This window comes from Panthera leo, chromosome B3 (assembly GCF_018350215.1).
Source record: "Panthera leo isolate Ple1 chromosome B3, P.leo_Ple1_pat1.1, whole genome shotgun sequence".
Taxonomy (NCBI): Eukaryota; Metazoa; Chordata; class Mammalia; order Carnivora; family Felidae; genus Panthera; species Panthera leo.
This window is the reverse complement of record NC_056684.1, coordinates 70,921,078-71,165,109: the sequence shown is the minus strand read 5'-3', so window position 1 is coordinate 71,165,109 and position 244,032 is coordinate 70,921,078. Positions and strand designations below refer to the sequence as shown.

Sequence of the window (244,032 nt, the reverse complement as noted above, 5' to 3'; positions counted from 1 at the left end):
CCCTATTCTCCACCATCTATTTAGCAACAACTTGGAAGGTTGGAAGGTTACTACTTGGCTGAAAGCCTGAAGAAAAAATGCTTCCAAATCTTTACAGTTTCTTTATATTCTCCGGTCATAGACTTTTATGAAATATTCCCCTCAAAATTCATTACGTTAAAGCTTTTACCTTGTAATCCCAATGTGACTATTTGGGGATAGGGACTTTAAAGAGGTAATTAAGGTTAAATAAGGTCATAAGGGACCCTAATCCAGTATGACTGGTGTCATATAAAAAAAGGAAGAGACACCAGGTATATGTGTGCACAGACAAAAGGCCATGTGAGGACACAGTGGACAAGGCAGCTATTTGCAAGCCAAGGAGAGAGGCCTGTAGACACCTATATCTTGGACTTCAAGCCTCCAGAACTGTAAGAAAATAAATTTCTGTTGTTTAAGCCACTGGTCTGTTGTATTTTGTTATGGCAGCCCTGGCAAACTAATACACCTCTCCAGTGTAAGTGAGAAGACCCCAGCCCACAAGTAAGATGGCACATACCAGGGATAATATTGACACTATTCACCTGGATCGCACAGGAATCAACCAAGCAGCCAACACCAGCCATCAACACCTGATGCCAGCCACACTGGAGTACTTCAGCTGGATATTCACCCTGGTTGGGACCGCAGGTGACAGTATTACTCAGTACACAAATTCACCTCAAGATGGTGCTTAAGTTTGTTCATTCATTAATTTAATAGCCATTTATATAGCAACTTCCATGTGCCAGGCATTGAGCATAAAAAAAGACTCCATCCCAAATATCGTGTATTCTGCCACCTCTGTGCTTCTTCCTTTTTCATTCTGGCTGGCAAATGATGTGAGTGCAGAAGCATTAAACCGTAAGTCAGAAGAACTGGACTTTTCACGCCGTTTCAATCTCTCACTTAGTTTAAGTAACTATAGTTTACAGAGCCTCCGTTTCTGTATCTATAAAATATAGTCTTGCCTTCCCTGTCCATCTTGTAGTGGGTTTTGAAATCAAAATATAAAAGTGCTTTATTAACTGGGAGCAAGTTACAAATAGTATCATTACTTTTTGTAATTCTCTGCCTGTTGATCTACTCGAGACAGAGCTCAAATCCAAGTTATCCATGCACAATAATATAATAATCCTTCTTTATAGTTCTAAAGTTTTCTCTGGCTTCTCTGGCTGGAAGTGATTTCTTCTTTCCCTGAACTTGCATGATACTGTTTAACTCATTTGGTGTGGAGCACATTTTGCATCATGAATTTCTCGTATTCATATTTTTCCACGTAATAAAAGATACTCATGTTGATATTTTGTACGGTGACTTTTCACATTATGTCTCCCTAACAAGAGTGTGCGTTTCTTAAGGAGTGTCTTTCACAAAGAGTAGATATTTAACAAATATGTGTAGATGTATCAATCGTTTCAATTTTACCATCTGTAGTAGGTCAAAAAGCATGGCCACCATATTTCGCAGCTCCTCCCATCAAGGTGTGAAGTCCATTTCCCCATGCCTTGAACCTGGGCAGCCTTATGACTTGCTCTAACCATTAGATGTAGTAGGGATGAAGTTGTGCTAATGCTGGAGCTAGGCATAAAGATGTCTTAGAGCTTCTCCTTTCACCCTGTTGGACCATTGCCCTAAGCACCGCCATGCCATAAAGAAGCCCCATCAGGCCAGCACATTCAGTTGCCAGACATGTAAGTAAGGCCATCTTGGACCATTCTGTTGTTACCAGTCACCACTGCACACTCATGAATGAGCCTGGGTAAAACCAATGAAAGAACCATCCAGCCAACATGCAGAATCAGAAGTTAAAAACATACATCACTTTGTTTGGCGCTGTTTGTTGTGCAGCAACAGACAGCTGAAGAGCAGAAGTATTTCTTCCCTCCAGGTAGGTAGGATTTTTCTCCTATCTCTTTTATGGCCCTTCTCACAAATTACTACCTTGCTTTCTGGGTAATTACCTTCTGACCACTACCAGATTGTAATGTCATTGAGGGTGAAACAACTTATTGGCTTTAGATTTCTCCTAAAATACTATACCCAGAACTGTAGGTAGTAGGTGATGAGTCCATTTGCAGAATAAGTAATGGCTCCTTCCAAGGGAGTCTTGAAATTCAAGTCCCAGAGGAGTTTATTATAAAGTGGTTTTCATTATGATAGCACTTAGACAGCCACTGTCTTAACTCTGTCCCACAGCTTTATAGGGGTGGTTAGTGTGTGGGTAGAGGTTAGTATGGCATGGAAAGGGAGCTTTAACAGGACATTATTCAGGGAATATTCCATCACACCTTCCTTCAGTGCCCCCTATACCTGTCAGAACATGCTTTATATTGGTTAACATTTACTTATCCTTTTGCTTCTCTAGCCACACACCCCTATATTTAACCTATAATGAAAACATCACCAGGAGCCCAAACTACTAAATGAATAAGCCATTTTACTATTCCATCCCTTTAAGATCCTTGGTAATGTATCCAATTATCCCTCTCTCCCACTTTTTTTATAAAGATAAAACTAGATTTAAAAAGGCACCAAATATGGCTTTGCCGACAGTGGAGAGTCATAAAAGGACAGATTTGGGAATATATGTATAAGCAATGTACAAATAATGAGTGCTGCTCCATTCTAGAGTGAACGCTTGAACTTCCGTGCCAGAAACACCAGAAAGAGCAGTAAACTGGCCTGTCCCCCTGTAGAGCCACAAGCCCTTCCTCTTTTGTATCCAGAGGTTCCTTGGTTCATTAAATGCCTGTGGGACCCAACTGGTGGATGGATACCAGTGTCTAAGTAGAAGCTGGTATCCACAACCTGGGAAAGTTGTGTCTAAAAATCAGAACCCAAGTTAAGTCTCCAGTTCCTGTAGCAGTCACAAATGCTGGGACAGCAGCAGTTCCTTTATCATTAAATATGTGGGGTAGGTTGTACTCCCTTCAGTGTTAGGCTCAGTGGAGAGGCTTCTGGCCAAACTGGCCATGGTCCTTAGAGTTATTTTTTCAATTCCTTGTTGCTTCCCAGTTGTAAGGCAGTTACAATTTGAGCTATGATAAGGGGAAAACCCAGGTGCCATTCGGGCTCTCATAGAGACCACATGAGTTTGGAGGAGGAGGCTGGTGGGGGCACTATCCCCAACGGTTGGGTCCAGTGGATACTAATAGACCTCAGAGTTCTCCTTTGGTTTCTGGGAAGGGTGAGGTAGAACCCTCAGCTAAAGGGTTCTTTAGGAAAAGGCAGCCATGCTAGCATTATTTTCAGTTAAGGAGCCTCTACATTAAACAGACCTGACCTAAAATGTCACATCTGTACCAATCAGATTTTTACCATGACCATGAACTGGAACCATCTCCCTTGACCTCCTAGTATTTCCTTCTCCTATGACAATGGGTCCTTTCCATTTGCACTTGCTTAATTAGAGGAAATTATGTCAGTAACACCTAAAACAAGGAAGATCTCTTTAAGGTGACTCACTTTTAGTCTATCATCCATCATTAATCCCAAAATAATGGTCTATTCACTCTACACTTCTATGATTAAGGAAATTCTCCTAAATTATTCTTTTTTTTTTTTTTTAACGTTTATTTATTTTTGAGACAGAGAGAGACAGAGCATGAACGGGGGAGGGTCAGAGAGAGTGAGACACAGAATCTGAAACAGGCTCCAGACTCTGAGCTGTCAGCATGGAGCCCAATGCGGGGCTAGAACTCACGGACCACGAGATCATGACCTGAGCAGAAGTCGGCCGCTTAACTGACTGAGCCACCCAGGCGCCCCTATTCTTTTTTTTAAACATTTATTTATTTGGAAAGAGAGAGAGAGAGCATAAATGGGGTAGAGGCAGAGAGAGAGAGAGGATTCCAAGCAGGCTCCTCGGCGCTGTCAGCCCAGAGCCCGACACAGAGCCGGAACTCACAAATCTGGAGATTACGACCTGAGCGAGAGCCGGAAGTTTAACCTATTATTCTTTACATAACAAGGGGCTGTTCACCTTGACTTTTGCCCCTGCTCTATCTTGAAACTCCCAACAAAGTTGAAAGAACAAAGTAAAAAGTTCCCTAAGGGTGGGGGAATCCTACATATGTTATCTCTGTCTAGGTACCCATTTAGTAGAGCACTTCAATAGGTTTGAAAATTGCAGGTATTCCCTACTTTTTGTAAGTTCAAGTTATGCCACTTTGCTTGTATGAAAGAGCTTCATTAGTACAGGTATACCTCAGAAATATTGCGTGCTCGGTTCCAGACCACTGAAACAATGCCAATATCACAATAAAGCAATGCAAATAAATTTTTTTTTGGTTTCCCAATGCATATAAAAGTTATGCATTATGTTTGAAAAAAGTATGTATCTTAATATTTTACTGCTAAAAAATGCTAACCATTAATTAAAAATAAATTTTAAAAAACCCAAAGATATACACCTTGTCATCATAACCCACAAAAGAAAATACAGATGGACATAAAAATTTTAATGTGACAAATTTCTGGAAAATACGGCCTAGTTGGAGCTAGGAGGATATAATTCAAAGGAGGCGAAACCAACTCAGATGTGCATTCAAGAAGGGGTCTAAAGAAATAATTCAATATTCTTGGATCTGTTTTCACTTAACAGGTATCTGAGAAGGGAAAAGCCCTTGGTATACTGACCCAAGAAATTTCTGTAATGAAGCTTACTCACATTTGTTAGCAAGTAACTCATATCTTTGAAAATTTCAGAATCTTATAATTTATTAGTGTTGCTTTTTGGAGGGATAGATTGCATGAGGCATCTGATTATGAAATAAAATTTCACTGGTGAAGAAAAGGCTAAACAATCATCTGAGCTTTCAACAAGTTGTAATCACTGATCACAGATCACTATAACCAATATACTAATAATAATGAAAAAGTTTGAAGTACTTCAAGAATTACCAAAATGAGACTCGGAGACACAAAGTGAACAGATGCTGTTGGAAAAATGGCACTGATAAATTTACTTGACACAGGGTTGCCACAGCATTCAGTTTGTTTAAAAAAACAAAACAAAACAAAACCCACAATATCTGCGAGGAGCATTAAAGCGAAGTGCACCGAAAAGTGGTATGACTACACCTGGTTTCCCTAAGCTTAAGAAATCCAAAAGAGGATTTTCACTTTTACCAGAAAAGCAAAATAGCTTTCACTGTTTTGCAGCTAGCTGTGGTGGAGGCCGTTCGCACAGAAGGAAAAGTGGCACCACCAAGCTCCTTCCCTGGGAACTACACTCAGCATTAAGCCGCCATAGATTTGAATTGTCTTTGAGCATCTGTGCTTTTTTCTCCATATATTTTGTGCATCCGTTAGCAAGATGTGTCCTAAAGTATCTGAAAACCCTAAGAGATTATTTTGGGGATTCGGGACTACTCAAATTTTTTTCCATAATAATGGTAATTGTCTTTGTTTTTTTCACTTCGGCTGAGGAAAGGTTTCATAGGACTCTACTTTCGGATATGGCTGGGTAAACTTGTAGTGTCATCTGCTATGCAAGTTGAGTATGGAGGATGTATAGGGATGAACAGGAGAGTGAGTAGGATTGGCTGTATGTTGAAATGTCTGATGGGCTCACGAGATTCTCCAGTACTTGTCAGAATAACCTCCATTGGCAGTCTCCTCGCTGGGACTAAGTTGAGACTAGTCTCAAGACTGTCTCATCTTGTCAGCAAGGTTACTAAAACATCCTTGTACTTAATTGGTTAACTCAATCAAAAAACACTTATGATGCATATGTATTTAGGACTGGGAGGGCTCATGAAACTGAGTGAAATATGAAATATCCCTGTAGTGATAGATCCAGATTCATAAAAGGTAGTTTCATAATCAGGGATGCGGAGTGAGAGGGTGGGGTCTGCAAGGCTGGTCCCTGGAGAAGCCAGTCTTGTGTTCTGTTCCAGAAGTAACTCCAGCGGGAAAGGCTGGATGATTACCTTAACATTTTAATGCATTTCCTACTGGTACATCTTTATTCCGACTTTCTACAGGTTATTTCATTGAGCAGAGCGGCTAACTGTCGCCAGCCTTTCCTCCTCTGGCTACTCAGCCCAAGCTCCAGCACTTTCACTAGAGCCACGCCCCCGAGTTCTGGACCTAAGTTCGGACCAATACAGTTGCACCTCACGAGTCACAAGACCGAGAGGCCAGCCAATAGGAGACCAATTATAACCGCAAAGAGGAGATGTCTTTTAGTGGTATCTTTGGACCAATGAGGAGCAATGATTATGCACTCGCTCTGCGCGCGTAACAGAGGAAGCCAGGCTTCCTGAAACAGGTGACCAGTGAGCTGAAGCAGCCTAGTCCCACCTCCTGGTCTGGAGGTAACGCGATGGGCCACGCTTCCAATGGCTCGCAGAACCTCTCGTCACGTGCAGTTTTTGCGGGCCCAGCGGCCTCCGGGAGGTCATGTGACAGTTGACGTTACCGCGACGCTCCCCAATGGAAAAAAAGAGCTGCCTTCGCAGGACCAAGAATTGATTTATCTCCACGAATAATAGCACGGCGGGGGCGGGGACAGCCTATCACGTGCTTGCGGGACGGAATCGGGCGGGGCAGGCCACTGGTTGCGGGGCGAGCTGGGCGCGCGGCGCGCAGGCGCCCTGGGGACCCGGTAGCGGCGGCGGCGGTGGCTGCGGAGACGGCGGCGGCGAATAGAGCCGGGTCCTTGGCCGAAGCAGTAGGCGGTGGTGGCGGCCATGGCGGCAGACGGAGAGCGATCCCCGCTGCTCTCCGAGCCCATCGACGGTGGCGCCGGCGGCAACGGATTAGTGGGGCCGGGCGGGAGTGGGGCTGGGCCCGGGGGAGGCCTGACCCCCTCCGCACCACCGTACGGAGCCGGTAAACATGCCCCGCCCCAGGGTAAGCCGGGGTGGGTCCAAGATGTTCCCGGGGGGGGGGGGGGGTACGCTGAGAGGCGGGAGGGGGCGGGGCCGAGGGCGGAGGCGGGCTCAGGCGCCAGGTGCGGAGCAGTTGCACCTGTGACTGGGTGAAGCTCTTCTTTCCGCAATTGTTACCGGAACTTGGGAACCGAAGGGGGATCTGAGGAAGCTGACTGAAGCACGGATTATAAGAAGCCCGCCGAGCTAGATCAGAAGGGTTGAGGACCAAAAAGAGTCCCTTGACCCTGTGAAGCATCAGTAGGGGTGTCTACAAGTGATGCCACCCTTCTTTTTACTTTCCTCTCCAGCGTTTCCCCCGTTCCCTGAGGGACACCCAGCCGTGTTGCCTGGGGAGGACCCACCCCCCTACTCACCCCTGACCAGCCCGGACAGTGGGAGTGCCCCCATGATCACCTGCCGAGTCTGCCAGTCTCTCATCAACGTGGAAGGCAAGATGCATCAGCATGTAGTCAAATGTGGCGTCTGCAATGAAGCCACTGTGAGTTACACACATCTATGAAATGGGCCCTGTTTCCTGGATCCTCTTTCTGATCTCTTGATTCTAGACCTTGATGTTTAGGTGTTAGCCGAATGGTAATCCTGAAACCCAGGTTTCAGTTCCAGGAGTTGCACATCACCATTTCCCCAGCAGCCACTCACCAGAGCTGATGTTTACCATCCTGCACCTTCATTTCTATTCTGGATACTTAAGCCTAGTCTTTATTTGCAAATCTTCTGCTATGTTTTTCTTTCATTTCTCTGATCTGGCTAAGACCTTATCTGGCTAAGGCCTTATCTCTCTGATCTCTCCTCAGAAGGTGTTTTTGGAGGAAATGGAAGGGATTGGAATTAGAGGTTTGCTTACCGATGTCCTCATTGTTCTCTAGCCAATCAAGAATGCACCTCCAGGGAAAAAATATGTTCGGTGCCCCTGTAACTGTCTCCTTATCTGCAAAGTGACTTCCCAGAGGATTGCCTGCCCTCGGCCCTACTGGTAAGAGGCATAAGGTGGGGAAGGGCATCAGTGGAAATAATTGGAAAGCCCTAAAAAGGATGAATGTTTGCAGAGCATGTAAAGGTGTTTATTTAGAAGGAGAAAAAGTTAAGGACTGTTGTACCGTTAGAATTTTACAGCCATCTTGTTCAAATCTCAGTAAAAAGACTGGGATGAAATTTATGTCCGTTAGGGAAATAGAGAGTCTAGGGGACTGGGTGAATTATCCTCAGGTATAATGGAAGTTAGAGACCTGAAGTTTAAGAAGTGTTATTTCTCAACCTTCCCTCGGGCTAGGGTTGGGTGGGGCAGAGTATATGCCGTGTATAGAGAAGTAGAGGAATTTAGAAAGGCAGGGATTGGGAGCTATGAAGGAAGGCTAGTGTGGGCATTTTAGGATTAAAAATGATTTAAACGTAGTCTTTTTCTCCATTACAGCAAAAGAATCATCAACCTGGGGCCTGTGCATCCAGGACCTCTGAGTCCAGAACCACAGCCTGTAGGTGTCAGGGTCATCTGTGGACATTGCAAGAATACTTTCCTGGTGAGGAGGAGCATTGGGAAGCCTTGGGAGGAAGCGGGAGAAACAGAAGTAATCATGAATATATTTCTGAGTTATGATAATGAATACTGAGAATGTCTGTTTTAATTTCCCTTCTGTTCCTTTTCCCACCCTCCCATGCCCCAGAGCCTTCACTGGACATGACCCTGCTTCTATTAATTGGGTTCTCCCTTTTTTGTTCTCCATAGTGGACAGAGTTCACAGACCGAACCTTGGCCCGTTGCCCTCACTGCAGGAAAGTGTAAGTGACTGGAGAGTGGCATTGTTGAACTGGTAATTTTGTAACGTACAGTAAAACCTGCAGGGCCATTGCAAGCATCAATTTGTTTGCCTCCTCACAGGTCATCTATTGGGCGCAGATATCCACGAAAGAGATGTATCTGCTGTTTCTTGCTTGGCTTACTCTTGGCAGTCACTGCCACTGGCCTTGCTGTGAGTAACCTTGATCCGGCCCTTCGTTCTTCAGCCTCATCTCCATAGCCTACAATTTGGGAAATGGCTAACCTAAAAAAAGTGAAAGAAACCGAGGGGTTTTTGTTTGTTTCGCCTTGTTTTAATGTACACATGAGCTGAAGTTGAAGGTAACTGATAAACAATCTCCATTGTTATTATGGGAGTGAAAAACAGCCATCTTCTTTATGCAAAAGACAGGGCAATGAAGAAGTGGCTTAAATTAAGAGTTGCTGTTAGAATTGGCTCCCTTGTCCAACACTAAGAAACACTGACAGATGTCTGGGATTGTACAAGTTATGTACCTGCCTAGGGGAAGAGAGCACAATTGGGCCTTTAAGAAGGTCCCTGAAGGTGGATACACGTGGTTAGGCAACCAGGCACTGAAGCTTCCATTCTGTGTTGCTGTTACTAGGGCTTTTAGAAAGTGGTGAGAGATCAACAGTAACCCCATCTTCCTTCTTCTTCATCAGTTTGGGACATGGAAGCATGCTCGGCGATATGGAGGCATCTACGCGGCCTGGGCATTTGTCATCCTGTTGGCTGTGCTGTGTTTGGGCCGGGCCCTCTACTGGGCTTGTATGAAGGTCAGCCACCCTGTCCAGAACTTCTCCTGAGCTCCACAACGACCCACAGACTGTGTCTGGCCCCTTCCTGGTGGGGACAGTGACACTACAAAGGGAACCGTGGTAAAAGGCTCCCTTGGCTTCTGTAAGGGGAGCCAAGCAGCTGCCTTCCTTTTCCCTGGGGAGAGGTAGGAAGGAACCAGGCCCTCACTTAGGTTTGGAGGGGTAGATAAGACCACTGCTGGCCATCTGCTTTCCTCCAAGGGCTGCTGTGTTTAGGGTGAAATAGGCAAAATGTTGCCCCTAAACCTGGGTCCTAAAAGAGGGTTCTAGCCTTGTCCTTCCTATATGCTCCCTGAGAGCCATTCCTGTCCCTTAAACATTCCAGGGCAGGGTGGGGGTGGGTAGCCCTGGGGGTTCCCTCCCTTTTGTGCACCATTAGGACCTTGCTGCTGCTATTGCACTTCACCAGAGGCTGGCTCTGACCTCAGTCCCCTCAGTCTCCTGTCCCCCCATTCTGTGTCCTGGGGGGTGGGGATGGGGTCAGCCGCTGCTCTGTACAGACCACAGGAACTGATGTGTATATAACTATTTAATGTGGGGTATGTTCCCCTAGTCCTGAATTTCCCTTAACTCCTCCTTCCAACCTTACCCCCCAGTTGCAGTATTTAACTGAGCTGGATAAGGTTGCTCTGTCTTGGGGGAAGCTAGGGATTCATCCTGTGCTTGTAAATAAATAAGGTCATGACTATCCTTTTCCAAGTTGTTTATCTTTATATATGAAAAGATAAGGAGAATTTGTAATCCCACAAAGGGGTAGAATACAAAGACAGCAAGGCTGAAACTATGGCTCTTTATTTTCATGTGGACAGTTCAGAGAAAGTCATCAGTAGCTTTTGTTTAATGTAAAAAAAAAAAAAAAAAGAAAAGCACAAAAAAATTGGGGTTTAAAGGAAACCTAAGTGTCACTAGGAGCCTGGTTGAAGGACTCGTATTTTTAGAAGGGAAGTAACAGTGCAGATTTCTTTAGAGAGCAGTTTTCAAAGAAGTTTGGGGAGGTTAAGTTTTAAAGCTAGCTTGGGGGGCTAATTTCCCCAGCTTAAAGTAATTTAAGGGAGGTGTCACAGTGCTAGGTACAGGGTGATGGGACAGTGGTCACTGCCCAGGGCCTTGGAACGGATCTTGCTGTCACACAATGCGGGTAACAGAGAGTGTGACAACAAAAAGTAATCAAGGCGCCAACCAACATTTTTGGATCGAGCATTCATCATGTAGGTCCAAAAGGTATATGCATAGGCCGTGTTGGGGTAGAGGTGCCGGAAGCTGTCAGCCAGAGGCACAGCCTCTAGTAATTCCCCAAAGCCTTGACGCTCTTGTGGAGTGAAGCCAGCATTCTTTTTGTTTCCCTTGGGGTTGCGAAGGTCGATTTCTTCATGGGCCACATTGAGGTCCCCACAGAGCACAAGGGGCTTGCGGGAAGCCAAGCCCTTTAGGAACTTGCGGAAGGCCTCATCCCAGCGCTGCCGGTACTCCAAGCGGACCAGACCTCGGCCTGCGTTAGGTACATAGGCTGTTACCAGCACAAATGAGTCAAATTCAGCCACAATCACCCGGCCTTCCTGATCGTGTTCCTCCTCACCTACAGAAACAATGAAACAAGATCAGCATACAAAAGTGTACAGAATGGGAAAGCAAAGAAAGTAACTCCCATTAGGAGCTGGGACGGGTATTAGCAATTGGTTTGAAAGACCTCAGGGGTTAGGAATTAACAGGGTCTCACCAATGCCATAGGAGACTTTGAGTGGGCACTGGCGGGAGAGCAGGCCCACACCACTGTACCCTTCCTTGTCTGAAGGAGCTGACCAGTATTGATGGGATAGTCCAGGCAACTCTTGAAGTTCAGCTGGTAGTTTGTTCTCTGAACATTTGGTCTCTTGGAGGCACAGGATATCTGGGGCTTCTTCCTTTACCCACTGTGAGAGATGAAAGGTAAGAAAAATACTATCAATTCAGATAGCAACGTTTGATTATCAAACATTTACTAAAGACTGTGCCAAGTACTAGAGACACACTGCTTAGAGAGTCGCACGAGATTTTAACAATTCTAAATTATATAACTGGCAACTGAGAGGTAAAAAGAGTGTTACATGCAACACTGAAGAGATTATATTTCTTCCACAGGCAGAGGATAGCCATCTAAGATTTTTAAGCAGTGATTATTTAAAGTAAACTCTACACTCTGCCACACATGGAGCTTAAATTCACCAACTGGTAGACTGAGCCTAAGCAGTAGTATTTAAACGGAGGATAAACTGGAAATGAAATGGAGCAAGTCCAGTAACAAGGTTTTTGCAACATGCAGGGGAAGGGATGAAGCCATTAAAACAATGGAAATAAGTTGAAAAAGACATTTGGAAATAAAAAGGTTAAGAGTTGGTGAAGCCCCTCCTTTTAACTCCTGCACAAAAAAACTACAGACAAGGGGAAAAAACCTACAGATTAGGGAAAGGTGATTAAATCCCCAAATCATTCAATACTAAAGAATGTCTCTTCTGGAACCCTCCTTGAATTCCACTCACATCTAAACCTTTCTTTTTAATCCAGGCTCGAAGCCCATCCACATTCCAGGAGCAGATCTTGAGTGTGGCCGATTTACCACTGGGCGAGGTTTTCTGATCTGGGGGGTCCTCATACAGGACCGGCCCCTCTCCTGCTGCCTCTTTTTCGTTTTTCTTTGCTCCAACCTTACTCTTCTTGGCTTCTGGCTCTATAAAATAAGCAATATACAATGATAAAGTTGGCAGTATCCAACTCCGATCCGGATTGGACTACAGACCCCCCCCCCCATTGAGAGCTTGCAGTTGCTGCGACTTCTTCAGCCTGCAAAAACGCAGTCAGCAGGTCCGCACTTCCTGTTCACCGGGGTTAGAAACCCCCTCACGGCAGCCCCTAGGGAGAGGGCCTCATTTCATTCTCTTACCAATCTTGGGCTCTTCCCCGTCTTCTGCCACAGCTCCCTTTTTCCCACGCTTCGGCATCACTGTAGCGAACGCCCTTCTGAACCTGTACCACGTCGCCCACCGAAGCAGTATTTTTACCGCGTTACCTGCAGACGAGAAGAGGTCGTGAAACCAGCTAAGGCTGGGGAAAAAACGACTTCCTCGAGCGCCCCCGCACTAGGTACCGCCTTTCAAATCAAACTCTCTCTGAATCCTTTCTCCGCCTCCATGCAACCTAGGCCCTTCAGCCCCTCACCCACCAAACTAGATCATTTCATTATGCTTTGTGCCGTACTCGCGAGATCTGCCCTCCGGCCGATCGAGGGCCTTAATTAAGGGTCCCGACTTAGCTTGCAGATCAGACGATCAAGAAACCCCACTGCTAGGCAAAATAAGAGCAACCCTGCATCTGACCTGCTCGGCTCCCAGCCTGGCTCCTCCTTACCCGAGCACAAAGAATTCGTGCACGCCGTACCCCCACGTGGGTATCTGGAGTGGTCAGGTGATCTGAGATGTGCAGCCTGAGGCGGGGGCATGCGCGTGATTGGTCTGTCTGGAACCACATGACGGGAAGGCTCGCCCTACTCCCCCCACCCCCCCACCCCCTTCTGCAACTCTCCAGGGGACTGAAGGCCCCGGCCTTCCATTCTTGGGCTGTTTATCGGCGTGCCAGATGCAGGATTCATTCTATCACCCTGACCGAAGATCCCAATGCTGTGCAAGAGAGGGAAAAAAGTCAGTGGAGAAGGCTGGCTGGACAACGGGAGAGAAGTAAAGAGATGGATAGGAATGTAAGGAGCAGATGCCGGCTCAGCGTCCCTGGCAGTTAGGAGGACAGGTCCTTGAAGGGGCCTTGATGGGCCGCTGTGATGACGGGGGCGGGGCTGCCGTGGGGGCGCCCTCCGCGGGAGTTCTTTGGCGTCTCGTGGTGCACGCAGGTACCCGGCCCCTGGGTACGTAGTTTTCCTGTGCGCTCCGGGATCCGCGACCCAGCACGGCCTGCTGAGGTCTACACGGTTCCGGTGGTAGCTAGCCCTGTTGGCGTTTTCTCCCAGGCTCGACCATGCCGGCGGTGCTGGGGTTTGAAGGCAGCGCTAACAAGATTGGCGTGGGAGTGGTGCGGGACGGCGCGGTGTTGGCGAACCCGCGGCGGACTTACGTCACGCCTCCCGGCACAGGTGCGTGTGTGCGGGATTGACAGTTCACAGCGCCCTTCTCGCGCGGCCGCGCCTTCCATCCACCCAAACGCTAGCAAAGTAGGGCGTGGAGCGCGTTGTCCCCTCACAGAGCGGTTGATCCGAGTCTCTGAGATTCGTGGGGCAAGATTAACCTCACTAGGCTGATAGAAGAGTCACAGCCTTGGACCTGGATCTTCTGGGTTCGTTTAGCTTTCGTTGAGCGCTTTTTATGTGCTTATCGTCAGCCGGAAGCAAAAAATAGATGTTTTGAGCTTCTGTGGAGTGGGACATATAAACAAAAGTTTATGGTAAGATGAACAGTGAGTGTAACGCAGATGCAGTCAGAACTTCCTAGAATGAGAAGGAGTGTAGAGTTGCAGCTTGGGTGTTAGGAACAGCAGTATTCATTTCAGTATTTGTTTCTGGATTTATGTTCCTTACTCTTAAAATGGGAATAGTCATACCTGCATTATTGAGTCTTGAGAAAGAAAGAAATTGTTAGACGTATTACTTTTAATGAATGTTATTTGTATGTTACTTGTTACTGTGTTGTATTTTGTCTGCCCACCCCTAAAACTTCTGCATATGTAGGGGAAGACCACTGACTTGTATATACCTGAAAAGACTCCCTGAACAGGTGATGTTGTGACAGCTCTTTCGTTAGAAAATACATATCTGTGTTTAGCACTCACTCTTCTAGGCATTTTGGCACCAGGAATGCAAGGATAAATAAAATAGCCAATGCTTTGAGGTGCTCATGGTTAAATTGGGGAAAACTACAGGTGATTATAATGCTATAATTGATATATGACACAGTGTGTAAAGTACAATGATATGATCGTGCACAGGGCTGGTAGGGTCACAGAGAAGATCACTAAACGGTTTGAGTTAGTTATCCCTTGAATTAAGTCCTGAGGCTGAGTAGGAGTTGGGTATGAAGAAAGGCATTTCTGAGAGCTGGTCAGCCTAGCTGAACAGGCCAGAAAGAGTATATCTGAAAACCTGGAAGATAAGATACTTGAGGAGAATGAAAGAGACTCTTCCTACACTGTGTAAACCTTAAAAATAAAACAACCAGTTGTTTTACCAGTAAAATGGGCTCATTTAGGAATAGTAGAGAATTGTGATTCAGATCAGGGAAGCTTTGGCAAAACCATAGGCAAATCTAGAGACCAAATGAAAGGATTAATCTTTTATAGGGAAGTGGGGGTAGTTGGGAGGGACTCTTAATTTTAAATTAGTCCATTGAAGTAAACTGAGAGATCCAAGTGTAGTGGCTTTTCATTGGCTGGAAAATCTCTTCCTCTTGATGGGGTGGTAAATAATAGGCTTCTTCCTGTTGGGAATGCAAGGTATGTTCTTTTCTCATTGGGGCTGCAATTGAGAAGGAGTGGTGGGGTGTGAAAGCTTCCCCTTACAGCCTCCTGACTCTGTTTTAAGTGAGATTTCTTTCATTCTGTTTCACAACAACTAAAACACTCGTTTATGACTTCTACCAACCTTTGCTATAGAAAAACCCTATGATCTCTGACCTGTGTCCATCTCCTAGGATTCCTTCCAGGTGATACTGCCAGGCATCACCGAGCTGTTATCCTGGACCTGCTACAGGAGGCACTAACAGAGGCTGGATTAACCTCCCAGGATATTGATTGCATTGCCTACACCAAAGGTATAGCTGGGAGACTGACGATAGAAGAACATACCTGGAGCCTGGCTAGGTCAGAATGGCCTGCTGCTCTCTGCTACCACCACTACTCCTACCCCACCTTTCACATCCCTTACTTTCCCCAGCTCGGTTTTTCCCAGTGTCTGTAGGATTCTAACTCCCATTTCTATCCCCCTAGGCCCTGGCATGGGTGCCCCACTGGTTTCTGTGGCTGTTGTGGCCCGTACTGTGGCCCAACTGTGGAATAAGCCTTTGCTGGGCGTGAACCATTGCATAGGCCACATTGAGATGGGCCGCCTCATTACTGGAGCCACCAGCCCTACCGTGCTGTATGTCAGTGGAGGAAATACACAGGTATTTGGAGTATTCCATCATTGCTTCATAATTTCTAAGGCAGTGTATCAGCAACTTTCTTGTTGTACCTGAATGGCAGCAACTCAAGAACAAAGCTGGGCTGTCTAAGACACGCTAGAAAACCACAAGAAAGTTTACAACATTGTAGGTTTAGACAGCATGATCAGAACATTAGATGACTTTCGTATACGTGGTTATAAAGATAAAAAATTTCCATTTAGAAAAGGAAAGAAGGGTAAGGATTGAGGTCTTCAAAGTAATGAAAGTGTTTTTACTTTTATTATTTTGAAGCTTTTTTTCCCCTGTACCTTGGCAACTAAAACCGAGGGATACCATGTAATTTGTTTCTTTACAGTAATTTCATATTTTGTTTTATGTTATTGGCAGTAAATAGAAGTTGTTATTCTAAGAGTGAAAATATAAGTAATTTTTAAAACATTTTATAAGGTAGAAGGTATTTTAAGTTTATAAGCTAAACCAGAGTTGTTTGGGGTACCTTATGAGACCTTTTTAGGTTGGGATTGGAGAACTCTACCCTTCCTTTCCCACAGAGCACCTGATGGGGTTATTGTCAGAAAAAGTCATTGTCCCCAGCTTATGAAAGGCTTAAAACTTCATTTTGTGAAATAGTCATTTAAAATAAAGTACACATTCCTATGAAAATGACATGGGAACTTTTACAGGTAGAGGGCAAGTAGCAGGTTGGGGCCTGAAGGGTGACATACAAAATTAGGGACTTAGGGTGTGAAAAGTAGCAATGGAGGCTTGCAAGAGTTAACGAAGAGGAGCAGTGATAGTTTTTCTCTTCCCTCTTGAAACTTGGTTAGGTGGGAAAAACAGGGAAGATGATTGGTAGAGAGGAGTAGATAACAGAAGTAGAAAGGCAGGATTTTTTTCCTTCCCCTTTTGTGGCCAGCCTTTTAACAGCAGAGTATGATCTACATCAGAATGGAAAGAAACCTTTAGTAGCATCGAAAAGGGAAAAGGACTTCTTATAGTCTTTTTTTTTTTTTTAATTTTTTTTTTTTTTTAACGTTTATTTATTTTTGAGACAGAGAGAGACAGAGCATGAACGGGGGAGGGTCAGAGAGAGAGGGAGACACAGAATCCGAAACAGGCTCCAGGCTCTGAGCAGTCAGCACAGAGCCCGACGCGGGGCTCGAACTCACATACCGTGAGATCGTGACCTGAGCCAAAGTCGGACGCTTAACCGACTGAGCCACCCAGGCGCCCCATGGACTTCTTATAGTCTTAATGAAGCACTCATTGTCAGGAGTATATGTGTGAGTGGGTGATAAATATTCTCTGTGCTAGAAGCTAGTCACATGTGACGAATGGACATAAGTTGATTGCCAGTGTTGAGTTGGGTGAGTCATTAGTGTGACCCAATATGGGATTTTTGAGTTTTTCAACTCTACCTCTTGTTTTGTTTCCAAATAACACTGTCCTGGTGGGATAATCTAGAAGGACTCTGGTTCCCTGCTTCCAAGCAGGAAAGCCTGTTCCTAATCCATATTGTCAAGACTGCATTTAAAGGATATATTAGGAACCTCCAATCTAGAAAAATGTATTCAAAACGAGAATTGCTTCTGCCTGACCTAGGCTACCTTCTGTAGATGAGAAATCTGCTCTAGGAATCCTCAGGGTACATATAGGCTTCTGAAATAAGAGCTATGAGAAAGTACCTATTCGAGGTTTGGGTAAGTTCTTTTGTTCTGTTTGTCATTGGAAGCTGCAGTGGCCATGTTGATCCTCTCTTATGCTCTTCCCCAAAGCCAAATACTCCTCTTTACAGACTTGAGGTTTCATGGACATCCTCATCACCCTTAGGTGATTGCATATTCAGAACATCGTTACCGCATCTTTGGGGAAACCATCGATATTGCTGTGGGTAATTGTCTGGATCGTTTTGCTCGAGTGCTAAAGGTAAGCCACTGGGGCTGGAGAAAACATGAGATATGGATGAATTAGAAATGGAGGGAGAAGATCATAAATTAGTTTCTTATGCCTCCTGGATATCTGGCTCTATCCTCTTTTTCCTTCTGCTAGATTTCCAATGACCCAAGTCCGGGCTACAACATCGAACAGATGGCAAAGCGGTAAGGGGACATGAGGTGGGAGGAGGCTGCCTGGCGGGGCTTCAGTGATTTCCCTGTATGTACATTAAGAAGGCTTTGGAGGGGCTTTGGAGGGTAAGCAGCCAACTAACTACAGGTTGAGGACATCGTATACTCCCTCCCACACAGAGGCAAGAAACTAGTTGAGCTGCCGTATACTGTAAAGGGGATGGACGTCTCATTCTCGGGGATCCTGTCTTTCATTGAGGTGAGTGTGGGACAGGTGAGGAGAGATCACTTTCATGCTTTTATATGAGGCATATCCGTTTTGCTCACCATTGTATTTCCTGCCTATAGCATAGTTCTGGGCCATATTAGATGCTGAATAAATTCATTTAGCAAATATGTATTAAGCATCTTCTGTGTGCCAGGCACTCTTCTAGGCAATAGCAACACAGGATGGAACAAAATCAAAGTCCCTGCCTACTTGGAGCTTACATTGTAATGGGGGAGGGGGGCAACAAGATGAAGAAGCAAAGAAGGGGCAGATAATAAAAAGAGCCAGATGATGATAAGCCTTATGGAGAAAAGTTAAGCAGAGTAAGGGGTCGGGGGGGAGGTTGGGGGTGCCAGGGCAGGCATTTGTAATTATTGAATCCTGAATCAGTGTTGCCTGTTCTGTAGCTTAATGCCAGTGAAAGGCAAAAGCATGCTGTAGATATGCTGGCGAGATGAGTTGTCGTGAAACATGATGATCCTCCAAGTTCACTAATTTTTGCTCTCCTGTCATCCCCAAACCACAATTCATTGTTTTGTGTATTTTTTTTAATGATAGGATGTAGCCCAACGGATGCTGGCTACAGGCGAGTGTACTCCTGAGGATTTATGCTTCTCTCTGCAGGTAATGGGATAAAAAGCTGGGACTGAACGTTGGGACCGGAAGACCTTTTATATAGTGCAGCAGAACTAAGCTGGGATCCCCTCTGGTGTTGACACCTTATTTGTCCCCCACAGGAAACCGTGTTTGCAATGCTGGTAGAGATCACAGAGCGAGCCATGGCACATTGTGGCTCCCAGGAGGCCCTCATCGTGGGAGGTGTGGGGTGTATGTATCAGTCAACTGTGCCCCTCTTTGCTGTTCTTGGGCATTTGCATCTTCCTCCCGATAGTCTTAATCCCTAAGAGTTTGGGGAAATTGCTAGTTTCCGCTTCCCAATGCCTGCCCCCTAAACCCCTACTTCATTTTTGTAAGTAAATACACATGAGGTGTACAGCTGGACCATGCAGAAATGGCTGAAACTAAGCCAGCCCTACCCCCTGCCCCTTCATAGGTAATTTGAGGCTACAGGAAATGATGGAGACAATGTGCCAGGAACGTGGAGCCCGGCTTTTTGCCACAGATGAGAGGTAAAGGCCCTTTCTCTTTCTTGATTTCTTTTTTTCTTTAATTACTGTGATTTTTCACCTTTAGATTCCAAATTTCATATCTCTTTTCCTTCCCAGATTCTGCATTGACAATGGAGCCATGATAGCCCAGGCTGGTTGGGAGATGTTTCGGGCCGGGCATAGGACCCCCCTCAGTGATTCTGGAATCACACAGAGGTGTGTACCTCTTGGAGGGTAGATAGGATTATATGGGAAGTAGGCAAAAATCAGCAGGGAAGAGGGTCCAGGATCGTGAAGGCAGGGAAGAATGGAAGATTCTAAGGGATAGCTATCCATCAATTTTTTCCTGTTTTTTCACAGGTATCGGACAGATGAAGTAGAAGTGACCTGGAGGGACTAACAACTTTTACATGATCAGAGTAGATAGTGCCCTAAGTAGAGCCTACAGGAACTTGGACCTTAATCTCTGTCTGATCTGGGCACCCTGGTGAGGCTGTGGACTCCTGTCTCCCATAATTTGAACCTCAAGTTGATTCAGCAATAAAATATTGTTGGTTTTGTATGTTGGTAATTGGCTTGTGTTAATCAGGAACAATACAGAGTTGGCACTGGATAAATTCTTGTTGATGGGGTGAATGGATAAGGAGGCAGGGGTCAGAGCAGTGCCTTGGCTGACTGCAAGGCTGCTGCTGTGGAGCTGAGATTGAGGGGATATCTCAGCTCATCTTCTGACATCTCCTTAATAACAGCATTGTCGTAACTAATACTATTTCAGTGTCAGGCTCTATGCTGAGTGCTTTTTGTTTGTCACCCCATTTAAATTCTTTGGAGTAGGTACTCAGGACTTGTCTCAGAATAGCCTGGGGCCAGGTCTAATTTTGTACGAATTTGTAACTCAAGAGCAAAGCTGTCCCTCCTCCTTGCACTTACTCCCACATGCTCCTACATATACTTCCCCTGGTGGATTTGAAGGGTTGCCCCAGATCCACCTCCCTCCCTACCACAGCCCTCTGGAACTAACATCCTGCCCTTTATCTTGTTTGTCCAGCACCACGAGGAGACCCAAACCAGCAAGTCTCCTCTCAGCTTTGCACTCTAATAACTGTTACTCTCCGCCCCTTATTTGTTCCTCCTGAAATTCTTTTGTGCTCTCTGGAACTAAACTGATTAGTAGTAAAATTACCTACATCCTCATCCTGTTTTCTGAGTGTTCTCTTTACGTTCCTGTTCAGGACCCTGGTTTCCCCCTGAGAACTCTGCTTCTCCTACTGTGTCTAATCATGGTATTTTCTCACCCACATCCATTGGCCCTGGAGAGGATGGTGTGGGTGACCTCTTTTCTCCTCATACTATGTTTGATCTATTCCCTCTCATCCCTAACACATCTGAGCTTTGAAACACATGTCATCCGTTAACTATACAGTGCCGCAACCACTCCTGTCAAATCCTGATGATTTTAGTACCCGTGTAGGTGATCCTTCTAATGCTCTGGCCTCAGCCCTGTGCTCCTCCCGTGATCGTGTCCTCCACCCCCACTTCAGCCACTCATTCCCTTGGTCCTAGTGGAGGCCTACAGCTCCTCCATATTTCATTCTGAGACATCCCTCCTATTTTTGTAGCTCATTCCCTTTAGTGCACTGAATCCAACAATTCATCTCTTCATCAGGCCCTACAATCTGTTGCTCTTCCTTTCCACTGACCTCATCCCCTACAAGTCTTCATTTCCCTCCAGCTAAACTCCAGTCATGAGCACTTCACTGCAAACACCTCGTCTCCCTCACCTCTCTGGCTTTCATCAGCCTCACCTCTTCACCTACTTGATTCCTAGACCCATGCAGCTAAACGGGCCAGCAAAAAAACAGCCAGGTTGACCTGTCTTACTTTAAATTCAACCCTGACACTCAAGCGGGTCCTTTATGTTCCCTAGTCCTTTCGCTTGCCTTGTTTCTGGTAACTGTTTTATTATGCCTGCTGACACCTCAAATCTCCCATATCTTCCCCCCCATTCTCACTGTACGTTGGCTGCTATGTTAGTGAGAAAATAGAAGCAATCAGAAAATGTACGGGTGCCTGGGTAGCTCAGTCGGTTGAGCATCCGACTTTGACTCAGGTCATGATCTCACGGTTTGTGAATTCAAGCCCATGTCAGGCTCTGTCTGTGCTGACAGCTCAGAGCCTGGAATCTGCTTTGGATTCTGTCTCTGTCTCTCTCTGCGCCTTCCCTGCTCGTGCTGTCTTGCTCTCTCTCTCAAAAATAAATAAACATTAAAAAAATTAGAAAAAAAAAGCAATTAGAAAATGTTCACAAGCTCCCACCACTACATCTAATCACCTTCCAGTATTTATACGCATGTACTCCGCTTTCCCTCCTGCTAGTATATACCAGTATACTATTAATAACTCTTACTGTATACTCAGCTGGGATTGAATTTGCTCCCCAGAGGTTTGGTTGTCACAACTGGAACGCAGGACTACTGGGTAGAAACCAGAGATGCTGCAAAATATCCTGCAGTGCACAGAACAGCTCCCCACACAAAGAATTATCTAGGCTTGAAACCAAGGTTGAGAAACTGCTATGAACAAACTATCCATGCTCCTGTCTAACTACTTAATGGTAGATTCCATCCTCTAACCTTTCAGGACATCTCTCAGCAGTTCCCTCTCATTTTTATTTATTTATTTAAATTTTTTTAGTATTTGTTTATTTTTGAGAGAGAGACAGAAGGTGAGTAAGGAGGGGCAGAGAGAGAGGGAGACACAGAATCCAAAGCAGGCTCCAGGCTCTGAACTGTCAGCACAGAGCCCTATGTGGGGCTCAAACCCACCGACTGTGAGATCATGACCAGAGCCACAGTTGGAGGCCTAACTGACTGAGCCACCCAGTCGCCTCTCTCATTTTTTTAGAGTCAACATTTGCCTTTCTTTCCTAGATCTTCCTCTCAGCACACAAATATGCTGTCATTTTCCTCATCTTACAAATACATGAACGCCTCTTGACCCCATTTCACCTTTCAGTTGCTTCCCGTTTTTCTGTTCCGTTTTATAGCAAAACATCTTAAAAGAGTTGTTTCTACTCCCTCACAATCAATTCCTTGTTAAGTTCGCTCCACCAAGACTGTTCTTACCAAGGTCACCAATGACTTCACATATCTGATGGCGTATTCACCTTCATCCCGCATAGCAACATTCGACACTCCCTCTTTGAAAGCCCTTCTTTACTTGGCTTTAGGACATGTTCTCTGGTTTGCCTTCTAGTTTACTGACTGCCCTTTGTTTCCTTTGCTGGTTTCTCCTCATTTCTACAACCTAGTAACTCTAGAATCCAGTCCTTGGACCGCTTCTGTATTTATTTACACACACACACACTTACAGTGAGCTCATCCAGTCTTACACATTAAAACCATGTCAGTGTGGATGACTCCCAATTTTTAGCTCCAAACTGGAAGTCTGTTCTGAATATCTAGCTGCCAATCGGCATTTCAACTTGGATACCTAATAGATATCTCAAATTTAACATACAAAACGCTGGACTTTTTTGCTCCCCTTTAACTGCTGCTGTCTTCCCTATTTCAGTGAATGACAACCCCGTCCTAATAATTGTCCATGTCAAAGCACCCTGATGTTACCTGACACCTCTTTTCCATCTCCGGTTCATCAAATCACATAGACTTTAACTTCAGAATGTATCCAGAATCCTGTTTCTTCTTACTTCCACTGCTTCCACCCTAGAGCAAGCCAGAATTCTCTATCTCCAAGACTTCTGCAGTAGCTGATGTATCTGCTTCCACAACTGCCCACTTACAGTCCATTTTTAACACAGCAGCCAGACTGAATAGTGTTAACATAGAAGCCAAGTTATGTGACTCTTCTGCTCAAAACCCTCTATGTCTTCCTATATTGGAGTAAAAACTAGAGTCCTTTAAAGGCAAGTGAGACCCTCCAGGATCTGCCCTCCTCTCCCCACTTACTGCTTTGACCTCATTTCCTGCTACTCACCTTGTTCACCCTGCTCCAGCAACATTGGCCTTTTTGTTTTTCCTTCAACACTGAAGGTGTACCAGTCCCTCAAGGTCTTCATACTTGTTGCTTTCTCTGCCTAGAAAGTTCTTCCCTCAGCTATAGCTTGCTCCATCAGTCCCATAATCTTACGTCTTTGGTCAACTTTTCTTCTTTTAGTGAGGTCTTTCTGACAACCCTACTTAAAATTGCACCCCTCCAGCACTTTCTATCCCCCTTCTCTGTTATTTATCTTTATAGTACTTAACCACCTTCTTTTTTTTTTTTTTTTATTTCTTTATTTTAATTTCAGGAATAGAATTTAGTGATTCATCACTTACATATAACACCCAGTGCTTATCCCAAGTCTCCTCCTTAATGCCCCTTGCCCTTTAGCCCATCCGCCCACTCAAAACCCCACCAGCAGCCCTCAGTTTGTTATATGTATTTAAGAGTCTCTTAGGGTTTTTCTCCCTCCTTGTTTTATTTTTGCTTCCCTTCCCTATGTTCATCTGTTTTGTATCTTAAATTCCATATTTGAGTGAAATCATCTCGTATTTGACTTTCTCTGACTTGTTTCCTTTAATGTACTACACTCTAGTTCTGTCCACGTTGTTGCAAATGGCAAGATTTCATTCTTTTTGATTGCCAAGTAATATTCCATTCCATATATATTATCCGAGTAATATCTTCTTTATCCATTCATCTATTGATGGACATTTGGGCTCTTTCCATACTTAGGCTATTGTTGATAGTGCTGCTATAAACGTTGGGGTGCATGTGCCCCTTTGAATCAGCACTCCTGTATCCTTTGGATAAATACCTAGTAGTACAATTGCTGGGTCATAGGGTAGTTGTATTTTTAATTTTTTGAGGGACCTCCATACTGTTTTCCAGAGTGGCTCCACCAGTTTGCATTCCCACCAGCAGTGCAAAAGGGTTCCTCTTTCTCCACATCCTTGCCAACATCCTTGTTGCCTGAGTTAATTTTACCCATTCTAACAGGTGTGAAGTGGTATCTCATTGTGGTTTTGATTTGTATTTCCCGAATGAGGAGTGATGTTGAGCATTTTTTCATGTGTCTTTTAGCCATCTGGATGTCTTTGGAGGTGTCTATTCATGTCTTTTGCCCATTTCTTTACTGGATTATTTCTTTTTTGGGTGTTGAGTTTGATAAGTTCTTTATAGATAGATATAACATAGATACATCTATATTATATTACAAATATCTTCTCCCATGCTGTTGGTTGCCTTTTAGTTTTACTCATTGTTTCCTTCACTGTGCAGAAGCTTTTTATTTTGATGATGTCCCAATAGTTCACTTTTGCTTTTGTTTTCCTTATGTCAAGTAAAAAATTGCTGCACCCAAGATCAAAGAGGTTGTTGCCTGTTTTCTCCTCCAGGATTATGATGTCTTACATCCTGTGTTCATTTAGGTCTTTCATCCATTTTGAGTTTATTTTTGTGTATGGTTTAAGAGAGTGGTTCAAGTTCATTCTTCATGTCTCTGTCCAGTTTTCCCAACACCATTCGCTGAAGAGACTGTCTTTTTTCCATTGGATATTCTTTCCTGCTTGGTCAAAGATTAGTTGGCCGTACGTTTGTGGGTCCATTTCTGGGTTCTCTTTTCTGTTCCATTGATCTATGTGTCTGTTCTTGTGCTAGTACCATACTGTCTTGATGATGACAACTTTATAATACAGCTTGAAGTCTGGAATTGTGATGCCTCCAGCTTTGGTTTTCTTTTTCAGGATTTCTTTGGCTATTCGGGGTCTTTTCTGGTTTCACAAATTTTAGGATTGTTTGTTCTAGCTCTGTGAAAAATGCTGGTGTTGTTTTGATAGGAATTGTATTGAATATGTAGATTGCTTTGGGTGGTATCGGCATTTTAACAATAGTTGTTCCTCTAATCCATGAGGATGGGATGTTTATTTCCATTTTTTTAGTGTGTCTTCTTCAATTTTTTTCATAAACTTTCAATAGTTTTCAGTGTATAGACTTCTCACCTTTCTGGTTTGGTTTATTCCTAGGTATTTTATGGTTTTCAATGAAATTGTAAATGGGATCGATTCCTTGATTTCTCTTCCTGCTGCTTTATTATTGGTATATAGAAATGCAACCAATTTCTGTACATTGATTTTATATCCTGCAACTTTGCTGAATGTATCAGTTCTAGCAGCTTTTTAGGGGAGTCTTTTTGGTTTTCCACAGAGTATCGCGTTGTCTGCAAAGAGTGAAAATTTGACCTCCTCCTGGCTGATTTGGATGCCTTTTATTTCTTTGCGTTGTCTGATTGCTCAGGCTAGGACTTCCAATTCTATGTTGGATAACAGTGGTGAGAGTGTACATCCTTGTCGTGTTACTGACCTTAGGGGGAAAGCTCTCAGTTTTTCCCCATTGAGGATGATATTAGCAGTGGGTCTTTAATATATGGCCTGTATGATCTTGAGGTATGATCCTTCTATCCCTACTTTCTTGAGGGTTTTTATCAAGAAAGGATGCTGTATTTTGTCAAATGCTTTCTCTGCATCTATTGAGAGGATCATGTGATTCTTGTCCTTTCTTTTATTAATGTGATGTATCACATTGATTGGTTTGCAGATATTGAATCAGCCCTGTATCCCAGGAATAAATCCCACTTGATCGTGGTGAATAATTCTTTTAATGTATTGTTGGATCTGGTTTGCTAGTGCCTTATTGAGATTTTTGCATCCATGTTCATCGGGAAATTGGTCTGTAATTCTCCTTTTTATTGGAGTCTTTGTCTGATTTGGACTCAAGGTAATGCTAGCCTTGTAGAATGACTTTGGAAGTTTTCCTTCCATTTCTATTTTTTGGAATAGCTTCAAAAGAATAGGTGTTAATCCTTCTTTAAGTGTTTGGTACAATTCCCCTGGAAAGCCATCTGGCCCTGGACTCTTGTTTGTTAGGAGATTTTTGATTGGTGATTCAATTTCTTTACTAGTTATGGGTTTGTTCCAAATTCTGTTTCTTCCTGTTTTAGTTTTGGTAGTTTATATGTTTCTAGGAATTTGTCCATTTCTACCAGATTGCCCAATTTGTTGGCATATAATTGTTCATAATATTCTCTCATTATTTGTATTTCTGTGGTGTTGGTTGATCTCTCCTCTTTCATTCATCATTTTATTTATTTGGGTCCTTTCCATTTTCTTTTTGATCAATCTGGCTAGGGGTTTATCAATTTTGTTAATTCTTTCAAAGAATAAGCTCCTGGTTTCACTGATCTGCTCTACTGTTAGTTTGTTTGTTTGTTTGTTTTTGCTTATTTGTTTTTTGTTTTTTTTTTATTTCAATAGCATTGATTTCTGTTCTAATCTTTATTATTTCCCTTATTTGCTAGTTTTGGGCCTTATTTGCTGTTCTTTTTCCAGCTCTTCTAGGTGTAAGGTTAGGTTGTATATTTGTGACCTTTCTTCTTTCTTTAGGAAGGTCTGGATTGCTACATACTCCTCTCTTCTGACTGCTTTGCTGCATCCCAGAGGTTTTTGGTTGTTGTGTTTTTCTTTTTTTTTTTCCCCTAAGTTTTTTTAATTTATATCCAAGTTAGTTAGCATATATTCCAACAATTATTTCAGGACTAGATTCCTTAATGCCCCTTACCCATTTCGCCTATCCCCCCTCCCACAACCTCTCCAGTAACTCTCTGTTCTGCATATTTAAAAATCTCTTATGTTTTGTCCCCCTCCCAGTTTCTATATTATTTTTGCTTCCCTTTCCTTATGTTCATCTGTTTTATATTTTAAAGTCCTCATATGAGTGAAGTCATATGATATTTGTCTTTCTTTGACTAATTTTGCTTAGCATAACACCCTCTGGTTCCACCCACGTAGTTGCAAGATTTCATTCTTTTTGATTGCCGAGTAATACTCCATTGTATATGTATACCACATCTTCTTTACCCATTCATCCATTGATGGATATTTGGGCTCTTTTCATACTTTGGCTATTGTTGATAGTGCTGCTATAAACACTGGGGTGCATGTGTGCCTCTGAAACAGCATACCTGTATCCTTAGATATATATTTAGTAGTGCAATTGCTGGGTTGTAGGGTAGTTGTATTTTTAACTTTTTGAAGAACCTCCATACTGTTTTCTAGAGTGGCTGCACCAGTCTGCATTCAGTGCAAAAGGGTTCCTCTTTCTCCACATCCTTGCCAACATCTGTTGTTGCCTGAGTTGTTAATGTTAGCCATTCTGACAGGTGTGCAGTGGTATCTCATTGTGGTTTTGATTTGTATTTCCCTGATGATGAGTGATGTTGAGCATTTTTTCACGTGTCGGTTGGCCGTCTGGATGTCTTCCTTGGAGAAGTGTATATTCATGTCTTTTGCCCATTTCTTCACTGGATTATTTTTTGGGTGTTGAGTTTGATAAGTTCTTTATAGATTTTGGATACTAACCCTTCATCTGGTATGTTGTTTGCAAATATCTTCTCCCATTCTGTCAGTTGCCTCTTAGTTTTGATCGTGTTTTTATTTTCATTGGTTTCCATGTACTTTTTAATTTCCTCTTTAATTTCTTGGTTCACCCATTCATTCTTTAGTAGGATGTTCTTTAATCTCCAAGTATTCATGGTCTTTCCAAACTTTTCTTGTGGTTGGTTTCTTGAGTCATAGCGTTGTGGTCTGAAAATATGCAAGGTATGATCTTGATCTTTTTGTACCTGTCGAAGACTGATTTGTGACCCAGTATGTGATCTGTTCTGAAGAATGTTCCATGTACACTCAAGAAGAATGTGTATTCTGCTGCTTTAGGATGAAATGTTTTGAATATATCTGTTAAGTCCATCTGGTCCAGTGTGTCATTCAGAACTATTGTTTCCTTGTAGATATCTGCTTGGATGATCTGTCCATCTGTCCCCTACTGTTATGGTATTATTATCAATGAGTTTCTTTATGTTTGTGGTTAATTGATTTATATATTTGGGTTCTTCCACGTTGGGAGCATACATATTTACAATTGTTAGATCTTCTTGGGGGATAGACCCCTTAATTACAATATAATGCCCTTATTCATCTCTTGTCATAGTCTTTATTTTAAAATCTAGTTTGTCTGATATAAGTATGGCTACTTCAGCTTTCTTTTGACCACCAATAGCATGATAGATGGTTCTCCCTCCCCTTACTTTCAATCTGCTGGTGTCTTTGTGTCTAAAATGAATCTCTTGTAAGCAGCATGTAGATGGGTCTTGTTTTCTTATCCATTCTGATATCCTATATCTTTTGATTGAAGTGTTTAGTCTGTTGACATTTAGAGTGAGTACTCATCCTTAGTCTTTGTTGGTTTTGGTCTTTTTTGTTTTGTTTTGTCTTCTCCACTCAAAGGGTTCCCCTTAAAATTTCTTGCAGGGATGGTTAATTTTCGTTTGTCTGGAAAATGGTTTATCTCTCCTTCTATTTTGAATGGCAGCCTTGCTGGATAAAGAATTCTTGGCTGCATATTTTTCTGATTCAGCACATTGAAAATATCCTGCCACTCCTTTCTGGCCTGCCAAGTTTCTGTGGATAGGTCTGCTGCAAACCTGATCTGTCTTCCCTTATAGGTTAAGGACTTTTTACCCTTGTTGCTTTCATAATTCTTTCATCATCTGTGTATTTTGTGAATTTGACTACAGTATGCCTTGGTGATGGTTGGTTTTCATTGAATCTACTGAGAGTTCTCTGTGCTTGGATTTTGATGTCTGTGTCCTTCCCCAGATTAGGAAAGTTTTCTGCTGTAATTTGCTCACATAAACCTTCTGCCCCTTTTTCTCTCTCTTCATCTTCTGGGACTCCTATGATTCCAATTTTATTCCTTTTTATAAGTCACTGAGTTCTCTAAGTCTTGCATTATGATGTTTTGCCTTTGTTTCCCTCCTTTTTTCTGCTTTATTATTAGCACTTACCACCTTCTAATCTAATAGTTTTATTTATGTTTGTTGTTTGACTCCTCCTGTTAGAGTACAAATTCCCTGAGCGGAAGGGATTTTTATCTTGTTTGATTCATTGCCATGTCATCTCCCAGTACTTAGAATAGGGTGGACACTCAGCATTTGCTGAATGAATGAATAAATTGATGCAGAGGTAAACCAAAGAGATAATCAAAGACTATAAATGTAAGACTTGGGCCAAAAGATAAAAAGAATTGGGATTATATGCGCTTAGGAAAAGAATATGTTTTCAGTTACTTACTAAGTAGAAAGTGCTGATAAAGACATTTTCATGGACAAAGACCCATAGAGGGTTGAAAATACACTAAAACATGGACATTTAAAATCAGAAATTTGACAGTGGAAGATAGAGTGGGACACAAGTAGAAAGATAAATTCCTCTCCTTGAATATATTTGAGTACAAGAATGATCTGTTCCCTCTAGGCTTGGGGAGTTAATTTTATAAATAGGAATCAAGTATGTTATACAGTAGCTTTGGGTATTTATTTATAAGTTTTTATTACTATTATAGGATGGAGTGGATCCTAGAGGGAAGACATTTAGCACTGTAGACCCAGCTGGTACTGCTTATTAGGAGACTTCTTTCCTTAGGGAGCTTTGGGCTCTTGGCTGAGGCTTCCCAAGATAGTCTCACAGTTGATAGAACCAAGAGACTAAAATCATGGCTCCTTGGGTCCTAACTTTTAAAGTCCTCTTCCTAGCTCAGTCTCTCCTGAGTCTCTTATTGACAGTATACAAGATCATTGTGTCCTGCTGATTTCCACAGATGAAGGCAGTGGGGGGGTTGTCAGGCCCCTGGATAGCATCCAATCAAGTCATGTATAGGGCCCCAAGGCAGGGTGACTGAGGGATCAAAGGTAGGCTCCTGTTAACAAAAGGCAGTGTGAGGAAGGGAACCTGTTCCTCAGTTTACCTAATCATCAGATGAGCCCTACCCTTGGGGCCTTTACTCTGTGGTTTGGAATTTCCCCAGACTCACATGTCTATGAGGGCAGCATCCTGGGAATATTGCCACAGGACTTCATGAAGATATGTGCCACTCTGACTACATGATTAGGAAGAATGAGCAGAGGACAGGAGAGCACCATGGTCAGTTCCTACTCTGAGACTATTTCCCCATTTGCTGGCCCTGTTCCTATATACCTGCTTTTTATTTGCCTGTAAGTCCTGCTCAGAGGTGTAGCCTGAAGGAACAGGAGTGTTGAGAAAAGTACATTTCAGGTTCCCCCTTTGGTGGTAGCTGTTGTACCTGGTATAAGGCTACTAAGTCTTCAAAAGCCTTTTAGCTATAGAAAAAAGAATTCCAGTTTCAGCAAGGAATAGAGAACAGCTCCTCCCCACCTGCTGGGGGATTTTAGAGAGAAACCAAGAGTATTAGGCTTTTCCATCTCAGAGCACAAGGGAAGCTGGTAACTGTGATTCCTGTGGCATCTGCTCTGCCATGGAGCATCCTTCCTCAGGGAGGCTTACTCCATCTACCCTGCTAGAATTCTGTTTCCTTCCTTTTCCTCACGGCCCCTCCTAGATTTTGGGAAGCTGGTTTCCTTTTATGGCTAGAGCAGGGATTGAAATCTCAGAAGCCTTTAAGAACCAGTCATTATATAATATCAAAGAATAAAGTGGACCAGGTGGGAACTGTGGCAAACTGAAGAATCAGTGCCCTGTCCCACGGGACAGCAGCTACTCAGCTCCAGCTCATGTGGGATGGAGGCCCCAAATTACCAGATGCATGTTAAATATTGGCAATTAATTTTAAAAATTATAAACGTTGTACCATCTAAACTCACGCAGGTAAGATCCATTTCGGAGGACACCAGTGTTCAATCTCACCAGAAGTTCTTGACATGGTCCTGCACGTTGGTCAAGTTCACTGAATAGGATAGTGCCATGTGATAGATGCTCACCTGGACTGAAGAGCTCCAGTTCACATCTGCTGAGGAAGGGGTGGTGCAGAATGATTAGAGGTGGGGCCTCATTTCTCAGGTAGGAAAGGAAATGAGTCACTGTTGGTAATTCTGGGCTTCTTATGGGTGTCAACCTCGTGCCATATCACACTCCCTCACTCCCTTACCCACCTGCCCACTTATTCACCAGGTTTCTTGTAGAATATAAAGAGCAGTAGCCAAAGGATAAGCAACATAGCAGTGAGTGCTGCCCACCAGGTGAGAAGGGATGTGATAAGCAGGCAGAGCAGAAAGCCCAGGAGGGTGAGCCAGGGGCTGTACTTGTGAAAAGAAGGGCACTAGACTGCAGGGGAGAGTAAATGCAGCCAATCCTTTGTCCTAGCCTCAGTACCACCCACTCTTGCACCCCAAGGATGCTCCTGTCTCTCAGGTCCTCCCAGCCCTGTTAGTATAACTGCATACTAATACATGCCCATACTATCCAGGCACCCAGGCTCCCAGTTAAGGGAGGCATGAAAACTACCAAAGTTGACAAGGGGATAGGAGCAAAGGAAAAAGTTGGAGATGATAGGGTGGTGTTCACGTCAGCTTTGGAAGAGATGCAAGGTCAGGAGGTTGGTCTCCAAATGAGTCATGGGATTGAAGTCTAGAGAGACAAGGACATCATCATATTCTGGCTTCCTTCCCCCATGCTCCCTATTCCCTACTCCCCCCTCCAATTTCCATGCATACCATCACCAAGTTAACAGACTTCCACTTTCAGGACTAGAGATCTAGAAAAGAGGCTTTAGGGTCAAGCCCTAAAAGTCAGAGGTAGGGCAGTGAGGGCCATGAGGGGAAAGGTGATTAATGAAGCCCTGTGTGAGGGTGGAGAAGAAGTACTCACCAGTAAGGATGAAAGCTATCGCAATACAGAACGTGAGCAGATAGCCTCACATAGGTTCATGGCTCCTGCCATAGCTTTTCCTAAAAAAGCCAACTACTGGGTACAGTTTATTCTGGCACAACCACTATAAGAAGGCATGGTGGTCATTGGGGGATGGTTCCAGGAAGAGGGGGAATGATATCCCCTACTCCTATAGGGAGGCAGGAGCAAGTGAGGAGCACAGAGGAAAGAGTTGAGGGAGCTTACAGGTCTTAACATGAAGAAAGGATGAGAGTAGAGTGTGGTGAGATTCCTGGTAATGTGGGGAGGGAAAACAGGAGGCAGATGGAAGATTGATACCCTCCCCAAACTTTGCCTTGATATACAGGCAGACTTTGAATTTTGCTATGTGAGCTTGGATTGTCTCCTAAACACCAGCCAACCACAGTCCTCTCCACCTCCCTAAATCATCATCTAACTCCTGGTTGCTGAGACGGAGCCCTCTTGTACTCCTCCTCAAAAATATACTCTTAAGATGGCCCTAGACTCTATTGCATTTTCTCCTTTTCCCCCAAGCCTCTTGGTAAGATACCAACTAACCTAGAAGACTTTGGGGGTTGAAGCAAAACAGAAAAGGGCAGAGGACAGAATGGCACCGAAGATTCCAGTAGACTTCAGGGGGATAAAGGCAGACACCATGCTCATGGCTTGAGGAGAAGAGCAGGCAGAGGCAGAAATCAATGCATTTCAGAAGCAATGCATTCCACTCATATTTTCACCTACCTTTCCTAGAGGTTGCTGGGCATATTAAGTTTTATCCTATTCTTTGAAGGTTTTACCCCACCCACATGAATCCCCTTAAGTCATTATTGGTTTTTGAGCATCTCCTCTATGCCAGACAGTGGGCTAGGTAAAGTTTATCTCACTGATCTTGCCCCTCTGTTCACTCACCTAGTAGTGATTAGGGAGCCCATACAGGCAAGACCCTTGCCCTTGACAACTGCATAAATCCTAGCCATATTGACACTCTGGCCCCAGGCAGCTCCCATTCCGCACACCCATGCCAGTCCTATTTCCTGGAGCATCTCCAGTCATACAGGAGCCTGGAAATGAGATTGGGAACACACATTCTTCGTGGGGAGAGAACCCCATCCCAAAGCAGTAGGACTATCTAGGTACCACCAGTGCCAAAGAGGGGAATGGAAGTTTGTGTGTAAGTTGGGGGAGGGGGGGTGGAAATACCAAATTTGATAACCAAAGAACATCATACAATTTGTCAGTGAAATGAGGGATGGGGAGAAATGGTGAAGGAAGGTGAGATGTGAGATTACCTATGTGTAATCTACTCTTGATGTGATTGGTGAAGCCTCTTACCATTTCATTACCTATGCCCTAGGCCCTCAGGCAGAAACCAGGGCTCTAGGTCATTCTGCACAGAAGGCTCGAGTAGAGGGCCTTGCCAATTGTGGCAGAAATGCACAGGTAGGAAAGTATGTCCACAGGAAGGCAAGGATAGCTGTAGCAGGGTCCCGGAAACAGAAGTTGAACCATTAGTGGCAAGACAAGGTGGGGAGATAACAAGTGTGCTCTGTGCCTGAACATGGTTCTCACCTTGAGGTCTCCAGAGATCCTGGTCTCTCTGAGTACCCCAGTGGCTGAGGAGAAGATGGAAAACATGCCAAAGCAACTACCCTCTGGACCTCACCGCCGTGGGACCATATTTTCAAAGAAAATAATATTTATGTAAAAGAACAGAGAAAAATTAAGTTTTTGAGGGGCACCTCCTAGCTTGCCTTCATTCAGCCAAGATCATTACCCCTTTACCCAGTTTAGTGTCAATGACTTAGGTTAGGCTGGGAAAAATAAGGCAAGATTGTAAACTGGCCAGCCCAGGGACTTATAGGTTTCTGAGTGTGATGGTCAACTTGCAAATGTCATACAGAATGTGTGTCTTTTCTGAGGAGGCTTGGGGTAATGACGTACCCTGCTCCAGGGGGAGGTGACATTCAGAGGCATGCCTTCCCCTTAATACATTTCTCAGCGAGCTTCCCATTGAGTTCACCTAAAGAAACAAGTGGCTTGTAGGCTGGGGTTTGTGGGGAGGAATGGGGGGTTTGTGGCAGATAGTTGATAAAAGAGAGGATCAGGAAGACCATTAAGATCATTTGGGCTGGGAATACCATGGGGGAGAGGGGGAGGAGAAGTACAAATGTAAGGGGAGGAATAACTCCTCCTCCTCCTCACTCTCCTTTCCCATCCTCCAGTTCCCTTTCCCATGAGCCTCTTCCCATAACGGAGTCTAGCTAAAAGGGTAAATGGGTGTCCTTTTCCTTCTTGCCGCAAACTACAAAGTGTCCCTTCCCTTGCCAGAGGGATGGCTCTCAAGATTGTAACTATCTGGGAGCAGGAAATGGCATTTCTCATCTGGTAGTCTTGTCTAGTGCTTGTCCCAACAGATCCCTAGAATACGTCCTTGTTTTTCCCTTGAAGAGTTGGTATATGGAGTCTGTTCCAGCAAATTTGTCCAGTTTCAGGTTGGGTCCCTGAGAATCTGCTCTGCCAGCAGGAGCGTGTGTGCACACAAGTGCGTGCACACACACACACACACACACACACACACACACACTTCCACATCTCCCCACGCTGGCCTCTTCCAGATATGTCCAGCTCTCTCCCCCATCCCCAAAGTTCTTACCCCTACCTTAACTCCCTACCCCCTGCCTTAGACATCCATTCCACACTAGCCATTGCCAGGCACAGAGGGATGGTCATGGTCACCATGCCCACCAAACAACTCATTTGCTAGATCCACCTTAGGCAGCTGCACCCATGCTCCTGGAAGGGCAGAACATAGAGGCAGTGGGTCAGAGAGACTTTATTGACTAATTTGATGCTTCCATCTGATTTAAAAAAAAAAATTATTAACATTTATTCATTTTACAGAGAGCTTGAGCAAGGGGAAGGCAGAGAGAGAGAGGGAGACACAGAATCTGAAGCAGGCTCCAGGCTCTGAGCTATCAGCACGGAGCCAATACCTGGTGGAAACTCAGGAGTGTGAGCTCATGACCTGAGCCGAAGTGGGACACTCAACCGACTGAGCCACCCAGGCTCCCCCATCTGATTCATTTTTTTTTTTTAATATATGAAATTTATTGTCAAATTGGTTTCCATACAACACCCAGTGCTCATCCCAAAAGATGCCCTCTTCAATACCCATCACCCACCCTCCCCTCCCTCCCACCCCCCATCAGCCCTCAGTAAAATGACTTGCCCAGGCTGGAGTCACAAAAAGTGCAGGCTGGTGGTGAGCCAACTTGGGAAAAGGGCATATCAAGGGAGGGGATGGGCATTGCCCTGAGCAGGTTTGAAAGGACTTCTGTGAAGCCCACCGTGTGCACAGCCATGACTAAGGCATTGGCGAAACTGAAGATGATCCTGATGGAAACGCCAAGCTTTGGACTCAGGCTGCGCGAAAGAAGGAAGTGCGTGCCACCTGAGAGGAGAGGAAAGAGGAGCCGGTCAAGTCTCACCCCTCCCTCACGTGAACACCACCCTCTCACAGAGTCCTAAGGAATAATCGTTTGCTCCCCGGTTAAGTCAGCTTGTCGGGTCAATCCATCCAGACTGGACCAATTTTTTTATAGGCCAGAGAATTCACCCCCAGCAGCCCCCTGGGCCTGTCCCACCTTCCCAGGAGAGGGGAGGGAAGTGGCATCGCTGTCCCATTCCCTAAGTTTCTTCCCCCACGAAGATACCTAGAAATGCAGCGAAAAATGCCCAGATTTGGGGCGGGGTGTGTCTCAGGATAGGAAAGAGGTGTTATCCTGGGCAGAGGGAGTGGCTGTTGGTGTCCTACCTAAGTGAGAGTGCTTACTCGCCCCCCCCCCCCACCCCCGCCCCGGCCCATCCAGTCCAGGATTTTGGTCCCCGCAGCCTCGGTCACCCCACTTTCCACTGATCCGTTCTCATCTAGGTGAGAGACTCCTCCAGAATTCCTGAACACACAGGGTTGGGCCTTTCTAGCTCACCACCGACCCCACCTGGGGACAGGGAGGAAATTCTGAGCCGGGGGTGGATTACCTACCGTACGTAGCCCTGATCCCTTCCCCTTCCCGCTCGCCCTCGGTGGACTCAATTGCGTTATGTGTGCATTTCATGTAGGTATTGTTCGCTCCAGGGTCGGTAGCTTTATCGTGCACAGAAAAACCAACAGTCAAAGCCTAGAACTGACTCCAAGCACACCCTTCCCTCTTCTGGCCCTACGTTCCGGAGGGTCTGCGCAGTCCAGACTCTCTTCTCCCTCCCCCCGCTCCGCCAGACCCGTCTTGTGAACGCAGCCTTTCCGGCCTGGCGCACTCCACCCGATCCCCACATCCTCCCTGGCTTCTGAATTTGCCTCGCTCAGCACAAGGACGTGACCTACAGGTGGAAGGGGGGAGGAGGTCATCTCGGGACGGAGCCCGGGGGATTGGGTGTCAGAGTCTGGGCTCCCGGAGCCCAGCCCCCTAGCCGGTCAGCGCCGGCTATAATTAGTCGGGTGGGGCCGCTGACCCGATTGAGGGGCAAGTTTCCTCTGTCACAGGGTCCAAAGCGAAGCTGAGAAGGTTCAAGGGAGAGCCAGGAGGAACGCTGGTGTCTCGGGAGGGTGACTATCCGGGTGGGATGGGGGCAAGCCGGGTGGCATACGGTCCCGGGTACTGGATCGGTACACATGCTTCTGGCACGCTTCGGTGCTCTTCGTGAACCCCAGTGTTGGGCAGTATAGCCTAGCTGCTCGAGCCTTGGGAAGGGGGTGGGGAATGGGCTTTGAAGTAGGGAGAGGGACTGCCATGTCGCCGGGCTAGAGATAGGGGTTCCTCCGGCCTCTGTGGGTCCAGCTCTGAACCCCCCACCCCTTCCTTCTGTTCACCTGTAGCAAAACAGCGAACCTGGACGATGAGCGTCTCGGACTCCTCACATCGTCCTTCGGACCCTGGGAGCGTCTCTGCTCCCGCCCAGAAGGATCGCCTTGACCTACCTTTGCCCGACCCGAGAACCCCCTCCTGGCCACCTTCCCCAGATGAGGATCCCAGTTTGCCCCCCTTTCCTTTGGAAGAGCCTGTCCCCAGGCCCATGGCCCCAGGGAGCCTTCCCTCTCCAGTCTTGTCCCTTGAGGAAGAAGAGGAGGAAGACGACCAAGACGAACAAGAGGCGGCACAGCCCGAGGAGCTGCGCAGCGAGGAGCATCCCAGCCAGTTTTTCGCGGAGGCACAGCGGCTGCGGGAGCAGAGGTTGTTGTTGGACGAAGAGGTGTCAGTTGAGGGGCGAGTATATGGGGTGCATCGGGTAATCTTGGCTGCAGTTAGCAGCCTCTTCCGTGACAGGCTGCTGGGTGGCAGAGGTCCACGACCCCCCCTCAGCCTGGACGTGGCCGCCGGGGCCTGGGAGGCCGTACTGACATTTGCCTATGAGGGGGTGCTGGGCCCTGCTCGGCCTGGAGATGTGCTGGTCGTGGCAGAGGCCCTGGGAGCGCCCCGGGTGAAGGCCGTGGCCCAGTGGAGATGCAAAGGGGCTGGAAGCGCCAGGGAAGATGAAAAGCAGCCCAGCCAGGCAGAGGAGCTGAGGGAGAACCTGCGGAGCATCGAGCTCCTATACCAAGAGGGCATCGGGTGTGACCTGGAGCTGGAGGCAGGCGGCTGCAGGCTGCGGGGTGAGGGCCTTTTGGCATTACATTACTGCAGGTTCATTTATGTGTGTGCAAGCTGCAGGTGGTTTGATCCCTTCCATTGTGGTTTTGATCCCAGCTGCAGGCAGAATTTCCTTGGGGTTGGCCTTTGGTGCCTTTCCTGACCCACGGAGAGCAAGGCATGAGCAGTTGAGTTGTTTACCCAGAAGCACCAGGCAGACTTAAGCCGACCCTTCAACCTGTGGCTTTCCCTGTGGCCAGTACCAAAGAATTTCCAGCCAGTTGGCTGGTGTCATGAGTACAGTCTGAGCCAGGGGAACAAGTAGAAAGTGATTGACTTAAACGGGAATTAACCAAAGGCCCTTCTTGGCATCTTCTATTTAGGACACAGGAAAGCCAGATGAATATGGTGGAATAACTCTCAGTGTGTCCTCTCACCTAAGTGTCCTTGACTCCATGGTAGATACGGGTTCTACAGCTAACAAGCAAAGTCTGGTTTTCTTTTGCCATAATCTTAAAGCTACCAGGACCTGGCACTTTGAAGTTAACTAGGCTCATTACTAGGAAAGCTAAGGAGGGTTGAATAAGTTGAGTGTTATTCAGATTCTATCAGTACTGAGTGAGGTACTGGGGTCCAGGAATTTTTACACATGCCATGTCTTTTCATTCTCGCTGAAAACTAGTGAGGTGGATGCCACTATCCCTAGGTGTAAGGAAAGAACATTAAACTCAGAAATGTTAACTGGTGAGAACCAGGATATAAGCCCAGTATTCACTAGCCCAGTCTGTTTTCACTAGGCCATGCATTGCCTCCTGTGCAACCAAACCAAAGACACAGGATCTGACAAATGGAGTTGGAATGCAGGCACATAAAAATGTTCAAAGGTATTGCTTTAGAGAGTATCTAGTTCAGCTTTTATACTTTATTGACAAAGAAATCAGACTTTAAGACATGTCCAAAGTCACATAGCTACTGCTCATTAGAATGACTGGAACCCACAGTGTTTCTGGGACCCCCAAATGAAAAAGCATCCTGTCTTAACTTGAACTGCATTAACAAAAATACCATAGACTGGGTGGCTTGACAACGGAAATTTATTTCTTTTTTAGAAAAATGTATTTATTTAAATTCAAGTTAGTTAACATACAGTGTAGTATTGGTTTCAGGAGTAGAACCCAGTGATGAAATTTATTTCTTACAGTTCTGAAGCCTGGAAGTCCAAGGTCAGGGTTCTGGTATGGTCAGGTTATGATTAGGACTCTCTTCCTGGCTTGCAGAGGGCCACCTTCTCACTGTATCCTCTTCACTTGGTGGAGGGAGAGATTATCTCAGTCATATCTCTTATATAGGGCAGTAATTCCATTCAGGAGGGTTCTACTCTCATACCTAATTACCTCCCAAAGGCTCCACCTGCAAATATCACCACACTGGGGAGTAGGGCTTCAACACAGGAAGGAGGGAGGAAGACATAAACATTCAATCCATAGCAGGTCTCTAAAGTGTTTGTTATTATTTCTGATAGTAGTAGATTGAGGGGGGATTTAAAATTTCATAGTTATGGGGCACTTGGGTGGCTCAGTCGGTTAAGCATCCGACTTTGGCTCAAGTCATGATCTTGTGGTGAGTTCGAGCCCCACATCAAGCTCTGTGCTGACAGCTCCAAGCCTGGAGCCTGCTTCGGATTCTATGTCTTCCTCTCTCTCTGCCCCTCCCCTGCTCACACTCTGTCCCTCTCAAAAACAAATAAACAATAATAAATTACTTAAAAAATAGATAAAATAAAATTTCATAGTTATAAAATTCTCACTAGGGTTTCAAATTTAAACATACTTCTATCCTTACCTTCATTTTCCTAAGAAACATTCCAACGTAATGGTGGAAACCTGTCACTTAAAATTCTAGGGAATAATGATGAGGAGGAGGGAGAATGTAAGTAGGTGTGACCCTTTCACAGTGACTCTGAGCTATAGGTTGGTTGATTACATGGAAAATGAAATGGCTTACCTGCTTCAAGGAATGCAGGTTTTCTCAGGCAATATGTATCTGAAAACTGTCACTGATTTGTCACTGATGGTTTGTCAGTTCAAGCCCTACATTGGGCTTTCTGCTCTCAACACAAAACCTGCTTCAGATACTCTGTCTCCCTCTTTCTCTGCCCCTCCCCTGCTCTCTCTCTCTCTCTCTCTCTCTCTCAAAATAAACATTTAAGATTTTTTTTTAAAAAGACAATGGAAAGCCACATTAACATCACATGTCCTTTGAGAGAGGCAAATGTGCCACAGTCGGTCAAAGCAGCCTCATGTTCATAGCTTCACTGGGTGTTTGGCCCTGGTACCTGCCTAAGAGGACTTCTGGCAGCATTTTCTCCCTTTTTTATTATGAAGCATTTCAAACACATAGCAAATTAAGAAAATATTTTTTAAGTTTATTTATTTTGAGAGAGCGAGAGAGAACACAAGCAGAGGAGTAGCAGAGAGAGAGAGAGAGAGAGGGAGAGAGAGAGAAAATCCCAAGCAGACTCTGCAACGCAAGGCTCAAACCCACAAACTGTGAGATCACGACCTGAGCTGAAATCAAGAGTCGGATGCTTCACTGACTGAGCCACCCAGGCGCCCCAAGAAAATATTAACATGAACACTCAAACACCCATATCTCAGACTTAACAATTAACATTTTATGATATTTGTCTCATCTCTTTATTTTACTTATCACTGAAGTTTAAAGTAAATCTGTGACATTTCCCTTACAAATACTTGGGTACATGTCTCTTTAAAAGAGGACATATAACCACAATACCTTACTCATGTCTAACAAAATTAACAATAATTCCTTAGTATCACCTCGTCCAAGTTGAAATTTTCCCACTTGTCCAAAAAATGTCTTGTAGAGCTGGCTTATCCAACCCAGGAGTCAATCAAGGACTATGCTGTACTCAGATACATGTCTTTTAAGCTTCCTTTACTGTACAGTCCTCTCCTTTTTTATGACTTGACTTACTGAAGAAATAAGATTAGTTATCTTATAGAATGCTCCATTTTCTAGATTTGTGTGTGTTTTCCATTATGGTTTTGTTTAGCTTGTTCCTTTAGCTTCTCAATTTCCTATAAATTTGAATTTAGATCTAAGGGTTCAATTAGATTTAGGTTCAACAGTTTAGTCAGAATACTCCATACCTGATGCCAAGTATCTCAAATTGCATTACATTAGAAAGCATTTATTTACATTTATATTTAATAGCATCTGGTAACAGAATAGTTTCAGTGGCGTGAGGGCCATGCAGGTAAGAAGGGTACTGATACACAAGTATGCTCACTGCAGCCTGACATCAGTGGCATTGGGGGGTGAAGATCTGCTCGGGCAGCCATTACATGGAATAGAAAATAAATCACTTCCTCTCTTTCAGTTTCCTTCTGTTAAAAGGAGCAATCGAACTGGATGATTTTGAAGGTTTCCAGCTTAAAATGTCACGATTACCTGAAATGTACTGAGATGAAGATGGGGTGTGCAAAGAAAAGCTGCACATGGGAAATCTTAAGCAGGAGATGGCAGTTAGATTAGGTTAGGTCACAGAGATTCGTAAGTGTGGTACAATTTTTTTTTTAAGCAAAATTTTTAACATTTATTTATTTTTGAGAGACAGAGACAGAGCATGAGTAGGGGAGAGCCAGAGAGAGAGGGAGACCCAGAATCTGAAGCAGACTTCAAGCTCTGAGCTGTCAGCACAGAGCCTGATGCAGGGCTCAAACCCATGAACTGTGAGATCATGACCTGAGCCAAAGTGGGGCGCTTAACTGACTGAGCCACCCAAACACCCCGTGTGGTACCATTTTCTAAGTAAAATCCTGGCCGATGTCAGTGGCTCTTACAATTGTAAAGGAAAGAACTTTTGTGTGTGTGCATGATAGAGACCTATGTAATTTGCACCATTGGTCTTTGCAGTTTATTTTGTGCCCCCTTTTAGCAAAAGCTGTCTATAGCATCTACTCAACTTGATCAATCAAGACTCTTTTTCTAATTGACCTGGATCAAAAAACTAAAGCAATTTTTATCACAGTGTCTTCAGGCCACTAACATGAGAATCATGCAGGGTGCTTGAAAATGTTGAAATACAAATTCCTAGGGTCTCCATCCAGACCTACTGAATCAGAATCTCTGGGGGTGGGTCCCTGAAACCCGCAGTTTAACAAGCACCGCACGGTATTCTGATGCACACCATGGTTTAGCCTGTGGCCTCTGGTGGTTGGCCCAAAGTCGGGACGTGAGTCAGCAGGGTGCCTGGCAATCAGCAACACTCTGGATTCCCCTCTGCTTCTCCTTGCAGTGCACCGAGCAGCCCTGGCCTGTGGCAGCGAGTTCTTTGGTGCCATGCTCCTGAGCGGGATGAGGGAATCCCAGGGCACAGAGGTGTCTCTGCACACTATCTCTGCCCAGGACCTGCGACTCCTCGTCTCCTTCGCCTACTCCGGGGTTGTGCGGGCAAGGTGGCCAGGGCTGCTGAGAGCTGCCCAGGCTGCTCTCCAGTACCAGAGCTCTTCCTGCCTTGCTCTGTGCCAGAGCGCCTTGGCACGGGGCCTCAGCCCCGCACGTTGCCTGGCCCTGTTCCCCATAGCGGAAGCCCCGGGCTTAGAGAGGCTCTGGAGCAAAGCCCGTCACTACCTCCTCACCCACCTGCCTGCTGTGGCTTTGTGCCCCACTTTCCCTTCTCTGCCGGCTGCCTGCCTGGCTGAGCTCCTGGATAGCGACGAACTACACGTGCAAGAGGAGTTTGAGGCCTTCATGGCTGCGTGGCGTTGGTTAGCTGCCAACCCTGAGACCCAAGAGTCAGAGGCCAAGGCCCTGCTTCGATGTGTTCGCTTCGGCCGTATGTCCACCAGAGAGCTGAGGAGGGTGCGGGCCGCGGGGCTGCCTCCACCCCTGACCGCAGACTTGCTGCATCAGCTCCTGGTAGAGGCTGCCGTTCCAGGTCAAGAGCGGCGCAGGGAGCCCGACCAGGCACTGGTAGTGATCGGCGGCGACGGGCTCAGAGCAGACATGGCCATAAGACAGCCGTCGCGAGGAGTGTGGTGGGCGCGCGCCTTCTGCTGCGGCACGGGACTGGTGCGAACCGTGGAGTGGGGGAGGCTGCCTGCCCTGCCTGCCCCGGGGCGCTTCCGGCACGGGGCTGCGAGCCTCGCAGGAAGTGAGCTCTACGTGTGTGGGGGACAGGATTTCTACAGCCACTCCAACACCCTGGCTTCGACTCTCAGGTAGGGGCCCCACGGAATAGCAGGCCCCGAGGTGGGCAGCTGAGGGGGAATTGTTGGCCCAGCCAGCCACGGGGACCCGGGGTCACTCTTCTTTGGTCCCGCTGTGTCCAGGTGGGGCCCCAGTCAAGAAGACTGGGAGGAGATGGCGCCTTTGTGCCAGGCTCGGAGCTTTTTTCCCCTGGTGGCGCTGGACGGACTACTTTATGCTCTGGGCGGCCGAAACGGTGGCGTCGCCCTCAACTCTGTGGAGACCTATCACCCCGAGCTCAATGTCTGGAGGTGAGCAGGGAAGGGGCTGTTTCTAGACATCAGGGGAAGCCTAGAGGACTCGGAGGAGGAGAGTTGAAGAGGATTTTTGCCTGATCGTGTGCCCTGTTCTCCCTTAGGCCGGCACCTGCTCTTCCAGCACCACGCTTTGCCCACGCAGCTGCGGTTCTGGAGGGCCGATTGTACGTGAGCGGTGGCTGCAGCGGGGCTGGCCAATACCTGGCCTCATTGCTGCACTATGACCCCAAACTTGAGAAGCCAGGGGTGCTTCTGAGCGCTATGGGGGTACCTCGGGCTGGCCACGTCATGGCCGCTCTGGGTGGACGGCTGTACGTCGCGGGTGGGCTAGGTGAGACTGGGGACCTGCTGAGCTTCGAGGCCTATGAACCAAGGACTGATAGCTGGACTCACCTGGCACCCTTGCCCTCCCCCCATGTGGGGGCCGCAGGGGCTGCGCTGCAGGGAGAGCTTCTGGTGCTGGGGGGCTACAGCCACCGTACTTACGCCCTCTCCCACCTTATCCATGCTTACTCTCCCGGCCTGGGCCGATGGCTCTGCCTGGGAACTCTGCCAAGGCCTCGGGCTGAGATGCCTGCCTGCATCCTGACCCTGCCCACCGTGCAGCACGTAGCTTTGGTTCCCACACGGCACCAAACAAAACCTGCTGGGTGAGTGGGGAGTGGAGGTGCATGGAGGGAGGAAGGGATGAGAAACGTCATGAGAGAAGGACAGAGATTATGGGGGAGAAAGAGAAGGCTTGATTCATGATAGCATCTTATTCCAGCACAGTGTTTTACAACTCACAAACTGCTTTTGTATATATGGTCTTCATTGAGGAAAAGGTGGCTCCAGAATTCCTGGAAAACGCTGTTGGAGAAGGGAAGGAGAGGAGGCCCAGGAACAACTCCACAAGGTTTAGGGACCCTGACACCATTCTTGGTGGGGAAAGTGCGTTTGGCTGGGAAGACAGTCAAGACGCTCCAGTAGCCAATGTGTAGGGGCCAAGAGAGGAGAGTCAGAAAAATGATGATTCTGACCCATGGATCAAGATGAAAAATGTGGAAAGGCCAACCATGAACTATATTCTTTCTCAGGTAACTTGCAGGCTCAGTCCAGCATTGCCTCAGCCTGCAGCCCCTAAGAGCCTCTGGGTTTTCATTCTGAGGCGGAAGTCCTTGCCTGGACCTGGCGCTGCACAGGGTGCCGGCTGATGAGGCGCGAGTGCTGTGTGTGGGGAAGATGAGGAGGGCGGAGGTGAAGGAGCCAGGCGCCTGGAGTGGGGAAGGGATGGCATGAGGTTTGAGGGGTGGGGTGGAAGAAGCCAGAAGCCTGACTGCCTTCTTTCCTTCCCTTTGGGGTGTAGTCAAGGATCAGGAATGACAACAGGACAGCTATGGTGTGAGCTGCTAAGTTGTGAGAGGAAGTGGCAGAGAGAAAAGTGAGAGGCAGAGAAGACTCAGAAAAGTGGTTTCCCCCCTTTCTTTCCCTTTTCTCTAGAGTTTTAAAAATCCATTTCCCTTTTTTTTTTTTTTTTTTTTGGCCAGGCAAAGTTAAATCAGACGCTTCCTCTCTTCCTTCTTCCACCCTGCTCTTCCTTCCTTTTCTTTCCCCCCTTCTTTCTTTTCTCCCTTCTCCCACACAGTGATCAATCACCTACTAGGTGCCAGCACTAAATGAGGCTCTAAGGATACAAAGATCAGAGAGGTCCTGACCAGCAGGTAGACTTGTAAACTAATGCAGGTTTTGTAGTGGACTTAGGGGTATAGACACTTACCTTGTCGCTCTCACACCAGGCACTTAGAGGTATGACAGCCCAGACACTGGAGGAGTGAACTCTGCCCAGGGAAGGCTCCTTTTAAGGAAGGCATCATCAAATGGGTATAGTTGGGGTTGGATTTTGAAGACTACTTGGAAACTCACCAGTCAGAGCAGGAGGAAGGCACTCCAGTCAGAGAAAAGAAGCACATGGGTCATGTAGTGCCCTGTGTCTCTATAGCAAAGGGGAAGTCAGTATTCCAGAGGGTTCTTTAGAGAATTCTGCTGCTGTTACCAGCCCATCTTTTACTCTGGAGCTTTTCTGAAGACAATAGCTTTCACTTAATTGTATATTCCCTCCCTCCACAACTCCTCTAAGTCTTTCCTGCCTGGTATTTCCATTTCTGACCCCTGAGCAGCTCAAGGCAAAGAAGGGCCAGTTCTTTGTATAGGTCAATTTTCTATTACCATTGTTTGTTAAGATTCTCATATTCCTAAGGGTGAGATAAAGGAGACTCCTTTCTACGTTTCTTCATCCTGGCCTAGAGGTGTTCACATGCTTTGTTTATTTTTTTGAGATTTCATTATTGAGTTCTTTTTTCCCCTATATCTCTGTTTCGGAGCATAGATGAAAATGAGGAGGGATATATAGGATGTATTTGAGAAAAGGGAAGAAAAATTGAAGAACCAGGAAAGAAGGAAATTGAAGGTACTGAGACACTATGAATATGCAGTCTTTAAGATTAACTTCTATGAACATGTTCTTTGTGGTTTGGAGGCAAAAACAGCCTTAAATAAAGGTTTCATCATTGTTGAATGATTCTCGTCTGAGTTTCTCTAATACAAAAAGTTTTTAAAAATCCCCTGTAATTTGGTTCCTATCTCCACCACAGTACTGAAACTACCCTGCCTCGTCGTCACCATGACCTACTTCTCACCAAATAATCTAAGGCCATCCTCATTCTCCTTCATCTTTCTGCAGGTATCAACTGGCTTGAAAACTGACTCTTACCCTAAAAAATTTCTCCTCCCCTGGCTCCAGAGAGCACACTCTCCTGGGCCTTCTCTTATTTCACCAATCCAAACAGGTATCAAAAAAAAACAAATAATATTGTCCAAAGGAATGGCTCCATCCCAGGTGGAGGTGACAACTTGAGGGTCCAAAAGTATACAGATGGAGGTAATTAGTTATAGAAGTCTCTAGCTCTCATTATTTAGTTTTTAGGGTTTATTTTTTAACTTTTTAAAAAAATTTTTGAGAGACGGAGACAGAGCATGAGCAGGGGAGGGACACAGAGAGAGAGACAGATGCAGAATCCAAAGCAGCCTCCAGACTCTGAGCTGTCAGCACAGAGCCCGATGCAGGGCTCAAACCCATGGACGTGAGATCATGACCTGAGCTAAAGCCAGATGCGCAACCGACTGAGCCACTCAGGTGCCCCTCATTATTTAGTTTTTAAACTAGGGATAGAGTGAGAAGACAGAAGGAGGCCTCTGATTTGTAGCAGGACACCAGTCAACAGTCCACTCTTCTGTGAGAGAGGACGGATATAGGGCAAGTAACAGGTTGGGGCCCTAGCCAAGTGGTCTGAGATTCAAGGTAGTATTGCAACCCCAGAACAGAAGAGGAAGGAGAAACAGGAATTAGGCTGGAAAACATTCACACAGAGTGGGCAATCATGGCCATCCAGGGATTAGGCTACAGTCTGGTGAGTGTATAGAGGCCCAGGATTCTTACCTTTGGTACATCAGATGATAGGCAAGGTGCTTTGGTTTTGTTTTTTTTTTTAATTTTTTTAACGTTTCTTTATTTTTGAGAGACAGAGCACGAGCGGGGAAGGGACAGAGAGAGAGATGCAGAATCTGAAGCAGGCTCCAGGCTCTGAACTTCTCAGCACAGAGCCCAACACGGGGCTCGAACCCACAAACTGCAAGATCACAACCAACCTGATCTGAAATCTGACGCTCAACCAACTGAGCCACCCAGGCGCCCCAGAGGCAAGGTGTTTTAGATATTCCCCCTACTAGTTCCCTCTATGCTCTTCTTTCAACCTCCTTTGTGAGTGAGGGAGGGATTTCTACTATTGCTCACATCTTTTCAAGACTGACTCAGGGACTGAATAGGATTGAGCATGTGGGCTGATGTACCAGTAAATGCATTGGACTACCTGAGTCCTTTGTCTCCTGTGCCTCATTATAGATTGCCCATGTTCCTCTTACCTTGTTTTATGTTCCTCTTCAGAAAGCTCACCTCCATCTAAAGTCGTAATAACTCACCTGGGTTCTAGACTATTGTTTTTTTCAGCATTCTTCACCTCTACTTGGATGTACCCCTATCATGACTTCAGACTCATCAGGCTTCGTTGACACTCTCATTTGCCCTTTTTCCTAGACACAAAGCTTTGAAGTCATATAGCCTTGTTTTCCCCTTATCTTTCTTCTTCACTTGACTCATATGTGATTTTGAACTGCTGAAATAGAAACGTAACTGGTTTCTTGTCCCAATGTTTTCTCTGTCAAATACACGACATGTATGATGCTTTGGACACCTGGAAAGTTGAAGGCAGCAAAGGGTTAAAAATGAAAAAAAAAAAAAAAAAGGGAGGGTGAAAGATCCTACTAGCTACAAAACCATGTATCCTTATTTACCCAGATGGTCTGGACTGTAGAAGCAACAGTGTCCAACCAGAAGAGTGAAATACCGCACAGAAAGATTATTTAATAGAATCATGGAATGAAGAGATTTTAGAAATCATGTAATTCAAACCCTTCTTTGTAAAGTGCAAAGAGCCAAGGAATGTGGCACAGTCTGGATAATGAAGAGGAAAGTCTTTTGTGAGAGCAGTTTCCATGTGACATATCTTTACCTAAGAATCAAGTGGATGGCTTGAACAAGCATCATGATTTAGGTCTATAGTCAGGAAAGTCCTAACACTCTTTCAGGGCCACAGGCTATTTATATTCGAAATCCTGGCTAGCCTTTGGGATCAAGGGGCTATAGGTGGAAAAGTATGAATTTATCACAGGTACTAGCAATACAAAAAAAATACATATATGCAGGGATAAAGTATATGTCATTAGCCATGAGATTATAGTCTTTTTTTCCTCAGAGATAGATGTTCATGGTATTATTGTTATAGTTGATGATTCAAGATATAATCATCTGTATTTGTGATTAGAATGATGGAAAAAAGGTACAGCTTGAAAGCACATTGAATTAGAATCAGTAACTTGGGTTCGAGCCCCAAATCAATTACTGTTTTGGTAATCGTAAATCCCTTAATCACTTTGAATGCCAGTATCTTAATCCATAAAACAGGAAGACTAGCTGTACTATAAACATCAGAGTGCTGTTATAGTTGTGAGCCCCAGAGCCTGGGACAGTCTTAAGGAATTCTAGGCACATTTAGAAAAGTATGCTCTGGTAGTCCTTAAGTGTGCCTTGATAGTTCCAAGGCCACATCCTTTTATTTCTTTATTTTATTTTATTTTTTCAATATACAAAAATATGTTGCATTTTTATTTTTATTTATTTTTTTACATTTTATTTTTTTTAATTTACATCCAAATTAGTTAGCATATAGTGCAACAATGATTTCAGGAAGAGATTCCTTAGTGCCCCTTACCCATTTAGCCCATCCCCCTCCCACAACCCCTCCAGTAGCCCTCAGTTTGTTCTCCATATTTATGAGTCTCTTCTGTTTTGTCCCCCTCCTGGTTTTTATATTATTTTTGTTTCGCTTCCCTTACGTTCATCTGTTTTGTCTCTTAAAGTCCTCATATGAGTGAAGTCACAATATTTGTCTTTCTCTGCCTGACTAATTTCACTTAGTGTAATACCCTCCAGTTCCATCCACATAGTTGCAAATGGCAAGATTTCATTCTTTTTGATTGCCGAGTAATACTCCATTATATATATACATATATATACCACATCTTCTTTATTCATTCATCCATTGATGGACATTTGGGCTCTTTCCATAATTTGGCTATTATTGATAGTGCTGCTATGAACATGGGGGTGCATGTGTCCCTTCGAAACAGCACACCTGTATCCCTTGGATACATGCCTAGTAGTGCAATTGCTGGGTTGTAGGATAGTTCTATTTTTAGTTTGTTGAGGAACCTCCATACTGTCTTCCAGAGTGGCTGCACCAGCTTGCATTCCCAGGCCACATCCTTTTAGGTCAGTGAGCTAGATGATGTCAAACAAGATAGGCCCCTGAGACCATGAGTGCCACACAAAGGGTTACAAAGTTTATCCCCAGCTACTCTGGTCTAACATTGCTCCCAAGATAGGGATGTGGGTTCATCGGGATTCTAGCTAAGGCAAAAGCATTTTGGGGGTTAAGGTTCTTCTAACTATATACCAGCCTGACTAATCATCAGATAGGCAATTTGATCCCCAATACATACTTTTCAAGCAAAGTGTCATTGATGAAAGCCAACTCTCTCATAACAAAGTAAAAACCACTTGTTGGAGATTATAGCTAACATTGTTTAAATGCTTGCTCTGTACCAGGCGGTGTGCTAAATGCTTTATATACATGATCTCGTTTAAATGTCAATGCAACCCATCAAAAGTGGATGCTGTTATTATCCCCCATTTTACAGATAAGGCAACTAAAGCTTAGAGCAGTGAATTTTTTTAGCCAAGGTTACACAGTTTGTAAGTGTAGAGCGTGTATTTAAACTCAAGTAGAAGGATTTCGAGCCTGCTTTCTTTATTGTGCCATCTCTCCGACGTAGATCCATCTCCACGGAGGGGCAGGATTTATTCATGAAACTCATCGTTGGACTCTACAAATGGGAGAAATTAAAGGGTATACATGGTATTGGAGGCTTAGAGACGTAATCTTGAAGAATCTGACATCCAACTACTATAACACATACTATGAATTTCAAAGCTCAGCTAGAGCAAGGGGCTCTTCTTCCAATAGTTTGTTTCATTTATTAAGATGTGTTGAGTCAGGGATTGTTATGAGTACAATATACCGGGTGAAACTTTTCAAATAGAGGACCCTGACTGGCCCTGTTACCATATCAGCATCATCTGGTCTTATGCCGACTCAAGGGCCGGTCTCTTATGCCATTCAGGGTTTATGAGATTATTTATCTTATTTTTTTCTGTGGCCTAGGTCACACAGCCCATCAATAGCAAAGTTGAATTTAAACACAGATCTGTTGGACTCCAGAGTGCAAATTTATACAATTTTATACCATTTCCACCCATCTTAGATTACTCTAACATGGTGGCCAAGTATTCCAGTCCTCCTGGGACCATCCTAATTCCCATGTTTTGTTTCATTGTTCCTATAAGCCATTAAAAGATGCCCCCAAGTCCACTATTTTAACATACAAGTTTACTTTGAAATGCCCTGCCCACCCAGTAACAGCATTCAAGTCCTATATGAGATCAGGTGTCCTGATCATATTTTTAATGTGATTACTTTTTAAAAATATTTTTAATAAAATTTTTGTTTATTTATTTTTGAGAGAGAGTGAGAGAGAGAGAGAGAGAAACAGAACATGATCAGGAGAGGGTCAGAGAGAGAGGGAGACACAGAATCTGAAGCAGGCTCCAGGCTCTGAGCTGTAGCACAGATGGGGCTCAAACTCACGAACCTTGAGATCGTGACCTGAGCCGAAGTCAGATGCTTAACAGACTGAGTGCCCAGGCACCCCCAATATGATTACTTTCTTGACATGAGTCTGTACTTCTCAGGCAGGTCCCATTTTCCAAGACTTATGGACTGCTGACATAGTCTTTAAAAAAAAAACAAACGTTTATTTATTTATTTTGGAAGAGAGAGGGAGAGTGTGAGAGTGGGAAGGGGAGGGGCAGACAGAGAGTGAGAGAGAAAATCCTAAGCAGGCTCTGCTCAATGCAGAGCCCCATGTGGGGCTTGATGGTACGATCAAGACATCATGAACTGAGCTGAAATCAAGAGTTGGATGTTTACCTGACTGAGCTACCCAGTCGTCCCCCATATACTCTTTTAATGTGTTTATGTAAAAGGCCTTCAGGGCAATGGTTCATTTTAGCAGTGACCTTCTATAGACAATAATGCTAAAGACATGTCAAAGGAAGCAGGTGCTACTGTGGCCAAGGGCTGGACTGTGAATCAAGGGACTGGTGTTCTAGTCCTAGCTCCTTCTCTGACCAACTATTTCAACCTGGGCAAGTCATTTGAACCCTTTGGACTGTCAAGTGAGAGTTAGGAAAGTGTTAAGACCTGTTTTTCTCCAACTGTTAAAATGTGGCTAGCAAGCAAGAGGTAAGATTGTCCAAGCCCTGTTTACAGCCTCCAGGATCACTAATCCACAGCATGGACTCCTCTTTCCAGGTCCTTACAAGAGGCAGTGCTAAGGGATATGATGCTAAGTGCTAGAGTACCTGGCCATAGTAACTTCTGAAGTGAATTTTGGTAAGTTTTTATTGCGGCTACATACCTAGAATGTGGCTATCCCAAATGACCTCTGACTACTTGCATAGTCTGTTTAAACACGTGTTTGCTAATATGCAAGGAGAAGGTGCCAAAGTTACCTGTTTGTTAGGTTTTAGACAACAGGGATCATTTAGTGCTGATACTCTTTAAAAACCAGTATCCCAAGAGGGTATGGAAATTGATACTAAATTTTTATGCAAAAGGCAGAAGAATATATGGGAACAGTATATTAAATCTATTCATTGTCTTCTGTCGAGACCTCTTCCCAATACCTCTCTGTAAGCTGAGAAACAGGGCCACTTCCCTCACTACAAAGACTAGATCAAGGGTAGGAAGGAGTGCTGGATCTGATAGATCCAGTGTCTCCTTGTACTTGTTGACTCTAACTATGGGCCGTACAGCTATTAGAAAAACATGACTTCACTGCATACATCCCAGAGGCTGGTTTGGATGTTGATTAATTTGATATCAATGAATAAATATTTGTTGAATGAATGATGAGGGAGTGTAACCTATTCTGTAAATATGAGGCTCCTTGTCCAGTCAGATCTGCTTGCCACATGGATTGGCATCTACTTTAGCTAACCTACCTCCATGATAAGCAATTCTATTACAAGGAACTATTGCACAAACCAATGTATGGGGAATTAAGTGATTTAGAAGATTTAAGGAGGGACTCTTGGGCGGGTCAGTGAGTTGAGCATCCGACTCTTGATTTCGGCACAGGTCATGATCTCACGGTATTGTGAGTTTGAGCCCCACATTGGGCTCTGCACACTGACCTTGAGGAGCCTGCTTGGGATTCTCTCTCTCCCTCTCGTTCTGCGCATCCCCTGCCTGTGCTCTCTGTCTCTTTCAAAGTGAATAAACTTGAAAAAAAACCCCAAGATTTTAGGACAATGAGTTCACTACAATGTAATCTGATGTAAACTAGCCTTAAATGTTGCAGGTCTAGTGTTCCAATGATGTAATGATACATAACAAACTACCCAAAACTTTTAGTGACTTAAAACAAAAACTATTTTACTATATTTCTCATGACTTTGTGTGTCATTGGTTTCACTTAAATTTGGACAGGGTTTAGCTAGATGATTCTTCTGTCCTATTTTCATTGATAGAAGTTACTTGGTTGTATTTGCTGCAAGTGGACTAGTCTGGAGTGCCCAAGCCAGCTTGGTTCACATGTTTGGTGATGATGTCTGGAAAACTAAGTTCAGCCGAGATTGTTAACTGAAGCACCTGTATGTGGCTCTTCCATGTGGCAGTCTAAGGGTGGTTGAACTTATGTGGCAGCCCCCAGAGGTAGTATTCCAAGAGTCCTGGGTAGAAGGTGTGAAGTTCCTTTGACCTGGCCTCGGAAGTCACAGACTGACACTTCTGCCATGTATCTCGGTCAAGCAAGTCACCAGGTCAGCCCAGAATCAAGAAGGGAAAAATCAGACTCCATTTCTCAGTGGCAGGAGAAGCAAAAAATATGTGGTCTTCTTTAATCTGCCATACCTGGTAAAGGAGACTAGGCAGGGAAGGAGGGCTCATAGTGGGAAACGCTCATTGAAGGAGGATGAAGAGAGGTGTTGGTAAATGTCAACAGGCTGGAGACCAGTCGCGAGGTTGCTTTGAGTCAGAGGAGTCAGAAGAAAGAAGGCCCTGAAGTTCTTGTAACCTACTGATTGGCTTCTGTGGCTTTCAGATGGCCCAGAAGGGCTCCTTTGGGATGCCAAGTACTACTGTAGTAGGATATCACATATATCACAATTTGTGCGATATTTTAAAGTTGGCAGTGGTTAGACTGAACAGAAACACAAGTTGTAAATCTAAAGGCAATTATTTAAAATGAGGAAAAATCCACTGAAACCAGTGGTCTTTACAATCTTTTTTTTAAGGTTTGTTTATTTATTTTGAGTGAGAGAGAAAGTGCACATGCACACATGTGGGGGAGGGGCAGAGAGAGAGAGGGAGAGATACAATCCCAAGTAGGCTCCACACTGAGTGTGACTGGGGCTCCACCAGGGGCTCGGTGGATCATGACCTGAGCCAAAGCAAGAGTTGTGCACTTAACAGACTGAGCTACCCAGGGCGCTGGCCTTTACATTCTTATCGGAGGCCTGCCCTTCCCAGTTCAAAGTCCTATCCCTCCAGGTAATTGCTCAAAGTCCCTTCCCCACATAACCCTATAGTTTGTTTCTTAGTGGAATATAGCATTTCTCATAATCTGCCTGGTATTTTTGTGACTTCTGCATGTATCTATCTCCTTCATGAGACCATGAAGCCTTGAGAAGAACTCATGTTTTATACAATTTACATGCTATCATTTGCACTTGATAGATGCTTAACAGATTAAACAATATATTTATTTGAAGTGTAGTTGACACTTTATTATGTTATATTAGTGAACAGGTGTTTGTTGAATCAAAATGAGGGAGGACAAGAAATGTGCAATAAAACTGACGAGAAGAGATGAGCAATGTTCATAGGTGGTAAGGCCCTAAATAAAGGGGCTTCTAGGAGTGCCTGGGTGGCTCAGTCAGTTGAGTGTCAGACTTCTGCTCAGGCTGTGATCCCATGGTTTGTGAATCTGAGCCCCACTCACTGCTGTCAGCACAGAGCCTGCTTCAGATCCTCTGTCCTCCTCTCTCTCTGCCCCTCCCCACCCCCATCTCTCTCTCTCTCTCTCTCTCTCTCTCTCTCTCAAAAATAAACATTAAAAAAAATAAAGGGACTTCTAAGGGCTGAGAGGATAGTGCTCCTTTACCCCAGAAAGGAATCAGCCTGGACACCACACTCATCACTTAGACATGTAGCTCAGTGCCACTGATGAGCAATTAGTGGTGTAGGCTGGATATAAAGGAAAAACGGAGTGGTATCCTCTAAGAACTAGGAAATGAGGCAAATAAGATCAGTCTATGAAAGTTAACACAGTGGAGAACGCAATGCCTCCTCAGCTCTGGTATAGTTATTTGTTTGGCAACACTCCCTGCTTTAATCAATGATAGTAATCTGAAGAAAGGTTGCTTCTCCTCAAGAGGGTGGCTAATTTAGAAAAGCAGAACTCAAAAGAACAAATATTGGCAAGATGCCTTTAGCATTGTCCACCTGAAAGAAAAGCTAAGCTTGGACTTTGTAAACTTTTTGCCAGTTGAGAGATTTTCTCTGTTGCAACGCAGAGAGAGTTTATCTGGCTCTCTTGAAGTCCAGCTGAAATATCCTTTAGGGATCAGTCAGTGGCTCTCTAACTGAGATGGAATCAAATTGGGCCCAATATATATGAAATATATATATATGAAATTCAGATGTGGCAAAGGGCATTCCTTATTAAGCTTCACTGGAGTAGGTAGTGACTATCTCTTTGGGGAATCACTCTAGACCAGTGGTTTCCAAAATGTGGTCCTGGGATCAGAGATCAGAATCAATATTACCTGAGCAATACTTGTTAGAAATACAAATTCTGGGGTCCTATCCCAGATCTACTGAATCAGAAATTTTCAAGGTGGGGGGTGGGTAATGGAGGATGGTAAGCAACAATCCTAGTTTTAATCAGGGGTTATTAAACTTCAGCATATGTCAAAATTGCCCAAAGAACCTGTTAAAACACCAGTCGCCAGGCTCGGCCTCCAGCATTTGGAAATGCTGTTAAGGGTGCACTCCTCTTGCTAAGATTAGTGCTTCGCAAAGTTCAATGTGAGTGGGAATAATCTGGGAATCTTGTTAAATTATAGTTTGTGATTCACAGATCAGGGATGTAGGCCAAGAGTTTGCATTTCTAACAAGGTGCTGCTGCTGATGGTGGTCCACAGCCCACTGTTAAATTAGCAAGACCCTGGGGCAGAGATTCCCAAACTTGTCTGCACATTAGTATCATTGAGGGAGTTTCAAAAACTGCTGATGCCCGGGTCCTACTCTGGAGACTGTGATTTAATTAGTCTAGGGTGTGGCCTGGGATTGGGAATTTTTAAAAGTTCTCCAGTGGTTCCAGTGTTTAGGCTTTGCTGGCCTTGAATTCCTTTGCTGCTGCAACTAATCAGAAAGTAAACTCTAGATCTTTGTAGTAAATTAGGAAGTGGTAGTCCCCAGTTACTATTCTTCCTGCATCCCTAGTGTCCTCAGATCTGAGGCTTCAGTGCTCACTGGACTAAGCTGGAAGGGCTTGCATGTGCTGTTCTTTCACTGGTAGGGCAGGCAGACATTTCCTACAGAGAGCTACAGAGGAGGACACCTTGAGGTTGGGACAATTACCTACAGTACCTCCCTTATTCCAAGGGGAAGAGGTCTTGTAGATTTAGGCCTTCAGAAGGAAGTCTTGGGTAGACTCTTCTTCCTTCCATCTTCTAGATACGCCACCACTCCTGTCTCCTTGCACAGCCTCTTTCTCGGGGGTTCCCTAGATCTGTGTTCTTTCACCAAACTCCTCCCCTTCCCCTATAGGCAGACTTCCAATGGGCAGTAACGTGCCTGGGGGGTGGGTTCAGGAATTCATGGAAGCTTTTTTTGCTCTCATAATCATTAGAGTTATCCATAGACATTTAATGAGTAGGATTAACATCTAGCCAAGATTGGTAGACATTCAGCAACTGTGCAGGGCCCTCCCACATAATGAGGAACATGCCTGCATCACTGACAACTTTGAATGACTTGCCAGTCATTTGTGTAGTTGAAAAGCCATTGAAATTAGGACCTGAATTTATTTTAAATATAAACACAGGCATTTCATATTTGGTTTAATATATCCTGAACTTTCCGGAGTGCCACTGCTATAAATATCATGGGATGATCACGCCTTGTTTTGTTCAAAAATTTGCCAGAGATTATTTGTCATTTTGGAAAATCATGCCACATCAGCACCTCTATTCATGGTATTTGAATCACCACCATAACATCCCCATATCATGCTAGAGTTGTGGCTGTTACATTCAAGGTGATTCTATATAGAGCTGCATGCATCTGAGGACTATATTGTGTCTTCTTGAATATTGTGCCCAAACATATTTTTTAAGTTTATTTATTTATTGAGAGAGAAAAAGAGAGAGAGAGAGAGAGAGAGAGAGAGAGAGAGAGAGAGAGAATGTGTGCACATGAGCAGGGGTGGGACAGAGAAAGAGGGAGAGAGAATCCCAAGTAGGCTCCTTGCTGACAGTGCAGAGCCTGCCACAGGGCTCTGTCTCATGAACCATGAGATCATGACCTGAGCCAAAATCAAGAGTCAGATGCTTAACGGACTGAGCCAAGCAGGGCCCTCCCAAACATTTACATACATAAACACATAGTGTTATATAAAAAATCATCTTCCTTTTACCCTTTTATATCTCTTTAGACATTTTATAAATTTTTAAATTGTTTATGTAGGTATAATACATTATTTATAAATTGTAGTTCAGAGTTATAAAGGGGGCATAAAAACATTTGTTATAAGAAGGGAGTGTTGGGACTGCTAGGGTAGGTAGTAAGGGAAGCATCTAAGGAAAGAAACGAATCTGGCTCAATAAATTGAGAAGATAGGATTTGGGGGCACCCAAATCTGAGCTGAAGCTCAGGTGTTTATCTGAGAATGAAGGGTACCTCCCTAAAGAAGGGGATATCTTCCAGAAGACAGATAATCTGTCTTACCCAATGTAAACACATTTCTTCTGTTATTATCTGTTTGGCTCTGCTCTTTATGAAATGGCCCTAGAATTAGCATCCTAGAGGTCACTGTCTTTTTCCTCCCCCTGGCCCCACCTTCTGGGAAGAGTTCTGCTTAGCCTTTCAGGATGGTTCCAAATAGATTCTTTGTAATCCACGGATCTCTCTCAGATGGACATTGGCACGCTCTCAGTTCACTCCGCCTTAATTATTCCATATCTACATCTGGTTACAGGCCATTCATTGCCTTTAGACTTTCCCTCACCTTTTATTTCCATTTTCACCAAGTAACTTGACAATGAATTAAGAGTCCAACTCTCTTTGATACCAAGAGAAAAGGAGTCCAGATAGGCAGAGAACATGCCAAAATCCTTCCCAGGAAACGGAGTTTGAAGATGTAACAGGAGAAAGGAGAGGAAATTTAGCGAAACTGGGATTTGGTCAGGAGAAAAAGAACCAGGAAATGGGAGGGGGGGGGGTTGGTAAACTCGGGTCCCAGAGGAGGCTGCAGGGTCCTTCACGTGTTCAGATCCCCTACGGGCACCTCACTTCCCAGCGGCGCTGGGCTCGCAGGCCTGCACCAGGGCTGCCACACCCCGCCCGGACGCTTTCCCTCCCCGCTCCCCGCCAGCTCCTCCTCCGGCTTCCACTCCTCCCAACAGTGGAGCCAAGAGCCCAGCTCCCGCTTCCGGCCGCCGAGAACCGAGAGGCCCCGCGTCCGACAGCCAGGGTCTCCGGCCCCACTGGCTCCGGGGGCGGTCCAGGCGCAGGTAGAAGCCAGCCCGGGCCCTGGGACCCGAGGCTGGGCTCGGCAGCCGGAAGCCGGCGGGAAGGGCCCAGCGCCGCCACTTAGAAAGCGCCCAGGAGCGCGGAGGGCCAGCGCCGACAGGTTGGGTGGGGGGTGGGGGGGGGGTGGAGTCTGCCCGCCGCGCCCTCCCGGAACTCCGGGAGGGATTGTGGGTGTGAAAGGGAAGTGGGGGAGAGCCGGCTGGGAGCGTGAGGAGGAGGGAGGGGCAGGGGATGGAAGGCCCCGGGAAGAGGCCAGGTGAGATAAGTGTTCACTCCTCCGCCCCGAGTGCTCCTCGGAAGGGAGAGTAGCTGCCGCTAGTGAACCGTAGGTGGTGCGAGCACTGCCTCTAATAAGGAGGTGTGCTGGAACAGGAGAGACTGGCAGCTCACTTAAAAGTGGGTATTCATGTGTTAACATGGCAAGGTCTCCAAGACACACTAAGTGTGGAAAATGCTCCTGTTTGTGGACAGGAAGAAGAAGAGGGGCGGGGGGAGGTGGGGTGGAGAAACATGTATTTGTATATGCATAGAAAAGTGTCTGAAACCGTGCAAACTGTTAGCCGTGGTGATCTCTGGAGAACGGAGCTAGAGATGGGATTTTACTTTTCATTGGTAGTCCAGCTGAATTCCCGTCACAAACTCCAGGGTGCAAAAAATATTTAACTCTATTTTTCTTTTAACTTACTTTTTATTGTAAGTTTTTTGTTTGTTTGTTTTCAATCTTGAGTCAGTTCCGAGATTCCCCCACTCCTTTCCCTAGGGGCTTATATAATGCAAAGACATGACGGAAGTGTACAGGGCACAGAGGCCGACATTCTTGATGTGATTTGCTCACACTGGTATCTGGTGAGATATCACTGTCTTTTCTAGTTCTGGTTTGACAATCCCTTCAAGTCTTGGAAGTATTCTGCATTCCTGTCCCTAAGCTCTTGTATATTAAGATCTAAGTGATAGACTTAACAGCATACTTATTCCTAAAGTACTTAAATGTAAATAGGAGATAAGCACTTGTCCAAATAAGTAAATACACACGTAATGGTATAAATTCAAGCATTTTCTCAGGCAGAGGTTTTAAAATTGCTGTTAATGGGGATTCTAGGAGATCCATGAATGGGCTCCCTGACAGTTAAGTTCAAAATAGAATATACTCATGTTTTTCTGTGAAAAATCTACATAGCTTTCACTAGATTCTCAAAAGCCTCTGAATCCCACTGACTAGGCATTGTAGAAACAATGGTGAACAAGGCTAAAGGGGTCTCTGTCCTCAGGAACTTATAGTCTAGTAGGGGGGAAGACAAACAGGCAATTACAACATAAGGGTGTGTCTATGATAGAGAAAATTTGCTGTTGTGAGAACATAGAGCTATCGACATCAGACGGCGCTGGCTGTCAGCAAAGGTTCCTTAGAAGAACTATTAGATTGAGGCCTGCAGAGTGACAGGAAAGTAGAATTTGGACTGGTAAAGGAGGGGCTGGGGAAGGGAGTGGTCTTGGCACAAGGAAGAGTGTTTTAGGCGTCTGCCTGTGTAAAGATCCAAGGTCAAGAGATACCTGGGCAATTCATAAGCTTAAAAGAGTTTGTATGGTTGCATCTTAGATGTAAGTAGCAGTAAGAGATGAGTCTGGGAGAGCATCAGAAGCCAGGTTATGTGTACAATGCTGGTTATGCATATGTGAACAAGAAAGAGGAGCTCCTTGACCCTCAGGGAGTTTTATTTTAGTAAGGAGAAACAATGTACAAGTAGGCATGTAAGCAAACAAAATCACTTTTTATTCATGGTAAAATAAACAAGGTGATGTAGTAAATAGTGGCTGGGGTATGTACTGAGGAGCTCCTTTAGACAGATCTACATATTGTGTGCCACGTAGCTAGGAGGGTTTCAGCAAAGGTGGTGGTGGGTAGAATGGAGAGAATTAGATAGATTTGACAGACGCTGAGGGAGTAGAATCAATAGGATTCTAAATCAATAGGATTTAGTAGCTTACTGGATGATGATAATAACAAATAATAAAAGCTTCCATTTATTGAACACTTACTAATTACCAGGCACTGCTCTAAATGCTTAATATTTTTTATTTATTGCCGTAATAACTCTGTGAGGTAGGCATTTAGCTCAGTTTTTGTAGATGAGGAAACTGAGGCACGGAGAGTTGAAGTAACTAGCCCAAGTAGATTCATGGTTCCATCAGGATTCAAACTCAAGTCTATTTCACTCCATACCCCTGTAAGCAGAGGGGGGAAAAGGAGAGGGATTGGATATGGGGATGAGTGGGAGAAAGGTGATACATTTGGGGTATGGAGTTTTGGGTACCTTTGAGTCATCCAAGTGGAGATGTCCAGCAGGCAAATGGATAAATGGATATGAAACTCAGATGAGATCTAGGTCAAGGAATGAATTTGTGAGTTGCCAGCATGAAAATGTTATATGGAGCCAGAGTAGGTGAGACTTCCCTGGGAAAATATATAGAAGGATTAGAATAGAATTCTAAGGAGCTTCACCATTCAGGGGATGACAGAGAAAGGATCTTCATAAGGAGGAGATCAGAGATGTGAGAAGACAACCAGGACAGTAGCACCAAGGCAGCCAGAGGAAAGTAGAGTTTTAATGACAGAGTAAGCAACAGGGTCATATTCTGCTTGAGAGATGAAGTAAAATAAGGACCAAGATGTGTCTGTTCTTGTAGTAACAAGGATTCCATTGGTTAACCAATAGCATAGCTTTGGAGGAATAGGGGCCACAGAATCCCATTTAGTTGGTTGAACAGTGAGTAGGAGGCAAGGAAGTTGAGGTTGGTGGATATAGACATCTTGATCAAAATGTTTGTTCCTCTAGAGCTAAGAATCTAGAGTTCAGATTATGAGTGTGATCCCTATATTTAGCTGGGATCACACTCAAGCTGTAAGGGGCTCTTTCATGAGAAGACATGTCCTTTTCATCTCCAGACATTTTTTTTTTTTTTAAACTTCCCTGCTCTTAAGCTACTGCCTTACCTTTTCCCTACTCTTCTCACTTAGAGTACTCCTTGTATTCTCTCTGTATAATAATCTCTGAATGCATCCTTAGAATGAACCCAGTCCTTGCTTGTTCTCTGCCTGCACATCACTGGCATTGCCAGGAGGACTATTGAAAAGACATATTCCCGGTGCAAATGCACTCCAGTGAAGCCAGGAGCTCATCACCTGTCTTTCTTTCCTTCTAGGCATATACTGGTTGGGCTCCAGCTATGGAGAAACTCCATCGACATGTGTCTACCCACCTGGACATTCTGTCCTTGGAGAACCGGTGCCTGGCCACACTCCCTGACCTGCAGCCCATGGAGAAACCACATGGGCATGTGTCTGCCCACCCAGACATCCTCTCCTTAGAAAACCGGTGCCTGGCCACACTTCCTGACCTGAAGACCATGGAGAAACCATGTGGGCATGTGTCTACCCACCCAGACATCCTCTCCTTAGAAAACCGGTGCCTGGCCACCCTTCCTGACCTGAAGACCATAGAGAAACCACATGGGCATGTGTCTGCCCACCCAGACATCCTCTCCTTGGAGAATCAGTGCCTGGCCACACTCCCCATTCTAAAAAGTACTGTGTCTGCCAGCCCCTTGCTCCACTGTCTCCAGAGAGCTGATTTGGTGAAAGCTGATCATAGCCTGAACATCACCAACTGCCTGCTCTCTGAGCCTCCAACTTGGAGGGCCCAGTGCCTTTCTGAGGGGCTAGGCCATCTGACCTGTCCCGGGGCCTTTAAATCCATCTCTGCCACAGAGAGATCTCCTGAAACAGCTTTGGTAATAGCTCCAGGCACTCATGTTGAATCCACCCATGTCTGTTGGATGCTGTAGTCCCTAGATTTTGATGCCAGTTTCCCTCTGTGCTGCTCTGTGCCTGTGTACCTTCTGCCCTCAGAGCCTCTTCCTGAGGTGACCTTTACCCTTGGACTGTGTTATTCAGCATCATTAGTTTTATTGCATATCTGGTTCAGATATTCTAGACAACAGAGCCAAAACAGGCTCAGTCCTGAGAAAGCCTCTGCTCAGGAGGAGAGGTAGTGATATTGCAGGAACAGTCAATTAAGTGCTTATGAGATTTTACATCAGGCATGAGACACATCTGCTATACCGGGGTCCACTTTCCTGTATGTATATGTGTAAAGGTACATCCACTTGTACACATCTATACAAGCACATTTAACATATAGGGCAGAATCGGTAGATAAACACATATTCCTTCTGTTGGACTTGGGGTTCAGACTGAGGCAAAGGCTGTACTATCTCTGCCAATTACAAGCCATACAACCTTGGCCAAGATTTAACTTTTTGAAGCTTTAATTTCTTCCTCTTTAAAATGCGTTCAATGAGGGGTTCCTGGGTGGCTCAGTCAGTTGAGCGTCCAACACTTGATTTTGGCTTGGGTTGTGAGATCAGGGTCGTGGGATAGAGCCCCACTTGAAGATCCACACTGAGCGTGGATCCTGCTTGGGATTCTCTCACTCTCTCCCTCTGTCCTTTTCCCCCATTTACACGCACTCTCTCAAAAAAAATTAATTACTTAATTTATTTAAAAAATATGGTCAATGAAAATCTACTTCATAGGGTCATTTTCAGGATTACTGTTGCCATCTTACATTTATTTGAGGCTTTGCAATTTGCAAAGAGCCGTACATATATTATCCCATTTAATCTAATGGTACCATCAGGTAGGTGGTGGTAGGGAATGAAAAAGCTGAGGCTCTGAGGTCAAGCAGCTCAAGGTTGCTGGGGGATTGATCTGGGACTTGGCCCTTTTTCTTCTGAATGCAAAATACCTTAATAGTACCCTAGGAGGTGTGTTGTGAAGGGCCCCAGGCTCCTAAGCTGTGGCATCAACAAGGAGAAGAAAGCAGGGGGAGATCCCAAAGCATCAGAAGCTTGAGTCAGGAAAGATGGTGTGTGTAACAGTGAGGGGTCACTACCTCAGACAAGACAGATCCGTGCTGGGGAGTAAAGGGAGAGGGGGAGGAGTTTAGATGATAGAAGATAGATGTAGACTCTTCCTGTCCCTGGGAGCTGCCTTCAGATCAGTCTTTGAGGGACTGTGGGTGCATGCTGTGATTAACAAGTGCCACTATCCCCAGGATCATTGTTCCTCTTCAGAAGAGAAAATGCCAGAAGAGAAGGAACGGGCAGAGGTTCAAATGCCTTTTTATAATCTAAGCTTGGGAGAGGAGGAGAAAGTCGAGGAGCCGGTCCTAAAGCTCACTGCTGGGGACTCTGGATCTTGTTCTAAGCCCACTGACCAGGCCATTAAGGAAAAGAAGGTAACAGTTCCAGAGCTGGAGAGAAGTTGATGATGGTGGAGGGGTGGGTGTGGGGTGGCATGGGAGGGGTGGTGACCAAAGGCCGAGCCAGATCCCCTCCACAGATGGAAGGGGAAAGAGAGGGGGCATTGCCCAGCTCTTATTTCTCACTCCCTAGTCCCCTTTTCAAACCTCTCAAGTTGGACAAACATCTTCCTGAATGTGGAGTTGTTTCTCTCTGTTCTAGATTTCCTAAGTTGGCCTGTGCGGGTGCTTGAGTTGGTCCTCATTCCCTCTTTTTTCCCTTCTCCCCTCTCTTTCCTGATTCTCAGATGGTTCTCATGAGCTTGCTGTGCTCCACGCTGGCATCAAATGTAAACATAAAAGATGCACATGACCCTACCTCGGTGTCCCTCTTCGAAATCTGTAGTGAACTTGCCCCCTTGGAGCCTGAGTTCATCCTCAAGGTACTTGCTGTGAGGGAGAGGATGGGAGCGGGAAGCAGGGAGGTGGGAACTGTGGCCGTGGTGTGTGATGGGTCAGTGGCCAGCTTGGTACCGGGGGTGGAAAGGAGGAAGTTCACTTGGGAAGAGAAGACGATCTTTGGGTGAGTCTGCGAGCTAGTCCCTGGGGTTCTCTGAGGAGCAGGGGAGGATGAGATTGGGAAAGAGTATACTAGGGTTCATTTGTTTAGTAAGTACACAGGCTAAGTACACAGTGCTATGCCTTGAGGGTCATTCTAACAGATGTAATTAAACTTGAATCTGGCTGTTAAGGAGCTTATGATATTGTTAGGGAAGCTGAACACTACCAAGTATTATATAAATGCAAATGGAGTAATAGGTAGTGAATGCTTCAGAAGCAGAGGAGAGGGGGAGAAAGTGTTTTTCTATGAGGCTTTGGAAGACATCAGGTTTAATCAGCAGTTTGAACCCTGGGTAAAATTTCCATAGAACTTGATGGTGGGAAGCCTTCTAAGTGCCTGGTTGACTTGGGAGGTGATCAGTAGACTCCAAAGAAGCCATGCTGCAAAGGTGGATAAGGTCTAGATTATGGAGATGTAGAATGCCAAGCCCGGAGGCTTGGACTTTCTATTTTATAGACCATGTAAAGGGCTCAGGAAAGGTTTTATGAAGGCAGATTAGGGTCACAAGTTAGTTTTGGGCATGACGTTGTGGGACAAGAGGCCAAGATGCCTGCCTTCCCCACCCTGTGCCCTAGGCATGTCTGTACACTAGGCAGCAGCTGAACATCCGGGATGTGGCCAACAAAATGTTAGCCATTGCTGCCTTCTTGCCCGTCTGCCGCCCTCACCTGCGACGATATTTCTGTGCCATTGTCCAGCTGCCTTCTGATTGGATCCAGGTAGCTGAGTTCTACCAGGTATGGCACTCAGTTTCCTGAGCTTTGGCTCTTACTGGTTCCTTCTCCTTTGCTCATTGCATCCCTGTAGAAAATTCTCAGCCAGTTTTACCTTCCCTCAGCTGTCTTCAACCCTACAGCCCAGGCAGGACAGCTTCTCCCTGGACTGGGTTGGGTTGCCCAACAGGGGGAAGATGATTGAGAAGGGCTGGACCACAGTTTGAGAAAATTGGTCTGATTCTGGACTTCGTGTTTATGACTGGCCTAGTATCATAGAAGTTGTCACTTTAGAGCTGGGGCTCGGAACCACCTCCGAATTATGTGCTCTCACTTAACCCCATGAAGTGGTCTTCCCCTGTTTTAGAGGGTTGGTTTGTGTCTTACTTCTGATGGCCTCTCCTCCCTCTCTGATAGGACCTGGCTAAAGGAGAGGAGGACAAGCTGGTGCCCCTGCCTGCCTGCCTGCGTGCAGCTATGACTGACAAATTTGCCCAGTTTGATGAGTACCAGCTGGCTAAGTACAACCCTTGGAAGCACCGGGCCAAGAGACGCCCCCACCGGCGCCCCCTCCCTCCAGTCAGTCCCTGGTCAACCTGGTCATTCACAGCCCAGGCCCCTTTTTTCTGGAAGGTGGCAGGGGTTGGGGGAGTGCGGTTTGAAGGAACATGCTGACTCTGGGAGGTCCCACACTGAGCATCTGGGATGTTCCTACTACCAGAAATAAAAGGAGTCAGAGAAAGGCAGAAGAGCCGAGCAGAGCTCAGGGGCAGAGAGGGCAGGGCTTACCTCTTTCCAGAGTGGCTTCTTTTTTGGTAGAGGGGCTTTTGGAACTATTGGAATGAACCTCTCTAGGGACAAGCTCCATTTCCCTTTTTGAACTTGCTTCTTCTGGGGCACCTGGTGGTTCAGTCAGTTGAGCATCTGACTTGGTTTCGGCTCAAGTCATGATCCTAGGGTCATGGGATCAGGCCCCACATTGGGCTCCACGCTGAGTGTGGAGCCTGCTTAAGATTGTCTCTTTCCCTCTTCCTCCCTCCCTCACTCACTCTCTTTCTCTCAAATTAAAAAAATAAATAAAAATTGGGGCCCCTGGGTGGCTCAGTCAGTTAAGCATCTGACTCTTGATATCGGCTTAGGTCATGATTGCGCACAGTCGTGAGATTGAGCCCCGTGTCATGCTCTGCACTAAGCATGGAGCCTGCTTGGGATTTTCTCTGTCCTTCTCTCTCTGCCCCTCTCCAGCTTGTGCACGCATGCGTGCTCGCTCTCTCTCTCTCTCAAATAAACATTAAAAAAATAAATAATAAATAATAAAATGAAATTGCTTTTCTGTCCCTGCAGAAGACAGGGCGCCCATTTTCTGAGACACAACGTTTGCCAAGGTACCTTAAGCCTCTTAAAGATGAACAGAAGAAGGTGAGTACCTTGTTCTGGGGTTCTATATGTGCATGTTCAACTTTTTCTCAACTAATATTTTGAAATGGAATTCCATTTAGTTTAGAAATACTAATGTGGTAGGCACATATCAATTTCCTACCTGGTCACTTCTCAGTCATGGTAATAGGGTCAGATTTTGAGAGCACAGGGAAAGGCTCCTTTTATTTTTCAGTTTGCCCCCCTTGGTATTTACTGACAGGTGGTATGTCTAGCGGGATAAGTGACTTTAAAATGTGTGAAACATCTGCCTTTCATGGGATGTTTGAAAAACAAACCAAACAAAACCTTTTTGCGTTAATGACAAATAAGGCACTGCACTTAGTGGTTAAGATCATAGAATCAGGACTTAGTCCTGGGTTTCAATCCCACCACCACCACCACCACTTGTGGGCTATGTGACATTAGCCAAATGACTTACCCTGTTTTCCCTCAGTTTTCTCAGATGTAAAATGGGGATAATAATAGCACCTCATTGGGTGCTTCATTGGGGTTTTGTGAAGATTAAATCAGTTACTGAATTTGAAGTATTTCTGGGATACCTGGGTGGCTCAGTCGGTTGAGCATCCAACTCTTGATTTCTGCTCAGATTGTGATCCCAGGGTCTTGAGATTGAGCCCCGCATCATGCTTTGTGCTGAGTGTGGAGCCTGCTTGGGATTCTTTTTCCCTATGCCCTTCTCCCCGGCTTGCAGTCTCTCCCTCTCTAAATAAATAAATACATACATACATACATACATACATACTAACAGTACATGGCACTGAATAAGTGTTAGCTATCACCAATCATCGTTAAAATTGATTGTTAGGAAAATGTATGGTAGTGTTATAAGAGAATACATTTTCAGTTGGTCAACTGATTTTTTCTCTTTATCCTAATACATCCCAAACTTGGCTTTTCTACCACAGATGATTCTGGAAGCCACTTCTTTCAGTTTATTCATTCCTCACAGCTTGCATTGTGCTGATACCTCCATTTACCTCCTCCTCCAAGTCTCAGTGATTTAAATAAGAGCTGCTTTTTTCCTTTCCCTCCTTCTAAGAATAAGATGTTCTCTGTTCATTTTATCCCAATCTTGTTTTTCACAAGCCAATTATTTCACGGTAACTACTGATAGCTCAATCTTGTATAAATAAACACAGTGACCCCAAAGAGCTACTATCATGTGTTCTCTGCAGAAACTCTTGTTGCTGGAGATTTTTGCCCCCATTCCTACTCTTTACCTAGATCTACTTTGGGGAAAGAAATGACCTCATAGCTATAGGAGGTCTGAGGTTCTGATTTCTGAAGCAAGTGACTATGGTCATAGATTAAATGACCCCTGTGTGACTTGAGGGATATTTCCACAGTTTGAGGAGACCTACAATGCAGTGCCAAAGAAAATTCAGCCGAGATTCACCCTGAAGAAGTTAGTATGGCGACTGCATATCCAGGAGCCTGCTCAGCATGTCCAAGCTCTGCTGGGCTACAGGTGAGAAGACACACCCTGAGCATACCTTCCACCTGGGTAACGCCATGGCTTTTTCAACATCCATGGTCCCAGCGCCTGTAGTTCTGACCCCGGCAACATTAGTTTAGGCAGACATGGCCTGTAAACGTGACTTTGACTGACTGACATTTTCTTTTCTGAGTTATTTTCAGCTGGCCTGGAAATGATAAGCTTTTCTTCCTCTGTTGCAGATACCCATCCACCCTACAAAAGTTTTCTCGAAGTCGCCTCCCTGGGCCATGGGATTCTAGCAGAGCTGGGAAGCGGATGAAGCTCCCTCGGCCGGAGACCTGGGAGCGGGAGCTGAGCTTGCGGGGAAACAAAGCTTCTGTCTGGGAGGAACTCATTGGTAGAGTAACTTTGACCCTATATGCCCTTCCTCTCTTCCCCGTGCATACCTCTACATTTTGGACCCTGACTTAATTTCCATGGCATGGTACAGTTATTCTCTTGCCTGGTGGTTGCATCACTGAAAGTGATCGGATTTATGAGGTTTGCCACTGACCGTACCAAAGTGGACCAGCGGTACCTGCTTTTAGTAGCATTGGCATCATAAGGGAGATCATTCTTCCAGATGTGGCTAGGTGATGCACCAGCCTCTACCGACACATGACAAAAGTGGTACCTTCTCTCTGATTTCACTTGCATCATACTGGGTAAGCCATCCAAACAAGATAGGACTGGCACACGGCATATTGGAATCTCCACAGAAACCCATATTTAGGACATGGACTATTTAGGTCATTTGCCCATACTGATAAAGAAAAAAAAAACATTTTAAATTGGGAGGCCCAAGTTACTTTCAGTCTTCTGTTTGTCTCTTTTAGCCTATTTTTAACTATAGAAGGCTCTTTCTATGCAATTTTGTCTTTTTTTACTTCCTCTTTCATCTTGGAAAATTTCAAGTCAGTTTCTATCTGTTGAAAAATATCTTGCTGTAGATCTTTTGACTGCTTGAGTTTTGGAGACTTCATATTTTGGAGCTTCAGAAGCCCCATTTGTTTTGACCTCTTTCTCAGTGAACTGCCAAGTACAGATTATACTCACGGCAGCCCAAATTGCTTAGCTGTTTATCTGTCCCTGCTCTCACTGTGGTGGTGTAGCCATCAGAATCACATGGGAATTGAATACACACATGCATACACACATGCCTGATAGCCTCTTCCCCAACATTTGATACTTTGAGTGGAATAGGATGAAGTCTGTCCTGAAGGATGGCATCCAGGATGTGTAGATGATTCTGGTATGTGTCATCTCCACTTCCTCCCTCTGCCCCTGAAAATTAAAACTGTCATTTATCTAGGCTGAGACTAATGCCCATAGTCTAATCTGGTGGTCTCCAGAGTTTTTTGATCTTATATTACACAAAAAGTTTTGGAATATACCAGAATATATGTATATATAATTAAAACAGTCTGATATATGTACGAATAAATTATGTACTTTAGGAAATACATAAAATATAATTATGTAAATACAGATCTGAAAGTAAGTATAAATAAATAAAATACAAAAAATGTAAATAATTATAAGAATAAGAATAAAATATAAGATTAAGTGTAATTACATAGACAGACCCCTCTTTGGAGAACACAGGGCTCATTAATAACACACTAACAGTTTTTTGGAATGCAATCGGTGAATTTCTCAGTGTAAAGGATAAATGTTCAATTTATTTTCTAGTATCATAAATATGATATTTGACTTAATTTCTTATCTGAGTGATCTAGAAAGCCTTTCATACACAGCAATAGTTGAGAACACTTTATGAGTTGATGAAGGATGTAATAGTTTACCAGTTGTCACACATAGTTTACATGGTATATATCAACCTAATTGTTCTATACAGTTTGTGAACCAGAATTATGAACTTGAGAACCCCAGGACTTCGAGAAGGCTGAAAGCTTCTCCCTATAATTCAAAGAGACTTACTTCACCTTAAAAAAAGGCACCACCACTCTCTTGATGAAAGCTGCTGGAAGAGCCTGGGGTGGGAGCAGGGGCTGACAGGTCATGTCTCTAAAGTGGTCTGAATACACCTCTGGGGGTACCCAGGAAAACTATCACACCTCCTCCTTATGTTTACCCTTATCTAAAAGAAAGAATTTTCCCACTATTTACCATATGAATCAAACCCCTATCATCACTCAGTCCATGTGTTCTATGGTACATGTCCCATATGAGAGTTCAAGTTTATTGAGGAAGAGTAGGGGTTTCACAATGTGCATCCATGAAATCCCCTCACTCTTTTTTGGTTTCTGCATAATGACTTATCAGTATTTATCCTTGAATTGTAAGTGGATTTAGAATTATTATTCAGCCTTAACCAAACTAACCATCTAAAATTGACATAAGCCTTGGGGCATGTGGGTGGCTCGGTCAGTTGAGCATCTGACTTTGGCTCAGGTCATGATCTCATGTGAATTCAGGCCCCATATGAGGGCTCACTGCTGTCACTGCAGAGCTGGCTTCGGTTCCTCTGTCCCCCTCTTTCTCCATCCCTTCCCTACTTGCACTCTATCTCTCTCAAAAATAAGCATCAAAAATAAAATAAAATAGAATAGGCATAAGCCTTAAAAAGATTATTGAGAAACTATGACTTGAAGATGATACTAGTATTACAAAACAAATGGATGATAAGAAAGTGATGGGGCGAAATTCTGCTTCAGTGCAAATCTTTTTCACCTGCATTTAAATGAAAAGCAATGACTATTTAATCATATTTCACAAGAAGTTTGCCAGAGAACTTAGAAATAAGCAGGAAGATTACTTGAAATATGAACTTACATTCACTATAATGAAGGTGAACCTTACCTTAGGTGTATATTGTACCTAGAAATATTAACTACTGATTGCAGTACATATGTATTTATTAATAAACAAACTTACACTAGGAAATTTCACATTTCACCATCTATACTGTTTATAAATCATTAACAAATTTATTTTTTTAATGTTTGTTTATTTTTGAGAGAGAGAGTGCTTGCACGCGCGTGTGAGTAGGGGAGGGGCAGAGAGAGAGAGGGAGACACAGAGTCCGAAACAGGCTCCAGGATCTGAGCTGTCAGCACAGAGCCCCACTCGGAGTTGAACTCACGAACTGTGAGATCATGACCTGAGCTGAAGATGGATGCTCAACCGACTGAGTTACCCAGGCGCCCTTGGAAATCATTACTCTAGATTAAGAGAATATGTTTTGCCAGTTAAGTCCAATCTTAGGGCTAGAGCCAGCAGACAAAGTAATAATAGACGTTGTTTATTCAAACAGACATTCCATAAACAGTATTGTATAAATCTTGCTCCACACTTCAGGCCAATCCTGTTTTTATCTTTCCAGACCTCTAAAACATTTTGAGTAGGATAGATCACATGTTATAGTACCTCACTCTCTCCATCCTGAATTTTCTACATGACTTCTTGCTCTGGTCTGTGACCTCTCTTACTTGTCCTTTGTTTGCTTTCCTCACCCTGTGCTGACCCTCCACAGAGAATGGGAAGCTACCCTTCATGGCCATGCTTCGGAATCTGTGCAACCTGCTGCGGGTTGGAATCAGTGCCCGCCACCATGAGCTTGTGCTCCAGAAACTCCAGCATGAGGTATGTGTGAGGCTCAGGAGGACTAGTGGGTGTGGAGATGCTGGCACATCTTCCTTGTGGCTGGGGAAGGTCATGGCCACCAAGCTAATTCCACATGAGCTATACACAGGTACATGGGGAGACAGATCTAGGGAGACAACCCCCAGAGATTCAAGTATAAAAACTTTTCCTTTTTATTTTCTGGGATCACTGATTTACCAAGAAGAAGCACTTTTGTGATGTAACTGACTTCAGAGGGAGTCTGATATAAAAGAAACAAGGCTCCTTCTGTTACTTCTCCATTTTTCTTTACCTCTTCTCATTTTCTCACTTGACAACTTTCTTTTTTCTTTATTCTTCTCCAGCTTTCTCTGTATCTCTTCTGTAATATCCATTTTATATGTCCTCACTTGCCCACAAGTCTAATAGAGTAGTTATCTCAGATTCCTGGCTCCTAAGGCCCCTGATTACCTCCCCACTCCATACTCCCTGATACTTTGCTCATGACCCCTCCTTTGTTTGTTTTTGTTTGTTTGTTTGTTTTGTTTTGTTTTCACATTTATTTATTTTTGAGAGACAGAGCGAGACAGAGCGTGAGCGGGGGCAGGGCGGGGGGAGGGCACACAATATAAAGCAGGCTCCAGGCTCTGAGCTGTCAGCACAGAGCCCAACGTGATGACCCCTCCTTTGCTTTCCAGAAATCGGTGATCCACAGTCGGCAGTTTCCATTCAGATTCCTTAATGCCCATGATTCCATCAGTAACCTTGAGACTCAACTCAGAAATAAAGGTATTTATTATCTGTCTTCTTCTGAATCCCATTTGTTTCTCATGTCTGAGAGTAGGTGAAACAGGAGCCTTCATATGTGTCAGCCTCTTGCTTTCTAGTCTCAGAGTGTAGGGTGGGCAGAGGTGAGACACTTGCCAGCCCAAGGGTCCAGGCTCAGGACCGGTATTGGTGGGAGGACAAGAGGAGGGACTAGAAGCTGCTTGACTCAGATGCTTACCTGTCTTTACACAGCATTGCCACTTCCTTCCAACACAAAACTGATGCATTCAATAATGATTAGAAATGCGAGAAAGAACAAGAATTGGACCTATCGGAGGTATCCTCGCAACCCAAGTCGTCGGGAACTTCGGACAACAATGATGATACCTGTGATATATGAGCAGCTTAAGCGGGAAAAGCTGAAAATACAAAAGGCCAGGTGTGTGTGTGTGTGTGTGCGCGCGCACGTACACAAATGTGCATATGTGCATGTGCTATCTGGGAGCAAAGGCTGGGCAACAAGAGGCACCCTTACAGGGCTTGGGAGTCATCTGACAACCCCAAATTTTATTCTGTAAGACATACTTGTCCCAGTGGCTCAGACTTGCCTGGTTCCAATTGTCTCTTGCATAGCAAACCTTGTCTTTAACATTGTCCTGTGGTGAGATCATGGAAAAAAAACAAAACTGTGGGCCTCCAATTTATTTTATTTTATTTTATTTTTTAAATTTTTTCTAAATGTTTTTAGTTATTTTTGAGACAGAGAGAGACAGAGTATGAGCAGGGGAGGGGCAGAGAGAGAGGGAGACACAGAATCTGAAGCAGGCTCCAGGCTCTGAACTGTCAGCACAGAGCCCGACGCGGGACTCGAACTCACAGACTGAGATCATGACATGAGCTGAAATCGGATTCTTAACTGACTGAGCCACCCAGGCGCCCCTGGGCCTCCAATTTATTTTATTTTATTTTTTTTAATGTTTATTTTTTATTTTTGAGTTGGGGGAGGGGCAGAGAAAGAGGGAGAAAGAGAGGAACCCAAGCAGGCTCTATGCTGACAGCAGAGAGCCTGATGTGGGGCTTGAACTCAGGTACTGTGTGATCATGACCTGAGCCAAAGGTGGATGCTCAACTGACTGAGCCACCCAGGCGCCCCTGGGCCTCCTATTTATTATGTGATTGTTTTATTGGTTTCTGTGGGTTCTGTGAATCTGCGTAACATTTCCCTTCTCTTAGTGTATGCTAGTGTCCTCTGCTTCTGCTCTGGTTCAGTTTCCTTTTCTTCTCCAAGATATCTGTTTGTTCTTTTTGTTTCTGTCTCTTTCTCTGTCCTTATTTTCTGACTCATTTACTTTCTCATTTCTATATATATAGATATATAGTCTTTACATATATATAAAGATAGTTAACATCAAGCAGGCTCAAACTCAGACATAAACCCTGTTCTGTAAGTTTGATGAAGTCCCAGCACTCTATGCTTTAGATGCTTCAGTAGTATCTTCATTCATTTTCATTCAAGACAAATTCAGGGCTCATCTAACCTACTAGGAGGTTCCTGGCCGCTCAGTGGCCTGATTATCTCCTGAATCAGTGAATCAGTGGCTGTACAGAGGGCCATTTAAGAATCAAGCTTGTGAGATGCCTGGGTGGCTCAGTTGGTTAAGCATCTGACTTCGGCTCAGGTCACGATCTCATGGTCCGTGAGTTTGAGCCCCGCATCGGGCTCTGTGCTGACAGCTCAGAGCCTGGAGCCTGTTTCAGATTCTGTGTCTCCCTCTCTCTCTGACCCTCCCCCGTTCATGCTCTTTCTCTGTCTCAAAAATAAATAAACGTTTAAAAAAAAGAAAAAAGAATCAAGCTTGGCATCCAGTCCAAACAACGTGCCTTTGCTGGCCAATATAGTGGCCACTAGCCACATGTGGCTAATTGGGCCTGAGATGTGCTGGATTTTGAGGACAGTGTGAAAAAGGATGTAAAATATCTGTTTCGTAACTTTTGTGTTAATTATGTGTTAAGGTGAAAATATTTTAACATGTTAAATCAAATGTCATATTAAGTTAATTTCTCCTATTTTTACTTTTTTAATGTGGCTACTAAACATTTTTTATTACATGTGTAATTTTCATTTCATTTCATTCCATTAATTGTAATTTAATTCTGTTGGATAATACTGGTAGGGACTATTGAATTTTCTAGATTAAAAACATTATTATGAAAAAATTTTAAACACAAATAATGAGAATAGTATAATGGACTCTCATAAAACTATTAGCCATATTCAGTGATTATCTAGATTTTACTGTAGTTCTTTTGGTCCCTTCTTTTTTGGTGGAAGATGTTCTTAAGAACAAATGCTGAATATTATGATACATTTTATTTCATCCTTTCATATTTCATGTGTGTCTCTTTAAAATTTTTTTTTTGTTTATTTATATATGAGAGAAAGAGAGAGAGACAGAACACAAGTAGGGGAGGGACAGAGAGAGAGGGAGACAGAATCTGAAGCAGGCATCAGGCTGTGAGCCGTCAGCACAGAGCCTGATGTGGAGCTCAAACGCACAAAATTGTGAGATCATGACCTGAGCCAAAGTCAGATGTTTAACTGACTGAGCCACCCAGGCGCCGCTCATGTGTGTCTTTTAAAGCAGGCATTTTTGGGGCTCCTGGGTGGCTCAGTTGATTGAGCTTCTTGATTTTGACTCAGGTCATGATCTCACAGTTTGTGAGTTTGAGCCGCAAGTTGGGCTCTGTGTTGAAAGTGCAGAGCCTGCTTGGGATTCTCTCCTCTCTCCCTCTGCCCCTCCCCTGCTCATGCTAGCTCTCTCTCAAAATTTCTCAAAATTTATTTATTCTTAAGTAAGTACTTAAGAAAAAGAAATTAAAACAGATATTGTCTTATGTAATTAAAATGTCATTAATATACCTAATAGAACTGAAAATAATTCCTTGGTATTATCATTTATTATCTAGTCCATATTCAAATTTCCCAATTATCTCAAAAGTATGATTTTACAATTTTATTCAAATCAGAATCCAAATAAGGCATACACATTATATTTGATTATTAAGTCTCTCATATCTCTTTTAATCTTTTCTTTGTCTTCATACCATTGACTTGCTGTAGACACTGGGTTCAAGGGCTCTGCAGAATGTCCCACATTCTGGATTTGTCAACTTCCTCATGGTGTCTTCTAACTTGTTTCTGTTTCATGTACTGAGGGCATTAACTCCAAAGGCTTGTACAGATTCAGATTTCACTTTTTTTTTTCCTTGCAAGAATATTTCATAGGAGATCCTTTGTATGCTATGAGTGAGACCAGCAGACTTTTTTTTTTTTTAACCTCCTCATAGGATAAAGGATCATGAGGCGCCAAAGATCTGTGGTCCTACTCAGTGTGATGTTAACGAAGATTGACCCATGTGTTTAAATGGTTATAGCCTGATCTCTTCACTGGAAGTTGATAGTTTATCCATTGGTGATCTTTTCCTGAACCAATTGTTTCATTAACAGTTCTAGAATGGGAATTTTCTCCATTCCCATATTCATTAGCTGGAATTCTAAAAAGAACTTGCCTTATCAACTAAAGCTGTTTAGTTACCCTGAAGTAAAGATTCTACTAGAAACGTGGGACAAATGTTCTTTTTTTTGTCCCCTTTAATTGCCAGTTTTCGGGGGCGCCTGGTTGGCTCGGTTGAGTGTCTGACTTCAGCTCAGGTCATGATCTCGCGGTTTGTGGGTTCGAGCCTCACGTTGGGCTCTGTGCTGACAGCTCAGAGCCTGGAGCCTGCTTCGGATTCTGTGTCTCCTCCTCTCTCTGCCCCTCCCATGCTCATGCTTTGTCTCTCAATGATAAATAAATGTTAAGAAAAAAAAATTAATTAAAAAATAATTTCCAGTGTTTGGAATAAGGAGTTAATATTCTTTAAAATACAATTTAAAAGTAAGTTAAATCTTGCCTCATGAAGTAAGTATAGATTGATATGGGAAGTGTGGCAAATGATTTCAGAGAGTGGATCAGGAGATGACTTCTCCTCTCCAGCCATGAGACTGGGTTAGAAGAGTCCTATAGGATGGCGGCAATGGAGGCAGGCTGCGGAAGTGGTGTGAACACTTCATTCTGGGGTGGCAAGTTCTCATCTTCCCATCTGCCTCGAAATGGCAAATATAGAAGCCCCTGAGCCCTTCTGTGTCTTTTCTGCCTGCAGACAGTGGAAATATGATGGTGAGATGCTGGTTCGGTATCGTCAGGCCCTAGAGACAGCTGTGAACCTCTCCATGAAACACAACGTGCCCCCGCTGCCAGGCCGCACCATCTTGGTCTATCTGACAGATGGCGGTGCAGACCAGTTCTGTCCCAAGCGCAACCCAGAAGGGGTAAAAAAAATTTAAAAGGTGGGGGGTTGGTAGGATGCTGGGGATCCCGAGAACTATCCTGTTCCCAGATGTGGTTCTCCCAAGGAAGCACTCAGAACTGAAATAAATGGCAAACATTTGCTTCTTGGTATCAGACCTTGGTTCCTAGGGACAGTTCCTAGAATGTGGTCTCTAGCCTGTTTATGGATTACAATACTTATATTCCACATTTGGCTGGTGCTTAATTCTCTCTAAATTTCTGTCACCGAAGTATGTTTCATTTTTACATCCTATATCCCAATGTTGAATTTGGGCAGGACTGCTGGCCCTTCTCCACCCTGGCCAGCTCTTACTGAAAGCTGCTGAAGCTGTCCCTTCCTAACTGGAGATTTTGTCCTTTTCCCCCAACTAATGGAGGCTGGAGGCGTTTGGCCTTCAGGGCTGGATGGGCAAGGGTGGATTTCAAAATAGGGGAGCCAGGGCACTTGGCCAGCTCAGTCAGTAGAGCATGTGACTTTCGATCTCAGGGTGGTGAGTTCAAGCCCCATGTTGCGCATGGAGCCTACTTAAAAAAATAGGAGATCCTTATTTCACCCTGATGTTTGTCCAATCAGCCCCACCTAAACTATGTGCTGCTGCTGATTGGGATGGTAATTGCACGGGCGGAGCAGGTGGATCTCTTACTGTGCGGAGGAGGCACTGTGAAGACTATCACAGTTAAGGCAGAAGAAGGTATCCTGAAGACGGCCGGCATACTCCAGGCTCAAGTCCAGGTCAGACACCTGCCCCCACCATGCAAAAATGCATGAATGGTCACAGCCCTGGACACATGCTGGAAAATCAGGAAAGGCTTGGATATATACAGTGCTGAAGATTCCCAAGCAGTATTTGGTGTTTGTTGCTTACCGATTGTCTCCCATGCAAATAAGGAACATGAGACTCTTTCCTTCAGGAGCCAGATGGAGAGGATGAATGGTCCCTGCACACTTTTGGGAAGTACCTGTTGTCTCTGGCTGCCCAAAGGGTCCCTGTGAGTAGTCCCCAGTCCCTGAGAAACCCTCCCCGCCCTCACCCTTCCCTCCTCAACTGATGTGTGTAATTTCTCAAAGGTCATCTTTCAAATGATGGGCAGTACCCACACCCACTTCCTGCTGGCTGCAGCCCTCTGCTGTGTGGTGGGCTGGTAATTGTTTAACAACCGGTGCTCTGGAAAAAAATGAATCTTGGTTAATAGCATTTGCTAATTTCTAAGGTGTAAATTACTCCAATCATGGCTGATTTCAAGCTGCCAGCATGATATCAGTGAACAGAGGTGAGAAGAGATGCTCAGTAGCACACCATTATATGGTATTTCTACAACGTAGATCGAGTATGTAAATAAGATCTAGATAATGGTAAAATGTAGTAAAATAACTAGGAAATGATGAGTTTCAAGTATTTATTACCTTTGTTTTTAATATAATTTATTTAATTATAAGTTTATACTCTTCAATGTTTAGCAGTGGCACTATTTAACAACTGGATCACAAAATTCCTAAAAATGTAACAGTTAGCTCTTGTGAGCCTGAGTGAGCCAGCTACAGCACACCACTGCCCCTCCCCCACTTTCTCGCCCCTCCATGTCAGGGTGTAGTGGCTCCCCCATCCTAAGGGCTCTCATGAGAGGCAATTTCCATTCCCTTCAGTTCCCTTCAGAGTTCTCCTAATCCCCTCAGCCCCAGAGATCTCTTCTCTTGATGTCCTAAGCTTATTAGCATCTCTTCTGTCCCTGTGCTCCCTGTTCTCAGCCCCTCCCTTTTCATCTTACAGGTGGACAGGGTCATCCTCTTCGGCAATGATATGTATGAGAAACTGATAAATGAGGCCAAACAGCGTTTCTGGCAGCATGTGAATTCCAAGTGCCTCTTTGTTTGTGTTCCCCTAAGTAGGATATGTGACACGTAAGGACGCTCAAACTCCTTGTCCAGTGCCAAAAGATAGGTTTTCATATTTCCTCTCTACCCCCACTGGCGCTTGGGGCATTCCCACTCACCAGATGCCTTCCATCTCTGCCTCCTACCTTGATTGCACTTCAAATACTAGAACCTTCTCTGAAGTCTTTAGCCTAGCTCCATACCCCTTTGTAGGGGTCCATCCCAGCCCCAACCTAGCACATGACCCTAATTAAACATGCAGAGGTGGGGTATCCATCCTAGAGCGCAGGGACTCTGTGTTCCTGGCACTGTTTCTAATGGTTGCTTCTTCCTTTGCCAGATTATCAGATTCAAATCCCAATGACGTGACACTCTCAGGCTGTAATGACGGGATCCTGAAGTGAGTACAGAATGGACGCACAAGGGGTTGGGGGCTTTGTTAGAACGTCTTTCAGAGATTACTTGTGTCTTCTACTCCACTTACTTCTGTTTTTAAGCAAGATAGAAGTTTGTTCCTCTTTTGCCACTGTCCAGATGTAGCAGCAGCAGAATGTTACAGGGACCCAGACACCTTCTATCTTATTGTTCCACCATCCTCAAATACTCTGCTTTCACCTCATGGTTCAAGACTGCTGCTCCAGCCCCAGTCATCATTTTTGCATTGCACCTAGTAGGAAAGAGGAGAAGGGGACAGGGGAGGTTGCACTGTTCTCTTTTAAGGGAACAACGCAAGGGTTGGTCACATCATTTCTATTCATTCTTTGCCGCCTCTGTTCCATTCTTGATCCAGAGTAAATCTCATGCTAAATTTATTTATAGATGCCAAATTTACAGAAATCTTTTAACTTTGTCTCTATGCTTAGCCTTCTCATTTACTTGTTTTCTCTCTCCTACCTTTTCCTTTGTATGCCTCCATCGTCCCCCAGCTGCTAGTAGGAAGCCTCAGGCCCATTCCTCCTCCAGAGAGCTTTCACAGCTGATACAAAGCTGATCAAGCTCTGAATGGGATGGCCTTAGTCTTTAATCTTTAATCTTACCCTTTGCCAGCCTAACTACCCCTGGCCCAACAGAAAGCCCATGATGACCATGCTAGAGCTGGGTGTCTTCTCTGTTCCTTCATCCCTGTAGTTCTGCACCCCTGTTTATTTTAAGTCTACATTCACTGCTTGTGGTTGTCTTCTTAAGGGGCTCCAGTTAACTGGGTGACCTACCTCTCTATATCTTTGTCCCCTGCCCCCTTGGAAGACCTGCCTGATTCTGACTCTGGTATTCACTCTTACTTATTTTGTTATATTTATGTCAGGTTCATTGCAGAGCGTGGAGTCTCCTGTCTTCTAGAGCACGTGGGGCAAATGGACAAAATATTCAAGATTCCACCACCCCCAGGAAAGACTGGGGACCTGTCTCTCCGGCCACTGGAAGAGGTCACTCTAAGCCCCTTGGCTCTGATTTCCCAGCATGGGTTAGTCTATGTTTCTATGCCTTTGTGAATCGGGAGACACTGTGGTCAAAACCTGCAGAAATTCTGGTGGCTGCAGTTCTGGCTGTGGAGATGCTGTTTGTTCTACTCACTAAGTAGAACTCATCTCTTTCCCAGGTAGGGATTTCCCTGACGGAGGAAGTTGTCAGATAGTGAGCATACTACTTTCTCTACCTGGGCAGGGGGTCAGATGTGAGGCGGGCAGCAGGCAGCGGGCAGCATGCACTGTGGACATACAGCCAGGGCTCAGGCAGAGGGCTTAGGAGAATAGGCTCTGGCTTTCTCATCACAGCTTTGCCAAGTAGTAGCTTGAATCTTGGGCTAGTTGTTTTTAATTTCTTAAAAACTTTAGTTTTTTATTAGTAAAATGGAAATAATGATGGTGCTTACCTCACAGAATGGGCAAATAGTAAGTGCATAATAATTAGCTGACAAAGAGGGATATGTGAGAAATGGCAAGTAGGGTTTAAGTTCCAGGGCTCTGCAGGAGAGGCTATAAGCAGGTTATTCTCTGGAGGCCTGCTGGACCTCACCCTGGCATCTGTCATACCTTACTTGTACTGGCTTGTGCTGAAGGATGTGCTCAGCCGCATCTGTGGAATTGGGTTGTGGGGCTGATTGCTAGAGTGAGCCCAAGCCTCTGCTTACCCCCAGATGGCGCAGCATCAGGCTTTTCATTTCCTCCACTTTCCGGGACATGCACGGGGAGCGGGACCTGCTGCTGAGGTCTGTGCTGCCAGCATTGCAGGCCCGAGCGGCCCCTCACCACATCAGCCTTCATGCCATTGACCTGCGCTGGGGCGTCACTGAGGAGGAGACCCGGAGGAACAGGTGAGGGGGCCACAGAGAAGAGCTGGGACAGAGATGAGGGGCTTGAGTGGTAGAATTGAGGTGGGTAGGGTTGAGGCTACAAGGGAGTCTGAGGGCCTAGGGCAGGGGCTGCTATTTGGATGCTAACAAGAGCAGTCTGCCTTTACTTGGCTCAGTTTTGAGCCAGGGCCCTATCTTCCTATTTATACCTGTATTCTCTGATCCAATGCCTCCATAACCATGTCTGCAGACAACTGGAAGTGTGCCTTGGGGAGGTGGAGAACTCGCAGCTGTTTGTGGGGATTCTGGGCTCCCGCTATGGCTACGTTCCCCCCAACTACAACCTCCCTGACCATCCTCACTTCCGCTGGGTAAGGCAGGTTGGGGGTTGGAGTGGGGTCTGGGGAGGAAACAAAGGTTGGGACAAGTGTGGAGAGAAGCCACAGTGTGTCAGGAACCTTGGGACTAGATCTGAGACTTGAAGGTGAAACCCAGGCAGAAGGTTCTGCAAGCGGCCAAGTCATAGATGAGGGAATTCCTTTGAGAAGTACCTCCCAGTTGGCCAAGGGATGCGAGAGGTAAGAGGGTAGGTCTGTTTAGGGTTTGCTATCAGACGGATCTGGGTTCTGATCTCCCTTCTATCATTTATAGATTGTGTGACTTTGTGGGAAACGGCTTATCCTAACCTAGCCTCAACTTCCCCATGTATTAAAGAGGAACAGTGGAGTCTATACTGTAGGGTTACTATGAGGATTAGAAATCTATTTTTAAAAATGCTCAACATGTGACAGGCATTCAGTACATGTTAGCTACTAGCTGTGTTTTGTTGGCTTGTGTCTGGAGGGAGGGAGGAATATTGCTGAGATGCAGGAACCCTAGGGTCTTGGTAGGTCTCAAGGGAGGGGTCAGTGTGACCTGGGACTGAACCAGCCTGTTCTCTGCCCTCTCCCTGCAGGCCCAGCAGTACCCTCCAGGTCGCTCTGTGACAGAGATGGAGGTGATGCAGTTCCTGAATCGGGGCCTTCGTCAGCAGCCCTCTGCACAAGCTCTCATCTACTTCCGGGATTCTGGCTTCCTCAGGTACCTGCTGTTGCTTCTGGACCTCGCAGGCTCAGGGGCCAGATCTTCTCTCTCCATAGCATTCAGAGTACAGGAGGGGGAGCTAGAAGAGAGTACAAGGCTCAGAAAGCTTGCCTTGCAGCACCAAATAAGCCTTGCCACTGAAGCCAGGTGATCTCTGCTTGCGGAGTTTTAGGGAACCACAGCCAGGTCTGATGGTTGGGGCTGAAGAGAGGCTGGGGTCTGAGTGTAGCCTCACTTTTGGGGTATCTTTGGTGGTCAGCTGTGTCCCAGATGCATGGAAATCTGACTTTACTTCTGAGTCTGAAGAGGCTGCACATCGAATCTCAGAACTGAAGAGCTACCTGAGCAGACAGCAAGGGATTACCTGTCGTAGGTGAGCTGGGGTGGGGGTGGGGTGGGTAGAGAGCCCCTGCATGGAGGAATATATGGAGGGGGGCCAGGCCCACTCTGACTCTGCTTGTGCATGGTTCACCTGTAGATACCCCTGTGAATGGGGGGGTGTGGCAGCCGGCCGGCCCTATGCTGGGGGGCTGGAGGAGTTTGGAAAGTTGGTCCTGCAGGATGTGTGGAATATGATCCAGAAGCTTTACCTACAGGTCAGCAGGGGCGCCCATGGCCAGGGTAGTGGAGAGAAGGTAAGGTGGTCTGGGTAGTCCTGGATGGGAAGTAATTTGGTGGGGGCTCTGTGAGTTTTCAGGTCTGGGGTTCCTGAGGGGCATGGAAACATTATCAGTCACTGTCCCATGTGTCCTCAGCCTGGGGCCCAGCTGGAACAGCCAGTGTCCATCCCAGATGATGACTTGGTCCAGGCCACCTTCCAGCAGCTGCAGAATCCATCAAGTCCTGCCCGACTGCACCTTCTTCAGGACACAGTGAAGCAGCTAACGCTGCACCGAGGGAGGCTGAGCCTGGTGACCGGGCAGTCAGGACAGGGCAAGACGGCCTTCCTGGTACATAGTCTCAGAGCCCCGGGCAGGAGGAAGTGAGGGCCATGTAGGCTAAGGAAGCAGGGCACAGGGAGTTGTGCATGTAACAATGTGACCATGTTTTCTCTTTGCTGTCCATGCAGGCATCCCTTGTGTCAGCACTGCAGGCTCCTGATGTGGCCAAGGTGGCCCCGTTAGTCTTCTTCCACTTTTCAGGGGCCCGCCCTGACCAGGGTCTTGCCCTCACCCTGCTCAGACGCCTCTGTGCCTATCTGCATAGCCAACTGCAAAAGCCAGGTGCCCTCGCCACCACCTACCGGTGTGTATCCCCCATTAGTCCAGCCTTGTTGATTCCACATGATCCCACCCTGTATCTCCCTCTCTCACTGATCCTGGTCCTTACAGGGGCCTGGTATGGGAGCTCCAGCAGGAACTGCTGCCCAAGTGTGCTCAGTCCCTGAAAAGTGGCCAAACCCTGGTGTTGATCATCGATGGGGCTGACAGGTTGGTGGGTCAGCATGGGCAGCTGGTCTCAGACTGGATCCCAAAGACACTTCCCCCGGTGAGTGTGAGAAGGAGGTGGGGGTGGGATGCAGTAGTGGGGACGGGGGCTCTCCAGCCTTCTCCCCTTCTTTTTCCTTCTACCTTCTTCTCTTTATGCCCAAATATCACAGCGGGTGCACTTGGTACTGAGCGTGTCTACTGACGCAGGCCTGGGGGAGACCCTGGAGCAGAGCCAAGGTGCCCATGTGGTGGCCCTGGGGCCTCTGAAACTATCTGCCCGGGCCCGGCTGGTGAGAGAGGAGCTGGCCCTGTATGGGAAGCGGCTGGAGGAGTCACCTTTTAACAACCAGGTTGGATGTGGGCCAGGGCTGGAGTGTGTGAGGCCCCAGGGTGCTGAGGCTGCTAGCTGCCCCGTGCAGCCCTACTGCTTTGTTTCTGTAGGAACTCTGTGCCAGGGGATGCTGTTAATAAGATAACCGGGATTCCTTATAACACCAGCCAGCCTTTTTCCCCTAGAGATAGCCTCCCGGGGTCCATCCCAGTGAGGGGAGGAGTAAGGCTGTGATTCTTGGGTGGGGTGGGCTGAACCACAGGGGCTTTCCAGAAAGTAGGGCTGGCTGGCAGAGCAGTATAGCAAAGGGATGGCTGTGAGGTGATGCCATCAGGTCACTGCTGGGGATTCTCAGAGGAGGAACTGCCCTGCAGTGGGCTGGGTGCTTGGGGTGGAGCTCAGGGGGGTTGAGGACTGGCTGTGGCAGGCTCTCTGCTCCCCACACTGAGTCCCCTTCGTCTTGTCAGATGCGGCTGCTGCTGGTGAAGCGGGGATCATCCCTGCCACTCTACCTGCGCTTGGTCACGGATCACCTGAGGCTCTACACGTTTTATGAGCAGGTTGGTTGAGAATGTAAACCCTCACCACTTATTTTCTAAGTCCTAATCCACTTCCCATTCTTCATTCAGCTCCTTTCACCCCCATTCCTCTACTTTTCGTACCCTGTCCTGTGTCATCTTGTAATCACCATTCCCCATCTCGACTCACCACTACCCTCACTTCTTTCCCACTGTTTCTCTTCCTTTTCTCATCCTTTCCCATGATTTCTCCAGCTGCCCACTCCCCTCCCCACAACGAAAGCCACCTCTTCTCCTCCCCTCACTGGCTAAAGCCCGGTCTCCGTCCTCTCCCAGGTGTCTGACAGACTCCGGACCCTGCCGGCCACTGTCCCCCTGCTGCTGCAGCACATCCTGGGCACCCTGGAGGAAGAGCATGGCCCTGATGTCCTTCCCCAAGCTTTGGCCACCCTTGAGGCCACACGCAGTGGTCAGTGGTTGGGATGGGCTGGGAGAACGAGAGTTCAGGGGTTGGATGACCTTGGTTCAGTTGGGGTCTCCGTGAGCAGTGTGAGGAGGAGCCAGGTGTCATGGGATGGGTATGCTGTGTGGTTTGGTGAGGGCCTCAGAGAGCTGGGGTTTGCAGGTCTCACTGTGGACCAGCTGTACGGAGTGCTGAGTGCATGGCGGATACTTCCCAGGGGAACCAAGAGCTGGGACGAAGCAGTGGCTGCTGGTAACAGCAGGGACCCCTTCCCCATGGGCCCATTCGCCTACCTCGTCCAGAGTCTGCGCAGGTACAGCTGCCCCCAGCTGAGCTCCCACCAACCTCCTGTGCCTTCACATCTTTGAGCCAGAACCCCATGTGGTCCTTTCTTCATTCCACCCTCCCCTCAGTATAGGCCCTGACACACAGGCCCTGAATGGGTTGCCACTCAAGTTACCACTATATGGGATGGGAACGGGAGTCCACAGCTGTGCCAGGTACTCACTGACAGGCCCCCTTCCCTCCTCTCCTGCTCTGTTTCCCTCACATGAGGACAGTTTGCTAGGGGAGGGCCCCCTGGAGCGCACCGGTGCCCGGCTCTGCCTCCCTGCTGGGCCCCTGAGGACAGCAGCCAGATGTCGATACGGGAAGAGACCAGGGCTGGAGAAGACAGCACACACCCTCATTGCAGGTGATTGGAGCCCAAAGTGACCCCGGGGCACTGAGTGTAGGGCCTATACCCGGAGGCCAGGACCACCTACTGGTGCTCCCCATCAGCTGGCCCCTCACCTGCCACCCCAGTGAGCGAATGGCTTTTGCGGTAGCCTATGGAATACGATCTTTGGAGATGCTTTAGGGCTGAGCCCATCTCAACGTCTGTTCTGTGATCCACACCTGCAGCTCAGCTCTGGAAGACATGTGACCCCGATGCCTCGGGCATCTTCCGAAGTTGCCTTCCTGAGGCTCTGGGAGACTTGCCTCACCACCTGGTTAGTCTCGAGATCCCATAGACACCTCCCAAGCAGCTGCTTTGACTGTTCTGAGACCCCACTCCCTCTTGACTGCACCATCACCACTACCATGATGCCCCTCTACCTTTCTCCTTTCAGTTTTCCTGCCCTCTTCCTTGAGGTCCTTTGTCCCAGCTCCTAGGTTGAGGTCCTGGCTGCACAGACAAGGTCTAAAACTAGACTATTCCTCCTCACCTGCCTCTTCATATCCTAATGAATCCAATGACCTTCCCAGCTCCAGAGCGGGAACCGTGACCTTCTTGCAAAATTCCTCACCAATCTCCACGTGGTGGCTGCACATCTGGAACTGGGTCTGGTCTCTCGGCTCTTGGAGGCCCATGCCCTCTATGGTGAGAGGTGGCTTCTCTGAGATCTGGGCCTCCTGGGTGTGTTCATGGGGGGTCTGCTCTGGGGGAGGTATAATGCAAAGAACAGTTAAATTTCTCTTCTAGGTTAAAAATGCCAAAGGGGTAAGCAAGTAATTTGCAGGGGACCTTCTGCCCAGATCTCTTAGACCAGAGGTTTCCAAACATTATTTAATAGGTATAAAATTACCTAGGATTGTTGTTCAAACTGCAGATCTCCGGGTCCCCAGATTCCATTTCCCTAGGTCTGGAGTGGGGCCTACGGCTTTGTACGTCTAATGGGTGTTCCTGATGTGGGGTCAGAAGACTTTGAGACGACATCTTATTTTATTTTTCTCTTTTTTACTTTCTAAAATTTATTTATTTTTTATAATTTACATCCAAGTTAGTTAGCACATGGTGCCACAATGATTTTAGGAGTAGATTCCTCACTGCCCCTTACCCATTTAGCCCATCCCCACTCCCACAACCCCTCCAGCAACCCTCTGTTTGTTCTCTATATTTAAGAGTCTCTTATGTTTTGTGAGACGACATTTTAGACACTGCCTGACATACTTGGCTAATGGGGTTAATGGGGGTCTAGGCTAGCCCCCCCAGTGACACAGTGCTTCTTTTCCACAGCTTCCTCAGTCCCCGAAGAGGAACCAAGTCTTCTTGAGACTGACACTGCTGTGTTTCACACATTCCTGAGGCAGCAGGCTCCAATCCTCAACCAGTACCCCCTGCTCCTGCCCCAGCAGGCAGCCAACCAGCCTCTGGACTCGCCTCTTTGCCACCAGGCACCCCAACTTTCCCAGCGGCGTTGGCGCCTCCAGCACATGCTACGATGGTTGAATAAGCCCCACACCGTGGGGGGCCGGCAGAGGTAAGGCCCTTGGCCCCAGATGCTGGTAAGCCCACCAGAGAGCAAGCTACAGTCCTTTTTGAAACTGGAGAAAAAAGGACAGACCAAAGTCACTGTGGAGAGGGGGATTCAGGGACAGAAATGCAAACACGAGTTTCCATTTGCTTCCTTCCCTGATTCCTCATTTCCTCCCTTTCTTGCTACTCTCTCTAGCTCCAGCCTGTCTCTGACAGTTTCCTCATCCCCCACTGCAGTGACCTTGTGCCCCAGGGGGCAAAGAGCTGCTGTGGGCACAGCCAGTGGGATGGTTTACCTGTTGGACCTGAAAACCTGGCAGGTATGATGCTCAAGGCGGGCAGAGTTTGCCTCCAGAAAAAGCCTCACAGACTAGGCAAGCCAACCCCACCTGTTTTCACCCTGTTTGATTCAGCAACTTTTATTTCCTCACATCAGATCGAAAGCTTGGTCACAAAATCAATCATGCTTTCCAAATATTTGCATCACACCTTCCCTTCAAAGTTGTACTGAGGCTGTACTGTACTAAGCATCACAAGGAAAACAGGGGTAGGACATTGTCTTTGCCCACCAAGTGGTCAGTTTTGTTGAAAGATATGACATACAAGGGGAAAAGGAACCAAAACATAGCCGGTACTTACCGGAGAACAGGGACAGACAAGGGCAGGCATTCCAGTTGAGTGAAAGGCATAGGGGAGAATGTTTCCTGGAAATTGCTGGAATGAGTAGAGGGTGCTTAAGGGATAGTAACAGCAGATTAGGCTGCAGAGGTGGGTCCCACAGCCACAACCTCTCTCTGCTTCCCACCCATATCACCCCCCCACCCCCATAGCATGCATGCATGTAACACCATTCCCTCCTCAGACCCATTAAAATCTTCTGTGACTTGGGGATACTTATGGGGTTTGGAGTAGGGGGAGACTTTGTGGCCCCACTTGAACTTGAGCTTGGCCAACATCTGGAGTTGGGCCCAATGCTTTTTACTTTTAACAAGCATTCCTGGTGTGGGGACAAAGGGCCACACTTTCTCCATCCCTTCTTGCCTTGGCCTCCTTTTTGATTGGGGCTTGGAGTGCTGGACATTGGGGGGTCAAGGGAATGTCCTGAGCATGCTTTCCTGCTCGTTCTCACAGGAGGAGAAGTCTTTGGTGAGCGGCTGTGATGGGGTATCCTCTTGCTCATTCCTCTCGGACAGTGCCCTCTTTCTCACTGCCTTTGATGGGCTTTTGGAGCTCTGGGACCTGAAGCAAGGTTGTCGGTAAGGGGTCCCTCCCTCATGTCTGGGAGTGAGGGCCTTCCCTGCTTGTTGGGAGCCCCCAGGGGAGAAGAAAGAGGAGGGAGGCCAGGGGCCCCAGGAGCCTGACTTTGTCTCCCTGGGATAGGGTGCTCCAGACCAAGGCTCACCAGTATCAAATCACTGGCTGCTGCCTCAGCCCAGACCGCCGACTGCTGGCCACTGTGTGCCTGGGAGGATGTCTGAAGGTAATGACCAAGGGGCTGTGGTAGTCAAAGTGGCCTTAACTGCCAAGTCAGCCCCGTGAAGTTGTTTTCTTTGTGAGGCAGAGCTGCTGACTGCTTAGCTGGGGGAAGCCTTCCCTGCTGAGGGCAGGGGACTGGATAAGGTGGCTTCTGGGACTGTGATGCTCAGGCATCTGTACTCAGCATCTAGACTCCTCTCCTTCTCTCTCCTTCAGCTGTGGGACACAGTCCGCTGGCAGCTGGCCTTCGAACATACATGTCCCAGGCCCCTGAACTGCATTACTTTCCACCCAGAAGGGCAGGTGATAGCTATAGGCAGCTGGGCTGGCAGTTTCAGCTTCTTCCATGTGGACGGGCTCAAAGCTATCAAGGTGAGATGGTCCTGTGTAGCCCTGGGGGAGGAAGCTCAAGAGGGTGGGAGCAGAAGATGTGGAGCGACAGACACCCACGTTCTGTTTCACTTTGGGCTTGTGTTGAGAGCAGTTCCCGACATTTCCATTTCTACCTCCTCGTGTAGGAACTGGGAACCCCAGGAGCCTCCGTCCGTACCTTGACTTTCAATGTGCCTGGGAGGGTTGTGGCTGTGGGTCGGCTGGACGGGACGGTGGAGCTGTGGTCCTGGCATGAGGGGGCACGGCTGGCTGCCTTCCCTGCCCACCATGGCACAGTGGCCGCTGCCCTTTTCCTGCGCGCTGGGTGCCAGTTACTGACAGCCGGAGAGGATGGCAAGGTCAGGTTGCAGAGGGCTGGTGGTGGGTTCTGAGGAGGGGGTACAAAAGGCAGGGAATATTTGGGTAAGGGTGGAGCCTTTGTCGGGGAGACAGGGGAGGAGCTTAGCTGGTGCAAGCTACAGGGAGAGGGGTGCAGGTGTGTGTGCGAGCAGCTCTCCAGAGAACACTCTTTGGAAGGAGGACTTTCATGGGGGTGGCTGTCACTCTGGGGGTGGAAGTGGTGTATCTTTAAGTCCTGTTCTTGGCCCTCAGGTTCAGGTGTGGTCCGGATCTCTGGGTCGGCCCCGGGGATGCCTTGGTTCCCTTCCCCTCTCTCCTGCCCTCTCTGTGGCTCTCAACCCAGATGGCGATCGAGTGGCTGTTGGGTACCGAGCAGATGGCATTAGGATCTATAAAGTTGCTTCAGGTACTGAAGAGAGAGAGGATGGGGTGTTTGGGCCTTTGGAAAGAACATCCCTACCCTGAATTCCCTTTTGGAATGTGTTACTCTATGTTTTCTGGTCATTCTCTAGGTTCCCAGGGGGCTCAGTGTCAAACACTAGATGTGGCAGTGTCGGCACTGGCCTGGCTCAGCCCTAAGGTGTTGGTGAGTGGTGCAGAAGATGGGTCCCTGCAAGGCTGGCATCTCACGGAAAGTTCCCTTCAGTCCCTCTGGCTCTTGTCCAGATACCAGAAACCCGTGTTGGGACTGGCCACCTCCAACGAACTCTTAGCTTCTGCATCAGGTACTGCTGGGTGGGCAGTGAGCAGCTTTCTTTTAAAGATGCTAATAGTTTCCCTCAATTTATATGTGTATGCATACAAGAAAATACACACACATACTTTTTTTTTTTTTTTTACAACTTTGAAAGTGGTTTTAAATGCATTTATCTTACATAAGCAGTCTAGACTATTTCTTCTTATTTCCTAGCCCTGATTCTGGGACCTCTTTGTAATCCCTATAATTCTTTGAGTTTCTGCCCAGTGGGACACTTTGCTTTGTATAGGAATGATATTCCCTTATGAGGAGAGATGTTGAGGTGAAAATGAGGAGAGAGGCCTTAGTCCTCTCTAGGTAGGAAGCTTGGTCCAAGTAATAGTGGGCACTTGAGAAGAGGAGGGTCTGGAGGTGTAGCAGGGAGTTAGACAGCTGAACTCATATGATGACTAACCCCCTATTCAGGCTTTCCACAGCCTATGACTCACTGCTTTTCTCCCTGGAGCTGTGCCGTGGGACATCGCCCTCGCCCCGCATGATTGCCTTTGTCTTTGGGGTCCTGTCACACTTCCTCTTTCAGAGAATCTTCCCTTCTCCCTATTTCCAATGCAGAAGATTTCACAGTGCGGCTCTGGCCAAAGCAGTTGCTGACACTGCCCCAAAAGGCAGAAGACTTTCCCTGTGGCACTGAGCTCCGGGGACATGAGGGGCCTGTAAACTGCTGTAGCTTCAACACTGATGGAGGCAGGCTGGCCACTGGGGGCAGGGACCGGGTGAGCCACAGGGGTCCTCCCGCCTTGGGCCCCACAGCCCCTCTGGTCCCTGGATTCCTCAACAGCCCATTTCCCATTGCTCCCTAAGGCATTTTGTTTTGCCATATCTCCTTTGCCGCATCTGCCCACCATCCCTTCCTTGATATCCCCTTTCCCTTTAAAATTTCTTGCCCCAAATGGCCCTGGTATTCCTGCCTCCCTCCTGTGGTCCTGACTGCCCCCTCTCTTGGGACCTATCCAGAATCTCTTCTGCTGGGATGTGCGGATGCCCAAAGCCCCTGTTCTGATTTACTCCTTCTCTGCTTGTCACCGTGACTGGGTCACTGGCTGTGCCTGGACCAAAGACAATCTATTGGTAAGGGAAGAGGTGGGGGTGGGGCAGAGCTCAGCAGGGTTCCTGGGGGAGGACAACACTGTCCATCTCATCCTATTTCTAACACCCATTTATAATAATAGTAATAGCTGACATTTATTGAGCACTTAGTATGTGCCAGGCAGCTCTTTGAATGTCTTGCCTCTTTTACTCTTTACAACTCCTTGTAAAGCAGATACAGATACTACTATTATCTCTTTCACAGACAAGGATATAGAGCTCAGATAGATTAAAGAACATTTCTAAGGTCAGGTAAGTTATGAACTGAACCAGTAAACATAAGAAAGCCCATGCACTTGGGGTACCTGGGTGGCTCTGTCAGTTAAGCATCTGACTTGATTCCAGCTCAGGTCATGATCTCATGGTTCGTGAGTTTGAGCCCCACGTGGGGCTCCGTGCTGACAGTGCAGAGCCTGCTTGGGATTCTCTCTGTCTCCCTCTCTGCCCCTCCCCTGCTCATGCTCTCTGTCTCTATCAAAATAAATAAACATTAAAAAAAAAGAAGAAGAAGAAGAAAAGAAAGCCCATGCTGTTAACAAGAACACACACTGTCTCCCTAAGGATTTAGTGTGCCCTGTCCCTGCAGTTAAAGGCTATTGCTATGATTTCTTTAGTCCTAAGGCAAAAAACAAAAAAACAAAAAAAACCAACTCAAATTATGCACTCAAGGTTGGTAAAACCTAGTGTTCCAATGCAGAGTCCCTATATTATTCTCAAGAAGAGATGAGAAAGGAGTATCAGTTGAATAAACTTGTCATATCTGCCCTGTCCTTGCCTTTTAGGCAGCTGGATCTTTTCTTGGCATTGCAGACTTTTCACCTTTGTCTGGGTTTGTTGACTGACATTATATTAATAACAAGGACAATAGCCCCTATTTATTCAGTGCTTAGTATGTGCTAGGCAGTGTGCTAAGTCCTAAGTCCAGGCAGGTGCATTAGCCCCACAGCAGCCATATGAGATAGATACACTGTTATTATCCTTATTGAGTAGATAAGAATTCTAAGGCTTAGAGACATGAACTTATCCCAGGTCACAAAGTAAAGTGTGGCAGAGCTAGGATTTGAACCCAGGACATCCCATGTTCTTAATCACAAGCCTTACTGCTCCTCCCCAATATTATAAACACACAAAAATGCTGGAACCATGCTGATAATCCCATTCCTCCAACCTCTGACTCTGCAGGTCTCCTGCTCCAGTGATGGCTCTGTGGGGCTGTGGGACCCAGAACTGAAACAGCAGCTTGGCCAGTTCCTAGGTCATCAGAGTGCCGTGAGCGCCGTGGTAGCCGTGGTGAGAAGGCAGTGGAGAGCTCAGTGGGGGCTCTAGGAAAGCTAAGTAGGCTTTGGGACACTGGGTGCCTTGGGTATCTAATCTCAAAGGTAAAAGAAGTATAAAGAATGAGATACTCGGGCCTGGATTAGAACCGATCTAGGATATTGAGGCTGAGGGTTGGTGTGATGGGAGGAAGAGGGCAGCTTAGTATCTGGACCTCATGCAGGATTGCAGTCCTGAGCCACCCAGACTCTGTCCCTGCGTTTTCCTCACTCTTTGACAATGCCTAAGCCTTTAGTGGTCTGCCCTCACCTCCTGGTAGGAGTCACACTCCCCATATCCTGCTCAATAGGACTCTGTACTGATCCTGTGCTCTGGGGCAGGAAGAACATGTGGTGTCTGTGGGCCGAGATGGGACCTTGAAAGTGTGGGACCATCAGGGCGTGGAGCTGACGAGCATCCCTGCTCACTCAGGACCGATCAGCCACTGTGCAGCTGCCTTGGAGCCCCAGCCAGGTAAGGGATTGTCAGCCCCCTTCCCTCCCTTTCGCCCATGCTTCTTCCCTTCTTTTGACTTAGTCTCTGTGCCTTATCAGCTGGGCAGCCTGGGTCAGAGCTTCTAGTGGTGACTGTTGGACTGGATGGGGCCACACGGTTGTGGCATCCACTCTTGGTGAGTTCCCTGAAAGGACGGGGGTGGGCGGAGTGGAGGGGGTATAGTGGAACAGCCTTTTGTTGTGTTGACATTCCTGTGCCTCCCCCTCCCCCCACCGCTGGGCCCACCTCCATCCTTTCCTCCTAGGTGTTTCACTTTTTTTTTTTTTTAATGTTTATTTATTTTTGAGAGAGAGAGAGAGAGAGAGAGAGTTGGGGAGGGGCAGAGAGAGGGAGACACAGAATCCAAAACAGGCTCCAGGCTCTGAGCTGTCAGCACAGAGCCTGTGCAGGGCTCGAACCCACGAACTATAAGATCATGACCTGAGCTGAAGTCTGACTGACTTAACTGACTGAGCCACCCAGGCACCCCCCTCCTAGGTGTTTCAAACACACACCCTCCTGGGACACAGTGGTCCAATCAGTGCAGCTGCTGTTTCAGAGACCTCAGGCCTCCTGTTGACTACCTCAGAGGATGGTTCCATTCGGCTCTGGCAGGTACCTAAGGAAGCAGGTGAGTGAGTCATGGAGCGAGGCAACATATGAAAGAGGGGTGTGTTCGTGGGACCATGAAGGTCAGGGTGGCCTGATATCTCCTCTTTCATCTCAATAGTGGTTCAGCTTCTAATGCATCACTTCCTTCCTTCTCCAGATGACAGGTATATGCCCAGGAGTCCTACAGCCATCACTGCTTTGGCCTGGGCCCCAGATGGTTCTATGGCAGTGTCTGGGAATCAAACTGGGGAACTAACCTTGTGGCATGGAGCTAAGGCTGTGGCCACAGCACAGGTATGTTGGGGCAACCTTGGTTCCTTGTGTATGTGAGTTCTGGCTGTGCATGTAGTGGCACGTGCTGGGGTAAGAGGGATGTCTGGGAGTGGAAGGAAGGTTAGTCCTGGCTCCTCAGGAATACTGAAATGGACCTGTTGTGTTCTCAAGGCTCCAGGCAGCATCAGTGCTCTGATCTGGTACTCAGCACACACCTTGATTGTTCTCAGTGCTAATGAAAAAGTCAGCGAGTGGCAAGTGGAATTGCAGAAGGGTTCGACACAGAGAAATTTCAGGTGAAAGGGGGCAGCTGGGTTAATGTGATACCACGGTGGTCTCCTCACACCCAGGATTTTGAGCAAATCACTCCACCTCTACTTCTGAACTAGGAACTAACAGGATGTTAGTAAGTGGGGAAAAGACCCTGGGAAATTGTTTTTGGTTCCTCATCATGTCAATTTAAATAATAATTACCAAGTGCCTACTTTATGCTAAGCTCTGAACCAGGCAGTATGAACCAGATTGAAAATCCTTTTTTTTTTTTTAAGTTTATTTTTATTTATTTTGAGAGAGAGAGAGAGAGAGAGAGCAGGGGAGGGGCAAAGAGAGAGGGAGACAGAATCCCAAGCAGGCTCCACGCTGTCAGGCAGAGCCAAATGCAGGGCTTGAAGTCATGAACCGTGAGATCATGACCTGAGCCGAAATCAAGAGTTAGACACTTAACTGACAGAGTCACCCAGGCACCCCTGAAATTGCCTTTTAATTAAGGAAGCACAGTGGAAGAATGTGCACTTAAGTAAACCACCAGCAACATGCAGAGTGGTTAGTGCTATAATGAAGAGAGAGATACATAATTCCTGGGGGTGCAGAATTTGAGAAATTTATGGTGTACAAAAGAGTTGCTGTTTGATGTTGGGCTTAAAGGATGAGCAGGAGTTTTCTAGACCCATAAGGGAAGGGAATGATGTTTCAGGAAGAGCAAGTAGCATTAACAGAAAGCAAGGAGGCATGAGAGTGCATGGTATATTCTGGGCACAGCCAAATGTTGGATTCTTGGTGAGAGTGGGGGTGGGGGTGTCGGGGAATTTGGATTGAAAAGATAAACTGGGGCCAGGTTGTGGAGAGCACAGTGCTAAGAATTTTGAACAGAATAATGATCTGAAATTGAGGAAGAGGATTCTAGTGGCAGTATGGAGGATGGATAGTAGTAGAAAGATGTGAAGGGCAGGGAGATCACCTTTACATTAGTTGTTCTAGTCCAGGGAAGAAATAATGTGGGCCCTGAGCTGGGCAGTAGGATGCAAAGTGGGGAGAGAGGTTTAGGCATCTGTAACAAGTAGAATCCGCAGTGCTTATCAACCAGGATGGAAGGAAAAGACAGGCATGTAAGAGATTCTTAGTTTGGGCAGGTAAGGAGATGGTGATAATGAATACTGACAGAAGGAAAACAGAAAGAGGAAGAGAATTCATAGTGAAGTTAATGCATTGTGTTTGTACTTCACTCCTAAGGAATTCATGGGGAGCAGAGGAGCCTGAGAGAGGGGGACTAAAATAGGAACTTTCTGTCTCATGTAACTTTTTTGCGCTCCAGTCTTCACCTGAACCGAGTTCTGCTGGAGGACTTAGGGTTCCTGACAGGTGTGGCCCTGGCCCCAGACGGTCACACCCTCATCTTGGCCAAAGCAGATTTGGAGTTGCTGCACATGAAGCCAGGGGATGCTCCCTCTATAATCTGGTAGGATCCAAAATGCTGTTTCCTCTCAGGCTACAGAAAGAGGAAAAGTGGGTTAGTGGTTACCCTGAAGTTTGGTCTAACTTAGAACAAAATACTGGGATCTCATAGAGAGATGTTCATGGGTTTGCCTTCTTTCTTTCTTATAAACCAGGAGCGGCTTTACAGAATATCCTATTATGTTGTCTACCCATCAAGACTATGGTGTGTTTGTCCTACAGCTAGGGAACTCTGGAGTTCTTTATTTCATTGTAAGTCCTATTTGAGTATGTATTAAAATGAGCATTTGTCCAGGGCCAATATATATATACATATATATTTTAATATTTGTTTATTTTGGGGAGGGCGCAAGTGAGGGAGGGGCAGAGAGAGGAGGGATAGAGGATCTGAAGCAGGCTCTGCCCTGACAGGCTGATAGGGTCCAATGTGGGGCTTGAACTCACGAACTGCGAGATTCTGACCTGAGCCAAAGTCAGATGCTCAACAGGTGCCCCCCAGGACCAATATTTTTAAAACCTTGGGACCATGATTGAGGATAAGAGGAAGGGAAAGGCATTGGTTCTAAATTCCCTTCTCTTCCTTCAACTGGAGCATTCTATAGTGGGTTTCGGCTTTCCTATGAGATTTTTTTGATACAAAAAAGGATTCTAGTTTTAAAAAGATCATGGGAAACCATCAACATAGGAGTTTTCTTAATTGCATTTTTTAATGTCTCTCTTGCCTTGCCACTGCAAGTACTAATATCTGGAACAAAACAGACATATCTTATAGACAGTACATGGGGTGAAAGAGGGCAGACACAGAAGGGTACATGCTCCATGATTTCATTCAAATGAAGTTAAAGAACAAGCAGAAGTAATTTACAGTGATAACTCAGAATGTTGTTAGCACAGGGGGTGGGGGTGCTCTGGCATTGACAGGGAAGGGACGTGAAGGCAAGTTTCCAGGGTGATGGAAATGTTCCGCAGTTTGATCTGAGCAGTGATTACATGGATGTGTACATGTGTAAAAGTTCATTCAGACATACATGTAAGATTCATATGCTTTACTGCATCTAAATTACAGTTAAGAAAAGTTCTCAACAGCCCAGAGCTGAAAAGAGTTGCTTTGGCTGGATAGGGTCAAGTGCAAGTAGGCTAAACAAAATGAGCCATCCTTTCACAGAGGCAAAAGGAATCAGGAGAGTTTGAACAGAGCCTGAACTTTGATCTGACCTTGGAGAATCCAAATGGGACCCTAGTGTTAGTAACTCAGGCCAAACCTGAATCTGGTGAGTGTGATGAGTGGACTGAAGGAGTCTGGAGATGCCTTGTGGGGGATGGTAGGTCCTTCAAGGCTGGAAACCTAGCTCTAACCTCTGCCCTTGAAATGGCAGAGTCGTCATATTTGTGTGCCAGTTCTGATGGGATGCTATTGAAACTCGCCAAATGCACCCAGGAAGGAGAATGGGACACAGGTGACATCTGGCAGAAAGAAGCAGAAATGCCTGAAACTCCAACTCCAGGGACAGAGCCATCTATGAATGACAGCATAGATAGCTGGTCACCGCCCCCACAGCTAAAGACACAGCAGCGTAGAAAGGTGAGTTTGAGGGAAGGATCACAAATAGAGGGAAGGAGGCTCTAGGTCTGACAGACTGATGCTTCCTAACAGCTCACCATACCGCTTCTCCTTTCCCTCCAAGATTCACTCGGGCTCTGTCACGGCTCTCCATGTGCTGCCAGGGCTGCTGGTGACAGCCTCAAAGGACAGAGATGTTAAGCTGTGGGAGAGACCCAGTATGCAACTGGTAAGTGCATATATGTGTAAGAAGGGCTAAAGGATGTCACAAGAGAGGAAACTTAGGCAAAGAGTGTACAAAAGATCAAAAATCTGGTTTCTTCTGTCTTTGCTATGACGTGCAACTGACCTGTTTCCAGATTAAAGGCATTAATGTGAGGGGCACCAGAGTGGCTCAGTCATCTAGGCATCTGACTTCAGCTCAGGTCATGATCTCACTGTTTGTGAGTTTGAGCCCCACGTCAGGCTCTGTGTTGACAGCTCAGAGCCTGGAGCCTGCTTTGGATTCTGTGTCTTCCTCTCTCTCTGCCCCTACCCTGCTTGTACTCTGTCTCTCTCTCTCTCTCAAAAATAAACATTAAAAAAAATTTTTTTTAAGGCATGAATGTGAGAGATAAACAAGTTAGTAAGGAGGCCCTAGGCTTGTAGCCCTTATCTCCCCCTTTTCTGTTCCCCGTTGTAGCTGGGCCTGTTCCAATGCGAAGGGGCTGTGAGCTGCCTGGAACCTTGGCTGGGCCCTAACTCCACCCTGGAGCTCGCAGTGGGAGACACACAGGGCAATGTGTACTTTCTGTCCTGGGAATGAAGGCAGAGACACCACTGTGCTAGAGATGCAAAGCCTGAAGATACCAGTGGCTACTTTCTTGATTAAGTTTTAAAAATAAAGTGTCAGAAAACCTCAAGTGCAGTCTTGCCTATGCTCTGAAGTGGATGTGGACCAAGAATATGGGAGTTCTAATGTTTTTTTTTTTTTCTGATTTAACATTAATTCTTATTAGAACTGCAAGAAAAAGAGCCAAATCTATAGTAGACATTCTTTGAAACCAGGCTTTAGAAATCTTCTATCATTTGCTAACCCCAGGATCCTAAGATACCATTCCTGCCAGTAGGAAGGATGAGTGATGTTGCACAGCACTTAGTGTGAACAGAGAGCTGAAGACCTCTCACTTAGTCAACAAAGAATAAGAGGGGTGCCTGAGTGGCTCAGTTGGGTAAGCATCTGACTCTTGATTTCAGCTGAGGTCATGATCTCACGGTTCATGAGATCGAGCCCTGTGTCAGGCTCTACATTGATAATGCGGGGTGTACTTGGGATTCTCTCTCTCTCTCCCTAAATAAATAAATAAATAAATAAATAAATAAATAAATAAAACATTAAAAAAAACTAAAAGAAGAAAGCATAAAAGAAGGAAGAGTGAGTTGAAAGTGCCCAGTTAGGGCATTTAGAGAGAACATTAGGCTCCACTCATAGAAACGGTGTCTTCTATGCAGAACTACCTACCCAGCTAAGAGATGAAAAGCCAGGCCACTGAAACTACAACGAGACTTCTGGTTTTCACACCCTCTGACAGAGCAGCAGCAGCCATTTGACTTACATACATTTGTCAATATAGTAATTTGCATTCTTGGAAGAAATCACAAAAGTGTATCTCTCAAATTGAAGTTCACACAGATTAAAACAAATGAAAAGGTAGAATAATTATACCAATGGACTCACCAGGGACTGTGATCCTTCTAAGCTCTAGAACCTTATTTTCCTGTAATTCTATCTTATGGGAGAGGAAGTTCCCTGAGGCCCTTTCTAAGGGTTAGGGAAAGGTTAAAGATCTATGTCCCAAGAATTCAAGGACTTGTATATGAGAAGCCAAGATTTTGTCCTGGTTGGTAAGGTTCTCTTAAAGAAATACCACTGCACTCTGACCTAGAAATGAGTTTTGTGGATTTGGGGAGTTGAGGGGTACTGAGTTTTGTTCTCATTGCACCTTGATTCTAGGTTTTACATGGAGAAATCACCTGAGGGACTTTTTCCTTACCTCTACCAATGCCTCATGGTCTCCCTCAGCCAGAGGATAAAGACATAAGAAATGCCATCAGCTGATGTCTTAATCATAGGTCATGCTTCTGTCTTTTCTCATGTGCCTCATGCAAGGACTCTAAAAATACTTTCAAGACCACCTCCTCCATACACCTTGTGACTAGAAGTCCAAATGAAGGTTTTTTGAAATTTATGATTTATAATACTACCTAGAAACGCTAGAGATCCATGGCATGGCATCATCCTAAAAGTTGCTGATTTCAATCTTTGGCCTTTTCCTCCTCTGAAAGCATGGGCCAAGGACAGGAGGAAGCCCTAGATGTCTGTCTTCCATGCTTAAAAATTCTACAAAAGCACCCCACCGAAGGCTAGAGGAATGGAGATAAAGAAAATTAAAAGGCTAACTTGACCTTTGCTCAATAGACTCAGCCTTGTTGGCCAGGCCTCCTTGAAGGGGTTTTTCTACCTATTTTATCTTGTAGACCTTGTATCTGGCAAGGTCAGAGTATACTTGCTATGAGTGACAATAAGAAGAGACTCTAGGTAAAAGTAAGTATGTGCCCAAGGGAGTTGAGGTTTTAGTTTAAACATCTTCTGAGTTCTTATCATTAAGAAGAAATTCAGTGTCTCCTAGTATCTGGATGAGTTCCACAATTATAGCTATTGGATTGTGGGATCATAGGACATCAGAGCAGTCTTCTCCTACCCATCCACAAAAATATATTTTTCATATACCAAATTTTTATACATGTTTCTACCTATCTATTCACAATCTGTTTTCAAATCGAGAGCAGAGCTACTTAAAGTTTAGTTTGTAAACTAGTGCCGGTCCACAAATCATTATTATTATTATTTTTTGTTTTATTTTTTATATTTGAGAGAGACAGAGAATGAGTGGGGGAGGGGCAGAGACAGAATCCGAAGCAGGCTCCAGGCTCAGCCCAACGCAGGGCTCAAACTCACAAACCGTGAGATCATGACCTGAGCTGAAGTCTGGCGCTTAACTGACTAAGCCACCCAGGTGCCCTGCCAGTCTACAAATTATTAGTGGTTCACAGTAAGTACAGAAATTGAGAGTAAGCATTTAGAAATTGTTATAGAAATTTGAACAGTAATCTTATATATCTGACAAATTTAATAATAAAAACTGAAGCTTGTAGTTTGTATGCTTTTCACTTCATTTTCCTAGTTCCTCATTTTTATTAAATTTTATGAAAGTATTGTTCCATGACAGACCAGAAATTAAAACAAAGAAACAATTGGTCCTTCATCACAGAAAGTTTGAGAAACACTATTTAAGAGAAACCCGGTACCCAAGTGGCTAAAAGCATAAACTTGGAAAAAGCCTGCCTGAGTTCAAATCTCCATGCCTCCCTTTCCCTGTCTATTAAATAGGAACAATAATGGGACCTACTTCTTGGGGATATTGTAAGAATTAGATGAGTCGCGGTGGGTGAAACATTTGATGTGCTAAGTGTTCAGTAAGTCTAGCTTGACTGTTCTTTTACTGACCCAATAGTGCAAGTATTACCTTGTTACTCTTCCTCAAAAATGTCTTCATTACTGGTATTTATTTAATTGGTCAGATGAAATCTGGGCTAAATTCTTCAGTTTTCAAAAAACTTATATATGTGGAGCTGATATTCTTTCAAATACCTTATCTTTCCGTCCAGGAAAATGGATGTGTTTTCTGTCAGTTAGGATAGTGAGGTTATGCTATGGTAACAACTCCAGAATCTCAACAGCTTAAAATAACAAAGATTTATTTCTTCTCATGCCACAGCAAGGATTCATGAGCGATTCTGCTCTACTTTGCTCACGCTTAACATTTTCAGTGACTGCAAAGGCAGGAAAAAGGAAATGTGGCAAAAACCAACCAAACAAACAAAATCTGTGGGCTCTAAGTCTTCAGTCTAGAAATAAAACACATCACTTCCACTCATATTTTGTAAATGTGAGCAAAGCAAGTCACATAGCCCTACCCACTGTCAAAAGGGAGAGAGGTATCATCCTATCTCGTACTGGGGAGAACCAGGAACCAGATACACAGTTATACCCCTAAAGAACCTATTGGCATTGGTGTTTTTCCAGTAAAATGGCTCTTAATCCTTTTTTTTTTAAATCATTTAAGATTTCCAGAAGAGTATTCCTATATACTTTTCACCAAGCTTCCTCTAACACTAACAACTTCCATAGCCACATTTAGATTTCCCATTTTCTATAGTCCAGAATACATTGCATTTACTCATCCTGTCTCCTTAGTCTCCGCCAATTGTGAGTTTTTCAGTCTTTCTATAACCTTGACACTTTTGAAGAATACTGGTTCAGTGTTTTGTAGAATGTCTTTCAGTTTGGTTTTGTCTCATGTTTTTTCATGAGTGAACTAAGATTGTGGATTTAAGGGAAGAATAAAAGATATGATATGTCCTTCTTGTTATATCATATCTGAAGCACATGTTATCAACATGACTTCTTACTGGTGATGTTAATTTTGATCACTTAAAAAAAATTTTTTTTGAGGGGGCGCCTGGGTGGCTTAGTTGGTTAAGTGTCCAACTGGCTCAGGTCATGATCTTGCAGTTCATGAATTCGAGCCGCACGTTGGGCTCTGTGCTGTCAGATCAGCCTGGAGCCTGCTTCAGATTCTGTCTCCCTCTCCCTCTGCCCCTCCCCCACTCATGGTCTGTCTCAACCTCTCTCTCAAAAATAAACATTAAAAAAAATTTTTTTTAAAAATTCCTTTCCAGTCTTTGCTGAATGTTTATCATGAAAGGGTGTTGGATTTTGCCAAATGCCTTTTCTGTATCTCATGAGATCGTCATGTGACTTTTGTCCTACCCTGATAGATTTGCATATGTTGAACCAACTTTGCATTCCTTTGATAAATCTCACTTCATCATGGTGTATCATCCTTTTTGTTACTGGTTTAGGCTCGGTAGCATTTTATTGCGCATCTATACTCTTAAGGGAAGTTGATCTATAGTTTTCTTTCCTGGTGATAACTTTATCTGGTTTTGGTTTCATGTTACCTCATAGAATGAGTTGGGAAATACTCTCTTTTACTTTTTGGGGAAGTGTGTAGTCTAGTTTTAATAGCAGCACAGTATTTCAATGAGTGAATATATTTAACTAGGGATCTTTTTTTACATAGAACAACGCTACACTGACATCATCTATACAAACATGCAGATCTGTGGTTTTTAGGTCAAAGGGTATGTACATTTTAAATTTTGACTGGTAATCTGATCTCTAAAAAGTTACAGGCTACTGTTTTCATTTAAATAACCTTCACTTTTATCTAGTGAAGTATGGTTTTGTCTGTGTTTGTGTGTGTGTGTGTGTCTGTGTTGCATGTGTTTACAAATAATCAGGAAGTCTTTGGATCTGACCTGGACTTTGGTACTTCTTTTTTTTTTTTTTTCTTTTTTTTTTTTTCTTTTTCATTTTTTCTTTTTTTTTTTTTAATTTTTTTTCAACGTTTTTTTTTATTTTATTTGTGGGACAGAGAGAGACAGAGCATGAACGGGGGAGGGACAGAGAGAGAGGGAGACACAGAATCGGAAACAGGCTCCAGGCTCTGAGCCATCAGCCCAGAGCCCGACGCGGGGCTCGAACTCACGGACCGTGAGATCGTGACCTGGCTGAAGTCGGACGCTTAACCGACTGCGCCACCCAGGCGCCCCGGGACTTTGGTACTTCTTAAATGGAACAGGGTATGTCAAAATTCATTCTATTCTCTCCTTTCCTCCCTGAGATGTATTTAGGCTTAGTGACAAGTCCTCTAAGTGCTTCCAGATTTTTGGACATCTGCTGAATCCTAAGATAAGTGGTGGGAGACCTGGTCTGCAGTTGGTAAATGGGGGAAAAAGTCAAGTTAGAAGATTTGGATGGGAACAAGGGAACAATTTGGCCTCTGTTGTCTCTACCCTTCTTGTAAGAATACCCAACAAACTTCAGTTTGCATAAAAATTGAATTAAGTGGGGGAAAAACATCACTATCCATTAGCATCGTCAATGCACAGAAGCTATTCTTCTGTGAAGAAACAGGATCCTGAGTAATTTGTAGCTAGCTGTGGGATACATAGAGCAATGGGTACTTTCTGTCCTGAAAATGAAGAAGTACGAATGTGAGAAGAAATAGGTATTTGGAGAAGTTGAGCCCAAAGAAGCCAATGGTAGATTTGTGCTATTTTTATTACATAAAATATCAGAAAAGTCAAAAGTACAACACTACACATTTTCTTGTTTGAAGATCACATCTTATCCGGGTTATTTACTATTGACATTCACCACAGCTGCAGGAAATTAAACCGTACCTTTAGAAGGTATCGCATGCGGACCTGGTTGGGGCTATAGACAATGAATTCATTGTAGTTGAGGGTATAACCCTCTGGATTCAGAATTCCTGTGTCACTTGCTGGTCCTAAGGGTACTGTACTCCCATTCCTGCCAAGTAGAAGAAAGTGTGTCAACATCGGCGTCAGTGTCAAAAGTTGGAATACAGAAAGTAGAGAGTCTTATCTGACCAAAAGGAGACTTCTGGCCCTCTAGACTGAATACTTACAGAGTGATGAAGGAGGCAGGACTGGGAGCCATCTTGCCCAGTCCCTTGGTGCTATGTTTGCCCTGAAGTAATCTTTCTGCCTCAGGATTGGCCTCTAGTAGCTCATTACACTGACCTAGAGCTACCTGCAAAGCAAAAGATCTTTTAACACCCACATCCTACTGAGAAGTGGATGGCTCTAAGGCCAAACAGAAAATCCCATCAGTACTTTCTTCCCCTACTCCTGCAGAGGAACAGAATGAAAATTGCCCTTGGTCCCCTCTCAGGTTCTCCCAGGTATACCTCCTGGTTCCGGAGTCAAACTGTTCTCTTTGGAAAAATAGGAACTCATAACAAACTAGAGATCATAAATATGTTCATCTCACCTCTGATAAAAGCAGCAGTCCAGTATCCTTCACACGAGAAGCAAAGCAGTAATTGGCACTCTTAGAAGACATGTCGGCAAAGTAGATTCCTTTCCCAAACTGAAATATATCAACAGCCATGAAGGTCAGCTGCTTAACCCACTGTGTTAGAAAGGAGGCCTATACCAGTGACCCTATGTTGCCATTATCTTAAACACTATATAGACCCTTCTCCGTTTCTCCTTGCAGTTCTGTTCCAGAGAAGGCAGATGTATTGGTGAGTCTCTCTTTCTGAGGGGGTAGATGGGATATCTTTAGGAATTTAAAGGAAGAGGGAAAAGGTAAGAAATGTTAGGGTTTTTAGTGAGCTGTTTTAATTCTTGGGAAGAATCCTAATCTAGAAATACAAGAGAAAAAAAAGGACTGCGAAAATTATTGTTATCTTTTACCCTGAGCTTCCTTCCAGGATTCAATTTCTACTCACCATGTAACCTGTGATGGGAGCCTCAGGTGGGGCAATTCGAAGCCCATGGCTCAGGATTCCCACCCAGTTAGTAAGTCTGGAACCATGCCACAACAGCATCCTAGGGAAAAGCCATTACTATTATTGCCCTCTATTGCTCTCCAGCAGGGATAGGCCATAAGCACAAAAAAGCCATTTTCTGCCATTTTCCAGAGGTCCCATAACCACACTTCAGGCAAGGGAATGTTTTCCCAAACCCAAAGCTAAACTCAGACCTGTTATGAAGGTCCTCTCTGAAGGCTTCTTTTTCACCCTCCTTCTCTACTTCAAAAACATCCAGCAAGGTCATGGTATAGTCCCTGTGTGTGGGAGCATGAGTAGACTGTAGGTACTGGGAAATCACCTGTGAAAAAAAATGAAAGAAATGGCTGATACAGACTGTACAAGAGACCAGACTGAGCTGAAGAACCTTGGGGCTTCTGGTAAAAACCGGCAGACTTCCTGCTCCCTAATGGTCTCACAAGGCAGTGAGAGAGCTGTACTTTCCCCAGTTCCTGGTACACAAAAACTCTGCTCTATGTAAAAGTTTGCTCTTAACCAGAAGCACTCAGAGAACAGTGGGGTTAGGGGGATGGGTCTTAAAGGCAGGAAAATACATGATCATTTTTCTTACTTTGAACTCATAACTTTCATGGTCTAGAGGGTGCAAGGCACAATGTAGTTTCCTATAGTGCTGGTCCAATGGGTGTTCTGGGCTTTGCAGCTCCATCTTCACAAGCTTAATGGCAATTTCAATGTCTCCCAAAGCCTGGCAAGATGAGACGCAGGATCAATGTGTAGGAACTTGGGAACAGAGTTAATGCTTCCCAATCTACACATGTCTCACCTCTAGTAGTTGTACTTTGTCTGACAGCTCTTTTTCTGTCCGGATTAATGGAGGGGTACGGAGTCTAAGAACAGAGATATAATTCATAATCAGTTCTCTGATGTGTGACCGAAGGCACGTGACTGAAAGTAACAGACTAAAGATAGGTCCTTTAGAAAATAAGTATAAAAAACTGGGGTTTTCCACGCGAGGGAGAATCTGTATATATATAAAGAGAGGTTCCAAATATATAAATATATGAAGAGAGGTTATGTACATAACCTTGATATCTGTATACACTACAAAGTGATCCCAAGTCCAGTTACCATCCGTCACCATACTGTTGACCTCCTTCACCCATTTCGCCCACCCCCAACCACCTTCCTCTGTCTGGTTCTCTGTATCTGTGAATTAGTTTTTGTTTTGTTTTTTTTAGATTCCACATAAGTGAAATCACATGGTATTTGTCTTTCTCTGTAGACTTATTTTGCTTAGCATAACAGTCTCATGATCCATCCATTCATGTTGTGGCAAATGGCAAGATTTCATTGTTTTTTATGGCTGAGTAGTATTCCATTGTATAAATATACCACATTGTTATCCATTCATCTGTCAATAGATACTTAGGTTGTTTCCATATCTTGGCTATTGTAAATAATGCTGCAATGAACACAGGGATGCACATATCTTTTCAAATTGATGTTTTCATACTCTTCAGATAAATATCCAGAGGTGGAATAGCTGGTCCATATAGTAGTTCTATTCTTAGTATTTTGAGGAATCTCCATACTGTTTTCCATAGTGGCTGTGCTAATTTACAATTCTACCAACAGTGTATGAGAGTTCCCTTTTCTCCACATCTTTTCCAACACTTGTTATTTCCCATATTTTTTTAAATAATAGATGAATCTTTATATCAATATCCATAAAGAATAATTTGGATATAGTCCTGTCTAGAAGCAGAAGTAGACCTGTTGACCACTTAAGGTTATTTTTAGGTCACAGAGCTCTATAAAGCAATGAAAGGAATAAAAACAGAATCAACACCAGAATATAGCATCAACAAAGATAAAATGTATTATACCTACAATCATTTGAATTAGGGAGTTATATGTCTGAAGGTATTTTACTTGTTGGTTAGATAGCTAGACCCATATTCTCTTGGGTAACTTCCATTTGGTCAGAAAATATGGTTGTAATCAGGTCAGGAGTTTGCATTCCAAACTTGTAAGCCGACTAAATAGGCTATCTCTAAATTATTTTGGCTCTGTGTTTATCCAAGATGATCATTTCATTAGAAATGAAAGATTAAAAAAATTATAGTTGCTGCTGAGTGATATAGGGTATATGGTTAGGTAGAAGACCAAAGAGAAGTAACAGCACAGGCTTTACCCAAAGTCATGTGGGATCCTTGTGTAGAATTCATTGCATGCTTCCAGGAGAGCTCGTCCATGCTGGCCAGCCCGAATACAATCCTCAATCTTCTTAAGAGACTGGTAGCCTGCCTTGATTTGTGCCGCTGTCAGCTTCCCTGTAGGCCCAGCCAAAGAGCATCAGATCCCACACGTGGAGTCTTACCCTGTAAACTGTATTCACATGCCTACCCAACAAAGACTCTCACCACTCAACTTTCAAAACAGCTTCTCTCCCCTCATACTACCTCTTACCCCAGATCTCCTGTTCTTCATTCATACTATCAGCAAGCTTTAAATCATGAAGGTGACTAAATATTCCATGAAAGGAACTAGGAAATAGAGAGAGGGAATGTAGGATAGAATCTGAAGTCCTACCGAGAGGGGCTTTCTTGGTATCATATTTCATTTCTACCATCATCTCTTCCATGGCCTGGACATTACAGATCAACTCTATCAGCTCCTGTACACGGAGATCTAGCTGCGATTCTGGTTTCAAGGGGGATTTAAGAGATTCCTTTTTTGTTTTCTCTTCATTCTACAGCCAAAAAAAAAGAAAAGAAAAATATGAAAGTATCTATTTTGAGGTCCCTACAAGGGATGGCTCTACAATATTCCTGGCAGGTGAACATCAATCAGCCTTTGCTAGACCACAGGTTCATTCCATTATTAATGTAGTTAGAGTACTCAGTGTGACTCCTACATCTGCCTCCCATAGTTAAACACTCAGAATAAGTCTAAAAGGCTCTCCTAATATGCTGGTAAGTATGTAAAGACAGCTACTATGTCTCAGATCTTCTCATCTTAAAATGACTAAGACTTTTACATTTTTCAGATACTGTATGTAACAGTTTTCAGCATCCTGGTTGCAACTCAATTTGTCAAAATTATTATTATTTTCTTTATTGGTATGGTATATACTGGTAGTATATAACCAAAAGTGAAGACAACTTTATTTTTTTTTAATTTTTTTTTTTTTAACGTTTATTTATTTTTGAGACAGAGAGAGACAGAGCATGAATGGGGGAGGGTCAGAGAGAGGGAGACACAGAATCTGAAACAGGCTCCAGGCTCCGAGCTGTCAGCACAGAGCCTGACGCGGGGCTCGAACTCACGGACCGCGAGATCATGACCTGAGCCGAAGTCGGCCGCTTAACCGACTGAGCCACCCAGGCGCCCCAAAAGTGAAGACAACTTTAAATGCAGTTTCATCACTGTGACTATATATTACTCCTCTCTGGATCCATACATTAAACTTCAGGACCTAAGATTTTATAAGAACCATACTAGACAGTAGAGACTAGACAGCATTTTCTATCTTCATTCTATAGTCCCTTTAAGATTACAAAGATCCGTGAAAGTTATCCCTGAGGTAACTGTTATCTTCAGTTAGGTGGTGAACAGCAAGACTCAAGACACCCTGGTCTGTTCTAGTCTAGGACCTGATCTAAGCCATTCTGTTAGACTTCACCTTGGTTAAAAGGAAGCAGTTTTCTCCCCAAATGTGTAGTCGGTTTACCTGTGCATTGGTGGCATAGTCCATTTCTAGCATATCATATTTTCCAGGCACCTTCTTAAACTTCTTACGATCCTCCCAATTGTTTTTTGTTTTGTCAAGGAATCTGTAGAATCCATGATGGTGAGAATATCTTACAAATAAGGGTCTACTAGGAATGGGCTTATAATTGTTTCCTTAGAACATCTCCAAACTATGTCTCCCCCCAACCCCCAAACTTCTTAGAACTCTTTTATACCCAAGTTCCCACAAATCTGGACTCTAAATTAGGATCCTGAATAGAAAGAAAAGCTCTGGAGACAAAGGGAACAAAAAAATGGGAAAAAAGGGTCCTTGTTAAAGGCCCCAAAATACCACATAAGCCATTGAGATTTTAGACAAAAGATCCCTATCTGCTCCCTGTCTCTGAAAGATTCTCAGAGACTCCAGAAAGCTCTGCATCCACATCATAGTGAAAGAATTTTTAAAACTCTAGCTGCAATATTCTCATCCTACCCACTTGGGTTTCCCAAGTTTCCTTAATTGTTGGTCATGTGCTAATTATATTAGATTCTTCTATTTTTAGTCAATTTCAACATTAGGTGATATAATCACTAACTAAAGAGGCAGTTTGGTGTTTCAGTCACAGAACGTCACAGTGGAAATACATTAACAGTGAGGCCAAATCACACTTCCTATAAAATTCTTAAAGAAGACACATCCAAGAAGAATAGTATTTTTTTGGTACTCACTTCTTCTGAAAGATTTCCTTGGCTTTGTTGAGGTCCCCTGAACAAGCCACCAAGCTGTGCTGCCCCATTTTCCCCACTGCAAAGTAAGTGCCACACATAAGATGGTTTCCTGCCAATCCAAGAAGAGTTCTCTCTCGAAACAAGCCAGCTCTCTAAGGTCTCCCTGCTTATCATGTGACAAATGGGCAGGAAGGGGAGAAGGAAAGGTGAATGGATCCAGGAAGCTGATCCTGTTGATACTAGTTACCTGCTAACTGCCACAGTCCCTGAGCAGCATTAGCAGACCAACTGCAGGACACTCCCAGCCTCAATAGGCTGCCCTAGGTTTTTCCAATGAGGATGCTTGCTATTCCATTTGCAAGCCCCTCCCAGGTTACAGAGCCTCCATTCTACCAATTGAAACCCAGGGGATCTTTTGGTTACTCACTAAGCCGCTTCAGGGTTTCTGAATGACCAATCAGAAGATCCATAATAAAAGTCATTACCCCGGCCCCATCTCATCCAAACACTGAAGTGCCTCTGGGCATCATCTTCTAAGAGCTGAATCAAATAGTACTTGTTGTTGTTGAACTGAAGATTAGTCTATGATGAGAGAAATATGAACATAAGAGAGAGGTTTACAAATGGAAGCCAATAAACCGATGACTCTTCCGTGGTCACAGGTACCAGTTATTGCTATAAGGAAAAGGCTAATATAAGGGACTTCAGAATGAAAGATCTGGGCATTGGGACACTGTCATCAGTAATTATCAAGAAGAATTGCCATAAATAGAATGGCTCCTCCCTTTACCTGATTTAGCATGACATCATAGACATCCTTCCCTTCACAGTACACATGGGCCTAGAGAGAGAAGGAAAAAATTGACATCAGTATAGTCTCAGCCCTAATGAGATCCTAAGTGACACTAAATTTTCTTCTGCCTCAAGATGTCATTCTCCAGCACTGCCAACAGCCATCTTCCAAGGAAAGAAATGCCAAAGTATGTTCTTCTCCCCATAACCTGTTATTCCTATAATGAAAACACGTTGCTTTTTTTGTAATTACAGAAAAACAAATGATTCTGACAGTTAAAACCTCCAAAGGAAGCCTTTTTTCTGTATTCTTCACAACCTTTTCACATTTATCAGTAACTCATGCCATACCAGGGCAGTTTCTCATTAGAACAGAGATGGTTCTTCCTTGATAATGGTATAATTTTCTAACTGAGAAAGAGAATGAGGTGTGGGAAGCTGATGACAACCCCAGAATTTAGAAATACCCTGATTATTATCCCCAAACTCCACCACTTCCATCTCCTAGCCTTAGAGAAAATTAATCACAAGCAGTATTTGGGAAAGGACTCCTAAAATGAATCCTAGCAGTGTTCTGGACAAGAATCCAAGTAACAAATGAAAAACTGCTTTCTGAGAAACCAATGCGCAGAGGAGTCTCTCACCTTCCCCACTTTGGCTGTGCACTCCGGGTCCACAGGAGCTTTTCCCTTTAACAGCAAAGTCTTCACAGACTCTGAGGAAAGACAGATACAGACTACAGCTACTTACATGAGGATCGAAAATAGCTATCATGTCATAATTAACTTTGCCCTTCCCAAGCAACCCTGATCTGCCCAGTTCTCAAGCTGTTTAAACTACATGAAACTGAAGATTCCGAGAAAGTAGATGAGTACTACACCCAAAGGATAGAATATTAATTGTATCTCTGAGAAAGGAAGAAGAGTTGAAAGAACAAGACATCCCTCACCCGCAGCCTCCCATAGACACTCTTGCTAGCCTCCCTGGCCTACCATTTGAAGCTGACCTTGCTTATCTTCTGTCCTGTCATTATTGGTCTTTCCTTCAGTCACAGGCTCCTTCTTTACCCCCTGCCTTTCGCATCTTCGAGTTTTCTTTGCAGGAGGCCAGTCTTCTGTAGCTACGTTGCTATTATTAACTCTTCCAGCTTTGTTTAATGCTACAGAAGCTATGGGCACAAAGAATGGGCAAAGAACCAAAAGAAAGAATGAGTACCCAATGAACACGACCCTAGTTTGAAAAAACATCATCTTTTTAAAGAAATGGCTCAAGATGGTTTTGTAAATTTACAAAGAAATAATACCTGCAAACCACTATTCTTGATAATAGTCTAGAAATCACTTCCTAAACTGCTATTCTAGCCAAATAATAAACTAAACTAAACTTAAATTAAATTAAATTAAATTAAATTAAAATGGAGCCCCACGGGCTCTTGTGAGCTCATAGCCTAAGGCAAGAGTCTCATAGCCTGCTTATCTCTATTTATTCGTGCCCCCAAACTTTCTCAACACCTATCCTCAAACTAAGGTGGTATGAGATTATGGTTAGTAGAGTGCTCTGGAGTTTGTCTCTAGCTTAGAGCCTAGCCCTGTCTCTTCTGGCTGTGAAACCCTGTAGAAGTTATTTCATCTCTTTGTACTTTAGTTGCCCCCACTGTAAAATCCAGAGGATAACAAAAATAGTATATAATTTGTAGGATGGACTTACGCACTTAAAAACATAATACACAGAGAGTATGATGGCTCATCAGTTCTAAAACCTGAATTTTACTATCTCTGAAACTGGTATGCATCCTACAGTGGATGACATATAAGCAATGAATCACGTTTTAGTTGGAAGCATTTTTCCTTTCTTAGTGATACATAATGATGCACCTCAATTTTTTTTAATTGGACATTAGGTGTTTAAAATAGTGCTGGCACTGTTAGTTATTAGATGTCTACAAGCAAGCCCTTCTCATAATTCTGTAATCCAAAAAGGTCTGAGAACCGAAATTTTAAAAGTTTTACACCTAAACTAGCTTGATAGCTAAGGGCGGGTCAAAGGGCGACGGAAGGGGAGGGGCTAGGGCAGAGGGCCCCGTTCCCTTCAGACTCCCCGCCCCTCCAGCATTAGCCCCCTACAATGTGCTCCGAACCTCGTGCCCTACCGCTGCGAGTTCCCCGCCGCCGGGCCGCCATGAAGCCAGAACTTGGGCGTCATCAACCCTCTCCCAGGAATCGCCCGCCTAGTCACAAGGCGGGAATACAGCGCGCGTGCGTCCTGGAGAGAAGACGTCTACAAAGGACAGGGGCGGTACACCCCTCGATATTTGCATGTTGCTGTGCGTTGTGGGAAGTCACCATAACTGAGAAATGTCTTTAGGTATGGGAGTCTTATAAATGCTCGGCGGAGCCACCCTTTCCCATAGGGCGGAGGGAAGCTCATCGGTGGGGCTACGCGCTGAGTGCCTTAAGTCACTCTACCCCATGTCCCCTGGGAAGGTCTGAGACTAGGGCCAAAAGCGGCCCTAACAGGGTCCTCCCTGAGTTTCGGGGAGGTGAGTTCCCAGAGAACGGGGCTCCGCGCGAGGGCAGACTGGGCAGGAGATGCCATGGACCCCGCCCTCGAGGAGGGGCCTGGCGGATGCCTCCTTAGCCGGAGCTTGGAAAAGACTCACGGCCGGCGAAGTGAGTTCAATGGCTGAGGTGAGGTACCCCCCAACGGGGGGGCCTCATAACCCAATTCAGACTACTCTCCCCCGTCCTCCTTTTGAAAAAAATAAAGCGGGACAAGGAGAAAGTTACAGTTACAAATCCTAGAATAGAAAGCTCTAATAGTGGAAATGCTAGAATAGAAAGCTCTAATAGTGGAAGTTTGAGTAGTGAAAGCTTCAGAAAGTTGACTTTGGCTAGGGGAAGAAAGGGGGATACAAGGGTCAGGGGAGCTATGGGAATGCTAATGATCTAGGGAGACTTTGAAGACCGGAGAAACCTGGTCATTTGGCTTTTACAAAGGTACTTGGTGATGACATTAGGAGTTCTCAGATATTTGGGTGCCACCGCCCCACAGAGGGTGAGGGCAGTGCACCTAACAAGCATAACAGACTTCAGATCCCTGCCCCCCATCCCAGACGCTCTGAATGTGAGGGTCTTTATTCTTACCGATAACACCTGGCAACCCTGGTGTTGGTGATTTTCATTATATGTATAGATACAGAGATATTTATATATTCATTACTTCAACAAATATTTATTGGGGACCTTACTGGGTTTGGGGGTTACAATAGTTTGGTCAAGATAGAGAATAGTTTGGCCAAGATAGAACTCGTGTCTTCATGGAGTTCACAGTGTAGCTGCGGGCAGATATTAATCAAGTAATCACACAAGCAGAAGCAAAAGTACAGCTACAATGGAAGGAAGTTCTAATGGGAGAGTAAACTGCGGAACTCATCACTGAGGCCATGACAGGAGTTGAGCTGTATTGGAGAATCACAAAGTGAACAGGGGAGAAAAATGGCTGAAACAATGAGTGCAAAAGGAAGCGTGGTATGAGATCAGCCGGAGAGGCAGCTAGTTTCCACAGCAAGCTAGGCTAGAAATTATATTTTGTCCTACTGCGTGTCTGTGTATGAACGACAGATGGGTTAAGGACTAATATTCAAAAATAAAACTTGAAAACTCTTAGGCAGAAAATACACACAAATATCTTTTAGATCTTGAGGTAAGGAAGGGGTTTCTTAAGACAAAAGTCACTGAGTATAAGAGAAAATATTAATGCATTTAATTATATTAAAATTAAAGAATTTTGTTCATCAAAACACATAAAATTTAGAAAAAAGAAAACAAAATTCTCATTGTTTGCATGTGGTTTGATTGTGAATATAAACAATCCAGAAGAAACTACAGGATAAAATTTTTAACTCAATAGGAAAGTTTAACAAGGCTGATAGAAAATAACCTGTAAGAATAAATTGCATTTTTATAACAGAACTTCAAACAAATAGAAATAGAATTTTTAAGAAATGATAGTATTTAATATAACATCAAAGTATTAAGTATTTGGGAATAAATCTAACAAAATGTAGATGCTCAACAAATGCTTGTTGGATGGGATTGGTTTGGTTAATTTCTTTCGTTGGTAGGTCAAAATCTGTTGCATCTAACTTAATTATAGCACAAATAAGCTAGACTGGTCTAAAAGGCATTAGTTTGGAGATAGGAAAATGTACTAAAAATGGAAAATTTATTAAAACTAGCTAATACTCAGCAGAGCTTTCTTTGTGTACTAGACACTGAGTAAAGTGCTTTAACGTGCATAATCTCATTTAATCTTCAAAATAATAAAAGCTAGAATTTATTTGGTGCTTACTATGCTATGAGCTTTACATACATTAATTCTCACAACAACCCTACAGGGTAGGTATTGTTTTTGTCCCCATTTTATGGCTAAAGAATTTGAGCTTTAGAACATTTTAAGTAATTTATTCAAGCTCACACAGTCTATTTGTTTGCTGGGGCTGCCATAGCTAGCTCACACACTGGGTGGCTCAAACAACAGACGTTTATTTTCTGAATTCTGGAAGCTAGAAATCCAAGATAAAGGTGTCTACAGTGTAGGTTTCTTCTAAGGCTTTTCTCCTTGGATTGTAGATGGCTGTCTTCTTCCCTGTCTTCCCAATCACTATCCTCCCTCTGTGTCTATGTGCTAATCTCATCTTCTTAAAAGGACACTGGTGATGCTGGATGAAGGCCCACTCATATGACCTGTTTTACCTTAATTACTTCTTTAAAGGTCCTATCTCCAAATACAGTCACATTCTGAGCTCGTGGGAGGGTTTAAAACATATGCATTTGGGAGGCAGGATCACAATTTAGCTCGTAACACCCAGTTCATAAGAGGCAGGTCAGCTCTACTACGTAACTCCAAAATTTATTTTTATCTACTAGACTATTGTATTGGTCAAGTTTCTTGGTAGTAATTACCATACCCCCCACATTTTTAAAAATTTATTTTTATTTTTAGTTTTTCTTCTCTTAGTTGTTATTTTTTATGGTAGTCAGAGTGAGAATTACTGAGATATATTTTGAAGATATAACTTTTTAAAAAAATTTTTTAATGTTTATTTATTTTTAAGAGACAGAGAGAAACAGAGCACGAATAGGGGAAGGACAGAGAGAGAAAGAGACACAGAATCCCAAGCAGGCTCCAGGCTCCAAGCTGTCAGCACAGAGCCCAATGCGGGGCTTGAACCCATGAACCATGAGATCATGCCCGGAGCCGAAGTCAGAAGCCCAACAGAACGAGCCACCCAGATGTCCTGAAGATATAACTTTTTATAGTCAGACACAAAGTAAACATAACCAAAACAGTATTAAAACATATCATTGATAACTAGAAGAAACTATTTAACAAATGTGTGGTGAATGAAAATTTTCTTAGGTCTTAAACAAAACAAGAAAACAGAGGAAAATAATACATTTGCCTATTGATTCTTAAAAAAGAAAATGAAAGAATTTTAGAAAATGCCTAATGGAAAGCTACAGTGTTTAAAATTTGAATTCAATGTACTTAACACATAAAGAGCTATCTAATAGTCATAAGAGAAACAAAATTTTCTGTGGATAACTGAACAAAAGATATGAATAAACTGCAAATATGAAAAGCAAGGACATGGAAAAATTTTTCAGGCTCATATGGCATAAAAATGCAAAGTATTGGTATTAGTATTCTACAGGACAATCGTCCTGTTCTCTTCAAGTTATTGTTATAAGAAAAAAAGAATAAGATTGGCACTGTTCTAAATTAAAAGAGACTTTTCAGGCATAACAACCAAAGGCAGTGTTTGGTATTTGGATGCTGGTTCAAACAAGCCAACAATAAAAATCCTTTTGGGAGCAAGAGGGTATGCAGATATGAACTGAATATTAGATGATTTTAGGGGATTATTTATATAGATGTGGTAATGGTATTGTAGCTATGATTTTTAAAAAGTTCCTTTAAAAAATGAATTAGGGGTGAAATGTCATGATATCTGGAATTTGCTTTGAAATACTTCAACCAAAATAATCAAATGAAGCAAATATTGTACAATACAGACAATTGTTAAATGTACGTAATCTATGTAGAGATGTCCATCATATTCTTTTCTCTAGTTTTCTGTGCACTTAAAATTGTCATATTACATTGAAGATACATTAAGGAAAAAATGATGGAAAAAAAGGATGAATTAGTCAAGACAACTGTAATTAAAGAGAAGGGCCAACTGCAAATCAAGACTTCATATCCTGGTAAGTGAATATTTTAGGTAGTATTACTGATTATAATGTGATATTCCTAAGATGTATTTACATTTTTTATCATGTCATAATGACAGGAAAACTTTGATTAATCAAGCTAGACATAAAAGATACATAATTTCGGGGGAAGTCTACATATTTCAAAAAGTAAAGTGCGTGAAAAATGGATTTATGATACCCAAGATTAAACAGATACTTCTTTAAAATAGAAAAGGACTCTTCCTAATGACAAGTTTAGGTTTGTATCCCACTGGACTGGGTAACTAGTTCCCATGTCCAGATAAGAATCTTTTAGTTCGTACATAGGATCATGCAAACCTCAAATGGCTGAAACAATGTAGAAATAAGTATGATTTTATTTTCTTTATTTGGGTTCTGAGAAGGTATAGAAGTGGTATCTAAAAAAATTTCTGAAATCCCAGAATCTATAAAATATATAGGGAGAAATAGCAGGAGCAGAAGAAAAGTGAAGAGGAAGAGAGAGAAGGAGGAAAAGAAAGTGGAAAAAGAAGGATAAAAAATTTTAACAGTCGTATTTGCACAATGTAAGTGTGAGTTTACTGCTCGGACTTGTAATCGTTAAGATATTTTTTGTATGCTTTCCATGGACATGCCAGCAATATTCATATTGCTGTGGCATCATAAATTTGTTCAACTTTTGGGAAATGAAATAGTAGCAAGGTTTCAGAAGACCCGCAGAGCCTGACCAATGGGGAAGAAAGAGAAGACGTATCAGCAGGGCTACTGATGGGATAAAGTGGGAAGGGGAAGGAATTATAGGTCCAGAGAAGAAGGAAGGAACCAGCTGAAAAGCCTGGTGAAGGATTGTGATTACAGCAAAGGGACCCAGGAGTGTCTCAAGGTCAAGGACTTCTTGTAAAATATATCCTATGGAAGAATGGAAGTGGGGAAGAGATGAAGAGAAATATTAAGTGGAGCAAAAGAGATGAACAGAGTAGCTACCACAGAGGTGACTACAGAGGGAGCTGAGAAAGGAGGTTTCTGAAAAAGGGTGATTTGGGGGGAAACTTGTTTGCTTTCTTTTGCTTTTGTTTTTGTTTATAATGGTACAGCAGGAATTGGGATAATAGGCTAAATCTGTGATACTGTATATTCTTTATATCATTTGGTAACTATAGATATGTAGCTGACATGAACTCTTCCACAAATTTAGAGTGTGTGTGGAGGATGGGGAGATTGTTGTTTCCCAGTGCCTTACTAAGAACAACAAGCCTCTCTCTTCCCCAGAATTCTGTAAAAATACTTAGGGCTTCAGGGAGGAGCATTCCCTTCTCCTGAATTCACTTTAGAGACTGGGCAGCCTTTCCTATCCACCCTTGAAACACGTAGGGTCCGTGCACCTCTGCCTTTATATGTCATCTTGGTATTCTAAAGTTCTTTACTAAAGTAGTTTTTTTTTCCACAGTGATTTCAGAGAGCCTTATACTCATCTTTCTGGGGTTCCAAAATGATCTGCTAATATCGCTCACTGGAGAAGAAGAAAATCTGCAATGTAATCTTGTTACTTTAAGAAGCAGGAAATTATGAGTGAGTGTAGGTCTGTAATCACAGAATTTAGGAGCAAAAACTAATTTCCATTGATTTCTTATATCTTGAAAGAATTGTATGATGTGTAAACAAATAGAAGTTTATAAGTAAAGTCATGCAAGCAGTTACTTACTTTTTCATTTCCTCTCTATATAAGAATGAAGGATGAGCAAGGAAGGAAGGAGAACATGAATTGACCATGTACTATGACCAGTCATTTTGTTAGACTCTTTCATATATTTGTATATATATTAGGGAGGTAGGTATTACTTTCCCCATGGTACAGAGGAGAAAATTGAGTCTCAGAGAGTTTAAGAAATTTATTCCAGATTGTGCAGCTAGAAAATGTCTTGGAAACTATCACAATTTATGTGAAATGTCTCAGAATATCCCTGTCCCGCACCTTGAAATAGAGATTTTCATTTGATACTCTAAAGGAGGAAAAAGTTTTCCTTAACCTTCTTAGAGTCCCTGGCACGATCTGAAAATTGAACTGACAAAAATTAACAGGAGGAAAACATACAAGTTTTATTGAATTTTCACATGTATGTACGTGGGAACCTTCACAGAATGAAGACCTGAAGAAGTGACCAGAGTAGGAAACTTTTAAACTTTTAGACAAAGAGACAATAAATTTGTGAAGAATTGACAAAAGACAAAGGGCTTTGAACTACTAGTAGAAACCGGTGAAGAAAGAGCTACAAAGATAAGGGTTAGTTTAATAAGGTTGGTTTATGCAACTAAATTTTCAAAGCCTAAATGCTTAACCACACCCATCTTTTAGTCACTCGGCTTGTTAACTGGAATATTACCCTGAAGGTAAGTTCTAATTTGAATGGATCTAGACTGTTTATAATGAAACCTGTTACTTTGCATAAATTAACCCTATTGAAGTCCAAAGGTTAGGAAATTATCCTAAAGGAACAAAATTGTTTACAGTAGGGCCATCTAAACAAGAATGTGTATAAATAGCTTGAATTAGCCTATGTTTGCTTGTGTTAAGTACTTGAACTCAAAAGGAAACTTGGTTTAAAAAGGTCATTCTAAAAATAGTGCAAGTAGCATCACTGTTCTATAAAGACACAAGTAGGTGAAGGGGGGGGGGGGTTGTATCATTTCGGTACCTTTTAAGGTAAAGGAGGAGGGACCCTGCTTTTAACTCATTAGCCAATCAGACTCTGAGGCCACTTCTCAAAGCCACTTCCTGTCTCTCCACTTAGTCTCTCCGTTTTGGTGGTGGGCTGGTGAGTATGCACTTAATTTTGCTCCCTGATTGTTCTGAATTTCTTTTCCATTTGAGCCCTGTATCCTGATGGCAGGCCTTTTTTTCAAGCAAACATTAGAGTGTGTGTGAGTCACAAGGCGATTAATTTCGGCTGTGTGGAGATTGGGAGAAGGCAGTGAAATGCTCTGCCTGGCTTATTTCCACGTGGGCCTCTGCAGCACTGGGTCTGCCTTCCTTCCCCGAGACCTGGTGACCCAGAAACAACGGACTCTGCTTCATGTACAGAGTCCCCGTGTTCCTGGAAAATACCTGGATTCCTTTTGCTTGGAGGGGAAGGTATTGTTACTATTCTGATGCTGTTTTGACTTAGATCTCCCTGGCCGGAGGGTAGACCTTGGGAAGAGGTTCAGACTAGTACATTTTCTCTCGTGTCTGTAGAGCCCAGGCCCTCACTGGGTTTGTGGGAGCTGTAGCGAACGTTGTTTTTTCCCTGGTCTTTGCTCAGAGCATTCATTATAGCTTTCTTAGTGAGCCTAGGCAGCAAACTCTGAAGTTAGATGATTTTAGTGAGCCCTCAGAGGAGCTCCCAATTTTAATGTCGCCACTGTAGTGAGGGTGCCCTAAAAAGCCTAAGAATTACTAAAGAAAAAATCAGGGGCCTTAGCTCGGGACAAGCCCAAATCAAATTCTAGCATTACAGTTTACTCCTCCAGTGACCTTGGGTAACTCAGTGGACCACTATGAGGTCCCGCTGTTGAAAATCAAAATATACGAAGGCCAGGCATTATAATAAATGTTATATACCTTCTAGAAGTAAGCAGTAAATTTATTTTGGATATATTTTTTCTTATAAAAAGTCTTGCCTGGTGACTTTGAGTGTAAATGGATTCCCTTTTTTTTTTTTCCTCCTTGATATACATTAGTTTGAATACAATGTATGTGTTCATTATTCTTCCAGGCAGAAGATGTGAAAGAAATAAACTAGTGGATGGAATGTAGTAATAGAATGTTGTAGACTTCTCAAAATCCTTATAATTCTTACACTTTATTGTTAAATTAATGTTATTTTTTTGGAAAGTAATAGTTACATGGTTAAATTAAAAAGGGATCAAAGCGTGTATCATGAAGTCTCCTACGTCGCCTAATTTCTCTACCCAGTAACAGCATTAACAGTTTCTTATGTATACTTTCTGAGATATTTTATATAAGTATAGGCAAATATATGTATTTTACCCTCCCCTCTTACATACTCTACCATGTATCTTTTCCCACTTGAGATTTCCAAATGAATAAAGAACATCCATATTCTTTATGATGGTTACACAGTAATCTAATGTATGTGCATACCATAATTTAAGCTTTATTGGTGAACATTTAGGTAGTTTACAGTCTTGTTGTTAACCCCAAAATGAATAACCTTGTATATAAGTCAGTTGTCACATGCCACAGTTCAGTTGGGTTTGATATAGTTTATAAGGACTCTAAACATGCACTGCTTCCTGTTACTTATATTTATTTTGTACACGGTGATAACTGGAAACCAACCAACACCATAAATGTCCTGATTGAGCAATAAAGGATTTTTATCAAAAGAAAAACCACGCTGATGGCTTTTATGTGAATGGATCTTTGCCCACTTCAGTTTAAGGGATGGTTTATTTTGCTGTGAACACATTTAATGTTGAGAAGGAATGGCAACATGAACCAGAGAAACCACATGGGCAGAAGGAGCATGTTTCCAGTGTTTACTTAGCAGAATGCATGCTGGATATCTTCCTGAAATAACAGTGTTGAGTGAGTAAACTCATATTTTAGCATTAAGTTAGGGAAAACAAATGTTTTTTTGGGATGAAAATATGCAAAACAAAAGCTTCTGGGAATTCCACCAAAGCTTTTTTATTTATTTATTTTTAAGTCCTAAAAGGCTAAGATCATGTCTTGTGAAACCTCTAGTTTTCCAGTTAGGAGTATCTTGGCTTTGAAAGTGGACTTATTAGGGATGTGTCACTCCCATTAGGGAGTGACTTTCTGGGCTTCAAGATATTGTGAAAGTGAAATTTTTAGGCAGAATATCCCCATTCCTACTCATTAGCTGGTTGAGCTTGGACACTTAATAGAAACAACATATTAAACAATTTAGTTGCATGTCAGCTACTGTGCAAAGTATTTTATGTTTATTTTACCTCATTTAATCTTCACAACAGCCCTAAGAGGTGGGTGGTATTTGTCCTCATTTTACAGAAAGGGAAACCAAGGCTTAGAAAAGTTGCAAATAGGTGGGGGAGTCAAGCTCCAGTTTTGTCTGACTTCAAAATCCATTATGGGGGCGCCTGGGTGGCTCCGTCAGTTAAGCATCCGACTTCGGCTCAGGTCATGATCTCACAGTCTGTGAGTTCAAGCCCCGCGTTGGTCTCTGAGCTGAGCGCTCAGAGCCTGGAGCCTGCTTCCGATTCTGTGTCTCCCTCTTTCTCTGTCCCTCCCCAACTCATGCTCTGTCTTTCTCCTTCTCTCAAAAATAAATAAACGTAAAAAAAATAAAATATGAAGAGTCTCAAAATTAAAAAAAAAAAATCCATTATGTTAACCACAAAGGTGCCTGCCATTAGTCTCCAAACCATGCTTACAGACCTATAAGATGGAGATGACCTATATTTGCAAAATGAGGTAATATATAGAAAGGGCTTTGTAAATTCTGAGATAGGCAAAGTATTAATGAAATAGATAAAACATCAAGTTAACAGAGTAGACTTTTACTGCCTGTTGTATTCTGATTTCAAGTTATTCTTTCCTGATGTTGTGATCCAAAGCCCTCAGGTATTTCATTTGTGACCCTGGTGAAATAGTTGTCTTTTGGTATGAGCTGCATGGCCCGTCTGTGTTTCTGAGCTCCTCACTTTTATATATGCTCTGAGTGGATTCTGCTTGCACTGAGGTTAAAACCATTGGTATTTTGGGCTAAAATAGCTGACAGTGAGTGAGAAACAAAACTTGGAATCTTTTCTGATAGTAGTGCCTTATAGAGCTATCTCTAAAAGAGAACTATGCCAAGTGACAGTGTAGCATTTAATTCCTATGCAGAATTTTGTGTTTTCCTTTTGCTTCAGGTTGAAGATGGAATCCATGGAGGAATGCAGGCCTGGGTCTTCAAAAGCCTATGTGCCAGCCCAGAAGTAGCACTGTGAAATCATCTGTAACATCAATCAAGTGGGCTTGGATTTGGACATTCTCGGTAGGAATGGTTAAAGGCTGATGGGACCGTAAAGCAAGTACTTGGAACTTTGACTAAGATAATGCCTTAAAGTATTCTCTGTGTCCCATGAATATGTGTCTTTTCTATCTCAGAAAGATAGGTTCTTTAAATTACTGTTGTATCCCATAATCCTAGGCACACAGTGGGCATTGAGTAATTGGCATGGAACTGAATAGGCAATTGTCATCTTAGAAGCCTCAGATTTGGTATTATCAGTTTGTAGTTTATATCAGGTTTTCATGAAGCATCTGTTCCCATACATAAAATGTATGTTTTGGCCATGAATACCAGTACTTAGAAGCTTTTACTTCTCACAGGGGACAAAATGAGTGGGTCATTGGTAGTTTATGGGGTATTTATAAAATATTTACTTGAGTTCCCTAAATGCTTAGTAATTATGAAATGGCCTTCATTGGTAGAATGCCATTGGTAGAACTGTAGAAACCTTGCACTTCATGTCTTATTACTTATGTTCCCTTAGATAATCTAATATGCTGGTCATCTGAAAACAGCCTTAAATAATTAAAGTGTTATTCAACTGTCAGATGGGAGTAAAATAACACTTTGATTGTATCTCTCAGGTACTTAAACCACCTCAGTTTCTTTCTGACCTACTGAGCCAGTATGTCATTCTCATTATATGCTAAAACCAACCATCTTCTGTAACTCTGCTTCCTATTTCTTGTAGGAAGAAGCATGGTGAAGTGGACAGAACTGAATTTAAATCCTCTTTAAAAAAAAATGTTTATGTACTTATTTTAGGGGGGGAGGGTCAGAGAGAGAATCGCAAGCAGGCTCCACATCATCTTGCAGAGCCTGATGTGGGGCTCGATCTCAGAACTCTTGAGATCATGACTGGAGCTGAAATCAAATGTCTGGAGGCTTAACTGACAGCTACCCAGGTGTCCCTAAATCTTAGGTCTTAATAGCTCTTAGTAGCTAGTTAATTTAATTTCTCTAAGCCTCAAATTTAACAATAAATATGGGATAATAAAGTTTGAGTGAAATGATTTTTAAAGTTTCTGACAGAATAGGAATTTGTTTTAAGCTTATTTATTTTGTGGGGTGCCTGGGTTAAGCCTCTGGCTCTTGATTTCGGCTCAGGTCATGCACTCATGGTTCTTGGGATCGAGCCCATTGTTGGGGTCTGTGCTGACATTGGGGAGCTTGCTTGGGATTTTCTCTCTCCTTTCACGATCTGCCCCTCCCCCACTCGTGCTCTCTCACTCTCTTAAAATAAATGAATAGACATTAAAAAAATTTATTTAGAGAGAGAGTGTACCTGTGTATGCACAAGAGGGGAAGGGGATGGGTAGGTAGAGAGTGAGAATGCCAAACATGCTTCGCACTATCAGTGTGGAACCTCACATGGGTCTTGAACCCAGGAACCATCAGATCAAGACCTGAGCTGAAATCAAGAGTTGGATGCTTAACCTATTGAGCCACCCAGGTGACCCCAGATAATAGGAATTTTTAAGAATGTTAGATACTACTTACCTTTCTGTCACCTTATTTTAGTCATACCCATCCTTTAAGGCACTGCTATCCAACAGAATTTTCTGTGATGGAAGTGTTCTATATTTGTATTCTGCATGGTAACCATTAGCCACACGTGTTTATTGAGCAATTAAAATGTGACTGAGGAATTTAATTTAAAATTTAACAGCTGTATGTGGTGTTACCTGTTGGGTAGTGCAATTTTTTTCTTGTGATGAGAATTATTTAATTTTTTTTAATGTTATTTTATTTTTGGGAGACAGAGAGAGAGAGAGAGAGAGAGAGAACATGAGCGTGGGGAGGGTCAGAGAGAGAGAGGGATACACAGAATCTGAAGCAGGCTCCAGGCTCTGAGCTGTCAACACAGAGCCCTGATGTGGGGCTTGAGCTCACCAACCTTGGTATCATGACCTGAGCTGAAGTCAGGTACTTAACCAACTAAGCCACCCAGGCGCCCCTTTTAAGTTTATCTATTTTGAGAGAGGCAGAGTGTGAGTGGGGGAGGGGCAGAGAGATGGAGACTCACAAGCAAGGCTCTGTGCTGTCAATGCAGAGCCCAATGCTAGGCTCGAACTCAACAAACTGTGATCATGACCTGAGCTCAAATCAAGAGTTGGACACTTAATTAACTGAGGCACCCAGGCACCCTATGATGAGAACTTTTAAGATCTCTCTTAGCAACTTCCAAATATACAATATGGTATTATTTTAAGGCTCATTCAAGATACATAACTTTTTTCTTCATGAAGACTACTATGACCAATGATTCTTATTTATTTTTTTTTTAACTTTTTTAAATGTTTATTTTTGACCCAGAGAGAGACAGAGCATGAGTGGGGGAGGGGCAGAGAGAGAGGGAGACAGAATCCAAAGTAGACTCCAGGCTCTGCGCTATCAGCACAGAGCCCGACGCGGGGCTCAAACTCACAGACCGCAAGATCATGACCTGAGCTGAAGCCAGACGTTCAATCGACTGAGCCACCCAGGCACCCTGACCAATGATTCTTATTTTTAAGAATCCTTGCTATACCACTTTTTGGTACTTCCCATGGGCATTAATCTGTATCAGTCTTGTATTTCTAACTAGATTGTATCTGAGGTTATGGATTTTAAAATCTTCACATTGTTGTATGAAAAGGAACATAATAAAAATATAATAGTTTTAGTAAGTTTTAGATTATCATTAAATATAATAATACAAGAAACTTTCTAGTTAATAATAGGGAATAGTCTGAAGATTGCCTGCAGTGATGAGCTTTGTGTCTAGGCTTTCACCTGAAAATTAGATTACACTGGAGCCTTGGAAGAGGAAATTATGCTTTCTTATATTGCCATCTTGTGGCTGCCTTGGGTTCTAAATGATGCTAATTCAATTTTGCTATGTCAGGAAAGTTTTCTTTAGTTTGTTGTGATAAATTTTTACCAAAAGTAAACGTTAAATACAATCAGCATTGTCTCATGAAATTGAAACATGCTTTGAAAAAAAAGTTAACTATTTTGGATTACCTTCTCTCTCTCTCTCTTTTTTTAAGTGTGCTCCATGCCCAATGTGGGGCTTGAACTCAAACCTTGAGATCAAGTTCCATGTTCTACTGACTGAGTAAGCCATGGGCCCGAGATTACCTTATTTATTTTATGAGTTCCTGGCTCTTTCCTTCTTTTTTCTTTTTATTAAAAAAAATTTGTTCATTTTTGAGAGAGAGAGAGATAGAGAGAGAGACAGACAGAGCATGAGCAGGGTAAGGGCAGAGAAAGAGGGAGACACAGAATCTGAAGCAGGCTCTAGGCTCCGAGCTGTCAGCACAGAGCCTGACACGGGACTTGAACTCACAAACCGTGAGATCATGACCTGAACTGAAGTCAGATACTTAACTAACTGAGCCACTCAGGCGCCCTTTTTTCCTTTCCTTATTTTTTCTTTCTTTCTTTTTTTTTTTTTTTTAAAGGATTTTGTGAATCTAATGACTGGTTACAAGTATTTTCTGTAGTTGAACACCCTGTGGACTTGGAAAGGTTGGCAGTAACCCATGTCATTTATGCCCCATCTCACTGAATTTGTTCTCATAACTGCAAAGCTCTGGTTGCAGCCAGCACATGGCTCCTTCCTTTTCCATACTGTTCTCTTATTGTGAGACTCTGGACATGTAACTTTTGGAGTTTGGTTAAACTTATTGTACAGTTTTACCCAAACTTTTAAATTTATACAAGAATCTGAGCTTGTGTAAGAAGTCCTGTCCTAATGTGATACTGAGTTTGGGCATTTGGGCATTTCATGCCATTCATTCTCCAAATAGATGGGTCAATTTATATTACTGGTTGGAGATTGATACAAAGAATGGTTTCCCTTGAGGTTAATTTTCCTTGAGGCTATAGAGATGTGGCTTGGGAGTAGGCTGGTATGCATTCAAGTCCTGTAATCATAACCTTTATTATTTACTCTTTATTTTTCAGAGATGATGCATTTGGAAAGATGATATGCAGGTAGTTGGTAGATCGTGTGGTTCAACTAATTTCTAGATAGAAGCTGATGGATTTGATACCAGAGGTAAGTGTAAAAGAAAAGTCTTTTTACTTGATTTGGATTTCTAATCATCTACTAAGTTTTGGGGCTCAGTGTCCTTAGTGGCTGGAATTTGGTAGTTTGAAAAAACCTTAGTTCTAACCTTAAGAGTGTCCTCCTAGTTTAGAGACGGGGAGCCTGTGGTGGTTTGCCCTTCATCAGTCACCTACAGTTTGCCATGATGAAATGCATGTTAAGTCCGTGTTTCAGCTGATCACCCTGATTAAACACATGCTCTGAGCAGACTAAAGCTAGGGCAAACACCTGGAGTTGAATTCTGCTTCTTGGAATTCTTACTGGGATCTAGCCCCCCAGTCCCAGGTAAATCTTAAATCTTTGAATTACAGATCTGACACTACAATACTTTGTTGTGTGCTTTGACCTTTTGTGATATCTTTTTGAGATAGATAGAACCAGGGTCAAGAATCTTCCTCAGTGTAAACATTCAAACACTACAGAAAAAGCACTGATAACTGGTATAATTCTATCACCCACTTTACTTGGCGGTTTTTAACTAATCACTATTTTATTAATTTATATATAAGATTAAGAGGATTTCAGAGTTGGTTCAGTCAATTTTGTCAGGATCATAAAATGCAACACTAAATAGTCACTTAAAAGTTCTGATACAGGTTTACCTTTTTTGAAATGGAAGGATATTCAAGATACATTGAGTTAAAAACAAGTTATAGAGCAGTGTGCCTAATCCCTTTTATGCTTAAATATTTTCATATACTTATGTTTACTTCAGAAATTTTTTGAAAGGATATACTCAATACTAGGGATTATTGTTTCTAGAATTGGATTCTAAGGGTGATCCTGTTACCCTGTGTTTTCTGACTTTATTATATTCATGTATTGTATTAATTGAACCTACACAGAACAGGCTTCTATTCTTTTTATCTGTGCCTGCATGCTTCAGAGAATGGGGTACATCTGAGGGAGAAATACAGGAAATGCAAATAATCCAAAGTAACATTAGTACTTGAAATAGCTTTCAGCTTTGGCTATGTCTTTTTGCAGCAATGACGTTTCAGGAGACCAAAACTAGATCTGAGTCTGACTTCTTTCCCAGCTTGGAATTCTTGGGTGTTCTAAGTCCTGGATATACAACAGATGATGACAACATTTTTTTTTTTTTTTGTGGTAAGGCTTATGTTGAAGCTGAGAAGCTTTGACAGACATATGAATCTTTGAAAATTCAACTTTGTGGCTTCGTGGCCAGCTGCTAAGTTGCTACAGATTTAATTTTTTAAAAGGTCAAAGATGTTGAGGTAGCATAGTATATTATGCATAGATTCTGGAGTGAGACTGAGTTCAAACCAATCCTTTGTCACTTAACAGCTATGTAACCTTGGCAAGTTTCTTAACATCTCAGTGTCTTAATATCTTATGAGAATAATAGTGCCAGATTCAAAAGAATAGTATGTCACTTTGAAGATTAGATAATAAATTTGTGGGCTTAGAACACTGCTTAAGCATATCGTGATTGTTCAATAGATATTATCTGGTTTGTTTTTTTTTTTTATTGATGTTTATGATTCAGATAGAGACAGTGCAAATGGGGGAGGGGCAGAGAAGGAGGGAGACACATAATCTGAAGCAGGCTCTAGGCTCTGAGTTGTCAGCATAGAGCCCGATATGGGGCTCCAACCCATGAACCATGAGATCATGACCTGAGCCGAAGCTGGGCACTTAACCGACTGAGCCACCCAGGTGCCCCTAGATATTAGCTGTTTTATCATCAAAGTCCATGTGCATATTTATCTTAAACTATTCTACCTGGTGGTTTCTGACATCTTTACCTCCAGCACACAAAACCTAATTTAAAGTTCTAGAATTATGGTAGTAAGTATGATAATCAGGACTAGTGTGTATCTCTATGTGACTGTTCCAATAACATTTCTTTAGTTGATTGATCTTGTTTTGGCACAGAGTTATTTATCATCCTATTCCTCATTTTGTCTTAGCTGGAGCAGATGATACTTGATGGTTCATTTAGCTCTTAATTGACTTTTTAAAAATTTAGATGTAGTGATTCCTATTAAGACTGACTTGAAAAAAAAAGAATGACTTAATATCTTTATTTTTATAAATGTTTCTTAAAACATTTATTAAAACATTCTTAAACATTAAAACATTCTTAAAACATTTATTAAAGTGGTTGGAGATAAATTTTGATGGCTGTTCCTCTCACTGCTTAGAGCTTAGGTAGTGAGATTTTAGTCCATCATATATCCAAGCTGACTTGTTTTCACTCAGGGCACCATGGGGATGGGTTGGCCGTCCGTTAGTGTCTTCTGATTTTTGCGGAGTCAAACAATTACAAAGCAGGTGGTGATTCTAGGTTAAGACAATGTACCTGTGATTGAAAAATAAAACAAAACTAACATTAAAACATAAGGATGTGTAAGTTTATTGACAATCCTTTGACTGCAGTAGTATTTGAATAGCACTGACCTAGGGCTATGAAAGAAAGTGGTTTAGTAAATTGAGAATTTCTGAAACAATAACTGAAGTCATTCATGTTTACATTTTAAGTTGTTTAATCATTTTGTACTGATGAGTTTCTACTGATCAATTTTCTACCGAGTGGTTGCTTACACATTTTAGGTTAGTATTAAAAATGTATTTTTCGGGGTACCTGGGTGGCTCAGTCAGTCAAGCGTCCGACTTCACCTCAGGTCATGATCTCACGGTTTATGAGCCCTGCATTGGGCTCTGTGCTGATAGCTCAGAGGCTGGAGCCTGCTTTGGATTCTGTGTGTTTTTCTCTGCTCCTCCCCTGCTTGTGCTCTCTCTCTCTCAAAGAATAAATAAACATTTTTAAAAAATGTATTTTTCTTCACAGCATGAAAGTAGATGGAAATTAAAGATGGAAACAGACTTTTCTCCTCAGAAAGGGTTTATAGAATCAACTTGCAGGGTGTCTGGTGGCTCAGTTGGTTAAGCATCCGATTTCAGCTCAGGTCATGAGCTCGAGGTCCGTGAGTTCGAGACCTGCATTGGGCTCTGTGCCAACAGCTCAGAACCTGAGACCTGCTTCGGATTATGTGTCTCCCTCGCTCTCTGCCCCTCCCCGACTCATGCTCTGTCTCTCTCTCAAAAATAAACATTAACAAAAATTTTTTAAAAGAAATGCAAGAAAATTAGTTAAAAAAACCTTGCAAAAATGTAAGAGGCAGGAAGAGTAAAATATTTTCTTTCATCATTCTTAGATTCTTTGCTAGATTGTAAACTCCATGAAAGCAGGAAAACTTCCTTATCTGTAATGCCTGGCTTAGAGTAGATACGCAAAAATATGTGAAGTGAAACCTCCATTAGATATTTTTTTAAGTTCCTGGAAAATGGCACCCTTTTTAATGGCATTTTGGCAAGACATTTACATGTAATAATTGGGACTTAAATTTTGCCTCTGATGAAAAATGTATATATAGGTACATTGTATATATAGGTACATCTGGGTACCAGTGAGTCTACCTAAAAGTCTTAATACTTGGGGTGCCTGGCTGGCTTATTGGTAGAGCATGCTGCTCTTGATCTTAGTGTTGTGAGTTCAAGACCCAAGCTGGGTGTAGAGATTACTTTGATTATGATGCTTGATCCTTTAAGGGTCAATGAAGAATGGCTGCCAAAACAAACTGGGTTTGAGGAATAATTATATAAAAGCTTATATTTATGTATGTATGTATGTTTATTTATTTTTCTGAGAGAGAACCAGCAGCAAAGGGGGAGAGAGAGGGGGACAGAAGGTCCAAAGTGGGCTCTTTGCTGACAGTATAGAGTCCAGTGCAGGGCTTGAACTCATGAACCATGAGATTATGACCTGAGCTGAAGTCGATTGAAGTCTTAACCGACTGAGCCACCCAGGCACCCCAAAAGCTTACTGATATTTAATAGGATATCTTTTATTATGAGCATTTTATTTATAGCCTTAATTGGACATTTATCATTGATTTAAGTTTTACAGAGCACTCAGGTATGGTTAAAAAGTCATTATTTCTGCTTTATAGTTAATGTTGAAATACTTATAATTGTTTTGGCTAAATTATACTGTAAAGAATTTTTTGCCCTACATAGTATATTTATATCCCTGAGGATATATTTTACTTGCAAGGGATATAACATACAAATTCAGGTATTGGAAGTCTAGTACTTATCCCTGTGATTTGAAATGGGATTTAATACTCATACTAGAATTATAGAAATGGTATGTCACTATAATAACTTGTTAGAATTTGAAATCTAATTTTTAGATTAGGATTCTTCCATTAAAATGAATATAAGTATCAAATTAGTTTAGAGTAGATCATGCTAACATTCTAAGATTCAATGATAACAGGAGAGATTACTATTTTGAAATTTTTAGAGCAATGTGGTATATACTCCGTATAGCTGACAGATACTTAATATCTACCCAAGATCAATATCAAACTTTATGATAAAAAAATCATTTTTGAAACGTGAAGATAATCTGTAATTAAATGGTATAAATAATGCGTAAGCACAAATTATAGAGTTTATCCAGATCCTTATATTAGGAAGAATGGATCAAACATCTATAAATGAAAAGCAAAACTTTAAACCTATAGAAAAACAAGGAATATGATGACATTGGAATAGACTTAAGCACCAAAAGGAAAGATTGATAAATTCGTATATAGTAAAATTAAAACTTAGGTTTACATACCATGTAATCAACAAAGGACTCCAAAGAAATATAGAAATGATCAAAGGATATGAATGAGTAATTCACAGATGAGGGTCTCTGAGTAGTCAGTCACCTGAAAAGATGCTTAATCTCACTAATAATCAAAGAATTGGCATGTTAAAACATTGAGATGCCATTTTACTGCCATCATAAGGGCAAAAATGAAAACAAAACCAGAAAAATGACACTTGCATATGTTGCTAAGTCTGAAGCAGTGTGCTCTCGTTTTTGCTGGTGGTAGTGAAATTTATTTGAAGTTGATTATACACAAATCCAGTCTCTGGGTATTATGTTCTATAGGAATTCTTGTCATGTGTATTCAAGAAAACATGTATAGAAAGTTTATTAAAGTATTGTTTTTAATTTTAAAAACCTGGAAGAAATGTCCATTAGAAGAATGGATAAATTGTGGTAAATTTTTAGAATTTGGCTGTTAAAATGAATTAGTGAAAGGTATGTGTATTAACATGACTACATGTCAAAAACAGTTAATAAAATAGCAAAGTGATGCATACTATGATAAGTAGTTTTAGGACATGCAAAATAAGATTTTAGTAGTTTAAGGACATGCAAAACAAGATTGATATATACATATATACTAAAAGTATAAAAGCATGCATGAGAATGATAAATACCAAAATCTGGCTTGTTTACCTCTGGAGAGGTAGAAGAAAATGGGGAGGCTTCAGTTATATTTATAATATGTTACTTCATTTAAAAGAAAATCAAATGTGAGAAAGATTTCAGTTTATTAAAGCTGCATGATGGTCATTTGTCACATTTTTTGTATGCTTGATATTTAATAATAAAAACCAATATTTAAAAAAAAAATTAATGTTTATTTTTGAGAGAGAGGGACAGAGTATGAGTGGGGGAGAGGCAGACACAGAATCCAAAGCAGGCGCCACGCTCTGAGAGGTCAGCAGAGAGCCTGATCTGGGGCTCAAACTCACAAACCGGGAGATGATGACCTGAGCTGAAGTCTGATGCTTAATTGAGCCATCCAGGTACCCCAAAAACCAGTATTTTAAAAAGTTCTGTTTGGTGGATGGGTCTCTGTATCTCAGCCTTGATTGATTTTAGTAATCTCATCCCCAGGAGCCCTCCAGAAAAGAGCCAGTGAAGGCAGTGAAAGGTTTGCCATAACAAGAGGACACAATGCCACTAAGAAGGAGGTTAGTTCAGTTCCTGGTGTTCCAGATAACTGGGATACTAAGTCTTTGTAGCCCCCTGCCCCTTTTTATTCTATCCGGCAAAATTTTGGCAAAAAAAAGTATACATACACACACATACACACCCACATAATATGTATATTATTCTTACAGACTTTTAGCCAAATGGGTTGGAAATGTGAAACTGACTCTAGAGGAAATTTGAGACTGACTTTGAAACTGACTTAGTTTTGAAACCCTAAGGTTTGGGGAATCAATGGTCTTGATGAAGAAGCAGGAAGAGATCATGTTGCAGTACAAAGGTAAGTTAGATCACAAAGTTAGGTATTGGTTGAATTTGAATGCTTTGTGTTTTCTAACTTTAGATTCTACACTTTTGTAGTATATTTGGCATAATTAAAATCAGGAAATGCATAAACTGCTCAGATATGCAAAAGAGATGTTAGGGGTTTACACATGAACACCCACTTTTGTTTGAATCCGGTTTGTACACCAGAATTAAGTTACCACTGTAAACTCTCAGACGACATTTTAGGAAATGTATATAAAGGCCAAGAGGACCCTTTCTAATTACTGTGAACAAGTTGGAAGTAGACAGAAAACTAGCCAAAAGTTGTGTAATTAGGATAGGTTTTGTTTGAAGAAGAAAGGGTTAGTATTAGAGATTTACAACCCATAAAGGGGTTTACAGGGCTTTGGTGTCCATTGTGTAGTATCTGTTACTACACATTATGCGGACAGGTGGCTGCAAAAGACAGCATTAAGGCTTGTATTCTGAGGACCCCTCAAGCCCTCTTCAGCTTAGTTTCTAATATGAATTCCAATAGGCTTCTATAGATTGAGCAGAAGACCACGCAGGTTACACAGAACAGAAAAGAAATTGGCAGGTGACAGCATTAGGGTAAAACAGGCACAAACATTTAAACAATTAAAAGTAGGTCCAGGAGAGCACACAGGTAGATCACCTCAAAAAAGCTGTGACCCCTGATCCTCTCCCTTCATTTCAGGCCCTGTAATAAATGTTGGTAACATCATAAACTAAGGAAAAGTTCTATTTTTAAATGTATCTAGAAGATATGTGAAAGCTATAAAGATCCCTGTACCAAGATGGATAAAAAGTAAAATGGCAGAACTAGAATGTGGAGGTGATAGCTATCCAATTACGGGCATCACATTTCCGGGACTTTTTCCTACTTAGGAAGTATGTGCTGCCCAGCCTGTCATCCCCAAGTGTTTCTAGGACAAACATGCCTGTGTACTCAGAGGTTCTGTTAGCTTCTCAACTGCCTCTCGCCCCCCTGCCCGCTGTTACCTGGGGAGACTGACCTCAGCTGTTACACCCAGGAGGGCTAGGATGTTAACTCTTCTGCCATTCGAGGGCAGTGAAGGGAACTCAATGGCTGTATCCATTGGGCTCCCAAGCGGGAAACCTAGACCACACTACGTGAGACTCGCACCCTCACAGCGCCTGATATGCGCCTGCGCCGGGAATACGTACCCAACCAAGTCTGGGTGCCACAGCCTGACCGGTCCCAGGATCCCGAGCCGTACGAAGCCCTGTGCCCAGTACCCGGCAGGCTCCGGGGCAACCCCGCGCGTGCGCTCTCAGATGTAGTAAGAGCCGCAGGGCGAGCCCTCCCTACAGTAGTTGTGGAATTGTGGCGGCAACGGTGTTTTCCCGCGCTTTATCTGGGCGCCTCAGGTTAGATATTTTATTTGTATTATTATTATTTTCTCCGTAGACCGCAGGAAGCAGGCCAGCAACTCCAGAGTGAAGTTTCTGTGAGTCTAATTCTCAAAAACTTGGCCCTCGGTAACTTGGACAGCTCACTAAATTGGCTTTATTCCCTCAGGGAAAATTGGGAATTAGCCGCTCCCCTCGCTTTGCCCGAGAAGGCTCTGGTTCCAAACGTCCCAGCTTTTCTGCTCGCCCCATGCCTATTAACCCTGCTGAAGGTAAAATAAGCCTTATAACTCCGGCTGCAAGGTGCCATTTACCTTTGGAGCCTACCTCAGCGGGTACTTTGGGGATAAAGGTGTCAGAGCGTCCTCGTCGACCCCTGTGACTGAGGCAACATTCTTGACAGAATTTATCGGTTGATAAATGTGAACATTTTTCCTTGGTGTATAATTGACGTGTCACAATTATTTCTTACAGTATATGATTTTGATATATCCACAATATTGCTGTCCAGTCTCGGTTAGTAAAACTCCAGTGAGAGTGGACGCTATATTGAAAAGTAACCTAAAAGTATTTATTTAGTTTTACATTTAAAAAAAATTGCAAGGATAGCATTCAATAGTATTTGTATTAATATTGAATGCTATCCTTGCAATTTGTTTGCAAGGAATTGTTTGATGATAAAGCAGCTTTTATACAGTTGTTCAGGTTTCATAATAGTCATTTGCTTGGACGAATTAAATTATTTTAATACTAGCAGATTACTACCGGCTTTTTAGTTAAGGCGATGCAGGTAAAGAATCTGAGAAGTCCATGTATTGTGAAAAACCTAAAAATGTACCTTAAAAGACACTTTGCACTAAAGAATGGTTGAAATCAGTGCCTGGACTTAAGTCTGCCAAGTGTGAGAAGTGATACTAAAATATGCTAGCAAACTATGGACGGTCATAAATTTGGCTTTTTTATTTAGGTATTGAGGAATGGCGAAGGGCGTAATTAACTTTTATTTGTTTGTACTTTGCAAAATGTTCCTAAACTTTATTTTCTACGTACATACTATTTTTGGCTTTAGTAAGATTTGGACCACTAGTGTCTTTAATTTGTTTCTTTAAAATTCTTTTTCATGGACTTTCTAGCGGTTTACACAAAAGAACACAGTTAATATTGAGTGAAATCAATGTAACATTGATAATAATTACAAAAACAATAAAATACATTATTTTATCGTAATTAAATGAAAACATGGTCTGTTTATTTACTATTTATTTCATTTTCACTAAAAGTTGACTTATTTGGCCTTTTCATTTACCCTTTATTAGGATTCTTTTCAGCATCTGGAGACCTCACTTTCTATTATGTCTTTGTGTGAAGACATGCTGCTTTGTAATTATCGCAAGTGTCGTCTCAAACTCTCTGGTTATGCGTGGGTCACTGCCTGCTCTCACATCTTCTGTGATCAGCATGGCAGTGGTGAGTTTAGTCGTTCACCAGCTATCTGCCCTGCCTGCAACAGTACCCTTTCTGGAAAGCTAGACATTGTCCGCACAGAACTCAGTCCATCAGAGGAATATAAAGCCATGGTATTGGCAGGACTTCGACCAGAGATTGTGTTGGACATCAGCTCCCGTGCACTGGCCTTCTGGACGTATCAGGTTAGTGCTTAGGCTAGTTTTTCTGGACAGTATGATTGGAGGCATGTGGAATCTTCTAATGTTTTTCCTTCATTGTGTTTGTATTTATTTATTTTTTGTGAATATATAGAAAACTTTCTTTTTAATAATTTTTTTTTTCAAAAGTAATATGTTTAGGGGTCCCTGAGTGGCTCAGTTGGTTAAGCATCCAGCTTTGGCACAGGTCATGATTTTGTGGTTTGTTGGTTTGAGTCTCACGTCAGCTCTGTGCTGACTGCTGGGAGCCTGGAGCCCGCTTGGGTTTCTGTGTCTCCCTCTCTCTCTGCCCCACCCCTGCTCACGCTCTGTCTCTGTCTCTCTCCCAAAAATAAATAAACACTAAAAAAAATTTAAAAAGGTCATATGTTTACTTTTGGAAATCCAAAGGGAAGAAAATAAAAAAATCACCCATAATTCCATAACTTGGAGATCATTGTTGATATTTTTGTGTATTACTGGACTTTTTTTGTGCATAAATATGTTTTACATATATATATATTTTGTCCCAAAGTAGGATAATATCAGTTAAAGCTGACAATATATTATGATTACTAGAATATTTTAGTATTTTTAAATTAGTTATTTTACAATCATAATTTTAATAGTTGTATCATAAATTACTTCCAAGTTATAAAAAAATGTGATGAGCATTCTTATCAAATTCACGTATTTATTTGCTAATATTAAATTCCTGAAAGTGGATGAATACATATTTCAAGGTTCTAAAAATTGCAGTTAATTAATTTAACTTTTAAAAGATTTTATTTTTAAGTAATCTCTCTGCTCAATGTGAGGCTTAAACTCACAACCCTGAGATCAAGAGTTGCATGCTTTACCGACTGAACCAGCCAAGTGCTCCCCAAATTGCAGTATTTTAAAATTGTCCTCCAGGTAGGACCTTTTGTGTCCCTTAAATGTATGAGGGTGCCTGATTGTTCATATTTCTACTCACCAATTAGATAATGAGTAGAGTAAAATCTTGTTTAAATATGCACTTCTTAGATGACGGTTAGCTGAAAACATTTTCTTGTATGTTTTCATGTATTTTTATGAATTGCCTGTTTTAGTTTGCTTATTTCACTTGCTGTAGGTTTTTTCCCTATTGATTTGTAAGAATTCTCTCTCTCTTTTTTAATGTTTATGCATTTTTGAAAGAGAGACATAGCATGAGTGGGGGAGGAGCAGAGAGAGGGAGACATAGAATCTGAAGCAGGCTCCAGTCTCTGGGCTGTCAGCACAGAGCCCAACGTGGGGCTTGAACTCACAAATTGTAGAGATCATGACCTGAGCTGAAGTCAGATGCCCAACTGACTGAACCACCCAGGTACTACAAGAATTGTTTATATGTATGTAATTCAGATATTGCAAGATATTATCTCTTTTTTTATTTATCTTTTATTAGTCTTTTTTTTTGATATAATAGAAATGTCTCATAGTTTTTTTCTAGTTTATTAAAACCACTGTGATGAGCATCCTTATTACCAAGTTCACATCCTTAACTCATGATTTCTGGTACCTTCTTAGAAAGACTTTCCTGTGGAGAACTTTAATTGTGTCCTTGAGTATATTGTATATCTTGCATATACATTTATAATGCTTTTTAAAGATTTTGCTTGTCAACAAGTTAATCCTTTCATTATATTTTTCTGGGTAAGGCATCCCTCTTATATGCTCCTGTATCTTATGTGTACTTTTATTGTATTATTTATATGGTATTATAATTATCTGCATACTTGTTCATGTCTTGTAGTTGGGAGAGTTCTTTATGTCAAGTTTTGATACTTTATCTCTGGGTCCTGAGTGACCATCATAGTTACTGGTCTTAAGTCTCAGTAAATATTTATTGACTGAATGAATAGACACTATATCTTAAAGTGGATTCCTATTTGGGGGATAGTACTGATTGAACATGAATGTGTTACTGTTTTCATCTTTTCAAATATGGTAGAAAGCAGTGAGTGAGTAAAGTAGTCAGAAATAAATTTTTTTTTTTTTTTCTATTTAGTCATTCAACAAATATTTTCTGGAAACATTTATATTTCATGCACCTTCTTAGGTACTGAGTATACAGTAATGAACAAAATGTATGAGTTTCAAGAAGGCTACAGTTTAGTGGTGATAAAGATTAAAAAACCCCAGACATTTATAATTGTAATGTGTACATTATAAGGAAAGTGCAGAGTGCTGTGGGACTACATAGAAGGGACTGGTAACCCAGACTTGGTGGAGTTACATCACGCTATATTGAATGGGCAAATTAAAAAAAAATTTAGAGGTGAGTGGTCATATTTCATTCTTGTCAATATATAAAGGATAGTGAATCCAAAGATAAGCTAAAATTTGTGTCTGTATATAGTAGTTGTATATGTGTAACAAACTTAATGGCTTAATCAACAAATTTAGTGGCTTAAAACAACATGTTTATTATCTCAGTTTGTATAGGTCAAGAGTTCAAGCATAGACTCTGCTCAGATTCTCAAAACTATAATCAAGGTGTTGACAGGGGCTACAGTATGGCCAACTGAGGAAAGATCTGCTTCCAAGCTCATGCTCTGGCAGCATTCACTTCCTAGTGGCATGTGAAACAGAGGGCCATATTTTTTGTTACTTTTTTAAAAGGATTTTATTCTTTATTTTATTTTTTAAATTTTTTAATGTTTATTTGCTTTTGAGAGAAAGAGAGACAGAGGTGTGAGTCGGGGAGGGGCAAAGAGAGGGAGACACAGAATCTGAAGCAGGCCCCAGGCTCTGAGCTGTCAGCACAGAGCCTGATATGGGGCTCGAACTCACAGACCATGAGATCATGACCTGAGCTGAAGTCGGGCGCTTACCTGACTGAGTCCTCCAGATGCCCCGAAGGGACTTTATTTTTAAAGCAGTTTTAGGTTTATAGCACAATTAAGAGGAAGATGGAGAGATTTCCCATATATTTGTTGTCTTCGATACATGTATAGTCCTCCATTATCAACATCTGCCACCGCGATGGTACATTTGTTTTAAATGATGGACCTACATTGACATGTCACTATCATACAAAGTCCATAGTTTACATTAGGGTTCTCTCTGTGCTATATATATGCTGTGAATTTGGACAAATGTATAATGACTTATATGCACCATGATAATATCATCCAGAGTAGTTTCACTGCTCTAAAAATCTGTGCACCAACTTTATCCCTCCTTTCGCCTAACCCTGGCAACCACTGATCTTTTTACTATTTCCATAGTTTTGCCTTTTTCAGACTGTCACACAGTTGGAATCCTACAGTTTGTAGTCTTTTTCATTGGCTTCTTTTTTTTTTTTTTAATTTTTTTAAGGTTTATTCATTTTTCATAGATCGACAGAGGCAGAGTGTGAGGGGGGGAGAGGCAGAGAGGGAGACACAGAAGCTGAAGCAGGCTCCGGGCTTTGAGCTGTTGGCACAGAGCCCGACGCAGGGCTCGAACTCACAGACCGTGAGATCATGACCTGAGCTGAAGTCTGACGCTTAACTGACTGAGCCACCCAGGCGCTCCATTGGCTTCTTTAACTTAGTAATAGTCATTTAAATTTTCTCTGTTTTTTCATGTCTTGATAGTTCATATCCTTTTAATGTTAATACTATTCTGTTGTTAGATTTTACACAGTTTATTTATCCACTCACCTCTGAAGGACAATTTGGTTGTTTACAAGTGTTGGTAATAATGAATAAAGCTGCTATGAACATTTGTGTGCAAGACATGTTTTCAGTTCCTTTGGATAAATACCAAAGAGCATGATTTCTGGATTGTATAGTAAGAGTATGTTTGGTTTTATAAGAAACTGCTGTCTTATAAGAAATCTGTCTTCCAAAATGGCTGTAACTTTGCATTCCTACCATCAATGGAGAGTTCCTTTTGCTCCACATCCTTGCTAGTTATCAGTGTTCTGGATTTGGCCCATTCTAATAGGTGTGTAGTAGTATCTCGTTTTAATTTGCATTTACCTGATAACATGATATGGGGTATCTTTTCTTTTTTTTAATTTTATTTTTTAAAATTTACATCCAAATTAGCATATAGTGCAACAATGATTTCAGGAGCAGATTCCTTAATGCCTGTTACCCATTTAGCCCATCCCCCCTCCCACAACCCCTCCAGTAACCCTCAGTTTGTTCTCCATATTTATGAATCTCTTCTGCTTTGTCCCCCTCCCTGTTTTTATATTATTTTTGTTTCCCTTTCCTTCTGTTCATCTGTTTTGTGTCTTAACGTCCTCATATGAGTGAAGTCATATATTTGTCTTTCTCTGCCTGACTAATTTCACTTAGCATAATACCCTCCAGTTCCATTCACGTAGTTGCAAATGGTAAGATTTCATTCTTTTTGATTGCTGAGTAATACTCCATTGTATATATATGTATACCACATCTTTATTCATTCATCCATCGATGGACATTTGGGCTCTTTCCATACTTTGGCTATTGTTGATAGTGCTGCTATAAACATGGGGGTGCATGTGTCCCTTTGAAACAGCACACCTGTATCCCTTGGATACATGACTAATAGTGCAATTGCTGGGTCGTAGGTATTTCTATCTTTAGTTTTTTGAGGCACCTCCATACTGTTTTCCAGAGTGGCTGCACCAGCTTGCATTGCCACCAACAATGCAAAAGAGATCCTCTTTCTCCACATCCTCGCCAACATCTGTTGTTGCCTGAGTTGTTCATGTTAGCCATTCTGACAGGTGTAAGGTGGTATCTCATTGTGGTTTTGATTTGTATTTCCCTGATGATGAGTGATGTTGAGCATTTTTTCATGTGTCGGTTGGCCATCTGGATATCTTCCTTGGAGAAGTGTCTATTCATGTCTTTTGCCTATTTCTTCACTGGATTATTTGATTTTTGAGTGTTGAGTTTGATCAGTTCTTTATAGATTTTGGATATTAACCCTTTATCTGATATGTCATTTGCAAAAAGCTTCTCCCATTCTGTCGGTTGCCATTTAGTTTTGCTGATTGTTTCCTTCACTGTGCAGAAGCTTTTTATTTTGATGAGGTCCTAGTAGTTCATTTTTGCTTTTGTTTCCCTTGCTTCTGGAGACGTGTTGAGTAAGAAGTTGCTGCGGCCAAGATAAAAGAGGTTTGTGTCTTCTTTCTCCTCAAGGATTTTGATGGCTTCCTGTCTTACATTGAGGTCTTTCATCCATTTTGAGTTTATTTTTGTGTATAGTGTAAGAAAGTGGTCCATCCAGGTTCATTCTTCTGCATGTCGCTGTCCAGTTTCCCAGCACCACTTGCTGAAGAGACTGTCTTTATTCCATTGGATATTCTTTCCTGCTTTGTCAAAGATGAGTTGGCCATATGTTTGTGGGTCCATTTCTGGGTTCTCTGTTCTGTTCCATTGATCTGAGTGTCTGTTCTTGTGCCAGTACCATACTGTCTTGATGATTACAGCTTTGTCAGGATATCTTTTCATATGCTTACTTCACATCTGTTTATTTTCTTTGGTGAAATGTCTATTAAGGTTTGTGACTTTTTTTTTTTTTTAAGTTTTTAATGTTTATGCATTTTTGAGACAGAGAGAGACAGAGTGTGAGCAGGGGAGGGGCAGAGGGAGACAAGAATCAGAAACAGGCTCCAGGCTCCGAGCTGTCAGCACAAAGCCTGATGCGGGGCTCGAACTCACAAACTGCAAGATCATGACATGAACTTAAGTCAGCTGCTCAACTGACTGAGCCACCCAGGTGCCCGCCCCTGTGACTGATTTTTTAAGTTGGGTTATTTATTGTTGAGTTCTAAGAGTTCTTTGTATGTTTTGGATAACAGACTTATCATGTCTTTTTTTTTTTTTTTTTTTTTTTTTTGAGAGAGAAAGCGTGGGGGTGGCAGAGAGAGAGGGAGACAGGATCCGAAGGGGGCTCGAACTTATAAACCATGAGATCATGACTTGAGCCGAAGTTGGATGCTTAACTGACCAAGCCACCTAGGTGCCCCAGATATTTTCTCTCAGTCTACGGCTTGTCTTTTCATTCTCTTGACATTGTCTTTTGCAGAGCAGAAATTTTCAACTTTAATGAAATCTAGCTCATCAGTTCTTTCTTTCACAGATTGTGCCTTTTTGTGTTGCATCTAAAAAGTCACCATTAAACCCAAGATCATTTAGATTTTCTCCTCTGTTATCTTATAGGAATCTTATAGTTTTGTGTTTACATTAGTTCTGTGATCCATTTTGAGTTAATTTTTGTGAAGGTTGTGTACAGTCTTATGTTTAGATTCATTATGACCTCAGTATTGTGCTGGCTGTTGCTCAAAGGCTGTACTCAATTACTTGCCTTGGCCTTTGCAACATGGCTACTTGCTTTTACAAAGCCAGCAAGAGTGTGCTAAGGCCGACTTTATAGTCTTATGTAATGTCAAGCAGCATCTTTTCATTTTACCTGTATTCTTGTCACAGCTTCTGCCCACATTGTAGGAGACAATCTAAGTACAAGGAGACAGGGATAATTGGAGACTGTCTTATCTGTTCTCCATATTATGGATTACTTGAAATATGACATTCATATTTTTTAAAAATACTAAGACTACATGTCACTTTTCAGGGTTAGATAGATACTTTTGTTGGTATAATGGTAGCAGTTTGAGAATATTCCTCCAGAGTTTTTTCTTATGCGTTTAGTGACATGGTGTATTATTTTCTATAGTAACCATCCAATGGTACATCTAGTTTGCTTCTTAATCTGGTTCTAAATGTTAAATTAGTAATGTCCTGGTGTAAATCTTTTTGTGTAAAGTTTTATGATATATAACTTTGTACTTATTACCTTAAAAATCTCCTTTTCTCTCGGGGCAGGTACATCAGGAGCGTCTCTATCAAGAATACAATTTCAGCAAGGCTGAGGGCCATCTGAAACAGATGGAGAAGATATACACTCAGCAAATACAGAGTAAGGATGTAGAATTGACCTCTATGAAGGGGGAAGTCACCTCCATGAAGAAAGTGCTAGAAGAATATAAGAAAAAGTTCAGTGACATCTCTGAGAAACTTATGGAGCGAAATCGTCAGTATCAAAAGCTCCAAGGCCTGTATGATAGCCTTAGGCTGCGAAACATCACTATTGCTAACCAAGAAAGTATGCTGGAACCATCCATGGTTGCACAATCTGGTGTTTTTGGCTTTCCATTAGGTAAGAAAGGACATATAATATCCAATAACTGTTCTTTAAATCTTTCACATTGTGTTCTGCACAGTTCTAGAAAGTCAGTGGAGACTCCAAAGGCCTAGAGTGGTGATAGGTTCCAGATTCCTTATCCAGGTCTAAACATGTACATCTTTGCTTTTATTTATTTTTATTTGCTTGTGGTTAAGTTACATCTTCATTGTAAACAGTAAATCTCTTCAAAATAGTTTGCAAATTGATACTTTTAAGTGAAAAGCTGTTTCCTTGCAGTAATATTAGTTGCCAGTTTTTGATTCCTTACTAAGGACTAGATACTGTTATAATATTACATATATTCATTTTATTTTTAAAACTTTGTGAAGTAGTTATTACCCTTATTTTACAGATGAGAAAACTGAGGCACAGAAAGTTTCAGTAAATTAGTTAAGTTACAGAACTATCTTCAGAGCCCACACTCAACCATTTCCTATCCTCAAGAAGTCCATGTTTCATTTTCTTTCACATGGCAATACTGATTGCACAGTACTTAAGTTATTGTTGGTTTGCTTTTGTTCATTCATCAAGTATTTATCAAACATACTTCATGTACTAGTCTGCTAGACATAATCCTAGGCAATGAAAATATAAGGATTATGCAGATAGGATTCCTGCTTTCTGGAAGTGCACAATCTAGGAAGTTACCAGTTCTTTTCTGCTTGTTAGGTGCCTTGACAGATACAATGAAACTCGTGTCTCTTCCTGAGTTCTCTTTATACTATTCTTGATATAATAGAATCCAAGTGATTTTTGCTATGCTATTAGTATAAATTAGTTTTGGAATGTAAAAAAGTGAAGTTTCATGTGCTTAATTTCCTAAATACATGTTTTTTGAATTACAGCCTGAGGAAAAACATTTAGTAGGGGAAGAGATGTCCTAGAAAAGGCAGGAAGTAATAAGGTGAAGAATATCAGATATAAGAATTGAAGCAAAAACAAGTTTTTGCTTAAATTTCAGTTAATCATAATTATAATTTAGTCAGTGTTATTGTATATTAACATTATAGATATTTTTTCCTTGTTACAATCCATATTTATGTTGATTTCTTTATATTCATCAGTTCTTTCCTGTTTCACTTTATATGCACACTTAACCTTTTTTTTTTTTAACTTTTTTTTTTTTAATTTATTTTTGAGAGAGAGAGAGAGAGAGAGAGAGAGACAGAGTGCAAGCAGGGGAGGGGCAGAGAGAGGGACACAGGCTCCAGGCTCTGAGCTGTCAGCACAGAGCCCGATGTGGGGCTTGAACTCACAAGCCGTGAGATCATGACCTGAGCCGAAGTTGGACGCTTCACTGACTGAGCCACCCAGGTGCCCCTTAACCTTTCTACTTTTATCTCTTGTTACAGCTGTTGGCTTGAAGCATGTTTATAGTCAGCATTCTTTTTTAGTTACATACTCCATTTAAAACTTGTAGAAGCCAAAGAATGGTTCAGTGGAAGTTGTTAAATGTTTATTTAATCAGATCTATTGTCTGATTTTTTTTTTTAATGTTATTCTAATCTTGGACTGTGAGTATGTGCCAGTTTTTCATAGTTGATATATATTTCCTGTTTGTGGCAGTATTTTTAAAAAATTTTATTCTAGAGGCTCCTGGTGGCTCAGTCAGTTAAGCGTCGGACTCTTGATTTTGGGTCAGGTCATGATCTTATGGTTGTGAGATTGAGCCCTGCATTGGGCTCCTCACCAGATGAGCATGCTGAAGATTCTCTCTCTCCCTCTGTATGTACCCCCCTTGCTAGGTGCACTCTCTCTCTCTCAAAAATAAAATAAAAGTAAGTAAATAAATAAAATTATTCTTAAAGAACCTGGGACAAAAGGCTTTATACACACGCGTGCGTGCATGCGCGCGCGCATACACACACACACACACACACACACACACACACTATTCCTTTGAAGTAGATTACATAGATAATGAATGAAATTATGAATTGTAAATTCTGGCTATACTAAAAACATTTCACTGTAAAATTACTTTTGGTGATGAGTTCATAGCTACTGGAAAGTGCATCACAGCAGAAGGTATAGTATATACTGTGGTTGGGGGAGGGAGTAGGAGCCATCATAACCCTTTTCTCTATCCAATATTAAATTTATATTTTACTGTCTCATAGGAATTGATTCTGTTAAAATATTTATTAAATGAATTTTGTCTTTTTGTACCTAAAGATCTGTAAGCAAATGGATGCTTAAGTTTTCCCCTTATTTTTTTCCTAGGGAACAACTCCAAGTTTCCTTTGGACAGTACACCAGTTCGAAATCGGGGTGGTGGAGATGGAGATTTTCAGTTCAGACCATTTTTTGTGGCTTCTCCCACAGCACCTGAACCCAGCAACAGCTTTTTTAGTTTTGCCTCCCCAGGTCATGAAGTAGAGCAGCAGCAAATCTCTAGCAGGGCCTTTAAAGTGAAAAGAATTTAGCTCATTTTACACAATGTTTCTCTTATCACTTTCAGTGGTCTCATTTAGCAAATTACCTTTATTCTAGTTAGGGTAGGAGTCCCCATCATTGTGCTGTTATATTTTTATGAGAGACTCAGTGTCTGTAGGAATGGCTTTAGAGTCTAGTTTCTTTTTCTGTTTCCATTATTTAAGACATGAGCATTATATTAAAGTCAATTTTATTGTGAACTGTTAAGTTTTCACCAGCAATGAAAAGGGTATATTTTTGACTGTTTTGTGGATCACCATTTGTTTTCTTTCTGGACTACATGCTTATTTATGATGTATGTGTATATAAGCACTGTGGTATATGTCTACATGTCACTTTGGGTTCTGGTATTTATGCATATATGTATATATGTGTTCCTTTATATTGGTATTTTGCTGTGTTTGCCAGTGTATTTATAAGAAGATTTTGGTCTCTGGAAATGGCAGGTGAATCTGTAGCTCGTTATTTGGCCATGTATATCTATTTGTATATATTTATTTATTTGCCCTTGTGTTAGTTTGTGGAGGTGTGTTCATGTCAGTGAATGAGAGTACAATTTGATGCATGTATATGAAGTCTTATATTTCTTTTTTAAAATGATTCATATTGATAAAGTTATTTTGTAAAGTTGATTTTTGGCATTTATTTTAAAATGAAATTACTTTTTCTTTACCCTTTTGCCAGCAGTTGCCTTGGGCCTACTTACGCAGAAAATTTAAACAATATATTATTGATCTCAAGAGATTATATTAATTAAAATACTTTTAAAGATTTATTCCTTGTTTTCCTTTATTAAATAGCATTTCTGACTACTATCACAGATTACTTATTTAAAATGTGGGGGCACCTGGGTGGCTCAGTCGGTTAAGTGACCGACTTCTGCTTGGGTCATGATCTCATGGTTCGTGGGTTGGAGCCCCACATCGGACTCTGTGTTAACAGCTCAGAACCTGGAGCTTGCTTCAGATTCTCTGTCTCCCTCTCTCTCTGCCCCTCCCCTACTCGCGCTCTGTCTCTGTCTGTCCCCAAAATAAATAAACATTAAAATGTGGAGCTAAGGGGTGCCCTGGGTGGCTCAGTTGGTTAAACATCCGACTTCATTTGGCTCAGGTCACGATCTCATGGTTCATGGGTTGGAGCCCTGCGTGGGGCTTTGTGCTGACAGCTCAGCCTGGAGCCTCTTTCGGATTCTGTGTCTTCCTCTCTCTCTGTCCTTCCTCTGCTCACGCTCTGTCTCTCAAAAATAAATAAACATTGGGGCTCCTGGGTGGCTCAGTCGGTTAAGCGTCCGACTTCAGCTCAGGTCACGATCTCGCGGTCCGTGAGTTCGAGCCCCTCGTCGGGCTCTGGGCTGATGGCTCGGAGCCTGGAGCCTGCTTCCGATTCTGTGTCTCCCTCTCTCTGTGCCCCTCCCCCGTTCATGCTCTGTCTCTCTCTGTCTCAAAAATAAATAAAAAACGTTAAAAAAAATTAAAAATAAATAAATAAATAAACATTAAAAAAATTTTTGAAAAATGTGGAGCCAGGAAAGAAATTTGAATGACACTTTCAGTTACCTTACATCCTTTTAGGGGCGTGACTCGAAAGCATACTGATTGCAGAGGCAGGACACCTGGGTTCCAATTATGTTTTTTTCCTATTGGTTGTGAGTTTGAATTTAAACTTTCTGGGAATTTGCTTCTACATCTGTAAAATGAAGGACTGAATTAAATTATCTTAACCCTTCTCTACCTCTTGGATTTTATAATTATTTTTATTGGTTTGGGAGGAAATACAATGGGATTACCCTAAATGTCAAATCCCATTGTTATTTGGGTAATAAAGTCATACTGAAAGCATTTGAAGAGGTTTTATATTTAGTTGTAGAAAGGCAAGTAAATACCCTTGCTTTATATAATTGGATAGAAAGGAAGTAATGTTTTCTTTGTTAGTAGTATAGAATATAACTTCACTTAAAGTATTTTTTTCTGTATTCCAACGTTAAAATGGTGTCTGAGAAAAATGTTAAAATCTTTTAAAACCCCTCTCCCCATTTCATAGCTGTTAACACAGATTTCATAGGTTATGTTACAAAGTATTTTTCTTCCTTAAGCAGTTTTAAATTTTGCTGGAAAATGGTTTGGGGAAATAATTTTATGTATATTCATGATATCTGCCTTGGACCTTTGCTTCTTTTGTTAGGTTCACAGGATCAGTTTTTCTTTCTTTTTTCTTTTTCTTCCCCAGACCCCACAGGATCAGTTTGAAATACAAATAAGCTATAATTAAAAAGTAAAGAGAGGGGCGCCTGGGTGGCTCAGTCGGTTAAGCGGCCGACTTCGGCTCAGGTCACGATCTCGCGGTCTGTGAGTTCGAGCCCCGCGTCGGGCTCTGGGCTGATGACTCAGAGCCTGGAGCCTGCTTCCGATTCTGTGTCTCCCACTCTCTCTGACCCTCCCCCGTTCATGCTCTGTCTCTCTCTGTCTCAAAAATAAATAAACGTTAAAAAAAAAAAAAGTAAAGAGAGCCTTTATTAGGATTATTATATGCCACTTTAAAAAAGTTTCTTATTGAAGAGTTTAATGTATTCACATGGCACAAGGGTACAAAAAAAGGCATAGAGTGAAATCCCTTTCACCCCTGTCCCCCAGTCACCTCACTTTTCTGAAAGCAACTGTTGTCAGTGTCTTGTGTCTCTCTCCGAGATAGGCTATGTAGAAGCAACTAATATTTTATTTAAAAATTACATTTATTTCTGGGGTGCCTGGGTGGTTCAGTCGATTAAGCATCTGACCCTTGATTTTGGCTCAGGTCACGATCTCGTGGTTCATCAGTTCGGGCTCCATGTTGGGCTCTGCGCTGATAGGTTGGGATTCTCTCTCCCTCTCTTGCTGCCCCTCCCCTCCCTCAAAAATAAACATTAAAAAAAAAAAAACTTAAATTGTTTTTGAATAGTACATGTACATAATAAATTCAAAAGTGTACACAGCAAAAGAATTTTGTTTGCCCACTGACAACTCTTGGTCCCCATTTCCCTTTACAGAGACAGTGTCATTGTTTCTTGTATATTCTAGATGTAGTCAATATATTGGCATTAAGAGTGTGTCAATATATGTCAGTGTATTAGTTATGGCTTTCATGATACCATCCTGAGTGTTTGGAAAATATTCAACCAATTTCCTTCAAAATTTTAAACTTACAACACAGGCATACACTGTCTTAACCTGTCCTTTTTTGGCAGGGGGAGGTGGTAATACAATCTTGGTATAAGTAGAAAGATACGGAGCAGAGGTTGCTGGGTGGCTCAGTTGGTTGAATGGCATACATCAACTAAGGTCATGGTTTTGTGGTTTGTGAGTTGGAGCCCCACGTCATCTGCTGCTATCAGCCTGTCAGCGCAGAGCCTGCTTCAGATCCTCTGTTCCCACTCTCTGCTCTTTCCCTGCTGGTGCTCTCCCCCCTGTCCCCCCAAAATGAAAAGATACAGAACAAAAATATACATGCAATTAAGTTGAGACTAGTATGTTTCCAGGATTTGGGAAAGAAACAAGTTTATGAACTCAAAGTGATTTATAGAGCCTCTCTTGAGCTACAGGTATTGGGTTAAGTTGGTTTGCCGTGGTGCCCTTCCTTGAAAACCAGCTCTTAGCCACCCTTTGCACCCTCCTCCCCCTCCTTGCAGACCCCATGCTCCAGATCCTGCTTGGATTTACTTTTGGCAACGTGTTTGGAATGTATCTGGCTCAGAATTATGACATATCAAACCTGGCTAAAAAACTTGAAGAAATTTAAAAGGGACTTGGATACCAAGAAGAAACCCTCTAGTTCACGAAGTAGACTCCAGCCCTGCCTCCTGGATATACTGATTTCTGCTGTTCTTGAGGGCCTCCTTACCATCCGAACCAAAAACTTTTGTTTTAAATTCCCGCCTCATCGATTTTCCTCTCTGCTAGATCCTGTGTTGCCTTACAGCACAAAAGGGCCCACAGGTTAAGAAGTACCCTTTTCTGGGTGGGGCACCTGGGTGGCTCAGTCTGTTAAGCATTGGACTTCGACTCAGGTCTTGATCTCTTGGCCTGTGGGTTTGAGCCCTGCGTTGGGTTCTGTGTTGACAGCTCGGAGCCTGGAGCTCGGTTTGGATTGTGTCTCCCTCCATCTCCGACCCTCCCCCACTCACGCTCTGTCTCTCTCTGCCTCAAAAGTAAATAAACGTTAAAAATTTTTTTTTTTGAAGAAAATTGATGACTTTTGTATAGCTGATCTGTTATAAAGCTGACTTTACAGCTTAGCAATTATAGTGGGTGTTTAAACATTTGGTACTAAATTATGGTTTTTCAAAGTAATTAAAATTAATGTCCAGAAGCCAGTTACTCCTAAATTATCCAATTGTTGTCAGGCAGCTGCATGGTTGCTAATTTAACCAGTAAGTCAGTTTGCTGCCCATTAACTGAGAAACTATGTTCTGAGAGCTCTGTCAGAACTATTGAGTTTAAAAATATGTAAAATAGGGGCACCTGGGTGGCTCAGGGCATGATCTTGGGGTTTGTGAGTTCCAGCCCTGCATGGGGCCCTGTGCTCACAGCTCAGAGCCTGGAGCCTGCTTCAGATTCTGTCTGTCTCTCTGCCCCTCCCCCACCTCTCTCTCAAAGATAAATAAACATAAAAAAATTAAAAATAAGTAAAATAATGGCCTCTGTCCTCCATAGAATTCAGTCTCGTATGCATGTTTTTCCTTAATGATGTCTTTGATTTGGCTCTTTTTGCTCAAAAGAATCATATTTACTTTAAGGCATTACAGGTGCATTTGATATTACATGATAGATAAGTGACACGTTATCTATAAAGGAAATTTTATGCCTTTTCACATTGAGAAATGTGTTTACATTATAACTTTATAGTGATTCTCATAAGAAAACTGGAGAATTTTTTTTTCCCTGAAATCATAAATTACCATTGTGATTTGCCAAATTTATAATTTGTCCATTTTTTTTTTAAATTAAAAATAACGTTTGGATACATGTAAAACCCAAACCAACCAGCTCCTCTACTCAGGTGCAGGTAAGCCTCCAGTGCCCTAGATGTCGCTCTGGCTCCACGATGGGGGTGGGCCTGAGTCTCTGTGGTTACAAAGTTGGGGGCGGAGAAGCCGAGACTGGCTGGGAAATGATGGCTGATGAAGACGAGGAAGTCAAGCAGATCTTGCAGAAATTGCAGGTGGGAGTCATAGGTTAAAATCTATATGTGCTTTTGTTACTCGGGAAGAAGGGGGGAGTCCAGTTTATATATTACCAGCGAATTACTTGGCGCATGCAGGACGCTGCATGTGTTAGTGAGGTTACTATAACAACTCCTGAGGGTTCGCCCGCTGGCGGAGAGGGGAGCCTCCCCTGTTACCGAAGGGGCGCAGCGGGGTGTTGGGACCTTCTGCTGCTGACCTGCGTGCACTCAACTTCACTCCTGTTTGGAAGAGGATTTGTTGCTCCTAAGTTTATTCTTGCGCTTCTAAATTTATTCTTCAACGTTCTTACGGAGTTTTGCTTTGTTTTGTTTTGTTTTTCCGATTCACCCATAACAGATAGTATACACATGTATGTAGCAGATCTGCAGGAGCTATTATCATGTATTGTTTTCATTCCCACAAAGGCCATTTCTTTACTACTTCTCTGCTTTGAAATTGGCCATTTCTTTACTACTTACCTGCTTTGAAATTGGCAACAAGCACAGTAATAGCTTGCACCCCTTGTATCCTGGTTACTCCTCTCAGGACTGCACGGTTTTGATTCTTTTGCACACTTGCTATTTCAGTTTGGGGTCTGATGCAGAGGGTCCATACTCCACCCAGTTCACAGTTGACTGCAGTTGTGAGGAGGGCTAGTCTTTTGTACTTGGTAGGTATGAGCTAACTGGTTACTTGCTCTTTACCTTAAATTTAAACATTAGACCTGTGACAGGTTATACCCTGACTAAAGTCTTGTAATGCAAAAAAGTTTAAACATTGGTGGCATTTATTTGTTTCTTGAGCCTATTAAAATAACATTTTTTAGAGTGTGAGCTTTATTTTACTTCCAGTCAACTTGGATTAATTTATTTTCATTCCCTGCCGTGACTCACTGAAATCAGAGATTATCAATCCTGGCTCCATATTAGAGACGTTGTATATATGTATTTGCATACAAATAGAAAAAAGTCTGAAGAGGTATACTAAACAGTAGTTATCCCTGAGGTTGTTCGGGGTGATTATGAGGAATTTCTTACTTTGTATTTTTTACATGTACATACTTGAATTTTAGCACCTTACATATATTGATTTTTCCATGAGACAAAAAGTTATTAAAAATGTTCACTGCAGTGGGGCACCTGAGTGGCTTAGTTGGTTTGGTGACTGACTCTTGATTTTGGCTCAGGTCATGATCTCACAGTTGGTGAGATCGAGCCCGGCGTTGAGCTCTGGGCTGACAGCACACATCCTGCTTGGGATTCTCTCTGTCTCCCTCTCTCTGCCCCTCCCCTGCTTGCATGTGCGCTCTCTCTCTCTCTCTCTCTCTCTCTCTCTCTCAAAATGAATAAATAAGTATTAAAAAAGTGTTTACTGCAGCAAAACAAAACTAAACAATCTCATGCATATTTGCTTTCACAGCTAGAATGAGACAATGAGACCCTCTCTAATTAAAATTCCTAATTGGCAGCCATGCTGATTGCAGGACAAAAGGAATTGTATTGTAAGTTTTGCTGAGAACTGTCTTTTCCTGGGCTCATTTGTCGTAGATGGACTAAGCATGTATGCTGGGAGTACCTTGGGTTAGGTGGGCAGGAGTGGTGCAGGAATGGAATTGGGGGGGAATGGAGTAGAGGAGAGGAAAAAGATAGTGATGTTACTATTTATGGGAATGGTGGTACATTTTGATTTCTGCCTAAAAAGGGAAAAAGGAATGTAATAAAAGGATATTTTTCAAAGTGTGTTTTATAGACCATTTTCATTTCAGCCATCTAAAGTGCTTGTTAATAGGTGATTTGAGTTCTGCGAAAACTTCTAAAACCAGAATCTGTGGGCTGTGTCCTGAAAATAGTGCACACAATAAAATTTGAAAAATATCGCTACTACAGAGGATACTGTCCATTCTCTTTGCTCTGGGTGGGGTTTTAAATTAAATACAGCACATAACCTGTTGGTTAGAGACAGGGATGATTCATTAAACCATTAAGTCAACATTTTTTTTTAAAGTGTTTATTTATTTTTGAGAGAGAGCACAAGTGGGAGAGGGGCAGACAGAAGGGGACAGAGGATTCGAAGCACGCTCTGTGCTGACAGCAGAGAATCCAATATGGGGCTTGAACTCATGAACCATGAGATCATGACCTGAGCCAAAATCAGACACTTAACCAACTGAGCCACCCAGGCGCACCTCAGTCAACATTTTTAATGAGGGCCTATCATGTCTCAAATCCTGTTGTAGTGCTTATGTATAGTTCTGAACATGGGAGACAGGAGATTAAGACCCTCCCATCATGGAGCTTACATTCTAGTGGTGGAGACAGACATAGGCCACATAATTTCAACTGATAAGTACAATGGAGAAAAATAAGAGTGTGATTTAATAGTGGGCAAAAGTGGAAGTGGTTACTTTAGTTTGGGGAGTCATGGAAAGCCTCTCTGAGAAGTTGATATTGAACTGAGATCTAAATGATGATGAAGAATGAGGCATGCAGAGATCTGGTGGAAGAATGTCCAGGCAGGGGGAACAACATGTATAAGGCTCCCAAGGTGGGACTGAGCTTGCTGAATCTGAAGAACTCCATGACAGCCAATGTGGCTTGAGTATTGTAGAGGGGAGAGTGAGAAGTGAAGTTTCTAGCAGGGTGAGTAGTGTGAGGTCAGATCGTACAGTCTTCTCAGCTGTGGTTAGGAGTTCGATTTTATTCTACAGTGGAAAACTGAGAGTTTGTGAGATAATGTATATATTTGTAAAGTCATTCCAACTATAATGAGGAGAATAGGAGAGAATAGAAACAAGATGACCAGGTAAGAAACTATTGCAATAGTCCAGGCAAGTAATGGTGCTGATTTAGTCCAGGATATTACTAGTGGGATGGAGATAGGTAGATGGATTTAGTTGTGGAGGTAGTTACGATGTGACAGATGTGTTGTGAATTGTGTTATATATTTCTGCTGCTGTTCATTTTCAGGAAAGAACAGGTAATGGAAAAGCTTTGGTGTCCCAGGAAGACTCAGAGACAGAGGTATTTAAAATAGGAAAGGGAACATTTACTTGGGAAGAATACAAGAGAGCCAGAAGGTGACTTGACAAAAACAAAACAGAACAAAACAAACAAACAAAAATAGGAGTATTTGAAGAAACAAAATCCTGGAAAAACACCAAGGTTCTCAAATTGGTCTGTTTGTTGTGGAAAACAGTGGCTCTCACATGTTTATCATATTCACAAAGGTCATATATTTTCAGATACCAGCATAGGAAAAATCAGAGATCAGGTTATTTTTGTCAGGAAGTCCAGTTTTCAGGGGAAATTTCAAAGTTTTATACTCTGGAGGCCAGTCCCATATTGGATTATCTTATTAACTTTTTGTTTTATCTCAAGTTGCAAAGTGTTTCCCTCCTCTTGACTATGGTATATGAAGTGCTTAGCCATACTGCAAGCCCTGCTGGGGCTGGGAGAGAGACAGCTGTCATCATGGTGCACAGACTGGCACGGAACTTCACCAGAGTGGTCCTGGGACAGTGGCTACTTTTCTTCATGACCTGTGCATTTTGGTGGACTGTCCGCCTGCCTCTTGTGTCATTCCTAGTGAGATAGAGAATCAATAATTCTAGCCCCCAACTGGTATGGCCAGCCAGTCTCAAATTTCCTTGTCTGCCGTTCGCTCTTCTTTTCCACAGAAATCTTGAGTAAAAGGTGAAAGATTTACACGATCTGAAGAGAAACCAGAGCATGGTGTTCTCTCCTGTTAATGGTACCCTTTTTACACTTCCTAGGAACTGGTGGATCAGCTCTATTCGTTTCGAGAGTGCTATTTCGAGACACATGGTGTGGAGGATGCTGGAAGGAAGCAACAGGATGTGCGGGAAGAGATGGAGAAGACCCTGCAGCAGATGGAGGAAGTAGTGGGTACGAGTTGCAAAAGAGCATGGAGCCCCCGGCGGGAGGCTAACTAACGTGCGGCAGAGTTTTGCTCCCTCTCTGTAAACTCTGCTATATTGTTTGTGGCTGTTGCAGGATGGTACAACAGAATATTTCTTCTTTTTTAAAAAAAATTTTTTTTCAAAAATTTTTTTTTTTTTGAGAGAAAGAGCAAGCGAGCAAGCAGGTGAGGGGCAGAGAGAGGGGGAGACACAGAATCTGAAGCAGGCTCCAGGCTCTGAGCTGTCAGCACAGAGCCCAACGCGGGGCTCAAACCCATGAACTATGAGATCATGACCTGAGCCGAAGTTGGATGCTTAACCGACTGAGCCACCCAGGCGCCCCAACGGAATATTTCTTCTAAGGGCCACTGTGTAGGATGGCAGCCTACCGGTCCTCTAGACAGTGTTTTCCAAAGTTTGATTATAGCGAATGCCATGAAATAAAAGAACATATTTTTTTCTGAGACTGTTCTTCTTAATTGACCTTTCTGCTTCTAATTTTTTTTACTTCCAAATTTTTTATATAATGATCATGCCATTATCTTTCTAAATATTTCTTCCTGCATTTAGTCTTATCCTTTTGTTTGCCTCTTTGCTCAAGTGTATTCAAAGATTCCTGCTGCTGACTGGTTAAAGTCTTAGCACCTTAATTTGGTATGAATTAAAATGGTATTCAAGTCTCTATTGTCTGACCAGTTCTGTTGTTTGTTTTCTTCTACTCTTCTCTCTGCCTACTTACTTACAGAGGAACTTTCTGTTTCTTTTGGGTTGGACTATCAATTCTTCCTTGAACATGCTACAGGGGTTTCTGCCTCTCTGTCTTGGTTGACATAGTTTTCTCCTTTTCACTTTTTAAAGCTCATTCATTGGGATATGCCATATGCCCCTTTTCATTGTTGTTTTAATTTTCCACGTATATGCTTTGTTCTCTCTATCGGCTCTCTACCAGAGGGGCAATAAGCCCCTCCAGGGTAGGGATAATGCTTTCTTTGTTACCCCATTACCTAATACAGTACTCTGCATATGGTAGGCTTTCAATAAGTGGTTTGTTCATACAGATTTTCTTCAACTGTTTCATTCCTAGGGCTGACCTGAGGTTATTTCTTAAGAGAAAGTGTCCTGGTCTTATCTGTAAGATTGCCTCAGTTTTTCCAATTGCCTTTATCTTTTTCCCCTTCCACCTAGGTTCTGCCCAGGGCAAGGCCCAGGTTCTGATGCTGACTGGGAAGGCACTGAATGTGACTCCTGACTATAGCCCTAAGGCTGAGGAACTTCTGTCCAAGGCTGTGAAGCTGGAGCCCAAGCTGGTGGAAGCCTGGAACCAGCTGGGTGAGGTGTACTGGAAAAAAGGGGATATTGCGTCTGCCCACACCTGCTTCTCTGGAGCCCTCACCCATGTGAGCCTTCTGTTATACTCTTGGAAAACACAGATGGGAAAGATGAGATTCTTTTGGTTCTATGAATTTCCCTAGGATATGAATACCAGAATAGAACTATACTGGAACTAGGAGAATGAAATCAGAGGGGAGGGAGAGTCGGAGCAGACGTGGATGAGGAAAATAGGGCCAGGGGACTGAGAAAGGAAGAAGATGATGGGATCAGGTTCAGGGATAGATGAGAGGTGAAGAAAGATTAACAACCAAGTTGATCCTTGTAGATAGGGGTCTAAGATATAGATGGCAGTAAGAATTAAGATGAAAAATTAGATTTAGAAGATTAAGATGCATAAGAAAGGGGAAATAGAATCAGGAAGGGTGAGTATGTGTCTTCTCCATTTGCAGTGCAAGAACAAAGTCTCCCTTCAAAACCTGTCCATGGTGCTTCGCCAGCTGCGGACTGACACTGGAGATGAACATTCTCGTCATGTAATGGACAGTGTCCGACAGGCTAAGTTGGCCGTGCAGATGGATGTCCATGATGGCCGTTCCTGGTGTGAGTGCTCTCAAAAGAAAAAGGTCTCCAAGTTTCTAGAGCAGTGGTTCTCAGTATGGCTACACTCCACAATCATCTGGAGCCCAACCATTGAGTCTGGTTCTAAGTGTCTTTGTTTTGAAGAAGCCGGAAAGGTATTTTAATGAGCCACTATTCTAGGAACTCTTGGATCGTTTCATCTAAGAGAAGACACTTACTTGCACATAAGCAAGGCAGGACTTTTGTGCAGTCTGTTCAAGTTTCTCCTTTGGGTCTATGTTTGCCTCTTTATCCTAGTGGAATTTGGGGTATACTAAATATAGTGTTATCACTGGATTTTGTCAGATGTGGGACCTTTCAAATAGACCCTTGAGGGTGACCAGAATAAGTTATATCTTGAACCTGGGCTCTGAGATGATTCATCACTATGTATCTCAGTTTTTTCTCTGCTTAGGAGGGGCAGGATGGCTGGAGTGGGCTGGAAGTGGGTGTTTCGCCTCTCCTAGGTACAAGGATAGAGCCAGGTGGATATTTTCCTTCCTCAGATCAGTTAGGCTCTGGTTAGATAGTTTCTGCCAAGGGCAGACCTTGTTAAGAACAGGGATCTCTGGTGTAGTTCAGAACAGTTCTTTCTCCCCTTCCCCTTGCTGGAAGTATGAGGGGATTTTTCTCTGATACTTGCTGTGGGAATCTGGCTGGTTGAAGCTTCTGGAGGTAAATCTCACAGTATTGTGGGGGCCTCCTTATGACCTGGACCTGTCATAGACTCTTAAGTCTGAAGTTCTTTCTTGTCTGGCGAGAAAATGGGACGCAGGATTAAAAGTGAGAGATGGCTAATGTCTGGGAAAAGACAACCTGGTATAAGGGTCTTTGCCCCGTTTTTTTTTATTAGGATCAGAAGGCTTACAAACATGGTGATGGACGTGCACAAAGAGACAGTCTGTGTGTGAACATTAACTCATGGACGTGAGGGAAAGGGGGTGAAGATATTCGGGGTTAGGGGTTTGGGTTAATACAAAACAAAATCCCGGCACCAAGTGGAAGGTTGTATACAGCAGACAGGGGGCACCACCTCTGTTTATCTTAGGTAGCCTAAGGGATGAGACAGATAGAGCAAGTAACCTCAGGGTTAACAAGGCACATTTTTCTTTTGCTAATCAGCTCCGCTCGGGGCAGCTTCACCCACAGGCAGGCAGCAGTCTATAGCTCTAGTTACCTGTTTACCTAACTTGATCCTTCCCTCCTGTGAAAGCAGCTTTCTGCTGTAGTGCTAAATTGGGGGGTGCTTCTGCCCTGAATATCTAATCTTGGTTATTTCATATACCTGTGTTCTGTATTGGGGCCTTCGTCCCGCCCTCTCTATACTTATTTATCTAATCTTGTTTACCCAAACTTGGCTGTGAACATCCTATGGCTTTGTAATTCGTTAAGCCTTGTTAACCCATTGGTGTAAGCCCGGGGAATTTCTAAGTTTATTGCCCCACAGGGACCCCTGGAGTTTCTTGCTCCCAGACTTGTCCACGATGAACCTCCAGCACTTTGTCAGTTACAGTTCAGGTGTGCCTACCTCAGCACCGGGTCCTGCAGCTCGTGAGTGTCTGCCCTGGTCACTCCCTGTGTTCGCCTGACTCTCTCCAGTTTTAGGGGCAGTGGTTTGCCCTGTGTCGTTCCCTGTCTTCTGGATCCAAGAAGAGTTGAGGATTTTTCAGTCTGTCAGGATGGAGTGGTAACTTCCAAGCCCCTTACACAAGGAGCCGGAAACCCTTTGTTTCTCTTTCAGATATTCTGGGGAATGCATATCTTTCTCTTTACTTCAATACTGGCCAGAACCCTAAGATCTCCCAGCAAGCCCTCAGTGCCTATGCCCAAGCAGTAAGTATTTATGGTCACCCCGGCCAGATGAATAAAGGTAGGAACAGCAGTTTCCATGTGGCTCTTTAGCAAGCAGCATGGGTGGTCATTAGTGGCGTTCAGTGTGTGTGGTTTTGCAAAGCTGTGTATGCAGGGGTGACTTATTTCTTCTTAATTTTTTTTTAAGTTTGTTTTTATTTATTTTGAGAGAGAGATAGAGAGCAAACAGGGGAGGGGCAGAGAGAGAGGGAGAGTGAGAGAATCCCAAGCAAAGCTCCATGCTATCAGCACAGAGCCCCCCATTGTGGGGCTCAAATTCACGAACCAGAAGATCATGACCTGAGCCAAAATCAAGAGTCAGACACTCAACTGACTGAGCCACCCAGGCACCCCTATACCTTCTTATAACTTGAGTATTAGCAACAGCCTGCAAGGGTGCCTCACTGCTAGACAGCTCTTTGAACTATCCAGGTTTCCTGTAGGCATGTATAACCAATCGCAGAGCCCATCCCAACATGTTCATCTTTTGTAGTGGGGAAAAAGTCTATATTAAAATAATGCTTATTGGGGCACCTGGGGGGCCCAGTTGGTTAAACATCCAACTTTGACTCAGGTCATTATCTCCCCACTTGTGGGTTTGAGCCCTGTGTCGGGCTCTGTACCTAACGACAGCTCAGAGCCTGGAGCCTGCTTCAGATTCTGTGTCTCCCTCTCTCTGCACCTCCTCCACTTGCACTCTGTTTCTTTCTATCTCAAAAATAAACAAACATTAAAAAAATTTAAAGTAAGGCTTATTAATATTTGTGTACATTTTTAAAGAAAAATGAAAGCACTAATACTTACGTATAAATTAAGTGCTCTCCCTAGATTAACCATGAGATACTGTGGCTCTGGATTTCCCACAGGCTACAATAGAAAACAGCATATACCCCATTCTGCAGTCATTTCCTTGGGATTAATCCACTGGAGTTCCTGCTTTGCTTAGGCTTTCAGGCTGTTTTTATATCAATAGCCACTTACACGGGGCTTTCCTTCAGGCGTGAGAGTCTGGCCACTTATTATTAGATGCTTCACATTGGCCTTCTGACCACTTTTGATTTAGGCCTCCTATACACTTTTCTTTTTTTTTTTTTTTTTTTTGCTTGCTTGTTTCTCTTGACATAGACCTTTGCTTTTTAATTTACCATTACTTACTTTGTTCTGTGTGGCAGAATAAAGAATGCACCTACCTTATATTCATGTTTGTAGTTTAGGGACTGGCCTTTTTTCAATCAGGGAGCTTTAAGGCAGAGGAATTATATTTTAGTCTTATTTCTTACTTTGGTGAGTGTTTACATTTTAAAAAATAATAATAGTATAGTTTTAAAAAATTTTATATTTGGCTTCTGCTAAATTGTTGCTTTTAACTCTTAATGTTGTTACCCAACCATAGACATATTTGAGCCAACCATTTAAACAATTAAAAAAAAAATTTTTTTTAGTGTTTATTTATTTTTGAGAGAGACAGAGAGACAGAGTATGAGTGGGAGAGGGGCAGAGAGAGAGGGAGACACAGAATCTGAAGCAGGCTCCAGGCTCCGAGCTGTCAGCACAGAGCCCATGTGGGGCTTAAACTCACGAACTGCAAGATCATGACCTGAGCTGAAGTCAGACACTTAACCAACTGAGCCACCCAGGCACACCCAACCATTTAAACAATTTTAATTCATGTGTTTGTACTTTTGTAATGTGCTAGGCAATGAACATAATTAGAAAAATACAACGAATATAGCCAGGAACATAGCAGTTTCTTCACAGCACATCTGTTTACACTTGCATGTGGTTTCTGGCCATCAACGTATGTATGTATGTATGTATTCATTTCTTCATTCATTCTTTTTTTTTATCATTTTTTTTCTTTTAATTTTTTTAAATTCAAGTTAGTTAACATACAGTGTAGTATTGGTTTCAGGAATAGAGCCCAATGATTCTTCACTTACATATAACACCCAGTACTCATCCCAACAAGTGCCCTCCTTAATGCCCATCACCCATTTAGCCCATCCCTTTACTCACCTCCCTTACAGCAACCCTAAGTTTGTTCTCTGTATTTAAAGGTCTCTTATGGTTTGCCTCCCTCTCTATTTTTATCTTGTTTTTGGTTCCCTTCCCCTATGTTCATCTGTTTTGTTTCTTAAATTCCACGTATGAGTGAAATCATATGAGATCTTTCTTTGACTTATTTCACTTAGCATAATACACTCTAGTTCTATCCACATTGTTGCAAATGGCAAGATTTCATTCTTTTTGATCACTGAGTAGTATCCCATTATGTATATATACACCACATCTTAATCATTTGGACATTTGGGCTCTTTCCATAATTTCTGGCCATCTATTTAAATTAGAGAATCAGAATTTGACTTTCTTTTTTTTCTTAATAATTTTTAAAAAAATGTTTATTTTTGAAAGAGAGAGAGAGTGAGTGAGTGTGTGAGCAGGGGAGGGGCAAAGAGAGGGGTCAGAAGATCCAAAACCAGCTCTGTGGTGACAGCAGATAGCCCAGTGCAGGGGCTCGAACCCATGAATTGTGAGATTAAGACCTGAGCTGAAGTTGGATGCCCAACCGACTGAGCTACCCAGGCGCCCCCAGAATTTGACTTTCAATGGATGCTTTAAGGGGGCTTGAATGTAGAAACATGATTCTGCCAGTATTTGGAGCTGGGCTTGTGGGCAGAGGAAATGCTTTAAATAAGTGAAATTTCTTTTCTAGGCTTTCCTCATTTATACCATTATCTCACTATTAAAAATTTTTTTTATCAGAATGCTTTTACACATTTATTTTATCTGTATACTATTGCATGGATAAATTATAATCATATTTTAATATTTCATGTACACATAAAAACCTCATTGAGGTGTCAGGGACTGAGTAATATACCACTCAAGCAGTTACTCTATAAAAAGGTGGGTGTAGGTAACATTTTGACAAGGAAGAGGTCTAGGGCATGTTGACCATCCTTAAGAGTGAGATAGGATCCACTGATTGTCTTTCTCTCTCACTGTAGGAGAAAGTTGACAGGATGGCTTGCAGCAATCCTGATCTTCATCTGAACAGGGCAACGGTAAGACGAGTGGGGTAGTGATCACCTGAGTCAAAACAGTGACATCTGGGTCTTAGCCTGGGAAGATAACTGGATATTCACAGGGACAGGTTGAGTACAAACTTTGAGAAGAGAGCCAAATTGTTTCCAGGAAGAGCTGGCTCAGTTTGACCTCAGTGTCTGATGGAGTGTCTGGTGGGAAAGGAGAAGGGTCCGAGGCGGTGGGAGGGGTACATAGAGGATGGGAGGACAGTTTAGAAGACTTTTCTGAAATGTTCATTATAAGTATACAAATAGAATGACTCACTATCTGCAGCTTAGCTGTTTTAGAATTTGGAAGTTTGCTTCTTTGAAGGGATGCCATCTTTGGGGTTCGTGATCACCTTAGCCAGGATAAAGGACGTAAAGCATTGCTGTTTATTCAGATTATTCATTGTAGAGCAGGAGAACAACTGGCAGAAGGGAAACAGTTTCTTTCTTTCTTTCTTTCTTTCTTTCTTTCTTTCTTTCTTTCTTTCTTTCTTTCTTTCTTTCTTTCTTTCTTTCCATGTTTATTTATTTTTGAGAGAGTGAGAGCCAGGGAGGGGCAGAGAGTGAGAGAGGGAGACAAAGGATCCAAAGCAGGCTCTGCACTGACAGCAGAGAGCCCGATGTGGGGCTCAAACCCATGAACTGTGAGATCATGACCTGAGCCAAATTTGGATGCTTAATCAACTGAGCCACCCAGGCGCCCCGGAAACAGTTTATTTCCGTAGATTGCTAGTGCATTGTGCCATTACTCCCCTCGGTGTAGTTTGTGTTAAATATACATATAATTGGGAGGTTTTTGGTTACCTCTTGTGCAGTTACATAAATACGAAGAGAATTATGGGGAGGCCCTGGAGGGCTTCTCTCGGGCTGCAGCACTGGATCCTGCATGGCCAGAGCCCCGGCAACGAGAGCAACAACTTCTGGAATTCCTGAATAGATTAACCAGTCTCCTTGAGAGCAAGGTAAAGTTGTCAAAAGGCCAAATCGTACTTTTATCCTCCTGACCCTGTGGATCAAATAAAATAAGAAAAGACTAGGCTTCAGTAGTAGTGACGCTACCTGTAGAAGTGGGTAGGTGGGAGTAGGAATAGGTTTGCAAAGAGAGCAGACTAGCTTCCAGCTTCTTATCTATTTTTCCTTTTTTGTAAATTAAAAAAAAATTTTTTTAAGTTTCTAAAAAAATATTTTTTTAAGTATTTATTTTTGAGGGAGAGAGACAGAGACAGAGTGTGAACAGGGGAGAGGCAGAGAGAGAGAGGGAGACACAGAATCCGAAGCAGGTTCCAGGCTTTGAGCTGTCAGCGCAGCTGACTTGGGGCTTGAACCCACAAACCTGGGGGATCCTGACCTGAGCCGAAGTGGATGCTTAACTGACTGAGCCACCCAGGTGCCCCATCCTTTTTTTTTTTTTTTTTTTTTAATTTAAGCCCAAGTTAGTTAACATATAGTGTAATAATGATTTTAGGAATAGGATTTAGTGCTTCATCACTTACATATAATAACCAGTGCTCATCCTAACAAGTGCCCTCCTTGATGCCCATCACCTACTTAGCCCATCACCCACCTCCCTGCCATCAACCTTCAGTTTGTTCTCTGTATTTAAGAGTCTCTTATGGTTTGTCTCCCTCTCTGTTTTTCTTATTCTTGGTTCCCTTCCCCTATGTTCATCTGTTTTGTTTCTTAAAATCCATATATCAGTGAAATCATATGGTCTTTCTCTGATGGACTAATTCTGCTTAGCGTAATATACTCTAGTTCCATCTATGTTGTTGCAAATGGCAAGATTTCATTCTTTTCGATTTTTTTTTTTTTTTTTTTTTTTTGCAGGGAAAGGTGAAGACCAAAAAGTTGCAGAGCATGCTGGGAAGCTTGCGCCCAGCCCATCTAGGCCCTTGTGGTGATGGGCGCTACCAGTCAGCCTCTGGGCAGAAGTTGACCCTGGAGCTCAAGCCCCTGAGTGCACTACAACCCGGTGTGAACAGTGGTGCTGTGGTCCTAGGAAAGGTGGTATTCAGCCTCACCACAGAGGAGAAAGTCCCCTTGTGAGTTTGTTTTCCCTTTCCTCTTTTTCATTCTTTTGAATTGGTCTCACTTGGCCTTTCTTTGACATTTGAGGACATTGTTTGTGGTCACAGATTAGTGAGTTCTGCTTCCCTCTGTGACTCTCTCATGAGCAGGTATAGTTGAGGTGTATCTAACAGTCTCTCTGTAGATTCTGTCATCACCCATTTTTTTCTCTGAGCTTGGTGCTCTGTGGATTCCTACATCCATAGCTGAAATTGAACTGCTGTGTTTTTTAGAAGACAGAAGGAAACCTTGAAATTCTCTTGCCTCTTTGTGTTTTCATGATCATAGAAGTTAAAGGAGGAAAAATTTTCAGTCCTGTTTGGACTTAGGTATGACTAGGCAGTTCCAAAAGGTTAGCTTTGAGTTAGAATTTAAGGCCTGATGGGGATATTGTCTCAGATATTATTTAACAAATATTTATTGAGCATCTGGTATACGTGTGGTAGGGAGTGAAATGTAAAGGATCCAAGTGAAGGTGCTTACAGTCTAGTAGAGGATATGAGTTAAGAACATTCACCTAGAAAAAAAAATGTTCTTTAAGGTTTAATTTTTTTAAGTTCTCTCTGCACACAGCACAGGGCTCGAACTCATAACCCTGAGATCATGAGTTGCATGCTCTACTGACTGAGCCAGCCAGGCACCCCTTACTTAGAAGATTTAAAAAATTTTTTTTTTTTCAACGTTTTTTATTTATTTTTGGGACAGAGAGAGACAGAGCATGAACGGGGGAGGGGCAGAGAGAGAGGGAGACACAGAATCGGAAACAGGCTCCAGGCTCCGAGCCATCAGCCCAGAGCCTGACGCGGGGCTCGAACTCACGGACCGCGAGATCGTGACCTGGCTGAAGTCGGACGCTTAACCGACTGCGCCACCCAGGCGCCCCGAAGATTTTACTTAGAAGATTTTTAAGCCTTGAAAAATTAGGGTTTAGTCTGTGCCATCAGTCCTTGGTCCTTCACTCACTTCCTAATCCCTTGTCGACTGGTTTCCTTTTTCTGTTTTCTACTGGATTTGTTTTTTTCTAGCCTCACCAGTGTCTGGTCCAGTGGCTTCCACTATGTGGTTCCACAACACTGTCTTATCTCTCACTGTTTATTCCCTTTCATATCCCTTCTGCTTCATCCAAACTGAAACACTTCCCATAATATGCCCGAGTTTTCTCCATGGTGTTTTCTAGAGACATATGGGTTGAAGAGCAAGAAGATGGATGAGAAAAGTTTTGTTAACTAGAGCAGACCCTAGAGCTAAGAGGAATGAGAAGGAAATTCAGACAAAGGTGGATTTTAGGGGGCCTTGAGAACAAATATTTTGTCACTCCTTGGTTTCTCTTTTTCTTAACTTCTAAATGTTAAGTTCCAGGAGGACTCTCTTTTCTCTCTTTACCAGGATGGCAAATAGGTGCTAACTTTTATCACTTGGCAGCAGCTGCCCAAGTTACTGTGTAGAAGGATTCTGAGGCTTTGATTGGATTCACCAGGAGAATGTTGGGCTTGATTGCAGGTTGGCTGTGAATTCAGATGTGTCAAGTGATGGCATGTGTACCAGTTCTTCACCATCTCATTTATAGATCATCTCTTTTGGTGATGTCATATAAGCCCAAGGCTTTGGCTGCCTTCACCATACTCACAGGTGGATCTCCAGCCCAGGCCTCATTTCCAAGTTTTGGATTCGTATATCCAACTGCCTCTGGGCTCCAATCAGAAATCTCTAACTCAGTAGGTTCAAAATTACTCACTTCCTCTTTCTCTCTAAACTGTTTCTCCTCCCTGCATTCCTTGTCAATCTGTGGTACCACTTCTACTCAGTCTCTTAAGACTTCTAGAATTCTCCATTCTCCTGCATTGTGGTGCTCACCACGTCCATACATTTGTTTTGGGTTTTTTGGTCCCTACCTTTCTATCTATACTGACTTAATATAGCTCCTTATTGCTTCTCCAGACACATCTTCTGACTCCTTGTTTTCCTCTAGTGTTCCACAGTGCAGAGAAATATTTCCCAGATGCAAAACCGACCATCGCCATTTCTTATCTAAAATCCCTTACTGCTGCTGTGGTACTTTTAGGATAAAGTTTGAACTCCTTAGATTGGCTTAGCATGCAAAAACCCTTCATAATTTACTCCTTGTCTGTCACTTTCCCACTTGTGCCTTTTGTTACTATCATGGGGTTATTTTGTGGGTTTCAGAACAGCTATTTTTATGCCTCTGTGCCTTTACACACTGTTTCTGTGTCTGTCTGGGTAATCCTTTTACTGCTTCTTGATATAGATAACATTTTCCCCCCAACATTTATTATAAAAATTTTCAAACACAGCAAAATTGAAAGAATTTTACAGTGAGTATCTGTGTACCCAACCACCTGTGTTCTTCTACTATTTTACTATACTTGGTGTATCACATGTCTATTTATCTGCTTATTTATCCATTGATCCATCTTATTTTGGTACATTTAGAGTAAATTGTAGAGATCTATATACTTTCCTCTGAATACTCCAGCGTATAGTCATTAACTAGAGTTTGGTGTTTTGTTTTGTTTTTTACAGTTTTCTTCTTTTTATGTAAAAATTTACGTAGAGTGAAGTATACAAATCTTAGTGTACATTTGCTGAGTTTTGACTAACACGTACAGCTTTGTAACCCAAACACCTGTCAAGATAGAGAACAGTAATTACCAGCACCTCGGAAAGTTTTCTCATGTTCCCTCCCAGTCAGTCCCTGTTCTCATTCCCTCAGAGGTTCTTTATTTCTACTGAGGAGTAGTTTTCCTTTTTTAACCCAGATAATTTTTCATCCTTTACAATTCAGTTTGAGGGTCTCCTCCTCAAGGAAATCTTCCCTGCCTTCTAGTTTTGAACATTTCTCCTCTGGGTTCCCACTGTCCAATCTTTGGCCTCACTGAACTCATCACAAGGGAAAAACTATTCTGGCACCTGTCACATTTGTCCCGTAAGTGATGGTTTAACTGTCTGACTCCTGCTTGACTGTAAACTCACTCATAGCTGGATCAGTGTCTTATTGCTAAGCACAAAGCTTGACGCATAAGAGGCATTCAGGGAAAGTTTGTGGAACTGAATTAAATTGACAGTGATGGTGGTTAGAGAGTTGGAAGGTTGTGATGGTTAAATTGATAGACCAGGAATAATGTCACAGCTGCAACATTTTGAGCTGGTTCATTATTATTTGTTGAATGGTCTCAGTGTGCAGATGTCTCAAGTTCTTGGTCAAGTGACAGACTGATGAGTCCTGTGCATATGCTTTAAAGATATTACATATGTAAGACAAATGAGGACTCAGATGGTAGATGATGGTACCTGTCTTAAGTTTTCTAAGTAACTAAGTGAGAAAGCATTTGTTAATTTTGCTGGTATTCTAAAACCACTGTTTTTGCTCTTCTTTCCTGCCTGCTTTCCTCCCCACCCTTCCCTTAACCTGTCTTAACCTGGCAGTACATTTGGCCTGGTAGATTCAGATGGACCTTGCTGTGCAGTGATGGTGTATAATATGGTACAGAGTTGGGGAGTGCTCATTGGGGACTCCGTAGCCATTCCTGAGCCCAATCTTCGGCTTCACCGAATTCAGCACAAAGGAAAAGTGAGTGATGGCCAGGATTTTTTCCCAGCTTATAGGCTCTGAAAGTGGGACCAAGTTTATCTCTTTTAATAAATACGTAAGGTAATGCATATATATATATATATATATGTATATGTATATATGTGTGTGTGTGTATGTGATATACACACATATTTCCATATATGATGTATATACTTTTTTTACTAAAAAGGGAACCTATTGGTAAACAAGAATTTAAAAAATGGACTGGACAGAGAAAAATACTGTATGATAACACTTATATATGGAATTTAAAAAACTGAACTCATGAAAACAATAGAATAGTGGTTACCAGTGGCTGGGGTTGTGGTGGGCAAATTGGGGTGATGTTGTTTAAGGGTACAGACTTGGAACTAGTAGGTAAATAAATCCTGGAGAGCTAATGCACAGCACAGTGATTACAGACAACAGTATGGTATTATATACTTCAAAGTTGCTAAGAGACCAAATCTTAATTGTTCCCACAACAAAAAAGCAGTGGTAACTGTATGACATGATGGGGTGTTACCTAACACCATGGTGGTCATATTCCAATATATAAATGTATTAAATAAACATGTTTACACCTTAAACTTATACATGTTAGATGTCAATTATTTCTATAAAAAATTTTTTTAAAAATGGACTGAAATATTATCACTCAGATATTAGTTTCTTATATATACCTACAGTCTTTTTTCATAAATATGTATATATACATATATACATTTATAAACATATTTATAATTATATATTTATATATATTATTTATAGTATATACATATATGTATGCGTATATATATACATTCATATGTATATTTTTAATGAGTGGAATATTATATGCAATGTTTGTGAACATTTCCTGCAGTTTAACATATTCTAACAGCATTGTTTTGAATTGACACACAAAGGTGGTGATGAAGATGATGATGACAGTTAACATTTCCTTAACACCTTAACTGACTGCTAGGTGCTGGGTTAAGAGGTTTATTGCCTATACTGGCTCATGTAATAAACACAGAAATCTTCTAAGAGTAGCAGTTTTACCACTCTTTCACCATTTAGATCAGGGGTTGGCAAACTGGCCTATTGATCAAATCTGACTCCCTGACTGTTTTGTATAGTCTGTGATATAAGAATAGTTTCTATATTTTTATTTATCTGTTTTTTTTTATGTTTATTTATTTTTGAGAGAGTGAGAGACAGAGCACAAGCAGGGGAGGGGCAGAGAGAGAGGGAGACAGAAATTTGAAGCAGGCTCCAGGTTCTGAGCTGTCAGCACAGAGCCCGATGTGGGTCTTGAACTCATGAACTGCAAGATCATGACCTGAGCCAAAGTCAGATGCTTAACTAACTGATGCACCCAGGCTCCCCAGTTTCTATATTTTTAAATGAAAAAATTGAAAGAAGAATAATAACTGGTGATACATGAAAATTATAGGGAATTCAAATTTCAGTGTCCAAAAAGTTAATTTGTTTGGGAACAGAGCCACACTTATTTGTTTACTCTTGTCTGTGGTTGCTTTTTGCACTATGGGGTCAGAGTTGAATACTTCTTCTGTGACAGAGACCATATGACCCACAAAGCCTAAATTAATTATTATTTGGCCCTCTACAGAAAAAATTTACTTCTCTCAGATCTAGATTATTTTTAATTTTTCCCAATTATAAAGGCACTGTAGTAAAAAAATTTCATATCTGCCTATATCCATGATTATTTACTTAAGTGAATTTCTAAGGTAGAATTCTGGTTCCAGAAGGTATGCAGAATTCTAAGACTTTTGATTCATATTGTCAAGTTATTTTTTGGAATGTTGGACTAGTTAATACCAACAGCAGATGTAATTGCTTCTTTGTAGTTTTCTTTTCAAGTCTGGGTAGAAACCTTTGAAAAATTAAATGCTGATTTTACATGAAAAAATACAGCATCAGTATTGTTTCGCTTTGGTTTCTTGATTATTGGTGAGGTTGGACATTTTATCAAGTTTATTGGCTGTTTATATTCCTTTTATAAATTGCCATTTTTTTGTCATTGCCCATATTCCTGTTAGGATATTTAAAAAATTGACTTATGAGAACTGTTTAATTCACGTCTTCACTTTGACTTAAAAGCGCCTCCTTCACAACTCCCAGTGGGACAATAGTTTTTGGATGAAGATGTTTTAACAACATGTTTTATGGTCTAAAGTACATTTGAACTGGTAAAGTGGGCTGTCTTTTCTGTTATTATTGGAATGTCTAAACAACATATTCTGTTTCTTCCCCCTGATAGGGAGGAAGAAGGGAGAATTAACTTGAATTTATCTTTGGCAAGTTAATTTAGGGCCTTACAAACACTGGGACTAAGAGTTTCTCAGGCTTCTCGCCGGTGGCCGTGTGTGTCTGGTTTTCATTGTCAAAAGACACTGGGACGGGCAGATTCTGTGAAGGCTGGTGGTACCCTCTAGTTAGGCAGCAGTGGCACCTGTCATTTTTCAGAGATTTGCTCCATTCTTGTGGTGAAACTACTGGCATCTTACCTACCCAGACTGTCCTTCTGAAGATTGAAAACTTGGGGAAAATTATATCCCCTTTGTTAGGGGATATATAAAAATAAACTCAGCTTTATTTATTTGACGTGAGACGAAGGGAAGGAGCGTATATACTGAGGGGATAGGAAGAGGGAGAAAGTCACAGATGTGTATCCCTGTGCTTCCACCTTAGGATCTGTAATGAACCTCTGTCTGTCTGTCTTTTCTAGGACTATTCCTTTTGCAGTATTCGTGTGGAGACACCCCTCCTGCTGGTGGTGAACGGGAAGCCCCAGGGCTCCAGCAGTCAGGCCGCTGCCACAGTGGCATCACGGCCACAGTGCGAATGACCGTCCTTGACTTGTATGCTGAAGAAGGAGCGGAGGCGAGAGGATAAGCTCAAGAACCTCAGCAGCTGGGCCAGCTCCACCCAGTGACTCAGCCAGGAAGGGGGGATGTTGTAGATGATGACTTTCCCTTCCCCTGCCCTGTAGGACACTTTGTGTCTCGTCTTTCTCTCCTGTTCACATGTTCAGGTTCTCTGTGGCCACACACTTCCCTGGTGTAATCTGTCCTGCCTCTTTCATCGCTCTTCTGTGTTTTAGGCAAAGAGCATGGAGTTGGTAGAAGTGTTGGCATCTTGCCGTGGGACAGAGTCCCCACGGCTTTCGTTCTTGCCTCCTTCCTGAGCCTCATGTGTATATATCATTGCAGTATTTATTGCTAAGGGAGGGGGCTTGGTTTTTTAATGGCTTGTTTTTTTTGCAACTTTTATTTTATTTTTAAACATTAGGTCCTTCCCCTTCTTTGGGGCTGGAACAGAATTAAATTTGTTTGGAGAAAAAATACTGTATAGTTTGGCTTCATTCTCTTCAAGCTTAGATTTTGGTTTTAGGATCACTTCAATCCATTGTTGTAATCCTCCCCCCTCCACCTTTTTTTTCTTTACACTAAATAGTTTATTTCTCTTCCAGTTAAAAGATTTCTGGGAACAGGTATCCCAAGGCAGGAATGGCAACTCCACAAAAAGTCACTGGGAAGCAGCTTCCAACCATTTTCCCATTCTGTCATCCTTGGGGGTGGCCCTCGTGGTGCAAGATGGCAGCAATATTATTCGAATAGTGTTATTAGGCTGAAAGACCAGAGAGTGCCAGATACTCCGTTTCTTTAGATTCTAGTGATACATTTTGTAATAGTTTCTCTTAATACCCTTGAGGAAAATGGGAAAATGTGAAGGAGGATTAATAGCTAACTGATGGCTGTAACCAGAGAGTACATTAATGGATACAGATAAATTTGGAAGACTTCTGGTGATCTGGCTCAGGTCTTTGTACTTGTCCAGTCCTTTTGAACTTCATCAGTGACTTGAATATCATTGGTGGCTTATTCATTCTATGAAGAATCTAAAGCATAGAGGAATCCTCAGAGAATGGGTAATAAAATCAGCATCTATCTATGTAAGAATGTTATAAGGGCTGAATCTAAGATAAAAGTTTGAAGTCCATTCTTTTGGTCTGAAGAAGCCAACTTTCCAGGTGTATCTTTAGCATTATGTATGAAAAATTATCGAGAATTTTTTTAAAGTATATTTTTGTTTGAGCGCATGTGTGTGCGTGTACGAGTAGTGGTGGGGGTGGGCTGAGGGGGAGTCGGGGAGGGGCAGAGAGAGAGAGAGGGAGAATCCCAAGCAGGTTTTGTGCTGTCAGCATGAAACCCAACATGGGTCTCAAACCCACGAACTGTGAGATTATGACCTCAGCCAAAATCAAGAGCCGAACACCTAGTGGACTGAACCACCCAGCTGCTCCAAAATTGCTGAGAATTTTAGTAGATAAAGTTAATATGAGTAATCAATATGATACGGTTGCAAAAACACTTTTTTGGCTGTACCAATGAATCTGTAGCAGCCAAGGAGAAGAGGTCTTGTTACAGTGTCTGTCAGACCACATGTGGAGCTTTGTGTTCAGTTCTGGGTGTTGATTTTGAGACCTATAGTCATGGAAGAGCAATCAGGAACTTGAAAGGGTGTAAAATATCTTGAGAAGTGGTTGAGGGCAACTGGGGAGAAAGTGGGGCTGGTGCAATGTGTGTGCATTAGAGTCAGTAGACAGATGAGACCAGGTAACCATTTTCCTTTTACTCAAGTCCTGAGTATGGTTTGACATACTTTGTGTAGGGCCAGGCAGTAGAAAAATGGCCAGTAGTTGGTAGAGTGAAGCAGAAAAGATTCTATGATGAAATACATGGACAAGTGAATATGCAAAACATGTATGTACAGTTTAAAGAGTGATTAGAATATCTGAAAATGTCCACCTGGCTTCAAAACTAGAACATTAATTTGTATCTTAGAAGCCCTTGTGTTCTCTCTATGATCTCATTTGTTTTCACAGTTATATAATCTCACTGATCACACCATAATTTAGTTATTCTGTTAAAGGATGTTTGGGTTTGTTTGTATCAAGGAAGTACATTATTAATATCCTGCATGTGTCCTGATAAGTAAGTGCAAGAGTTTCTTTTTAAAAAAAATTTTTTAATGTTTTTATTTTATTTTGAACGAGAGACAGAGTGCGAGTGGGGGAGGGGCAGAAAGGGAAGTCTCTGCGTCCGCACAGAGCTTGACATGGGGCTCCAACTCAGGAACTGTGAGATCATGACTTGAGCCAAAGTCAGATGGACGTTTAACTGACTTAGCCACCCAGGCACCCCAAGAGTTTCTTTTATAGCAATGATTCTCAGAAGAGTGGTCCCCAGACCAACAGCATCAAGACCACCTGGAACTTCTTTTAATGCAAAGTCTTAAGCCCCAATCCATGAATTAGAAACTCAGGGAAGAGTCCAGTAATCTGTGTTTAACAAACCCTCTCTGGGATTCTGATGCACACTAATGTGTGAGAAGCACTGTTCAGAGTATTAGCATGAGGGCAGAATTGCTGGGTCTCAGAATATACACATGCTCAACTTTTTTGAGAAATACCAAACATTTCCAAAGTGGCCGTTCCAATTAATGTCTCTACAGTCAGTGGATGAGTCTTCCTAATGCTCCTTACTCTCTTCTATATTTGGTATTTGTCTTATTTTTTAGGGACCACAGATTTGGGAGGTTTGAAAGATATCTCTCGTGGCCTTAACTTGCATTTCTCTCACTACAAATGGGTTTGAGCATATTTTCGTGTATTTATGAGCTACTAATATTTCTCACAGTGAAAGGACTATTGTGTCTTTGACCGCTTCTTTACTGGGTTTCAAATTGATTTGTAGGACTTATCTTCGTACTAATCTTTTGTCATTTTATGTGCTGCAAACATCATCTAATGGTTGCTTTTGTTTTGTAGTCTCTGCACTGGATCTTTTGTTTAACAGATCTTAATTTCAGTGTTACTGAATTTAGCAGTCTTTTATGGTCAGTGCTGTTTGTGTTTTAAGAAGTCCTTTCCTGTCCTGAAGTCGTAAAGATATTTCCCCTCTGTTGTTTTATGCTTTCATCTTTTTCTTTCATTATGACATTTCTTTATGTTGTGGTGTAGGTATATACTTTTTTTCTTAATGAATAATTAATTGGCCCAGCGTCTTTTATTAAGGAATCTATCTTTTAACCACTGATATTTAAAGCCCTATCTGTCTTAAACCAAGTATGTATGTGTGTGTGTGTGTGTGTGTGTGTGTGTGTGTATATATCCATGATATTACATATATATGTAATATGTGTATTATATATTTTTTTGTTTTATTTGTTTCTGAGGTCTCTATTCTGATATTTTCTGATCTACTTGTTTATTTCTATGCCCATATTACATCATCTTATAGCTTTATAAGAAGTCAGTATCTGATCAGAGAAGCTCCTTAATGTTGTTCTGAGCAAGCAGCCCATTTACATTTTAGAATTAGCTTGTAAATTTTCACAAAAAACTCCTCTAGGATTTTGATTGGGATTGATTTAGGAAGACTAGACATCTTTATATACTTTGAATCTTCTTATCCATGATTTTCTTGATTTATTTAAGACTTCTTCAGTGTCTTTCAATATAATTATATACTTTTTCCAGAAAAGTCTTATATATATCTTTTATTAAATTTATTCTTAGGCACTTCATAGTTTTCAATGCTATTGTAAATAGTGTAATTTTAAAAATTACTTTTGCTGTGTCTGGGAATAGAAGAAATACAATTGTCTGTTCTATATATTTTTTGTAGCTGTGACCTTTTTAGAGTCTCACATCCTAATAATCTCTCATGCTTCTGTTGGGTTTTCTGTGTACAAATATTAACTTTTATCTCTTCCTTTCCAATCCTTTTACCTTTTCTGCACTAGTTAGGACCTCTAGAATGCTGACTACAAGTGATGATTGCAAGCATCTTTGTCTTTTCTGATACTCGAAGGGAATATTTTGGGGCACCGCGTGGCTCAGCTGGTTGATTAAAGTTCATTAAAGTTGATTAAAGTTGGTGGATTAAAGGATTAAAGGAGATGAAAGGAGAAAAATTATTTGCCACCTCAATAAATACAGAAGAAGCATTAAATAAAATATAACACCTTTTCATGATAAACACTCAATACAAGTGTGGAATCTAAGAGCAGGTATATGTAAAAATCACATAATAAACAGTTTATTAATCTATTCTAGTCTGGTTTTGATATGAGTTATGCTAGCCTCATACAATGAGTAAAGAGTGTTTCTTCTACATTATTATTTGAAGTTTTTTTTATATCAGTTTATCTTTTTCTTGGTAAAACTTGCTTATAAAGTTATCAGCACCTGGCTTTTGTTGTTGTTTCAAGTGTTTATTTAAATTTTAGTTAACATAGGGGGTGCCTGCATGACTCAGTCAGTTAAGCGTCCAACTTTGGCTCAAGTCATGATTTTGCCGTTTGTGAGTTTGAGCCCTGTGTGGGGCTCTGTGCGGACAGGTCAGAGCCTGGAGCCTGCTTCAGATTCTGTGTCTCCCTCTCTCTTTCTGCCCCTCCCCCGCTCATCTCTCAGACATAAATATACATTAAAAAATTTTAAAAAATTCTGGTTAACGTATAGTGTAATATTGGTTTCAGGAGAATTTAGTGATTCATCACTGACATGCTATATATGTTGCTCATCTCAAGTGCCCGCCTTAATTCCCATCACCCATTTAGCCCATCCACCACCCAACTTCCCTCCCTTAATTTGTTCTCTATAGTTAAGAGTCTCTTATGGTTTGCCTCCCTCTTTTTTTTCCCCTTTCTTCCCCTATATTCATCTGTTTTGTTTCTTAAATTCCACATATGAGTGAATGAAATCATACGGTATTTGCCTTTCTCTGACTGCATTATTCCACTTAGCATAATAGTCTAGGTCCATCCATGTTGTTGCAAATGTCAAGATTGCATTATTTTTTATGGCCGAGTAATACATACATATAAACATACATATAAATGCATACATATATATACATACACATATATATTCATATGTATGTATATGCATACATACACCACATCTTTATCCATTCATCAGTAGATAGACATTTGGGCTCTCTCCATAGTTTGGCTATTGTTGATAATGCTGCTATAAACATCAGGGTACATGTGCCCCTTCAAATCAGTATTCTTGTATCCTTTGGGTCAATATCTAGTACTGCAATTGTGGGATTGTAGGGATAGTTTTATTTTTAACTTTTTGAGGAACCTCCATAGTGTTTCCAGAGTGGCTGCACCAGTTTGCATTGCCACCAGTAGTGTAAGAGGGTTCCTCTTTCTCTGCATCCTCACCAACATCTGTTGTTTCCTATGTTGTTAATTTTAGCCATTCTGACAGGTTTGAGGTGGTAACTCATTGTAGTTTTTGATTTGCATTTCCCTGATGATGAGTAATGTTGAACATTTTTTCATATGTCTGCTGGCCATTTGTATCACTTCTTTGGAAGAATGTCTATTCATGTGTTCTAGCACCTGACATTTTTTAGTGATTAAAAAAATATTTTAAAGATTAACTACTGATTTGAATTCTTTAAAGTTTTTATTCTTTTGATTCAATTTTGGTATTTTATATTTTTAAGTAATTTATCCATTTTAAGTTTTCAAATTTACTAAATTATTTATAATATGTCCTTATTTATTACTTGTGGTATCAGAATTTTTGTTCCTTTTCTGTACTGATATTTTTTATTCGTATCTTGTGTCTTCTTTTGGCCATTTGTTTCCTGTAAGTCTTCAAAGAACTTGATGTTGTTTACCCTCATGTTTTGAAATTTTTTCCATTTTATTAATTTTTATTTGTATCTTTTTTGTGTCTTTGAGAGAGAAGGTGCAAGTGAGCAAGGGGCAGAGAGAGAGAAACTCAGAGAGAGGGAGAGAAGTGGGGCTCACCTGAGCTGGGGCTTGAGCTCAACCCATGTGGAACTTGAACTCACAAACCATGAGATCATGACCTGAGCCAAAGTCAGATGCTTAACAACTGAGCCATCCAGGCGCCCCTATTTGTATCTTTATAATATTGTTTTCCCCGCTTCTCAACTGCTATAAGAATGGCTATTCATACTTGGGACGTAATTTTTTTTGTTTATTTTTATTTTTTAAAAATTTATTTATTGTTTAATTTACATCCAAGTTAGTTAGCATATAGCACAATATGGATTTCAGGAGTAGATTCTTAATGCCCCTTACCCATTTAGCCCATCCTCCCTCCCACAACCCCTCCAGTAACCCTCTGTTTGTTCTCCATATTTAAGAGTCTCTTGTGTTTTGTCCCCCTCCCTGTTTGTATATTATTTTTGCTTCCCTTTCCTTATGTTCATCTGTTTAGTATCTTAAAATCCTCATACAAGTGAAGTCATATGATATTTGTCCTTCTCTGACTAGTTTCGCTTAGCATAATACCCTCCAGTTCCATCCACATAGGTGCAATTGGAACGATTTCATTCTTTTTCATTGCCAAGTAATACTCCATTGTATATGTATACCACATCTTCTTTATCCATTCATCCATCACTGGACATTTGGGCTCTTTCCATACACTGACTATTGTTGACAGCACTGCTATAAACGGGGTGCATGTGCCCTTTTGAAACAGCACACCTGTATCCCTTAGATAAATACCTAGTAGTGCAATTGGTGGGTCATAGGGTAGTTCTACTTTTAACTTTTTGAGGAACCTCCATACTGTTTTCCAGAGTGGCTGAACCAGTTTGCATTCCTACCAGCAATGCAAAAGAGATCCTCTTTCTCTGCATCCTCGCCAACATCTGTTGTTGCCTGAGTTGTTAATGTTAGCCATTCTGACAGGTGTGAGGTGGTATCTCAATGTGGTTTTGATTTGTACTTTCCTGATGATGAGTGATGTTGAGCATTTTTTCATGTGTCTGTTTGCCATCTGGATATCTTCTCTGGAGAAGTGTCTGTTCATGTATTTTGCTCATTTCTTCATCGGATTATTCACTTTTTGGGTGTTGAGTTTGATAAGTTCTTTATAGATTTTGAATACTAATCCCTTATCTGATATGTCGTTTGCAAATATCTTTTCCCATTCCGTCGGTTGCCTTTTAGTTTTGCTGATTGTTTCCTTTGCTGTGAAGCTTTTTATTTTGATGAGGTCCCAGTAGTTCATTTTTACTTTTGTTTCCTTTGCCTCCACAGACATGTTGAGTAAGAAGTTGCTGTGGCCAGGGTCAAAGAGGTTTTTGCCTGCTTTCTCCTTGAGGATTTTGATGTCTTCCTGTCTCACGTTTAGGTCTTTCATACATTTTGAGTTTATTTTTGTGTATGGTATAAGAAAGTGGTCCAGGTTCATTTTCCCAGCACCATTTGCTGAAGAGATTGTGTTAATTCCATTGGATGTTCTTTCTTGCATTGTCAAAGATGAGTTGGCAATGCATTTATGGGTCCATTTCTGAGTTCTCTATTTTGTTCCACTGATCTATGTGTCTGTTTTTGTGCCAGTATCATACTGTCTTGATGATTACAGCTTTGTAATACATCCTTTTTTTTTTAATATATGAAATTTATTGTCAAATTGGTTTCCATACAACACCCAATGCTCATCCCAAAAGATGCCCTCTTCAATATCCATCACCTACCCTACCCTCCCTCCCACCCCCCATCAACCCTCAGTTTGTTCTCAGTTTTTAAGAGTCTTTTATGCTTTGGCTCTCTCCCACTCTAACCTCTTTTTTTTTTTTTTCCTTCCCCTCCCCCATGGGTTTCTGTTAAGTTTCTCAGGATCTACATAAGAATGAAAACATATGGTATCTGTCTTTCTCTGTATGGCTTATTTCACTTAGCATCACACTCTCCAGTTCCATCCACGTTGCTACAAAGGGCCATATTTCATTCTTTCTCATTGCCACGTAGTACTCCATTGTGTATATAAACCACAATTTCTTTATGCATTCATCAGTTGATGGATATTTAGGCTCTTTCCATAATTTGGCTATTGTTGAGAGTGCTGCTATAAACATTGGGGTACAAGTGGCCCTATGCATCAGTACTCCTGTATCCCTTGGGTAAATTCCCAGCAGTGCTATTGCTGGGTCATAGGGTAGGAATATTTTTAATTTTTGGAGGAACCTCCACACTGTTTTCCAGAGTGACTGCACCAATTTGCATTCCCACCAACAGTGCAAGAGGGTTCCCGTTTCTCCACATCCTCTCCAGCATCTATAGTCTCCTGATTTGTTCATTTTGGGCACCCTGACTGGTGTGAGGTGATATCTGAGTGTGGTTTTGATTTGCATTTCCCTGATGAGGAGCGACGTTGAGCATCTTTTCATGTGCCTGTTGGCCATCTGGATGTCTTCTTTAGAGAAGTGTCTATTCATGTTTTCTGCCCATTTCTTCACTGGATTATTTGTTTTTCGGGTGTGGAGTTTGGTGAGCTCTTTGTAGATTTTGGATACTAGCCCTTTGTCTGATATGTCACTTGCAAATACCTTTTCCCATTCCCTTGGTTGCCTTTTAGTTTTGTTGATTGTTTCCTTTGCTGTGCGGAAGCTTTTTATCTTCATGAGGTTCCAATAGTTCATTTTTGCTTTTAATTCCCTTGCCTTTGGGGATGTGTCAAGTAAGAAATTGCTGCGGCTGAGGTCAGTGAGGTCTTTTCCTGCTTTCTCCTCTAGGGTTTTGATGGTTTCCTGTCTCCCATTCAGGTCCTTTATCCATTTTGTGTTTATTTTTGTGAATGGTGTGAGAAAGTGGTCTAGTTTCATTCTTCTGCATGTTGCTGTCCAGTTCTCCCAGCACCATTTGTTAAAGAGACTGTCTTGTTTCCATTGGATATTCTTTCCTGCTTTGTCAAAGATGAGTTGGCCATACTTTTGTGGGTTTAGTTCTGGGGTTTCTATTCTATTCCATTGGTCTATGTGTCTGTTTTTGTGCCAATACCATGCTGTCTTGATGATTACAGCTTTGAGGTAGAGGCTAAAGTCTGGGATTGTGATGCCTCCTGCTTTGGTCTTCTTCAAAATTACTTTGGATATTCAGGGCCTTTTGTGGTTCCATATGAATTTTAGGATTGCTTGTTCTAGCTTCGAGAAGAATGCTGGTGCAATTTTGATTGGGATTGCATTGAATGTGTAGATAGCTTTGGGTAGTATTGACATTTTGACAATATTTATTCTTCCAATCCATGAGCACGGAATGTTTTTCCATTTCTTTATATCTTCTTCAATTTCCTTCATAAGCTTTCTATAGTTTTCAGCATACAGATCTTTTACATCTTTGGTTAGATTTATTCCTAGGTATTTTATGCTTCTTGGTGCAATTGTGAATGGGATCAGTTTCTTTATTTGTCTTTCTGTTGCTTCATTATTAGTGTGTAAGAATGCAATTTCTGATTTCTGTGCATTGATTTTGTATCCTGCAACTTTGCTGAATTCATGTATCAGTTCTAGCAGATTTTTGGTGGAGCGTATCGGATTTTCCATGTATAATATCATGTCATCTGCAAAAAGTGAAAGCTTTACTTCATCTTTGCCAACTTTGATGCCTTTTATTTCCTTTCGTTGTCTGATTGCTGATACTGGCACTTCCAACACTATGTTAAACAACAGTGGTGAGAGTGGAGATCCCTGTGGTGTTCCTGATCTTAGGGGGAAAGCTCTCAGTTTTCCCCATTGAGGATGATGTTAGCTGTGGGCTTTTCATAAATGGCTTTTATGATGTTTAAGTATGTTCCTTCTATCCCAACTTTCTCGAGGGTTTTTATTAAAAAGGTTGCTGAATTTTGTCAAATGCTTTTTCTGCATCCATTGACAGGATCATATGGTTCTTATCTTTTCTTTTATTAATGTGATGTATCATGTTGATTGATTTGCGAATGTTGGACCAGCCCTGGAGCCCAGGAATGAATCCCGCTTGATCATGGTAAATAATTCTTTTTATATGCTGTTGAATTCGATTTGCTAGTATCTTATTGAGAATTTTTGCATCCATATTCATCAGGGATATTGGCCTGTAGTTCTCTTTTTTTTTTTTTACTGGGTCTCTGTCTGGTTTAGGAAACAAAGTATACTGGCTTCATAGAATGAGTCTGGAAGTTTTCCTTCCCTTTCTATTTTTTGGAATAGCTTGAGAAGGATAGGTATTATCTCTGCTTTAAATGTCTGGTAGAATTCCCCAGGGAAGCCATCTGGTCCTGGACTCTTATTTGTTGGGAGATTTTTGATAACTGATTCAATTTCTTCGATGGTTATGGGTCTGTTCAAGCTTTCTATTTCTTCCTGTTTGAGTTTTGGAAGTGTGTGGGTGTTTAGGAATTTGTCCATTTCTTCCAGGTTGTCCAGTTTGTTGGCATATAATTTTTCATAGTATTCCCTGATAATTGCTTGTATTTCTGAGGGATTGGTTTTAAGAATTCCATTTTCATTCATGATTTTATCTATTTGGGTCATCTCCCTTTTCTTTTTGAGAAGCCTGGCTAGAGGTTTATCAATTTTGTTTATTTTTTCAAAAAACCAACTCTTGGTTTCATTGATCTGCTCTACAGTTTTTTTAGATTCTATATTGTTTATTTCTGCTCTGGTCTTTATTATTTCTCTTCTTCTGCTGGGTTTGGGGTGTCTTTGCTGCTCTGTTTCTATTTCCTTTAGGTGTACTGTTAGATTTTTTATTTGGGACTTTTCTTGTTTCTTGAGATAGGCCTGGATTGCAATGTATTTTCCTCTTAGGACTGCCTTTGCTGCATCCCAAAGCATTCTTGTATTTTCATTTTCGTTTGTTTCCATATATTTTTAAATTTTTTCTCTAATTGCTTGGTTGACCCATTCATTCTTTAGTAGGGTGTTCTTTAACCTCCATGCTTTTGGAGGTTTTCCAGACTTGTTCTGTGGTTGATTTCAAGCTTCATAGTATTGTGGTCTGAAAGTATTCATGGTATGATCTCAATTCTTGTATACTTATGAAGGGCTGTTTTGTGACCCAGTATATGGTCTATCTTGGAGAATGTTCCATGTGCACTCGAGAAGAAAGTATATTCTGTTGCTTTGGGATGCAGAGTTCTAAATATATCTGTCAAGTCCATCTGATCCAATGTATCATTCAGGACCCTTGTTTCTTTATTGACCATGTGTCTAGATGATCTATCCATTTCTGTAAGTGGGGTGTTAAAGTCCCCTGCAATTACCACATTCTTGTCAATAAGGTTGCTTATGTTTGTGAGTAATTGTTTTATATATTTGGGGGCTCCCATATTCGACTCATAGACATTTATAATTGTTAGTTCTTGATGGATAGACCCTGTAATTATTATATAATGCCCTTCTTCATCTCTTGTTACAGCCTTTAATTTAAAGTCTAGTTTGTCTGATATAAGTATGGCTACTCCAGCTTTCTTTTGACTTCCAGTAGCCTGATAAATCTCCATCTCCTCACTTTCAATCTGAAAGTGTCCTCAGGTCTAAAATGAGCCTCTTGTAGACAGCAAATAGATGGGTCTTGTTTTTTTTATCCATTCTGATACCGTATGTCTTTTGGTAGGCATATTTAGTCCATTTACATTCAGTGTTATTATAGAAAGATATGAGTCTAGGGTCATTGTGATGTCTGTAGGTTTCATGCTTGTAGCGATGTCTCTGGTACTTTGTCTCACAGGATCTCCCTTAGGATCTCTTGTAGGGCTGGTTTAGTGGTGATGAATTCCTTCAGTTTTTGTTTGTTTGGGAAGACCTTTATCTCTCCTTCTATTCTAAATGACAGATTTGGTGGATAGAGGATTCTTGGCGGCATGTTTTTTCTGTCATCACATTGAAGATTTCCTGGCATTCCTTGCTGGCCTGCCAAATTTCAGTAGAGAGATCGGTCATGAGTCTTATAGGTCTCCCTTTATATGTTAGGGCACGTTTATCCCTAGCTGCTTTCAGAATTTTCTCTTTATCCTTGTATTTTGCCAGTTTCACTATGATATGTCGTGCAGAAGATCAATTCAAGTTACGTCTGAAGGGAGTTCTCTGTGCCTCTTGGGTTTCTTTTTTTTCTTTTTTTTTTTTTCAGGATTTTTATTTTTATTTTTATTTTTTTATTTTTTCAATATATGAAATTTATTGTCAAATTGGTTTCCATACAACACCCAGTGCTCATCCCAAAAAGTGCCCTTCTCAATACCCATCACCCACCCACCCCTCCCTCCCACCCCCCATAAACCCTCAGTTTGTTCTCAGTTTTTAACAGTCTCTTAAGCTTTGGTTCTCTCCCACTCTAACCTCTTTTTTTTTTTTTTCCTTCCCCTCCCCCATGGGTTTCTGTTAAGTTTCTCAGGATCCACATAAGAGTGAAACCATATGGTATCTGTCTTTCTCTGTTTGGCTTATTTCACTTAGCATCACACTCTCCAGTTCCATCCACGTTGCTACAAAAGGCCATATTTCACTATGCTGGCTTCATAGAAAGAGTTTAGAAGTTTTTCTTCCATCACCCACCCTCCCCTCCCTCCCACCCCCGCCTCTTGGATTTCAATCCCTGTTTCCTTCCCCAGATCAGGGAAGTTCTCAGCTATTATTTCTTCAAGTACACCTTCAGCACCTTTCCCTCTCTCTTCCTCCTCTGGAATACCAATTATGTGTAGATTGTTCTCTTTAGTCTATCACTTAGTTCTCTAATTTTCCCCTCATACTCCTGGATTTTTTTATCTCTCTTTTTCTCAGCTTCCTCTTTTTCCATAATTTTATCTTCTAGTTCACCTATTCTCTCCTCCGCCTCTTAAACGAGCTGTGGTCATCTCCATTTTATTTTGCAACTCATTAATAGCATTTTTTAGCTCCTCCTGGCTGTTCCTTAGTCCCTTGATCTCTGTGGTAATAGATTCTCTGTCCTTTATACTGTTTTCAAGCCCATCGATTAATTTTATGACTATTATTCTAAATTCACTTTCTGTTATATTGTTTAAATTGTTTTTGATCAGTTCGTTAGCTGTCGTTATTTCCTGGAGGTTTTTTTGAGGGGAATTCTTCCGTTTCGTCATTTTGGATAGTCCCTGGAGTGTTGCGGAACTGCGGGGCACTTCCCCTGTGCTGTCTTGAATAACTTGGGTTGGTGGGCGGGGCTGCAGTCAGACCTGATGTCTGCCCCCAGCCCACTGCTGGGGCCACAGTCAGACTGGTGTGTACCTTCTCTTCCCCTCTCCTAGGGGTGGCATTCACTGTGGGGTGGTGTGGCCTGTCTGGGATACTTGCACACTGCCAGGCTTGTGGTGCTGGGGATCTGGCGTATTAGCTGGGGTGGATTGGCAAGGGGCACCGGGATGGGAGGGTCAGGCTCAGATCGCTTTTCCTTCAGAGACCCACTTCGCGAGGGGCCCTGCAGCACCAGGAGGGAGTCAGACCCACCGGAGGGATGGATCCGCAGAAGCAAAGTGTTGGGTGTTTGCCCGGTACAAGCAAGTTCCCTTTGGGATTTTGGCTGGGGGATGGGTGAGGGAGATGGCACTGGCGAGCGCCTTTGTTCCCCAACAAGCTGCGCTCTGTAGTCCGGGGCTCAACAACTCTCCCTCCCATTGTCCTCCAGCCCGCCCGCTTTCTGAGCAGAGCTGTTAACTTATAACCTTCCAGATGTTAAGTCCTGCTTACTGTCAGAACACACTCCATGCGGCCCCTCTGCTTTTGCAAGCCAGACTCAGGGGCTCTGCTTTGCCAGCGGGCTGCCCCTCCGTCCCGGCTCCCTCCCGCCAGTCCGTGTAGTGCACTGCCTCTCCGCCCTTCCTACCCTCTTCTTTGGGCCTCTCGTCTATGCTTGGTTGTGGAGAATCCGTTCTGCTAGTCTTCTGGTGGTTTTCTGGGTTATTTAGGCAGGTGTGGGTGGAATCTAAGTGATCCGCAGGACGCGGTGAGCCCAGTGTCCTCCTACACCGCCATCTTCCCCAACTCTCCTGTAATACATCTTAAAGTCTGGAACTGTGATGCCTCCAGCTTTGGTTTCCTTTTTCAAGACTGCTTTAGCTATTCAGGGTCTTTTCTGGTTCAATACAAATTTTAGGATTATTTGTTCTATCTCTGTGGAGAATGCTGGTGTTATTTTGATAAAGATTGCATTGAATATGTAGATTGCTTTGGGTGGTATCGACATTTTAACAATATTTGTTCTTCCAATCCAGGAACATGGAATATTTTCCCATTTCTTTTTGTCTTCTTTAATTTCTTTCATAAGCTTTCTATAGTTTTCAGTGTATAGATTTTTTCACCTCTTTGGTTATGTTTATTCTTAGGTATTTTATGATTCTTGGTGCAATTGTAAATGGGATTGATTCCTTGATTTCTCTTTCTGTTGCTTCATTGTTGGTGTATAGGAATGCAACCAATTTCTGTGCATTGATTTTATATCCTGCAACTTTGCTGAATTCATGGATCATCTCTACCAGAGTTTTGGTGGAATCTTTTGGGTTTTCCATGTGGTGTATTATGTCATCTTGGAAGAGTGAAAGTTTGACTTCCTCCTGGCCAATTTGTATGTCTTTTATTCCTTTTTGTTGTCTGATTGCTGAGGTTAAGACTTCCAATACTATATTGAATAACAGTGGTGAGAGTGTACATCCCTCTCGTGTTCCTGATCTTAGGGGAAATGCTCTCAGTTTTTCCCTATTGAGGATGATATTAGCTTTGGGTCTTTCATATATGGCTTTTATGATCTTGAGGTATGATCCTTCTGTCCCTACTTTCTTGAGGGTTTATCAAGAGAGGATGCTGTATTTTGTCAAATGCTTTCTCTGCATCTATTGAGAGGATCATGTGGTTCTTGTCCTTTCTTTTATTGATGTGATGTATCACATTGATTGTTTTGCGGATATTGAACCAGCCCTACATCCCAGGTATAAATCCCACTTGGTTGTGGTAAATCATTCTTTTAATGTAATGTTGGATCCAGTTGGCTAGGATCTTATTGAGAATTTTTGCATCCATGTTCATCAGGGAAATTGGTCTGTAGTTCTCCTTTTTAGTGGAGTCTTTGTCTGATTAGGAATCAAGGTAATGCTGGCTTCATAGAAAGAGTTTAGAAGTTTTTCTTCCATTTCTATTTTTTTGTAACAGCTTCAAAAGAATAGGTGTCAACTCTTCTTTAAATGTTTGGTAGAATTCCCTTGGAAAGCCATCTGGCCCTGGACTCTTGTTTTTTGGGGAGATTTTCGATTACTAATTAGATTTCTTTACTGGTTATGGGTCTGTTCAAATTTTCTATTTCTTCCTTTTTCAGGTTTGGTAGTTTATATGTTTCTAGGAATTTTTCCATTTCTCCAGATTGCCCATTTTATTGGCATATAATTGCTCATAGTATTCTCTTTGTTGTTTGTATTTCTGCAGTGTTGGTTGTGATCTGTACTGTTTCATTCATAAGTTTACTTATTTGCATCCTTTCCTTTTTCTTTTTGATCAAACTGGCTGGGGGTTTATCAATTTTTTAATTCTTTCAAAGAACCAGCTTCTGGTTTCATTGATCTGTTTTTGTTTTTTTTTTTTTTTTTTTTTTTTTTTTTTTGGTTTAGATAGCATTGATTTCTGCTCTAATCTTTATTATTTCCTGTCTTCTGCTGGTTTTGGCCTTTATTTGCTGTTCCTTTTTCAGCTCTTTAAGGTGTAAGGTTATGTTGTGTATCTGAGACCTTTCTGCTTTCTTTAGAAAGGCCTGTATTGCTATATATTTCCCTCTCATGACTGCCTTTGCAGTGTCCCAGAGGTTTTGGGCTGTAGTGTTATCATTTTCATTGGCTTCCATGTACTTTTTAATTTCCTCCTAACTTCTTAGTTATCCCATTAATTCTTTAGTAGGATGTTATTTAGTCTCCAAGTATTTGTTATCTTTTCAATTTTTTTCTTGTGGTTGATTTCAATTTTTTTCATGGTGTTGTGGTCTGACAATATGTACAGTGTGATCTCAATATTTTTCTACTTGTTGAGAACTGATTTGTGTCCCAGTATGTGATCTCTTTTGGAGAATGTTCATGTGCACTTGAGTAGAATGTGTGTTCTGCTGCTCTAGGATGAAATGTTCTGAGTATATCTGTTAAGTCCATCTGGTCCAGTGTGTCATTCAAAGCCGTTGTTTCTTTGTTGATTTCCTGCTTAGATCTGTCCATTGTTGTAAGTGGGGTGTTGAAGTCCTCTACTATATTGGTATTATTATCAATGAGTTTCTTTTTTTTATGTTTTTTTTTTTTTGAGAGGGAGAGAGAGACAGAGTGTGAGTGGGGGAAGGGCAGAGAGGGAGGGAGACACAGAATTTAAGCAGGCTCCAGGCTCTGAGCTGTGAGCACAGAGCCCCATGCAGGGCTTGAACTCACAGACCATGAGATCATGACCTGAGCTGAAGTTGGACATTTAACCGACTGAGCCACCTGGGTGCACCTGACTTTCTTTGTTGGTGATTAATGATTTATATATTTGGGTACTTCCACGTTTGGAGCATAAATGTTTACAATTGTTAGGTCTTAGTGGTATATAGACCCCTTAATTATGATATGATGCCCTTCTTCATCTCTTGTTACAGTCTTTATTTTAAAATCTAGATTGTCTGATATAAGTATGACCACTCCAGCTTTCTTTTGTTGACCATTAGCATGATAGATGGTTCTCCATCCCCTTATTTTCAATCTGAAGGTGTCTTTAGGTCTAAAGTGGGTCTCTATAGAAAGCTTATGAAAGAAATTGAAGAAAACACAAAAAAATGGAAAAAGATTCCAGGATCCTGGATAGGAAGAACAAATATTGTTAAAATGTTGATACTACCCAAAACAATCTACATATTCAATGCAATCCCTATCAAAATTACACCATCATTCTTCACAGAGCTAGAACAAATGATCCTAAAATTTGTATGGAACCAGAAAAGACCCCAAATAGCCAAAGCAATCTTGGAAAAGAAAACCAAAGCAGGAGGCATCACAATCCCAGACTTCAAGCTATACTACAAAGCTGTAATCATCAAGACAGTATGGTACTGGCACAAGAACAAATACTCAGATCAATGGAACAGAACAGAGAACCCAGAAATGGACCTACAAACATATGGCCAACTCATCTTTGACAAAGCAGGAAAGAATGTCCAATGGAAGTGGTGCTGGGAAAACTGGACAGCGACATGCAGAAGAATGAACCTGGACCACTTACTTACACCATACACAAAAATAAACTCAAAATGGATGAAAGACCTCAATGTAAGACAGGAAGCCATCATAATCCTCAAGCAGAAAGCAGGCAAAAAACCTCTTTGATCTTGGCCACAGCAACTTCTTACTCAACACATCTCTGGAGGCAAGGGAAATAAAAGCAAAAATGAACTACTGGGACCTCATCACAATAAAAGTCTTCTGCACAACGAAGGAAACAACTGGCAAAACTAAAAGGGAACTGACAGAATGGGAGAAAATATTTGCAAATGACATAGCAGATAAAGGGTTAATATCCAAAATCTATAAAAAACTTATCAAACTCAACACCCAAAAAACAAATAATCCAGTGAAGAAATGGGCAAAAGACATGAATAGACACTTCTCCAAGGAAGACATCCAGATGGCCAACTGACACATGAAAAAATGCTCCACATCACTCATCATCAGGGAAATACAAATGAAAACCACAATGAGATACCACCTTACACCTGTCAGAATGTCTAACATGAACAACTCAGGCAACAACAGATGTTGGCGAGGATGCGGAGAAAGAGGATCTCTTTTGCATTGTTGGTGGCAATGCAAGCTGGTGCAGCCACTCTGGAAAACAGTATGGAGGTTCCTCAAAAAACTAAAGATACAACTACCCTACGGCCCAGCAATTGCACTCCTAGGCATGTATCCAAGGGATACAGGTGTGCTCTTTCAAAGGGACACATGCACCCCCATGTTTATAGCAGCACTATCAACAACAGCCAAAGTATGGAAAGAGCCCAAATGTCCATTGATGGATGAATGGATAAAGAAGATGTGGTATATATAGACAATGGAGTATTACTTGGCAATCAAAAAGAATGAAATCTTGCCATGTGCAACTACATGGATGGAACTGGAGGTTATTATGCTACGTGAAATTAGTCAGGCAGAGAAAGACAAATATCATATGACTTCACTCATATGAGGACTTTAAGAGACAAAACAGATGAACATAAGGGAAGGGAAACAAAAGTAATATAAAAACAGGGAGGGGGACAAAGCAGAAGAGACTCATATATATGGAGAACAAACTGAGGATTGCTGGAGGGATTGTGGGAGGGGGGATGGGCTAAATGGGTAAGAGCCATTAAGGAATCTACTCCTGAAATCATTCTTTCACTCTCTATATGCTAACTAATTTGGATGTAAATTTTTAAAAATAAAAAATAAAATTAAAAAAATAAACATTAAAAAAAGAAAATAAGTAAATAAATCATTAAAAAAATAAAGTGGGTCTCTTGTAAACAGCATATAGATGGATCTTGTTTTCTTTTCCATTCTGTTATCCTGTGTCTTTTGATTGGAGCATTTGGTCCATTGATATTTAGAGTGAGTACTGAAAGATATGAATTTTTTGCCATTATGTTGCCTGTAGAGCTGGAGTTTCTGGTGGTGTTCTTTGGTTCTTTCTAGTTTTTGCTCCTTTTGGTCTTTTTGTGTTTTTGTTTTTGTTTTTTCATCTTTTCTCCCCTCAGAGAGTCCTCCATAAAATTTCTTGTAGGGCTGGGTTGGTCACAAACTCCTTTAATTTTTGTCTGGGAAACTTTTTATCTCTCCTTCTATTTTGAATGACAGCCTTGCTGGATAAAAAATTCTTGGCTGCATAATTTTCTGATTCAGCAAATTGAATATATCCTGCCACTCCTTTCTAGTCTGCCAAGTTTCTGTGGATAGGTCTGCTGCAAACCTGATCTGTCTTCCCTTGTAGGTTAAGGACTTTCTTTCCCTTGCTGCTTTCATGATTCTCTCCTTGCCTGATTATTTTGTGAATTTGACTATGATATGCCTTGTTGATGGTAGGTTTTTGTTGAATCTAATGAGAGTCCTCTGTGCTCCCTGGATTTTGATGTCTGTGTCCTTCCCCAGGTTAGGAAAGTTTTCCACTATGATTTGCTCACATAACCCTTCTACCCCTTTTTCTCTCTCTTCATCTTTTGGGACTCCTATGATTCTGATGTTCCTTTTTAATGAGTCACTGATTTCTCTGATTCTTAAATCAGGCTCTTTTGCCTTAGTTTCCCTCTTTTTTTCTGCTTCATTATTCTCCATAAGTGTTTCCTCTTTTTGTATGATATGCTGCTCTTCCTCATCCTTTCTTGCCGCGGTGGCATCTATTTGAGATTGCAGCTCAGTTACAACATTTTTTATTTCATCCTGACTAGCTTTTACTTCTTTTATCTCTGCACAAAGGGATTCTAATCTGTTTTCAACCCCAGCTTGTATGCTTATTATCTTGATTCTAAATTCTGGTTCAGACATTTTGCTTGTATCTATGTTGATGAAGTCCCTGGCTGTCATTTCTTCCTGTTCTTTCTTTTAGGGTTAATTCCTTCATTTCATTTTGAAGGGAAAAAAGGAATTAATAAAGTAAAAAAAAATTAAAGAATTAAATACAACACAAAAAGTCAAATAAATGATGCTAGATTCTAGGTGAGTTTTGGTCTGGTTGTTGAAAGAAACTTGATTAGAGAAAAAAAGAAAAGATAAGAAAAGGAAAAAAAAGGAAAAAAAGGAAAATGCTTGAAAATTTGAAAAAATAAATACAATAAAATAGAATAAAATGAAATGATGGAAGTAAAGTAGAATATAAGAAATTTACAAAGAAGTAAAAAATAAATTAGAAAAAAATTTTTTTAAATAAAAATGGAAAATAAAAATAAATTTACTCTCTTTCTGTATTCAAGAACAAGAAAAGAAAATTGAATAGATGAACCAGCGAACAGAATCAAATATGTTTGCAATTACATCTAGTTTCCCCTAGAAGTCAAACTATGAAGCGCTTTGTAGTCTGTAAACTAAGCAGGTGGAGAGACTTGTGGTGTTCTTCAAGTGCCAGGTTAACCCAGTTGGGCGGGGCTTAGTGTAATGGCTCTGTTCATCACCAGGTGACACTGCTTAGCTTACTGTGGTGGATTGCTGTGGCACGTGTAGGGCTGTGTGCCTATTCCCCGAGGGGTGAAAATGGCATCACCCAACTACCCAGTCTCTAGTATCAGACTCTGTGCTCTCCGTGACTGGCAATCAAGTATCTCTCCTTTGTCTTTGGCTTTGTCTGCTCCCTGTTTCTATACTGTCCGTGACCAAGCCGTCAGGCTGCTAGGCAACACCTCCTTCCTGGGTTTTATCTCAGATGGGGCTGTGTTTCCCAACCCCTCACTTCTGAGGGACTGCGGCTTTGACCCATTCTGAACCTCTGGGGGAGGGTCTCGCTGAGCAATGGCCGGGTGCTGGCCACCCCCAGGAACATTTGTTAGTTCGTTTTGCTTCCAATGCCCAGAGACTGCAGCTGGGAGCCAGCCTGCCCGAGAAGAAGTTCGTGGATTGTTAAGCAGCAACATTTCAGGGATTATGGCAAATCAACACACATGTGGCACCAGGCTTCACTCTCAACATCCTCGCTCCAACACCAGTGAATGTGGCCATTCTCTGGGATCTGTTGATTTGCCTCTACCAAATGTCCTCCCAGCAGGGAACCACCTCTCCCATGTGGCTCTTGGACCTTGTGCTCTGCTCCCGGAGATTCGCCCTTCCCACCAGAGCTCTGCCAGGTATTGAGCTGTGGAGTTTCAGATGCTGTGCTTCCCCTGTGTATAGAGTGTTAATGGAATTTAAATCCTCTCCTTTCTCCTTCCTCCCTTTTTTGTTCAATCCCTACGGTTGTTTCCACTGTTCCTTTTTCTCTCCAGCTGCTTTTGGGGGGCTGGTGCTTTTTCCATACTCTCCCCTGGTCAATCTCCAATCTGTCTCTGCCAGCAAAACCATCTTCCTGCCCTCCATGGCTTCTCTCTCCCCCAGTTCACTTTGTGCTGCGTACTTGCTGAGTTCTATGGTTCAGGTTGTGCAGATTGTTGTGTTAATCCTCAGATCAGTTTTCTAGGTGTGCAAGGTGGTTTAGTGTTGATTTGGCTGCATTTTAGGGAAGAGAGATGCAAAAAAACTTCCATGCTGTTCTGCCACCTTGGCCCCTCCCGCAACTAACTGGGATGTATTCGATAGGCAACATGACACTTCATTCTTTAAGTTTATATTCCTTTATCCATGATATTGAGCATATTTTAACAAAATATTTGTTAGCTACTTATGAATTTGATGTGAAATGGAAAAATAGGACATCCAAGACTGTGGAAACTGTATTAAAGAAAAAAACATTAGGGACATATGTTTAGGAAATAATATAGCACTTCATACATTCTGTATTACATGGACCATGTTTTATTGTTTTAGAATTGCTTGCTTATATGGTTTGAACTCTTTAAGGACAGACACTACTTATCTTTGAGGTTTAGACATTATCACATACACCTGAGGGTTAGATATTGCCTGACTCAATAACAAATAGCTGGCTGGCCTTATAGAAGGTGGATTAGGAAAGTAGCATATTTTCAACTCATAGAGAGGGTATTGATACCTTGTAAGCAGAATACTAATAATTTGGAAACTTCATTCCATTGGCATGAAGAACCTGTAGAACAGGGCTCCTGCTCTGGTAGTTGCTCTTCTCGTAGGTCTGTATGGTCTCTAGCCTTTCAAAGACACAGTCGAAATTGTGCTGTTCTTTAGCAGAATATGGAAACTGGAGGTCAGAATTAGGGAAGAGGATGGAAGATATTAGTTCCTCATTCAGTTGGGGAGCAGAACCTTTATGAAGTATGGGATAAGGGATTTATTATACAAACAGACCTTATGCAGTTGTCAGTGGCTGGAGAAGTGAAGGGCCAGGATGAAGTTTTGAGTCAGTCAATCTGAGAAGCCAAGCACATCCAATCACTGAAATGGGGCTGCAGAAGGGAGGCTTGTCAGTGGCAGGGGGTGGGGGTTGTCTGTGGGAGGCTATGCCACTGTAAACACAGTCCCTGTAGGCCAACCAGTCAGGAACAAAGAAGACATGACAGAGTGGAGGAGAGTAAGGACAAGCTGGAACTTGTCGGCAGCTCTGTGTCTGTCACCACCTCTTGCCACAGTGACTGTCAGAATAACAGCTAGTGATTCATTTCTACCTTGCAGGTTTTGTAAAAATTCCTCCCCACTCCCCACTCCAAGCCAGAACTCGTACAAGAAAGAGGATACTTGGAAAGGTGGCTCCAGTTTAGCAGATTGACACAGTGCAATTCAGTGCAATTCCACATAGGACTTTAGGAGGATACTCCAAGGGTGACGGAAATTGAGGCTTATAACTAGGTTCTACAGGGGAGGAAAGGAGGCCTAATTACAGTGATTGGGGAAGATCTGAGAAGAGAAAAGTATGGAATGCTAAATCTGAGAGAATAACCATGAGCATAGTGAACCCCCATAAGTACCAAAACATGCACTGTTTCTGATCTGTGGATGTGATGAACATAGCCCTGGTGTTGAAGTCAGAATCTTACTGAGTCATACTTCCTACAAGTACACTTCCTAATTATATATATATATATATATATATATATATATATATATATATATACACATATATATACACACACACATATATATATGTATATATACATATACATAAAATTATATATATATATATACATATAGATGAAGCTAATTTATTTATTTTGAGAAAGAGAGAACACCTGTAGGGGAGGAGCAGAGAGGGGAGAAAGAAAAATTCCAAGCAGGCTCTGGGCTAGTACAGAGCCTGACATGGAGCTCAAACTCACAAACCATGAGATCATGACCTGAGTTGAAATTGAGTCAGATGCCTAACTGGCTGAACCCCTCAGGTGCCTCCCTCATCCCATATTTAAATGATGGTGGTTTTAGGAGTTCTACCTGTGGCCTGCCGCTTTTCTTCTCAAAATATTTTTCCTACACTGTTTCATTCATAAGTATGTGTTCAGTTACCAACTAGGTACCAATTTTCCTAAATCCCTATTTCCGGATAGTTTCCCTAAGCACCAGTGACAAATTTATACCAGCTTACTAGGCTGTGTCTCAGACACTTAAAATCCAACATGCCTGAAACACAGTAAATAACAGCTATTAAATAGCTAGTAAATAACAGAGCCAAGATCTGACATCTTAATTGTTATTTTGCTTCAAAGGCTGTTGTCAAGTTTCTTCTCTGAGATTCAGTGTCCCCATCTGTAAAATGGAGACAATGTTACTACCTATTTTGTAGGATTATTGTGAGGTTTAAATGAGTTAACATACAGGGGCATCTTGGTGTCTCAGTCAGTTAAGCATCCGACTTTGGCTCGGGTCATGATCTCACAGTTCACGAATTCGAGCCCCTCCTCAGACTCTGTGCTGACAGCTCAGAGCCTGGAGCCTCCTTCAGATTCTGGGTCTCCCTCTCTCTCAGCACCTCCCCTGCTTGTGCTCTGTCTCTCTTTCTCTCTCAAAAATAAATAAAAACATTAAAAAATTTAAAAAAACAAATGAGTTAACATACGTCCTCCCTGTGGTACAGGACAAACAGAGACAAGTAGGACAATACTCAGTTATGCTGATATTCCAGCTGTGTGACAGCTGTAATTTGAACTCAGTCATCCTGGCTCCATAGCTTGTACTCTTATCCTTTCTGCTGATGTGCTGCTGCTATTTCAGAAATGTGAAATGCTGCCAACAGCTTCACCTTTATCAAACATCAATTTGATCACATTACAGTAGTTCTCCCTCATCCAAGGTTTTGCTTTCACGATTTTGCTTTTCGCTGTTTCGGTTACTCTCCTCAGTCACTGTCTAGAAGCAGATGATTCTCCTGGTGAATTTTTAGGAAGTCATTAGTAGCCTAACACTACAGCACGACGCCTACGTCATCCCCCTCACTTCATCTCATCACGTAGGTGTTTTATCATCTCACATCATTATAAGAAGAAGGGTGAGTATAGTACAGTAAGATGTTTTGAGGGAGAGAGAGACCACATAACTTTAATTACAGTATGTTTTAATTGTTCTGTTTTATTATTAGTTACTGTTGTTAATCTCTTACTGTGCCTAGTTTATAAATTCAACTTTATAATAGGTATGTATGTATAAAAAGACAGTATATGTAGGGTTTGGTACTATCCAGGGTTTCAGGCATCCACTGGGGGTCTTGGGCAGAATTGCCAGTGAATAAAGGAAGACTACTCTATTTCCTTATTTAAAGCCTTAAACAGTTCTATAATTCCAGTAAGACACTCTTTCACATGGACACAGCCTTCATGTTTTGTCTGTTCATTTGTATTGCTTCATTTCTGCTCTTTTCTCCTTGAAATCCTAATGCATGGCACCCCCAACATATTCTTAATATCTGGATATTTTCCACACTCTTTCATACCTCAGTACTTTTGCACTTGTGGTTCCTTCTGCTTGAAAGGTGCTGAAGTGTTCCCAAGTGTCCTTTGAGATTCAGCTTAAATGTTACCTCTCTTGTAAAACCTTCCTGAGCTCAATTGAAGTAGATTTTGATATGTCTGTCTTTATACTCTCAGAGCCCTGGTGACATTGTGTTTTAATTTTTTCTAATTTCCTTTGGGCTGTGAGCTTTTTGAAGGTACCTATTTTTGTGGTCTTAGATCCTAGCTCAGGACCTGACACAGGTGCTCAATAAATTTGCATGGAATGGACGAACAAACTTTGAAAGAACGTTTATGCTGTTCCCATGGTAAACACCTTATCTGGTGCACCGTAATGACTGCATCTTGGTGTCAGGATTCTGTTAGCACGTTCTTTCCTACTTACTGTTCTACTTATGTCTGTGATTTGTAGTCACTGAGTGTCGATGTTGAAAGTGACGTGAGAGGCAATTTCTTCCAATACTCTATCAATTTAATTTGATCTGTTTTGTCTCTAGATGTGTGTAGCTGCAGTTGCCATTGTGTCATATATCACCTTTCTTCTTGTGGCAGCCTGTGTCACCGTATCAGGCTGAGAAATCTCCCTTGATATCCAGGACAGGGAGTTCTTCCCCTCTGCCAGTGACTTGCCAGCCTGTTGAGTATTAGGGAACCACAATCCCAAATACTGGCAGGTTTTGTGGCCTTCATTCTTTCTAATCTTGATCCTTTATGCTTAAGTGTTTATTTATATTTATATTCTCTTAAAATATTGAACAAGGATGCTATTTTTTTCCTCCCAAATGAAACTGTATTGTTAGGATCACTCCATCTATAAGCCAGAATCACATTTTCACTTTCCTTATCACTTGGTTGGTTTTTGACACACTCTTAGCTCTTGGGAGATTTGCATAGAGCTGGCATTCATGGGAAAGTTCTCATAGAAAATTGTGCTTGTGTATGGATGTGTGGATGGAAGTGATGGAATGGGAAAGAGTGGGAAGATACAGGAGAAAGAAATCTACTCAGGCCTCCTACCCAACATGGGAGGCAGCATTATGCAGTGGGAAGAAAATTGGATTGTGGTGTTCTGTTCCCTAATTATAACATTCTTTTTCATTTAACTTCAGGAAGTTAATTTTTTTTTTTTTTGAGAGAGAGAGAGGAGCATGGGCAGGGGAGAGCTACAGAGGGGATAAGAGAGACAGATAGAGAAAGAGATAGTGTCAGGTACTGAGCTAGGATCTAAGACCACAAAAATGGGTACCTTCAAAAAGCTCACAACCCACAGGAAATGAGCAAAGAATTAAAACACAATGTCATCAGGGCTCTGAGAATATAAAGACAGACATATCAAAATCTACTTCAATTGATCTCAGGAAGTTTTTATAAGAGAGGTAACATTTAATCTGAATCGAGAGAGAGAGAGAGAGAGAGAGAGAGAGAGAGAGAGAGAGGGAGAGAGGGAGAGAGAGGGAGAGAGAGAGAAACTTAAGCAGGCACCACACTCAGGGCAAAGCCTGATGCAGGGCTTCATCCCATGACCCTGGAATCGTGACCTGAGCTGAAATCAAGAGTTGGATACTCAACTGACTGAGCTACCTAATTTCAGGAAGTTAAATACACAATAGCATAAAATTGTAAAGTTACCAAAAAAAAAAAAAAAAAAAGGTAATAGCAGCAAGCTTCATTCCCCTCCTGACTCCTAGTTCTCTTGATGTAGCAACCACTCCATTTTCTTATGTTTTCTTCCACAGATAGTCTGTGTATATGTCAGCATAGTGGCATATCACTTAAAATATACAAGTAATACTATTTGTGTGATCTTAGGCAAATCTCTTGAACTTCAGCATTAACTTCTTTAGATTATTAGATGGAAATACTGATGCATCCTTGACAAAACCCACAGGGATTTTATGACAGTCAATGAAGTGCTATTTGTGAACATGCTTGAAAATCATCAAGTATTTTACAAGTACAGGATGGAGGGGAGGGTAATCATGGAAGTAGTATTGTTCTACAAAGGACAATGAGTCATGTGTGATCTGGTCTGACAGGTGTGAGTCTGAATTAGTAGCAGGGATGTTGTATCCGCAACACACTGAATAACTCTATTGGGTGTGTTTTCCAGCCTGTAAGGCCTGTCACTCTCATGGCATTTTCTTGGGGTTTTCTACATGGCTAATCAAGAGGTATCCCTTGCACCTTAATTTCCAGGTATGTGTGCACTTGGGATAAGCAGTGGACGCTTGCCAGTGTGTGAAACTCTGCTGCTTCTCTCCCTTTTGCTCCCTTTTCATGTTTAGGGAGTTAGTATTAGAACTTGGCTGATGCAACAGTTTGAGTCATGGTCCCCCAGTGCTGTGAGATCCATTCACTTTTAATTGGTATTTGCTGGAATCATTTCTCCTTTCCTCACCTTGACTTCCTTTTCTAATTGGCTCTCACGGGCCTCCAACTCCTGCTTTAATCATCCAAGGCAGAGCTGCTGCTGAGAGTCCCAAACTGGCACCTGGGGACCCCAGGATCTTTTGCTATGACTCTGCTTCTTCAAGTTTCTTTTCTAATCTGTTAAAGTAATTTTGTCTTTCAATTAGGCCTGGGGGAATGGGAACCCACTGGGCATTGCTTTCACACAGGGGCAGCATGAACAATGCCAACCTCTTTGAGACTTGCCAACTACTGTATTTGACCTGCAGGTTTTTTTGTTCTTGCTAGCACAGAGGGGAGAAGAAGATACTTGATTGAGGTCTCCAAAATGGGACAAATGAATGATAGGAGAAATGAGTAGATGAAAAAACTAATCATTTGAGGAAAGGTTATCATGGGAGCCTCTACATTTTGGTCCACAGACTGCTTCTCTCTAGCAAAAAAAGCCTTGTGGAAATCTTACTTTGCTTCTGTTTATCACTGCCCAAAGGAGAATAAACACTAATTGTGCAGTTTTGGCCAATTATCATTATTGGGTTGCAATTTTTTAAGATTATTTTTTAAATATAGTTTATTTTTTTAAGGCAGTTTTAGGTTCTCAGCAAAGTTGACTGTTGAGTTCCCATGTACCTTCTACACACACACACACACACACACACACACACACACACACACACACTTCCCCAACCATCAAGATCCTGCATTAGAATGTTACATTTGTTATAGTCAATGAACTTACATCCAAAATCCATGGCTTGTTTAGATTAGGATTCACTCTTGAGGTTGGTTGTACATTCTGTGGATTTTGACAAATGTATAATGACTTGTATCCACCATTTTAGTATCATGCAGAATAGTTTCACCACCCTAAAAATACTCTGTTCTCCACCTATTCATCCTTCCCTTCTCCTCTAACCCCTAGCAACCACGGGTCTTTTTACTATCTCCACAGTTTCACCTTTTCCAGAATGTCATACAGTTGGAATCATAGAGTATATAGTTTTTTGGGGTTGACTTTTTGGGTTACATTTAAAAAAATATTTTTTTAATGTTTGTTTATTTTTGAGAGAGAGAGAGACACAGTGTGAGCAGGGGAGGGGCAGAGAGAGAGGGAGACACAGAATCTGAAGCAGGCTCCAGGCTCTGAGCTGTCAGCACAGAGGCCGACACGGGGCTTGAACACATAAGCCTTGAGATTATGACCTGAGCTGAAGTCGGACATTCAACCAACTGAGCCACCCAGGTGTCCCTTCTTGGATTACATTTTTAAATGACATTTAAAAACATTTTTTTAAGTATGATTTTAAAGCTATGATACAGAGTAAATTTATCTCCTGTGGCATATACAAGCACATTCGTGTGACCTCTTTCTGAACAAATGGATACTGCTGAAGGAAATTGTCCTGGTTCCAGCTCACCCTTGGAGAAGCAATGCAGTAGTAGACTTGACTTTGAGTGCTTTATACCAATGCTTTTTGGCCAGGCTACAGTCAAGGTCCAGGATGGAAGACTTCTCTAAGGGTTGAATTGTGACTTTTCTACTAAATGATAGGATAGTTGTTAGCCTATGGATGAACATGCTTACAAGGGTGTATCTTGGGACAAGACCAAGAAAGACACAGGAATCTCAGTCTATACAGTTTTATTCAATGTTCATTGAGAACTGTGTTCTAGATAAAGCAACCATATGTATATATTATTATTACTGTGTAATGTATAAGTGATTTGTAAACTATTAAAAATAATATCCCATGAGATTTTGATCTCTTCTAGGTAGGAAATATGTCTTTCTAAAATATATCCCTAACCTAGCATAGTATCTGTTTATAGTAAACACTCAATAAATGTTGAATGAATATACATTATTCTGTTGTTGATTATAATTCTCTGAACACATTTTTCTATTTTTGCTTACACATGTCTTTCTTATTCTTGCTTTAGATTTAGGAGATCATATTCTCACTCTTTTCCCCCCATATACTTTACATGCTCATATTGACAGAGAAGATAAAGAAAATGACTACACGGTCTTGTTCATTTTTGTTCAGGTCATGATGTCTGTAGAAAATGTTAACCAGAATTCTATCAGATGGGTATCTGATAGAATGATCTATCAGAAGTAGATCTAGAGTGCTAGGATTCTAGGGTATGGCCCTACTGCATGGGAGAGTACATGGTCTCCCAGTGTGGTCAGGAAAAACTGCTTCCCAGGGGATAAGAAATCTTAGTGAAGTTAAGCCTACCAGTCTTTTTGCCCTGTCTAGCTTTCATTCTTTTTGTGCTTATTTCCTGGTGCAGGCCATTTACTTTTTGCCTGTCAGGATTGAACAACTGGAGGGTTGGTGGGGAAAGGACTATATACTTTCTTTTATTTGTTTGCCTATTCTTATAGTTTGATTCATAAGTTGGCAAGCAAAGAGGAAGCCTCCTTCACTTCTTCACTGGTTTCTCCTAGACTCAGTTCCTGATTAAATTTATCAACGTTGATTGAACACCTACTCTAGTATTGGATATAGCAGTATAAGAGTTTTAAACTAGTGAGTGGTAAGCCTGGGCTTAAATCTGGGTCTCCTGAAACCAGGTCTAGTGCTTTTGACACCATACTGGCCTGTTTTGTGGGGCTATTATTGCAAAGTAAGGAAGTGAAAGAAATTATGCATTCTTACTTAAATCTACAAAAAGATAATGCAGGAGGGACTAAAATTATTAGTTTTACCAAATGTACTACATATGTTGTTAACAATGGGGTAAATTGGGTGAGGGGTATACTGGAATTTTATGTACTATCCTTTAAACTTCTGTAAATATAAAATACTCCAAAATAAAAAACAAGTCACTAAGTCTAGGCCACCTTTTGGGAAAAGGGGTTAAGCTCTACTTCCTGGAGGGAGTAGTATCTACATATATATAATGTTCTCTTCTTCCCAACTTCAAGCCACAGATCAATAACAACTTCCTCCTTTTTTTTTTTAAGTTCATTTATGTATTTATTTATTTTGAGAGAGAGAGAAAGAGAGAGAGAGCAACAAGGTGGGGCAGAGAGAGAGAGGGAGAGAGAGAGAATCCTAAGCAGGTTGTGCACTGCCAGTGCAGAGCCCGACGTGCGCCTCAAACACACGAACTATGAGATCATGACCTGAGCTAAAACCGAGTCCCATGGTTAACTGACTGAGCCACCCAAGTGCCCTGGCCACAACCTCCTCCTTAAATAAATGTGTTTACAGTATATATTGATATCTTATTTTCCTAAGCTCTTGTGGCATTTAATGTTCAGTTCAAGGAAGGAAAATTAACACAATATTAATCTCACCTCTCATATTGGTAAACAAATGAGAAAGAGTGATAAGATCCAGTGCTGGGGAGGCTATGGGAAAATGAGCATGCTCATGCAAGTTTTTAGTGAGATGTACTTCTCATTGCATAAAATTCACCTTTTTAAAGTGTAGGTAGTTTTTAGTATATTCACAAAGTTGTACAACCATCTCCATCAGCTGATTGTAGAATATCTTCATCACTCCCTCCAAAACTGGGTATCCATTACCAGTCATTCCCCATTTTCCCCGCTGCCTAATCCTTTATAACTACTAATTTACTTTCTGTCTGTATGGATTTGCCTACTCTGGACATTTTTATGTAAATGACATCATACAATGTGTTACCTTTGCGTCTGGAATGTTTTATTTCACATAATGTTTCAAAGTTCATTCATGTTGTAGTAAGTATCATACTTAGCCCCATTTTATGACTGAATAATATTCCATTCTATGTATATACCACATTTCATCCATTCATGAGATGATGGACTTTTAGGTTGTTTTATTGTTTGGCTATTATTAATAATGCTGCCATGAGAACTTGCATACACATTTTGTGCACACATATGTTTTTCTCTTGGGTTTATACCTATGCATGAAAATTGTTGGATCATGTAACTCTATATTTATTTGAGAAATTGATGAATTGTTTTCTAAAGGAGCTATACCATTTCATACTTCAGCCAACAATATGTGCGTGTTCTAGTTTTTCCACATCCTTGTCAATACTTGTATTGTCTGTCTTTTTGAAGCTAGCTGTGCTACATGGGTATGAAATGGTATCTCATTGTGGTTTTGATTTACCTTTCCCTAATGCCTAATGATGTTGAGCATCTTTTTATGTGCTCACTGGCCATTTGTATATCTTATTTGAAGAAATGTCTGTTCATATCTTTGTGCATTTGAAAAGTTGAGTTATTTGGTTCAAATATAATTTATTGTCAAGTTAGCTAACATACAGTGTATACAGTGTGCTCTCGGCTTCGGGAGTATATTGCCATGATTCATCAATTACATACAACACCCAGTGCTCATCCCAACAACTGCCCTCCTCAATGCCCAGCACCCATTTTCCCCTCCCCCTGCACCCCCATTAACCCTCAGTTTGTTCTCTGTATTTGAGTCTCTTATGGTTTGCATCTTTCTCTGTTTGAAACTATTTTTTTTCCACCCCTTCCTTTCCCCTATGGTCTTCTGTTAAGTTTCTCAAATTCCACATATGAGTGAAAACATCTGATATCTGTCTTTCTCTGAATGACTTATTTCACTTACCATAATACCCTCCAGTTCCATCCATGTCATTGAAAAGACCAACATTGCATTCTTTCTCATTGTCAGGTAGTATTCCATTGTGTGTGTGTGTGTGTGTATGTGTGTGTGTGTATACACACCACATCTTCTTTATCCATTCACCAGTTGATGGACATTTGGGCTCTTTCCATAACTTGGCTATTGTTGATAGTGTGATAGCACTGCTATAAACATTGGGGGTACATGTGCCCCTATGAATCAGCACTCCTGTATGCTTTGGGTCATAGGGTAATACTATTTTTAATTTTTTTGAGGAACCTCCACACTGTTTTCCAGAGCGGCTGCACAAGTTTGCATTCCCAACAGTGCAAGAAGTTTCCCGTCTCTCCACATCCTCACCAACATCTGTTGTTTCCTGAGTTGTTCATTTTAGCCACTCTGACTGGTGTGAGGTGGTATCTCATTGCAGTTTTGGTTTGTATTTCCCTGATGATGAGCGATGTTGAGCATCTTTTCATGTGTCTGTTGGCCATCTGGATGTCTTCTTTGGAAAAGTGTCTATTTATGTCTTCTACCCATTTCTTCACTAGATTATTTGGTTTTTGGGTGTTGAGTTTGGTAAGTTCTTTATAGATTTTGGATATTAACCCTTTATCTGATATGTCATTTGCAAATATCTTCTTCCATTCCATCAGTTGCCTTTTACTTTTGTTGATTGTTTCCTTTGCAGTGAAGAAGCTTTTCATCTTGATGAGATCCCAAAAGTTCATTTTTGCTTTTATTTCCCTTACCTTCAGAGACATGTTGAGCAAGAAATTGCTGCAGCTGAGGTCAAAGAGGTTGTTGCCTGTTTTCTCCTCTAGGATTTTGATGGTTTCTGTCTCACACTTAGGTCTTTCATCCATTTAGAGTTTATTTTTGTGTAGGGTATAAGAGAGTGGTCTAGTTTCATTCTTCTGCATATTGCTGTCCAGTTTTCCCACCACCATTTGCTGAAGAGACTGCCTTTTTTCCATTGTATACGCTTTCCTGATTTGTCAAAGATTAGTTGGTCATACATTTGTGGGTCCAATTCTGGGTTCTCTATTCCATTGGTCTTTGTGTCTGTTTTTGTGCCAGTACCATACCATCTTGATGATTACAGCTTTGTAGTACAGGCTAAAGTTCGGGATTGTGATGCCTCCAGCTTTGGTTTTCTTCTTCAACATTACTTTGGCTATCCAGGGTCTTTTGTAGTTCCATACAAATCTTACAGTTATTTGTTCTATTTCTGAGAAGAATGCTGGTACAATTTTGATTGTGATTGCATTGAATGTGTAGATTGCTTTGGGTAGTAACAACATTTTAACAATATTTGTTCTTCCAATCCATGAGCATGGAATGCTTTTCCATTTCTTTGTGTCTTCTTAAGTTGTTTCATAAGTTTTCTTTTTTTTCTCAATATATGAAATTTATTGTCAAATTGGTTTCCATACAACACCCAGTGCTCATCCCTAAAGGTGCCCTTGTCAATACCCATCACCCACCCTCCCCTCCCTCCCACCCCCCATCAACCCTCAGTTTGTTCTCAGTTTTTTTTTTCAACGTTTTTTTTTAATTTATTTTTGGGACAGAGAGAGACAGAGCATGAACGGGGGAGGGGCAGAGAGAGAGGGAGACACAGAATCGGAAACAGGCTCCAGGCTCCGAGCCATCAGCCCAGAGCCTGACGCGGGGCTCGAACTCACGGACCGCGAGATCGTGACCTGGCTGAAGTCAGACGCTTAACTGACTGCGCCACCCAGGCGCCCCTTGTTCTCAGTTTTTAAGAGTCTCTTAGGCTTTGTTTCATAAGTTTTCTATAGTTTTCAGCATACAGATCTTTTACTTCTTTGGTTAGGTATTTTATGGTTCTTGGTGCAATTCTAAATGGGACCGATTCCTTGATTTCTCTTTCTGTGGCTTCATTATTAGTGTACAGAAATGCAACCTATTTCCGAAAAATGATTTTATATCCTGCAACTTTGCTGAATTCATGTATCAGTTCTAGCAGTTTTTTGTGGAATCTTTCAGGTTTTCCATATAAAGTATAATGTCATCTGTGAAAAGTGAAAGTTTGACATCTTTTGCCAATTTGGATGCGTTTTATTTCATTTTGTTGTCTGATTGCTGAGGCAAGAACTTCCAACACTATGTTAAACAACTGTGGTGAGAGTAGACATCCCAGTCTCAGGGAAAGCTCTCAGTTTTTCCCCATTGAGGATGATATTAGCTGTGGGTCTTTCATATATGGCTTTTGTGATGTTAAGGTATGTTCCTTCTATCCCGACTTTCTTGAGGGTTTTTATTAAGAAAGGATGCTGCATTTTTTCAAATGCTTTTTTCTGCATCTATTGATAGGATCATATGGTTCTTATCCTTTCTTCTATTGATGTGTTGAATCATCTTGATTGATTTGCAAATATTGAAGCAGCCCTGCAGCCCAGGAGTAAATCCCACTTGGTCATGGTGAATATTTTTTTTAATATACTGTTAAATTCGATTTGCTAGTATCATGTTGAGAATTTTTGTATCCATGTTCATCTGGGATATTGGCTAGTAACTCTTGTTTTTAGTGGGATCTCTGTCTGGTTTGGGAATCAAGGTAATGCTGGCTTCATAGAATGAGTCTAGAAGCTTTTCTTCTGTTTCTGTTTTTTGGAACAGCTTGATAAGGATAGGTATTAACTCTACTTTAAACGTCTGGTAGAATTCCCTGGGAAGCCATATGGCTCAGAACTCTTATTTGTTGGGGAATTTTTGATAATTGATTAAATTTCTTTGGGTCTGTTCAAATTTTCTATTTCTACCCATTTGAGTTTTGGTAGTGTGTGATGTCTAGGAATTTGTCCATTTCTTCCAGATTGTCCAGTTTGTTGGCATATAATTTTTCATTGTATTCTCTAATAATCGTTTGTATTTCTGTGGTGTTGGTTGTGATCTCTCCTCTTCCATTTGTGATTTTATCTATTTGGGCTCTCTCTTTTCTTTTTAAGAAGTCTGGTTAGGGGCTTATCAAATTTATTTATTCTTTCAAAAAAACTCAGCTCTTAGATTCATCGATCTGTTTTTTTTTCTCTATATTGTTCATTTTTGCTCTAATCTTTATTATTTCTCATCTTCTGCTGGCCTTGGGGTTTCTTTGCTGTTTTGCTTCTAGTTCCTTTAGGTGTGCTGTTAGATTTTGTATTGGGATTTTCCTTGTTTCTCGATGTAGGCCTGGATTGTAATGTATTTTCCTCTTAGGACTGCCTTTACTGCGTTGTAAAATGTTTGGACGTCATATTTTCATTTTCATTTGTTTCATATATTTTTAATTTCTTCTTTAATTTCCTGGTTGACCTATTCATTGCTTAGTAGGATGTTATTTAACCTCCATGCATTTGGAGGCTTCCCAAATTGTTTTCTTGTGGTTAATTTCAAGTTTCATAGCATTGTGATCCTGAAAATATGCATGGTATGATCTCAATCCTTTTATATTTATTAAGGGCTATTTTGTGACTCTGTATGTGACCTATTTTTGGAGAATGTTCCATATTCACTTGAAAAGAATGTGTATTCTGCTACTGTTGGAGGAAAGTTCTGAATATGTCAAGTCCATATGGTCCAGTGTATCATTTAAAGTCATTGTTTCTTTATTGATTTTATGCCTAGATGGTTGTTGTAAGTGGAGTATTAAAGTCACCTACAATTACCATATTATTATCCTTAAGATTGCTTATATTTGTGATTAATTGATTTATATATTTAGGTTCCCTCAAATTGGGGGCATAAACATTTACAATTGTTAGCTCTTCTTGATGGATGGACCCCTTAATTATGACACAATGCCCTCCTCATATCTTGTTACAGTCTTTAGTTTAAAATCTAGTTTGTCTTGGGGTGCCTGGGTGGCTCAGTCAGTTAAGCGTCCGGCTTTGGCTCAGGTCATGATCTCACAGTTTGTGAGTTTGAGCCCTGTGTCGGGCTCTGTGCTGACAGCTCAGAGCCTGGAGCCTGCTTCAGATTCTGTGTCTCCCTCTCTCTCTCTGCCCCTCCCCCGCTTATGCTCTCTCTCTCTCTCTCTCTCAAAAATAAATAAACATTAAAAAAATAAAATCTAGTTTGTCTTATATAAATATGGTTACTCAGCTTTCTTTTGACTTCCAATAGCATGATCAATGGTTCTCCATCCCCCAACTTTCAATCTGCAGGTGTCCTTAGGTCTAAATCTGCAGGTCTAAAAGGAATCTCCTAGAGGCAGCATATGATGGATCTTATTTATTTATTTATTTATTTATTTATTTATTTAAATCCATTCTGATACACTATGTCCTTTGATTGGGGGCATTTAGCCCATTTGCATTCAGAGTGTTTATTGAATGATATGGATTTAGTGTCATTGTGTTATCTGTAGGTTTCATGATTATGGTGATGTCTCTAGTCCTTTGTAGCATTTCACTCACAGAGTCCCCATTAGGATCTTCTGCAGGGCTGGTTTAGTGGTCATGAACTCCTTCAGTTTTTGTTTGTCTGGGAAAGCCTTTATCTCTCTTATATTATGAATGACAGCCTTGCTGGATAAAGGATTTTTAGCTGTATATTTTTCCTATTCAGCACATTGAATATTTCCTGCCACTTGCTCTGGCCTGCCACATTTCAGTGGACAGGGCTTCTACTATCCTCATGTGTCTACACCTAGATTAAGGACCGTTGTCCCTAACTGCTTTCAGAATTCTCTCTCTATCTTTGTATTTTGCCAGTTTCACTGTGATATGCCATGGTGACGACCTGTTCTTGTTGATTCTGAAGGGAGTTTTCTGTGCCTCTTGGACTTAGATTTATGCTTCCTTCCCCAGATTACGGAAGTTCTCAGCTATAATTTCCTCAAATAAACCTGCCCCTTTCTCTCTTTCTTCTTCTTCTGGACCTCCTATGATATGTATATTATTATATTTCATTAAATCGCTTAAGTCTCTAATTTTCCCCCTGTGGTCTAGTATTTTACTATCTCTCTTTTTTTTTCAGCTTCATTATTTTCCATAATTTTATCTTTATTTCATTTACTTTCCCCTTTGCTTCCTCCATCGCTGCTGCCATTGCATATAGCTAATTTTGCATCTCATTTACAGCACTTCTTAATTCGCTTTGACTATTTCTTAGGTCCTTGGTCTCTGTGGCAATAGATTCTCTGCTGCCTTCTAGGCTTTTTTCAAGCCCAGTTATTAGTCTTGTGACTATTATACTAAATTCTTGTTCAAATATATTGTTTATATCTGTTCTGAGCAATTCTCTGGCTGTCATTTCTTCCTGAAATTTCTTTTGAGAACAATTCTTCTGTGTAATCATTTTGGCTAGTTGTCTGTCTTTTACATGATTTAATAGCTTGTTATCTGTTGTGCACCTGAGAGTACTACTGTATTAAAAAGGGGTCATACACTCTCCAGGGCCTTGCCTTTCATGAAGTGTTTTTAGAGTGTGTTGCATGCTCTCTGCTGTTGTGACTCTGGTTGCCTTATCTCCCTACTCGTAGTGGCAGTTTTGACCTTCCATCAGGTGTGCGTTGATTTCTTCACTGAAGTAACTCTGCAAAAAAATTGATAAAGGGAGGGGGTGGGAGAAACCTTATCCTATGCAAAGAGAAATGACAGGGGCAGGGAAAAAATTACCAGGCAGAGATTCAGAGAAACTATACAGCTTAATCCAGACACAGAGAGAGGAAAATAAAGAAGGCGATACAGAAGAGGTGTAAAAAGAATAGATTAAAAATACCTGCTTAAACAAACCAACAACCAGAATAGAGAAGGGAAAGAAGAAGATAAGAAAAGAAAAAGAAACCCACAACAACTACATATATATGTGTATATATATATGTATATACATACATATACATATATATACATATATATGTGTACATATAAATACATATATATGTGTGTGTACACACACACACACACACACACACACATATGTGTATTGACCAAGAATCAAATCAGAAAATGAAAATCCCCTGGACCATTGTCTGATGATGCCTTGGAGCTGGTGGCTGTTCTGGTCTGGAGGAGGGGCCTTCTGGTTCGGTCAATGTCAATCTCTCTCCAGTAGACAGGCAGTTGCCAGGCACAGAGGGGCAGAGTTTGGTGTAAGAAGGTCCCATCTCCACTGGGGGCCTGCTCTCCTGTTTCCTGAAGCCCCACCATGTTGGTGACCTGGAGAAAAATGGCATACCCAGTCTCTCCTCCCTAGACCAGGTGTTCCAAACCACACTGTTCAGGCAGTCCTCATAGTGCCCCGTGGGCACAAGCGGGCTGGTTTGTCCCACTCCACAGTCTCATGTGCTCCCAGGTGCTCGCTGAGATTCTTAAAGGATTCCACTCCTCCCACCCCAGTTCTGGAGTAGTGTCACTCCACCCAACTGACAAAGGGCCTCTGGCTGGCACCTGAAGGGTCTTTTGTCTTTGGAGTGGCTATCTACCTTCTTTTCACTCAAGGGGAGGGGACTGCTCTCTCTGACTGGGCCTCTGAGTTGACTACTGAGCCAGGGGCTGGCTCCTCCTGCCCCCTAGGGTGGCTGTGGTCCAGGAAAAGTGGAGCCAACCCTGGATCATCACTCCTAAGGCTGTTTGCACGTTAGAGACTGGCTCTCCATTTTTATCCATACCCCAGTCCATGGTCTGGAGAAGTTTTTCTCTTGTCGAAATACAATCCCGCACTTCCACAGCCTTTCTTTCTCTTACTTTTGTCTCTCCACCGAAGAGGTTCCCCTTTAGTCTGTGCCTATGCTGCCTGTTTTATCTCTTTCAATTTTCAAGCATGCACCTCTATCCTGCCAAGCTGTCTCCATGGGCCCCTGGAGATGTTTCTGCCACTCTGTAGCCTGGATTCTTGGAATTCCAAGTCTTCTGGCCTCAATACTGCTGTGTTTGAGGGATGAGGGAATTTCAGCCCCCCCCCCACTTCTCTATCATGTTGACTCCTCCCCCTATTTGTGTTTTTACTGTTGAGTTGTAAGAGTTCTTGATATATTTTGGATAATAGACTCTTACCAGATACATGATCTGCAAATATTTTTTCCCCATTTGGTGAACTTTTACTTTGATAGCATCGTTCAAAGCACAAAAATCTTAAAATTTTGATGAAGTCTAATTTATTTTTTCTTTTATTGCTTGTATTTTTGGTATTATGTCTTAAAAATCACATAATCCAAGATCACAAAGATTTAAATGTATGTTTTCTTCCAGGAGTTTCATAGGTTTAGCTCTTACATTTAGGTCTTTGATTCATTTTGAATTAATTTTTTGCATGTGGGTTCAACTTCATTCTTTGCATGTGGATATCTAGTTGTCCCAGCACCATTTGTTGAAGAGCCATACACTATTTGCAGATATCTTATTTAGAAGCATTTCTCAAAATTAAAAATATACGTTTCCTGTGTTCCAGGAATCCTATCTCTAATTTCTGGAATACTGGTGTGAATATATAAAGACATATATTCAAGGACATAAGTCACAGCATTGTTTTAATTATAAAATATTGGATGCAATAAAGTGTCTTAAGTGAGTAATTGATAAGCAAATTGTGATATGTTTGTTTGGTGGAACACACTGTGTCTTAAATAGAATGAGGTAAAATTATATGTACTGGCTTTAAAAAATACTATTATATTTTAGAAGCACCTGGGTGGCTCAGTCAGTTAAGGGTCCAACTCTTGATGTCGGCTCAGGTCATGATCTCATGGTTTGTGAATTCAAGCCCTGTGTTGGGTCTGCACTGACAGTCTGGAGCCTGGGTGGGACTCTCTCTCTCCCTCTTTCACTGCCCCTCCCCCCTTTCTAAATAAATCAATAAACTAAAACAAAATTTTAAAAAGATACTATTACATCTTTTTGAGTTAAAAATATTTATTGAGTGATACTGTTTACCAGGCACAATGCAAAGTGCTTAAAAAGTATTGAATTAGTTTTTAAATAAAGTATTGACTTATAATACCCCTTTGAGATAGCTGTTATTACTACCCTATTTTACAAGTGAAGTAGCTGAAGTTGTGGCATTCAAGCAACTTGCCCAAAGTCATAGCTAGCAGACAAGGCAGTATATAAATGTCTGAATCTAGAGTTTGCACTTTAATGCATTAGTTACAAATTAATATGTATATGTATTATTTGGAAACAAAGGTTTTCATGAGCATAGTGACAGTCTGATGGAATAACCAGCAAATTATCCATGGTCAGATTGGAAAGATAGGAAGGAAAGGGGAACAAACATGTACTGAGAATCTATTATGTGTCTTTTATTATGCTATGGTCCTTATATAAATTGTCTCGTTTAATCCTTAAGACCTTGTTTTCAAGATATAAGTTACATACCTATTTTACAAAATAAGACCCTAAGAATCTAAGTGTCCAGTTGCATAGCAGGAGGCAAAGTGAGGCTTTCCAGGTTTAAAGAGTAACCTAAGCAACAGTGTGGAGAGGGTAGAGAATGGAGTGGTTGAGTAGCCCGACTAGAGCTGAGGGTTCGTTTGGGAAGAGAAGGAAAACAAAGTAGGATTAGTGGAGCCATACTATGAAGTGTGTTGAATGCCAGACAGAGAACTGAGGAATGTTGACTTTGAAGAGGAGAGTGACGGATTGGCGAGGATGAGAATGCAGGCAGGAAATACATCATCTTTATACACTTCTTCACTGATCGACTTTGTTACAACTGCATATTACTTTCATAAGTAAAATTATTGAGATAAAAGTATTCAACAAGCATTTTGAGTTCTAACTAGGTATCAAAGTGTTGTTGATTCATGGTCATGCAAAGACCATCAAGAACATATTGTAGTCGAAGAAAAATAAGTTTATTGGCTTTTTGCAGCAAGGGAGGAAATATGCCATGAGGAACATGGGGAATCCAATAGGAAGATGCTAGAAGGGATTTATTATATGATTTGGGTTTGTGTTAATTGACTTTGGGGAGAATGTAAAGAAATAGAGGTTTGCTCTGGATGCTGTCAGAAAGTGGAAGAAAATTCTATGATTAGGTATCTTTGTTTTTAGATTAAATTTTTAAAAAGTTTAAATCTTTATTTTTGAGAGAGAGAGAGGGAGGGAGAGAGAGTATGAGTGTGGGAGGGGCAGAGAGAGAGAGGGAGACACAGAATCTGAAGCAGGCTCCAGGCTCTGAACTATCAGCACAGAACCCAATGTGGTGCTCAAACTCATGGACTGCAAGATCATGACATGAGCTGAAGTCAGACGCTTAACTGACTGAGCCAACCAGGTGCCCCTGTGATTAGGTATCTTAATTTTTATCTAGAAGGCAATTGGGCTGAAGCTTTACTGGGTAAAGAGGTGTGGCAGTCACTCATATTAGCCTAAAGAGGGGGATATTTGGTCATTTTTTATAGTTGGGACTGTGTTCTTGATTTTGTCCGTGCTCAGACATAATTATGGAGTGGTCTTGTTTTGTCTTAATCTATCATATTCACGTAGTGACCTGGCTCGAGGGTGGCATTCTGTGGAGTTGTTTATGTTCAACAGGTTTATACAGCAGGCTTGGCTGATAGTGCTAGGTCAGCTCCTGGCAGCACTAAGCCTTGAGTGATAATTGCCAGGCCAGTTCCCTGGTTCCAGGGGCTGCTTTCCTCTCTGTCACTGTGTGGTTGGGATCCACAAAGGAAAAAGTTAATTCCTGTCCTCAAGGAGCTTTCTTAGGAGTACACGTAAGTAAATAAATTATGCCACAACATGGTACATGTAATAATAGAACTGTTAAAAGCAACTTCAACAAATTATATTTTAGCTTGTATCTAAGTTTTATTTCAAACATACCACAAAGGAACTATATCTCTAAGAAAATTTGTTGGAAGAGTTCCTATTGGTCAAGAGAGTTTTGCCCCTCTCTTTTAATATAGAGAAACTGTGTTTAGATAAGCTTGTTGGACTAGGAATAAAAAATGAGTGTCTGTTGAAAATTATAGAAAGGTCTTGGGGAGCCTGGGTGGCTCATTCAGTTGGGCGTCCAACTTCAACTCAGGTCATGATCTAATGGTTCCTGAGTTAGAGTCCCATGTCAGACTCTGTGCAGACAGCTCAGAGTCTGGAGCCTACTTCGGATTCTGTGTCTTCCTCTCTCTCTGCTCCTCCCCTGACCATGCTGTCTCTCTCTCTCAAAAATAAATAAACATTAAAAAAATTATAGAAAGGTCTCATGGTTAGTTAAAAGCCACTGCACCTTTAATGTACATTAAACATGTGCGGTCTTTTTGTATATCAATTATACCTAAAACAACTGAAAAAAATCACTGCACCTTTAATAATTTGGTAAAGGTCATTAGACTTGTCCTAAAACTGAAGGTATATCTTTCAGGGAAGTCTAACTTCTCTCAGAAATTAATCCCATTTTATCACTCCAATTATGATAGGCTTTAGAAAAATTTCACTGAATATTGAATTACAGTGAATTTAGGTTTTAGTAGTCAGCATAGCTTTGTAAGCTGAGCACACTTCCAGTAGAAAAAGAAAGGCTTTTAATTACTGAGGGTAAGAACTAAAAGATTATTAAAAAAAAAAAACAAACAAACTCACATCTCCAACTTATTCTTTACTGGAATTTGAAAGTATGGACATTTTTGGCTTAAGAATTTTGACTAATTCTCATTCTATTTTTAAAAAAAATTTTTTTTTAATGTTTATTTATTTTTGAGACAGAGAGAGACAGAGCATGAACAGGGGAGGGGCAGAGAGAGAGGGAGACACAGAATCTGACACAGGCTCCAGGCTCTGAGCTGTCAGCACAGAGCCCGACGCGGGGCTCGAACTCACGGACCGTGAGATCATGACCTGAGCCGAAGTTGGACGCTTAACCGACCAAACCACCCAGGCGCCCCGACTAATTCTCATTCTAAACAAGATGTTTTTCAGGGCAAGTTTCATGTCCTTATTACGAAGACTATAAATCAGGGGATTAAAGAGAGGAGTCATTATTGAATATGCCACTGTCAGGATCTTCTGCATCAAAGTTGGGATGCCATATGTAGGACTCACATACATTACCATGACTGTCCCATAAAAAAGAGATACCACAACTAAATGAGAACCACAGGTGGCAAAAGCCTTTCTCCGGCCAGCTGCAGAAGGGACCTGAAAAACAGCTCTGAGCAACAAGGTATAGGATCGAAGAATGTACATAATAGTAAAAAAGAGAACAAGGGAGCTCTGAGTATAGAAAACAAATTCAGTAATGGGGGCTGGAGCACAAGACAGAGACATCAGTGGATCCATATCACACAGGAAATGATCAATGATATTGGATCCACAGAAGGGGAGTTGGGAGATGAAGAAAATGGGGATTGGGTAGCCAAGGAATCCAGTAAGCCAGCAGAGAGACACCAGAATTCTACAGAGTTTCCCAGTCATGATGGTGGGGTAGTGCAGTGGGTGGCAGATGGCCAGGTACCGATCATAAGCCATTACTGCCAGGAAGAGACATTCAGTTGTGCCCAGGGAAAAGAAGAAGTAGAACTGGAGGAAGCAGGCAGAAAATGAAATGGTCTTGGTTTTGGAGAGAATGTTGGCTAACATGTTAGGAACCGTGGATGAAGCATACCAGATCTCAAGGAAGGCAAAATTTCCCAGCAGAAAGTACATTGGGGTATGCAGTCGTGGGTCCCATCTTACTGCGCAGATAATGGTTCCATTCCCCAGCAGCGTCAAGACATAAGCCACCAAAAAGAGTGAGAAGAGGAAAATCTGTATCTCCCAGCAACCAGGGAACCCCAGGAGAATAAACTCAGTCACAAGGTGAATGTGTGTTGCTGACCTGTTCATGGGTCTTAAACCTATGAAGAAGAAAAACATGAGGGTAACACAAGTTTCTTTGCTTCCTACATATCTCAAGAACTTAACTGAGAAGGGAACTTAAGCTCTACAGGAAAATATGAGATATTTTGAGACTAGATGGGAATAAATCTCACCTTATTTTGAATTGATTGTGGTTCTAAATCTTAGTTTTCTTTTGCTAGAATGCAGTGCAGCAAGAATTTTCCACATTAGTGGTACAATGTGAAAAATTTCTTTCTTTTTTGATTTCTTTGATCCCTAAGAAGACCTTTTATGATCTTGGTTTGTTTTTCTAAAGCTGATTATGGATCTTCAATGAAGAAACTCGTCCATTTTCTCTTATTCAGCTTACCTTGTTAAAAAAAGATTTTGAGGACAGCTGGTGTGATATTGGGTTAAACCTTGGCAAAAGAACAAAATTAATTGACTTACTCATGGAGATAAAACTTACTCCAGGACATTGGATTTTCAGGATAGTTTAATCAAGTGAATTAATTGTCACAGACATCACCTCAGTCAAGATTCAATTGAAGATTGAATATGCCACTGTCAGGATCTTCTGCATCAAAGTTGGGATGCCATATGTAGGACTCACATACATTATCATGACTGTCCCATAAAAAAGAGACACCACAACTAAATGAGAACCACAGGTGGCAAAGGCCTTTCTCCGGCTGTTCTTACATTTTCCTTTAAAGATTTTCTTTTAAATGTTTTTTTAAATTTATTTTTGAATATATATAGAGAGAGTGCAAGCAGGGCAGGGGCAAAGAGAGAGGGGGACAGAGGATCCAGAGTGGGCCGTGCGCTGATAGCAGTGAGCCGCATGTGGGGCTCAAACCCACAAACCATGAGATCATGACCTGAACTGAAGTCAGATGCTCAACTCTCTGAGCCACCCAGGTGCCCATAAAGATTTTCTTTTAAAGTATCACAACAGTTCAGTGACACCTAAAGAAATATATAAAAGACCAACCATATCAAATATCTTTGCTCTAAAGAATAAGAATATTTTGAATTATTTCTATTTGCAAATGTTTATTTTCATGTTTTTACACATACTATACAAAATGAACTGTCTTAGTTTTCATATTCAGATCCTACCTAGTTAAAATAAAGAAAATTATGTTTTCAGTGCAAAGTTTTAGTTCATTTAGTAAATAATTTTGGATGATAAAAGCAAAGGGATCTTAGATTGAATGGCATTTTTATCTGCAATTTTATCTGGTATAGTTAGTTATGTTTTCTGAAAGGGAGAGGGCAATTTCAAATATTTGGATAGGCATGTACTTTTCAATAGTATTTAAGAATTGAACAAAAAGGTACCAAGTTTTGTGTTTAAACAACAGAGTAATCTTGCAATTAATTAATATTAGAAAGCACTGAGTAAGAATCTTAAAAATGGTAGTTTCAATATTGAGTTTTCTTGTTAAACTTGTCAAACCACTTGCCTTGTCTAGTGGAGGTCACTAGATGTAACTGTCAGGAATGGAAGATAAAGAAATTTGAAAAGCAAATAAGAACAGAGAAGATCTGGACTTTAGTATCACTAGTCCCCTGTTGGTGGTTTTTAAGGAAGCATAAAAAGGAGGCTTGAGCACCCAGGTTCTAAAGTTGGACAGTTTTCCAATCAATGTTGAACTTGAAATACATTTGTTAACCACCTTCACTGAATAAGGTGCTCAATGGATAATTCCCAGACTGTTATTTATGAAGCATAAATAAATCAATTTCCCTGCTACAGGTCAGGAACTAAGTCCAGATTGACAGATTCAAACTAGGAATCAGAATCCTGAGATCTGTGCTTCCTATGATTCTTTCTGAAACAATGGGCCATGCCATGCCTTCTTAATGTGAATAACATTTCAGGACACTCTCCATTATAATCAACAACTTCACACTTAATTTCATTTTTTTCTGCAACTGTACCCTGTAAAATTTGTTAGCAGAAACATTATTTTTCCTGTAGCCTTTGGTGAAGCTGTTGGTAAGTATAATAGGATAATCAAAGGGTTGGGAATGTAATTGAAAAGCCAGGGTAATCAATTTTTATTTTAACCACTGATGAAATAAACTGACTTCATAAAGTTCTGTATCACTCTACCCTCTAAGGCCTCCAAAAGTACTTGCTGGGAATAGGTAGGGCATTAGAATGGTGTATTTACCATTTTATACCATTAAAAAAATGCCATTTTCACGTTTTTGGCATTTATAAATCATTATATGAGCTACAATCCTAGCTTTTCCATACCTCCTTTCTAACACAAGAAACTAACCAACCAATCAACTCAGCATTCTTGGATGGCCACCTCAAGAATAATAGTTTGATTAAATAGCCTCCTTCCAAATGTCCTTCGCTTGATACACTGTCTTCTCAGTTTGTGTTAGAGAAGAATATAACACCTAATTACTCTTGGAAAGTGAGAGTATTTTCAGAAGATGGTCCTTAATAATAAAAAAATAATAGTGGGGAAAAATGGTCCAGATAATCTACTTTAACGTTTCGTTTTACAGATAAGCTTCACAGAGGGTGCATGACTTTTTACCCAAGGAATGTAAATGTCACGTATTCATATATGGAATGTTCACACTGTGCTACTACCAAGAAAAAATGACTAATCAGATTTACAGAGTAAAAGGCAGCCTGTAGTATATCACAGCAGTGGTTGTAATATGGACAATTAGTCCCTTTTTCTTACATACAATGATGGATTTCCTGGCTCAGCTTGGAAAAAGGGATGGACACAGAGGAGTTGAACATATAGGCATCTTCTCTTCACTGGCTTTGATGAGGAAAACTCCAGGTGAGGGCATTATATATGGTTCGCTGGACTTCCTTAATTTCTGGAGGCTCTAGAAGCGTATTCTCTACGAGTTTGCTGAGATCTTGTAACATGTAAAGCTGTGTTTAATCTCAGGGATTAATCCCTCTCAGGGATTACTCTAAAACTCGAAGACTTCCTCATGTTTCCCCTGGAGTGCATCCTCTTTCCAGTTTTTGAGGCTCATCCAGGTTTTGGTAGATTAGCTCCTAGTAGATTAGCTCTGTTGTGAAACAGAGAATCCAGGGGGAAATACTGAGTAAATTTCAGGATGCTTTCTATTGAAGAGATTGCATTCCACTAAAGAATCACCCTCAGTGGAGATAAGTGCCATAAATAAATGGAAAATTTGCCCATGATTTGAATTCTGAAACTGAGACATGTTTGTGAATAACTTTAAAGTTAAATTCACTATATTTTTCTGTAATGTAATGACCTGGTAGTCAGTACCAGATAGGAACTGCCTTGTGTGACTGAAATTCAAGATGGCAGAAGTCATTTAATTGACTAATCTAGTCAAATTGTCAGTTTTCATTTTGATTTCACTTTCTAGTGGGGAATTTGAAATCAGTGCAAACACGAGAAGAGATTTTTTTTATCGTTAGTCTTTTGTTTTTCTTCTGAAAAAATAAAGGTTTCTTCTGAGGGCTCTTTTTTTAAAATTAATTTTTATTTTTTTTAAGATTTACATCCAAATTAGTTAGCATATAGTGAAACAATAATTTCAGGAGTAGATTTCTTAATGCCCCTTACCCATTTAGCCCATCCCCCCCCCCACTACCCCTCCAACAACTCTCAGTTTGTTTTCCATATTTATGAGTCTCTTCTGTTTTGTCCCCCTCCCTGTTTTTATATTATTTTTGTTTCCCTTCCCTTATGTTCATCTGTTTTGTCTCTTCAAGTCCTCAAATGAGTGAAGTCATATGATTTTTGTCTTTCTCTGACTGACTAATTTCATTTAGCATAATACCCTCCAGTTCCATCCACATAGTTGCAAACGGCAAGATTTCATTCTTTTTGATTGCCAAGTAATACTCCATTGTGTGTATGTATATATATAGTGTGTGTATATGTATATATATACCATATGTGTATATATATATGTATACATATATATATGTATATGTATATACATATGGTATATATATACATATATATGTATATATATATATATACCATATGTGTATATATATATATACATATATATATATGTATATACATATGGTGTATATATATATATGTGTATATATATATATATATATATATATATATATATATATATATATATATATATATCTTCTTTATCTTCTTTATCCATTCATCCATCGATGGACATTTGGGCTCTTTGCATACTTTGGCTATTGTTGATAGTGCTGCTATGTACATGGGGGTGCATGTGTCCCTTTGAAACAGCACACCTGTATCCCTTGGATAAATACCTAGTAGTGCAATTGCTGGGTCATAGCGTAGTTCTATTTTTAGTTTTTTGAGGAACCTCCATACTGTTTTCCAGAGTGGCTGCACCAGCTTGCATTGCCACCAACGATGCAAAAGAGATCCTCTTTCTCCGCATCCTTGCCAACATCTGTTGTTGCCTGAGTTGTTAATGTTAGCCATCCTGACAGGTGTAAGGTGGTATCACTGAGGGCTCTTTTTAACCACTTCTTTAAAATATGATTCCTAGGAAAAGGTGACAGTGATGACCAATGAGAAAATCTTGGGGTAGCTTTTAAGTGAACTTGATGTTCAGTGATACTCTACACCATTTCCCCACTGAGTATTCTTGGTTCCTTTGTTAAATATTAACAGCTAATGTTAAATATTAGCTGACCATATTTGTAAGGGTTTATTTCTTGGCTCTTATTCTGTTCTGTATGTTTCTGTGCCTATTTTTGTACAAATATCCTTACTGTTTTGATTATTACAACAGCTTTGCAGTATAGCTTGAAATCAGGAAGTGTGATGCCTCCAGCTTTGTTCTTCCTTGGGATTGCTTTGCATATTCAGGATCTTTTGTGGTTCCATTCAAATTTTAGGGTTTTTTTTCCTCTTTCTGTTAAAAAATACCATTGAAATTTTGATAGGGATTGCATTGTCTTTTTTCAGTTTCTTTCATCAAAGTCTTATAGTGTTCAGTGTACAGATCTTTCACTTATTTGGTTAAATTCATTCTTAAGTATTTTATTGTTTTCGATGCTATTGTAAATGGGATTGTTTTCTTTATTTCTTTTTCAGATATTTCATAGTGTATATAAACACAACTGATTTCCATATGTTGATTTTTTTATCCTGCAATTTTATTCAATTTATTGATAGTTCTAATAATTTTTTGGTGGAGTCTGTAGGATTTCCTATATATGTGATCATGTAATCTGCAGAAACAATTTACCTTCTTTTCTGGTTTGGATATCTTTTATTTCTTTTTCTTGACTGATTGCTCTGACTAGGACTTCCAGGACTACCATTGAATAGGAATGGTAAGTGTGGACACCTTTGTTTGTTTCTAATCTTAGCAGAAAAGCTTTTGATCTTTGACCATTAAGTATGACGCTTGCTGTGGGCTTGTCATATATGGCTTTTATGATGTTTAGGTATATTTCTTCTATACCCACATTTTTAAGAGTTTTTTTTAAGAAAGGGTACTGTATTTTTTCAAATGGTTTTTCTACATCTATTGAGATGATCATAAGATTTTTATCCCTCATTTTGTTAATGTGGTGTATCATGTATATTGATTTGCTTATGTCAAACCATCCTTGTGTCCCAAGGATAAGTCCCACTTGATCATGGTTTTATGATCCTTTTAGTGTATTGTTGAATTTGGTTTCTTAATATTTTGTTGAAAATTCTTTGCATGTATATTAATTGGGGATATAGGCAGTAGTTTTCTTGTAGTGTCTTTTTTTGGCTTTGGTATCAAGGTAATGGTGGCCTTGTATCATCCTTAGTAACAATACTTTGGCAGCCATACATGAGACAAAGTGGAAGCTTTGAGATCTGTATAAGAGATTGTGAAACCCCAGTGCAGCCCATGATCAAAGAGGACCATTTTGAGTAGGCAGATCCATGCCCAGGTGGCAGACTCACCTGGTTCCTAAGTATAGATTCAGAAACAGCCCCATCTCTCTGTGGACTTGGCTAAACTATATTTGGCCTTAGTCTCACCACCAACACCATCCATCCACCAAAGGACATGGTAGGGGTCACACTTGCCTGTGCCTGCCAACCTCAGTCTGGCTATGGCCCCTGAAGTGCCCTGTGACCCAGCTCTAGCCCTAGTAATGCCAAGGGACTGGGTCGTAGACACATGTTCATGTCCCTGAAGCAGGCCCTATGAGCTTGGTCCAACTGTAGATCCTGAAATGGCTGTTTAACTCAGCCATGGACCAGGAACACTCCTGCTTCCAAGCATCAAAAAGTAAAAATACCTAGGGATAAATTTAATTAAGGAGGTGAAAGATCTATACACTGAAAACTTTAGGACATTGATGAAAGAAGTTGAAGAAAGACACAAACAGATGGAAAGATATCCTGTTCATGGATTAGAAGAATTAATATTATTAAAATGCCCATCCTATATCTATATAGGTCGTCTATAGACTCAATGCAATTAAGTATGAAAAGTGAGAAATGTGTTAAGTAACTTGAGGTGGTAATCATTTCACAATGTATACATATATTAAATCATCATGTTGTATATCTTAAAAAACTTGCTGTGTGACTTAAAATATACAAATTTTATTTGTCAATCATACTTCAATAAAGCAGGAAAAAATGAAGGAGAAATATATACTTTCTTATAAAAACAAAACTTAGAAAATTTACTGCCAAGTAAACTTGCACTATGAATAATGTTTAATTTTTCAGTCAGAAGGAATGTGATACCAGATGGACACGTGCATCCACCAAAGAAATGAAAAGTATTGGGAATGGAATAAAAGAAACATTTATGGTAGCAATATTTTGTGTTTATGGCATAAGTAAAAGTAAAATTTATAACATAAAAATACCCCAAAGGATGAGAGTGAGGAATTGGGGATATACTGGTGTAAGTCTCTTTCACAACACATGAAGTAGTATGATATTATTTGAATTTAGACTCCGACTAAATATTTTAAACCCTAGAAAAACAATTTTAAATATTTTAACAGATAAAAATAATAGGGAAGTGATGGAGTTACAGTAGATTCATAAAAAATAACACAAAGAAGGCAGGAAAAAAAAAAGGGAAAAAAGAACTGAATAGATAGAATAAAGATGTGATTAGCAAAATGGTCATTGTAATCCAATCACATTGGAAATTAGATTAAATATAAATGATCTAAAGAAACTAATTAAGAGACTGAGAGTATAAATTAGAAAAAGGATGATGCAACAAAATACTGTCTATAAAAAGTCCTCTTTAAATAAAAATAATAGATTAAAAGTAAAATACTAGAAAAACATGCACGATTCAAACATTGAACAAAAAGAAGTTGGAATAGCCACTTTAATATTAGACAAAGTAGACTTCAGAATGAATAACATTACCAGAAAGAAGGACACTATATGATTCAAAAGGGGTCATTTCTCCAGGAAAAAAAGGTAGGAGGTACCTAACAACACAGCTTCAGGATACATAAGCAAAATCTGATCAAAGTGAGGTTAACTCACGCAGTGAATTTTACTTATTGGTGTCTTATTAGCAGAACAGAGCTGACCTAGGAGAGAAAGCCTGCTCCCAAAGAAAGGGAATAACCCTTTTCAAGCCACTCAGTGAGTCAATAGGAATGAGGATGAGAGATCTGATTTCATAACTCTGAAACTGATAGATAAGAGAGTTCAAATCTCAAAAAAAAAAATGAATAAAATTGAATATAAAGGAACACAAAGATAACCAAAAAACTTATATTACAGCTAAACAGGTGTTGCTGTAGTGATTGCACCATCATAAGAGTAATTTGTCTATTGAACAAAATAGACATTGGCTCTAAGAATAGCATGAGAGTTTCTGATCACCAGTGGGAAACTGAGTTCCAAAGGCCAATCAGTGGGCTCCTGAGGGAAGAGAACATTGGGGATATAACTGATAATCTTCTGCCATGAATTCTCACTTTTGGTCCCAGGAGACTATATCCCTTAGGAGGAATCAGATACAGATTTCAGAGAAACATAAATAAGTCTCTGTTGTGTAGCATATATGCCAATTTTTCTCCAAATGAATGTCCTGTGCCCAGCAATGTAAACACCTTCTCTGGGCTGCTGGCTGCCAAGGATGCCACATCCTCCATCGTGCCTGCCTCTTGCTGCAGTGCAAACAGAAGATTTCAGGTCAGACCTGCCAGTTCTATGAGGAGGTGGGTTTGGAAGAGATACAAGTTTAGGAGAGTTCTTAGGTGTGTCTTCTAGCTCTGCCTTCTTTTATGTGTTTGTGGAAACAATAGCACCTCAAGTTACATGAAGAATGTAAGGACATTCATCTTTGCAACTAAGAGGGCTGGGAATCAAGGATGTGAGAGACATGAGGATGAGGAAGTATGGAAAGTCCAACCATAGTAACCAGGAGGTATACCCAGTCAGAACCAGCTCTTTGGGGGAAACAGCATGTTAGGGAAGTGACATCTGGAAATGACTGGCAAAGTGGCGATGAGGAGCAGGGCAGAAAAAACTTCAGCTCTCTCTTATTTTAGCCGTGTTCGGCTCTGCCACAGAGCAGATGATCAGCCATTTCGAGGAGGGAAAACATGACTGAACACGCCCACTTGGTGGGTTCATTCCCACATGGCTTACAAAGTCATTGCAATCTTCATAGACATTATTCACCAAATATTGCCTCCTTTTACACCTCTTTCCTCATGGATTCTTTGACTTCTGGGTTACAATGAATTCCTGCTACAGAGGAATTACTCAATGCTTGATATTGCCAAACATGATCCAGTCACAGACCAAAGAGGAGTCTTACAGTGAAGTGTGATGTGGAAAATTCTGAACTTCCCTGATCCCTTGTGTCACCAATTGAAATCATTAAGATCACCCTTAAAGCTATGACATTATGCAATCTGGAAAGTCATGCATTTTATAACTAATACATTAATAAATATTCTTAGCTAGAATAATTAAAATAATCTGTATTCTGCACTTATATTTTTCTTGAATAAATGTCATCACTCAATCGTGTCACTTGGGTCATTTAGGTCCAAATGATGACTGTCCTTCACTAGTGAAGGGGATCCTAAAATAAATTAATAAATTAAGACAAAACTACTAACAATGGAATTGTAGACAATTTCATAGGCTTTGTTTTGCTTTCACACATGGAAATCACACATCTACGACTAAAGCAGAGAAGGAAATTTTCAAAAAATTCTTCAACTTCCCAAAACAATGCAACCTTCCACATCTAAAGTAGGATGTGGGCAACAGAGGGAGTGAGGAAGTAGGAGGGGAATCCTTGTCTAGAGGGACAGTTTATGGCTCCCACCACTGTTCCTGGTTCCCAGAGGTCTCTGCTTGGGATTATCTGACATTTGTGAGCCTCTGCCTCTATCCATAACCCAAAATAGAGGCTTTACTAAGTATCATGACACTTTAGGCAAAACCCTCAAAAATCCTCAAATAATATACCAGATACATGCTCAGTTTTTCTACCTGTAAGTAGGGATTTAACCTAGACCAAAATTTTATAGAAGTATTTTAATTCATCAGGTAAAAGAACCAATATGAAAGCCATTATGTAGATGTCTGGGAGTTCAAATTTTTATTTACTTAACCATGATGAACACTGAATAATAGATGGTACGTTTGATGTTTTTGTCTCCATTATTGGATGATTTTAGGATGCCAAAACTTATAATTCCAACACTGATCCAGAATAACACTGAAATATATAAATATTTCTGCACCTTGTTACCTTTCTCCCTCTTCTGATGCCTAACTTTTTTATCTCTGATTCCAAAGATTTAAGTAATTGAAATTCTGTGTCAAATTTTAAGGGTCTATATATCTTAATCTATAGATAAAAGTACATGATTTTCTTACTTACCTACTTTTGTTAGTACTGTCATTAACATTCTTCAAGCTGCTTATCACATAAGATCTTTTCTTTTACCATGAGAAAATTCTGAAAGAGAAATGGGAGAATACAGAGATTCAAAATCTGATCATACCAGCACTCTGAAAGGTTGATAGTCTTTAGTAGTATAGTTATATTATTTATTTAATGGAATTACAAAATCTGAAGGAGTCTGGGATCTCTACAAAGGAAATATTCCTGAGGATTAAGGTCATCTTTGTCATTGACACTTCTTCCTCTCTACCCCTTTAGGAAGCCATGAATATGTCAGGAGTCAGCACAGTGACCGAATTCATACTACTGAGTTTTCCGTGCTCCAGAGAGATTCAGGTCCTCCTTTTCGTGTTGTTCTTTGTGTCCTACATCCTGACACTGATGGGGAATGGGGCCATTGTCTGTGCAGTGAAGCTTGATCACAGGCTTCACACCCCCATGTACATTCTGCTGGCCAACTTCTCATTCCTGGAGATCTGTTACATCAACACCACTGTTCCCAATATGTTAAAGAACTTCCTATCTGAGACCAAAACCATCTCTTTCACTGCTTGCTTCTTCCAGTTCTATTTCTTCTTCTCCATGGGCATTACTGAGACTTTCTTACTGCCCCTCATGGCTTTTGATCGGTACTTGGCCATCTGTCGGCCTCTCCATTATCCTAACATCATGAGTAGCCACTTCTGCATGAACCTGGTGGCCCTCTGCTGGGTCACAGCCTTCCTCTGCTATCCAGTCCCTATCTATTTTATCACACAACTCCCCTTTTGTGGTCCCAATACCATTGACCACTTTGTCTGTGACCCTGGTCCTCTTCTGGCTCTGTCCTGCATCCCTGCCCCTGGAATTGAGCTTTCCTGTTCTATATTGAGCTCTCTTATTATCTTCATCAGCTTCTTCTTCATCCTTGGGTCCTACACCCTGGTTCTCAGAGCAGTGTTGCGTGTCCCTTCAGCAGCTGGCCGATGTAAGGCCTTCTCCACCTGTGGCTCCCACCTGGCTGTGGTGTCTCTCTTCTATGGATCCATCATGGTCATGTACATCAGCCCAACCTCTGGAAATGCAGCTGGGATACAGAAGATTGTAACCTTGTTCTACTCATCAGTGACTCCACTTATAAACCCACTGATCTATAGTCTCCGGAACAATGACGTGAAGGCTGCCTTGAGAAAAATTCATATGTGCACAAAAATTAGTCAAAGCAAATGAGTACTCATTCTAGTGTACCTAGACCAGCCCCAATCCACAGACTCATCTTATAGAGCCACTATTTTAGATAAATATGTGACATATATTTGGGAAAAGTGAAGGAGGCTACAGTGATTACTAAAGGTGACTCAAACACTAATGACAGTAGGAGAAGTTTCTTTTCCTGAGTCAATTTTGAAATCCTCCATTTATAAAGTAAGGACCAGATTACATTCTTCTTATCTTTTATCTATGCAAGATAATTAAGATACCTGGAAACAGGATCACATTTTTAAAATGGTTAGCACTTAGGGGCATCACAATTTGGGTTAGTTTCATGTGAAGGGAGGTTGAGTTGAATGCACAGCCCAAAAGAGGAAAAGCCAGTGATTCTAAGAGATTGAGATGAAGACAGATGCAGATGAATTTGATGACTGCTCCCTGGTTATTTGACCTAACAGTTCAGTCAAAAAATAAATTAGTCAGTTGGCTTCTGGGGTTGGTACACTTAATTCACCCATTCATTTGCCTCTCTGATATCCCTCCCTTTGTGAAACTCACATTATCATGAGAGAGACAGTTAATAAGCAGATAACTCAAAGATCTATAATACCAGAGGTACTATAAGAGGAAAAACAGAGAATCAATACAAAAATTGTAGTGGTAGGATAGGGCATAATTTAGATCAGAGTATCAGAGAGTATTTTTGTGAGGAGGTGATATTTTAATGTAAGGGAATAAGCCATGCATAAATCTAGGGGAATTAAATTCCACATAAGTGCAGGTGTAATTAAGGGTTTTTCAAAGATAATAAAGGTTAATTTTGGCCATCCTGAAGAAAATGGTATATGAAACTGGAGAGATAGGAATCTGATTACTAGAAACTTCAAGGTCACAATAGAATATTTTATCTGAACTTTGGGGAAGCCTGCTCAATACTATATACTAAGGGTAAGGCTTAATAAAAATTGTAATTTAATAAAAATCTCACCTTGGGTGTCTCAGTTGGTAAGCATCCGACTTTGGCGTAGGTCATGATCCTACCATGCATGAGTTCGAGCCCTGTGTTGGGCTCTGTGCTGACAACTTAGAGCCTGGAGCCTGCTTCAGATTCTGTGTCTCCCTCTCTCTCTGTTCCTGCCCCACTCACACTCTGTCTCTCTCTGTCTCTCAAAGATGAATAAATATTAAATAAAAAAAAGAAAGAGAAATATTAATTTAAAAAGAAAAGGAGTGAAATGAAGATTTGTGACTCATAAAATCTTATATTGGTAAAAAGTCAAGTTCCCAGTTATAAATTTTCTTTAAAGCAAATTCCCCATTTAAATTGTATTAGATAATGTAGTTAAATGAGCAAGTTGGTACATAAAAATCTAAGTAATATGTAATATATCTGCATACATGAAACTATATTCCAGTTAACACCCATCCTGAGAAAAGTTCTTAGCAAACTGGGGATAGAAACTTTTCTGATCTGTAGTAGACATTTTCAAAACCCTGAGTCTGACATCATACTTGTGAAAATGAATGCTTTTCCTCTAAAATCAGGAACAAGACAAGAATGTTTGCTCTCACCACTTCTTTTTTTTTTTAACGTTTACTTATTTTTGACAGAGAGAGAGAGAGAGAGAGAGCGAGCGAGCCAGAGCATGAGCAGGGGAGAGGCAGAGAGAGAGGGAGACACAGAATCCAAAGCAGGCTCCAGGCTCTGATCTGTCAGTACAGAACCCCACACGGGGCTCGAACTCACAGACCACAAGATCATGACCTGAGCTGAAGTTGGACGCTCGACCAACTGAGCCACCCAGGTGCCCCAGCTCTCATCACTTCTATTCAGCATTATACTGAAAGTGCAATCAGACAAAGGAAAAACAAAAGTCATCTAGATAGAAGATTGTCTTTCATTAGATATGAAATGATTATGTAGAAAATTCAATGAAATCTACAAAAAAGGCTACTAGAAGTATTAAATAAAAATAAGATTTTTTAGATGTCAAGATATAAGATCCATATACAAAAATCTCTTTATTTCTATATGCAGTTGCTAGGAACAATTAGATGTTGGTATTAAAAAACACCGTTTATAAGTCACAAAAAGGGGCGCCTGGGTGGCGCAGTCGGTTAAGCGTCCGACTTCAGCCAGGTCAGGATCTCGCGGTCCGTGAGTTCGAGCCCCGCGTCAGGCTCTGGGCTGATGGCTCGGAGCCTGGAGCCTGTTTCCGATTCTGTGTCTCCCTCTCTCTCTGCCCCTCCCCCGTTCATGCTCTGTCTCTCTCTGTCCCAAAAATAAATTAAAAACGTTGAAAAAAAAATATAAGTCACAAAAATATTTAATAGAAGTAAATCTGATAGAAGATGTGAAAGACCTATGCAATGAAAACTAAAAAGCGTTGCTGAGAGAAATCAAAGATGTAAATAAATTTAAATATATAACCTGTTTATGGGCTAGAAAACTCAATATATACATATATGTATATATGTATATGTATATATATATATTTAAATTTGAGCATAGTTGACCCATAATGTTACATTAGTTTTAAGTGTACAACATAGTGATTCAGCAGCTCTATATGTTATGCTGTGCTCACAAGTGTATACCATACCACACTGTCACCATACAACACTATAACACTTATAACAACACTGACTATACTTCCTATAGTGTACCTTTTATTCATGTGACTTATTCATTCCACAACTGGAAGCCTGAATCTTCTACTCCTCTTCACTTCTCATTTTGCCCATCCCTCTCAATCCCCTCCCCCCTGGCAAAGCTGGGTTTGTTCTCTGTATTTATAGGTCTGATTTTGCTTTTGTTTGTTTATTGATTTGGTTTTTATTTTTTATTAATTTTAAAAAATATTTCTTTATTTTTGAGAGAGAGAGACAGAGGGAAAACAGGGGAGAGGCAGAGACAGAGGCAGACACAGAACCTAAAGCAGGCTCCAGGCTCTGAGATGTCAGCACAGAGCTTGATGCAGGGCTCAAACCCACGGACCATGAGACCATGACTTAAGTGGATGTCAGACGCTTAACTAAGCCATGCAGGCACCCGTATTCATTTGTTTTTTAAATTCACATATAAGTGAAATCATATGGTATTTGTCTTTCTCTGTCTTACTTCACTTAGCATAATACCTTCTAGGTCCATCCATGTTCTCCCAAATGACAAGATCTCATTCTTTCTTTTATGGCTGCATAATATTTTATTGTATGTATATACCAATTCTTCTTTGTTCATTCGTCTATCAGTGGACATTTGGGTTACTTCCATATCTTGGCTGTCTTAAATAATGATGCAAGAAAACAGAGATGTGCGCATATATGTTTATGAAGTTGTGTTCATTTTCTTTGGGTTAGTGCCCAGCAGTGGAATTTTTTTTTTTTTTTTGCCTGACTGTGGAATTATTGAATCATATGGTATTTCTGTTATTAATTTTTTGAGAAAACTCCATACTCTTCTCCACACTGGCTGCACCACTTTTCATTGCCACCCCTTTGGCTGTGCAAAAGTCTTATTTTTTTCATTATGATTTTGTATTTTTTATATTTTTTACTATATTTTATTTTTTATATTTTATCATGATTTCAAATGAGAATTTTTATTATGTAAGCAGTCTCTTTTTTGATGTTTATTTTTGAAAGACAGAGAGAGATAGACTGCCTGTGTGCGTGCTTGTGCATGAGTGGGGGAGGGGCAGAGAGGGAGACAGAGGATCCAAAGCAGGCTCCGCAGAGAGCCCAATGGGGAGCTCGAACTCATGAACCACAAGATTATGACCCAAGCCAAAGTTGGACCCATAACTGACTGAGCCACCTGGTGACCAAAAGTTTTTTATTTTGACATAGTCCCAATAGTTTAATTTTGCTTTTGTTTCCCTTGCCAGAGGAAACATTTAGAAAAATGTTGCTAAGGCTGATGTCAAAGAAATTACTGGCTATGTTTTCTTCTAGGCATTTTATGGTTTCACCTGTCACATTTAGGTCTTTAATCCATTTTAAGTTTATTTTTATATGTAGTGTAAGAAAATGGTCCAGTTCATTCTTCTGCATGTAGCTGTTTAGATTTGCAAACACCCTTTGTTGAAGAAACTGTCTTTTTCCCATTGTGTATTCTTGCTTCGTTTGTTGTGGATTAATTGACCATAAAAGCATGGTTTTATCTCTGGACTGTCTATTCTGTTCTATTGATCTATATGACTATTTTCTGCCAGTACCATTACTATTTTAATTACTATAGCTTTGTAGAATACATTGAAGTCAGGAATTGTGATACCTCCAGATTTGTTCTTTTCAAATTTCCTTTGGCTATTTGGGGTCTTTTGTGTTTCCTTACACATTCTAGGATTATTTGTTCTAGTTCTATGAAAAATGTTTTTTTTTTCTTAATTTTTATTTTAGAGAGAAAGCATGCGAATGGGGGAGAGGGGCAGAGGGAGAGAAAGAGAGAATCCCAAGCAGACTCCACACTCAGTGTGAAGCCTGACACCTGGCTCAATGAGGGGCTCAGTCCCATTACCTGAAAGCCAAAAGCGGGAGTCAGTCAAGAAACAGCCAGGCAGGTGCCCATGTGTTTCTGGTATTTTGATAAGGATTGCATTGAATCTGTAGATTGTTTTGGGTAGTGTGGACATTTTAACAATATTGGTTCTTCTGATACATAAGCATGTGTTGCCTTTCATTTGTGTGTGTGATCATTTATTTCTGTTATCATTGTTTTATAGTTTAGGAGTGCAGGTCTTTCACTTCTTTAGTTAAGTTTATTCTAGGTATTTTATTCTTTGTGGTACTTAAAAAATGTTTATTTATTTTGAGAGAGAGAGAGGGAGTGTGTGTGTGTGTGAGAGAGAGAGAGAGAAAGAGAGAGAGAGAGAAAGGGAGTATGAGCATGAGTGGGCAGAGAGAGAGAGGGAGAGAGAGAATCCCAAGCAGGCTCCATGCTGTCATGAACAATGAGATCATGACCTGAGTTGAAATCAAGAGTCAGATGCTTTGGGGCGCCTGGGTGGCTTAGTTCATTTAGCGTCTGACTTTGGCTGAGGTCGTGATCTCGTGGTTCGTGAGTTTGAGTCCTGCATCGGGCTCTGTCTCTCTTTCTCAAAAATACACACTGTCTCTCTTTCTCAAAAATAAAATGAACATTAAAAAAAAAATAGAGACGCTTAACTGACTGAATCACCTAGGTGCCCCTTTTGGTACATTAAAAAAAATATTTTTAAATGTTTGTTTATTTTTGAGAGTGAGACAGAGCACAAGTGGGGAAGGGGCAGAGAGAGAGGGAGACACTGAATCCGAAGCAGGCTTCAGGCTCTGAGTTGTCCACACAGAGCCCGACCTCGGGCTCAAACTCACAAACTGTGAGATCATGACCTGAACCAAAGTCTGATGCTTAACTGACTGGGCCACCCAGGCATTTTGATACACTTTTATTTTATTTTTTATTTATTTTTATTTGTTTTTTTAATGTTTATTTATTTTTGAGAGAGACAGAGACAGAACGTGAGTGGGGGGAGGGCAGAGAGAGAGGGAGACGCAGAATCTGAAGCAGGCTCCAGGCTCTGAGCTGTTAGCACAGAGGCCGATGTGGGGCTCAAAATTACTAACTGTGTGACCATGACCTGCACCGAAGTTGGACGTCCAACCAACTGAGCCACCCAGGCACCCCTGGTACACTTTTAAATAGAATTGTTTTAATTGCTCTTTCTGCTACCTCATTATTAGTGTATAGAAATGCAACAGATATGTATGTTAATTTTGTGTCCTGTGACTTTACTGAGTCCATTCATCATGATCCAATGTTTTTTTCTTTCTGTTTTTTTTTTTAAGTTTATTTGTTTTGAAAGAGAGAAAGAAAGGGGGGGGGCAAGGAGGGAGGGAGAGAGAATTCCAAGTAGGCTCTGCCTGTCAGCTTGGAGCCCAATGTGAGGTTTGAACTCATTAACAACTCTGTTTTTATGATGTATCACGTTCTTTGATTTGTAAGCATTGAACCATCCTTACATTCTCAGAATAAAATCTACTTGATTGTGGTGATTTTTTAAAACATGTTATTGGATTCAGTTTGCTAATATTTTATTGAGAATAATTGCATCTATGTTTATCAGAGATATTTGCCTGTAGTTTTCTTTTTTTGTGTGTCTATCTGGTTTTGGTATCAGAGTTATGGTGGCTTTGTAGAATATATTTGGAAGTTTTTCTTTCTCTTCTGGTTTTTGCAATAGTCTGAGAATAATAGGTATTAACTATTTTTTTTAAGTTTATTTATTTTGAGATAGAGTGAGCATGAATGGGGGAGGGGCATAGAGAGGGAAAGAGAGAATCTCAAGCAAGCTCCACACTGTAGGCACAGAGCCCGATGTGGGCCTTGAACCCTCAAACTGTGAAATTATGACCTGAGCCAAAATCAAGAGTCAGATGATTAATCGCCTGAGCTACCCAGGTGCTGCTAGGTATTAACTCCTTAAATATTTGGTAGAGTTTACTTGTGAAGCCATCTGGTCCTGGACTTTTGCTTTTTGGGATTTTTTTTTTTTTAAGTTTATTTATTTATTTTGAGAGAGAGAGTATGAGTGGGGTAGGGACAGAGAGAGAGGGAGAGAGAGAATCCCAAACAGGCTCCCACTGTCAGTGCAGAGCCTGACCTGGGGCTTGATCTCATGAACTGTGAGATCATGACCTGAGCTGAGATCAAGTTGGATTTAATTGACTGAGCCATCCAGGCACCCTGTTAGTTTTTTGATTACTGATTTAATTTCATTGGTAGTAATAGGTCTGTTCTAATTTTCTATTTCTTCATGACTCAGTTTTGGAAAGTTATATGTTTCTAGGAGTTTATCCATCTCTTCTAGGTTGTCCAATTTTTGGCATATAATTTTTCATAATATTTACATAATCTTTTGTATTTCTGTGGTATCAGTTGTTATTTCCCATCCTTCATTTCTGATTTTGTTTGAGTCCTCTCTCTTCTTTTTTTGATGGATCTGGATAAAGATTTATAAATATTATTGACCTTTTCCAAGAACCTACTTCTGGTTTTATCGATCTGTTCTATTGTTTTTTTTAGTCTCTGCATCACTAATTCTGTTCTAATCTTATTATTTCCTTCCTTCTATTGGCTTTGAGCTTTGTTCTTCTTTTTCTCCTTTAGATGTAAGGTTAGGTTATTTATTTGACATCTTTCTTGCTATATAGCCTGTACTGCTTACTCTCCCTTCTTAGAACAACCTTTGCTGCATCCAAAGATTTTGAACTGATGTTTTCATTTTCATTTGTCTCCATGTATTTTTTTTATTTCCTTTTTGATTTATTGGTTTACTCATTCACTGTTTAGAAGCATGTTGTTTAGCCTCCATGTATTTGTGTTATTTCTATAATTGTTTTTGTGATTGACTTCTAGTTTCATACCATTGTGGTTGGAAAGATGCATGGTGTGATTTCAGTCTTTTTGAATTTATTGAGACTTGTTTGTGGCCTAACATATTATCTATTCTGGAGAATGTTCCATGTGCACTGGAGAAGAATGTGCTTTCCACTGCTTTAGGATGAAATGTTCTGAATATATCTGTTAAATCCATCCAGTCCAGTGTGTCATCAAAGCCCTTGTTGATTTTCTGTTTAGATGATCTGTCCATTGCTATAAGTGGGGTGTTGAAGTCCCTTACTATTATGGTATTATTATAAATGAGTTTCTTTATGTTTGTGATTAATTGATTTATATATTTGGGTGCTTTCACATTTGGAGCATAAATGTTTACAATTGTTAGATTTTTTTTTTTTGGTGGATAGACCCCTTAATTATGATATAATGCCCTTTTTCATCTCTTGTTACAGTCTTTATTTTAACATCTAAATTGTCTGATATAAGTATGGCTACTCTGGCTTTCTTCTTATGACCATTAGCATGATAGATGGTTCTCCATCCCCTTACTTTCAATCTGAAGGTGTTTTAGGTCTAAAATGGGTCTCTTGTAAACAGCATATAGATGGATCTTGTTTTCTTATCCATTCTGTTACCCTGTGTCTTTTGATTGGAGCATTGAGTCCACTGACGTTTAGAGTGAGTATTGAAAGATATGGATTATTGCCATTATGTTACCTGTAGAGCTGGAGTTTCTGGTGGTGTTCTCTGGCCCTTTCTAGTGTTTGTTGCTTTTGGGTTTTTTTGTTTTTGTTTTGTTTTTGTTTTGTTTTGTTTTGGCCTTTCTCCTCAGAGAGTCCTCCTTAAAATTTCTTGCAGGGCTGGTTTAGTGGTCATGAACTCGTTTTTGTTTGTCTGGGAAACTTTTTATCTCTCCTTCAATTTTGAATGACAGCCTTGCTGCATAAAGAATTCTTGGCTGCATATTTTTCTGATTCAGCATGTTGAATATATCCTGCCACTCATTTCTGGCCTGCCAAGTTTCTGTGGATAGGTCTGTTGTTAACCTGATATGTTTTCCCATGTAAGTTAAGGACTTTTTTTTCCCTTGCTGCTTTCATGATTCTTTCCTTGCCTGAATATTTTCTGAATTTGACTATGATATGCCTTGTTGATGGTCAGTTTTTGTTGACCTTCTATACCTTTTTCTCTCTCTTCATCTTGTGAGACCCCTATGATTCTGATGTTATTCCTTTTTAATGAGTCACTGAGTTCTCTAATTTATATCATGCTCTTTTGCCTTAGTCTCTCTTTTTTTTCTGCTTCATTGTTCTCCATAAGTTTGTCCTCTATATCTCTGATTTGCTGCTCTGCCTCATCCATCCGTGCCACCAAGGCACCCATTTGAGATTAGAGCTCAGTTACAACATTTTTAAATTTTATCCTGACTAGCTTTTACTCCTTTTATCTCCACAGAAAGGGATTCTAATCTGTTTTCAACCCCAGCTGGTATTCTTATTATTGTGATTCTAAATTCTTGTTCATACATCTTGCTTGTATCTGTGTTGATGAATTCCCTGGCTGTCATTTCTTTCTGTTCTTTCTTTTGGGCTGAATTCCTTCATTTCATCATTTTGATGGAAGAAAAGGAATTAATAAAGTAAAAAAAAAAAACAATTAAAAACAACACAAAAAATAAAATAAAGGATGCTAGATACTAGGTGTGTTTTGGTCTGGTTGTTGAAAGAAACTTGATAGATTAAAGAAAAAAGGGAAAGATAAGAAAAGGAAAAAACAGCGAAAAAAATTTTGAAAATTTGAAAAAAATGAATACAGTAAAATAGAATAGAATGAAATGATGGAAGTAAAATGGAATATAAAATGTTACAAAGAAGTAAAAAAGTAGAAAGAATTAAAGAAAAATCTTTTTAATAAAAATGGAAAATAAAAATAAATTTATTCTTTCTGTATTCAACAATAAGAAAAGAAAAGAAAAAGAAAAAAAAATAGAATAGATGGACCAGCAAACAGAATCAAGTATGATTGAAATTACATCTGGTTTCCTCTAGAAGTCAAACTATGAAGCACTCTATAGTCCGTAAACTAAGCAGCTGGAGAGACTTGCGGTGTTCCTCAAGTACAAGGTTGGCCCAGTTGGGCAGGGTAACAACTCTGTTCTCCACTAGGTGGCACTGCTTAGGTTACTGGGGTGTATTGTTGTGGCATGTGTAGGTGTGTATGCACATGCATAGGAGGGATGAAAACAGCATCATCCAACTACGCAGTCTCTAATATCAGAACTCTGTGTTCTCCCTGACCAGCAATCAAGCATCCCTCCTTTGTCTCCAGCTTCTGTCCACTGCTCACTTTTAAACTGTCCGTTACCAAGCTGTCAGGCTGCCAGGTGGCACCTCTCTCCTGAGTTTTATCTCACATGCGGCTGTGTCTCCCAACCTCTCGCTGCTGAGGGACTGAGGATTTGACCCATTCTGACTCTCTGCGGGCAGGTCTCCCGCAATGGCCAGGTGCTCGCCCACCCCCAGTAATGTTCATGAGACTGTGCTGCTGCTGATGCCCAGAGACTGTGGCCAGGAGCCAGCCTGCCACAGAAAAAGTTCGTGGAATCATGTAGTAGCAGCATTTCAGGGATTATGGCAAATCACAACACACATCTGGTGCCAGGCTTCACCCTCAACGTCCTTGCCCCAACAGCAGTGAATGTAGCCATTCTCCGGGATCTGCTGGGGCCTTTGTCTTTGGAGAGGCTGCACTGCCTCTACCAAATGTTCTCCCAGCAGGGGAAACACCTCTTCCTGTGTGGCCCTCAGACCCCTCGGATCTTGCTCTCTGCTCCTGGGTAACCGCGCTTCCCACCTGAGCTCCGCCAGGTATTGAGCTGTGGAGTTTCAGACTCTGAGCTCCCCTCCCCATTTATACAGTCTTAATGGAATTTAAACCCTCTCCTTTCTCCTTCTCCCTTTTTTGTTCAGTCCCTGTGGCTATTTCCAGTGTTCCGTTTTCTCTCCAGCTGCTTTTGGGGGGGCTGGTGCTTTTTCCATACTCTCCCCTGCTCCATCTCCAATCTGTCTCTGCCAGCAAAACCATCTTCCTGCCCTCCATGGCTTCTATCTCCCCCAGTTCACCTTGTGTTGTGTATCTGCTGAGTTCTATGGTTCAGGTTGTGCAGATTGTTGTGTTAATCTTCAATTCGGTTTTCTAGGCATGCAATGTAGTTTAGTGTTGATCTGGCTGCATTTCAGGGATGAGAGACACAAAAAAACTTCCATGCTGTTCCGCCATCTTGGCCCCTCCCTTTCTTTTTAAATTAGATATTTATTGGTATAAATTTCCCTTTGAGATTTGCTGTCACTGAATTGTTTTCTTATTAACATAGACTTAAAATTATTATTTTATACATTTGTTCTTTCAATCACACAGAAAAAAAAGAAGAGTTACAAACCAAAAATACAGGATTACTGGCTTTTATATTTATGTATGTAGTTGTCTTTGTCAGTGTTTTTTGTGTCTTTTTTTTTGTAAAGTTTTATTTAAATTCCACTTAAGTTTTTTTTTTTTTTTTTGGTTATTTAAATCCAAGTTAGTTAACATGTAGTGTAATAATGTTTCAGGAGTGAAATTTGATTCATCACTTACATATAACACCCAGTGCTCATTCCAACAAGTGCCTTCCTTAATGCCCATCGCCCATTTAGCCCATCCCCCCATTCAACACCCTCTCAGCAACCCTCAATTCTCTGTGTTTAAGAGTCTCTCGTAGTTTGCCTCCCTCTCAGTTTTTATCTTATTTTTGCTTCCCTTCCCCTATATTCATCTGTTTTATTTCTTAAATTCCACATATGAACGAAATCATATGATTTTAAATTCTACTTAGTTAACATATAGTGTAATATTAGTTTCAGGAGTAGAATTTAATGATTCATCACTTATGTATAACACCCAGTGCTCATCACAAGTGGTTTTTATATCCATACGGCTTTAAGTTACAGTCTATTGTCCTCTCATTTCAACCTGAAGGACTCCTTCAGCATTTTTTTGTGGGACAGTTTTGCCAGAAATCTTGGTTATGTTTTTTTATTTTAACACTCTAAATATGTCATCCTACTGCCTTCCAGACTTCCTGGTTTCTGATGAGAAATTGGCTATAAATCTTATTTAGTATCATTTGTTCATAACAAGTCACATCTCTTTTTTTTTTTTAATTTTTATTATTTTATTATTTTTTTAAATTTATATCCAAGTTAGCATAGAGTGCAACAGTGATTTCAGGTGTAGATTCCTTAATGCCCCTACCCATTTAGCCCATCCCCCCTTCCACAACCCCTCCAGTAACCCTGTTTGTTCTCCATATTTAAGAGTCTCTTATGTTTTGTCCCCCTCCTTGTTTTTATATTATTTTTGCTTCCCTTCCCTTGTGTTCATCTATTCTGTGTCTTAAAGTCCTCATATGTGTGAAGTCATATGATATTTGTCTTTCTCTGGCTTATTTTGCTTAGCATAATACCCTCTAGTTCCATCCACGTAGTTGGAAATGACAAGATTTCATTCTTTTTGATTGCCGAGTAATACTCCATTATATATATGTATATATATATATATATATATACATATATATAATGTAATACTCCATTTTATATATATATATACATATATGTATATATACATATATGTATATATATATATATATATATATATATATATATACATATACACTCCATTGTGTGTGTGTGTGTGTATATATACACACTCCATTGTGTATATGTGTGTATACACACATATGAAAATGTGGTGTATATATAGATATACATTTTCTTTACCCATTCATCCATCGATGGACATTTGGGCTCTTTCCATACTTTGGCTATTGTTGATAGTGCTGCTATAAACATTGGGGTGCATGTGCCCCTTCAAAACAACATACCTGTGTCCCTTGGATAAATACCTAATAGTGCAATTGCTGAATCGTAGGGTAGTTCTCTTTTTAACTTTTTGAGGAACCTCTATACTGTTTTCCAGAGTGGCTGCACCAGCTTGCATTCCTACCAGCAGCGCAGAAGAGATCCTCTTTCTCCACATCCTCTCCAACATCTGTTGTTGCCTGAGCTGTTCATGTTAGCCATTCTGACTGATGTGAGATGGTATCTCAATGTGGTTTTGATTTGTACTTTCCTGATGAGTGATGTTGAGCATTTTTTCATGTGTCGGTTGGCCATCTGGATGTCTTCTTTGGAGAAGTGTCTATTCATGTCTTTTGACTATTTCTTCACTGGATTATTTGTGTTTTGGGTGTTGAGTTTGATAAGTTCTTGATAGATTTTGAATATTAACCCTTTATCTGATATGTCGTCTGCAAATATCTTCTCCCATTCTGTCAGTTGCCTTTTAGTTTTGCTGATTGTTTCCTTCACTGGGTGGAAGCTTTTTATTTTGATGAGGTCCCAGTAGTTCATTTTTGCTTTTGATTCCTTTGCCTCTGGAGACGTGTTGAATAAGAAGTTGCTGCGGCCAAGATCAAAGAGGTTTTTGCCTGCTTTCTCCTTGAGGGTTTTGATGGCTTCCTGTGTTACATTGAGGTCTTTCATCCATTTTGAGTTTATTTTTGTGTATGGTATAAGAAAGTGGTCCAGGTTCATTTTTTTTTTGCATTTTTCACTGTCCAGTTTTCCCAGCACCACTTGCTGAAGAGACTGTCTTTATTCCATTGGATATTGTTTCCTGCTTTGTCAAACATTAGTTGGCCATACGTTTGTGGGTCCATTTCTGGGTTCTTTCTTCTGTTCCATTGATCTGAGTATTTGTTCTTGTGCCAGTACCATACTGTCTTGATGGTTATAGCTTTGTAATACAGCTTGAAGTCCAGGATTGTGATGCCTCCAGCTTCGGTTTTCTTTTTCAAGATTGCTTTGGCTATTCGGGGTCTTTTCTGGTTCCATACAAATTTTAGGATTGTTTGTTCTAGCACTGTGAAGAATGCTGGTATTATTTTGATAGGGATTGCAGTGAATATGTAGATTGCTTTGGGTAAAAGTCACTTCTCTTTTGCTTTCAAGATTCTTTTGCTTACTTTATATTTGACAGTTTGATTATTATGTGTTTCGGTGTGAATCTCTTTGAGTTCTTTGAACTTCTTGGATATGAAATTCTATCTCTAAGTATTGGGCAGTTTTGGACCATTATTTCTTAAAATATTCTTTATATTCCTTTCTTTCTCTCTTCTTCTGGTCTCTTTACTATGTGTATATTGGTATATTTGATTGTGTCTCATACATCTCTTAGGCTCTGTTTGGTTTACCTATTTCTTTTTCTTTCTTTCCTCAGACTGAATAATCTCAATTGACCTATTTTCAAGTTTAGTGATTTTTATTTCTACTTTTAATCTATTGTTGAACTTCTCTAGGGAATTTTTAATGTTTGCTAATGTACTTTTTAGCTCTAGAATTTTTATTTAATTCTTTTGTATAATTCCTTTCCTGTTATTGATATTTTCTGTTTGGGGAGATTTCCAGGAATAAGTAACTAACTCTCCAAAATTCTCCTCCTAGAATTTTCAGTGTGTTTATTGTCTTTCTCAATTGATATCCTTTGCCCTAGGCAGCAATGGCTTGTTCATTTGCCTTTTATTGTTTTTGAGGAATGCTTTCCACATAGATGTTTCTGTGTCTTGAGAGAGTTCCAAGGTAGGTGAAATAAAGACAAGCCCTCTCTTACAGTCTTTCAGGGAGCCCTTAGATATGTCAAAACAGACAAACAACTTCTGAGAACAAGTTCAATTCTGCTTCTCCTGGAACCAGGAACCAGTAACTTCCACCAGGAATATAGACTGCTAACTTTAAGACTGCTACTTCTCTGAGGAGAAGGAGATGTGGCAAAGATAAGTTAAAATTTCACAAAGCTCTCCTACCATGTGTTATTTGCCTTTTTCTTGAAGAAGCATTAACTTAGTTGCTATGCATTTTTGACTTTTTCCCAGAATTCCAATTAAGTAGATTCTGACAGCGTTCATCAGTTTTTCAGCATTTCTATGGAGAAATATTATTTGGAGAGTAAAAACTACTCCATAGTTTTTATTTAGAGATAAGTAAGTAGTAAAGCCAAAGAAAAGGGAAAGATTAATACAAAATCCCTCCCCCCTCTTGCTGTGTAGAGAGACTAATATAGTTGAGGATAGACTCACAGAAGGCTTCTAAAGTGCTGACACTGTGCCATGATTTTTACTTGGGTGAAGAAGAACACAGGCATTTCTAAATTTTATATTCTTTAAAGTTGCATATACATTATATAGACTTTGTGTGTGTTTGGCTTATTATTTAGTTAGATGATATTTGTGATAGATTTGTTTTCTTTAACAAGATCCTCCCTAGAACTGTAGGGTTTTTTTTTTTTTACTTTTAATTTTTTACTTTCCATAGATTGAACCTATGTGAGAATAGAATATTTTAACACAATGTTTGTCTAGTAGTTGGGGAAAAATGAAAAAGTTATGATTTATTTCCACAAGAGGACAATATGAAAGTGAAAAAAAAATGAAGCATATCTATTTGTATTGTACCTGTATAGAAAGTTACAAAATTTTAGGAGAATAAATAACTGCTATGAAATAGTCTGTGTAATACAATCAGTTTAAAAAAAGAAAAACCATTATATATATATATATATATATATATATATATATATATATGCATTATATGTATATGTGCATTATATATATATATATATATATATATATATATATATATATATATATATGCATTTGCATGCTTCTATATATATATAGAAATTTTGACCAGTATTAAACTTGTTATTTGTGGGAAGTGGGATTGTAAGGAGGAAGGTGACAGCTTTTACTCTTAACTTTACCTCTTATGTATTGTTCAAAAATTTTATGACAAGATGATTTTTTTTATTATAAAACATACCAAAATATAGTTTTAAAAGTAATAATTTCCTTAAATTAAAAAAATGTAAACAGTTAGTGGTTTTGTGACTAAAGTATATTTAATTCAGTGAGGACTGATTCAGGAACTAGCTCACTCATCCAGTTCTAAAAACTTTTCCTTTCTTTACATGCTTACTATTTTGGACCCTCCACCAGATATGCTTTGACTTGTTCCTTGGAGTAGCGCTGTAAAGGAAAACAGGTAGACAAACAGGAGACAAAAAACACACAAACACACAAATAACACAAACCAACAAGTAAACAAAAAACCCTGAAGACTAAAAACAAAAAACCCCAAAACACCGATTACAAGTAAAGAAGAGGGTGGAGGCAGTGCTGATGGAAGAGCACATACAAAGAGAGAAATGACAGGAAGCCGAGGGGGGGGTGTGGGGGGTGGGGGGGTGTGAGGGGGGGGTGAGGGAGTGTGGGGGGGGTGGGGGGGGTGGATAAACATTGATTAGGCAAAGAGACTAAAAGGCTTAATCTAGAGAGAGAAAGGAAAATAAAGAAGGAGGCGGGGGGGGGGGGGGGGGAAGAAACAAAGATAAAGTTACCCAGACAGAAACTATATGGCTTGATTATTCGAGAGAGAGAGAAAGGAGTGTGAAGAAGGAGGTGTAGAACATGTGTCAAGACAATGGATTAAATATGTTTGTTTAGACAGACCAATAACCAGAGTAACCAGCGGAGGGGAGGGAAGGGATAAGGAGGCGAAATGGGGCGGGGGGTGGGGGGGGGGAGTGGAGAATATATCTATATATCCAGAATTGACCTAGAGTTAACCTGGGCAATGCTGCAGCGCTTGTAGGTAGTAGCTGTCCGCAGGGTCTGTGCCGTTCTGGCGGATACACAATTACCCAGTGCAAAAGGGTATGGTTTGGCATAATCTGAACCCACCTCCATTCTGGGTCCTGGGAGTGATCCCTGAGGCCCTATCTTGGTGGCGGTGGTGGTGGTGGTGGCGGTGGTGGGGCGGGGGAATGGTGATTCCCCAGTCTCTTCTCCACGGAGCCAGACCCGGTGGACTCAGTTTGAGTCGTCTTCACTGTGCAGCGGGAACACATGGGGCGGTCTTCCTACGCCAACTCCTCTCACCCTGCGCTGGGCTAGGATTCAAAGTCCGCTCAGTGCGCTCTAGCCCTGGGGAAGCGCCTCTCAGTGGCGCGCTTTGTCTGTGCAGCCACACTACAGGAGGATCGCCTTCTCCTACTGTGGACTGAGCCGGGGTGGTGGACACAGGCAGCCTTTGTCTTTTCCCACAGCACTCCAGGGAAACGGTGGCCTTATCCTCCTGCACACTGAGCCCTCAGCCCAGCCTCTGTGCCCAGGGATGGCAGACGCAGGCAGGTTCTGTGCTATTGCACAGCCCTCCAAGAGGGAACCACTTTCTCCAGCTGCCGACTGAGCCCCTGACCTGCAACCACACCCCAGCCTGGTTCCCCTCCTCCCCAGGTGTATGAACAGGGAGCCAGCTCCAGTCCGAAGTAAGCCCCGCAGTTAGAGATCGGATCCCTCTCAGTCTCAGTCCGAAGTCTTTCTCCTGTCCAGATATGGTCCTACACTTCCCTAGCCGCTCTTTCTCTTTCCTTTGTCTCTCTGCAGAAGGGGGTCCCTCCCCTCCGTGCCCACGTGGCCTTTTTTTTTTTTTTTTTTTTTTTAATCTCCTCCAGTCCGCAGTTACCCACCTATCTTTTTTCCAGCTTTCCTATTTTCTTCCTAGCAGATTCAGTCTCTTTACCTCCCAGGCTCTGGTGTCCAAAGTCCTTTGGCTTTTACACTTCTTTGAGAGACGGGGGAGTATGAATTCCCCCTACTTCGCCACCATGTTGGCCCCTCCTCCTCCTTTCTTTACATGCTTACTATAATTCAGTCAGTTATCATGCTACATGCTGGGGAAGAAACGATAAGATACTGTCCTTGTCCTAAAAGGGCTTATACTCTAGAGGAAGAGACAGATACATAATAGACTCACCTCAAAGAGTTTGTAAGTACAATGATGAAAAATTACCTGGTGTGTTTTATATGCATTATGAAGAGACATATAGTGCAACCTGGGAATGTTGGGAAGGCTTTCTGGTGGAAGTGATGTCTCAGTTGAATCTTAACAGAAGAATAGGTGTTTGATAGGTATAGCTACATATTCAACATCTAATAAGTTGCAGTAGTAGGATACGTGTGAGCTATTTTATACAAAATACTTTCTCTTCCTTCAGCTAATGAATTCAGCTGAATCACTAAAATATTAGTGCTGAATTAAGGCCAAACTGTAGTGGATTGTTCAAATCTGTCATTAGTAGCTTCCCAAGTAGATTTTCTGATTCTGTTCCCACCTTTTTTAAGTTCCTGTACTCATCTTGAAGTATAGTGCTGCCCAGTTGCCCAAGAATACTTTCAAAAACATACCTTTTGGTCTTCAGGTGAAGGTTTTCTTCCTTCTTTAGGCTACAGCGTTTTAAAAACATTTGCATTTTAATTATTTAATTGATTGTTTTGGACTTAGTGGGATATAAACACAAAGAAATTTTATTTTTTCTCACCATTTCTACTTCACACACTTTCTGATGTTCTGTTTGTTTCCATCTGTGGATAATATCACTGTGATAGCTTTTCTGGTTACTTTTAGTATTAATACAGGGTTCTCTTGTCCAGATATTAGAAATTGTAGTATACTTTAAAAGCAAAATTTTAATCTTTTATCCAAATTAAAACTTATTTCTCAAGACTGTGTCTGACTCAGACTTGATGTACTACTTTTCCTCTGCCCTTTTATTCCTTTTCTCCCACATGACTACACTGCCTCTGGTTACTCTAGGTTTCAGGTGGGAGAAAAATAAAGATGAAAAGCTTTTTCTTGAGTGGTATTGTTGCCCTATTGTTTGGCAGAAGTTTGTATGTTGATTTTTCTCTCATGGAGTGTTTCCTTTTTTGGTGGGGGCAGAGCTCCCTAAACTGTAGTTATCTGATGTATGTAGTGCTTCATTGATTGGCTACTTATGACTTCTTTCATCCCTGGATTCTGGTGACCCACTCCATATAGACTCACATTTGGGGTGGTCTTATTCTCCAAGTTGTGCTTTGGGGTGAAAACCCTTTCAAGATTGGTCCAAGTTGAAATGGCAAAAGGCATTTTATGTGTTATATGCCTGGGTGGCTCAGTTGGTTGAGCATTTGACTCTTGATTTCAGCTCAGGTCATGATCTCATGATCATGGAATCAAGCCCCATGTTCAGCTTTGCACTGAGCATGGAGCCTGCTTGGGTTTTTCTTTCTCTCCTTCTCTCTCTGTCCCTCCTCTCCTTGCAAGTTCTCTCTCTCAAAATAAATAAATAAACACTAAAAAAAATTTTAAAATGAAGCATTATACAGCCTTGTAAGCAAATAACCAATTTGATTCATATCTCTTAACCAAGTTGTATGGACAGAGATTGTATACTGGAAAAATCAAAACCTTCCTGGAGGCAAATATTGAGATTTTTAAGAGTTATTTTTTCTCTGTGTTAGATGGCAATCTCTTTCCATGGAAACAGTTTCATGAAACTAAAAGCACATCCAAATATGACTAAATACATGAATTTTATTTTGTACCACAGAACCATTATGGTTATGAATAAAGTCAAATCAGTTTGGATTGGAAGAAAAGAGTTACTGTTCCACTTTCAGAAAAAGAATCATTGTTTCTCACAAAACCTTTTCATGAGGGTTGGATGATTCTTATTCCACAAATGACCTGACGGAGGGCAAATTTCATTTCCCTGTTGCGTAAGCTATAGATGAGGGGGTTTAAGACTGGTGTCACTACAGAGTATATCAGTGTGATAATCTTATACATAGCAACTGAGTTGCCAGATGTAGGACTCACATACATCACCATTATGGTTCCATAGAATAGAGACACCACAACTAAGTGGGATCCACAGGTAGAGAAGGCCTTTTGCCGCCCAGCTGAAGAAGGAACCTGAAGCACAGCTCTGAGCACTAAGGCATAGGACCCAATAATGTACAAAATGGTGTGAATGATGATAAGAGAGCTCACAAAGTGGAATACATACTCTATGATTGGTGTGGGGGCACAGGACAATGCCATCAGTGGGTCCACATCACACAGGAAGTGATCAATAATGTTGGGACCACAAAAGGGTAGTTGAGAAATGAAGAAAATAGTAATTGCATGTCCAAGGAAACCAATGAGCCAACAAAGACACACCAGAATGACACAGAGCTTCCCGGTCATAATGGAGGGATAGTGCAGTGGACGGCAGATGGCCAGGTACCGATCATAGGCCATGACACAGAGGAAGAAGCACTCAGTTGTGCCCAGGGAAAAGAAGAAGTAGAATTGAGTGAAGCAGCCAGAGAATGATATGGTCTTAGTTTTGGAAAGAAAATTGACCAGCATGTTGGGGACTGTGCAGGTCACATACCAGATCTCTAGAAAGGAGAAGTTGGCCAGGAGCACATACATAGGTGTATGGAGTCGATGGTCCCACCTCACTGCACAAATGATGGCCATATTCCCAGTCAGAGTCAAGATGTAGACCAACAAAACCATTGAGAAAATGATGATCTGTATTTTCCAGGGACCAGGAAAACCCAACAAGACAAACTGTGTCACAGTAGATATCCCTGACTTATTCATGGCCCCCAGACTGTGGAGAGAAGACAGATAATGACAAGTCACTTTTCTGCTGAGTCATTTGAAACTTTTCTTAGGATAGGCAGTTTGATGCAGGAAAATGTACTGAATATTCTAAAACAAGTTTTGAATAAGTCCTGCTCTATTCTGAGTGAGCTCTTTGGCCCTGATTTTTTGTAAATGTACAATTCTAAGCTACTTGAACTTTCTTTATCAGTGGGCAAAATCAGTTAAATTTAATCTTTTTTAGATATAAAGAAATCTTGTGGTAGAGGCAAAAATGGTTTGTCTTATGTTTAATTTTTTTTTCAGTGAAAACTGTTCATATATAGCAGTTAGTGCTATTCATTTCAAAATGTTCAGATATTCAGATAACAAATTCTTACAGCTACTTCCTATTTAAAGATGTTTACATTGCATTAAAGCTCATTTACAATTTGGTATTTATTCCTTTGTTTTTGTCAATAAAAAGTCACTATAATTCACTCCATAATGATTAATTTCATGTGATAAGTTATGCTTCATATGCATTTAAATCTATGTTATTAAAGATGAATATAACAGATACAATGTATTGGAGAAGAAAATTAAAATCACCAGGAGATTTTCTTGTAAAGCTCTACTTACTGCTGCTACAATTCTTCCTAAAGTTTATTATTTGGAAGATTTTTAAATAGAGTTAGTCTATTTAAAAAATACTCTCAATTTTCAAAATAATAGAAAAGAATCAAAGATGTATCAAAAATAATTATTTCCCATATTCCAAAATTTGACCTTATTCTCTTTACAACACCATCACCAAAGATACCTTTTTTAAGAATCAAATAATTCAGAGAAAAGAACACAATGATAGCTTTAACATATTAAAATCTCCAGAATTTTTTAACAAGATACTTCTTTGATAAGAGGAAAATTCTGCTTAAAAATAATTTTGATAGAAGTGGTGTATATAAAATATTTATAGTACTCACTGAGCATAATCAAATGGGAAAAATCCTTCTATTCAGTGAGATTATGTTAAGTGATATAAATATATTTATAATGAAACAGCTGTTGCAAGTTCACTAAATGAATAATGCATAAAGTGAACTATGAACCTATTCATCTAGAAGCAAACACA

General features: G+C 41.6%; 11 protein-coding genes and 2 non-coding genes across 29 annotated transcripts; 9 read left to right on the top strand and 4 right to left on the bottom strand.

The window, feature by feature from the left end:
- Positions 1-6,293: 6,293 nt before the first annotated feature.
- On the top strand, positions 6,294-10,221 carry PIP4P1 (phosphatidylinositol-4,5-bisphosphate 4-phosphatase 1). Of its 2 annotated transcripts, none has more exons than XM_042942577.1 (7): positions 6,294-6,858; positions 7,208-7,398; positions 7,787-7,893; positions 8,332-8,437; positions 8,644-8,696; positions 8,797-8,887; positions 9,379-10,221. In XM_042942577.1, the coding sequence occupies exons 1-7, from the start codon at positions 6,717-6,719 to the stop codon at positions 9,520-9,522; spliced, it is 834 nt and encodes a 277-aa protein (XP_042798511.1). In that variant the 5' UTR covers positions 6,294-6,716; the 3' UTR covers positions 9,523-10,221. The 2 variants fall into 2 exon arrangements, with proteins under 2 accessions (XP_042798511.1, XP_042798510.1); XM_042942576.1 differs by having other exon boundaries at positions 6,296-6,879.
- An 89-nt stretch (positions 10,222-10,310) lies between these two features.
- On the bottom strand, positions 10,311-12,998 carry APEX1 (apurinic/apyrimidinic endodeoxyribonuclease 1). 3 transcript variants are annotated; one of them, XM_042942574.1, is made up of 5 exons: positions 12,916-12,998; positions 12,452-12,577; positions 12,051-12,238; positions 11,252-11,444; positions 10,311-11,110 (listed from the first exon to the last, which is right to left on the bottom strand). In XM_042942574.1, the coding sequence occupies exons 2-5, from the start codon at positions 12,507-12,509 to the stop codon at positions 10,593-10,595; spliced, it is 957 nt and encodes a 318-aa protein (XP_042798508.1). In that variant the 5' UTR covers positions 12,510-12,577; positions 12,916-12,998; the 3' UTR covers positions 10,311-10,592. The 3 variants fall into 3 exon arrangements, with proteins under 3 accessions (XP_042798508.1, XP_042798507.1, XP_042798509.1); XM_042942573.1 differs by having other exon boundaries at positions 12,885-12,965; XM_042942575.1 differs by lacking the exon at positions 12,916-12,998 and adding an exon at positions 12,766-12,869.
- A 96-nt stretch (positions 12,999-13,094) lies between these two features.
- LOC122222264 (O-sialoglycoprotein endopeptidase) lies at positions 13,095-19,709 on the top strand. 2 transcript variants are annotated; one of them, XM_042942572.1, is made up of 12 exons: positions 13,095-13,261; positions 13,526-13,648; positions 15,198-15,317; positions 15,493-15,668; positions 17,499-17,594; positions 17,718-17,767; positions 17,915-17,993; positions 18,561-18,626; positions 18,740-18,830; positions 19,057-19,132; positions 19,229-19,327; positions 19,472-19,709. In XM_042942572.1, the coding sequence occupies exons 2-12, from the start codon at positions 13,534-13,536 to the stop codon at positions 19,509-19,511; spliced, it is 1,008 nt and encodes a 335-aa protein (XP_042798506.1). In that variant the 5' UTR covers positions 13,095-13,261; positions 13,526-13,533; the 3' UTR covers positions 19,512-19,709. The 2 variants fall into 2 exon arrangements, with proteins under 2 accessions (XP_042798506.1, XP_042798505.1); XM_042942571.1 differs by lacking the exon at positions 13,095-13,261 and adding an exon at positions 13,320-13,423.
- A 16,870-nt stretch (positions 19,710-36,579) lies between these two features.
- Positions 36,580-43,678, top strand: KLHL33 (kelch like family member 33). Its single transcript, XM_042940574.1, has 4 exons — positions 36,580-37,516; positions 41,815-42,739; positions 42,851-43,018; positions 43,126-43,678. The coding sequence occupies exons 1-4, from the start codon at positions 36,763-36,765 to the stop codon at positions 43,676-43,678; spliced, it is 2,400 nt and encodes a 799-aa protein (XP_042796508.1). The 5' UTR covers positions 36,580-36,762.
- Positions 43,679-57,494: 13,816 nt separating this feature from the next.
- TEP1 (telomerase associated protein 1) lies at positions 57,495-97,074 on the top strand. 5 transcript variants are annotated; one of them, XM_042942566.1, is made up of 55 exons: positions 57,495-57,596; positions 60,817-61,404; positions 62,730-62,912; positions 63,224-63,358; positions 64,113-64,274; positions 64,668-64,829; positions 65,595-65,669; positions 67,037-67,158; positions 67,368-67,525; positions 70,664-70,773; positions 71,451-71,541; positions 71,773-71,959; positions 75,724-75,892; positions 76,486-76,644; positions 76,824-76,901; positions 77,681-77,811; positions 78,125-78,184; positions 79,088-79,246; positions 79,919-80,095; positions 80,325-80,445; positions 81,030-81,154; positions 81,417-81,530; positions 81,636-81,753; positions 81,913-82,107; positions 82,227-82,402; positions 82,489-82,645; positions 82,758-82,937; positions 83,386-83,478; positions 83,773-83,905; positions 84,062-84,212; positions 84,460-84,593; positions 84,803-84,891; positions 85,148-85,262; positions 85,899-86,142; positions 86,335-86,458; positions 87,270-87,394; positions 87,519-87,618; positions 87,831-87,986; positions 88,133-88,345; positions 88,599-88,752; positions 88,859-89,071; positions 89,656-89,816; positions 90,058-90,171; positions 91,372-91,479; positions 91,845-91,977; positions 92,058-92,134; positions 92,497-92,629; positions 92,768-92,904; positions 93,055-93,179; positions 94,475-94,618; positions 94,770-94,866; positions 95,780-95,885; positions 95,991-96,196; positions 96,300-96,404; positions 96,858-97,074. In XM_042942566.1, exons 2-55 carry the CDS (start codon positions 60,841-60,843, stop codon positions 96,978-96,980), a joined length of 7,881 nt encoding a protein of 2,626 aa, XP_042798500.1. In that variant the 5' UTR covers positions 57,495-57,596; positions 60,817-60,840; the 3' UTR covers positions 96,981-97,074. The 5 variants fall into 5 exon arrangements, with proteins under 5 accessions (XP_042798500.1, XP_042798499.1, XP_042798504.1 ...); XM_042942565.1 differs by lacking the exon at positions 57,495-57,596 and adding an exon at positions 57,813-57,871; XM_042942567.1 differs by lacking the exon at positions 57,495-57,596 and adding an exon at positions 58,424-58,461.
- Positions 97,075-102,386: 5,312 nt separating this feature from the next.
- PARP2 (poly(ADP-ribose) polymerase 2) lies at positions 102,387-111,168 on the bottom strand. Of its 2 annotated transcripts, none has more exons than XM_042942563.1 (16): positions 111,035-111,168; positions 109,904-110,065; positions 109,542-109,612; positions 108,896-108,946; positions 108,591-108,687; positions 108,106-108,181; positions 107,378-107,480; positions 106,237-106,396; positions 105,839-105,977; positions 104,468-104,531; positions 104,255-104,389; positions 103,857-103,984; positions 103,603-103,702; positions 103,140-103,238; positions 102,775-102,899; positions 102,387-102,656 (listed from the first exon to the last, which is right to left on the bottom strand). In XM_042942563.1, exons 1-16 carry the CDS (start codon positions 111,075-111,077, stop codon positions 102,497-102,499), a joined length of 1,713 nt encoding a protein of 570 aa, XP_042798497.1. In that variant the 5' UTR covers positions 111,078-111,168; the 3' UTR covers positions 102,387-102,496. The 2 variants fall into 2 exon arrangements, with proteins under 2 accessions (XP_042798497.1, XP_042798498.1); XM_042942564.1 differs by having other exon boundaries at positions 111,047-111,168.
- A 6,776-nt stretch (positions 111,169-117,944) lies between these two features.
- On the top strand, positions 117,945-144,870 carry CCNB1IP1 (cyclin B1 interacting protein 1). 7 transcript variants are annotated; one of them, XM_042942557.1, is made up of 9 exons: positions 117,945-117,967; positions 121,053-121,177; positions 125,147-125,240; positions 126,279-126,401; positions 131,065-131,141; positions 131,382-131,440; positions 134,139-134,471; positions 141,299-141,632; positions 143,883-144,870. In XM_042942557.1, exons 7-9 carry the CDS (start codon positions 134,175-134,177, stop codon positions 144,083-144,085), a joined length of 834 nt encoding a protein of 277 aa, XP_042798491.1. In that variant the 5' UTR covers positions 117,945-117,967; positions 121,053-121,177; positions 125,147-125,240; positions 126,279-126,401; positions 131,065-131,141; positions 131,382-131,440; positions 134,139-134,174; the 3' UTR covers positions 144,086-144,870. The 7 variants fall into 7 exon arrangements, with proteins under 7 accessions (XP_042798491.1, XP_042798489.1, XP_042798490.1 ...); XM_042942555.1 differs by having other exon boundaries at positions 131,292-131,440; XM_042942556.1 differs by lacking the exon at positions 126,279-126,401 and having other exon boundaries at positions 131,292-131,440.
- On the top strand, positions 125,426-125,502 carry LOC122223479. The gene has a single exon (XR_006204348.1). It is a non-coding gene; the product is annotated as a small nucleolar RNA SNORD126 (small nucleolar RNA).
- LOC122223473 lies at positions 127,434-127,580 on the top strand. Its single transcript, XR_006204343.1, has one exon. It is a non-coding gene; the product is annotated as a small nucleolar RNA SNORA79 (small nucleolar RNA).
- Positions 144,871-149,214: 4,344 nt separating the features above from the next.
- Positions 149,215-169,801, top strand: TTC5 (tetratricopeptide repeat domain 5). Of its 2 annotated transcripts, none has more exons than XM_042942554.1 (10): positions 149,215-149,288; positions 153,065-153,197; positions 154,397-154,608; positions 154,993-155,143; positions 156,903-156,994; positions 160,021-160,077; positions 160,902-161,048; positions 161,914-162,128; positions 165,598-165,742; positions 168,480-169,800. In XM_042942554.1, the coding sequence occupies exons 1-10, from the start codon at positions 149,238-149,240 to the stop codon at positions 168,597-168,599; spliced, it is 1,323 nt and encodes a 440-aa protein (XP_042798488.1). In that variant the 5' UTR covers positions 149,215-149,237; the 3' UTR covers positions 168,600-169,800. The 2 variants fall into 2 exon arrangements, with proteins under 2 accessions (XP_042798488.1, XP_042798487.1); XM_042942553.1 differs by lacking the exon at positions 149,215-149,288 and adding an exon at positions 149,676-149,962 and having other exon boundaries at positions 168,480-169,801.
- Positions 169,802-190,263: 20,462 nt separating this feature from the next.
- Positions 190,264-211,925, bottom strand: LOC122222596 (olfactory receptor 11H4-like). Its single transcript, XM_042943164.1, has 3 exons — positions 210,937-211,925; positions 190,599-190,693; positions 190,264-190,478 (listed from the first exon to the last, which is right to left on the bottom strand). Exons 1-3 carry the CDS (start codon positions 211,923-211,925, stop codon positions 190,264-190,266), a joined length of 1,299 nt encoding a protein of 432 aa, XP_042799098.1.
- A 10,101-nt stretch (positions 211,926-222,026) lies between these two features.
- LOC122221259 (olfactory receptor 11H6-like) lies at positions 222,027-222,983 on the top strand. Its single transcript, XM_042940573.1, has one exon. The coding sequence runs from the start codon at positions 222,039-222,041 to the stop codon at positions 222,981-222,983; it is 945 nt and encodes a 314-aa protein (XP_042796507.1). The 5' UTR covers positions 222,027-222,038.
- An 18,987-nt stretch (positions 222,984-241,970) lies between these two features.
- LOC122221257 (olfactory receptor 11H7) lies at positions 241,971-242,927 on the bottom strand. Its single transcript, XM_042940572.1, has one exon. The coding sequence runs from the start codon at positions 242,913-242,915 to the stop codon at positions 241,971-241,973; it is 945 nt and encodes a 314-aa protein (XP_042796506.1). The 5' UTR covers positions 242,916-242,927.
- Positions 242,928-244,032: the final 1,105 nt, after the last annotated feature.

What these genes read in the sequence shown, in the direction of transcription:
- LOC122222596 (XM_042943164.1), bottom strand. Translation starts at nt 211,925, where the DNA reads ATGTTTTTCTTCTTCATAGGTTTAAGACCCATGAACAGGTCAGCAACA. An exon ending in CGGGGCGCCTGGGTGGTTTG is followed by an intron (nt 190,694 to 210,936) that starts GTCGGTTAAGCG and finishes GTTGGCCTACAG; the next exon opens with GGACTGTGTTTACAGTGGCA. An exon ending in CCCCATTTCAGTGATTGGAT is followed by an intron (nt 190,479 to 190,598) that starts GTGCTTGGCTTC and finishes TACTTCATAAAG; the next exon opens with GTTCTGCTCCCCAACTGAAT.
- PIP4P1 (XM_042942576.1), top strand. Translation starts at nt 6,717, where the DNA reads ATGGCGGCAGACGGAGAGCGATCCCCGCTGCTCTCCGAGCCCATCGAC. An exon ending in TGCCCTCACTGCAGGAAAGT is followed by an intron (nt 8,697 to 8,796) that starts GTAAGTGACTGG and finishes GCCTCCTCACAG; the next exon opens with GTCATCTATTGGGCGCAGAT. An exon ending in TCACTGCCACTGGCCTTGCT is followed by an intron (nt 8,888 to 9,378) that starts GTGAGTAACCTT and finishes CTTCTTCATCAG; the next exon opens with TTTGGGACATGGAAGCATGC.
- LOC122221257 (XM_042940572.1), bottom strand. Translation starts at nt 242,915, where the DNA reads ATGAATAAGTCAGGGATATCTACTGTGACACAGTTTGTCTTGTTGGGT.
- LOC122222264 (XM_042942571.1), top strand. Translation starts at nt 13,327, where the DNA reads ATGGGCCGCTGTGATGACGGGGGCGGGGCTGCCGTGGGGGCGCCCTCC. An exon ending in GTTTTGCTCGAGTGCTAAAG is followed by an intron (nt 17,595 to 17,717) that starts GTAAGCCACTGG and finishes TCCTTCTGCTAG; the next exon opens with ATTTCCAATGACCCAAGTCC. An exon ending in GGATCCTGTCTTTCATTGAG is followed by an intron (nt 17,994 to 18,560) that starts GTGAGTGTGGGA and finishes TTTTAATGATAG; the next exon opens with GATGTAGCCCAACGGATGCT.
- KLHL33 (XM_042940574.1), top strand. Translation starts at nt 36,763, where the DNA reads ATGAGCGTCTCGGACTCCTCACATCGTCCTTCGGACCCTGGGAGCGTC. An exon ending in AGGCGGCTGCAGGCTGCGGG is followed by an intron (nt 37,517 to 41,814) that starts GTGAGGGCCTTT and finishes TTCTCCTTGCAG; the next exon opens with TGCACCGAGCAGCCCTGGCC. An exon ending in ACCCTGGCTTCGACTCTCAG is followed by an intron (nt 42,740 to 42,850) that starts GTAGGGGCCCCA and finishes CGCTGTGTCCAG; the next exon opens with GTGGGGCCCCAGTCAAGAAG.
- TEP1 (XM_042942566.1), top strand. Translation starts at nt 60,841, where the DNA reads ATGGAGAAACTCCATCGACATGTGTCTACCCACCTGGACATTCTGTCC. An exon ending in TGAGCGCCGTGGTAGCCGTG is followed by an intron (nt 91,480 to 91,844) that starts GTGAGAAGGCAG and finishes GCTCTGGGGCAG; the next exon opens with GAAGAACATGTGGTGTCTGT. An exon ending in GCAGGTACCTAAGGAAGCAG is followed by an intron (nt 92,630 to 92,767) that starts GTGAGTGAGTCA and finishes TTCCTTCTCCAG; the next exon opens with ATGACAGGTATATGCCCAGG.
- CCNB1IP1 (XM_042942556.1), top strand. Translation starts at nt 134,175, where the DNA reads ATGTCTTTGTGTGAAGACATGCTGCTTTGTAATTATCGCAAGTGTCGT. An exon ending in TGGCCTTCTGGACGTATCAG is followed by an intron (nt 134,472 to 141,298) that starts GTTAGTGCTTAG and finishes CTCTCGGGGCAG; the next exon opens with GTACATCAGGAGCGTCTCTA. An exon ending in TGTTTTTGGCTTTCCATTAG is followed by an intron (nt 141,633 to 143,882) that starts GTAAGAAAGGAC and finishes TTTTTTTCCTAG; the next exon opens with GGAACAACTCCAAGTTTCCT.
- TTC5 (XM_042942553.1), top strand. Translation starts at nt 149,891, where the DNA reads ATGCAGAGGGTCCATACTCCACCCAGTTCACAGTTGACTGCAGTTGTG. An exon ending in GGGCTAGTCTTTTGTACTTG is followed by an intron (nt 149,963 to 153,064) that starts GTAGGTATGAGC and finishes TACACTTCCTAG; the next exon opens with GAACTGGTGGATCAGCTCTA. An exon ending in CCAGTCTCCTTGAGAGCAAG is followed by an intron (nt 161,049 to 161,913) that starts GTAAAGTTGTCA and finishes TTTTTTTTGCAG; the next exon opens with GGAAAGGTGAAGACCAAAAA.
- LOC122221259 (XM_042940573.1), top strand. Translation starts at nt 222,039, where the DNA reads ATGAATATGTCAGGAGTCAGCACAGTGACCGAATTCATACTACTGAGT.
- PARP2 (XM_042942563.1), bottom strand. Translation starts at nt 111,077, where the DNA reads ATGGCGGCCCGGCGGCGGGGAACTCGCAGCGGTAGGGCACGAG. An exon ending in AAGGAAATCTTTCAGAAGAA is followed by an intron (nt 107,481 to 108,105) that starts GTGAGTACCAAA and finishes TGGATTCTACAG; the next exon opens with ATTCCTTGACAAAACAAAAA. An exon ending in CTCCCATCACAGGTTACATG is followed by an intron (nt 103,239 to 103,602) that starts GTGAGTAGAAAT and finishes GATATATTTCAG; the next exon opens with TTTGGGAAAGGAATCTACTT.
- APEX1 (XM_042942574.1), bottom strand. Translation starts at nt 12,509, where the DNA reads ATGCCGAAGCGTGGGAAAAAGGGAGCTGTGGCAGAAGACGGGGAAGAG. An exon ending in CGGGGAAGAGCCCAAGATTG is followed by an intron (nt 12,239 to 12,451) that starts GTAAGAGAATGA and finishes CTTATTTTATAG; the next exon opens with AGCCAGAAGCCAAGAAGAGT. An exon ending in TTAAAAAGAAAGGTTTAGAT is followed by an intron (nt 11,445 to 12,050) that starts GTGAGTGGAATT and finishes CATCTCTCACAG; the next exon opens with TGGGTAAAGGAAGAAGCCCC.